At 38.9% G+C, this 256,995-nt stretch overlaps 3 protein-coding genes across 3 annotated transcripts in view; 2 read left to right on the top strand and 1 right to left on the bottom strand.

The window, feature by feature from the left end:
• The first annotated feature begins 13,430 nt into the window (after positions 1-13,430).
• LOC124387331 (zinc finger protein 521) lies at positions 13,431-166,226 on the top strand. Its single transcript, XM_046851613.1, is given in 10 exon segments — positions 13,431-13,649; positions 14,530-14,607; positions 27,329-27,385; positions 39,701-39,892; positions 81,999-84,409; positions 84,412-85,473; positions 86,203-86,287; positions 127,891-128,022; positions 139,760-139,875; positions 164,920-166,226. Coding segments are annotated over 9 exon segments (4,128 nt in total). The 5' UTR covers positions 13,431-13,649; positions 14,530-14,567; the 3' UTR covers positions 164,953-166,226.
• A 21,829-nt stretch (positions 166,227-188,055) lies between these two features.
• On the bottom strand, positions 188,056-222,878 carry LOC124387785 (histamine H3 receptor). The gene is made up of 3 exons (XM_046852348.1): positions 222,397-222,878; positions 208,476-208,642; positions 188,056-190,912 (listed from the first exon to the last, which is right to left on the bottom strand). The coding sequence occupies exons 1-3, from the start codon at positions 222,662-222,664 to the stop codon at positions 190,157-190,159; spliced, it is 1,191 nt and encodes a 396-aa protein (XP_046708304.1). The 5' UTR covers positions 222,665-222,878; the 3' UTR covers positions 188,056-190,156.
• A 16,198-nt stretch (positions 222,879-239,076) lies between these two features.
• The window catches only part of LOC124387538 (oxysterol-binding protein-related protein 1), a 56,644-nt gene continuing 38,725 nt past the window's right edge, over positions 239,077-256,995 (top strand). The window contains exons 1-13 of the mRNA XM_046851950.1: positions 239,077-239,169; positions 239,668-239,780; positions 244,301-244,386; positions 244,455-244,529; positions 244,618-244,729; positions 244,816-244,901; positions 244,983-245,127; positions 248,908-248,975; positions 249,089-249,133; positions 249,737-249,810; positions 253,439-253,502; positions 254,840-254,944; positions 256,702-256,839. Of these exons, the coding sequence (XP_046707906.1) occupies positions 239,720-239,780; positions 244,301-244,386; positions 244,455-244,529; positions 244,618-244,729; positions 244,816-244,901; positions 244,983-245,127; positions 248,908-248,975; positions 249,089-249,133; positions 249,737-249,810; positions 253,439-253,502; positions 254,840-254,944; positions 256,702-256,839 (1,059 nt within the window). The 5' untranslated portion in view covers positions 239,077-239,169; positions 239,668-239,719. The remainder of the gene's footprint in view (positions 239,170-239,667; positions 239,781-244,300; positions 244,387-244,454; positions 244,530-244,617; positions 244,730-244,815; positions 244,902-244,982; positions 245,128-248,907; positions 248,976-249,088; positions 249,134-249,736; positions 249,811-253,438; positions 253,503-254,839; positions 254,945-256,701; positions 256,840-256,995) is intronic.

Genomic DNA, 256,995 nt, shown 5'->3' with positions numbered 1-256,995 from the left:
TGATTACAATTCATCATTAATTAATGTACATCACGTCATACTTATTATCCATTTATAGCTGCATTCAACGTCTTCAAAAAGACCCTTTATTTCCCGTTGTCACTTACATTACAGTATTCATTGGAATTGAGTATTCGCTATTCAAACAAACTTCATTTGACTCAATGATGGTATTACCATTAAAGTAGCTCCAGTATTGATTATTTCATGTTTTTTGTTAATGTTTCAGTATAATTCAGTCGAATTAATTTTATTTATGATCCATCAGTGTCATCAGAATCACTCCCTTACATCTATTTTTCTCTATGAACATGAATTAAATTATTCAATAGTTTTTTCTTTGCATTTCAAAGCTTTTTTTTGTTCATCCCACTTCAAGTAGTGTATGTTTATGTTTGAGTTTTTGTCCAATCATATTTCAGCCATCACATGTTCCCAGAGTTGAAGAAATCTGCTGTGAGTCCTTCAGAATCAACAGTGTAAAGTACATGTTGCTTGCAGCTGTTTTTTTAACCAATCAGATATTGAGTTGACCACACCGGGGGCCATCTAGCAGGTGTCCAATAACATCAGCATTGTGACGTCCTTCGATTGGACGGTCAAAAAGCGCACTAGTCGGAGCTTGCCAACCCGCATCTGTAGCAAACTGCGCAAACTCAAATATATTAATGTGGATTTGATAGTAGTTTTTTCATTCAACGATGACTGACAGAGGAGAAGACATCGATTTGGTCTCAGATACACTTACAAGGACGTTTACGTGATGGACTTTTCAATAACTTTTTCATGAACTATTTATATTTGCACAAAAACACACAATTTTTCTTCGTTTCAAATCTCCAAGAAAATCGTAACACAGAAAAAATGCAGCGAAGACCCAGGGTTCATTTTCTGAGGTAAATATCGAAGCTTCTGTTAGAGATGATGTATGCGTGAGGTGCAGCTGCAGCTACAGTGAAAGGAGACGTGTTGAATTGTGTTCATTGGGTTTCTTGCTTTAGTGATGACATTCATTCTCACTGTGTGAGATTCCTGTCAGCGATGCAGCGCTTTGTTCTACTGCATTCTCTACAACACTGATGTTTCTATAGTTGTTGTGTGATAATGATGGTATTAAAAGGTGGATTGATTCAGGTAGGACACCACTGAAGGCCAAGGTGTAAAATACACAAACTGCCAGTGTGGTCCATCCATTAAAGCTGATGTTTATGGTTTATGCTGTTTACTTTAATGATGCATTAGCAATGGATACTTTAAACAATAGATGCAAAAGCAATGAGTAGCAGTGTTGGGGCTATAATTAAGACAGATAGAGATGGAGAACCTTTACAAAAAGGCAGCGTTAATCTCCATGAGATAAAGTTCCCTTTCTTGAAGGTAGTATGATGATACTGAGAAACCCATCGCTCTGCGTTTGCCCTCTTCACTAAGCTCTGTATCAGAATCGGGACTAATCTGGCTGTAGATGGACCATCCATGACTGCACAGTGATAGAACGAAGAGACAAGCAGAGTGGGAGGAGACGATGCTGCCAGAAGCCCCGTTTGTCCTGTTCTGTCGAGGACCCAGCGCAAGGACACACTCTCCCTGGCCCCATAGATCAGCCAGCCCTGAATGTCAACCCACACAGCAGCCAATGTTGTGCCAGGAGTCCACTGTCTCTCTCTCTTTCCCTCTCCTACCATGTCTCTCTCTCTCAGTCTGTCTCTCTGAGCACTTTGGCCCTGGCTTCTTCGTCTGGTGACACCGCTGTGCTAACGACCCAGCGTGGGACCGGAGCGGGAGGAGAAAAAGATGGAAGAAGCGCAGATCCAGCTGGAAGGTCACACCTGATGAAGGCCATCGGTACCCATTGGATGATAGAGATATTGATTTTCTTTTTAGCGTATTTTACCTACAAGGATTCGAGGAGATTTATTTTTATTTTTTGCAGTCGAACGTTTAAATAGTATCAAAATACTGAAGTGCTACCTTACGCAAAGGTTGATTTTTTTGTTTATCTAGGTTGTATAACATGCTGTATGATGGAGGTGAAGGTGCAAGAAGCAAGTATAGAGTACAAGGTGTGTAAATGTGGTGCCTTGTTTAGAGCAAAATAAGAATCCTAGCCTGAAGGCTGAAGCTATAGCTTTCATGAAATATAAGAAACATGCAACAGAAATAGGACAATGGAAAAAAGGACACAACAAAGAAACAAATAGTCAAAATAATCAGAATTCAACATAAAACAGGTGAGCACAGTCGGATAACAAAACATTGTTAGGACAGGTTTGAAGACACAGGCAGAGGTCGAAAAAGTAATAAAATATGCTACACCAGTAAAAGTACTCTTACTTCAATGAAATGTTACTTAAGTACAACTTATAGGTCTAAAATAGCTTATTTAAAATGAAAAAGTAATTTTTTTTTAACAGCGGGGGGTGGGGTGGTGGATTCTAGTGTAGTCCAAAGAGGGCAAGGGAATATAATTCTTAAACTAGTTGTTTTTAATTAAAGGAACGCCTTCACAAATTAAAGCGTACTAACAAATAAATTTAATTTAATAAAAGACATATTCCTCTGTCTCGCACGCATGCAGTAGTAGCGGAAAAATGCGGCGGCAGGCTGTTCCCAAAATGCTGCTCTGCTCTTAAAGGAGCCACAACATATTTTACCCGTTACACTGTGTAACAGACACATTAAAGCCTGTGTAAAGTTCATTAGTTTCAATGTAGACGGCTTATAGACAGGTGCGGCTTATTTATGTTTAAAATAAAAATCTTTGTCAAATTCATATGGGTGCGTTTAATAGTCCGGAAATCACGGTAGCTTAGACTATACGAGACAATACAGATCAAATAAGATCAGCAGATCTACTCTAAAATACTAGATAGATCGAGGCACTGATAATAGAGATAGCTTTATTGTGCAGTGACAATTTTCCACCCAGTCCCCCATAATTTCCAATCCTGGTGCTAACCAACATTATCAATGACCTCTCATCCTTGTGCAGGTTTACCCAGCTCACACTGCATAATAAAGCTGTTTCCTTTTTTGTATTTGAAGTCAAAGTAGTTGATTAAATATGGCCAGGGTTTTGTTTTATAAGAGTTCGGCGGCATTTGGCGTTTATTCTCCGCCAGTCGATCGATCGATTGACGCAGTAGTTTCGTTTACATTTTTTTCACTCTGTATCCGATATGATTTAAAATGTATTTAAGCACTATACTTTGAACAAAAACATACTTAAGTAAAAGCAAAATGACAAATTTTAAAAACTATTTCAAAACGTAGAATTACACAGAAAAAAAAATGGTAATCAATTACAGTACCGTGAGTAAATGTAACAAAACCAAGCACATAGGAATCAAAACCAAATGAGTACACCATGATAAGTACCACATGCATGCGGTATACCAACAGAGAGGGATTATGGGTAAGCAGGTAGAGTGGTATACAAGTTTTCATAATCTAAACATTTGTTTGGTTGTTCAGGAAAGTGCACCCGCTGGCATTGGGGTTGGGACTGTATTCTCCAGCATAGACATGCTTGACTACCCTCGTGGTTATTTTCTCATTCAGTGACTTCAGTGATTAATGGGAGTCTGTCGAGTTTATCTCAGTGAACATTAACACACATTTGCCAGCCTCAGAAATGTGAGCTAATCAAAAACAATAGGGCCATCTGTGCTAACGCTAATCGTTAAGCAGTGATCATGTGCTCTCGGTTTCTGAGTGCCTGCTCAAGCATCCAGTGCTTTTAAAAGCAGTAATGTAACTAAGGGACATCATTTGTGAAGTAGCGTGTACAATCATTTGCAGCTTAGTTACCTTTTTAGCGTGTCATTATGAGGATGCTAATAAGCTAACTGAAAACATATGTCGCACCATAAAGTTCTAAAAGAAACAAGATCCTTGTTCTAATAAAACACTTCTGTTTTTTTCATTTTTTTGTTTTTAAAGAAAAACAAAAAAAAACAATTTGTGATTATTTAAAATTTGGTTATGTTGGCTCTCTGAGTGTGCAATTTATTTATGCAAATTGCTTGAGTTCTTCAACACCACCACCGATCAACCATATCTTCACTAAGCTCACATTATCATATAAGAGCAAGTTGGGTCTATTAGATTTAGTGAAATCAAGGTTGCAATGTAGATATAAAAATTTAGTGTTCTAATGTATCCATGTAAAATCGAGTTTGTAATGTGGGTATATGAATTTGAGGTTGTAATGCAGCTATATATAATCAAAGTTGTAATGTAGCTACAGTATATAAAATTAAGTTTATAATGTGGGTATATAAATTTGAGCTTGTAATGTAGTTATATAAAACTGAGGTTATAATGTCGCTGTAGAAACATCAGTGTTGTAGCTATATAAAATCAAGGTTGTTATGTAGCTATAAAAAACTAAGGTTGTAATGTAGCTATATAAAATCGAGGTTGTAATGTAGCTATAAAAAAATCTATGTTGTAATGTAGCTATATAAAATCGAGGTTGTAATGTAGCTATAAAAAATCTATGTTGTAATGTAGCTATATGAAATCAAGCTTGTTATGTAGCTATAAAAAAACTAAAGTTGTAATGTAACTATATAAAATCGAGGTTGTAATGTAGCTATAAAAAAATCTATGTTGTAATGTAGCTATATGAAATCAAGGTTGTTATGTAGCTATAAAAAAACTAAGGTTGTAATGTAGCTATAAAAAACTATGTTGTAATGTAGCTATATGAATCAAGGTTGTGATGTATCTATAAAAAATCAATGTTTAATGTAGCTATATGAAATCAATGTTGTAATATAGCTATATGAAATTGAGTTTGTAATGTAGCTTTAAAAAAATCAATGTTGTAGTGTAGCTATATAAATGTAAAGTTGTAATGTAGCTATATGAAATCAATGTTGTAATGTAGCTATAAAAAATTAATGTTGTAGTGTAGCTATCTAAAATTGAGGTTGTGATGTAGCTTTAAAAAAATCTATGTTGTAATGTAGCTATATGAAATCGAGATTGTGATGAAACTTTAAAAAAAATCTGTGTTGTAATGTAGCTATATGAAATCGAGATTGTGATGTAGCTATAAAAAAATCTATGTTGTAATGTAGCTATATGAAATCAAGGTTTTAATGTAGCTATAAAAAAAAATGTTGTGTAGTTATATGAAATCAAGGTTGTAATGTAGCTAAAAAGAATTTGTAATGTAGTTATATGAAATCGAGGTTGTGATGTAGCTATAAAGAAAATCAATGTTGTAGTGTAGTTATATGAAATCGAGGTTGAAATAAAGTTGAAGTTGTAATGTAGCTATAAAAAGATGTTGTAGCTGTATGATGAAATCAACACGGTAATATAGCTACAGTAATATAGACATAAAAAGAGGTTATAATGTAGCTTTATAAAATTATGGGTTGTAATGTAGCCACTGGAAGGTTGTGTATTTGTATGTCTGTATTTTCGTGCTTTTAATTAACTGTTTTGATTTGTTAAATTTTTATACCTGTTTGTATTTCTGTTTGTATATATTTATACCAGGTTGTTTATTTGATGTAATATCCTGAAATTTGATCAATTGTGATCATGTATCGAAGGACAAGCTGAGCAAGTACTTGGACAGAATCTTATATAATTAAGACATTACTCTGTTTCATGTCAACTCCAGTCTGTCTGTGTATCGCTTTTAAATAGTGCATAAATTCATAACACTCTCCGAATAATTTTGTTATTAAATCTTAACTGTGAGTCCTTGAGTCAGCTTTGTGCGGGAGTCTTCTGTTCTCGTCGATATGATGAAAATCAGGTCTTTTTTTCGTACAGAATATGAAGTGAATGTAAATTTGAGGCGACTTTTAGCATAAATACCTTGCAGCTAATAGTGGACGTGTTGCAGCAGAGTGTAAGTGTGCAATACAAATCCACAACAGCGCCACAAAGTCAAACTGTTTATTCTTTGTTTGTGTAAAAAAAAAAGGAAAGACAAAAAAAAATAATTCCTTCTACTTCCTCCTGCCGCTCTCCGTGGCTGTGTTCACTTCAGTTCTCCTCAAACCCTCTGTGACTTTATAGTTTGTTTTTCATATTTTTTGTTTTTCGCACTGTATCTCTAAACCGTCAGGAGTTTGGCTGGTGCGAGCCGAGTGCGGCGGTGATGGGGGCACGACGCCGACCCCTCGGTGCCTGCTGTGGGTGGCATCGGAGCGGAGAGAGGTTCAGACAGAGGGGCTGATGTTGCCATGGGACTCCCCTCAGGAGGAGGCCTTATTCTCAGGGTCGCACTTCCATGCAGGCTCCATAATTACAAGCGCGAGAGAGAAAGGGAGGGAAGAAGAAGAGAAAAAGTGCTCTGCAATTCCCGCAGATGTGCGCAGAAGCCCTTCTCCTCCGAGACGTATCCATCTCAAAAGTTCTGCTAGATGAGTATGAGTTTTAATGAGCCAAGTGTGTGTGTGTGTGTGTGTGTTTCTATCTCGGTGTCTATGTGTTTCTACGTTTGCATCGCAGATCGAATGTGTATAATTAAACAGTAGGAAATGTGTGGTGCTTCTTTTTTATTTTCTTTTTTTTTCCCCAGTTGAGGGGGCAAGTCAGGGTTAGGTCTGAGAGCCCCAGTAGTAGGCCTTCAGCTATCATTATTCTGGAGAGAAACAAGTTTATTTTGGATGGACATGAGAACTTGGCTCAGAGAGGAAAAACACATCTGTCAAGCAAAGTGAGTTTGACTTTAAGATATCTCAGTGGCATTTGAACCAAGCAACGGTTGGTATTGATGAGAGAAATAGTTTTCGATGCAAATTAAGGGGATTTATTCATTTTTTTCTGAATCTGGCCACGTTTCTCAAATCCCGAGTAGTATACCTAGGGAAGCTATAAAAAAAAAAAAAAAAAAGATTTAGACAAATAAAGTATATCGTTAATACAAACATTACTGTCATTTTATATAGCGATACTGTTGAGTTCTGATTGGCCGGGAGTAAAGATCTTGATTCTTGTTCTGTACCTGCAGCAAAGCACAGGTTTATATTAATATACTCGTAATTCAGTGTTCATATAGTAACGACATACACGTGGAATCAAATATGAACAAATGTATCAAATACTCGTGCTTTCTAATATAAAAGAAGTAGAATAAAAGGATAAACGTGAACGCGTGGCTTCGATTGCCATATGGATTTGTATAAACCGTGGTATGTTCCAGGATTATACTAAGAGACGTGTCTTCCCATCAGCTAATGCACTCTTACACGTCACATCACATGACCTTTTGCACTTATTTCACATTTTGGGTTAATTAGCACTTATATTTAAGTCTCGTTATGCACCTCATTGTCTCTCATTTTTTTTTGTTCATGTTCATGATGGTGTGTAATGATGTGTTTTCGAAATCTTTTGGTAGATCTCTTCTGCTTGAAGGGTGTGAGGGTACAAAGAGAGGAACGAGTACGAAAATACATTTTTTGAAGTGAATCTACATGACAAATAGAGAATAAATATTTTCAGGGCTTCGTCTGTAGAATTCTTGATTAGCAGCAATTTTGAAAGGTTTAAAGGTTTGAAACGGTCTTCCGCATGCATAATATGGATTCGAGTTCCAATCCGTCCCGGAGGTGTTCGATAGGGTTGAGGTCAGAGCTCTATAGCGGGAGATCTTCCACTCCCACCCATGTAAAGTATATCTTCATGGATCTTGCTTGGTGCACTGTCATGCTGGAACAGGTTTGGGTCTTCTAGTTTAAATGAAGGGAAAATGGAATGCTGGCAAATATAAATACATTCTCCATACTTAATATGTATAGTGTGTGTTCATGTAGTGTAGCTATAAGACTGTTTATCGCAATGAGAATGGACAGATACTGTACACACACCCACACTCCCCATATGGATACTTTCTTTGCTACAAAAACAGTATTTAGAATTGTGAATGCACTTTATTCCACATACTGCATTCACTGTTCTAGAAGCTCAGTGGTTAAGGCTCTGGGTTACTGATAGGAGGGTTGGGGGTTCAAGCTCTGCTATCGCCAAACTGCTACTCTGGGGGTCTTAAGCAAGACCCTTAACCCTCTGTGGTCTGGGGGGCGCTGTTATTGACCCTGTGTTCACTGTGTTGAAATACAATACAGTAAGTTGCAAGGACAATAAAAGCATTTAGACTCGACCATGTTTTCAATTGTGTAAGCATTTCTTTTGTCATCATCATGTCCATCATCAACAATCTCAAGTACAGACCTTCTCTAACTGTTCATACTGCGTCAACTCAACTCAAGATATATCCGATTATCGGATTCTTTGTGCGTGTCCTGATGGAAATCAGTGTACTGTATCTTCACAAGCACGAAACAAAAAGGGCAACACATCAAGCAATTACCTCACTTCAGGGCTCGTTTGGAAGATTTGCATAGAGGAATGTTCTCCTCGCTTTGTATAATTCATCCACCGATTCTTCATTGTGTAGCTAATGAAAGCTACAAAAAGCCCATAAGGACTCAGGGAGCGCTTTTTGTTTGTTTGCACGTGTGTGTGTGTGTGATGCGGGCTGCCACCGAGGCCCGGGGCACACGGGCGCATAGGCGTATAAACCGAGGTGCCTCGGATTTTTTGGGGGGAGAAACTCACTTGACAGCATGCTGGGAGCAGAGGCTCAGCTCGCACTGAAGTAGAAGACAGGCGAGACCTCCCGACAGAGCGCTGCAGACCTACAAATAGATGTTTACATCCCACAAACGCTTTGAATACCGCAATAAACCAAATCATGTCAATCTTTACTCTTTTTTTTTCTTTTTCTCCTTCTTCTTTTTCTGATATTCCTCCCTTTCTCTTTTCTTCTGTCACCCCCGGCGGGTGGGGAATTCATTTTTCCGAGGTGCGAGAGCGGCCTGTCAAGTTTTAAGGGTCTTATGAAAATAGGTGTGAAATGATATTCAATAAAGTGAAAAACCCTGACAACAATGTAGGTCATAACTTCCCAGATAAGCTGTCTTTTTTAAAGGAAATGCCCCGAAGGCAATACGAAGTGGTAATTTTCCACACATTAAAAAAAAAAAAAAAAAAGAAAGTATTGAAGTAAACTAAGATGACAGGTGACAAAATATAATGGAATGATATATCATTTAAAAAAAAAAAAAAAGAGAAAAGAGAAAGATGGTTGTAATTAGTGTACGGTATTGCGATTATTGTATTAAATGCTCGTTTTATGCAATCATAACTATGCGATAATTTCAGATTTTATTCATGGCACACAAATACATCGTTTATCCACATTTAAAATGATGTTAAACTGATATAAAAAATATTGAATACAAATTAATATATATAACAGATTTATGTTTTCGTCCTTCTGAACGATACCAATTTACCCGCAATGACTATATATTCGTTTTTGTATCCATTTATATGTACTGTACTATATTACAGATACTATTATGTAGTAGAGCCAGTTGATCTTTTACTTCTTTCTGTTCCAATTTCTCTTGACGTTCATAAACAAACAAAAAATGGCGGATTTACGGTCCACTAAAATTACAAAGAAAACAATATGCTGGCATTCAACAAATATCATGTGTACCACAGACTTGGATTGTACAAAGATTTCGCCTCAGGTTCATCATCTTGTAAAGTAGGGGGCTCAGTGCTTAGGACGTTGGACTTTTAATCAGAAAGTAGAATCATCTAACTCCCGCTCCTGGGCTCTTAAGTAAGGCTCTTAACCCTCAACTGCTTAATTGTATAATGCGGCATCTGCCAAATGTAAATGTACAGTAATCCCCCGTTTATCCCGGTGGTTACATTCCAAAACCTCCCAATAAACGGACGCCACCCCAAAAACTGCAATTTATGTATACAGTACTGTACTGTATTAACATTTTACTTCGATTAATAAATAATAATCATATTTATATTTATAAATTGTATTATTACAACATAAAACTCCATAAAAACAATTCCCTGTAAGTTTTTTGGTCTATCCTGCTATCCACGAGAGCCCGGGAAAATCAGCCAATTGAATTAGTTCATTGTTTCAAAAGCAATTCCGCGATAATCCATAGGGGGCGCCAGATTCAAACCGCGGTAAAGCGGGGAATTCATGTATTTAATCAAACCACATTTTATTTGATTAAACACACATACACATTCATAAGGAATACAACATGCAGTGAAATGCTTTTAATGACTGTCCAACATGCAAATAGGAATAGAATATAAAGAAGTAAAAAGGAAGATAAAGTATAAATGTATCACAAAGTAGAAAGTATAAGTATAAAAATTATGTATGTATATATACAGGAATACGAGACAGTGTTCATGCGCTGATATTATAGAGACACTGTGCTGCACAATGCTGACATGCTTACAGCTTACAATATCCAATGTTGACAAACTTACAGCTTTACCTCTAAAGCGCTGTCAATGGAGACTCCTTCGAAATCTCTTCAATCAACATCTCCTTAATGAAAACTCTAGGTTGCTGTTATAGACAGCAATAATCTAATACAGCGGTCCCCAACCTTTTTTGCACCACGGACCGGTTTAATGTCGGACAATATTTTCACGGACCGGCCTTTAAGGTGTGGCGGATAAATACAACAAAATAAAATGATATGACCGGCATAAAAAACGGTATTTTATAAATATAATAATGAACGTGAATCCACTGTGTTGTTGTTTGTTCATTTTGCTCGCTTGGGGGTTTGAGTTTAGCGGTAATGTATTATGTGTTAGCGGCCGGAGCAGCACCTTTAAGAAGGTAGCGGATGGAGGTAAGACATGTGACCGAGGCATCATGACATGCATCAAGAGTGAGTCATAGACAGATGTGGAGGAGAGAATCCGGTCATTTTCCAAAATAAAACCATTCAGAATCAGATAATAAAGAAAACAGAAATAATGTAAATTATGTATTCTTTCTGTGCGGCCCGGTGCCAATTGACCCCCGGGGGTTGGGGACTACCGATCTATTAGATTGAGTGGAAAAGCTACTAAAAATGTGTCCAACAAAACTTCTCCTTCTTCTTGCATATCACTCTGTCCTCTACATCCGACACTTTCAAACTAACCACCTGCATATCTATCCCTAAACCTCCACCTTGGCAGTCTTCCCTCCTCAGCATTCTTCTACTGATATACCCATGTTCCTCCTCTGCACATGACCAAACCATCTCAATCACACCTGTCTCACTTTACCAATCCAACCGTACTCTACTTTGGATCAGAAGGTCACAAATCCCAGCACCACCAAGCTACCACTGCTGGGCCCTTGAGCAAGGCCCTCAACCCTCAACTGCTCAATTGGCATAAATATAAATAGTAATTAAATGAGTATAAATGTTTATACATAAGTATAAATGTAACCGAATCCCAACTCTCGTGTAACACGGGACAAGAGGACGCTCGGTGATTCGCTGTGTCTCAGGTTTGCTTGCAGCCGTGTTGTAATAAGCTCTGAGGTGAGGGTGAGGACAGAGTGATCTAACGGTCCTCAGGGGTGAGAGCTTAGAGTGTGAGCCCCACTGCAGGACGTCCTTTCTGGGTCTCATTTTCACATAGGTGGGGTGCAAAGCCTGGACAGGTGAGATGAGCTTGTGCTTCTACTAAGAAAATCCTGAAGGGACAGACCTTCCCTAAAGGGATAGGGCATTAGAAAGTCTCCAAAACACCACAAGTAGCCAGGAGTTCACACTTGAAAAGGTGTTTGCTGGTTTAGTCAGGAATTGTGAGCTTGTGTGAATGTAGAGAAGATTGAGCACTAAAATGCTGTTAGAACATTATAGGATTTGTCTTGTAGCTGCTTCCAGGTTGCAAATCGATCATGGTCACTATATGGACAAACCTACTCTGTTCCAGCATGACAATACCCAGCGCACAAAGCCAGATCCATGAAGATTTGCTTTGCACGTGTTGGAGTGGAAGATCTCCTACACCTTTGTGATGAATGTGAGCCTACATCACTACCTGACTTTACTAACACCCTTGTGTTCTGAATGATCAGAATCTGCACTACAAAATCTAGTGGAACATCTTCCCAGAAGAGTGGCACTTACTATAACAGCAAACGGGGAATAAATGTGGAACGGGATGTTCAAAAAGCACAAATCAATATTATTCCTAGGTGTCCACAAACGTTTGTGTAGATAACATAGTACAACATCATAATGGCGAACAAAGACGATCAATGATGACGTCATATCAGAAGGTTCTGTTTCGAAACTCTGTGCTGATGCTTGTGTAAAATCCAACAATAGGAGGACGGTATAAGATGATGCACAATGTAGAAAAGACGTAAATTTAAAAGCTGGACATGTTATTCAGTCTGGATGTGAAATTGACAATGTTTAAAACACATCCTGATGATACAAATGCTCCTCTAACTCCAGGAATAAAATCTGACGTGTCTATCCAACTCGTGTGCAGTTCTTTAGCTCCTAATCTGATGATCTGAACTATAAAATAAACAGCAGTTGAAAACTGAAATTCCAACATGTACATATGAGTTCCCATTTTTCTGTCCTTTCTTTTTTTTCATATTAGGATTTTAAATAAAGTTTAAGGTCTGCTTTTGGAATAAACTGCCTCTAAGCAGTGCTTTTCCTGCCAGAAGGGGGACCAATCCATCTGCTGAAAGCTACAGACTTCACTGAATGGAAGGTGGAGGGTTGCCAGATCATATGTTTTTCTGCATTGTTGCTGGTTTTACGTCACATTGATATAGATTTTCCTACAAATAAACTATTTTTATTTGGGTTTATAATAGGGTTTGGGTTTTATAATAAATTTGGGTTTATTTGGTACCTTACAGCTCCAAGGTTTTCACATGTTCTTCCCATCTCATTCTCTTTTTCTCTTTTTTCAATTTTTTATTTTCAACAATATGTATCCACTTTTGACATTTAAAAAAAATATGAAAAAGTTATTTTATCCTTTATTCTTTACTACTTTAATATTATTTATAATAATAATAACAACAATAATAATAATAATTATAATTATAATGATTATGATTATTATAAGGGGGAGTAGAATAGAAAATTAATTAAAATAGTTATAATTAATAATAGTATTTATGTATTTATAACAATAATAATAGAAAATCATAATATACTATAAATAAATAAGATAGATAATAATGGCTCACGCTCCTGTTACTGATTTTTATTAATTACACATTATTATTAGATTTTCAGTTTCTTTTTATATTTTTACAGCAATTTTATATACATGCAAATCATGATGCTTGGCAATAAAGCTGATTCTGGTACTGATTCGGATTCTGGGCGGATCCAAAAAATCACCCTGTGATGTCAAAAAAAAAAAGACTAGATCTGGCAACCCGTGCGTATCACAGAATCCTGATCCTGGAATGCGCGTGTCCGCGTTTTGCTGCCGCCCCTCGGATTTTAATCATACCCTGTGTGTGTGTGTGTGTGTGTGTGTGTGTGTGTGTGTGTGTGTTTCTGTGTGTGTGTGTGTATGTGTGTGTGTGTGTGTGTGTGTGTGTGTGTGTGCGCGAGGCAGGCAGGCAGGCCGACAATGATTTCCTCCGTGATTACGCAGCGCGCGCGTCCCTGTGGGCTCGGGCCCCCTCTGGAGCGGTCCTCATGGCTTTGGGGGCCTCGCTTCCATTTTCCATTATGATGTACCGGACTACCGGAGCGGCGGCGCAGTCCGACACCTCGCAGGTTGGTGACGAGCGAGCGCGCAGTCTTCTTCCTCTCTCCTCTCTCTCTCCCTCTCTCTCTCTCCCTCTTTCTCTCTCTCTTTTCCTTTTCTCTCCATCTATCTATCTGCCTTTTTTGCTCCTCTGCTCATTTTTTTTATTATTAGCAAAAAAAAAGCAATTAGACTTTTTTTTTTCAATCCCTAAACCCTGACTCATAGCTCTAAATCATTTCTACACATAGATTATTGATAGGAAAGAAAAAAAGAAGGGAGGGTTTAAAAAAGAAAGAGTTTGGCACTTTCACTTTGAATGTAAAGAAAGGGATCATTGTTTAATTGCATTTAAAAAAAAAAAAATATATATTTTTTTTCTTTTCAGCACGCGTTTCTTTTGCACTATCTGGTGCGTGTCTGTTTTCCCCCCTTTCTTTTCTTTCTTCCTTTTTTTTTTTTTTTTTGCGCGCGTTGTGTGCCAAGAATCCACGCGTAAAAAGCTACAACTCCGTGCGTCAATCAGTGCGCCGTGTGTCGGGGAATCTGCGCGTATCGGGAGAACGAGAACGAGAAAGGAAGGAAGGGTGGAAGGAAGGAAGGAAGGAGGGAAGGATTGAATGAAGGAAGGAAGGACATGGACGCGTGCACGACGGAGGATTTCCACGCACTTTTTCCCTCTCTCTTTCTCTCTTTTTGCTCTTCTCCCCTCCCGACGCTGAAATAGGCTGCGCACGTCGGATCTCTTTTTTTTCTAAACGAACGAAGCAAACAAATAAACAAATCCAAAAACCAAACAAATAAACAAGTGTAGAAACAAACAAACAAACAAACGAAAAGCCAGCAGCGCGTTTTGCGAGCCGGTTCTCCGCGATGTTCTTGCGCTAAAAGAAATACAAATCTCTCCAGCGATCAGCTTCTTCTGCTCCGAGCCGCTTCTCTGTAGGATGTCGCGCCGCAAGCAAGCCAAGCCAAGATCCCTCAGAGGTAAGTCACGTTTTTTTCCCCCCTGTTTTTCCCATTTTGCCCCCCAACGCGGACACCGAGCCCTGGTTTTTGACTCCTTCTCCTGCGCCTGGACGCATGCGGGGTACCGGGAGCGCACCGACGCGCTTTTGGTGTTCGGGTCCGAGGCGACGCGCGTTGCGTAAAAGCCTTTGCGTGTTGCATCATTTTACACCAATAAAACCACCCTGGAGTGCCTGCAGGAGTTTGTAACTTTTTTGTTTGTTTGTTTGTTTTTTTTGTTTGGTCTTCACACATCTTCCTGCTATTATTTATTTATTTTATTTATTTATTTCTGGTAATTGCGCTCTCTCTCTCTCTCTCTCTCTCTCTCTCTCTCTCTCTCATCCATTGCAATTTCTAACACTGTAAATAACACTGTACTGCTTAACCCCCCCCCCCTTTCATCCCCATTGAGCGCGTGCCACTGCTATCTAATGAGGGATGTTGTACAATGTGTTTTGTTTGCAGGCTCTTTTTGTTTGTTTGTTTGTTTGTTTTTTTTAGTTGTTAATCACAAACTCTTTAGAAATAAACCTCAGCACGAGATTTGGAGGAGGTCCCAGAATGCAGACTTGAAATTCCATGCCATTGCATATCACATACAACTTCATTTGGAGGTTGAGTGGGATCCAAAAGGCGTAACGTGACCCTCGGGTTCGGCGCGTCAGATCGGGTCGCGTGACGTTTCGAGATAAGATTGTTATTTTTTCGAACGCGATAGAACGTGTGTTGGGATTGGATCAGGGGTGCAGTTTGGTGGTTTGCTGTCTGAAGGAGTTGGATCAGGTGTGTGAGGTGATGGAGAGTCATGAAAGCTGTGAAGGAAAGTTTTTGGGGTTTGTGAGTTTTTCCAGGAGGCATCACTCGAGTGGAAATAAACGGAAGTGTGTGTGAGTGTGTGCGCGAATGTGTGAGTCGCTTTGGCTCATGCCTGATTGATCACTAGTCAGTCTGAATCGAGGGGGTCTCCCAAACACATGTTGACAGAGTGGTGTGGTATGTCTGTGTTACTGGAAACCTGGAAAGACATGGCTGTTGTTGTTTTGCCTTTTTAACCTATCTAGATGCGAACCCCAGCTTTAAGGACTTGGTTCTTAATCAAGCCTAATCACATGTTTGCAAACAAGACAAGAAAGACTTAATCTTCCACACACACGCACACGCACACACACACACGCACACACACACAATCGAATGCAGACTTTTCCCCCCTCTGTAGCCTTTGAGGGTAGCCACTGGTATTCATGGCTAAGCTCCAGTTCATCTGGCAGGCTTTGTATTTCGCTCAGCAAATAATTGTCCGCGATTTCACATTCCCAGCGTGCGGCCTGCCCCCGCTCACCCCTCCACCACCCCCCACCCAACACTTATTTATTTGTTGGTTTGTTTGTTTATTTATTCATTGTCCTCGACACCCCTTTTCCGTTCTCGGCAGTCATCGTCAGGAAGGATTACGACACGGTCTGCACGGCGTGCTTTTTTTTTTTTTCAGCCACCATTTTATAATCAATGCCCCGGGGAGACGAGAAATACAAGCGTGATCACATCTCTCAGGGTTTTTACGCAAAACGTGTCGACGGGCGGCAGGCACAAGACGGTGCCGAAACAGGAATCTCGTACGGGGTTTTTTTGGCATTTTTTAGGATGCACACTTTATTCACTTTATTCCAAAAGTCACGATGAAGTAAAAAGGGAACGTTTGTCGGGACGGGGTTTTTTGTGCAATCACATGATTCAGGGCTTTTATAGGTAATTTGTCAAAGAGACATCCATATGTGCGCCAGATGTTTTTTTTTGTCAACTTTTTTTTTTCTTTACTGGTTCTTTAAAGTTTTGAATTTGGATTCTGGATGTATATTTTGTTAACCAGTCAGGTTAAAGTAATGGATTGGACCACTGGTTTTTAAAATGGGGGGGTGGGCTGGTGGAGAGAGTAGGTGAGAGTAGGTCCACCAAAGGTTTCAGAGGTCTCAACACGATGATCGTAATATATTTTATTATATTAATTCGTATCTTAGAATTATTGCCTGAATGACCGGTTGTTTTTGATAGGTTTACTCAAAATGGTGGATTATGGGAAGTTCAGGAATAAAAAAAAAACTCTGTTAGTATCAAATAATGGAAAGAAAGTTCAAGCTGAAACGTGACCCCCGCCGAAGCTTCACACGTGGATCCCGGTCGAAATTCCAAAGCCATCTCGTTTTTTTCTTCAGTATAGCGTGTGAGACAGAGACGATGGCGTTATTGCTTGAGGGAATAAATGCCACAGACGGAGGCCATACATCATCCGCTTGTATGCAAACATTTCAACGTCTGACATTTACTCAGTCCTGCCTTTCAAACATACACACTTCCTGACGTTACGTTCTTTCCAGCGCTTTGTCGCCAACTCGGATCATCTGCGTCGCTTTGGAATGCGTGACGCCTGCCACGTTGCTCGTTCTATTCCTCCTCAATCTCTTCTCTTTCGCTCCATCTCACTCTACTGATTCTTACAGCTGTGGTCTGTGTGATCACTCGTGTACCAGTGCGTCTACGACCGACTGCTCGGGTTTTATTGGCAGGGAATCCTGCATACATAAATACATTTTCTGCACCATTTATCTGCTGGAACTTGGGTTGCCATGAAATGTATCATAAACGCACGTGTCTTCTATACATCAGTATGCCCAGACACAGCAAAGTTAAACAGAAACGTGACATTTCGGAGCGGAAAATCGCAAGTGGAATCACGTGACGTCATGTGAATTAGACGCGATCACATGGTCACATTCCCGGCGTGTGAGATAGGATCGAACGATCATGTGACGAATGTCATTCATGGAAATGAATCAATCGTATGAGAATCACATGAGAAAAGAAATGAGTTGAATGCAGATCATGTGAAGAATAAAAATCATCACAGGTGACAAATATTTGAATTGTGAGAAAATCCAATGGGAATATAAAGGAATCACATGAAAGTCATATGGAAATTATATGGGGGAAAATTCCTGTGAGAATCACATAGGAATCTAAATTAATTACGGAAGAACCACGTGCGAATACGAACGCTTCAGGTGAAAAAATCGGACTGGGAGAAAAATCACGTGAAAATAAATAAATCGCTAAACTCGAGTGAATAAATGATAATGAATAATCGCACGCGAAAGGAAGCGAGGCGTAAAGAATCATATGCAGATAAAACTTTTCATTTTTTATAGATAATCTAATCATAAAATAAAATACAAATTTAAATAAATAAATAATACGTAAAAAACCACAAGTGAGTTTCAATGAAGGTCATTAATGCGGATAACAACCTGAATTTTCACTGTGGTGCAGGTACATTGCCTGAAGGTCCAGAATTTACAGGTCTTCAAAAACCCCCATAATATATATTTTACATTTCTGGGACCCATATTTAAAAAATCAGTTTTGTAAATGTTGCCTAATAGTCATTATAATTGAAGTTTAAGCAATGTATATTTTTATAGTTAAAATGACAGTATTGCTGATTTATGATTGTTTATGGATCAGCATTCATTTATTTTCTAAAATAAATCTACACTTATTACTTACACTTCTTGGTGAACTAACCCCTTTAAGCACCTAGGTCATTTTGGACCATTTTGTTTGTTTGTTTCCTAAAATGCAAATCCAACTGTACACCTCAACACTGCTTTAACCATATACACCAGTGGTCCCCAACCCCCTGGCCGTGGCCCAGCACCGGTCCGTGGGTCAATTGGTACCGGGCCGCACAGAAAGAATTCATAACTTATTTACGTTTTATTTATTATCTGATTCTGATTTATTTTGGAAAATTACGGATTCTCTCCACCACATGTCTCTGACTCACTCTTGATGCATGTCAGGATGCCTCGGTCACATGTCTTACCTCCATCCTCTACCTGCTTAAAGGTGCTGCTCCGGCCGCTAACACATAATACATTACCGCTAAATTCAAACCCCCAAGCGAGCAAAATGAACAAACAACAACACAGTGGATTCACGTTTATTATTATATTTAAAAAATATCAGTTTTTATGCCGCTCGTATCATTTTATTTTGTTGTATTTATAACACACACACACACACACACACACACACACACACACCCCACCCCACCCCCCCAGTCTGTGAAAATATTGTCTGACATTAATCTGGTCCGTGGTGCAAAAAAGTTTGGGAACCAAGCATAAATGTTGGTGTTGAAGCAAGTAAAAGTTGCTTATAGCTTGAATATTCAGCAGAACTAGAAAGTAGCCCAACAATTAGAAAAAGTACGGTAACGAAGTACATTTGCTGAAATACTTCACAGGAAAAATCTCTTTGTTTTCTGTATGGAGTTTATAGAAAGAGTCTTCAGTGTTAGACGATTGTAACAGTACAGTTTGTTTACCTCTATAGGAAAGACTTAGGGAAGGCATCGCAATTCCTGTTGAAATGACAAGCTGCGATTTTATCAAAAAGACAATGAGCAAGCAATTTTTTTTGTTTTTTTCAAGTAAGAAAAGAAGCTTATTAAACATTTAATGTTTTTATATATGGACTTAAAAAAAAAAATGTAAATTTTATAAATATATAACATGGCAGATTGCTGCTCAGTGCTGTTTTTTGGATCAAATGATCAAATTCAGTATAAAATTTTTGGATTTTCATAAACACAATTCCCAACACAAGCTGAGCCTTAAATGGTTTAATATTTAACACGCATCATTGCATTCGCACGCTTTCGAATTCGGATGTATGTATCCCCGGATATACGAGCGTAATAACGCCATCCATCAGTATTCTTTAAAATGATAGAAAAAAAGAATGTCATTGTCATTAAGAAAACTGTCAGAGAACCATAAAAAAAATCCCATTAGCAGAGCTGTCACTTCTCATGACACTCGCCTCTGTAAGTTGTTCATAGTGTCTCGGGAGCTGGCCGATTTTTCTGTGTTTTTTTTTTTTTCTAAGTTTCTTTTTTGTCGTTGTAGGTGGCTGTCGTTTTTTTTTTTTCCCACCCTTGTTTTTTTTTTTTTTTTCCTCCCTCTCAGATCTCTTACTGGTCCAGCTGGGAGTGCGTGTGTGTCTGTGTGAAGCGTCGTAATTAACAATGATCGTCTTAACAAATACGGTAAAAATATCATCTTGTCGGTTTTATTACGGCTGCTAATGAGATCCGCATGAATTAATAATGAAATCGCTCGTTCGCCCCGGCTTTGTTTGTGTCCGATGAAATAATAACCTTTAATATTGCTTACCGTGAAGGTCATGCTGCGTTCTAATGCGTATTATTACAGTAGCGCAGAACGTCCTAATGATCAGCGCATTTATTCAAAGAAGAATTTGACAGGAGCAAAAAAAAAAAGACATAAATACGAACACTGCTAATGAGGAAAAACCAAAAAAAGCTTTTGTTCCCGGTGACCAATTACGATGTAATATAACGTGCATAATCACACGCAGGTTTCTGATGTGTGGATTCGGTGGGTACTCGAGAGGATGTCCCGTTTTTGCCGTCGTAGCTCCGAGTCTTAATTGAGGCAGCGTGACCCGTCGTGCCCTGCTCTAAATTGAGTAGTGATTCGCCTCATGAGGGTTTTTTTTTTCCTCGTGGTCAGTCGTCTGGTTCTACAGCACCATTTTCCCGCCGTTCGGCTCCGCTAACATGCCCTATTATTTAAAAAACAGCTGTGTCTCTCAGACGTGAAGGCCGGTGCGACGTTTTCTGATGATGACTTGCTGTAAGATGGCAGTTCTGAGATTGCCGAAGTTAGTCATTTTGAAAGAAAACTCAAAACAGACCCTTTTTATTTAGATTTACTCAAACATGATCAGACATGAAGCGGATAAAAACGGTTATTCGACAATATCTCGTGATGTTTATCTTCCCCTGCCTGCATCTCACACCGAATAAAACAGTTTTAAATCGCCGAATATAAAATGCTTCACTCAGAATGTAGTTTTCTTTTGCTAGCATGCTAACTTAGCAAAGCTCCGTTTTAACAGAGGTCCCTTTCTTTCTCTTCTTCACAGAATAATACAGATTTATTTTTATTGAGCTAATACACATTGCTACAGTCTTTTTAAATGCAGATGGTATTGTAACAGCTAGCAAAGAGCATTCGGTTCATTGAGTTATGAGCATGCATGTTATTACCCAAATGAGGATGAGTTCCCCTTTTGAGTCTGGTTCCTCTCAAGGTTTCTTCCTCATAACATCTAAGGGAGTTTTTCCTTGCCATAGTCGCCATAGATGCTCATCAGGGATAAATACACACCATTCACCTTAACTGTTAAATTCTGTAAAGCTGCTTTGAGACAATGTCTGTTGTGAAAAGTGCTATAGAAATAAACTTGACTTGACTTGACTTGACTAGCTGACTTTTGAGCTATTAGAAATAAGGATGTTGTTACCTTTGCATTAGCTAATGTTTCCCAACATTTCCAGGGTCTTTGGAGAACAGGAGCTTTCCTAATAGCTTGAGTAAATGATGCTCAGTGTTTTTATTTTTATATGCAACTGAACTTTAATAAAGAATTATTCTATGTTGACCATCTCAGAATCAAAAATCAATCAACTGGATGTCATTTTTCACAGTTTATATAATTTCAAATATTGTATTTTGATAAATGGATTAAATATACAGTCTCTGATATATATTTTAATGCGTTAAATATAAAAAAAAAAGGCTTTTCCTCATATTCAGTGTCTATAAACAATCAATATAGAGGAAAAAACTTTTATGTGTGAGATCCAAAGAAAACCCCACTAATAGAAGGAGCTATTTTCAATTTTAAAATCTTTTAAATCACAGACTGCCAATTTAATAATTGAAATGATTTATATCTACCAAAATAAGCATGATTTGTATGTTTCTTGGTAGATTTTTTTTAACTATTCCATAAATCTGATGCTTTTTAGAAGTTTTATGTCTCAGTAGGCAGTAAATACAGACAGTTTTAGTTTAACCTTCATATAGCACTTAAAAACCCTAAGCCATAGAAGTGCAAGTTGAGAAGCAACATGTCAGGAAGACTACAAATTCCAGTCTTTTTTTTCCAGAAATAAATGGATTAAAGTAGAGTCACTGATATGTTTTTACAGCCACCAAAATGATTTGTACGAGTTACTTAATAGATTTTGTGAATTATTCCGTAAATGAGATGCAGTTTTAGGTCTCAGTAGGCAGTAAATACAGACAGGCGAGTTGATTAACAAAGAGTGCTGTGATAATGCTTTTACTTTTTCTTTGTTTTATATATGCATAGATATCAGAATCATGGATGAGGCAGCATTTTTTTTTATATCAGACATACAGTATCTCAGAAAATTGAGTGCACCCCTCACATTTTAGCGTCCATTTATTTATATGTTTTCAAGGGACAATACTATAGAAATAAACCTTGGATATATTCGACAGTATTTAATGTAAAGCAGTACAGATAATGACATCATTGAGCTGCTGGATGTTAGACACATGGCACTTCTATCCTTCCCGATTGAGGATGCCAGACAGGTGCTTATTAGAGTTCAGGTCTGGAGACATACTTGGCCACTCAATCACCTTCAGCTTCTTCAGAAAGGCAGTTGTCCTCTTGGCGTGGTGTTTGGGGTCATTAATATGTTGGACAAAAGCCTTTCGGCCCAGTTTTATCATGTTCTGCTTCAGAATGTCACAGTACATGTTGGAATCCATGTTTTCCTCAATGAACCGAAGCTATTTAGTATCAGCAGCACTCAAGCAGCCCCAGACAATAATACTACCACCACCATGCTTGACTGTAGGCAAGACATAATTTCCTTGGTTTTCCTCACCAGGGCATCGCCACACATGCTGGACACCATCTGAGCCAAAGCTTATCTAAACAAGTCTCATCAGACCACAGGATATAGTTCCAGTAATTCATGCTATTGGACAGGTCTTCTTCAGCAAACTGTATGCTGGCTTTCTTGCGAGACAGCTTCAAAAGAGGCTCCTTCTGGGACGACGGCCATGTTAACCGACTTGTTGCAGTGTAAAGCGTATGGTCTGAACACTGACAAGTAGACCTTCTGCTTCTGAAACCTCTAAAGCAATGCTGCAGCACTCATATACCTGTTTTCAGCTTCTGCACCTGATGCACTAAACTTCTTTGATGGACCCTTGTGAGGTCTGTTCCGAGTGGAACCCGTCTTAGGGTATACTCACAGTTGTTGCCAGCTATTTTTAGTTATTTTTAGATGACAGTAAATCCGTACTGCTATACAAGCTGCACATTGACTTACTCCAAGTATAATAATATATAATAAGTTTCATTTTTATTGTATTGGCCCTTGAGATGATATACTAAAATGTGAGGGGTGTTCTTACTTTTGTGATATACCATATGTGAAACAATGCATTTCTGCGGTGCTGGAAAATCACCGGTGTAACGCTGTACAACAAAAAAGAATCCATGCAGTGACTACTGAATAAAAATAAAAATAAAAATGTCCAGTAATCACTGAGGATGCAGATGTGTGTGCGTGTAAGTGAGTCATGACCCAGGTTGCACAGAGGTTTGGCCAGATTGTTGTTGAATGTGTGTCATGTGATGAAACAATACACGTTGATGAGCAACATTTGTTTAGAGTTTAGAGGTGGAGAAAAGATGCATACTTTGCTGTCTAGTCATCTTTGAATTTTCAGTCAAAGCAGAGAGGAGAAATTAAATGAAAAACCTGTGATTCTGTGCTTCAATTCAACATTTGACACTTATCTGAGAATCCGATCCAGATGTGAAGATAGTTCTAGAGAAGAGATGCCCAAACTAGGACTAATTAGCCAAATTTAGCTCATGCTAAACTTTCATTTGGCTCATAATGCCATGTATGGGAAAAAGGAAATAAGGGGGGAAAAAATCCCATTTTGAAAAACTTTTAAAAAACAAGCACAAACTTGATATCCTCAGGCCACCGTATAGCTGCAACAGGCGTTAAACTCAATTGCACAATAAATAAATGATATATTTAGAAATGAAATAACTCTAAATGATTTTTTTTTTTATTGTACTACAAGTTTTACTAAAATCATAAATGAGAGGAACCATGGCAGCTTTAATTTAAATATAATACTTGGTATAATGCAACATTATTATTACCACTGGGGTTAAGAGGTTGAGTCTCTGGGTTACTGATCAGAATGTCAGGGGTTCAAGCCCCAGTATCGCCAAGCTGCCACTCTTGGGGCCCTTGAGCAAGGCCCTTAACCCTCTGTACTCCAGAGACACTGTATCACGGTTGACCCTGACCCCGGCTTCCTAACATCACTGGGATATGCAAAGCAAGAATTTTACTCTGCTGTAGTGTACAAGTATGAAGCACCTTTATATAAAGTTTGGGCTCCTTTGTTCTAGAGTCACTGAACCAACACATTGTAGGCTACACTGTTCTGTTTACTAAAATACTTCCTACAAATTATTCACAATATGATTTATACCCTTATTTGAATTTGGGAAGTGGTAAATCAGTGGTTAAGGCTCTGGTTTGCAGGTTGGGGTTCAATCCCCGTATTGCCAAGCTGCCACTCTTTGGCCATTGAGCAAGGCCCTTAATTCTGTATACTCCAAGGGCACTGGCTGACCCTGTGCTCTGACATCAGCTTCATAACTTCGCTGGGATTTGCGAGGAATTAATTTCACTAAGCGATTTAACAAGTAATAAGCGCAGTTCTTTCGTCTTTCTTTTCTTTTTTTTAAAAGCAAAACTCAATTTGAAACTAAAGATACAGAATCCTTTTCATTCATTTTTACCCCAGAATTCCGATTCAACAAAAACCATTAACCAAATGTCCTCACTATATGCTCACTGTATCACAACTCGCCTAGTCATTTTACAGCACATCAGCACATTCTCCAGAAAGATATTTTGCATTTATTCGTTGTATTTATCGCATCGGTTTGCAATGTCGCTTTACTTTCTATTCTCAAACGCACCGTTCTCTCTCCTCACTGCTGCGCCTCTGCCTCGGGTTTCATATTCATAACTCCACGTGTGTCCATCGATGGCGTGAGACAGTATGGCAGGTTGTGCGTTAGTCTTTATCTTCACTACTGTTAATGGCTAATCACTTCCCCAGCAGGATGAACCATCACGACATCCAACCGAGCAGGAATTTATGTGCTGTATATAAAAAAAAAAAAAAAAAAACAAAACACGGCCCCTAAAAACCTACCGAATACGTGCAAAAAAACCGACAAAAACTTTTTTAATGAGAGCGCCGTGGTGACAAATGACTGTTCTGCCGTCGTAATGCAAAAGTTCTGATCGTGTCATTAAAAGGAATTTTCTGCCTGAACTCCCCGGTTCTCACCAACAGGGATGGTAATCAAAACAAAACTATGAACTCCCCGTACTCCCATCTCCCATTTGGCTGTGGGGGATTTATTAAGAAGCCCCCTCCTGTCCGGATTGAAAATGCTCCTGCGTGCGCCCATCTCCATCGCGCCACGGAAATTCATTTAGCTCACGTGAACGTGCGCAAGCTGTGCGTCTGGGTTTGTTTTGTTTTTTCTTCCAGGTTGGGATATTTGGACATCAAGCCGGTCTCAATTTGTGTCATAACTTTGCTTGTGACTGGTTTCCTGCTTTTCTATAGAAATGATGACCAATTACAAAATATCACACACTGTGTAGAGAAGAGCTTCTCAAACTTTTTGCCCACAGGGACCCCTTTTATCTGTAAAATAAATCTCCCCGACCCCCTTCTGAATGTCTCCATGTAGGCAAATATTAGGCTCGTTAGTCAAATGTGTACAGTAATATTTTAGTGATTTGTTGCCGTCGTGGAGTGTTTTATTCTGGAGCTTTCCATTGACAGAGCACAGTAGGCCCTGTTTTAGCGTTCCTACTTTTCTTTTACTGAGATTTAGATTCAACCCGAGTCATGGGACCAGATAAACAGGCTTTTGTCACGTGTAAACCTTTCGCTAGAGCCTTAATGAACCATGATGTCACTAATTGGGGAGAGATTTAGAACAAAATACAAAAATATTGTCTCAGTATTGCATGCAGCTAGTCTCTAGTTCAACGAGAAACATTCAGGTGAATTATTTACATAAATGCCTATAATAAATATTGAACATTTGCCTCGTTATATAAATGCATACAATGATTTTTGACCATTAATTAAATCCATAGAGCCACTTCATGAATATTAATCGAATTCAAATCATATATGAAAAAGCCTTGACCTATGACGGGTTCTGATTGTCACAGTAAAAAGGTAAAAACACACTTTGCCCCCACCTGATTATGCTTCACAGCCCCCCTGAGGTTCCCTGAGACCCGGCGGTGCATTTAGCATGTTGTTGTGAAATAGCGTAAGAAGGATTTACCAACTTTTGCCGTGTGAAAAAGTTGGCGTCACTTAACCGAGACTTCTTTGAATAGCGGTAGTCTGCCTGGCACTAACATGGCAGAAAAAAAAACTGTAATGATCCGACCAGTCAGAATTTTGATTGCTCTCCTCAGCAAGCTTTGACTTAAGATCCCGTCGAGCTTTTCGGAGGAAAAAGCGAGTTTGACGCAGCTTGCCTGCCGCTGCCCTGTCGTTTTTTTTTTTTTTCCCTGCGCAGCCCACCTACTCCAGCGCCACTAGCCTCTGACTTAATTATGTCAAATGGAGGACTTTTTAAAAGGCTCTGTTCAAGACGGGCCTCCTGCTCGACCGGTGGCCCCCAGCAGGGCCCTTGTCACAAATCCCACTCGCCGCGCTCGGGAAATGAAAGGGTAGATGGGGTACGAGGCATAATGGAGGCCGGCTTTCCAACGGCAGGAGAGGAGTGGCGAGGAGTGCAGGCCTCCTCCCGGAGACCCTCATTTTCCATGGAGCAGGTGGGAGTCTTTTGTTCTCATCCTGCTGCTAAAATCCATTTAGCTCGCCGCACCTGACATACAGACAAGGAGCGCTTCCAGTTTTAGCTGGTGAAGCAAGGAGCCTCTAATGAAACAGTTTTACAGCGAGCAACCTCGACCGGGCGCCCCGTACACTCGTCAAAGAGCGCTCGATTGCCGTGTAATGAATTTGTCTAAATAGCCGACAAGCAGGGGGGTTCATTTGTGGACCGCCGTAGCTTCTCGAGGCAGTTGCCGAGAATCATTAAGATGCACAGACATGGCTCGGTTAATGGAAAGACAGGAGGCAAAAGTGCTGCAGGTGACGAGGCTCCAAACAGACAGGATGCGCAGTGTTACCTCAGACAACCTATGTGTTTTTTTTCCCTTTCCTTCTTTCTTAAAGCATACACAGCTCCTTGTAGTTCTTTGCAGCATCGAGGTGAATCATGATTAGAATGTTAGTGCTTTTTTGTGAGACAAACCCAATGAGTTATTCATGTATCGGACAGCAGGCCACGCCGTGTGGCCAGATCTTTGTTTGGGGGGATTTTTTATTATTCATCGTGTTATTACTCAACTCAATAAGTGATTTATGTGGGTGGCTGCGGGCCTCTCTGCAAAAGCTGCCTGCATATGAACGAGCCGGACGAACTAAACAGAGAAAGTCGCATTAACGAAAAGAAAGAAAGAAAGCTCAGACTGCATATCAATGCAACAAAAAAGCCCACAACAACATGCTGAAGCTGTGCTTAAGAGATTCCAGAAGATTAGGTTGAGATTGTTTAGCCAAGGATTTCTGGGCTTGCGTGTTTGGTGACTAATTTATTCTGTGTTTTTCTTTCTCTCCCTCTCTTTCCTCCATGGCAGTAGAAGACAATGTGACGGAGGAACAGCACACTCCTGGGCAGGCTGCCATTCAAAGCGGTAATATTTCATTTTGCTTTTAATTTGTCATGCCTTCATATATATGTTTTTTGGTTGTTCTTTTTGTCTCTTTCAAACTGTTGCTATGAGTTTGTTCATTAGCTTTAAAAAACTATTGACCAGGAGTAAAACACTTGGGCATGCATTGTTCCTGGGTAAATAATCAAAGACCGCAGCAATTCGCCGATTTGCTAGCAAAACCAATCCAAGCCATACACCTGTTTGCATAATCTCTCTTTTTGCTAACTCGCATGCTCCGTCGCCTGTAGAAGATGATGGTGGGTAGTGGTGCATGTCAGCCTATGCGACTCTCTCCACTCGCCCCGATGCTGCAGTGTCAGCATTTTAGCAGATGAATGCTTTCTGTCACCTCATGTGACATTCACCGTTGGCCTCCAGGCAGTGAGCTTTAATCCAGGTCACATGTTCAGCCTGTGCCCGCCTATGAACGAGGCCTGCTCCTGACGTGTGCCGAGGCCGGCTCTTCTTTCATTTGTCTCGTGTAAAGGTTAGGTCTCATGTGTGGTTATTTTAAACCTGATATGGATGACTTCGCCCAGCAGGCACCAGGGACCACCGGCCCTTTCTCAAAGCCTGGCATAGGCATCGAGCAAAAAAATAAAAATAAAAACCTTTGTTTTTCCACTGGCTGAAAAACGGCCACTTCAGGTCTTTGACACAGAAACACACAGAGGCGGAGTGGAAAAATGGAGTAAAAGGTTTTTAGTTTTTTTTGCGATTTGAATATTTGCAAAACACAACTTGAAACCGAGAAGACATTCAAATCAGCATCTCACCACTTCTCAAATCTCATTCGAAATTATGCTGATTTCAATTATATTTCATTCGACTTGTATAGGGCTTTTAACAATGTCACAAAAACATTATAAAAAAAATATATTATAAAGTCAAACATTTGCCCCAATTAGTTTTAGCCCCTTCATTTTCCATTTACAGCATTTATCCAGAGTGACTTTCATTTGTCTCCTTCATACAACTGAGCATCTATGAGGTTAAGGGCCTTGCTCAGGGGCCCAGGAGTGGAAGCTTGGTGTGGCTGGGATTTGAATTCATTACCTTTATATCCAAAGTCCAATGCCTTAACCACTAAGCTTCTACCTCCCCTAATGAGCAAGCCAAGAGTGATGGTAGCAGGGACAAGATGGTATGAGGACAAACCTTACCAGACATTCAAAAGGACACTGAATGTCCATTAATTATAGTTCCATCTAGAAGTTGTCCGTTTTTTTACTAATGAAGACTTGATTGTAAAACTGTTCATAGGCATTGTAGCATCTTATTGCTGCTTGCATTGTAAGGATCAGATGCTAGCAATAAACTTAGGAGAATTAGACTAGCTAGCATGCATTAAGCAACACCAAACTAGCAACATTTTCTGTGTTGTTAGCAAACCTACGAAGAAAATATATTCCAAACAATATGAGAGCTAAACTACTCAAAAACAAGTTCCCAACATGTACAGGTCTTTAATTTGCTGTATATGAGCAGTTAGCTTGCTAGTCATGCTAGTCGTTCTTCCTGGATGTTAGTAAATCGCAATGATTTTGCTGTTTAGAGGAATAAACACCAGTAGGTTTTTGCTTGTCAGAAATCACCATGCGGCTTAATTATAACACAGTAATTGCTAATCGGTTGGATACCAAGCCTCGAGTCGCATCGTATCACATCGCAGTGCCAGTTTACACATGTTCTAATAAAGGCGTATTGTCCAGAGAGAACAGGAATCCGAGCTTTGGTGAGCTGGTTTGTTTTATTGGAGGGATTTTAGGAATTTTTGTTTCTGAATTTAAATTTCCAGTATGCTTTCAGGAACTGCTTCTACAATATTAAAACGTGGCCTTGTTTAACTCCACCCCCGAACACTTTCCTGTCCTTTTTTAATATTTAGAATAACAAAATCAGTAATAACCCCATATGGCACCAATCTTGAGAAGAAAGCTTTGTTACTGGTGTAGAAGCCATTAAGAAAAGAAAAAAAAAGAAGAAGAAAAAGCACAGTTTCAATTTTCTAATGAAAAAAAAGTTTGGTACTTCTGTGGGGTGAAAGAAAGGTTCCTTTAGACACATAGCTCAGTCTCCTGGTGGTAAGGAGAAGTTCATAAATTGGCCTCCAGGTACCTCCGTGGCCTTTGTGCACATTTGAGAGAAAAAAAGCAGCAGAAAAAGGAAAAAGAGCCGAAAAGCCTCACGTCGATGCTTGACACGTGCCCAGAAGAAAAGCAAAATTAGTCACAAAAGAAACCGTTCTGGAAACACGTTCCACGCTTGCTAGCATGAGACTCAGGAACAATGTAGCATCAGGGATTTAATGAGACTTTCTCTTTTTTTTCCATCTGTTTTTTTTTTTTTTTTTCCGAAGTCAGGCATGTTTAAGATCCAGAGCTTGGCTGGAGTGCTGTGCTGTCTGGCTGTAATTATAACCACATGTGTCTTCTCCATCCCTACCCACCACCACCACCACCACTCCTCCCTTTTTCTTTTCTTTTTCTTTTCTTTTTGTGCTCCCTCATTCTCTTTCTACCCTGACTCCAACCAGCTTTGAGATATTCTGTAAAATAGGATGTCAGATTCGGCTAAACCAGAGCGGACCGACTTGTATCCGTGTTAGCTAGCAAGGTCTAAGAGTGAGAGATGGAGAAGGCAAGAGGTCAGTGCGCTGCTGCCGGAGGAAAGAATGAGCGAGGGTGGGAATATAAGGGGTGCTCACTCCTCCGGGCTCTGCTGAAATCAGCCTCTCTATTATTCATTTCCTTTGTTGTGCGACTGCGCCACGGCTCTTCGTCCCGTAGTATATCTCCTTCCTGCAAGAGCTAGGACGCGAACCGTAGAAAGCGGGGGTCCCGCTCTCATCTCGATCGCTTTGATAGTTTCTTCTCTCGAGCCCCGCACATTATAGAAAGAAAAGCTTTAACGTTATCCATATGTAGTATGACACAGAGCAATCTGTTTTAAATACAGAAGAGGCTTTTTTTTTTCTCTCTTTGGGGTTAAGGTCATCTTTTCCAAGCCTTTGTTTTTTTTTTTTCTTTTTTTTAAAGGATTACTTGATACATTTGATGCTTTATGAACGGTGAAACCGCATACCGTAACACACCTGGCGCTCACTCAAGACGGAAATCGCCATTGAACCCGCTATTTATTTTCAATCCTTCGCATGAAATAGCTCAATCATCTGGAGCCAGACATCCTACAGGGCCTTGCGTGACCCTAACACGATTTGTTTAGCCGATAATTATACACCGAATGAAATAAATCGCGTGTGCTGAATCTGATTCAAAACTTAATAAGAATAACCTAAATAAGACGCCATTCAGTGGTGGATGAAGTACACAAAGCATGTATTTGAGTTAAAGTAGAAAAGTATTTGCCTACAAATGTACTTAAGTATCCAAAGTACTATTATTTATTACAGCTATAATGTTTCATTTTTATCACAACACTTTTTGCCTAATCAACTCGTGTGTAAAGACTCTGTTACTCTCAGCACAACAATCTATTAATAAAACGATATCAATGAGTCAAACACTGATTTCTATTACAATGATCATAAGCCCAAAACCTTTTTTTTTTGACTACTTCAAACAAATTGTGCAAATAAGGTCACGTGTGTTGTTGCGAGTTCGAGTCTGACGTTTCGTCCATCATTTATTCCTCTCTAAATGTTCTGTTGAACTGATGCTGAACTGTATGTTGGTGATCAGTAGATACACAAAGCGCCAATCAAAACAAGTTTGAAACAGAGCGAGCGCTCGACACTGATTGGCGGATCGCTACGTGTTTGACCAGTTAAGTTTTTATCCACATAAATAAAAAGGAACGACTGATTTTGCATTGATATTTGTCATTGAAATGTAGTAAAGTCACACTGTCCCAAATTGAAAATATTTTAGTAAAGTACAGATGTGCAAAAAAGCTACTTAAGTACAGTAACAAATGACATTTACTTCCTAACTGTCCAACACTGACACCATTTATCCAGAGCGATGTACAGAAGTGTTGATAAATACATCAACTTTGTACAATAGGTTGGATATACAGTCAATCGGAGTTTTGGAACCAGGAGCTCCTGGGCGATTTGCTCAACATTTGAGATTAAACACCTACTCTACCCTGCCAGAGCTTTTAAATGTCCAATGATGGAAAAAGAGCAGTTCTAAAATATTAGTTTGAGTATTGGTTAAGAGGTTGTTTAGTCCAATGATCTCCAACTGGAGCTGGTACATCTCTAGATGTCTCGGGAATCCTCACTCTTCCCTTTGAAGGTCTGACATCTTCGTGAGGTGGCACACAACTGGAGCTGGCACAATCTCTTCGGGATAGGTAGAGAAAGAGAAGCAGTGAGGAGGAATAGCGTAGCGTTTGTTCATATTATTGACGAGCGCAAGATGATAATGTGAATTGGATCAGATGTACTGGAGCACAAGCACCATAAATACTATGATTGTACAAATTACCACTATAAAAGGGTTAGTCTTAGTCGAAATTCATTTACATCAAGGACAAATTATATTTTTATTAACCAGCTCACTGCTCAAGTGTAATGTTTGTGCCGTTCGCCAGGAAATCTAACTGACGAACCTCAATGTGCAATATATCAAATGTAAGGAAGTGGTTAAGGCATCGGACTTCAGATCGGAAGGCCACGAGTTCAAATCCCAGCTGTCACTGCAGGGCCTTGAGCAAGGCCTTTAAACCTCGACTGATTATGTGCGAGTCGCTGTGGATAACTAGCAAATTCTGTAAATGTCAATGTAATATAAAAAAAATATAAGCGCCACTTAGCTAAATTACACTAATAAAGACGAAGGTAAATGAACAAGTGTGATCAAGTGTGATCATGTAGCACATTGGGATGTTGTACAAACTTGTCAGTTGTCTGTTATTTGGATCATATGTAAGAGACTAGCATGGTCTGACTAGCATTTTTATTTTCTCTCAGTGCAGACACCATGAGGTGGCTCTGTCTTGTACACGTGCTTTATAAATCGGCTTTGAGTTGGACTTCTCATCGTTTTTCGCTCTGTTAGTTACCGATTCGAGGTTTGCCATTACTTTTTAACACCGTTCTGTGAAAGTAGTTTATAACTCTACATGCACACCAGGGATGAATACAAATTTCTTGTAATCCGTTCGCTCTTCTCCAGCGCGACTTACGCCTAAGATGTTAAGGGTTAAGGGCCTTGCTCAAGGGCCCAACAGTGGTACCTTGGTGATGCTGGGATTTGACCTTTTGAGCTACCACCTGCATATTCACCTGATATAAAGCAGCGGTTTGTAATCTCAGCGCTCTCACCTGGCCAAACTCTTAAAACTTTATGTAGAATTTCCATAAAGCAATCCAAACTCGGCTGTGGGAGGGGCTTGTTTCTGGGCTGAGTTTATTTCTGGGACAGAAAAATCACAATTGTAAACGGAAACCCTTAAATCTTTTGAATGTTTTTATGTGAAACCTTTGAAACGATTAATACTGGTTTCGAAACACATTTTTAGAAATGATGCAACTTATTTTATTCGTGAACTAACATCAACAGGAGCAGTAAGATTTATTTATTGTTTATTTCTGTTTTTTTCAGCGATCATTTCAACATAACAGTTGTTCGATACTAAAAATGGTTACACAGTCCATACATTTTTTTGCAAGGTATTTAAAAAAAAAAAATCAATTTTCTCCATCTCCTATATAAAAATTAATTTTACACACCTATACGGGTCCATATATGCAGAGATTTTATTATACTAGATGTAACTACTGACATTCAGCACTCGGAAAAAAAGCTCACTGCTTCCGTCTCGGTCCCTGTAGCGCTACACGGTGACCCACATGGGTGACTGAACGCTTAGAAGTTTTTACGACTTTTTTCTCGTTCTACCTATTTATTTTTTTATTATTATTCTTTCTTGTTTCTCTCATAATGAGAAGTGGGTGTTGGTGTGAAGGTTATTCAATCTTAATGTCCTCTGGTGTGTGTCAGCTCTCACTGACTGCAATAAAAGGAAGGCGCACACCTTTGATCAGGAGACGCCAACACGTGTCGAGTGGAGCCGCACGCCGGTTAAAATAAATTCTTAATTCGAGCACAGGCAGGGGGTTGAGGGGGTTGGGGGGGTTGCGGTGGAGTCAGGGCAAAGCTGCTAGGGTGAGTTCACTACTTGTGAGATGTTTGGGAAAAATCGAGTGAGGAAAAAGTGAAAAAAGTTTCGTCTTGTATCTTTGGCGTCATTCATTTAATCGAAATATAGACATTTCATCCACCTAAGATTGGACACTTATTATTTACTTCTGGGTGATTTGTCTTTTAAAGTTATACTAAGGCATACAGGGTAAAACCTGAAGATCCAAGAAGATACTGAGCAACCCAAAAACTTTGAGGATGGATTAGGACTGTGTGTCAGTAGTCTACTACATTGGGTCAGAACCATAGTTTGCATGAACAGTTCTGCATTTAAGCGTCCATCACTGATTATATCAATAGTGGAACTGTAATGACATTTGTTGAAGCCCTTTTGAGTCTGGTTCCTCTCAAGGTTTCTTCCTCATACCATCACAGGGAGTTTTTTCCTTATCGCAGTCGCCACTGGCTCACTCATCAGGGACAAACTTATAATGGCAAGGTATACGTATACATCCTTTTTAGAACTTTTTCAACTTTTATTCCCCGCTTTGAGACGATGTGCATTGTTAAAAGCGCTATACAAATCGAAAATAAATTGATTTGAATTAAAAAAAATAATACAAGAAAGAAATGTCATTAATAAATAATGAAAGAAACTAAAACTAAAATTAAATAAATACATGTTAACATTGTAGATATAATAAATATTTGGAAAATACAATTTAAACAGATACATTTTTTGGTTTTATGATTTAAATTATATTTTGATTATTTTTGCTCATCAGACATTTTTTTTCGTAGAATGCAGCATACGGATTAAATAGGAATATGACTTTGTAAGAGTGTGTGTGTAGTGTGTGTAGTGTGAATAGTGTGTGCAGTTGGTGGGCTGGGCTGCGGCTCGTGATCTTGTCTGTATTCATACTGAACGTTCGAATCTAGCTCTGGTGGTTATTGATCAGCTGCAGCACTAGCTAGATGGAGTAGTGCACACCAGATACAATGGTGGATTCCCCGGAGCTTTCTCAGGAACTGCAGCTCAAGGGCTGTTAATGCTGGACTCCAGCTCATGGCGCAAGCCGGGTCAAATTTCTGGAACTAATGGCTGCTGCTAGATATACTGGAGTGGCATAATACAGTAGAGACCAGAAGTCTGAGAGCACTGCCAAGAGCTTGTTTTTTTATTTTACACATATCTGTATTGAAATGTATATATATATATATATATATATATATATATATATATATAAAACAAATAAATAAATTCAAATTTGTGTCATATTATATATATTAATATATTTAATTATTTATTTGTCTACCTACTTGTGTGTGATTATTTACACTGTTAAATTATACTGAATATTGTGTATATTTGGAGATATCAGACATGCAGGGCAATGGTGGAATGTTTTTCTCCCAGCTATATTTCCTGTAACAGCCATTATTTTCAACACACGCTATAACATACAAATTATATTCATTTCAACCTCTAACATAGCAGTTACATTCTATATACCCTATAGCAAAGCATTTATATTTAGTGCAACCTATAACATACAAATTATATTCAATATACCCTTTAAACCCCATAGCAATTCTATTTAATATACCTGATACCATAGCAATTCTATTCAGTATACCTTAAAGCATACCAATTACGTTTAGTATACCCAATAACATAGTATTTATTTTCCTATAGCAATGATTTCAATTAAAATGAGTCACACAGAGTTTTGCAAGCCCGCTGTTCACTTATTTTAATTTCATTTTTATCATGCGATTGTTCTGTCTTTAATCTTTCGGTCCGCCTACCCGCAACATAATGTCTACTAGTCCAGCTAGTAAGTCAAAACCCCTTTCCAGACTTATATCCTTCTTCGTGTGAGCATGATCCTTATTCACTTTAGTTCGTGTATCTCTCCCTCGTTGCGTCTCTCTGGTGGTTTTGACAGATTGGCGGTACAGTCCAGGCCAAAGCCAGCCCCCTCCTCTTCAACATTCAGTCCCAGCGGGAGGCTCCGTAGAGGGAAATCAGCGAGCAAGCTCAGTCGGGGGTCTGGGGCCCCCACAGCAGGAGCTCGCCGTAGCTGAGAAGAGAACATCAATTAAACCACTATAAATATTTAAGTGCAGAAACGATTCAATAATATTAGGTCAGGGAGGTGTCAGAGCCTGACCCCCAGATGAAAGTCCTGGAGTGATAAATGTCACCAGAATGTCTCTGCAGCGAGCAGTCTTGCCAGACATTGATGAATGACCGAACGCATGCACATGATATTGCAGTGCTTACCTTAAATGGCATCATTCAGTGTCTTCGGGAGGACAGAATAAAATCCGGAAAAACAATGATCGAGTCCCCTGGTAAACAGGTGAACATCTGCTCGTAGAATCTGCGAGGGTAGGACCAGTATTTAAAAACGATCCTGAGTTGATTTGTAAGCGCCTTTTTTATATTGATACCTCAATTTACTCTCACAATCGTAAGGCTTATTATCCTTTTATGCGAATGATGTTGACATACATGGACAAAAAAAACAATTACGCCCAGTATGTTTTCCCTAAGCTTAGTAAACTGCTCTTTGTATTTCATTATTTGTTTTACTCTCTGCTGATAGAGAGAAGCATGACTCCTGGCTGTCAGTTAGCTTAAGCAGAGTGCCATTGATCCCCTGTCCACTCTTTGGGGGATTCAGGTAGAAGAATGTCTAGATCTAATGGATTAATGGGTCTAAACCTGGGCGGAGAGCAACCCGGTATTGACTTTGAGCTCTAATCCCTTGGATCTCCATGACCTTGCTGCTTGCTGAGCACCCGCAACATTCGTCCTGACAGCGCAAAAGCCAGCTTGTTCGAGGAAGCAAAACCCATGAGGGTAGTGAATGGATCTCAGCGGGTCTTGCTAGACTGCAAAAGGAGCCAAAAAGAACTTTGAGGGCAGTGATTGGGTCTTTGTCTTTGATTAAGGTTATTTTCACACTTCACGCTGCCATGAGATTTTTGGTATGTTCGGCAGAAAGCTGTGTATGTGTAAAACTGATCCCTCACCTTCTTGAAAATGGTGGCCTGGGGCTTGCTGCAACCTTACTATGGTTTTGGTATGCATTAGGCATGGATATTTTCTGCTTCTTGTGCTGTATGCATTGTAATGTGATTGGTTTAACTTGCCATATTACTTCATATTTGAATTAGACTTTCGTATATTTGAATTTTTTGGTATCAGAAGAAAATCGAATTGGCAAAGCTTAGCACTAGCACTTTTTACGAACCTGCTTTCACGTAAGGCTACTTCATGTTAATTGCAATACAAAGATTCAGAAGTTGTATAACAATACATACACAAAAAACTTATTTAGTTTATTTATATTTATTTTATTTGCTTTTTTTTTTCTTTCATGCTACAAAAAAAGACATTTTATACAATTGTCTGCCTTCGACTTTGCGATTGGTTTGTGAAAGAACCACATATGGCTGGGAAAGTCAGGTGTCCCAATACTTTTTCTCTATATAGTGTTTAAGGACTAGCAGTTATATCAAGCCAAACCAGCTAAAATAAACATGAACAAATCCTACTGAACCAAGTTGCACTTTCAGCAAGCCACCACTCTCCCGTTACATGCCTGACAGTCTAGAAAAAGACACTGAGTACTGTGGTCAATCCCTTTGAGATTTGCTGGTGTTCGGGTGACCATGCTTGGCATGACTGGCCCCTGTCCCAAGCCTCCTCCACTGCTGTTGGCCAGGCATCTGCTTGGAGTGGGTTGGGATTTCATCTTCTCCCACCACCTCCTGCTTGCTTCGGCTAGAAGCCCCACAGGGATAGGTACATTGATATTTTTAGAGGGTATGTTCCATAGGCCTCCGTCGCCATGAGAGAACGACAATGGAGGGTGTTAGGTTACATCAGTACTTGGCGTTCAGGCTCAGGGAGTTAGGAGAGGAAAGAATCCTGGGTGGCCTTGATGAGTTCTAAACCGGTGCTCCTTAAGGAATTTCACACCCATGTGATACACCCCCTCTTTCTAAAATACAGCATAAATGGAAGGTTTTGTGCATCTTTGTAAGATCCTAATGTGGGTGTAGAATGTTCTGTGCCATGGGATGCTTTCTTGAATGCGTCCACGAAGTAGATGTGATGTTGGACTTATTATTGTGCAAGAAGCAATCTGGACTGTGGACTATGAACTTACAAAATAAAAATCGTCCTGAATGATCAGGACACTCGAAATTCTAAAGAAAGGCAGTACCTGGAACGTTATGTCTTTAGTGTGGCCTGATATTAAAAAACGGAAATTATATAGGGAAAGTGTCTTTTACGTATTCCAAGATGGCAGCCTTTGCACCCAGACCCCCCCAAGTATTCTTAAAATGTAAGAAAAATAGCAAAATCTATAACCTGTTCAAATATTTAGCCATTACTTTGCTTGAAGATGAAGCATCTTCACTTAAATGTATTCCCAACTCACTTTGGGATCCTTGAACCTTGACCAGGATAAAGTAGTTACTAAAGATGAACAAAACATGCATTGGGCAAACCAGAACCTCCAGAACTCCCAGAATCCAACAGGTTCACCACAGTGGTGTAGCTAATCACATCTGAACCCTTTCTTGTTTTGCATTGTATGGATTTGTTTTCAACTAAAGATCAGGGATTCACAAGCAAGACACCAAACAAAATAAGCCCATATCTGAAAACATTCCAACTCCAAGCTTGTTGTTGATGGTTCTACTGGGAACCTCTTTTAAAAAAGGACACCCTTTAATTCAAGATGGATTCTTCAGATGTATTTAACTAAACAGATCATTGTTTGGATGGATAAAAATATTTCTAATAAAGTTCTAGTTCCTTCTTGAAAGGAAAAGTCTTTCTCATGGTTCAAGTTCATCAGACAGACCTTGAAAGTAGACGATGGACTCAAATCCAACACATTTTTTGACATATATCTTGGACAAATTATGATTCCTGAAGGCAATTTGAAATCTTCACTGGAGATCTTCAAATATCAATCCAGAGATTGATATTTATTGATGAATTTATTAATGGAGAAAATCCTTCACTAAGAGCAACAATGCATTAATCTGATTCATTACACGGTGTGGTGCAAAAGTCAAGATTAAAACGAATTAGAATGTGTTTTAAATGAACACGGACATTTAGGAATCGTTTGTTGGTGGCGATCGCCATTGATTATTCATCACGCTGACATTATGAGGAAGGTGTTTGACAGATGAGGTTTTGGATGCACATATAGCGCCTTCCATTTGTTTCATGACTGTCAGCTCCATTTCGAGACAAGGTTGATGTAAGAATTGGCCTAGAAGGCTTGTTCCATTTTATGAATTAGTTGGCCACTGCAGAGCTGCAAGATTGATAGCCAGCGCCATTGCAGACCTGGTTCACGTTTGAAAGACAACACTGCAGATACAAGAATATTGATGTGTGCGACCCGTGGTTGCCTGCAAGCAAAGGCTGAATTATTCAGGGAAGTGTGTCACATTGAGCGTAACACACACCAATCTCAGGGTTGCATGCTTTGTCTCGCTTTGTCTTCTGATCTGTTGAATTGGCAGACGCTATGTTCAATGCAGGGGGTTTTGAGTTCATCTCAAATAGTGTTTTTTTTTTTTTTACTGTGTTTGGAAGCACATTGTGGAAGATGGACAGTATGTGATGTAACGTACAGGAAAGTAAAGATCAAATCCATTCATCTGCATCCATAACTGGTCTTGTAAGGACCATTACTTCTCCATATATCTTGTTCTAGCTGTTCTAGATTTCTCAGAATGTTCTAGGGAGGCCTTTTTTTAAAATGAGACTCTATTGTAAGGTTCCACAGTGAACACTAGGGAACTTATATAATCTATTTTCAAAAAGTAAAAATTTTTGACTAATTAGAATAAAATTGTTGGAAAAATGTGATAATTGGAGAAAAGGAGATCAATCACCTCTGGGCTTTTTTTTTTTTAGCTCTTAGCTAAAAGCTATTGAGACATTTTGACATGATTAATACAATAACAATTCAAAACCATTTAATATATTCATTACCCCAATTTGATCTCATTTTGCACCTCCATGTCTCGAAGCTAATAGCGTAAGTCTTGCAGCACTATCCCGGTGGATGCAGCACCCAGCAGTGACCGTGGCACGCTGTTTTTTTTTATTTTCCGTTGTTTTCCACCACAGATCGCGAGGGCGCCCCCGACACAGTGTGTGAGGATGCTGAGGACGGGCGTCTGACGAGGAGGAGGTGCTCTCCCGGGGAAGGGGACGAGGGGGAGGAGGAGGACGAGGAGCACAGCTGCCGTTCCTGCCACCAGGTTTTCGACTCAGCTAGCGATCTTAGCCAACACAAGATTAATCAATGCCAGCTGACAGGTAAACAATGCTCACTCCATTCCTCTCAGCTTATAGCCTAGCTTAACACATAGCACCTCCGAAACCTGCCTCTTGGGCCTTATATGTCCTCTGTCCTTTGTCTTTTGGATTTCTATTTAAACATACTCCCTGAGTTACCATAATGGTTCTGAGAGGCTGTCCTCCAATTATCACGGCCCGTCGTAATTAGGATGAGATGACAAACTTTTGATCAGAAACACTCGAAACACAGAGTTAATGACTTCCTCCTGCCGTAATCCAGAGCTTGACGAATTTCCATCGAGTGTCTGAGGGTCACTGGAAGACGAGTGTCATTTCTTGTCTGATGTATTAACACGGCTAAAAATACACTTGACAGCGGGAGAGCTAATGATATCAGCTGAAGGCTTTCGGTGGACTGGACGTCCTCTTTATGCTTTACCAGCTTTCAATCTTCGTAACTCGTCGAGGTTACTGGAGTTCACTGCGCTACACATTAGTCCTTTATTACATTTTTAATGGTAAGATCACCAAAAGATAAGAAGTCCAGGTGTTTGTGAAGAAAGCATTGACTTTAATGAAGGCTTGACAATGAGTAGTAATCTAGAATTCAATAATGATCAATAATTGTTGTGCTAGTTTAGGAGGAAGGAGGTAGGGGTTAAGGCATTGGATTTTGAATCCAAAGCCACACCAAGCTACCACTCCTGGGCCCCTGGTAAGTCGCTCTGGATAAGGGTGTCTGCCAAATGCCATAAATGTATTTCTTGCTCAGGCCTGAAATCTGTCACCTGAGGCTTCTTTTACTGTTTTAAGGCGTTGCAGCTTTCGCACTATTTTAGCTTTGAGTCACACCAGTTATGATCTAGTACTAAACCAGAATGCATATGGATTATAGGGTAAGCCGTAGCTCAGAGGTTAAGATGTTGAACTTCTGATCAGAAGGTCGCGAGTTCAAATTTCACCACTACTAAGCCACCATGGCTGGGCCCTTGATCAAGGCCCATAACCCTCGACTGCTCAATTGTATGAATTAGGTAACTGTAAGGCTGATACATTTCTGTAAATGGAAATGGTTATGCAATAAGTAAGAAATAAACACCTGTAAACATGCTGTTGTGGGAAAACGACCGACAACAAGGTTGTGCAATTCATCCTGATTCATCAAAGCAGAATTAGTGTTCTTCTGTCAGTTTCCAAAAATGCATCTAAAACATAAAAAAATGTGAAAACACGCACCATATGCCATTTTGACTCCATCGTTGTTAAATTAAAGTTTCCTCTCGGAATCTTCAACTCTTCAGTGTTTTTCCGATTGTTTAGTTTTTTTTCTAAACAAGAAAACTTTATTAAATCTGTTTATTATTAGTCTCTTATTATGTTTGAATTCGCCTCACAGTTTACTTCCTCACGATGTGCCGTCGCCATAGAAACAACGTACGATTTGCCAGGGATGCTGTTTTTTCAGGAAATTGCCCAACTCCATGTGACCAGTCAACAGTGCTGTGGTTTTGCGCTTATGGCAAAAGAATGTTTATTTTAAATGTATAGAAAAACGAGTGCCGAAACGAAATTGTTAAATAAATATTTTCAGTAGGAAGCGGTGCAGGTTGCGAGCGCGGGTTTGGTCTGGCGAGCCGAGCCCCTCCTCTTTTCCCCCCGTAGACCATATTTATATTAGTGACAATAAGCCTTTGTGTGTCTTTTCATCTAAAATGTATAAGAGGTCTGTATGAGAGACAGTGATGTAGAGAAAGAGAAAGAAAGACAGAGGTTTGCATATGTGCAATGTGCAAATGATCAAAATTCTCTTGTATCTAACCACAAATTATAGGGCATGAATGACTTGGATCGGTCTCGTGTGTCTAGACAACCAGAAAGATATCCCATCTGAGTATTACGAACATTTTCCATTCACTGGGAGCTCCTTGATTTGTGGGGAAATAGATTTCAGGAACACTTTGCACATGTGCTAGTGTGTATGCGTACACCCTGAATGAGAAATGCCTGTGATAAGTCATATTGTTTTATTCATTTGTGAAATACAAGCATTCAACCTAGAGCCACTTGCAGGTTATAAAACAATAATACAGTCTGGATTCAAATGGGTACAGGACAAAAAATCCCATGTGAATAAACTGAATGCGAATTTGTGCAATTTAAAAATGCGCTTTATTTTGCAAGGAGATCGACGTTTTTTTTTTTTTCATCGACATGTTCTATTTTCTTTATAGTTAATGGTTTCCTTTACTACCCACAATGCCTTGGCGGTAACGGTGGCGGAAGATTGAGTTATTCGATTTTCGCTTCACCTAAAATAAAGCAAGCGATGCAAACGGGCGTTAGTCGTGTTTACACCAAAGCTAGCCAAGATACAAATCGTAACTCAGAGCTGCATAGCATTCTGGGTATTGGAGTCCAGCAGTCGCATCACTACTCAATCGAATTTCTCATTACACTAACATTACATCATCTCTGGAAACTTTTGCTTTCCTTGTGAATTACTCATGGGAATAATGTAAATATTGCACCAAGCCACAAATAAGTAGAAGAAACAACTCTTAAACGCATATCATCATCATTATCTCAATAGAAACATGTAATGGGTTTTACTTGTTTCAGGGTTTACTTAAGAGCAGCTCATGTGAACGATTTTAGTAACTACAGTTATTTCTCTCATTCTACTTCTTTGACAATTTTTTTTTTTAATATACGGTGTCATGGGTAATGGAGAAAGAAGGGGGGGGGTTTGTTGGTGTTTTTTTTCTTGATTGTGATCCGAGACCTCAAATGTTTTCTGCCATCCTTGCCATTAGAGCAAGACCTCATTAATGTCAAGCTCTCAGACAAATAACTTCTAATTGAACGATGCTTGAAAAGCAGGTTTGAATTAGACTCAGTGTGGAAGCCAAATAAAAGGACGTAATTGCCATTTGGGAACTGAGTAGACAGGTACATTTAAAATGCATCTTTTTTTTTTTCCTTTCCAAAAGAATGGACTTTTTATTAGAAACATTTTACGATCTCTAATTGATTTTAATTGCGGTGCATGTCAGTCTGTATTGGTAACGGAAAGGGTTTTAGCGAACGCCAGGCGCACCTTCGTTTCCAGAATTTCGAGAGTGTGAGAGAAACACAAAGAAAGGGGGGAAAAAAGAAGAAGGGAAAAAAAAGAGATGTAACATGTCACCCCAATCAATGGCTGCCTTTGTCTAGCTTAGTCTGAGAGAGGTTTATCACCTTTCCGTGCACTTAAGGCGCGACTGCTGGCCTGCACCGAGGGGACCGGTGGAGTATGGATCGGCCCGTGTCCCTCCTGCGATCGGCGCTATTGATCGGGTTAATGCTGGACTGCAGAAGGAGCTGGAGGAAGAAAGATGAGGCCAAGAGAGAGAGAGAGAGAGAGAGAGAGAGAGAGAGAGAGAGAGAGAGAAGAGTGAGAGAGGGAAAGGAAAAGAGAGAGGTGCACATGCTGCAGGAATGCGTCTCAAGGGAGCAGGCCATCTTCGACTAGGGCAGGGCTGAAGGAATGCTTGCGGCACCCCCCCTCCCACTCTCGTCTTCTTCGTATCGACCCCCTCTACGCACACATACACACTCCCTTCAGCAGGGACTCTCCAGATGCTTGGGCAGGGCTGCAGGAATGCCTCCCCAGGGACTCGGCAGAGTCGGGTGGATGGAATTCTCCCCAGGAGAGGTGGAGGAAGCAGAGCGGAGGTATATTTACCCCCTAAAAGCCTCTTGCGCTCTCTGGTTCTGGCTCTGGCTCCAGGACGGCTGCGGATCGGGTTTCCGCTCTTTAAGAGCCCGTCATCCTCATTCATCCATACGTCTGATCAAGGTCAGGAGAGTTTGGGTTGGGTGCTGGTTTCAGGGCGGATCTTTTCCTATTTTATCGTGACAAAACCTCTGTCAGGAGTGGGGAATAAAGAAAAGGTGTAAAAGAAATCCAGTACATTTTACTTTGAGGTTTAACACTTCAGGCAACAGGCAAGAAGAAGAAGAAGAAGAAGTAGAAGAAGAAATCAGCACTTTTATTGATATGCATGGCCAATACCGAGTGCATTCCGGTTCAGAGACTAGAGACTCCCCGAGCCACAGTACACCAAAGCACCTTTCCTCTACACCAAGAGCCAGCGAGTATGCTTGTTAATTGCTGTCATCTTTTAACACCTGGAAAAACAATGAGATGACTAAACACTCCTTGCTCAGGCCCGTACACACTACAAGAACTGATTAGCATTAATAGTGAGTCTTAAGACTGGGAGTCACGTTTCAGTCCCAGCTGCACTGCGTTCTGTGGATCCTCACGAAGCAAATGCCAATGTTTATGTTGGGAGGGAGGCACGAGATGCAAGTTTCTTGCTGGCCACATGGCACGAGGGAAAAAAAGCAACGATTACAACAGTAAAAAGCATAGAAAGTAGCACATATCTGATTAGCACATACACGTTCACCTGTACTGAGAAGAGAGCAGAGAAGACCTTAATATGTTTTTAAATTGTCAGACATGTTCTTTTATAGTTGTCTTTCAATGCTAATCATTGCTAATGCTAATGCTAATTTACTAATCTGGAAGGAGTATACAGGGAGCTACAGGACCTTACACCTGACCTTAAAGTCAAAAATAATAACATACCCACTGACCCCCAAAAAAGACATGCTGTATTCATCACAAGTATTTTAAAAGTTGGAAAAAGTCGGAAAAGTCCATTAAACGCACAGCCGAATGACTCACACACACACACACACACACACACACACACACACACACACACACACACTGCTGGACAGCCAATGATAAATTTCTTAGTTGTTATTCTTGAAAAAAGTGCTATGACTGCTATGAGGTAAAATGTTGGATAAAATAACAGGAAGCACTATGCAAGAAGATTGGCACATGTACAGTTAAACAAAATGGACGACTTTTTTCCGAAGCATGTCAGTTTCTTAGTGTCTTAATTTCATACAAATAAAGTAAACTCATGCTATGCCTAGCCTCAAACATAGAGGAATTGCTCATTCCTGAACACCCTTGATGTTTGTAATGCTACATTTGTAACATTCATAACATCTGGAAATGTTTTTTAGAAATATTTTTCAGGATTTAGCCATAATCAGTGATATTTCTTCATCAAAGTCTACTATGATGGAGCCACAGAGAACATTCTCCAGTGTATGAAGTTGGGTCCGTTCATAAAACCCTTTATGTATATATTATATATCTGTTTATAAAGAAGGCTCCAGTATCTATTGCCTTAAAATTAAACATACAACTGCAGCCAAAAGCAAATATTGAGCTTAAACTTGAATTAAAGAAGCACCCAAATTCAGAGATGAGCTAATTCCAACATATTTTTGTCAAATTCATTGGTAAAGATCCATGAAAGCTTGAGCTGAGCAGCTCAAGAACTCTGAGGAAGTCTTTGGAATATCTACAGACTTCTACAATGGCTCAGGACCACAGAACAGTTCTGCATTTAAGTGTCCATCACTGAACAGTTCACTTCAACAATGATGGCACTGTAATGAATGGACATTCGTTGCCACCCAGATGAGGAGTCTGGTTTCTCTCAAGAGTTTTTCCTTTTCCTTCTATCAATGGTGATAAACTTAATTATAGGGAACAAACTCATAGGCACTAAACTTATACATTCTTTTTACATCTTCATAGCCACTTTATTTCCGTAAAGCTGCTTCGAGCCAATGTTCATCGTTAAAAGTGCTCCACAAATAAAAATGAATTGAACTGAAATAAATTTGTAGGAAATGGTATGAACAGTAACCCTGATAAAGTGACTTTATCAAGTATGAGCCTTTGTTGGAATCAGAGCATTTATTAAAAAGTACAACTTTTATAAATTCTAAAGATTTTGTACCTCAAGAGATGCTCATATAGACATTAGGTCCCAGTTATGAGTGACTTTTGCTTTTTGACGGCAGTTGTGAGCGATTTTCAGGACAATAGACCGGAGCTTTCTTTATAAACAGATATAATATATATAGGGTTGAGCTGATGGCACCGCTGTCGTACACTGGAGAATGTTCGCTGTGACAGCTTCATGGTGAGAAAACGATTTAAAAGATATTTTTGTGGGATATCATGCCCTCAAGAAGAAGCCCTTACTTCGACCCCATACTTATATCCAGACGCAACTTTATCAATTCCACAGAACTCATTTTAGGATGATTTTTTTTTCTCGTGTGTAACAAAGAAAGAAAGGTGAGAGGATTCACAGCGAGCCTCCAACTCGCTTACAGAAATACATCCTGTCACTCCCAGAAACGTCCTCTCTCTCTCTCGGTACTCCCCCAGTGGAGATGATTTCCTCTCTCATTTCCACGAAGCTGCTGCTTTTCTCCTGTCCTTCGATGGAAAACCTTCCCCTTTTTGCTAGGGCCCATGCGAGGTGGCCTTTTTAATAAGTGCCTTCTCCCCCGTTCTCATCATGGCACAGAGAGAATAAGCTAAGCACGCCTCGGCCAGATGGCTGACGATAATGAACGCGATTCAGGGTCACGAGCAGAGGGTGGAAGAGGAAAAGTACGCTTGTGCCAAAAAAAAACCCATGCTTTTTAACGAAACAATACATAACTGTCTTAAAAATTATTTTTTTTGTTTTCATTTGTCGTATTTGCATGCTAAGAAGACATATTTTTGAAAGACTAAAAGATGACAAAAATGGCGTCAAGTTGCTCTACGGTTTGTTGTTTGGTCCAAAAAAAGGCTTTGTGTTTTGTGTTTTTAACTGTCTAACCGAAGTACTGTTTACAGCAGCGGTCATTTACATTTACAGTTGCGGCATTTAGCAGACGCCCCTTATCCAGAGCGACGTACAAAAGTGCTTTGAGTCTCTAACAATGAATAAATCTACACTGGTGCACCAGATTACAAACTTAATATAGATATAACCCTTGAATTTTACAAAGCAAACTTGTAAAGTGCTAATTTAAGTGTTTCAGGAAGAGGTAGGTCTTCAATCGTCGTTAAAAGATAGCCAGGGTCTCCGCTGTACAGACATCTAGAGGACCACCTCAGTGCCAGAACAGAGAAGAGTCTTGAAGTATACTTACCTCTCATTCTGAGAGAAGGTGGTACCAGAACCAGGTAACAGGTCAGACTAAACACAAATAAAACCAGATTTTGACGTGATTTGGTAACAATTCCCTTCTGGTTTGGATTCAGTGTTTCATGGTGAAAACTGAGAATTCACAACTCTTAAAGCATAGTTTCTTCTTTTTAGCAAAATTGCCATTAAAATCTTATTAATAACGTAAACGCTTATCATTAAAGCTTGTTGCTTAGCAAACTAGCTATCTAGCGAGTCAAAACCTTACGTTCCCTTAAAGGATCATCTTTAGCGTCAGTCTGATTCTTTTCTTTAAACAGTAAATAAATTATATTAGTAACTTTAGTAGTAGGTATTTACCCCCTTCCTGATTTTATATTTCTGACACCTAAATGATTCGCATCATCAGGCAAATTTGAATATTACACAGAGAGAACCTGAGTAAAAAAAATATTTTTTTTAAAGGATGATTTTATTTATTAAAAGGAAAAAAGCTCTCCAGGCCTGCCAAGCCCTACATGGTAAAGTAATTGCCCCCTAAACCTAATAACTGGTTGTTCCACCCTTAGTAGCAACAACTGCAATCAAGTGTTAGTGATCATCTTTCACATCAGATTTTTTTCAATTCAGCCACATTAGAGGGTTTTCAAGTATAAACAGCCTGTTTAAGGTCATGCCATCTTAAATCAAGTCCGTACTTTGACTACACCACTCCAAAACCTTCATTTGAGCCATTCAGAGGTGGACTTGCTGGTGGGTTTCGCATCATTGTGAACCCAAGTTTACTTCAGCTTGATCTCTCCTGAATTCTCTCTCAGGATTTTCAGGTACAGTGCAGAATTCATGGTTCCATCAATTATGCAGAGTCATCCAGGTCTGGTATGTTATGCTAGTTATGACATAACTAGCATAAATGTGTCATGACAGTTTATATCCAGTGTTAAATCATCATTGCCTGTAATAATGACTTAACACTGCTATAGAACTGTATATGAACTATTGTTATGATATTGTTATAATAGCCATTTTGATGTTCGATGTCGTACCTGTTTACATTACATGCTAATATTTTGCGATAGTAAATGAATGTTTAATGACTTTTATTATGGTTTAAATTGTCAGGATGAAATAACTTCCCTACCATCTTCTGACTGTTAATTTGTATAAAACGTTAATGTATTGCTGAACTTGACAGCATTAATTCTAATAAAATGCTGAACTAATTTACTGAATGACAGCGAACATTACCAAAGCTAAAATGACATATTTGATTAATCTAAATTCATCACAGATGTTCTGCTGCGTTCCACTATAAATACCATTACAAACCATCACCTGTTCACTATTAACTCATCAACATTAAGTGGATTCCTTTAGGCAGTGTGTTTGTGTGTAAATCCATTGTAAACATTTATTGAAATCTAGTAGTCCAGTAAATACCAACTGTGATCTACAAGTTGCCAAAGGTGTTCTATCAGTCCTTAAAGGTATCTACTAGACATACTCTGCCACCAATAAATTAAAAAAAAAGTACCAGTAGAAACCCACAGGGACCATTAGAGTTTCTGTTAAAACAACACAATTGCATTACCATTGAAACCATTATAGATTTACTTGATGGTTGTTTCTTGATACGTATGTACAACAGCGGTATACAATGGAGAAAAACATTTTGTGATTGTCATAAACACATGGTAACTACTCAACACTTCCATGCAAAGAAATTGCATGCAATATAAAATTTCAAGCAGCTGTTATACCAATTACTGTTAAAGTCACAGGTTTCTTCATAGCGCTGCGGAAGTCATAATTCTGATTGGTCCGAATGTGTTTTCTGTAACAGCAGCTCATAAAGTAGAACCAGCTGTTATCCAAATCAACAGGTTTATTAACTGACTCATTCTAATATGTTATAGTTCCTATATGAACTATGACACCAGGACTTGTATAGTGAACACAAATGGGACTTGTATTGTGGACATAAATGGGTATTGTATACTGGACATAAATGGGGACTGTATAGTGAACATAAACAGGGATTGCATAGTGGACACAAATTGGGCTTTTATGGTGGACATAGGTGGCAATTGTATGGTGGACACAAATGGGACTTGCATGGTGGACATAAATGGGACTTTTATGGTGGACACAAATGGGACTTGTATGGTGGACACAACTTGGAATGTTGGTGGACATAAATTGGACTTGTATGGTGGACACAACTGGGACGTTTCTGGTGGACATAACTGGGACTTGTTTGGTGGACATAAATGGGGATTGTATAGTGGACATAAATGGGTCTTTTATAGTGGACACAAATGGGACTTGTATGGTGGACATAAATGGGGATTGTATAGTGGACATAAATGAGGCTTTTATGGTGGACACAAATGGGACACGTATGGTGGACATAAATCGGGTTTTTATAGTGGACACAAGTGGGACTTGTTTGGTGGACATCCATGAGACTTCTTTGGTGGACACAACTGGGACTTGTTTGGTGGACATCCATGGGACTTGTTTGGTGGACATAAATGGGACTTCTGTGGTGGAAACTACTGGGATGTAAATGAGACTTTAGTTTAGTGAAGTTTCCTGTGAAGAGATTTTTTTCGAACAAATATGGAAGGAGTCTCCAGTGTCATTTGCTTAGTAAAAGTCAGAATACCATCCTGGGAAAATCTTTGGAATGATAGACTTCTTTCATTTTATCTGCTGCATGACAGGTGGCATTATTTTCTCTTCTTTAAGAGAGAAAAAGAGAGAGTTGAGAGGAACCATTGTTTATAGCTCCTATAATGTAAGTGATACCTCATGACGACTTCAGTCGATTTTGCTGTCGACATTTATGAAGATATCTCACTAGTATGGTTCAAATAATCCATTTTCAGACGTTAGCATGTTTCAGAAGCAGCTTTATTAAACCGGAGCGTGTTCATGATCGAGCAGTTCCTCCGTGCTTGAGGCTGGGTGTCCCAAAGTTTTGATGTGATGTGATGGGATTGGCACACAATGAAGAGGATCAGGTGAGAATATTACTTTCCGGGTTGTCGCCCCGCTTGAAAAGAGACCTCATGGTAGACTGAGCTCGCCGAATCGATCCCAAACCCGCCGTAAGTGCGCAGTGTGAGCCGCTACGCAGGCTAACACGTTTGCGCTACTGAGGCGCCGTATTTCTGTGTTGGCGTAGGCAGTGATGTATGACGTTATTTGCGCATTTGGACGTTGTAATCATCGAGGAAGGTGCCATTGTGCTCTTCCTCTTGTGCGTGAGTGTGTGTGTGTGTGTGTGTGTGTCTCCTCACCGCCTGTGTGCCGAGTCTCCTGCGTCTCTTCTCCAGTGCCTGAAACATTAGCGGGAGTGTCATTAGGCATTCAAAGCAGCTGCAGTCTCGTGAGATGTGCCTCTTTGCTTCTCCCCCAAGCTTCACGCTGCACATTATGCACTGGATCAACTATTTATTGGGCTTTTGTCAGAAGCTTGCCGCGCTGCTCGGCACAGCCACAATGAGAGGAAGTGAGAGGAGATGCCTCGCTGTGCGAGCTCCTGGAAGCCTGCGTTTCCTCCATGTCCTCTTAATTCGTGCTTGTAAGGAATTTTTTATTGTATCTTACAGACACACACACAAAAACACACGTGTCCTTATGAGGAACTTCCGTTAATGCTGTACCTGCTGTAAAACTGAACCCTAATCTTGGTAATTATTATCTGGGTAACCGTAAGAATACAATTAGGGTCTTATTAATAAATAAATTAAATAATCTATCATAAAATATACAAAATAAGAGCCCTTGCCTATTGTCTTAACAACTACAGAACTATCAGATGTCCTTTCCTCATGCGGACATTTGGGTCTCAGCCCCTCTGAAGACATAAAAACATGCACACACACACACACACACACACACACACACACACACACACACACACACACATATATATATATATATATATATATATATATATATATATATATATATATATATATAACTGATGCTAGCACATTTACTTCCTGACCCTAGTTAACACATTTAGTCTTTGCCATTTCTCACATGCTCTCTCTCTCTCTCTCTCTCTCTCACACAAAACACACACACACACACACACACACACACACACACACATTTCGAACGGTACAAAACGTACACTCTATAGCTATCATTCTGTTTACGTTTGTTCGAGCGACTGTAAAAGTTCCCTTTCGAGATCTGTGTGTTGGAGAAGGGAAAAAGGCGTAGTTTAACCTTTCCTCCATTTACTAACATCCTCCTGCTGTCATTATTCTCTTTTGACCTCACATGCGAAAAGAACGGAATAAAAACCACCGGTTTGCCCCTTCGTATTCGTCTGTATTCTCGGAAAACGCTCTCGCTTCCCTTCCTATCGTCACGTAAAGGCTATTGATGGCCATTGAAGGCAATTGATACTGAATAGGAGGATTCTAATTCTCAGTAATACTGTATGAAAGCCATTAGGGTTGAGCCTTATAGTATAGACAGAATCATATGACTCATACACGCAGGAACACACACAATTAATTGAAAAATCATTTGTACTTCCTACATTTATTTCAGTCTAGTTGGTAATAGCAAGCATGGTAAAAGGGAAAAAGCCTTTAGCCCTTTTTCTCCAAACCACAGAACTGTTTTACTCTTGATTCCTGATTCTACTCCTTATTTTCCTCTGCAGTTTTGTCCCTAATTTCCACTAGAGGTTGACCGATTCATCGGTTTCACAGATTAATCTGCACCGATAGTCGATTGCTGGAACTATCGGCTAACGGAAAAATCCATAAAGATTCCGTCTGTTGCTGCAAAGGCTAAAAAGGTCTGCTGTCGTTACGAGAGCGGTCGTTGCTGTTTGTTTTTGCATGTGAAACTACACGCTGCACGGAGAGCGCTCTATTATATTTATCATTCATAATTTCTATTTTATTAATTATAGCATTCTATTTATTAAATAATATATTCATATTTATTTTATTTAGCACATTTTTATGATTCAGTACTGTTATTTTTTTCATTTTGTAGTAAAGTTCAGTACTATTTTACATGGAGTGTTATGTACGGTTTTGAGTTTTTTTTTATCCGTTATATATTTATAAAACTATTGACTGATTAATCAGTTATCGGTTCGTACGATCCAAACTAGCTCTCGGCATCGATAAATTTCCACTCACTAGCTAACTATTCCCTGTCACATGGCCACTACCAAACAAAAAGTTTAAACATGTCCTTCCTCTGTTAACCTTTGTATATTTTTAACTGCAATTTATGCAGCATCACAGGGTGTATCATAAGGTGGTATAAGTGCTCAGAGAATAGCTCTATCTGCCTTCTTCCACATACTGTACATCTAGCTTACAAATACATACACATTACAGATACTGTTGATTAGCTGACGCCATTACGACTGAAAGGAACTTGACCTAACTCGAAACCACAGCCGGGTTTCCTGTCTTGTTTCCTGGTCATGTCAAGATCCAGTAATGTACAATAGATATGTATCGGTGAAACAGGTTTAAAGTTGAGCTGTCAGTCGATTTCAATATTTCATCAATTCAAGTTTTAACAATTCAAGTTTTCAATACTTTAATCAACATGTGCATAGACAAATATGGATGCTTTATGCAAATGTATGTTTATTATTAATGAAACCATATTCAACATCGAGCATAAAGACAAAATATTCTTGTAAAATGTTTGAAAGTAATTATGGTGTTTTAAATTATTAATTAAATCATCAGGACACCAAACGGAACTTTTGCTATGTTTCCACATGGACGGTTTTATATGCCGGATCTGTGCTTCACGGCAAAATGAATGTTTAGTGATTAATAGTGATCTTTTATATTTATTTATTTATAAAAAAAAAAAAAAAACGGTCACAGAAATGCATGCTACATTGATAATAATGATAAAAAAAATAAATAAATATATAATAGTAATAAAATAAAACCGAATTTGTGCAAACACGTTCCTATTTTAAACATTATGGGGTCTCAGTTCCTTTTAAATGAACCACTATTGATGCTCAGTGTAGATCATTTGCCTCCATTCTTGTGTGAATCTGGAGTTCAGGAATCAGTCCCATTTATTTTTTATGTTTCACCATTTTAAGTATTATTATACTGCTGACCGGTGGTGGTGGTGTTGTTTATGGGTTTCAGTGCTGTAGAAAAATTCATTCTAAGGTCTTTAAATACTGAACAAATATAATAAATTCAAACATATGCAGCCTTCATTTTTGCATGAAAGAGAGGTTTTGGGTTGGTACCTGTAGTCAATACTTGCAAGCAAGTGACCTGCCCTAGTAAACACACATACACACATATTAGTCCTGAATCAGTCCTCCTCTTTGTGTTCGAGCTCTTCTTCGCCGCTGTCTAAGCTGAGAAGAAGAATGGAGCATTAAATGTTAATAGGTCTGTGCTCGGCTGGAGCAGAATCACAGACCTACTAAAGCTCGTCTTCCTCTTCTGGCTGAGGAAGTGCGATGGAATAAAAGTGCTGCTTTTCGTCAGTGTCAGTGTGTAACGAATAGCAGTCCACCTTCAAACAACTAGCACACACGGATTTCTGTTTCTCCCAGACACACACACACACACTAAAAAAGGGATGCTCTGACACTAATAGTGCCTATAGGAGACGGTGTAAATGTAGTAAAATGACCCTGCATTCCTCAGCAGGACAGTGAGACGCTGACAGTCTTTATCGAGTCGATACCGAATCTGAGCGCCACGCATTTCTGAAATGTTACCTCATTATGTGCTACATCCAGCGAATTCCGGCAGTAGGTATATCGTATTATTAATTGATGATCGATGCCCCTGAAACCATCGACACATAGCAGAGTGTAGCCATGGCAACGATCTCAAAGAACAGTTTCTGTAGTTATTTACTCTCCGCCGTTTCTTTCATGACCGCGCCGCTTCATGAATGCTTAGCGATGATAGAAACCTGGGAGGAATGAGAAACAGATACACATTCAGCAAAATCAAATACCGAGAACAAAATGCTGGAATCGTTTGGGCTGGAAATTGAACTATGAAATAAAATGGTGACAAGAAGAGACATAACATAACCAGAGACATAATAACAGCAGCAAACACGTAACAGAGCACCGGCAAGCTAATTCAATAAATTACTGTGTCTCTATCTTTTCTTTACTGGATTTTATATTTGCTATTTAATATTAGTGTTTATTACATTATTGTCCTGATTCTAAAGCCTGGAGAACTCCCACAGAAGCTTAAAATAAGTGATAGATAGATGGATGGATGGATGGATGGATGGAAGGATTGATGGATGGCTAAAAAGGATGGATTAATGGGTGGGGAATTACATGTGTGGGGAAAGTTGTAGGAGGATAGGTGGATGGATGGATGGATGGATGGATGGAGCGTTAGATAGATAGATAGATGGATGGATGGATGGATGGATGGATGGATGGATGGATGGATGGATGGATAGATAGATAGATAGATAGATAGATAGATAGATAGATAGATAGATAGATAGATAGATAGATGGATGCATGGATGCATGGATGAATAAATGGGTGGAAACTAGGTTAATTAGGTGTGTGGGGAAAGTTGTAGGAGGATGGATGGATGGAGCGATGGATAGATAGATAGATGGATAAATGGATGGATGGATGGATGGATTAATAGGTGGGGAATTGGATTAATTATGTGTGTGGGAAAAGTTGTAGGAGGATGGATGGCTGGATGGAGGATAGATAGATAGATAGATAGATAGATAGATAGATAGATAGATAGATAGATAGATAGATAGATAGATAGATAGATAGATAGATAGATAGATAGATAGATAGATAGATAGATAGATAGATAGATAGATGAAATTTAAAATTATTAAAACATACCTTTTAAGTAAAAATAGTTTTTTTTCTAATGCTGTTCAAATAAATATGAGAGGAACCTAGTCAGAAACGATTCAGAATTTCTGCATTTTGAATTGAAGTGCCAAACTCTTTTCCCTTTCCCATGTTTACTATTTGAAAAAGACCATGAGTTCAGATCAGGCTGAAAAAAACCAAACATAGGAAGTACAAACGACGATGTGTTTTTTTTTTATTAAGTGTGCGAGTGATACTGTGTGTATGAGTCATGCGTTTCTGTCTATGGGATAAAGCTTCACCTTAATGGATTCATAATACTGAGCAGTAGAATTTCTTTAAGCTTTCGATTTTATAATAATCTTATAATACAAAATACTGATTTGTTCGCATTGGTAATGTTTTTTTTATTATTATCGTAACAATGAATGTGATATCCGATTATGAGAATTTGACACTTTTATTCAAGCCTTGTGAACTTTCGCATCTCGTTGAAAGGAGAAACCTAAGGAGAAACCTCAGTCACTGAGCCGAGCGGCGAGAGTGTTGGCGAACGTTTCGATGGCTGACGGATGTGTTCGGTTTGGAGACGCCCCTCTGCTGGTAATTAGTGAATAATGGGCCGAGCTGTCCCCAGGGAACGGATGTGCATGAGCCGATAAGGAGTTTTATCCGCACACCGGGCACCAGGGCAGCGGTGAACACAGCCAGCTGAATGCTACCCAGCACCCACTTACATGCCCCTGCTCCCTCTTATAGCATCTGCTCTTAATAATACTGTTACTGCCAGACGTGGGGGGAGACGAGAGGAAGAACGAGGGAGGGATGGAAGACCGAGCTGGAGAGACGTCTCAATTCTCAATTTTTTCTTTTTAGCAGGAGTCTTCGGTGTGTGTTGGTGTGTGTGTGTAAGAGTGTACAGTTCTCATCGTCTTAGCGATGCTTTGCTCCCTCATTTTCTTACACGGCCGTCTTTACTGCATTGAAATTCATTTATTCATTATGTGTGTGTGTCTGTCGAATGATGATGAGCCTGTTGTTGAGAGTGAGGGCAGGATTAGGGCTGGATCATTGACCATCGAATTAAAATCTCAGAAACTTTAGCGCATATGGTTTTTAATGCATACAAGCGGGTTGCTTATGACGGATAAATACGGAAAATTCAGAGCGTCGAACAAAACTTTCGGTGGCATTTTCTGTATCGAGTATTTTTTTAATTCAAAATTTTTATCATGATTGCTACTAATATTCTTATTCATTTACACATTTTCATTTATATGTATTCTTCTCCCATATATGGCGATCTGCTCGATTTTAATTCGTATTAAACCGCTAAAAGCTAATTTGCAAGTTTACGTCTTTACAGGTTAAAACGTTAAAAGTGAAAATAAATAAATAAGAGAGACAAAACGTGTTTAATTTAATATCGTATATGGTAATCATGTTTGCTTCCTTTGATAGCAACAAGCTCTAACAGGTGTGTCGCACGCTCGCTACAACCGACTGCCTTGCTTTGTTGCCCCGGCTTGAATTAATAAATAATCGCACAAAGTGTGAAACATAATCAAACACATGCCACGTAATTGCGAATCGCTATTAGCATATCAAATGCCAAAGAGCTTTTCAGGGGTGTGCTGCTCTCTCAAGATAATGCGTGTGTGTGTGTGTGTGTGTGTGTGTGTGTATATGTGTGTACGGAGACTGCTCGAGTCCTGAGTGCGCTCTCCAGCACTACACACACCATCTCGTGGATTTAAATACTCGCTCCTTGATGCAGAGATCTCTATTAATTCATGTAGCTTTTTTAGAGCAGAACAACAGAGCAGGGTTTTTTTTTTTCTTTTCAGATAAAAGAATGAGCTGAGGGAGTTTTGGATGCCGTAATTGAAAAGAAAAGCTGAAATTATAACCCAGGATCGTCGTTTAATGGTATTGTTGTAGGTTTTTTGGCGACTTCTGAAAAAAAAAAAAGAAATTCGCATGTGAAATATTGTTTTGTGATCATTAAAAGAAATCTATTGTAAGCTTTTGCCATGACATGTCAGGCCGTCTGCATCCTGGAGGTGGGAATGACTAAATATATCATGATACTTGAAAACAGTGCTTGTTAGGATCACATAGACCTTGCTTACAAATCACAGACAGAATAATGGCTATTGTTTTTTTTTTATATAATATATATTTATATATATTTATGCAGTTTTAGCTACAGGAGCTCGTCTGTTAGGTCGGACCACACGGACCATCCTTCACTCCCCATGTGCATGAATGAGCCTTCGGCCGACCGTGACCCTGTCACCGGTTCACCACTGTTCCTTTTAAAAAATAATGACCACTGCAGACCAGGAACTGGACACAAGTTGCTGCAGATTTGGAGATGCTCTGACCCAGTCGTTTAGACGTCACAATTTGGTGCTTGTCAAACTCATTCAAATCCATATGCTTGCCCATTTTTCCTGCTTCTAACACGTCAACTTTGAGATGAATGGTGAGATTTGAAATGCTCATTTGCTGCCTAATAAATCCCACCCACTGACTTACTATTACTTTTCCTTCTACTTCTTTTGGCTTCTCCCATTAGGGGTTGCCACAGCGGATCATCCATCTCCATGCCCCCCTGTCCTTTACATCTGCCTCTTTCAAACCAACTACCTGCATGTATTCCCTCACCACATCCATAAACCTCTTCTTTGGTCTTCCTCTTTTCCTCCCTCCTGGTGGCTCCATCCTCAGCATTCTTTGTCCCTCTAATAAACTGATTTTTAATCCTGTCCATTCTCGTCACTCCCAGCGAAAACCTCAGCATCTTCAGCTCTGCTACCTTCAGCTCCACCTTGGAGTTGGAGTTGTTGCTGACTTTATCACAATAGATATGTTCATCATATCAGTTAAAAGACATGAAGAATCATCTGTTTAGCTCAGTAAGTTCATTAGGGAATGTTTACAAAATTTTACTCTGTATGCAACTGTAACTACTAAAGTGATTGAAATTAAATGTAGTTAGAATGTGGACGTCAGAGGATAAGATGTTGGACTTCTGATCAGAAGGTCATGGGTTCAAATCCCACCACTGCCAAACCGCTACTGCTAGACCCTTAAGCAAGACTCTTAAGTCTCTGGATGAGTGCGTCTGCCAAATGTCATAAATGTACACGTCAATGATTAAACTGATAGCACTGATTAGCTCTGCTTTCAATGGTATGAACCACATACACATTCCAGCCAATCAGATTCGACTACCCTGACAGACCATGATATAAATTGCTTTAAACACATTTGAATTCTCGACTCTGATTGGCCAGACAGACTTGGTTGAGGTTAAACAATTTTTTTCTGCATATTTTTTTCTGTAGTCTAACAGATAAACTGTTAAACCCTAGAAATGGTGCAAATGATCGCCTTTGATGTCACCACGTCCTTGCTTATGCTAAACAATAATTACGATCGGTTGCCCAAAAGATGCAAAGGGTCTTTCCCAGTTTGGTAGTGTTGTAAAACGTAGCAATCCTTTTTTCACATTTGCTTTCCATCCTTAAAAAAATCTCTGGGCTGAACAAAGGCCCGCCTCAGTTATGGTGGCCTGCAGCGCCAGTCGTCTTACGTCAGTGTGTGGAAATATACCGCACATTTCTTCCTCCCCAGTGTCCCTGAGCTCCTGGCTGCCAAACTGGCCACTGGTGAGGAGCCACAGGGAGTTTAGAGGGCGAGAGCAGTGGAAAGAGTGAACGGTGCGACAGCTTTATGCTTCTCCCGTGGCCTCTTTCCTCCCAGCGTAAGCTCTCAGGAAGGAGACTTGGCCAGCAGGGGAGGAGGGTGGAGGGTGAATGGGAGGCAGGATAGAGGGAGGTTCTCATCCCAGCAGTGGAAGGACTTCAGAGGGCTCTGGGGAGGTGGAGAAACCAGGTGTCGACACTATCAACAATGGTTTTTGCGTCTCAATATGCTAGCAATTTCGCTGGGTGAAAATGATAATTGGGATGTTTTTGTTTTTATGTGCTTGGTTTGCGTGTTGTCATCGGCCCCTTCTCTTGTACGTGACTTGTTTCATACACCGCCCTCGAACTCATTAATCTTCATAAGCAGAACTATTGACAAGGATTCAGGCTTTCGGTTTTGGACGGAGTGGGAGCAGAACAAATAGCATTCTGTGCAAAATGCATGCGCAAATGTCAAACCCAGTCCACTTCGACTGCTAACTCTTTACGATGGAATGATATATTTCATCTTCTGTTTCTTGTGTTCTTTGGGGATGAGGACTGCGTGCTTATGACTCTTGCTCCCAAACGCAGCTCAGCAAAGATCATGGCCATGGTACAGAAATCATTTCCCTTTCGTACTTAAGATGATCTCAACACTACAAGGCTTCTGGGAGAGGAGACCCTGGTCTTAGCAGGCTTATGGGGGCTGTCTTAATGACTCAGCACTTTGCAGATCAATTAAAACCCCTGATTAAGCTGTAATTCAGCTCCTCTGATCGCTGTCTAGACAGCTTAAAGCCTTAAAGGTATCGATGAAGATTGAAGACATTAATACTGTCACTTTAATTTGGAAGAATGTCAATCTAAATTATGGAAATATAAATATATCGCATTATATATATCGTATTTTGTATCGCATTTTACCCCTCTTTACCCCTCATATCGCATTTTACCCCTCATCATTTACAAGAAAGAGGTCAAATCTAGTATACTGAAGGGTTACTTAGACTGAATATTTAAAAGAACCCCTAAAGTCTGTATGGAATCAAATAACAGATGCTTTCCTAATCGAAGATAATGCGACATACGAAAGTTTTAAGTAGCTAAAAACGAAGAACCCATGAGAAAACCAAATTTTGGAGCTAGTCATATATTAGCATATGTATCTGTTTTCTTTTAAATGTGCTCAAAATGGACAATCAGGAGGGTCCAATTCTGCTCTTTTTTTTTTTTACAAAGCAAAGCAACGTTTCCAGAAATCTGGGTGTAGAATTAAATCCCAAATAAGGAAGCAAATGGCAAGGATAACTCCCTGAAATAACAGGAAAAGGAAGAGACCTTGAAAGGAACCAGACTCAAAAGGGAACCCATTCTCTTCTGGGTGACACCAGATAGTTGGATTATAAATCATTACTATTCTGCTGGCACACACCAACAAGGCAGATTAGAAAGAGTTTTAGGATGGGCACAAGTTTTTTGATTACCGAATCATTCTTAGGTATATATATTATAAAAAAGAAGATTATATATGGAACCAAGGGTCAGTCTTGACAGAGGTTTTAACATTTTAATGTGGAACTCCTTAATGATCTCTTACTCTCTAACCGAATTAGGATCTTGTTAATGGTGCAGGAATTTCTTTTGAAATAGATTGACACATCGACTACTGTGATATACAGTGGTCCCCGGAAAGCTAAGGTAAGGCACCATAGGGGCTGCTGGATTTTCGGAACTCGCGGGGGGTCTTAGTACCTTAGTTACTAGGTACCTTAGTGAATTCATCTGGACATTATGCCAATAAGTTGGTTCGTTTTTTAAGCATACTCAGCAGAAAATGTGAAGTAATGGACATAAATGCTTTATTTATCACTTAAAATCAATAATACAATAATGTGTGTTAAAATGTTATTCCATAAAGTTCTTGAACATTCGGTCCCGCTGCGGATTCTGCGGATTTTCCGAGGGGCGTGTTCTGAACCGGTTAACATTTAGCAGTTTTGGAGATGCTCTGACCCAGTCGTCTAGACGTCACAATTTGGCACTTGTCAAACTCGCTCAAATCCTTACGCTCGCCCATTTTTCCTGCTTTTAACATGTCAACTTTGAGGAGAAAATGTACACTTGCTGCCCAAAAAATATATCTTACCCACTAACAGGTGCCATGATGAAGAGATAATCAGTGTTATTCACTTCACCAATCATAATGGTTTAATGTTAACATGTTATGCCTGGTCATTGTATTTTTTTGTTAAAAAGTCATGCAACACCTTCATACATAAGGACAATTGAAATAATGTCAAAATGTCCATCATAATGGATCATTAATCTGAACATTTTTACAGTATATTCACATTTTTTTCAATTTCTTATATTATTTTTTACATTTAATTGTATTGTGAGCAAGTGCAACCTAACAATTTTCCTTTGGGATCAATATAGTATTCCGATTCTGATTTACAAAATGCTGAATGGCCAAAGTAGCACCAATCAGTTCTGCCAAGAGAATAGCTGATTCAGTTAATCGTCCCGATCATGTGTGACTGAATTGCTCAGCAATGACGCTGTCCAAGTTCTCAGTTGTTGTTTGGATGCGACTAAGGTGAGTGTGGAATCTTATTAGTGCTTGAATTATTGGAGAAGGAGATGAGAGAAAGAGCAAGAGAAAGAGAGAGAAAGTGTGGGCTCTGTGTGGGATTTGCAAGGTAATGCAATTTATTTCTTACCTCCGGGCACTGCACTTTCAATTCTGTAAATATGCAGGTAGACAGAGGTCAGTCATCAGCATGCAAATCAGCGGTGTGTGTTAATCTTCACATCAGGTTTCTGAACACTCTGTCGATGTCGATGCAGACTGTAGAACTTCAAGATGTGTAGGAAGATGCTAATGGCGAAACATTACTGTGAGCCATTTGTTTGCTAGTTGGGTACAGCCAGTAATTGTTTCATTATGCAACGATTGTAGCCGGTCTAAGCCAGGAAGATTGGGGCATGGGGTAGGAATACACTCTGAACGGGATACCAACTGAAATATACCGCACTCACATTTAACATAGTAGTCGTCTTTACAAACGTCGGTCATGGCCACAGAAGTTTGAAAGCAGATTGTCATTCATCCTCTGTAATGGAGGATAAAGCAACCTAAGGGAATGTAGGCCTGAGTCGTTCCGAGCGAGAGCAGCTTACTCAGTCTGCTGGATAAAGCTCACGCCTCAGGATGGCCAGGGGTCATGTGCACTCCAAAACACACTGTTGATGCCCTCGGCTCTCTCACACTCCCGCCTTCTCTTCTCTTCTCTTCTCTTCTCTTCTCTCTTCTCTTCTCTTCTCTTCTCTTCTTTCTTTTACTTTCCTTCCTTTACTCTCTTGCTGTGTCACAACACGATTTGTTTAAACTGTAGTCTTATATCTTTTACTGGACTCTGGAGAATGGCTTAATGCTACAGCTGTCCAGTGCACTGAATAAAGAAATCACACCGGCCTTGATTTCCTGCCTCGGGCTGTCGAGCGCATGCAGGGTAGCTTGTTGAACAGGTAAAGCACAGTTTGAGACTTCAGAAAAAAAAAAGGAAATCTTAGATTGCTTTAACATGCAGACTCCGTCGTAATGCTCCTATCTCCAGCACCACATTTGGGGTTCAGGGGTGAGAGTTATTTTCACCAACTTCCTCCCAGTTCTGGAGTTTTTATCTCCTGCACCATGTTCATATCGACTGTCTTTTTGGAATGAAAGGAGATGAGGGCACCGGAGCGCTTGAGGACATTTCTCTGGCAAGCTGCCTGGCATTGTGCTTTGTTTTGTACAGCATCGGAAGGTCTGCGAGTGGAAGATGATCATTAGGAAGAGCTGCCTGATACATCTCACTACCTGTTTGACCTTTCTTTTTATATTTGAACCACTCTGATCTTACCGAGTGAAGAAACTCTGGTTTTTGTAATCCAATAGAAGCATCTTCTCAGAGTGCAGTGAGAAGATCTTAACTATCAGATGTTTGTCTTCAAACGTTCTGTAATCCTTATAATGGTTATGCTGGAGCAAGAAAGTCGTAACCTTCTGCTGCCTCAAAGGCAAAATTTGCTCCTCGGCTTTCCTTAATATCAACTTATCCTCTTCTAAATGTCTTTTGACCCCTCTTTTTTTACTGTACTCATCATCTCGGCTCTCACCCTTTCCTCGTACTCTCTGTCTAAGTATTCAGCTCTTGTCTTGGGTTTAGATTTTGCCCAGGCACGTCTGGCTTTAGGTAAAGTGCTGTCCCCAGAGAGCGTGCTCTGCAGCCCCCAGGTCGCCACCACAATGAATACATTATCACCCCCCCTCCCCCCCTTATATCCATTTGGTTGCCACGGCAGCAATTTCCAAGCCACTAGACGATTAAGACGTCACTTTCTGGCACACAAAGAGATCGAAATGTCCAGTTTCTGTGCTCATTTCGCTTTTTTTTCTTTTCAAAGTGCTTACCGAAGCACTTTTCCGGATACCTTTAATGCTAATCTGGAAACCTGTGAACATAATACTCTTAAATGTAGACATCCAGCACCTTCCTGTTTTACTTCTCGTTTTACTGTCAGTCCATTCAAACAAATCACCCAGCAGTCCATTCCGATGGTCCCTTTAATACATTCTGCTCACTTTACAAAAAAAAGCTAGCCCGTTTACCTCTTTTTTATTGTTCCATTTTTCCTTTTGTTTGAAGAGAGGTGATGTATAAAACATGGTGCCTCAGGTAGAGGATGTTGGCTAGGATGCCATGTCCCCTTAAATGGACAGCCGTGTGTATGCGCCTAACACTTCACTGAGCAATCTGTCAACATGTCAGCAACACATGTTTTGTAAAAAGTCTCCAGTGGGAGCCAGAGGTAAAAAAAAAAAAAGTCTGTTCCTGCCAGACCAGAGAGAGAGGAAATGCTTTTTTCCTCTTCTTCCTCTTCTTTTTCTTTCTCTGATGCAGTGGATTTTCTATTGCTAGTGTGCAATCCCTGGAGGCCTCCTCTCTCCTTCTTTGCACTTCAGAAATTTGAACTGGAGGACCCTCAGGGAGGGTCTCCTTCTTTCTCTTTTTCTCTCTGCCTTTCCCTCGATCGTCTGCACCGAGTGCCTGAAATTGTGGAGGTATATTGTAGACGGGTCCCAGAGCGGTCTTTTCTAATACCTGAGTTTCTGGAGAAGCTGGAAATTACCGGCAGGCACCTCCAGGGACTCCTTTATCCACACCAGGAAGGGAGACCAACTCAGCAGGGAAGTTGCTTAATGCATGGCTGAAATAAAAGAATGCCTGAGTGACGGGGGCCATGGCGCTAGGTTTTCACCCCCACCTTTCTCCACCACTACCAATTCCCTTCCATCTTCAACCTTTCCTTACTTCTTTTTTTTTCTTTCTCCAGTCTCTAGTAGGTTCATTTTTTTAGTCTTGTATGTGAGCAGGGCTTGTCTTTAATAAACTTTTGGTGCAGCGGTTGCCAGCAGACAGCTCAACAAATCCCCTTGGGTTTCCCTTTTTTGTCTGAGCAACAGCTTTTTGTTATGTTCTTGCAAATTTGATTTCTCCAACAATCTCGCTCAGGCTTGGCCTCTACCCTGCAAGTCTCACTTCTGGTTTTGTAGCATTGTTTTACTTTCGCTCGATCTGTTTGTCTTTACGTGGCTGCTCTTTATATATATATATATATATATATATATATATATATATATATATATATATATATATATATATATATACATATTTCTTTATTTGCAAGCGCAAGTTGTTTTTTTCCATTGTCCTCCTCCATCTTGCTCATACCAAAGCTGGAGCTCATTTATTTACCTATTGTGTGCTACAGACTTAACTGGTGTGACTCCCTATAGTGATCCCGTGTGCCAGAAGACCTCAGAATGTACAACAGCAGGTGTTTCAAGCACACATACCATTAAGTCACCATTTGCTGCGCTGATTCACAGTGATTCCCCCGTTAACTTGGGTTCAGAGTTCCGTTTCTGCATGGTGGATGGATCTCTGTTTCAGGAGCCTTGTTGAGGATTTAGTGTTTCTGCAGCATACCCTTGTCTTTTCTTACCTCTGGTTTTACTATTGGGTGAGATGCAATTGGGTTGAAATAAGTTTAGATACTTTATTATGTTACATAGTCTTAAATATAGTCCGACCTTCCACTTTGTAATGAATTAACAAAACTAATGTTGAAGCTGATTAGACAGATGTTGGTTTATTTGTTCTGTAATAGAATTGCTGGGGAGGTGGAAGCCTAGTGGTTAAGTCATTTGTCTTTGAATCCGAAGGTTGTATGTTTTAGTCTCGGCCATACCAATGGGTGCTCATTTGTATGAAAGGGGATAAAGTACTCCACCATGGATGGTCCCAAGCCCGGTTGCGAAAGGAGGAGGGTGGGCGTTAGACTTGCAACCCAATCCTGTAACAATACTACTACAGAAAGAGCAAGTAAGCCATCAAGCTCTTGCCTGTCAATGTGCCTAATGGCATAGGAAACAAAAAAAAAGAAATTTAGTTTGAATTATCTAGGATGTAACCTCAACTGAAAGGTAGATGACAGGTTCATAATAAAACCCTTGTCCTCTCTTGAGCTATCAGAAAAATATAAATAGAGGATATCCTTCTATAAATTTAGCTCTAAAGCGCAAGCCAGAGGCAGTGGTGGCAAGAATACACTTCCTAAAACAATATGAAATCCAAACCTTGACAACCAGATAGTAGGATTCTGGATATTTACATGTTTAATGCACGAGGCATCTAGAGATTGTGCCAGCTCCAGTTGTGTCCCACTTCTTTAAGAATCCTGACCTTCAAAGAGAAGATCCCAACCCCCCCGAGGATCTCGAGCCATCTTGAGATGCACCAGCTCCAGTTGGTTCATTTCGGAAAATGGACTTTGAGGATAAACAACCTCTTAATCTATACTGAAAATAACATTCTACACATGCTGCTTGCCCATCATTGAACATTCAAAGGCTCTGGCATGGAGGGGTTGCTGTTAAATCTAGAATGATCTTAGATATTAAACTAATTTCTGATTTGCTCAGGAACTGACTGTACTCTAGAAAGGAAATTACTCATAATCACACTCTTTGGTTCTCATGATATTTCTTTTTCAAGCATTTTTTTTCGGCGTTTGTAATTTTTTAATTATTTATAATCACTCTGGTTCCTCTCATGGTTTCTTCCTCCTACTATACACATAAGTGTAAATAAAAGTAAACTTTTTTCCTATAATTCTCAAAACTCTGCTTTGAGACAATGTTGTTAATAGCGCTATAGAAATAAAATTGTTTTGATTTAATATATGTTAATAAATACTTGTGTAAAATATTATTAAATGTTTAATATTGGAAACCAGTTTTTTCACTAGCGCAAAATATATAGCTATATACATTTTATTCTTTATAGCTATTGCAGTCCAAAAGCTGTCAGAGCAATTGTTTTCCTCATAAAGGTTCATATTAATTTCATATACATTTTTTTCATCGTTGAAGTTTTTAAGCACAATATACAGCAATCTAATGTACTGTATCTTTAGATTATGAGCTACACATGAAAGGAAAAGTCTCCACATTTAATGTAAATGTGAGATGAAAGTATGGCTATATGCATCCTTTAATGAATAAAATACATATTCTGAGAGGAATAACACTTTGAAACATGATATGAGAAGAAAAATTGTCAACTTCAGGGTGGAAACGGTATGGCTTCTTCGCCCCAATCTAATATCAAACATTTCTGCAATTCTGCAATTGTCTCACTTCCAAAATCTTCTTAGATGTTCACAATTCTGCATATTTTTTAAAACCCGAATCAAAAAAAAAAAAGCATGTGGTTCAAACCTTGTTTGGTGCACTGACCTGCCTAAACTCCTGTCTTCACTCGGGTGCTGGTGAATAATTCAGCCTTTTTTCATGTACAGAGTCCTTTTTCTCTTAATAAGGATGCTGCATCTGTTGTAAGGCCAAAACAAACCAAGCACGCTGGGGAAAGGGGAAGGGATTCAGGATTGGAGAGGGTCAAGAAACGAGTCGTTTTCTGCTGTAAGAAAAGCTGCTGACTGGCTGGCATTAATTAAACCCCTAAGAATAGAGGTTATCTGAGGCCTAGAGGAAGCATGTGTCGTGAGTGTTAAGATGCTTTACACTGCATCCTAATAAACAGCCCTTGGAACTGATCTGGTGATTCCTGAGGGTGCCGCCAGCTTCTGTTCGTTCCGCTACAGTTTAAACGAAAGACAAGAGAAAAAAAAAAAAAAAACTAACTCGGGTTGGGTCCACCTCTTGATTTTGTAAAGATTGTAAACAGGTACATGCTCCTTGAAGTGATACAAGAGTTTTAAACTAATCTCTCTAAGTTGCATCTGAAAGAATATGGGCATTTACTGTGGGAAAGAGTTTTATGTTTTCCCTCGGCTGAGAAAGAATAGCTGAAATCCTGGATACTCACTTGATATCCAAGAGGTTATAACACATAGGATTTCTTCAGTCAGGGGTGTTTGTGTATTAGCAGCATGATTACTTGGATAAGACTAAACCTTTGGGAATGTGTTGCCAACCAGGATTATTTACTTTTCTTACTTACTTACTTACTTACTTACTTACTTACTATGTGGCTCCAATTTTGTAAAGTTGAAAAAAATGACCTCATCTTATCTACAGATTATTTTCTGGGTATTAGGTTGTTGGTTGTTGTGGATGGAGTAGGTGGAGTAGGTGGAGAAGAGTGGCAGGATTGATTTGTGATACTAGTAAAAGTGAAAGTTTCTAAGACGGTGGTGAGACCTTCTATGTTGAATAGTTTAGAAACAGTGGCATTAAAAAAATACTTTTTCTACCTGTCACATGTACTTTACACCACAGTGAAATTCCTTCCTTGCATATCCCAGTGAGGTTAGCCAAGATACAGCACCCCTGGAGCACTAAGGATTAAGGGCCTTGTTCAGGGGCCACAAGAGTGGCAGCTTGGCAATAACCAGGCTTGACCTCCTGACCTTTAGATCAGTAACCCAGAGATGTAACCACTGAGCTACCACTTCCCTTGGGAGGCAGAGCTGGAGGTGGCAGTGTTGAAGATGCTGAGATTGTCATTGGGATTGATGACGATGGACAGGGTTAGAAATGAGTTCATTAGAGGGACCGTGCAGGTAGGACATTTTGGAGACGAGGTGAGAGATTGAGATGGTTTTGTATGTGCAGAGGAGGGGCATGGGGTATATCAGTAGGAGAATGCTGAGGATGGAGGAAAAGAGGAAGGCCAAGGAGGAGGTTTATGAATAGATATGCAGGTGGTTGGTTTGAAAGGGGCAGATGTAGAGGACAGGGTGATATGGAGACGGATGATCCGCAGTGGCGAACCCTAACAGGAGCAGCCGGAAGAAGAAGAAAAAGAAAAAAAAAAGCAATGGTTGTACCTTTCATAGACATGTCCTAAATTACCCTCTTGCCTCTGTAGGTCTGGCCGAACACACTATAGGGCATGGAATCTTGCTAGCAACTTTGAGTGGAAATCTTTTTTATTCCCTAAGATTAATATATGCCTCCATAATTTCACATAAGACAGTGTCTACCCAAAGTCTGTCATAAATGACCCAAAACAGTCTTGTATTGAATCTGCTTGAATATTACCATAACTGAGGGATCGTTTGTGTCTGCTGTTTTTTTTCTTTGCCTCTCACATATGTTTTCCAGTGGAGTGCATACATTAGAGTCATCTAGCCTTTGCTAAATTAGTTCATGGGATTATTCATCTGTACAAGTGCAACTTCTTCCAGACTAAGACTGATCTCAGGATCTTGGTATTTTTTTCCACAATTGTTCATTCAGAATCAGAATCAGAAATAGCTTTATTACCAAGGAAATTCTTTTACACAAAGAGTTTGACTTGGCGACATGAGCTTCCAGTGCAGGAGAAAGTACAGACATAATGTAACAGAATGTATACAGAAGTATAAATATTGTTTAAATGAATGTACAGATGTGTTATTTACAAGGGTGCAGTTAACAAATGTACCATTTGGATTCTATGTGTAAATGTGTCCATTATAGTTATGTGTATTTTAATTGTCCAGGCTGATTAGATCCTGTGGGAATAAAAGCTGTTTTTGTGCCTGGCTGTTCTGGTGGACGGTGTTCTGTAGCGCTGACCAATAGGCAACAGTTTGAAGCAAGGGTAGGCTGGGTGTGTGGGGTCCAAAGTGATTTTCGTAGCCCTTTTCTCTATTCTGGAGGAGTAAAGATCTTGAAGGTTGGGCAATGGGGCACCAATAATCAACTCAGCAGTCCTGACTGTCTGCTGTAGCCTCTTGATGACTGATTTGGTAGCTAAAGCTGACCAGACAGTTATAGATGTACACAGGACATTCAGTCAATATTACAAGATATAGCCATGATGGTTCGGTTTTTTTCTCATATTATCTCTTTCTAGATTAAGATGGTTTGGTCATGTGCAGAGGAGGGACAAGGGGGAAATTGCTTGAAAGAATGCTGAGGAAGGAGGAAAAGAGGAAGGCCAATAAGGATGTATATTGATGTGGTGAGGGAAGACATGCAGGTATTTGGTGTGAAAGAGGCAGATGTAGAGGACGTGGTATGGAGACGGATGATCCGCTGTGGCGACCCCTAATGGTAGGCAGCCAAAGAAGAAGAAGAAGATCTATTTGAACTGAGGGACAGCAAGAGCGTGGGGTTTGGATGTAGATGTTTAGAAGTTGTTTATTCATCTGGAGTGTATTAATGTGATGAGAGCTTTGAGGAGCAGGAGGTGAGGAGGACATCTCTGGGTAGCAATTTATAAAGGTGTGAGAAAAGGTTTTGGAATTGTTTGGATTTCTGTACGAATTGCTTAATAAACTTTGATTTACCTCAGTTCTTAAGTCACAGTCCAGTTCCATTTCCGTACCGTTAGAGGCAACTTAAAATTGCTTGTCGTTATTTTTATTAATGTTTCTTTTTGTTATTATTAACATTTGGGAACATCAACAGTTTACATTTATTAAACTCTAAAAATTGCGCATGCATGAAATCGATAACTTCCTGCCATTGCCAAATTTTAACAATAGTCTAGCAGTATGGATATACAGTGGTACCTCTGAATACGAACGCCACCAAATACGAATAATTCAGAATACGAATCGAAATTCATACAAATTTTCGTATCGGTTTACGCATAAAAATTCAGAATACGAATTGTCAGAATCTCACGGGCTAAAATTCAAAGGAACGACGGTTCTTCAGTACCGCCTCCCATGCTCCCAGTGTCTTCAATTCATAGTGAGAGCACTGTCTTAGCGCTGTGACTTTGTTTGTTGTTAATATTCATCACTGAACAGTATCTCATACACTATGTGTAAAAAAAAAAGGTGAAATAAATTATTAACCATTATTAAATGCTAAATACTAAATCATATTAGTGCATATTGGTTGTATTTTTATATTAATATTTGGGTCGTGCAAATCGTGTTTAATTCATATTCTGAGGTACCACTGTACAGTAATCCCTTGTTAAAAACTTGATAAACGGATGCAGCCCAAAAATGCTATTTTATGTATACAGTATTATACTGTATTAACATTTTACTTCATTTTATAATAATAATCATATTTTTATTAATACATTTTATTATTTCAACATAAAACTCCATTTAAGCAATTCCCTATAAGTTTTCATCCCTAAATCAGCCAAACTAATTAGTTATGTTTCAACTGCAATTCCATGATAAAACCAGGGGGCGCCAGATTCGAACCGCTGTAAAGCAGTGGATCATTGTATTCTCAATTTAATCAATATAATAAAAGAGTGTATTGCATTAACTAGATTTGTTTTATTTTATTTTTATATATTTTATTTTTGCGAGTGCGAGGCGGAGATTGATTTTAGATTGTAAATATGTTACGTACGTAAAACAAAAATTGCAATCGGGACACGTGTACCGTACAAAGTCCTTTACCGAAACGGTTCGGTGCAAAAACGTGTATGGTTACACCCCTAGTTATTACTATAGGCAGTGCGTGGAGTTGTCCTCTTACAGCTCAGTGTTTCAATCCTTATGTCAGGTTACTCCAAATATATTTTCCTTTTATATTTAAAAAAAATCTCCATGTGATTTGCTTTCCTGTCTCAAAAACATGGCAGTAATGTAGATTGGGGAATGTAAAAAGCCTGTTGGTGTCAGTGTGAGGACCAAGCGATACACTGGCCATCCTTCTATTGTCCATTTTTGCCTCCTAACCAATGTAGGCATTATTTATTAATATAATTATAATTATATATATATATATTAACTAAGATGAATGAATGAATTAATAATAGGAATTTGGTGGTTTAAAATTGACTTTAGGTGTTTCAATCAATTTGTGTGTGGGTTTTGATGGGACAAGTGAAATGTGGCCTAATTAATAGAGGTTTCAGAGGACCTCCGGAAAAAAAGAAATAAGTTTTCAAAAAACTATGAACTGAGAGAGCTGAAGACAGTCAAAGAATTCCAGCAATGTCTTTCCAACTCCAATTTAGAAAAGAACGTCACTCTACACAGGAGAAAACTGCAATGCCAAGTCTTCATTTGGTGGAAAGAGAATGATTATTTTCGAACAAAATGCAATCTGTAATCGAAATAACTGCTATGACAGAGATAATCCAAAACACAAGGGTGCAAACAAAGGAAATTTCGCTTAAGTCAGAGGTTTGATCCTTGGGGATTGGGGTGTGACTAAATCTTCACTTCCACTTCCTCCAGATGCAGTGTCTTTTTCATGCTCCGTGCCTTCACTTTCAGACTTTTTTACAGTGCTTGTAATCTGAATAATGAATGAGGCATAGTGCTAAGCTGATTATACTACAGCATGCTTTTTGTATATCACCTGTTGTCTTTGAAAACCATTGCTGTGCAATTAAAATGTCATTTTGGATGAAGTGTGATGTTAGAGTCACGGCGAGGATGGCATTTTACTACGCAGAACAATCTTTATTTACCGGTTCTGTATCTGTTTCACTCTCAGAATTATTCTGTATTGTAGGGTATTAAATGTGAACCCTACCATTGTGCTTTCAAAGTATATCCACAGAATGTAACATGTAACATTCAATTTTAACTCCTCAGCCTTGACTACATAACTCGAATTTATCATTGGACTGATAGAAGTGATTTCAAGGCCTCGAAAATGTGACGTTTGTTGGAGACTAATGATTCACGAACGATTCGTTCATTCTGAACTTTATTGTGTCTCAGAACTTTAATGTCTTTAATGTGACTTCAGAAGATGTATCATTTTATTTTATTTTCGGAACCAAATGAACTAAACGACTCCAAAAATGATTCGTTCGTTCTGATGAACGAGATTCAAAGAATCGCTAAAATGATCCGATCTTCCCATCACCATCGGAGGCGCTATCAGAATCTACTACTGCCGGGTTGCAGAGCTGCTGTGACTGAAACTAGCATTATTTCAAGCATGATTTCATTGGAACACACAGGTGCTTTTTTATTTAATAGCAGTATAAAAATGACAAAGAAATGATCAAATAATAATGACGGTAGTTAAATATTAAAATTGTTCTCCCTGTGTGTAAGGGGGATAGTCTTTGTGGGCTATATAGAGTAATGTTTCTTACATTGAAATCCGGCTATTTTTGCAAACTATTCCTTTAAATGATAGTATTATTGTTATTGTATTGATCTATGATAGATATACGATGATATTGATTACTTTTCAAGTCAAGCTAATGGATTTAGACCACAGACCATATCCAAAAAAGTCAAAATTAGGATTGAACCCAAGGAGAATAAACCACACAGATTGAATTCTGGAACTAATTCACATTCAAATCAATTGATGTAACAAATATCTTCAGTATTTCACTTATATTAGATTAGATTCAGATCTAGTCCAGATTGATGTATGTTGCATGATTCTAGGGGTGGTGGTGGTGGGGATTGGGCAGAGGGTAAATGGAAGAAAAGTTAAAGGTGTAGCAGAGATCCTGTGCAGAATACACAGTGTGTATTTCATTGTTTTTGGGTTTTTTTTTTGAGAAGGAAAAAAGGGAGGTGTTGTGCTGTTGTCAAGGAGAACTTGAGTTTACTTTGCTCCTGGTCAAGGCTAATTATTAATGAATGCAGTTTTTGTTCAACCTTGGCAAAGTGTCAGCGCTTCCCCTCGCTCGGGGGTGGAAATCTTGACATTTAAGACAGGAATGCGTGAAAAGACATGGTCTTGCTTGGGCTGACAAATGTGTGTGTTTTTTTTTTCTATTCTGCCTCTGTTCTCCGGCTCTTCCCTTGATGATGCTTGTTTTGCACTTGCCCTCGCGTTCGGACTGTCTGCTGCAGTTCTCACGGTGACAAGCCGGGATGCGATTGACGAGAAATCAAACCCGGGGCGAGAGAGTTTTAATCAGCTGTGAGGTGAAGGGTTACTCTCCTTCAGTGAATTCTAATTCCTTTTGTCTGTTGCCTGTGTCCTGCATGCTGCACTCTGGATAGCCATAATGCTTCATGCCTCCTGGTGCTACACATCTACAGCATGTCTGCATTTTGGTGAAGTCTTAAGTCAGCCTATAAATATTTAATCCTGCCAAAGGCACAGATTCCAGTTTTCCTGAAACGTCTAATCAGGTGCTGTTACGCTCTGTTCAACATTTTAATCTGCCTTTTGACCTTGTGTTAGAGAAGAGCGCCGCCTCGTTCTCGGTTTAAATTGGAATGTTGACTGATGCTGCAAACCAGCACCTTAAACTTCGAGAGAGTTCTTATTGGTACAGAACTTCTTTCTTTCTTTCTATTGAATTATTTTGAGAATTTCACAACGCTTCATCCCGATTGTTAGGCAGGAATACGACCCCTGATGGTGTGTCAGTGCATCATAGAATTGCTTAGTCATTTTCTATCTATCTATCTGTCTGTCTGTCTGTCTGTCTGTCTGTCTGTCTGTCTGTCTGTCTGTCTGTCCGTCTGTCCGTCCGTCCGTCCGTCCGTCCGTCCGTCCGTCCGTCAAACATAAAGCACACCAGCATTCTAGATCTAGATCACCTCAATTTTGGATCAAGAAGAAAGGATTGATGTTCTGTCTGCAACATGACATTATATCTGTATGTAGGTCTTCAGGAGGTTGGAAATGGTGGATGGAACAGAGCTGTTCTTCAGGTTTTAAGAATTCCAAAATGGCCATGTGATTGCACCACATGTTAGTTATTCCCTCAATTCATCACCTGTCTGTATTTTGTAACCGTGTGAGATAAAGTATTACTACTGTTCACAGAGCCACCGTTGGTGCGTCCATCTGTTTTTTTCGGTTTAGATTTTTTTAGTGTGAATTTTTGTTGTTTTGGTTCGGGTCCTCTTTGCCTCAGCTGTAGATGAGCCAAGGCTGTCCTCAGGTCCCAACTGTCCGTCCTCACGTTGATCCCGCTGGGCGAGCAAACGCTGGCGGGCCATACCACACTGGGGGACAGAGGGGGACAGATTGTCCTCCCCCCCGGCCAGCCACAGGAGACAGAGGCCCAGCCAAGGTCTCAGGCGGAGCTCACTTCCTGTTTGCTCGCTCTTACCTGACCCTGGTCAACTGCTTTTCCTCTGCCTCAGCTTCCTTAGGAGAGAGCTGCCCAAGGACAAGAGGCTCCAGGGACAAACACACACATACCTTTTCTTTTATAGCATTATTATTTCACTCTGTGTTATCTCTATTAATGTGTGCTGTGGATTCAGTCATGCTGTCTACAGCCAACTATACAGCTTAACCTGAGTAATGAAATATGTCATATTTCTATGATTATGGTTTTCATAAGGATATGAATTCATACCCTCCCTCTCACACACAGGAAATGAGTTAGTGATCACACTGGCCAGGTTGCTGTAGACATCTTAACCCTCATCTTCTGCTTCACTCTGTTCAACTTAAAGTGACCCACTTATGCTTTTCACTAAGAGCGGAACAATAAAAGTATGTTTTCCTCCAACATTAAACCGTATGTGCTTGAGTCAGGATTTTCTCAAGACCATGAATGAAGTTTTTTAAATAAACACAGTCCTAAAACCATCTGGACATGAAAATAGAAAGTTGAATAAAAATAAAAAATACAGCCGAAAAGGGATTTTAGTCACTATACACACCCACCTGGAGGAAATTACAGATGTGTGCTTGCATGAATTTATTTATATAAATATGTAAGATTTATTAGGGATTTTAAATACAGAATAAAATAAAATTGTGTGGGTGTATATTAAAGTGTTTCCTTCCTCTTACATGACACAATCATTTGAGTTATATCATAGGTTTTTCCTCTTTTGATGGTGCCATGTTGCCACAAAAAATCCAGCTCGGCTGCCGTGACGACTCTCTTGCGTCTGAAAAACATAAAGTTACAGCTTCAACACACTGACTGTTACACAGCACTGAAACTGGAAATTCCTTCTATTAATGTTATATACACCTCTATCTTATAGAAAACATATTTATATATCGATGATTACGTTTGAGAAGTGGTTGCTCAGTGGTTAAGGATCTGGGGGTTGAGGGTTCAAGTCCACCTTTGGGCCCTTGATCAAGTCATACAATAAAAAATCAGTTCAGGTAGAGTCTCATACATCCTACAAGTACTTATGTAAATTGTATATGTTAAAACAAGTGCATAAATATAAACAAGTTAACAATATAGACCCTACTGACCAATCGGAATTGTAAATTCAGCAATGCTCTGGTATTCAATCAGTTTCACATTTGGTATCTTTGGCACTACAAAGTGTTTATTATAAATGTCATTTACTTGGCTATGGATATATTATATTATATATATATATATATTTATTTATTTTTAGAAACACTGGCAACCGTTTTATTCAATTAGCATTTTAGGGCTCACCAGCAATGCTGACTTTGCAAAACGAAAGCAGTTTTCATTTGTTGAAACAGGACTTGTTTGAGTAGGATCTGTAGAAGTGCTCCAGAATATCATCCCTTTTATGATATTATCCTGAAGCCGAAGCTGGACAAGAGTAGGAATTCTTCACTTTGCCCAGGTGGATGTTCCCCAAGTTCGCCTTTGCTGGAAAACAGCCGGTCTGGGGTTCGAGGATGAGTGACTGCCCTAGTTTTTCCACACCGCTCTGTCATTTTTCTTCACTTTCTCAGGTAGCCAGCGGCACTTTGCACAAGACATTGACCAAGTGCCTGTGTCCAGACTGGGACACTATTAAATGTGGACAAAAGTAGTTGATGAGACAGAAATTGAACAAATGGCCGTAAAGAGAGTGCTCCTTCAAAAGAGCCTGAGTGTGTAAGTAAGTGTGTGTGTGTGTGTGTGTGTGTGTGTGTGTGTGTGTGTGTGTGTGTGTGTGTATTTCGACTTGTACTATTGCAGGTTGTTTATTGTTGCCATGGCACTACTTTCATACTTTCATACACAAAGACACAGGTGTATTTCTTTCTTTTTTTTTTTTTTTGGCCTGACATGGAAGGTTGAATTGATCGATGACTGGGAGTGACATTTCTCAGTAATGTGTAAAGAACCATATTGTGTTTACTTACAGCAAAGAAGGATAGATAGCTGGAGAGAGAAGAAAGAAAGAAGGAGAAAAAAATGCTGTTAAAACTGTGGGTTTTTTATTCCAATTGCATTTTGAACAAATTAAGAATTTAAGAATATAAAACCAGGTCGAATATATTTCAATAATTAAAGCGAAGGGAAAAATAAACAGAAGATCGTGAAGACTTTCTGGAGAAAAGAGCACATTTAATGTTTCATTTCTTTCCAATTACACTTGTGCAATTAAGCAATGGATTCTAAAAAGCATCCATCCAGTTTGAACACAAATTATTCTAACCAATTAATACTGAAAATCAGAAAAGAAGGAATCCGACAATTATCCCACCATTTTTATATCTTCAGAATCATTGGGCGCTTATTGGAGTTCTAGATTCAAAAGTCCTGGCACCCTGAACCCTCCAATACTCCAAAAAAGACTAACTTGTGAGGAGATGCTTTTTAACTGCGTCTTTTTTTGCTTAATTTATGATATCTGGTCGTGTCGGGTACAGCGTCGGATGTAATAGCGCTGTTCAGACTGTTTTGGGTTGGATCTGTGCTTTGAAATAGGAGTAGCTTTGTGGTGACAGATCAACAGCATCTAGGGGAATATCCAGCATTTTATTTCTGCTTTTGCAAAGACTGTTTTTGCTTCTTCTCGCACTATGAAGCGAGGTCAAAGTCACATGAGTTCACAGGGGCTTTTTTTGATGAAGAAATTAATGTTTGGAAAGGTGCTTTATACTTGTCACATGTACTTTACAGCACAGTGAAATTCTTTCCTGCATTTCTCAGTGATGTTAGGACACTGGGATCAGACATAATTACAGTGCCCCTGGAGCACAGAGAGTTAAGGGCCTTGCTCAAGGGTCTCAAGACTGGCAGCTTGGTGATACCAGGGCTTGAACCCCCTGACTATCTGATCAGTAACCCAAAGCCTTAACCACCGAGCTTCCACGCCATCCCACTGCGCCTATCTGTCATTTATCCCATATATGTTTAAGTAGTTGTTTTAAGCTAGTTGTTTATCCTGTTATGTTTTGCTCCTTTTTAACATTTCTTGCCTACTGTATTGAGAAAATGCAATATTTAGTTAATAAACCCTATTTATGCTCTGTATTGGCTGCAGTATTATTTTCTACAATATACACAACACTACTGTAAGATCGTTAACTCTTCCAATGAACCTTAGCGTGTAGCCTGTTCACTTTTTCGAATGTTTTTTGGTGGTTCTCCATGGCCTGCTCTATTTTCACATAAGGTGATGGCTTTTTGACCCCCCCCTTCCCCCATTCAAAATGGCTTTCTAGACTAGGCTGGTCCATTGGACCCATTCTGTATAGCTTTTGGTGGCCAAGTAAAGGCCCTTCCATATGGTAGGTGCTTGTCAATGGAGTCCTCTTGTATGATCTGTTTCATTTTTATAAAGCTGCTCATCCATAGGGTTTCCAAACCTACATGGTGGCTTGTGGACTTACCTCCTATAACGTTTTTTCCCAGTCTTAGTGGCCATGTCTACATTAATATGTTTTCATTAGACATTTTTGGATCTCTATCCACTTTGAGACGGCGTTAAAAAAAACCTGAGTAAATACATTTGAAAACACTGAAACACTCACAACATTTGGTAAACGATTGAAAATGATAGTGTGGACGTGAAGAGTTTTTGTGATGAAAATGCAGTTTTCAAATTTATCCAGGTTAGCGAAGACAAAACCTTATGGGGGCCACCCATGGATTCTGCTTTTATCGGTTTTCCAAACTCTGGGGGGTAGCCAATTATCTTCCTTGCATGCGGGATTCTAAACTTAGCTAACATCCCATGAACTCTTTTTCAATCAAGATTTCCAAACAAGAAGAAGAAGGGTTCAGAAGACTGACAGTCTTTTGGCTTGTTTAGACAGTGCCTTTTACTTCAGAGCTACACTCCATTCCAAGGTTCAACCACATTGAGGCTTGATATACTGTAGAAATGCATTGTGTTGCTCTATCCGGATGTTATAAAACCAGAATAATGTGTACTTGACTTGAGTTTGAATGACTTAATGGATCATTTCCAACTCCCACTCAACACAGTAGGAATCATTAGAATCACAATATCGTTTTAGATGATCAAATTGTTTAGCGAAGGCAAAACCTTTTCAAAGCCTAGCTAGCTACTTCCAGGGTGTCAGAACATCACCTAGTGTCACCTCGTTAAACCAGTTGTGAGTCTGATGGCAACACTTCAGAAACTGTTAGTGCTTAATGCTGCAGACTTTCACTTATTATTGTAAACTGCAGTAATGAGAGAAGTAATGAATCCCCTCATCCTCCCCCATACACGTAAAACACACACACACACACACACACACACACACACACACACACACACACACACTGCCAGTTAAGGTGCAATTTTTCACAGCAGACAGGTGTGCTGAATGTGATTCTCTCACCTGTTCTTTCACTTTCCTCCAGTTGCAAACACAGAGCAGGAGTTTGAGGAGTTTTTAGTTGAAGAGTGCAGCAATTAGCAAACAGCAATGCTCATTAGCTCCCTCACAGCCCAGAGCAACACCCTGTTCTCCTGGTGCCTCGTTTTCCATCTTTCTTTTCACTTTCTTGTACATGCGGCACCACAGTAACAATCCGAGTAAATTTTCTTCCGTATGCCAATTTAATGGAAACCAGATATAAATGCTTTTGTGTTGATTTTAAATCCAAAAATGTCAAACGTCAGCCACTGTAGTTATGAGTAATTGTATAATGACAGCGCTGTATAACAGGACATCAATTTGTCTGGCAAAGTCATCTTTTGTGACCTGTTTATGACATGGTTTTGTCAGTCTTATATGGCAGGGTTTACGTATAAGCTGACAATCTAGCAATCATGGCCTGGGTATGCAGCCAATCTGAGATCAGTTGCCATAGAAAATCAGACCCTCATGTTTACAGCATGGTTATGACAGTCATATTGTCAGTCTTATGCTCTTATTATGAAATTATCTATCTTGTTTGTGCAATTTATGCTGAGCTAGGTTTTGGGCTTATGATCATTTATTAGATATCAATTAGCACACTGTCTTTTCAAGTCTTTTTACCTCAAATGAGTTGATTAAGTGAAGATTCTTGTGACAAAAATGATAATAGGAACATTATAGCCATAATAAATGATAGTACTTTGGATACTTAAGTACATTTGAACTACTTTTGTACTTTTACTCAAGTGAAAGTTTAAAGGGACACTTTTACTTTTACTGGAGTCATATCGAAATGATTTTAATGTATCTTTACTTTATCTCAACTACATGGTGTGTGTACTTCGTCCACCACTGATCGGAGGTCCGTGAACATGGGAATAAGAATCTTTTAGGATTTTTTTTCCTGGACAAAATCACACACAGTGTGCACCCTGCTTTAGTTGCCAAATCCTCCATAGTTGTAAGTCTGAAAAGAAAAAGAGAGACTAACTCTGAATATGTAATAATGTTATAGTTTATGAATGTGTCTGTAATCAAACTAGATTTCTCACTTGGAGCAGCCAGATGAACAGTTCTGTCTGTGTAATTTTACATCATTTAAATGATGATCCTAATTATACTTTGTATTTGCCATGAACGAGCGGATTCTGTTTTCTAACAGTAATTAGAAAACAGTAATCGTATACTCCATTCTGATGGGACAGGCTTTGTTGTTTGAGCACAAATACAGTCAATCTAGGCATCCAGACTGGAACACAGGGAGAATGTTTGTGTGTGTGTGTGTGTGTGTGTGTGTGTGTGTGTGTGTGTGTGTGTGTGTGTGTGTGTGTGTGTGTTCGCCAAAGTGTTTGAAGTTGGTGATGTGCTAAAAGGCTAAAAGATATTCAGCATACTAAGCAGTCAACCTGTGATTGTCTTTGTTATCCTCTAAACTGACCAAACCAGGAGAAATGACATGGCGGTTGTTACCAGCTGAGCATGTGAGATTGTTCTACACCTATTTGGTCTCCTCCCAAATGCTCTCCTACCAATAAATATGCTGAAACAGATGTCAAATGGGTATCCAGCTGTCCTTGTGCTGAACATTACAAATGTGTTGTTTTGCTCAGAGAGCTAGACTGCACTGTGTGCCAAAAAAAAAAAAAAGAAATATTAAAATGCAAAAGGGGGTGAAAAGGGAAGAAGGAGGGGGGGGGACTTACATCATGAGGCAGCATCAGGCCCTAAGATGGAGGTCTTCCTCTAAGGCTGAGACAGGCTGCTAGCCAGGGGATGTTCAGGAAGGCTTTGGCAGCTCAACAAAGCCAGGCCTTCAGCTGCGGGGTGGAGGTTTGCAGTGTGCAGCATCCCCTTTGGCTGGCTCACACAGACTGGGATATGTGTGTGTGTATGTGGAAAAGAGAGTGCGCTCTTATATTTACTCAGGCTGTTCAGGGTCTGGGTATTACTCGTCATGGTGAAGGGAGGGGAAAAACACCAATACAGCAAGGGAGAGAGCAGAAAGAGAGGAAACAAGCTTCCTTCTTATCCTCTTAGCTCTCCAGAGGCTCTCAGTACTCTTCATTTGGTGTTCACACACTAGTCTGGCATGGGGACAGGAGCATTTACTTACTGACCGGTCAATAAGATAGCCAAAGGAAGAAGATCAAAATGACCGTCATACACTGTTGTTATATATTGTATAGCAGTATAATAATTCTTTAAATAATATAGCTGAAAGGTTTCAACAGCATTTAGACAGAAGACATAAACTTAATGGATGTGTTGCTTTTATGTATAGGCTCAAATAATTTGCTTGCAATTTGGTTATTAATCGATAAGACATAATAATCAAGATGTAATAATTCAATTGCCTTTTAAAATCAGTCAACTCTATAAATTGGGGCATAGTACAATGAGTAGGCGTAGTAGATTGTTTTTTTTTCCCCTAAGTTGGCATTTTGCCCAGTATGGGAGATATCCAGCAGTAGGACACTGCAAAATCTAGCCCATCAATGTGCTCTTTCAGCAGTTTGAGGAACAGGAGGTCGACATGTGACCTCATCTGTTTCCTGAAGATTGGGTACAGTGGGTTAAGTGATCAACAAGCCCATGTTATCCTGACAGAGAGCAGAGGCAGTATTTCAAAGAAAAACAATTGAAGTAGCTGGAGAAGCCGGTCCAAGGATGGAGAGCGAGCTCCATCCAAAGAGGTGGTTTATGCTTTCCTGCAGATGTCTCATAAATCTTGTCAATTTCCCTTTGTTTTTCTGTTTTCCCAGATCTGCTTTTTTTTTAAGTCACAAGGGTTGCACTAAATACGCATAAAGAGCACCTACTTTTAAACAAATTACGGTGGAATTTGCAAATAAATTATTTTAAATAATTCTAAATATTCAATTGTTATTGCTTATCATTTAAAATAAATTAACAATCACATGGGCACTATTGTATGTCAGAACTCTTCGGCCGGTGTCTGGAATAGTCACGGGATCTGCCAGGACACCATTTTTTATTATTTTTTTTTAGCTCCAGCACTTTTCGCTGGTGTATCTTGCTGTTCATGGTATTCTAGGTAAATTCTAGTAAAAACAAACACAAAGGTTTCAAAAGTTGAATTTAGGTGCTTGTGGTAATTTTATTTAACAATGGCAGCTATTGTTAAGTATTAATATAGCTAATATCTGGTGTCTTTCTAAACAAACACACACCCCATAGACAGCTGCTGGATTCAAATGGCTTTTTCTGTCTCAGTGGGAATTGCCATTAGGTGGCCACATGCAAGGTTAATTTGTCCCTTTTTCTTTTATGGAAATCTTTTTTTTGTCACTGTAATTGAATACCAGACCAATCTCTTTCAATTTCTCTTTTTCTCTCCTTCTTTCTCCCTCTTTTTCTGTAATTATGTGCATACCAGTGTATGGTGCAAGCCTTTTTACATAATGCAGGAAGCATACTAAACGCATATACCGTAAATGTAATAAATAATCTTTTGTATTTTTATATTTGTATGCAGTTGTACATCTTTTTCTTCTATCTTTATTTGCAGATGGGGCTGATTTAGAAGATGACCCATCCTGTTCCTGGCCTGCTTCTTCGCCATCTAGCAAAGATCAAACGTCTCCAGTCCACGATTACGATTTTGGTGAAGATGAAGGAGGCCCTGGCTTGCCCTACCCATGCCAGTTCTGTGACAAATCATTCAGCCGCCTGAGCTTCCTTAAGCGCCACGAGCAGAGCCATAGTGACAAGCTCCCTTTCAGCTGTACCTTCTGCAGTCGCCTGTTCAAGCACAAGCGCAGCCGGGACCGTCATATAAAGCTCCACACCGGTGACAAGAAGTACCACTGCAGCGAGTGCAACTCGGCTTTCTCACGCAGTGACCATCTTAAAATCCATATGAAGACACACGCGGCAAACAAGCCTCATAAGTGCCCCGTGTGTCGCAGAGGGTTCCTGTCTTCCAGCTCCCTCCTTGGACACATGCAGGTGCATGAACGAGGGAAGGAAGGCCAGAGCACAGGGATATCTGGAGCAGAGGAGTGGAAGCTTAAGGAAGCACGCAAGTGCAGCCGCTGCGAAGAGGGGTTCGATGTGCCAGAGGAGCTCCAGAAGCACATTGCAGAGTGCCACCCCGAGTGTTCGCCCCCAGAAGAAGGAAGCATAGGGCCTAATCTGCAGTGTATCTACTGCCATGAGCCATTTAGTGACGAGGGCACTTTACTTAGCCATATTGACCTGGCGCATAGTCGAGACCAAAAGGGCCATATATGCACTGTATGCTCTGAGCACTTACCCACTGTGGAAGAGTTGTATGCACACATGGACATTCACCAACTCCCAGAGTCAAGCAACCACAGCAACAGTCCGTCCCTTTTAACGGTAGGATATACATCTGTTTCCAGCACCACTCCAGACTCAAACCTTTCTGTTGATAGTTCAACCATGGTAGACACTGCTCCTGCTGTGCCCAAAACCCGTGGAAGAAGAAAGCGAGCTGCCCAACACACAAACGATATTTGCGGACGACCTGCTAAACAGCCTAAAGTAGCTTACAGTTGCATTTACTGCAACAAACAAGTATTCTCTAGTCTTGCTGTCCTTCAGATTCACCTAAAGACAATGCACGTAGACAAACCTGAGCAGGCCCATACCTGCCAGTTCTGCTTAGAGATCCTGCCATCTTTGGTCAACTTGAATGAGCATCTGAAACAAGTACACAATGCTGAAGATCCATCCACCATACTTGCTAGCTTGTCTGATGCCGTGTTACAGTGTAACTTTTGTCCAGAGATGCTTGGAGATCTCAATGCCTTGCAGGAACACATCCGTTGCTCTCATGGCTTTCCTAGCCCGGTAGCTAAGGAGAGCAATGCCTTCTTTTGTCCTCAGTGCTTCATGGGATTTCTGACCGAGGCCACACTGGAAGAACATGTACGACAGACCCACTGTGATTCTGGAAGCTTGCGGTTCGACTCACCACTTGCTGTCACTCCTAAAGATCCTATTGTGGAGGTGTATTCATGCTCTTATTGTACTAATTCTCCCATTTTTAACAGTGTCTTAAAGCTGAACAAGCACATCAAAGAAAACCACAAGAACATTCCCTTGGCACTGAATTATATAAACAACGGAAGAAGAACTCATAGAGCCCTCAGTCCTTCATCGTCCATATCTGTAGATCAAGCTACGCTTCTCAAACATGGCAGCACTTCATCCCGCTCAGCAAGTGAATTCATCTGTAACCAGTGTGGTGCTAAGTACACTAGCCTTGATCTTTTCCAGACTCACCTAAAGACTCACCTTGATGGTATGCTCCCACAGCTCACATGTCCACAGTGCAACAAAGACTTTCCCAGCCAGGAAGCTCTGCTGAAGCACGTGACTGTCCACTTTACAGTCACTTCGACATACTACATCTGTGAAAGTTGCGACAAGCAGTTTACATCAGTGGATGACTTGCAGAAACACCTTCTTGATATGCATACCTTTGTGTTCTTTCGTTGCACTCTTTGCCAAGAAGTTTTCGATTCTAAAGTCTCAACTCAGCTTCATCTTGCAGTAAAGCATAGCAATGAAAAGAAAGTCTACCGATGTACTTCTTGTAATTGGGATTTCCGTCATGAGAGTGACCTTCAGCTGCATGTCAAGCACAGTCATTTGGAGAACCAGGGACGGGTTCACCGTTGCATATTTTGTGGTGAATCATTTGGAACAGAAGTGGAGCTGCAGTGCCACATTACAACACACAGCAAGAAATACAACTGCCGCTTCTGCAACAAAGCTTTCCATGCCATAATTTTGCTGGAACGTCATTTACGTGAGAAACATTGTGTGTTTGAGGGAAAGGCCCAAAACTGTGGCACTAATGGTTCCACAAGTGGTGGTGGAGAATCAGTTGCTAAAGATGATGCAGAACTGCAGGGCATCCTCACCAATAGCCATGGAGGACCCGTACAGGGGAGTCTCACAACAATCATGATGGAAGTGAAGAAGACGTTGAGTCCACAGAGGTCATGTATACCTGTGACATCTGTGGCGCATCTTATACTATGGAGTCTCTGCTGACTAATCACCAGCTCCGTGATCACAACATTCGACCAGGTGAGACTGCGATGCACAAGAAGAAGGCAGAAATAATCAAGGGAAGCCACAAATGCAATGTTTGCTCAAGAACGTTTTTCTCTGAAGCAGGGCTCCGGGAACATATGCAAACTCACCTGGGACCTGTAAAGCATTATATGTGTCCCATTTGTGGAGAACGCTTTCCCTCTCTGCTTACTTTGACAGAGCATAAGGTTACTCATAGTAAAAGCTTGGACACAGGCAGCTGTCGAATTTGCAAGCTACCACTGCAGAGTGAGGAAGACTTCTTGGAGCACTGTCAAATGCATCCAGATTTGCGAAACTCTCTGACTGGTTTTCGCTGTGTGGTCTGCATGCAGACCGTTACTTCAACCTTAGAGCTGAAAATTCATGGCACCTTTCACATGCAGAAGACAGGATCTATGTCCACCAATCACCCTAGTGGACGTGCCAATATTCCTCACCAACAGCATCACCAGATTCAGAAGCTCTTTAAGTGTGCTTCATGTCTTAAGGAGTTCCGCTACAAGCAGGACATGGTGAAGCTTGATATTAATGGCCTACCATATGGTCTCTGTGCCACATGTGTAAGTGCTAGTAAAAGCTCTAGTCCAACCATAAATGGTGGAAAGCAGCAGCTTCAAGGGGGGCAAACAACAGCACCCTCTAATGCAGGCTGGAACCAAGGGGAAAGTCTGAGCCCTTGTGGTGTGAAAAGAAAGGGGACCACCTATTCCACGTCATCCTCTTCATCTATATCGTCCACTGTTGCCAAGACAAGATGCTCCAGCTGCAATGTGAAGTTCGAGTCAGAGGTAGAGCTGCAGACCCATCTTCAAACAGTGCACAAAGAACAGACAGGAGAGGGAGGTGGCAGTCAAGTGAGGACTCCCCAAGGATCCCCTATGCCAAGAGTGAGTCCTTCGCAAAGTGAAGAGGTAAGTCATACATGCATTCAATGTGCTTAAAACAGTAGGCTTATATATTAGCTTTGAAAAATAATTCATTATATTAATTAGTATGATGTTATTTATGTAAGGATATTCCGGACAATATTCAAAAGAAATTGCAAATCGTATTTGCAATCGCGTTTCTCAAATGTGGACGCATAAATTGTGACATAATCCAAACACAATTGCAAATCTTTTAATGATTGCATTTTCACTTTTGCGAATGCACAGTGACTGCCAAATTTCTAATGGGAAAGCAAAGTCCATTCGGAACGGTATTTCCCTTGTCTTACGAGTTATGACCATGTCATATTTAAATAGCAATATTAATTACCACGTTTGCTTTTTCACTTCCTCTGCGTCACGTGTGTAGCCTGCCAAAACTCAAATGGAATCGTAATTCCTTTTGCATTTGCACTTCTAAAGACTTGCACGGAAAGCTGTCAATTAAGTGTCAGGGGTGGGACTATATTATTATGCTTGTCTGCATTTAACCATAAAATGTGTGTACTCTGTGAGCTGTTTGTTCCTTCCCTGATCAGCCAGGCAACGTAGATTCTAAACCTCTCCAAGAATTAATTTTAGTTTAGGCATGAAATATTTTAACAGTACCAATGACTAAAATTGTGAATTGTTTCATAAGATAAAATATGTATAGTTTAATACCATGCTTAATGACATTTCTGCCTCTTTTTTTCTCTCTGCCATTTTTTCCAGAAGAAGACATACCAGTGCATTAAGTGTCAAATGGTCTTCCATAGTGAATGGGACATTCAGGTTCATGTGGCGAATCACATGCTTGGTAAGTTCGATATTTGTATTTTTCATTCAAATTTTTCATTTTCGCTTTAGTGTGCTGACAGCTACAAAAAAGGGATGTCAATGCAAAAAGCACAAGATACCAAGGGCCACAATCTGCATCTACAACATATTATGCCTCATGTTAATGTAATGGAACATCTTTAGTTATTCATCTATACCACCATCTTGATTTTGGTCAGGATAATGGTGGCTAAGTAGACTATCCTGAAAACACTCAAAATCACAGGGCATCATAAAAACCCACCACTTTTGTAAAACTCAGATTTTGTGTAAAGTGTGTTGCATTATGAGCTACACGGATGTTCTTATTATTATTCATGGCTACAATCCATTACAACAGTGTTCACATTCTGAACACTACTTTATTATGGGATGGGCATTAATAACAGGAGGATACGTATTGACCTGAATGCCATTTTCCAGGCAGTGTACGGTAATTTTCAAACACATTACTCCTTCATGGTACTGATTTATTTGTTTTTGTTATTAATATTGCATAGGTTCTGTGAATGATCCAGCATATGTATTAATGTGTTTGCCAACTCTGAATATTCACACCCACCCACACCAACAGCATTTTTTATTGGTATTCATTTCAACTATGTGAGACACACGTTTCTATTCCGTGAGACCTCTGTTGAAAGCTGAACATTTCTGGTCTTTGTGTATTCATAATTTGATTTATTTGTTGGATTTTTTATTACCCTGGTTCTTCAAGTGTCATTTTTGGAAACAATATGCAGAATAGTGCAGACATTTAAGCTTCTAAAGAAATTCTTAGTGGGATGTGAACCTGAAATTTATGGCTGTTCGATTAGGGGGTGTATGACAGATTTATATGGTAAGTAAAGAATGTTACATCTGTGCATGGTTATTTTCAACATATTTGAATGTGGAAACTACAGAACCACTGGTGAATTTTTTTTTTTTAAAGATGTGGTTACAAATTATTATATTGAGTCTATTTAAATCAAGATTATTTATGTCACTTAAATGTTAATATGAGTGAAATACCAAAATATAAACCAAAGCAAATCATTATAGCCACAGGCACCAACGAATGAAGAGAATCAATTGTATTGCACTACTTTTTAATTGAGGTATAAGGACATACCAGAGTCACTAGCAATGTGAGAAGAAGATACCATTAGCCCATGTCACCTTAAGCATATTCTCAAAGCACATCGAGTGTACCGCATGTTCCTGCCAAATTATTACCTGGAGACCACGGTATGACATTCTACAACATACTAAATCATGTGCACATTTTGTAGCCAAAACTGCATGATACCTGGGCTGCCACCTTGCATAATTTGTTGTTACTGTGGATTATGTTGTGACTAGAAGATTCCCCCCAAATATAAAATTGCAGCCTCAAACTTCTAGCTATATTAAAGAATAACCATCAAGGCCCCTCAGAGGCTCCACCAGAAATAAAAAAAACACTTTTCTCAATTCACAATCTATCTTAAAAAAATAACAATCACTCCACAGACTTATCAGACGTTTCAAAATTGTTGAAAAACTATCCATCTCACACGAACTTGAACTTGATACACAGCCTATGCTCAGGTGTAGACTACAGCTTTCCTTCAAAAATTCTGGTGGGTGATAATAGCAGTGGGTGGGTTGGGCTTTCGGGTGGTGTGGGGTGTGGTGGAGGAGCGAATCTGGACTGGATCGTAATTACCTCACAGACAGTATGTGCCAGAAAAGCAAAACGGGAAGGGGGAAGCAGAGGCCTCATTTGGAAAAGGGTCCAAATGCCTTCTCCCTTGAAAAAAGGGGACACTTTCTCCTTTTAATGGCCATCTGCACAGGAGAGGCGAAACGAGAGGCCGGGGGTCAGCTCCGCTCAGCTGTCACTGTTATTAGCGTAGGTAATGGAGCAGGCGCTCCTCTCTTAGGGGTGCTGTTCCTGGCCCTATGCTCCTTGCTTTATGGCTGTTGATTCACCCTGATAGCTCTCTCTCTCTCTCTCTCTCTCTCTCTCTCTCTCTCTCTCTCTCTCTCTCTCTCTCTATATATATATATATATATATATATATATATATATATATATATATATATATATATATATGACACAATGGCACAGAATATAGAATAAAGTAAATTAGCATGTCCTCAGAGCCTAATCGGAGATATAGCCACTGTGTCCCTCTGTTCCACCTTCATACTCGTCGTCCCTGTGACCCCTAACATCAAATTGAATAAAGTATGCTTTATCATTTTTAGAACTGATAACTTCAGAGATGGTTGTGGCATATCCAGATTTTGCCTAATGGACCCAAGTGGACATGTGTGGCTTTGTGGCGAAAAAGGGAAACGCATAACACCCTAATTGCGTTTTTAGTGGGCAAAGTGGTGCGTTTTGGCCTGAATGATTAGCTGCCCGCCCTTGGGAATGAAGAGACAGCTCTCAAGGTCCAGATGGATCCATCCGCATTTGCCATACAGCTGGCCGTTCAGATCACGGGACTCAATGTGATATTCCTGTCCATCTGTAGGAAAAAAACAAATTGAAAAAATTCAATTGCGGGTGACCACGGAGCAATTTCGAAAGCAGGCCAGAAGACAGCTGGCCTCTCTTTAGTTTGGAGTTTGCTGGCATGGCTAATTCACACAACTAAAGGCATGCGATGTGTCACCAGAGAGGCTGAGAGGAAGACAGGAGGAGTGGATGCCAGGGTTTATGCCTCTCTGAGCTTCTGTGGTCACTATCAAAACCGTCATTAGCTTCCTATTTTTTGAAGGATGTTTATGAAGGCCTGCATGTGCGTCACGCATACACTTCAGATGTCTTTCCTCTACAGACAGCCGCTTGCCATTCAAGGCTCTGAGAGCACATGTGCATTTTTGTCGATTTTTCTGAAGAACTCTTTTTAGTCTTTTTATGTTAAAGGCAGCATTTGGTTGTAATTATATGCACAATGTAGACCAATGAAATGTCTTAAAACATAAAGTCCATATGGTCATGATGGTAAGATTTACACATTCGCATTGGTGCATCGGCATAAAAGTTGTGATGCATCGATATTAAAAAAGTGTGCATCGAATACAAATATGTGAATCGTTTTTAACAATAAAAAGGTAAAAAACTATTTATTTACATATAATTATTAGTAGACGCTATACTTTTTTTTTTATATGTAAATTGATTTCTCCTCACTAAACTGTTTCTCAAGCGCGTTCTCTCAGGCGAGAATGTTATGTATCGGAGATCGAGGCGTGTCCCGAGAGTCACATAGAATACAGTTTAACATGGCAGAGGTAGAGCTGTGTCGTCCTGGAGAAAGAACAGAAAAAGTACTTCTGATTTTACTTATTTCTATTTTTTATTTTTTTCTACAATATTGCAATATGTTAACTGAGAAGTAAAATCGCCAGTGTCGAAAACTTCTCCTCACTGTTGAGAGATACATGTGAAGGTCTTTCACTGACAGATAAGCCGAAAAGAATCACAGCAGCACTTCAGAATCCCCCTGTTTCTTGACAACAGTGTAAACTTTGACCCTTAAAGCTCCATAGGAGCCTATTTTTCCTCCAAGTTCTCCTGCTGAGCCAAAACCTCTTGCTTACTTCTCACTACCCTGATGCGAGGTTGTCAGGCATGAGGGAAAAGGTCTAAATCTGCCCTCCATTTCAGATATCCAACAATCTTCCACAGCTTCTTGGATTTCTTTTTTTAAGGGGTCCAAAGGGTCATTAGGATTCTTCTTCCTCTTCACTTTTCTCCAGCCATGCAGAATAAACCATGCATAGCACTCTTTTTCACTATTCAGGCAAGCAATGATGGCACGATAGTGCATTGATTTCCATTTTGGCCAATATTTCAAGTAAAAACACACACACACACACACACACACACACACACACACACACACACACACACATACACATTGCCCACATCCGCTTTCAGCAGTCATTTCAGTACTGCAATGAAACGTAAAATATTAGATTAATCTCTGGTCTCTTTACTGTTTTGTGTAACATGACAAGAACCAGACACTGGGGGTGCTCTTTGTATTTGGACTCCACAAATCGCATCTTTCAAATACATTTTTGTTATTTGATCCCCCCCCCAACCAACCCTTTCCAAATAACATGTGCCAAGCTGGTGGATGACGTTCTGAAGGACAGTCAGGAACTTTACACACACGTGGTCCGGATTTCTGGAAAAGCCGATTTTGAGGGTCACCTTTTCATGTGTTTTGATCAAATATATATATATATATATATATATATATATATATATATATATATATATATATATATATATATATATTTATATATTTTCGAAGTGGGAGGGGGTGAAATCGGAGTGCATGCCCAGGCTTCCGTCTGTGACATGGAAAGGGAGAAAAGAGAGGCCTGGATCGATGGGCAGGAGGTGGGAAGGTGGCGGGGGTTGGAGGGGGGCTAGGGGACAGAGTAGGGCGCACATTTACTGTACAGCTGGCCTCTCTGTGTGAGGCAGAACCGTGGGCTGCTACCAAGCATGAGGAGATGAGAAACAGAGAGATAGACCAGGAGAGACAAGAGATTCCATCCTGCTTCCTCGTTCCTGCCTTCTGTTTTTAATCGAGTTTGTTTCGATTTCCACCCCGACACCCATCCCTGCCGCTCCTCCTCTGCTGCGTATGTCTGCATTACATGCATGCTTTGTCTTAGAAAAAAAAAGAGAAAGAAAAAAGGGAGACATCATTTGCTGCCTAGAATTGAGAACACAAATTATCCATGACACTGTTGTCTAAGGATCCCATGGGAATAGTTTGAGTGATGACGTGTTTACTGAATGTTTACTGACTATATAACAAATACGCCCCGTCAAGATGGTGCCAGGGGGATCGCATGGCCTACGATATTATAATACATATTAGTCTTATTTTTGGGGGGTTTATCTCAATCCATATAGTGTCAAATCGATTCTCTATTCATTTTAATCTAATTTGAATAGTTGTATACACAAAAAGGCAAAATGAATCCACAGACTAAAACAGAAATCATATTCTCAGTGTTAGAACTAAAACCAGCAACGCACCGATAGTCAATGTGAATAGAAAGGACAAAAACACAGACAGAACGAGAGATCGACAGAGAGAGACAGATATGTCACTGATCAAAAAGGTGTGTGTAATTGCTTATTAACACAGCTGCACTTCACTGCACAGAAATGACTGCACTAATGAATGAAGAGGCGTTATTAATCACCAATTAATAAAAATGGGGTGTCTGCTCAATCTACGCTACACATGACCTGCTCAGCATGCTCAGAGTCACTCGCTCGAATTACTCCTTTTTTTTTTCTTTTTTCTCTTCTGAAAACCAATGCACACCACTAGAAACTTCACACACTTACCTCGGTCAGGGAGCCTGTCTTGGTCCTGGAACTACTGATGGTATTTTATTCGAATTTTTGTTTGTTCGTTGTTTAACAGCAGAGATTGTGAATGCTGGCTGTTTACTGTTACAGATGGAAAAAAAACAAAGAAGATTCTTTGCTCTCAAGAAGTTAACTTTCTTCTAAAGTCTTATCAGCATTGCTTAGTAAAAATAGTGACTCGTGTATTAGATAGATAGATAGATAGATAGATAGATAGATAGATAGATAGATAGATAGATAGATAGACAGACAGACAGACAGACAGACAGACAGACAGACAGACAGACAGATTTAGATTTTTTAAATAAAACTGGAAACACACATATACACACACACACATATACACACACACACACACACACACACACACACACACACACATGAATTTATTTTTTTGTTAATACTTTTTGTTGGCTGATTTGTTGGTTATCTGTCTGTCTGTCTGTTTATCTACCCATTTTTTTTTTTTTTTCTTTTTTTGTCCTTTTGATTATCCACTAAACACAATTTTATCAAGTCTTCACTCAGATTTTGATAGGCACTGTTCATCACCTCTGTGACTTCACTCACACCTTCCCCAATCGGCCAGAGTTGAAAGACCCCTCCGTGCCCTCACCCCGAAGTTCCTTCGCATGTTTTATTGATGGTGAGCGACGGAGGGGCCGCATTACATTAGCAGCCTTAGTGCCGCCTCCTGTTCTGAAGCTGAATATTTAGAATGAACTAGCGTTCAAGACCAGGAGGACAGCATTGAGTGGGTCATGCTAACATGTCGGAATGGAAAGCCGCCCAAGACCAAGGTTAGAGAGAAAGCTGGACTTGGAAAACTGGCCTCATCCCAAAAAAAAAAAAAACCTTAACTCTGAATGGAATCTCGCTCCCTATGTGGCGTCTTTGATGGGTTTGGCAGTTATCTTTTTTTTTTTGCTCTCTGTCTCCTGTTCCCATATGTACAAAGAAAGAGAAAAGGTCAAGGCCGAGACATCATTCACACTTAGATCGCTTGGCTTCAGTCAGTTGGCTTTGAAAGGGCAGATCCGACAGCCGGGATTCTGTCTCTGACTGATTTATGGGGTAATGTAGAGTAACGCTTCTCGAGCTCTGTTCCACAAAATCGATCTTTAAGTACTTTTATGAGTTTCGATTTCTATAGTTGTTTCACTGATGCTTGTGTTTTTGGGAATGGCTTGTAATGTGGCACTGAATGCATTAGTTATGTGTTGTAACAGCAGACATAAGTACTATATTGTTGTACAGTTTTTACACTTATTTATTGTCTACATGTCTATATGTGTCTATCACACATTTTGGTGTGTTTATGGCGTGTAGGCACACTGTCTGTGTGTGTGGTTTAATAATAAGGAGAGTGGATTGGGTGGTGCGGCTGAGTGCCAGGCACATGGATGGCCATGGCAAGGTCAACAGCGCAGAAGAGGCGCAGTTACTGCACCCTCCACTCCTGCAGCTGAGAGAGGAGAGGGCCAGCCATCTGTCCACTCCTGCCTGCCATACCCGCAGAGCACATACACACACACACACACACACAAACTCACAAATGACACACACAAACACTCTGGCACACAATTACTCTGTAATACACAAACACAGATGCACGTATGCGACGCAAACACAGACACAACCCATCCAATACAAATATGGATGAGCAAACATGGCCGTATGCACAAATTTGCCTGTGATGTTTTAAAAGCCAGACCGCGTGTCAGTAGACGTCACGGTGACTTTGAATGGCCAGGATGGTGTGTGATTACATGCTAGTCATTGAACTATCAAAGGACAACGGGCTCTTTTTGAACACATTCTTAGGGTTGGAAATTGTTGCGGTATAAAAGGCGCAAAACAATGAACACTACAGGATGGGCTTTGACGAGAGAAAAAACTTTTGGTCGTGGTGGCGTAACTTTCTTCTTCAAAATTAGCAGAAGCACAGTCTTATATATCAGGGTTTCCAAGGGGTCGTAAAAAGTCTGAAAAAGTCTAAAAATTTAAAAAATCCCAAATTTTAGGGCTTTAAAAGTCTTAAATTCTCTGTTCTGGGTCTTAAATAATCTTAAACAGGCTTTAATTTTGTAATTTCTCACTTTAGAATGTTTTTTCTTTGTTTGTTTCCGTGGTCCAAAAGTAATTTGCTGTATTACGACTAAAATGAGCTCAACAAGCAACAGCCAATCGGCTTCCTGTTTTTGGTGCGAACTTTGATTTTCAGCTATGAGGAAGTGCAAATTTAGCGATAATTCAAAAATGAATTTAGGGCTTGGTTAAGGCCAATTGCTAACAACGCATTTGTGATGTCGTGATATAGGTTTTAAATGTAATTCTTGATGGTCTTATATATATACAGTAGATGTATTGAAATCATTCTGATATATGTATCATGGTTTTATTGTTAAAGCAAGATAATAAATGCAATAAGCCTTAAAATTGAATCAGGATCGTTGAAGAGAAAAGTCAAAACTTGTGAGGGGATTTTATAATGTCATGCGTGACTCTGGGTCAATGAAATACTCTACATATGACTAAAAAGTAATAATCTGAGGATATTAATGCCCAGAGCCCTAATCATCCCAAAGACAGGTGTTTTTTTTTTCTTTTCTTTTACGTCAACAGCGAGACATTTTCATGGAGAATTTTTTTTTCCGCCTTTAACGCGACCAACCTTTTCTTGTTTTTCACCTTGCCCAGGCCCCCTGGGGTCAGCCGGAGAATGGGCTGCTGATTAGCACAGCTCTCTCTTGCGAAGACCTTTACGATGCCCTCTGGCCGCAGCGGTGGAACCCTGTGGAATGTTCCAAAGCTCTCTAATAGGTTTCAGGTGCTTCGGGCCAACGGCCAGCCGCCAAGTCTGCCCCAGTCCCCGGCCAGTGCACCACTATTTATTTATATCCTCTTGAACTACTTGATAGCCATAATGTAAAGGGTTAGCTAGTCAGGTTAGACCCTGACAGGATGCAAATAATGGCGGGGGTCAGGTGTTTTTTGAATGTGTAAGCGGGAGTTCTTGCTTTGTGAACTTAGAAGTTGACATTCATTATTATTGAGGTAAAATGAATGAAAGCACATTTATTAAGTCTTTTTTTGTAGTACTGTCATTAAATTTCACTCCTGATTATGAGAGTTATGATCAATACCCAAAATATGACTAGTTCAGCAGCTAAGATTGTGTTTGCTGGAAGCTTTATAATGACAAAAAGATGGCTTTTCTCTAAGGTCCTACAGTATCAGCAAAAAAGATTTTTTTATGTATATATGTATACATATACAGTATATATATATATATATATATATATATATATATATATATATATATATATATACACAGTAATTCCCCGCTTTACTGTGGTTCGAATCTCGTGCCCACGGTTTATTGCATTTGCCACGTAACTCATTTAATTGGCTTATTTTTCCGGTTTCTCGCAGAGAGCACGATAGACCAAAAAACTAATAGGGAATAGTTTTTATAGAGTTTTATGTTGAAATAATGAAATGTGTTAATAAAAATACAATTATTAATTATTAATAGCATTTTTCAGGTGGCGTCCGTTAATCGCGGTTTTTCGTTTATCGCTGGCGGATTTGAAGCGAAATTAGGAAATTTTGTCTTTTTTTATAAAAATATAATAAATGTAATATGTTTTTTTAAATTATTGTTTATAATCTAATTATTAAATTTTTTTTTGGTTTTTAATAAAATATTAATTGTAAATATATATCTTTTTTTATTTATTTAAATGGTTTATTAGTTGGCTGGTTGATTGACATTTTCTCTCTCTCTCTCTCTCTCTCTCTCTCTCTCTCTCTCTCTCTCTCTCTCTCTATCTATCTATTTGACAACATTTTTTGAGATGAACCAGTTATATTTGGTTACAGGCTTTAATTCTGTCCTTATTGCTGGCAGCATATTATTGCTTACATTTTCATAAACTATTTTGTGAACTGCCTATTCCTTATTAATAACCACAGCCTCTATTTCTTCATCTTGTGTTACATCAATCTCTTCATTCCAATATATTATGCATTCTGAAAACTTCATTTTTAAGTTTCAAGTCAAGTCAAGTAGCTTTTATTGTCATTTCTACCATAAATAGCTGAAGCAGTACACAGTGAAATGATTTTTAAATGAAATTAACGTTTCTCTAGAACCCTGGTGCTACATCACACAACATAGAGCTACATAACAGAACAGAACATTAACTTTCCATTTGACACGTTACACAGTTAGGGTTTGTGTATTAAAGAGTTGGTATGTCATTGGGTCTTCCATAGGTGTTAGGACCAAACAAAGATCCATATTTTAGGATTGAAAAGGAAAACTCATGAAAACTCCCAAAAAACAAGAATCGTTCTTTTAATCATTCTATAAAAAATGTTTTCTATTAACACATTTTATTCTATTAGTGTTTTTATGTGATGGATTTCCGAAACCAGTGAGTTTAGCATTTTAGTGCTGTTACACGAAAGTTTTGAATAGAACACACTGTAAACTACACCACTTGCTTTCAGTAGTACAGGAATAAACAGCATTTGTAGGTAGAACATTTTTCCAGAAATCTTATTTAGATTATTTAAGAAATGAAAGTTGTGGGGGTTTGCTGTTATTAAAAATTTGTGTTATAGGAAAATATAGCTAAGTGTTTATTTCCTCTTCTTCTTCTTTCAGCTTCTCCCATTAGGGGTCTCCACAGCAGATCATCCATCTCCATACCCCCCTGTCCTCTACATCTGCCTCTTTTACACCAACTACCTGCATGACTTCCCTCACCACATCCATAATCCTCCTCCTTGGTCTTCCTCTTTTCCTCCTTCCTGGTGGCTCCATCTTCAGCATTCTCCTACTGATATACCCCATGTCCCTCCTCTGCACATGTCCAAACCATCTCAATCACACCTCCCTCACCTTGTCACCAAAACGTCCTACATGCGCTGTCCCTCTAATAAACTCATTTCTAATCCTGTCCATCCTCGTCACTAATAATGAAAATCCTCTTATACCCAAGCAATTTGTCCAACACCCAGATTGTTTTAAATTGTATTAGAAAATGGTATTTACCTTTTTTAGCAGTTTATAGTTACATTTAAAGGGGGCTGTCTGATTCTATTTCATGCATTCTGTGTTATTTACACTGTTAGAGAGTTGAACTCGTGCTAAACATGGCCATAACAATGGCCGAAACTGTGTGTGTGTGTTACGTCCTCTTTAATATTTTCTAAAATCCATGAGACAGTTACAGGGAATCAACCAAGCTACAAAAAATTCCCCTTTCCTGAGAAAAGTCTGAAAACGTACACATACAGCTTTAACTTTGACTAACACAAAGAGCCGACATTGGAGACGACTTAAATAAAAGGATTTTATTAACCCTATGATTTGCCTTAAATCCAGAAACTACTGTATGTTTTCATGTTATAGAAAACGAATTGAAAAGTTAGAAGGGCTGAATGTGTAAGGCAGAAGCTTGCAACACGTTATTAATTCCAGTTTGAGGCAGATGAGGAACCTTTGGTCTTTATGGGCTTGCGGTTGCATCAGTCACGGATTCCTTGCGTTCATGTCAGCATGCATTTCGATCAATATTAGTTTCTCGAATTGGATTCAGCACGTGAATCAACGACGCCCTACCTCTTTGATTGAAGAGAAGCCTAAAGATCCATGACGTTACTAAGCACATCAAGAAATTTGAGGCTGCGGTTGGATCGCAATTAATATCAACTACAATGGCTAAGGAATTCTGTTTACATTCACTGAACAGTACAATGCTGAAACTGTAATGAATGAACATTCATTGATGTGACGTGTTCCCTTTCGACGTGTTTCTTCCTTATACCATATAATGGTTTTTTTTTTGCCAACTTAATAAGACATTAAGTTGGCAAATTAAGACCCAATTATTATTAATAATTGATTTCTATTTGTAGAAATCAATTGAATTGGGTCTTAATAGTTATCGTAATGGGTTCGCAAGTGAGCAATTTGACTTCTTCAAAGTCACTTGAGTCGAACTCGAGGCTGGAGGAGAACCATCATCACTCGCCATTTTTTTTTGTTCACTGGGTGGAGCAGATACTAATTACACGAACTAGAAAATGTTCGATTTCATGGTGTACATGATTCGACCAGAAACGGCTCTGCAAACTTCTCGTCCTTTGTCTCTTTTCGTTTGCCGCACCGCTCCCTTCCCCCGGCATCTCCGGATCGGAGACGCAAACCTTAAGCCGCTCTCGCTCTGATTAATCCTTAAGGTTTATAATTACTAATTAACTTACTGAGCGACTTCTAATGTAGTCCCCCTTCAACGAGGTGCACGGAGGACAACAGATCATTAGCTTCAATAATGAATGTGGACAGGACAGATAATGGACTGTGATATGCCAGCGTTGACAGTTGTATTAAATGAGGCGAGGGGGGGGTTTGCCCACGAATACTGCGAACGCGAGGAGATCCGCCGAGCAACTCCAGGATTGGAGTAAATTTCAACTTAAAATTGAAAAAGGGAATTTTCAAGATTGCAATCTAAATGCAATGGTATATGCATTACTTGTAACGCATTTCAAAAATAAAATAAAACACTCGAGCGCAAATCGCACGTTCAGGGCTCTTATTTATCTATTTATTTATTTATTTTTACTATTACACTTAATTCCCAAGGAGAAAAAAGAAAAAAAAAAAAACAGTATCTGCATAAGGGAAATCATTGAAATGTTACTACCACAATACGAGGCTAAAGGCCAAATGCGTGCTCAGCGTTTTCATTTTTTAACAACTAAGAGGTGTTAATTGCTGTTTGATCCCATTAATGATGATAGCTATTGTCTCACACACACACACACACACACACACTATGCTGTTTTTGTCTTAATGACAACGCCTCCCTGGCACTTTTCCTTTTTTGCCAACATCTCACACACCCCCACCCCCCCTCCCAAACACACACACATATTCATGTTGAGAAAAAATGCATCTGGCGTAATGATTATTGCCATTAAGAAATATTAATGTGCAAAGCAGTGGTGACCCAGAAGCTCATTACTGTACGAGGCCGAAAGCGGCTGCGTGCGAGCGCCTCTCCACCTGCGCAAGGCCGCGAACCCCCACCCGGGGATCACGTCTTCTACCGTGACCTCTCCATAACAGCTAACAGCTCCTTTACAATCCGTGTGAGAAAAAGAAAAAGTGAAAAAGAGAGTGAAAGCTGTGGGCGAAATGGCCTTTTGACTTCTCTTTTGCTTCTCTATCGTGATTTTACAGATTATTCTTGGACTCGGAAAAAGACCTTCATGTGCATATTTGTAGATATTGACACTCTAGACTTCAGGCAACAGCTCCTGATTTAATACAATGCATCACCTAGTGTAGGTGTACGATTTGGAACTTTATTAACTCTCAAATAACCACCTATCCGTCAACACATGTATGCTGTGGCTACGTGTTAGCTGTTAGTGATTAGCGTGATTGGTTGTACAACCGACGGTATTTATCTTCTCGTGTGTCCTCTCGTACTTCTTAACTTAATCTGGTTTCCACTCAGAGATTTCATGTCTATAATTGCCTCTGTCTTACTGTGTGTGTGTGTGTGTGTGTGTGTGTGTGTGTGTGTGCGACTCAACAAATGCAAGTCCTTGTGATTACTAATTTCAACCCAGATATATTTTTTTCTTTCCCTTTTCCAATCTCTCATCTCTCATACAGTATTGGCATACATTAATTATGTCGGTGTTATTCTGATATCTGCCTGCTCTCCCAGTAGAGAAGTCGCTCCACATAATTACACAGTCGATACTCATGTTACCATTAGCGCAAATGTTGGGGCACCGGGACGCAAACACTGTGCTTTTTTTTTTTTAAATGTGGAAAATGCAGAACCGTTTTCCACAGACGCAGACAAAATTGAGGCAATGCAGACATACTTATGGATAAACAAAAGGGTTACACCTTTATGAGAAGTCTTCTTCTTTCAGCTGCTCCCATTAGGGGTCGCCACAGCGGATCATCCGTCTTCATACTACTCTGTTCTCTACAGCTGCCTCTTTCAAACCAACTACCTGCATGTCTTCCTTCAGCACATCCATTAACCTCCTCCTTGGCCTACCACTTTTCCTCCTTCCTGGTGGCTCCATCCTCAGTTTTCTCCCACCGATGTACCCCATGTCCCTCCTCCGCACATGTACAAACCATCACAATCGGGCTTCTCTCACTTTGTCCCCAAAACGTCCTGCATTTGCTGACCCTTTAATAAACTCGTTTCTAAATCTGTCGATCCTCATCACTTCAGCTCTGCTACCTCCAGCTCCACCTCCTGTCTTTTACTCAATGCCATTGTCTCCAAACCATACAACATCTCAGGTCTCACCACAGTCCTTCAAACTTTCCCTTTCTCTCTTGCAGATACTCTTCTATCACAAATCACTCCTGCCACTCTTCTCCACCCACTCCACCCTGCCTGCACTTTTTTCTTCACTCTCCATTACTTTGCACTGTTGACCACAGGTACCTAAAGAAGGTTCTCCACCTCTTCTCCCTGCAACCGCACCACTCTTCCATTCCCCTTCTCCCCAGCACATACCTCCACCTCTCCAAGCTCTTCTAAACCTGCTCCCTACTCTCACCACAAATCACAATATCATCCACAAACACTATAGTCCACGGAGACTCCTGTCTGACTTTGTCCATCAACCTGTCCATCACCACTGCAAACAGAAAAGGGCTCAGAGCCGATCCTTGATGCAGTCCAACCCCCACCTTGAACCAGTCTGTTGTTCCTACTGCACACTTCAATGGTGTCACACTGTCCTCATACATGTCCTGCACCACCCTCACATACTTCTCTGACACACCTGACTTCCTCATACAATACCACAACTCCTCTTTCCACCCTGTCGTACGCTTTCTCTAAATCCACAAACACACAATGCAACTCCTTATGGCCTTCTCTATATTGTACTTTTCTATCAACATTATGAGAAGTGATATATAAAATATCGATCAACGATGGATAATCGGAAAGATTTGTGATGGTTGTGTGTTGCTATGTTGTAACTTTTAGCTTTTCTATCTAGCATTAATGTGATGCCACTATGAATTCTCTGTTCTGATTGGTTAGAAGGTGTCGATTAATTGCAGGTTTATATGAATTTGTTAACATTTACATTTATGGCGTTTGGAAGACACTTTTATACAGAGCAACTTACAACCGAGCAGTTGAGGGTTAAGGGCCTTGCTCAAGGGCCCAGCAGTTTGGTGGTATTGGGTTTGAACCTGCGAGTTTTAACCACTGAGATCCCACCTCCTCAATTCAATTCAATTTCATTTGTAAAGCACATTTAGCAATGGATATTGTACCAAATCAGTTTTACAGAAATAGATTACAAATACATTTCAATGTCATAAAATTAGTTAGTTAGAAATTGTTAGGTTGCAGTTGCTCACAGTAAAATAAAGTAAAGAGTAAAGTAAAAATTAAAATATAAATAAATAAATATATATATATATATATATATATATATATATATATATATATATATATATATATATATATATATATATATATATATATATATATATATATATATATATATATATAACCTTGAGAGGAACAAGACTCAAAAGAGGGAGATGGGTTTGGTTTTAAGTCTGGTTCCTCTCAAGGTTTCGTCCTCATTCCATCTCAAGGAGTTTTTTCCTGTCACCAAAAGTTCATTTATTATAGTTCTAACATTGTTGAGATTATTAGGCGTTCACTGACAGACGCTTGAATGCAAAAAAAAATGTTCATGGCAGTTTGATTAACAATTCATTACAGTCTAAATCAATTTTCATGGTTCCTGAGTTTAATCCTAAGAAATGAGTCAACCATGCACTCATTCCAATATCTTCTAAATAAAGCAGTTCCAATAATCCAACCGTTATATAAAGACTTTTCTAGCTCCAAGAAGCATTTTAAAATGTATATGTAAGACATTTACAGTATTTGGCAGACGCCCTTATCAAGCGCCACTTACAAGCAGTTCAGGGATAGGGGCCTTGTTCGAGGGCCCAGCAGTGGCAACTTGGTGGTTCCAGGATTTAAGCTTGCGACCTTCCAATCCATAGTCCCATTCCTTCATCACTGGGCTACCACCTAATACTAATCAATTAAGTGCCATTTTCTGTGAGGTGACATTTATGTCACAATTATGAAAGGAGTCTCCAGTGTCAGTGTTTTTTTTAACATTTCGAGGCGATAAAATACCCCTGACCTTCCGATCAGTAACCCAGAGCCTTAACCACTGAGCTGCCACTTTCAAATAATCCATTAGCATGACGAGACATGCTAATCTTATAGAGCGCATGATTGGACCTGCTGATTAGCATGCTAGCCAAGCGCACCTCATGTGCAGCAATCCAACCATGGCATATGCGCTTGCCAAAGTTAAGTTGCTTTAAATGAAAATATTTTCCATACTGCAGATACAGTTAATATGAAATTGCTCACGATTGAAAGAAAAGTTGCCATAACTAAGTGGCAACTGGCTTTTTTTTTGTGAAATTGTGTCATTTCTACGCACTGTAGAAGGAAACAATACACACAAAAGGAAATACCCAACAGAACTAAACTCAATGTAGTGGATATTATGGGTAATCTCACTCCTGTCGTAAAAAACTACGTTTATTCAAAGCGTAAGATCGAGTCCAGGGTCATTTAGCACTTTTGCTGTGCACAAGCGCTTTTGTAGCCACTTTAAATCACTGTTAATAATGACCTCACCTCGCTCTTTGCCAATTATAGCAAGTTCCGCCGCAGACCGTGTGTTTGGACGGCGAAGCCGAGATGATCGTGGCCGCACTCGAGCATCCCGTGCGATGCCGTCCTGCAGATGAGAGGCGCTCGCAACTCATTTCCCATTCCGACTTGAGCAGTAGGCTTCCTGGCTCCTCTCCTGCCTTTTTTCCAGCCAGCTTTTTCGATGGCTGCTTCATTAAGACTTGGACGGGAGTCCCGTGGTTCCATTTAATCAAACGAATCGCTATGGCAGACTCGGCCAATCAATCACAATCCTTCGCCAATATGCTGCATTCCATAAGCGTGGCCGAGGCTTTCGAAAAGGCTGAACGCTGTTTTTTTCCTCCAGCTCTTCTTTTTCTCAAAGCGAACGAGCGAGAGGTCTGGAGTAGTGCATGTACTATAACCGTTTTCTAAAAACACTCCATGCGCGTGTGGTGTTAATTGTGGGTCTCAATTGTGGCATATTACACTTTTACTTTTTCTTATTCAAAAAGTGAAAGATTTTTATAGACATTTTGTTCTGAAACTACAACACAGATTTTTCTTTTTTATATATAACTTTTGTATATATATATATATATATATATATATATATATATATATATATATATATATATATATTTTTATAAATGAGTAACAGACATTTGCAAGCATTTTTTTTAGGATTTTTTTTTTTTTTTTACTTTTATTTTTCATTAAAAAGGTAGAAATTATATATATATATATATATATATATATATATATATATATATATATATGTTTTTGTACGCTAAAATATTTTTGTACACATTTTGTATTTAACTTTTGACTAGAATATTTTACATTTATATAAAATATATGTTCTAATATTTGAAAATTTTTTGGTTGAATTATAATTTTTTATTTATTCTTTATAACTTATAACTGATAGGTATTAGTAGAACATTTGTTTTAAAAAATGTACAGAATTCAAAACAGAAACGATATTTGGCTCGCTTTGGGTCACTTCGTTCTGTCACCTCTCCCTTTCTGTCTTTCTTATTTTTTTCTTCCTCTCTGTCCTTTTCATTGCTGCGTCTTTCTTCATCTTTTTCAACCACATCTTTCCTCTTTCTCTTTTCATGTTCTAGATTATTCTGCATTCTCCTTTTAGCTTTTGTCTTGCTGCCTCACTCTCCAATTCTCTCTCTCTCTCTCTCTCTCTCTCTCTCTCTCTCTCTCTTTCTCCTCTTTCCATCTACGTCTATCTATCTGTCTGTCTGTCTGTCTGTCTGTCTGTCTGTCTGTCTACTTCTTTTATCCCTGTTCTTTGTCTCTGTTAGGCCCTATCACTCTGTCTCTCTGTCTCTCTCTCTCTCTCTCTCTCTCTCTCTCTCTCTCTCTCTCTCTCTCTCTCTCTCTCTCTCTCTCTCTCTCTCTCGCTCTTTCTCTCTTTCTCTCTCTCTTTCTCCCCATCCCCCTGTCTCTGCGGCAGTGGGTCCCGATGTGGCGCTCCTGGCTGGCCTGCCGGTTGTTTGCCAGCGTCTGGGTCCTGCTGGAATTGAGTCCTGAATGAAGGCGGTGGAATGAGCGGCGTCCCAGGCTGCTTCCTCTCCCTCCCTCATCAGCATTCCACCGATGAGAGTAATTAAAGCCCAAATTAATTCTGCTGTAAGCAGAGGAGCCACTGAATAACTGATATTAGAGGCTAGATGATGAATGCTTGGCATCAAGGGAAGTCTCCTGGGAGAGCAGAGGAATGGAAGAAGGAGGGGGAAAGAGGTAGAGAGAGAGAAAGAAAAAGATTGAGAGAGAAAGAGATGGAGGGAGGGAGTTTCTTTATCTCCTTTCTTTTCCTCGTTTTTTTTTTTTTCTTTTCTTTTTCCCGTGTCAACTTTTAACTTTTCGCTGTATTTTCCTTCTCTTTTGTGACTCTTCTGAGACGCAATCACCTCCCCTTTTTTTTCCCCTCCACATTTTATTTTCATCCAGTTCTACCAAACGCATCATTTCCTCAGGTCTGTGTCAGGAGATATTAAAGTCAAATATTTGGCAAAGGGTTATTTAAATCAGCCGCTTTGCTATTTTCAGCGTCGCCGTTATTATTTGTGAGCGAGCGATGTGTGATCGTTTTTATTTATTCATTTATTTATTTATTTATTATTTTATTGGCGGCCATGAGATCCACGCTCGTGTGATTCGATGATCTCTCCTGTCCCTGGCCGCTTTATTTTTGGAGCAGCACATCTTTAGCAGGAGCAGTCGCAAGGCACAAAGACAAACAACCGAACTCATTTAGAGGAAGGAGCGCTCCGGGTCCTTCGAGAGACGGAATATTGTGTCATTATTTGCGGTTGCCGTAGGATTCGCCCGATATTGTGATAGCATCATGTATTAGATTATTGCGCGTCATTGGGTACAGCTTGGCCGGCAGCAAAGGCAATTGGATTTGACCTTTTATTTCGTCTCCTTCTTACGGAAAATCGGCTTCTAAACCAAATGAGTTTTTGATACGACACGGTGACAAATTCATCGCAGCGCTCCGTTCTCTTTAAGAAAGCATTAAGCACGGGTGGGGATGGTTTCCATGCTAGTGGGGGAAAAAATGGATCAGTGATTAGTCGCATGAGAAACCAGTGACTTCAAACAATATTTGTGATCTGTGGATACATAAAGGGATGACGTTTCAGAATTAAAAAAAGATTTTCCCCCTAGTTTCTGTTCCAAAGACCGAACATTTACGACATTTCGCAGAAGCCCTTATCCACTTCCAATTATCTCGTTTTATACAACCGAGCAACAGAGGTTAAAGGGACTTGCTCAAGGGCCCAGCAGGTGGCGGCTTGGGGGTGCTGGGATTTGATCTACTTCTGTTTAGTAGCCCAACATCTGACCTATCTCCTCCCATTGATTGAGATTGTGTTTATATTCATTGTTCATGAAAACATTTTCAATCCATTTCTGATGACGCATTAAGTTTCAGTAAATTACCCATAATGCACACAGAATCACTTAACCTCTAGTGTTGCAATGTGACACAACTATCAACAGTCTACAGCTTTGGCAAGAGTGAAATCAGTCACACTTTCACTCCTTTGCCCAATTCTGCAAATTTTTGTTGTTTAAGTCCACGATTACAGGTAGTCCCGAATTAAATTCAGCTTGCACGAGATTTTTCGTTTTCGTGAAATGATTTTACGTTTAACGTAGCAGTGTACGGGGTGCTATCCAAAGGTTTCAAAACTAACGGTGCTAACCGGTGCTATTCTTACCACGGGCGCTAACACTTCTGCGATTTTGTGAAACTGCCGCAGAGACTTTTGAAATGGCATACGTTTGACAACAAGTCGTCCGTGCGGAAGAACATCGTGGGAAATCGTCCAGAGATCAGGAAGACCGACAAACTCAACCCCCGAAAAAATTAAAATCATTCAACTTGTGCATGATGACATCCGGAGATCTACAAGTTCTCATCACTTCCACACTCACCCTACTCGCCAGATTTGGCTCCGTTTTGACACCGTTGCGGAGATCCAGCGCAAATCGCAGAAGGTGCTTGACAAGCTTTGGAAAGAAGACTTCCAGGACACATTGCAGAAGTGGCAGGAACACTGGGAGCGCTGTATTGCTGTGCAAGGGGACTGTTTTGAAGGTGATAAGTGTGTAAACATAGATAAATATAGTACATTCTTGTAAACAGAGCCAGTTTTGAAACTTTATGATGCCACCTCGTATATGCTGTACGCTACGTTGGGATGTAGCCAGGATCTTTTGCATTGTAAGATGCCTTGCTATCGCTAGCGGTCAGTTGTCTCGGTATTAGATCGTGTATTTTGTTCTGTGTTTTTGGTGTTTCAAAGCCCAATTTTAGCTATCGTCTGTCTCCTTATTATCAGCATTGCAGGACACTGAAAAACATTTAGTCCGACTCGTCCACTCGCCCTCTGCTGCATACATATATACTGTATATTTTATACATTAGGGTCGAGTAAAACTCTGTTTTCCTTAAATAGGTACTGTGATGGGTTATGATTCACAAATTACAGGATACTAACCCCATACTGATCATCATTCTTCTGGGTAGGTTAGGCCATGTCTGGACCATATTTTCAAGCTACAATAGGGTCATCGGTAAACATCTCCTTAAAAAGTCAGGGACTACCCGTAATACACACTTCATTCAATTTGTTAATGCAGAATATAGAAAACGAGTAAAAAATTTTCCATCAATCCCTGAATCTACAAATTTGGACCGTGAAGCAAAACTGGAATCTAACAGTAGAACACGGGCACACAAATATTCCCCCCTCAAAAAAATCCATTTGCTTTTCTTATCAAGCGGAAGATGTGACTAAGAAATCCAGCCATCGGAGAGCGAAGTATTTAAACCCCAGAGAGCGACAGAGAGAGAACGAGATAGAGAGAACGAGATAGAGGGAGAGTGCTGGGCAGAATAAAAAGGGTTGGCTTGGCGACACAGAGGGAAAGATTGGAGCCCATAAGGGGGCCAAATGCAGAAGAGATGCATCTTTGTTGCCTTGGGACGCATGCATGCACTCGCACACTTACACAGCATGCCTGAGTGGTGTGCGTGTGTGTGTGTGTGTGTGAGTCAGTGTTTGTTTGGACCCTGTGTGAATCCTGCTCTCTATTTATTTCTCCTACCTCCTGTATCTCCTCCCATCTCTCCCCGAAGTCACTGAAGCACACGATAAGGACACGGGCGAAAAGAAATGATGACAAAAAGCATCGTCTTGCAATTATTTACAGGTTCATAAGCGCCATTTTTTTGTTGAGGGGCGTTTCTTTTTCCACGCACTAACATAATTTATTGAAAATCTGGTTGCATTTCTAATGTGGCTATGCGCAGAGAGAGAGAGAGAGAGAGTGAAAGAGCGAGAGAGAGAGAGAAGGCACATTAGCACATCAGTAGTTATGTAAGAGTTAGATTATAAGTTCAGAAAGAGAAGGAGAGAGGGAGCAATTGATCGTCTCTCGTTTTTTTTTGCTGTCTGGTTCCTGGCGGAATTACTGAAACCAGAAGCTTCTTAGGGGCTCTTTAGAAGGAGAATGGGAGGGGGAGTATAAAGCTTTAAGAGGACATGGGTGCCATTAAGGCTAGGCCACAGTGCCACTAAAAGCGCAGAGTGATCTGCTCTATGTCTCTGTCTGGACAACTGGGAGCTCTGTGGTTGGAGCAGAAATGGGAAATGGACCTCGTCTGATCCCGTAGCTGTTGTTTGGTGTTTTGAATCAGGGCTGACAAGGCTGGTCATATTCTGTACACTAACGGGAAAAGTTGAGCCACTAAGTACGTTTCTCGTTTTAACTCGAGGATGGACAGGATTAGAAATTAGTTTATTAGAGGGACAGCACATGTAGGACGTTTTGGAGACAAGGTGAGGGAGGCGAGATTGAGATGGTTTGGACATGTGCAGAGAAGGGACATGGGGAGGATGGAGCCACCAGGAAGGAGGAAAAGACAAAGACCAAGGAGGAGGTTTATGGATGTGGTGATGGAAGACATGCAGGTAGTTGGTTTGAAAGAGGTAGATGTAGAGGACAGGGGGGTATGGAGACGATAGAAGCCAAAAGAAGAAGATTTAGATGGGCTTTACTTTTATTATTTAGAAAGTGATCAGTATTTTATATGTTGATCGATTTCTTCTTGCTTCTCGAGCACATTCTCTCATCCCCGCTGCTGCTATGTGAATATGACGCATCACAACACTACAGAGACCGAAGCCTGTCCTGAGAGTCACATAGAATACAGATTTACATGGCAGACGTAGAGCTGCATCTTCCTAAAAACAGAACAGGAAAAGAACGTCTGATTTCATTCTCTCTTTTTTCTTTTTTTTTGTTTGGACTATGAAGGCCTGTTTGTAAAAGGGCCACATGTTAGAAGTCAGAAGGCACTTAAGTAAATTGATGATTTGCTGTCTGTTCGAACCCAAAAAATAAAAGCGAACTATCTGTAGCATCTTGAATTGCATAGCATTGTATTCTTTTCCGTTGCATTCAATCACATTGCGTTGAATCGAAAATTGAAATCGGATCGCAATGCATCGGAATCGGGGTAAATCGGATCGCATCGGTAGCTGCTTTATATGTATATTTAATGTATCGTATCTTTGGCTACGCATCAAAATATGAATTGCATCAGCCTCAGTTATGGAGATGCACATCCATACAACACACACACACTTAGTGTTAAGGGGTCATTTCTACAGTGAAAATCCATCCAACTCACTCAACCATGACGAGCTCGAATTGTGTGTTTTGCACAGATTTGCAGTGACTGTAGCAGGGATATTGGCACAGGTCAGCATCCAGCCAGCTCCACCTGGACCTAGCAAGATACTGCTGCAGGATATCGATAAGTAGAGGGTGAAGTGGTCCAAATTCCCAGGGTGAATTTAGCTGCATGCCAAGAAAGATGGTGCAGTTACCCTATAGATGTAGGTGTGAACTGAAACTCTAGTTGTGCTTAAATTTGTTCAGAATGTAGAATTACCATCATTGAAATGATGAAAGGGATAAAACATGACAGTTTTTTTACGCTGATGTTACCACCATGAGGTAATTGATTTCCTTATATCAGCACATCCCAGTGAATTGATATCACTTATACCAAAGCAACCTCCACATAGCAACATGCTTGACATTTGTTTGCATTACAGTTTTTTCTCTGTTGCTTTGGAGCGTTTCAGATCAGAAATGACATTCTGAAAGCTACTTGTTCATCCTTTACGACATAAAAGCAATTTCTTGTTGAACAAAGCAGGCAAACAAGGCGGAAAATCCGCGAAGTGCCAACTGATATGTATACAGTACAGTATACCTGTATATTTTAAGGCTTTATAAACCGTCCCGACACTCATAACTTTTTCCTCTGCTCTTAAACACGTTCAATATTCTTAAACCTACATTATTTTAACATAAAAAAATTCTATATGAGTACTCACCAGTGAAGATACAACTTAAATGATGAAGATGATGATGAATTAAGTGTGTAGTACTAATGATGATGAAGGTGATGATGATAAAATGAATGTACTGCATACCCAAGAACAGCTCTTCTGAAAGCTTAATTTTTTTTTTAGGCTAGAAAATGCTTATTTTACCGCAAAAATAATAAAATAACTCTAAAAATACTACCTATATACCGCGAAATCTCGCTATACAGCGAAACATCCGCAAAACTAAATTAGATATGTTCCATGTAAAAAACCTGTTATAGTGAGAACCCGAAAGCTGAACCGCAAGTGGCGAGGGATTACTGTGATGTGTAAATTAGCTGTTGAACTTCATATATACCATACAGAAGGAATTCAGCCTTGTGCGTTTTCAATCACTGTAATCCAAACCATAGTTTATATCAGGAGATACTGAAATCGTCCTTCGTCATACAGACAACATGACTAAACATTGTGACGGTTTTATTTGTGATAAATGACAAAAGGACTTCTTATTCTGATGGAAATTTTTCAGGATTTTGAGTAAAGTACATGCTTTCGCAGGTAATCCATTATGTGGTGCTGTTTGTACAAGTTGTTTTGAGAAATGCACTTACCAGTTTGCAGATATTAAGAATTATTCGAGAAATACTGAGAAACTTTAAGTCGCTCTTTAAGATTTTTTTTATCTATTTGTTTTTTTTAAGAATGCCCGTAATATTGCTTCAGGAATAGGAACGTCTGTGTGTCTTTAACTTTGGTTCGATTCGCTCTACAGTCTGCATTGTGCCATGTCACATATTCTGGCCATTATCAGAATCCAGCAAAATGGATATTGTTTAACGTGCTTGCTCAATTTTATTGTCAGAACCATAAAGAGGAAAATGAATCCTCATTTCGGAGCCGAAATGACCAACTTCAGGGACCCAATACCTGTAAGTGCCATTAAGTGGAAATTGCTGCTCACATATTCCAGTGGTTTGATTAATTACTCTCGCGCATGTGCTTCTGCTACGGGCCAGTGAAAGATAAGAAACAAATTGCATCGCATTTGTTGTCCTGTTCTGCAAAACCAGTTTAATTATTTGACACATGTTTTGCCACCTGGCAATGACGAGGATCGCTGTTCTATTACGGCGAAACGTCTGATGCTGAGCCCTATGATGGCGACGTGAGAATAGGCTTAGTCATCACGCTGTGCTTTTCGCTGAGAAAAGATTGATGATTGATGTCGCAAGCAGGAACCGAATCCTAGGCTTTCACAGGTGTTCTGATCAAGGAGCTCAGACGTTTCAATTTAGGGTGACATGTTTTTTTTTTTTCTACTCTCAGTTTCTTAACTGTGCAAGAGTAGCAGATGACAATTATAGCACCCAGGTCTTTTTTCCTAATCCATACCTGTGGCAAATGTTGCCTGGTGCACCAGTGAGACATCAGTTATTAATTACTAAATAATGACACTATGCTACATTGATTACGACAAAAAGGTTTTTAGCAAAGCAGAGTGCCTGGCTTACCACCTGATCTTGTTGACCAGCATGAGTAAGTTAGGTAGGCAGTCCCTGGCCCTCTCCTCTTTCCCCTCCCTCCCTCCCAATATGCACTTGGATCAGGGATCCGGCTGCACCTTCCCCTTTTCCGCAGGGATAGGGGGACCAGATGGAGGAATTTGATTAAGCAGCAGTGGAAGACCAAATGTTCAATTGGATCCAGAACCTGTGGAAGTACAGGAAAAGGGGAAGGGATGGCAAAATGGAGGTCCGACGAGGGGGGTGGGGGGGTTTTGGGGTAGGAATCTAAAATGGCTGGCAAGAGTTGGCCAACAGCAGCTCCAAACGGGAGGTGAGGCAGGCACTGAGGTGTAGTAATGCAGAAGGCCTTTTTCCAAGTACCAGCTGGGCCTTTTAGGAGCCGCTCTCCCTGCAGCAGACGCTCAGTATCCTCCAAGCAGCTTGACTTAACCATATGTGGAAACTTTTTCCCCACCCTCACGCTCTGACTGGTTTCCCCCTCTTTCCCTGGGGGATAGTCTACCACTGAGATGTTGGAGGCAGGTGAATTGCTCTTAACATGGAGCACTGAATCACATGTCCAGCATCCCCTGGAGAGAGGAAACGGATCCAGAGGAAAGTCTGGCTTGGACTACTGCGACCTTGGAGTCTTGGCTAGCGAGGATAGCTAAAATGAGGGGCAGAGGGGCAGTACGTCGTGTCCTTGGTGTGTTGTCTTGGATATTCCGTTGCTTTTTTTTCCCTCTTTCACCTCAATATCATTTTACAAAGTGCTTTTTGTAAAGCAACAAAATCCATTTAGTAAACTGGCCAGAGTCTTTCATTTGCTCTGTTTACCTCATCCTTCGCCAGCCCCAGGCTATCAGGCTTTCTTTCTCTTCCTCCACCTGTCCTCTTTAATTCACTATTCAAGGCTTCCAGGTGACTAGAGGCCTGTGGACTAGTTTCTCATTCTTGAAAAATATATTATTTTTAAATAATTCCTTTGCATTTCGCTTCAAAATGACCACAACAAGCCTTTAAAGGGAGTTTTTCGGTTGGTGATTTGGCTGGATTTCAGATATTAAACAGTGGCCATTGGGGTTAATGCATTTTCGGGGCTCCTGGAATAATTCCTCGACCATCATATAATCACTAAGAATCAAGGAATTTTCCTTTTTTATTTTTTTCTTCTCATCTCCACTCTTCTCATCTCTTCTCTAATCCTTCCAAATGGCTCGAGCAAATCTCTGCCAGTTGGAAAAAAAAGAGAGAGAGAGAGGGAAAAAAAAAGATGTGAGCAGTGGATTGAGTGTAGATGTCACTTTAAAAGCTGCTCTTTCCCCACTGAGGGAAGTACATCCTCTGGACACATTAGTTCAGCATGTCATGACCTTTCTATACATTGAATTTGCTATTGTTTTGATGGTGTGTTTTGTCTGTTTCTTGCAGACGTTTGTATTTAACACGTTTGTCAATAAGGCAGCAGCCTGAGCTTTTTCACACAAAGACTAATAGCAAAAGAGTAGCTTTAGCTTAACAGAGCTCTTTAGTTCAACACACTTTGTTTATGGCGATATTGCAAAGTGACATAAAGGAAGAAAAGATGGCCAGCGGCTCCAACAGTTCATTGGGACATATGGAAAATGGCCTGTCCCTGCGTGGAAAATGGAGCTATTCATGCACGGTCAATTTTACCAGCAGACAGAAATTCCACGATACCCCTGTTTGCGCAGCTGTGCACCCTGATTAAATTAGCCTTTGCGCCCACCCCTCTTGTTCAACCCCCCTTTTAGCTTTCCTGGCTTTATTTTTTTCCTCTCCTCTTATTCACCCTTAGCCAATAAACATTCTCGCCTGATTCAGCAGGTGAGAAGGTGAAGGCAGAAACTTGCACCCTTTAAATCCGCTTTAACAGGCGTGGTAATGGGACGAGACCCAGGACCGTAACAGCCCCGAGGAGGACGACTATGATTTGGTGTTATGGCGAGTAGCAAGGTTTTTTTTTCCCTCAAGGGACGAGGCTGTAGCAGCACTGATGGTAGTGTGACAGGCCTTCGGGGAGGAAATCTGCAGGATTGGGGCTGTCAGCTGTTCCTGCAGTTGGCTCTGCAGGCTAAGATGTCTACAGGGAGGGAATTACTGAAGGCTTTTCCTCTGTACCTGGATTTAACTCCTGCTCATTGTATTTATTTATTTTATTCCTTTCTTCTTCCTATCTCTACTTTAAAGGTGGTACGGTTGTAGCATTTGGTTGCGAGTGCATTTGTGTACAGAGCACAGCAGGAGCTCGATCTGTTCGTCTTCCGATTCAGAGGTGAAGACAAGCGCCCACTGGGGCCCCCTGTCAGTGCATTTGGGTCTCTGACTTCTATAAAAACACATGAAATGAAATTCCCCCACAAGAGCACCTGGACCCAGACACCTCTGTCAAAAATCAGAGATTGTGTCCATGACGTGTGTTTCGTTCACAACCCCGTCTTAGCGACGACGCACCTCCAGAAGCAAAATAAACCTCGAACTGCATATAAGACACGACTAATATTAAATTGCCTTTCTTACACCTACCATTTCACACATCAATTCCCTTTCCGCTAGCTGTTGACAAATGTCGAGAGTGTGCCGAGATAAGTGCGTCGTTCGGTGAGCAACCCTACCTGTACACCACGACTCCACTCCTGAGAGAGACAGGAAGTGAATAAACCCGCACTGTTAGCATCAAACACTTCAGAACCTGGCGCAGCAAAATGAGAATCTTGTTCTCTACACGTACCCCTGGGAACGACTCCTTCCCGACTTGTACTTTATGTACTTTTTATTGTTGAAATTTTGCTGCCTTTGGCAGGCATCTTAGGATTCAGTAGGTTTTTTTGTTTCATGCCTCGCGAGTTGTGTCGAGGGAAGTTTGTTTAGTCTGATTGCGATCGCAAAAGTTCAACGTAGATGAAGCAGCACTCTCCGGATACTGCTGCAACTGTCATCACCGCAAGCTCTCGAAGAAGCCGTCAGTCATGTTGACACCGTGTTTTAATCATGGCTGTCCCACTTGCTGCGATGATGGAGAGCGCCAGGGTTCCCCTTCCCTGGACAATTCGGTTGCTCTATCATTTGTGTCACATAGTTTGGAAAAAAAAAGAAAACTCTTAATGTTTCCACTTTCTTACATCCTGAAACATGTTTAAGTGAAGAAAGCGATTGCGGGAAATGTTTATTGCTGAGTTGTTGACAGCCTTTACATCGCTGAAGAGACTACGATTTGAACTGTTGTCATGAATGGATTAACTGGATTAAATTAAACAAACGTTGAATCACAGCTCACACTATGTAGATTCCTAACCGAATATTAACCTTATAATTCATTTCATTTCGAGAAAGCAAGGTCCTTTTTTTGTAGGAAACATTTTTTCCCTAAAATAAATTATTCATGGTATTTAAATATGATATATTTATTTGATGTCCACAAAAAAATTATTCTGTAAATAAATAAAGTTTATAAATACTACAAATAAATACAAATTAAGTCGTTTTATTTCAGTGTGTAATTATTTAGCATTAAAAAACGTGGGATAAATGTGGGATTTTGTTGCAATTTACTTCATTTTTTTTTTTTTTATATAGCATTTTCAACAATGAACATTTTCTTAAAGCACTTTTACAAAGATTAAGCAATTTTTTTTTTTTTAACTAGAGTTTTGAACTCTAATTTAAAGTTCCTTTGCATTTCCAGACAGCCTCTTCACAATTTCACTTAAAATGATGATAATGATATTTAATATAATAATAATTCTTATTCATTTAAATTTTACAGTTTCAATTAGATCAGCCATTTGAAAAAAAAAAAATTTATAAATATTTATTTTACAATAAATAAGTATTTTTAAAATGTAAAAAATATAACAATGAATACAAATTCAGTAGTTTCACTTTAATGTGTAATTATTTAACATCCAAATATTTTGATATGTTTCCTATCTATCTATCTATCTATCTATCTATCTATCTATCTATCTATCTATCTATCTATCTATCTATCTATCTATCTATCTATCTATCTTGTGCCTATTTCCTCTGTTTAAGAATTTCCTTTACTGTACAGAAGCGCAATCATGCCATCTTTTCTACATCATGTTCTCACAGCGAGTGAGATCTGTGCGACTCCGAATTCAGCGTGTGAATAATCAGGGCATATGCACGAACAGTAACAATAACTCCTTGGCCACCGAGTTTCATCTTGCGTGTACAGCTGTGAGTGTGTCACACATCCTTTTCTTTTATACCTCAGTGAAATATTTTCACTGTGTAAAGCAGTGTTCTTCACTCCTACTGCACACATGAGTCAGATACCGTCAGTTCATCATCACGCCTTGGATGTGCTGAAGTAGGTCAAGCACTAAATTCTGCCTCACTAGAACCTTCCACTAATAGAGACATATTCTAAAAAACACAAATGGATTAATGTGATAATAATAAAATATAGCCATGTACTTCTTTCATAAATCTTATTATTGGCGCTCATGTATTTCATTGACTGTTGCTAATTTAGTGCCTGATATCATTATTCATTATATTATTACATTGATTTTATCACTATATTTATTTTTCAATTCTACAATTCATTTCTTGATTCATATTTGATTCAAAAGCGATGTGTTCAGACCCATATTGTCTGCGCGGAAGGTCTTTGTGCCCGGTTCTCCGGCGCACAAGGAGCATGTTCAGCTGTTTGATCTCAAAGGCCCTGATCCTCCTTGCCTTTTAATTCATTTGTCGTGCTCCACAACAATCTGATTTCTCTCCCGATTGTGTCGCGTTCCGCGTCTGATTGGTCGCCCTCGCCTTTTCAAATCGCCGCAGCTATGGCAACGAGCATCCGAGGCGCGCAGAGCCGGCGAATGGCTGTTTGAAACGCAGCCCCTGCGCCGCATCTTATTCCTCCCTGTTCATTTATTATTATCTTCAATATCCATGTAGATGAGCTAGAATATAAATGGGCTGCGGAAGCTCTGCTGAAGCAGATGTCGGCGGCACGCGGAGCCGCTCTAGGGTAATTGGGGGTCCAGGAGAGAGCTGGCACTGGCCAAAATTAGACTGGTGCCCCTGCCTGGACTCCATGAGGTGGGAAACAGTGGGCTGCACCAGCAGGGGGCACCACTACATATATTTCCATTTCGTCATACTGCTGATTAAGAAGTGCTAAAAAAAAAAAAGGGGCAGGGTGAAAAAAACCGCAATATTGCTGTTAGAGAAAAGAGAGTGGGGTGGTTCCAGATAGGTGTCACCCATGTGCCACCAAGACCATGTGGTTAATTGGGTATTTTAGGGGTATTGAACTGAAATTTGTAAAGCTTCAGCTACATACAATATTCTATCGATTCCAGCGACTTTTTTAATGAATTTATGTCTGTATATAAGACAAATTAACATTTATGGCATTTGGTAGATGCCCTTATCAAGAGCAACTTAAATTTTTATCTCTGTGGGGTTAAGGTCCTTGCTCAGGGAGGCTAGTGAGTGGCAGCTAGGTACGGCTGGGATTGAACTCACGACCTTCAGATCCAAAATCAAATGCTTAACACACAACCAAACAACCTTCCATCCCCAGTGTTGAAACAATGTGATGCATTGTTTGATAATCGGGCTTCTTGTTACGAATTATAGATTCTTTTGCACTTGGAGCAAACAACAAACACATACCTCTCTGTCAACTCATTGTAAGCAAGTCACATCGTCATTTTGCAAGCCAGGCTGTTGAGTGTAAATAAATGAGCTGTCTTTAGATCAATAATTGACATAACTGCATTTGATTCGCAACACCACAATCATGAATCTCCTACAGTAGTCATAATAGTCCATATTTAAAATTGAAATCTGAGTTGAGTTACCACAGTGAGTTTTTAAGTACCTTCTGGGTCCACGGACGTATTTCGCTGACTCCACATCTGCACCACAGTCTACCAGTTGATGGGTTTCATCCCTGATTTGTAGTCTGCACAAATACAAATAATTTGCTAGCTCTCACTTAGTCTGCTTCACTTGGGCCAACTTTCCAGCTTTTTTTTTAGTCGTACTTTTGAACCGAACATCAACTAAAAAATCTGACGTTCTTGCTGTTTTTTTAATTTTTAATTTTTTTTATACGAAGGGTTAGAGACGGGACACGCCAGCCTGCATTCCTCATTCCTCCATCCTTCCTTGTGCTCTGTGCCATTAGCTAAATTGCATACAGGTGTTTTTCCTCTCTCTGGTTATCATCTCTTCAGTCTAATAGAAGCTTCAATAGAAAAATGCATAAAGAAATAGCAAAGGGAGAAGACGAAGGAAAAAAAAAAGAGAGGTGTAAAAGAAAAAAAAAATGGATGAAGCGGCTGAATGTGCTGTGTGAAGCAAATTATCGCCCCACGTAGATTCATCACTTCTCCCCGCTGGATTATGGAAGGGCCTTTCTAATGAAGTTCGCCCCGTCAAAATGAAGGGACTAATTCTGATTTAGCTGAGGTAATGAACTTCCCCTCTCCTGGTGCGAGGGGCACCGTGGGGCGGGCGAGGAAGACGAGCCTCGGCAGCATCAGGAGGGAGTGAAAGAGGGAGAGAGAGAGTGAGAGAGACACAGCATGACATGGAGAGGTAGAGAGATAGAGAGAGAATGGCTCAGTGACAGAAAGATGAAGGAAAGTGGGCGGGGGGGGACATTATGCAAAATGGCGGTCTGCTATCTGCTGAAATGTATTAAATTTCCAGAGCGGGGGCCTGTGTTATATAAAATTATGCTAATGCCCGGCGGCCCACTGTGACTGGTGGCTTGCTGCTCGCGGGCATGCGTGCCTGGCCGCAACATGGTGCGCTCTCAGTGGGACTTGCCTTTTCTATTAAAGCCCTACCTCCAGACACCTGATGATGAATTTGCTTCTGCCAAATGCTCCTTGCTTCTCTTCTCTTCTTTTCTCTTCTCTTTTCCTTTTTATTTTTACTGGGCTAGGGAGGGTAAGACAAAAAACCAGGCTCTATCTCAACATCTAGGGATGTCAAGTGCCGTTCTGTTCTATAGCGTGTTGTATTTTATTACATGGGTGCCTCCCTGCGCAAGCAGCCTCTGAGAGTCAATTAAGGTGAGCGCTGATAATTATAAGAGGCCGACTAATTTTTGAGCGTTCGATGCCTCAAGCCAAGCTACGAGCCTCCTTTCGGTCTCTTCTTCCTCTCTTTTTTTTACGATTGAAACCAGGGAATTGTGGCTCTGAGCCGTGTTTTGCGTGCGCGTACAGTATAATTAACTTTAACCATCGCCCAAATGGAGAGATCTCCATCTTTTTTTTTTCCTTTTTTTTTTTTTTTTTACCATTTTATTAGCCTACCAGGCTTTGTATCTATCTCCACAATAGACCGAGTGCATGTACTTGACATTTCTTACAACCGTGAGCAGTTTGCCTCCGAAATGGCCACCAAAACAGCCATCAAGTGCAGCGCGTACGTCTGTGTGTGTTTGTGTAGCGCCTTCGCACAATCCATCAGGGCAGTTTTCACTGTTTACCTCCCAGTGGACGTATGTTGGTGTGTTCACTGCCGGCTCCCACCTATCATTAGATAACCAGTCTGCTGCTTTTTGTCCCTGTGTGTGCTCCTCTCGCCAACACAAGTAATTTTCCCTCCATTAATTGGACAGACAAGCCCCAGAGTGTTCACGATGTGTTTTTTTTCATTTTTTTTTTTCATTTGAAATTGTAGTAAATCAACACGAGAGAAATAAAGATGGCTTTGCCCCTTTCCCTCCAGAGCTCCTCGGTGCGTCTCTATAGGTCTGCCATGTACCCGTGATTTCCCTCATGAACCATCTCCACATTTAGCAGCATGCTAATCGGGGTGCAGCATGCTGCGTGTTCCCATTGACGCCCCATTATTTGGCTGACAAGATCTCTCCTGATAGACACAAAATGTACACCTTTGGTCCTCATTGCTTCTCGTGTTCCTCCTTTCTGTCCAAGTGTTTTTTTTCCCCTCAGAGCTCGCAGAGATTTAATAAACTGTACCATATGTTCTTTGCAGCATTAAGCCACTTGTAGTTGCATTTATATATTTATTTTTTTTGTGCACCAGGTCGGTCGAAAATTCTGTTTATGAATTTCTGATTCAATTCATATGCCCAGGTTTGTTGGAACTCTGTCATTAATTGCACTATATTATTATACCACTGTACCATGGGGTATTAAATTAAACATGGCTGATATTTACAAATCTAGGTCTATGAAATCTATGAAACACGCTTTTCCTTAAAAATGTTTTGCTAGCTCTGCATCCAGAGTGCACGTACAAGGTAATTGAAATATGACATTACTTTATAGTAACCATTTAATCTATTTTAATCAGTTAGTAACTTTTTTTTTTTTTCTTTTAATTTATGATGTAGCTGCAGACAGATTACATCCGCTATATATTGTGGTGGCTCGGCACCTCCTAGATGTCAATTTCAGCTACCAGTGTGATGCAAATATCTGTCCTAAGATTAGTCTGAATTTTTATTATTATTATTATTATTATTATTATTATTATTATTATTGGGTTACTACACTTCTACCAAATGTGCATGTAATCAAAATTGAATATTTCAAACCTGCACTGGTAATACCTGCACTGGCATCATAATTAGACTGAATAGAGTGTATCATAAGTATGTTATGACAAATATCAAATGCTGTAGTGAGTAGTTATGACATTTGATGTCTAGTAATATAAAAAGCATTATCTATGCTTGCATGATAGCTAAAATACTAGTGTACAGCAGTTAGCCATGATTGCATGATAACAATTTATAGGAATTATTAGAGCATGATATAAAAGTTCTGACTCCATGAGTTTTATACCAGCACTGACTCTGAGTCTTATACCAGCACTGACTATATGAGTCTTATACCAGCACTGATTCTATAAATCTTATACCGGCACTGACTCTATGAGTCTTATACCAGCACTGATTCTATAAATCTTATACCAGCACTGACTCTATGAGTCTTATACCAGTACTGACTACATGAGTCTTATACCAGCACTGACTATATGAGTCTTATACCAGCACTGATTCTATGAGTCTTATACCAGCACTGAGTTTAATAGTGTTATATCAGTACTTACTTAATAAGTCTTATACCAGCACTGATTCTATGTCTTATCCCAGCACTAACTCTGAGTCTTATACCAGCACTGATTCTATGAGTCTTATATCAGTACTGACTCTATGAGTCTTATACCAGCACTGATTCTATGAGTCTTATACCAGCACTTACTCTATGAGTCTTACACCAGCACTGACTCTATGAGTCTTGTACCGGCAATGATTCTATAAGTCTTATACCAGCTCTGATTCTACGAGTCTTATACCAGCTCTGACTCTATGAGTCATACAACAGCACTGACTGTATGAGTCTTATACCAGCACTGAGTCTACGAGTCTTATACCAGCTTTGTCTCCATTAGACTTAAACCAGCAATGACCTCATGAGTCTTATACCAGCACTGACTCCATGACTCTTATAACAGTAATAACTCCATGAGTCCTATAACAGCACTGACTTAATGAGTCTTATATTAGCAGTGGCTCTATCAGTCTTATACCAGCACTGACTCCATGAGTCTTATACCAGCACTGACTACATGATTCTTATAAAAGCACTGACTCCTTGAGTTCTTTACCGGCAATGACCTTATGAGTCTTATACCAGCAATGGCTCCATGACTTTTATACCAGCAATGACTCTATGACTCTTACACCTGGACTGACTCCATGAGTCTTATACCAGCACTGAGTCCATGAATCTTATAACATTCGACCGTAAAACCTACTGGGTCTGGTAGATCTTAGCTTTGCAAAAATGGAGACAGCTATCACGACAGGCAATATTACCATGATGCAGTTATGTCACCTCCAACTTACATTGTTTATAACAGGGATATGTCAGTGATGCATGCTTCATGTATCACTTATCTTAAGCCATATTATGGTAAGAATCCTCTTTCAGATCACAATGCTCCACTTACTGTAACCGTCATTGGAAGTTTTGTTTTTTAAACCGAGCGAAGCAACACAGCTGCGCATGTCTGCCTCTTGGAGACACAACAATGCTAATCAGCTTCAGCGTCCCCCGTCTGAACACTTGCTGGCAAATGTCACACAGTGTCCACCATTTCCTAGCAATCCAGAAATCCAGACACAGCATCTAATTAAATGACTCCGGAGCCTGGTTTTTCGCCTTATATGACAGCTGAAGCTAATAAAGAAAACCAAGGCCAGTCGTGCAGCAATTAGTCTGCAGGGATACGCTCGTCTGCTTTTGTCGAATCGATCATTCTAAAAAAAAAAAAAGACGTTCCCATGCGAGCGCCTACTCACCCTAGAGATTATCCCCCTCTTTTTTCTTTGAGCTATACACACCCACATGCACAAACACACAGCCTCTCCTAGGGAGGAGGAGTCGATTTGTTTGCATCCCTTATTCCCTGAGCTTTAATCACGCAGATTTCGGCCCATTATGCTTTAATAGATAGCTCTCACCACAAGAGGCGAGAAACAGACCCACCTACTGCTTGCAGGTCTGCGTCTAACTATAAAGGCCTTCTGAGACTGTTTTTAATCAGCGCAAACGTAGAGGGAGTTTCACATATAAAAGTTAAACAGCAGTGGTGTGGCTTCATGCACGGACCCACAGCGTGCTAACCACGTGACACAAGGAGAGTTTTAGCTCATTCATTCATTAATTTCATTTATTTAACAAACAAATTTGTCACTGTATGGTCAAAACAAGAACAGGAATTATAAAAACCTTGGTATTTACAGCATATATAATATATATACATGCTATATGGAAAAGAGTTCTGCAGACACCTGACCATATGTGCTCTATGAACATCCGATTCCACATTCAGTCCTGATTTGCTCTTATAATAACCTCCATTCTTCACTCTTCTAACAAGGCTGTTAGTAAAGTCAGCTACTGATTTACGTGAGAAGGTGAGGAGGTCTAGGGTGCAGTCAGTGTTCACCTTTATCCCTAGGTGTTCAAAAGGGTTTAGAGCTCTATAGCAGGAGATCCTCCACTCCAACCCCATGTGAAGCAGATTTTATCGAGTTTGCTTTCCATGCTGGAGCGGGTTTTGGTCTCCTAGTTCAAGTAAAGTGTAATGCTCGCATTTTTGTGGTAACAGTTTGGGGAATAAGTCCCGATAATTTTGTCCATATAGTTTGTGTGTGTATCCCTATTGATTATTAGACTCTACCAATGCAATGTAAGAATATGATGCTGGTGCTGAATTTCAAGGGGGTTCAAGAAATTAGTGGAAGTTGTGGTGGTTTATTGGTTACTGGTTTTTTGAAGGTGTTACAGAGCAAATAAGTGTATGTTTAAGTGTATGTGCACTCTATAACATAGAATACAAATACTTCACTGTAAATATCTCAATAACCAAGTAATGGAGAGTGTGTTAGGAAGTGAAGAAAAGAGTGCAGGCAGGGTGGAGTGGGTGGAGAAGAGTGATAGCAGGAGTGATTTGTGATAGAAGAGTATCTGCGAGAGTGAAAGGGAAAGTTTATAGGACTGTGGTGAGACCTGAGATGTTGTATGGTTTAGAGACAGTGGCATTGAGTAAAAGACAGAAGGTGGAGCTGGAGGTAGCAGAATTGAAGATGTTGAGGTTTCCGTCGGGGGTGACGAGGATGGACAGGATTAGAAATGAGTTTATTAGAGGGACAGCGCATGTAGGACGTTCTGTAGACAAGGTGAGGGAGGTGAGATTGAGATGGTTTGGACATGTGCAGAGGAGGGACATGGGTTATATTGGTAGAAGAATGCTGAGGATGGAGCCACCAGGAAGGAGGAAAAGAGGAAGACCAAGGAGGAGGTTTATGGATGTGGTGAGGGAAGACATGCAGGTAGTCGGGTTGAAAGAGGCAGATGTAGAGGACAGGGGGGTATGGAGACAGATGATCCGCTGTGGCGACCCCCTAATGGGAGAAGCCGAAAGAAGAAGAAGAAAAAGAAATATCTCAATAACCCTCCATTTATTTCTGAGGTAATCCACTAAAACTAGAATTCAATGGTAAGTACATATTGGTCTTGCAAGTTAAAGGTTTGACTGGAATACTATTCCCTTTCCATGCTACCTAATTAAAAACACTATCACTGAGACTAACACTAATAAGGGATCAAAAACTCTGAATGTATGTTTGTTCTTCATTTGGATTTTTTTCCCACTGGAAAAAGAAGCAGACCAAACTGGAACCAAATTCCTTCATTCATTTATTCTTATTTATTTATCATTGATTCCTGTTGCATTAGGGGACAAAATACATTTCCCTAATCAGCAGAAACATGTTGCAATCCTCAGCAGGTCCCTTTAAGAGCAAGACGTTCCCCCAGCCCCTTGTGGCAGCTGTAAATCTATGTATCAGATTTTTCTGCATCAATGCCAAGCACTAACACTGAGCTGTATCTCAGCAGAATTGATATCAGGCTGTTCTGGAAAACCGAGCAGAGAGCAAACGAGGCCATTTTGCTAACGCGGGATTTAACATAAGCTCAGTTGTTGTCTTAAAGATGCCAAGATGAACTTTACTCTCTGGACGACTTCATTGCCACCGACGGCCCGCACTCGTTTTGCGGCTTGGGGTCAGAGCGCAAAAAAAAAAAAAACTCGGGTCGAACCAACGCTCATCTTCATGTGTGTCCTTTTTTCACAGAAGCGCTGAGATTAAGAGGAAAAGGTGCATCCTGTATATTTAATACTGGCAGGATTCTTTTATTTCTTTACTTCCCACTACCTTCACATGGGAGAGAGATTAGGCGCCAGCGATGGAGCGAGCTGCTGAATGCATAAAGCATGAGGGCGCGAGCGGCAGACCCTGTGGATATGCAGATGAGCTTTCAGCTTTCTCTGGTGTCAGCTGTGCTAGGCTGCAGACACACCGCACTGTCTCGTTCTCAAAACCGATTTAACACTGAGCAGGCGGCGTGTCAGGAAGTACGGGAAGAGACAAGCGAGCAAAAACAGGGTGCAGGAATCGAATGGAATTAAAGTTTGACCCAAAGAAACAGAAATAATTTTTCGCAGACATGCACAGAGGAAAAAAGGTTTTAAAAAAAAAAAAAAAAAAAAACGGTTGTGCTTGCCAGGAAGCAGAAACTTATTAGATTGGAATGGATCTAAAGAGACTACATGATGATATGATCAGTTGAGTTGTAGGCCTTTAGAGAGACATCCCTAAATTGGGGGGGGTTGGGGTCTTGTTCCACAAGACCTTCGAGTTTCTACTTCTTAATACCATAAGCTAATGATAAAATAAAGCTTCCTTCATGGAAAATGCAAGAAGCAGTGAAGCAAGAGAGAAATATCATCTCTTTGTCTTCCTGATCTCAACAAAGCATGAGATGTACGCTTTTGGATTCTTCCTGGTTCAATCATTCCAAGCCACATAAAAGTTACAGAAAAAAAAAAAAACTTTTCTCATATTTAGTTGCAAACTGCTCCATGAGAGAAGCACTGAATCTATTTATCTTTGACCACAAATTGTGTTCTCATATAACAAAAGAGGAAAAGAGTTGGATAGGATCGTTTCCTAGCACAAAATAATGTTAACGCGTTCATACCGAAAGTTAAAAGAAAAAAATAAAAGTAAAAAAAAAAATATAACTAAAAATAAATCCGGATGAAAAAAAGTTTTCTGTATAAAATGTCTCCCTCAATAAAAGAATAAAAATTCTGAAAAAAAAATGTTTAGATGACACTAAATATAACAAGCGTTAGAGTTAAAATCAGACGATTCAGATTGATCTAATGATTTCTAATTATACAAGGCAGCGATCATAAATCTTTTGGTACTGATTTTTCAGAAAGGGCTTTAAAGAAACAGCTAATCATTTTTACACTGATTTCTAAAGCAGTCGTTCTGAACACCATCATTTTTAGGCTTCATCCCAGTTCTGAATGGTCAGATTTCAATTGCCAGTTTTTAACCTAAACCTCATTGTGGTACTTTGTATAATAGTAGAGTCAATGGCATAGAATCAGTGCTTTAAATGAGATGAATGGAAAATAATCTTTTCTGTGGCTTTTAATATGAACATGTTACATTTAAGTTAACGTTTAGATGTTATATGCTGTACACCAATCAGGCATAACATTATGACCACCTGCCTAATATTAACTGATCTTCAGCAGTTTGAGCTACAGGAGCTCGTCTGTTGGATCGGACCACATGGTCCAGTCTGCACTCTCCAAGTGCATCAATGATTATCGGGACTTATTCCCCAAACTGTTCCCACAAAAATGCGAGCATTACACTTCACTTGAACTGATCTTTTTGATTGATCTGCCCCAGACGTCTAGACGTCACAATTTGTCCCTTTTTAAACTCACCCAAATCCTTACGCTCACCCATTTTTCCTGCTTTTAGCACGTCAACTTTGAGGGCAAAATGTTCACTTGCTGCCTGATAAATAAACCCCACCCACTAACAGGTGCCATGATGATGAGATCATCAGTGTTTTTCACTTTACCAATCATAATGTTCTAATGTCATATTATGCCTGAATGGTGTATATGCAGATTTAGTTATATAACATGTCTAATTACAAACAAAATAAAATAAATTAATACTACTAGCAGTAATTAAATACGTTGTATTGATCTCATGCTGTAATATTTTTTCCCTTTTATTCGTCTGTGTTTCACTGTGAATAATGAACATATCACAGCCGTGTCTCATTTACGCATTCCCTGAGTATTTGGCCGTAATTATTTAACATTATGCCTGTGAGTCCGGCGAACGCTGAACAATCATCGCTAGCTGCTCCTGAAACAAAACTCTTACTAAAAGTTGTATCCCGCCGGGTACAAAATGGCTGAACAGTAAAAAAAAAAGATTTTCTTTTCTTTCCCCCTCCTGTACTTTCGAAGCGAACGGCTGCTGGTGGTTTCGCAGTGTCGGTTTGAAGTTTCTACTCCGGGATGGAAGTGAGCTCAGAGCTCGAGCCGAGATGACAGGATCTCTCTCTCATAAGCATCTCGGGCAGTCTGCTTTTAATACTCTTGTGTTCGAGACACAGCAAGACGTGCTGCCAGATGACTTTTTTTTCTTGTGGAGAATTTTCCATTGTGTGACCCACTGGTGCTTTGTTACTCATGGAAAGAAAAATAAAAGGGTTTTATTTTTTTCCTGAGTTTGTTGAAGTTATTAAGAATTTGACTTCTTGACAAATGGGCATGGGATCTTTACGCCTTAAAACATGGTCTTCATTTGTAAAATATATGATAGTGGAGGTAAAAATTGGGTTTTGCATATATTTCAGGAGTCTCTATGGCTTTGGGATTGCTCTGGTGTGTCCTTGAGTACATGTGTAAGTGTGTATACGGTGTGTGTGTGTGTGTGTGGGTATATATGTAGTCTGGTTCAGGTGTCTCTGGTAACAGAATCATTCATGCTAAACACCCATCTGTCCCGGGCACTTTTTTGGGTGTCGGACCGCTCAGGTCGCTTGTCTTGCCAGCGCTGTATCACGGTCCGCCCTGCTAAATGGTCCTCTGGGTGCTTTGGTGGGCCGCAGCTGGTTCCTGAGGGGTCCGGTTTTGATTCGGCCTCATATGGCATGCGCCGGACCGTGGAAAGCGAGCGAGTGGATGAGTCATGGATGATTTCACTTACCTTATCATTCTGATTGTAAAGGCAACTTCACTATTTTATTTTTTATGAAAGAATCCAAAAAAAATAACTCGCTCAGCCTTTGGAACTTGAGAGTTATGAAAGAAAAACTAGACATCTGTTCGCAGGAAGAGCCTTAAATTGAGACAAAATACATTGCTGTGAGAATTAATGGCATTTAAACTGCAGCAGTCTCCATGTAAGTCCTTCCACAGGGACGCATCGTCTATTTATGAACATACAAAATGACAAAATTAGGGAATATCAAAGGAATTTGTCCAGATGTGATGAATTATAGTGCACATGAATAGCAGTATTTCCACCTAAACCAATCCAGAAGCCATTACGATTTGTGATGGGTGTCGGATTTGATGTGCATCGATTTGTTTATTTCTTTCTTTGTATAAAACTGGATGTCAAATCCACAGACATTCAATGTCCTCATTTTTACTATTGACTTAATTTATAGTATATTAATTGTTAATTTAGAATAATGTAATAAAAAATGTTTTTATTTCATCATATTATTTCTGTAAAAAAACCCAAACAAACTTCACTTAATGGCTTAAACAGATTCGAGTTCGAAACGTAACTTTCTGCTGCACTCTCATTTGCATGAAGGGTCCCAATAATTCTGGTGCAGTCTTAAAGGCAGCACGAAACCCAAAACGTACCATCATTTACATAAATCATGCACCTTTTTAATCACGATTCGTTAACGGATAAGCGCGAGACAAAGGAATATACGAAGATCGAGTTGTGTAGCTGTCGACGCCGTCAGCTTGTGAAAATTTCACACGCTCAGCGTCAAAATAACATCAGGACGGTGTGGAAGACGTTTTTTTTTTCTCAATGCAACACCGTTTTATTTATGCTAGCGGGGAAAAAAAAGTTGCTATAAAGCCGACAGGACCCCTGCCGGCTGTCCAATTTGTGTTAATGGGAACTGATCACGCGTTCTATTACTGTACTTCTTTTTAAACTCAGGGCAATTTTCTCATATCGTACTTTAATCGATGCTAAACACAAAAAAGGGCAAATTGCTAGCAAAGATTCTCATTTTAAAAAAACAATAATCGAATTGAGTAGTTAGACAGGCTTTCACTATCTTTTACTATCATGCACTAGTACCCTACTCTACACTACCCTACACAGTACAGTACACACTTTATTTATAACTATTCTATGATTGTTTCTAAATTGGTAATGATGAATGATGTGTGCATTATGTTAACCCTTGTAATGCCTTCTAAAGATGTTATAAAGAATCGAACTACAGTCGTTTTGTCCTGACGGTGTTTGTTTCTCTCTGTGTCATTTCTGTTCACATTGCTCTCAGAAGAGGGGCTGAACCATGAATGTAAGCTGTGCAGCCAGACTTTCGACTCACCGGCTAAGCTGCAGTGCCACCTGATCGAGCACAGCTTCGAAGGCATGGGAGGAACCTTTAAGTGTCCTGTCTGTTTCACAGGTAAGCCTTTTCATTTCATATTAATCACAGCGATCATTAATGGGGGGGTGAACGACAACTATTGCCTGATCCATAGTTATTTTTTCGCTTCATGACGGGGTTTAGCGTGCCGGATTGATCACGGTTGTTCTGATTGTTCAGCATTTTTTTCATGGAAAACTATTTTATGTGCTCAGCTGGGACAAATTTACGGATACTTTCACATCGCGTGTTTTTTTTTTGGTCCAATGTAACCACAGATGCTTTAGACTGCTCGTGAACTTGTGCATTGAGTCTTGTCCAAAATATTTGTGGCATCAGAGGATCATTTGCCTTTAACAGCATGTCCTTGAAATGCTGACTCCTCTTAAATCCCTATTAACTCCTTAACAATTACAATTTTCTTTTTTTTTCTCATGACACATCAAGCCGGACGTCTAAAAAGGTTGTCACAAAACCCTGACACTGGAGACTCCTTCTACGCAAAACGTTTTATCCTATGACACGATCTCTTTTTTTTAATCCAACATGGTATGTGCAGAACCCATATTAGGTTGAGAGTCACAGTTTATAAGCTACACAGAAAAGTGTAGATTATGTATTTGAATGAGGACATTAATATTAATAAGCCTTCGCCTTGCAGTCAGAGCTGCTGTTCTAGAAAATTCATGAACAACCTTCCGGCCAATCGGAGTCGAGAATTCATGAGCGCTGCCGTGTGACTGCTGAGATCTTTTTGAAAGGTGGATCTAAATTCTGGAAAAAGCTCTGGAACTGATCATGCAGGTGGATTTTAAAGAGAGAGAGAGGGGGGGGTGGGGGGAGAAAAAGAGAGAAAGAGAGAGAGAGAGAGAGTGTGGGGGTGTACATGCTAATTGTAGATGTTGGTGGTAATGATCTCATCAGTCTCGGAGCGTGGCGCACTCCATCCTGTGAGGATCGCTCCCCGCTCCGGTGTCAGCAGGGTTAACTGTCTGGATAATGAAATCTGCAAAGCTCTTAGCTGCCGTTCGCCACTCGGCTCCCGCTAAGCCTCATCACTCTTCTCAGTGGACAAAGCTGCTTTTTTTCGCTCGTCGCCCCACTTCACGTTCCACACTTGTTTAGCAGTCGAGCATTCAGAAAATCGCATTTACACGCCGCTTATCCCTCACATCGCCATAGCACACACTCTTCATCCTACCTCCTTTTTTATTCTTTTCCTTTTCTCGGTCAGGTCTCCAGTCCCTGCAAAAAAAAAAAAGAGAGAAATACATTAAAATACGATGTTAATAATTAATAACGGGACTTTTTTATGAATTTCAAATGCGTCCGAGGTCGGTGCAAAATGGCGGGGTGAAATTCCATCACATCAATCAGGAACCCTATTACATTTAGCGTGCTTGGCTATTTATTTACATTTAAATTAGCTTTACATTACATTACCTTTTTATCTATAAACTTACTGAACGCGTTTAGACCAACTCTCTGCTACTATAAATTTATACTAACATATGTTGTTTTTTTTTATTTATAAAAATGCCAAAATTTCTTTAATAATCAAAGGATTGAAAAGCTGCTTTTATTATAAAGAGAATTGTATTGATATTTCAAACGAGTTCAGCGATTCATGCCTTTTGTATTTTACATATATAATATATTGCACTTTGCACTGTGCATATGAAACTTTCCATATAAAAAAGTGCTTTCCAAGTGCTTTCACAGGCTAAATGTCCCACATCTGAACGTTTAAAGAAGCAGTTTGTAATGTTTAGAGCCCTCTGCTGCCAGCGAGCTGAATTGCAATTCACATGTACAAAATGAAGCGAAAAAGTCTGAAGATTTACGCCGAAACCTGTTCTCGTTACTCGTTTTCTGTATTCAGAGAAAAGAACCAGGTGTGAGCAGCTTTAATCTGCCAGAGATGGCAATTTCAGTGCTGTAAATATTACAGCCAGAGACCTGAAACGGACAAAAACTATCCCATATATACTGTTTTTTACACAACAATGTCATCATATATGATCATCATTTTCAGAATGTACCATTGATATACAGAGTAGGCCACGGAAAACTGTCTCCGTAGGCTATGGCCTTATGAAGAATGCAGGTCTGGGTTGACTAAAATGTTACAGATAATAATTGTATTATCTATGCTGCATGTATCACTTGATGAAGAAACAGTAAAGAGATATTAAATATCATTAAAGGTACACTCGAGGTCATCAGTATAACCCCTATTTACACTGAATAGACCCCTATTTACACTGACTCAGGACTGCAGTTTGCATCTGATCACCATCACTGCACACCTCAACATTGTTTATCTGTAATAAATGGACATTCGGTGCAACCCAGATGAGGATGTGGTTCCCTCTTGAGTCTGGTTCCTCTCAAGGTTTCTTCCTTATGCCGTCTAGGGTAGTTTTTCCTCGTCACAGTCGCTCATCAGGGACAAACTTACACTTATAAAGAACATCTTCATTTTCTATCACCACATTATCTGTGTTAAGCTGCTTTGAGACAATGTTCATTGTTAAACGCGCTAAACAAATAAAAATGAATTGAATTGAATATTCATTACATTGAATAAAACAGCTATTGCGGTAAACTATCTAAAACTAGCTAAATATCAGCAGATGATGTTTCCACCTTTTTGTCTTGAATAAAACCTGTAGCACTATGCTAATATTCAGGTATTCCAGTCCTAATTAATAGATCAGATAACAATTAATTTCTCGTATGCCTCATTTATAATCTGCTTCCTTTGTTAATAGTCATTTTATTGATTGTAATGAAGATCAGCAACATCAGGTGAGTTCACTGAAGGGATTATCAGGGGGTGGCCATATTGGATGAAGCTAGCTAGTGTGTGTTGGGTGACCATGGTGGACTGATGGGTGGGGAACTTTGTGTGTGTGCTAAGAGAGAGAGAAGAGAGATGACAATGTTCTCTACAAGTTTAGCATTTACAGTACAGTAGAGATAGAAACATTATAAAAATGTTAACATCACTGCACCCAACTAAACAATTCTGTACCTGCTCGGCTGATTCGATTTATTGAGAAAACTTTTCGTTTCATTTTTCCTCCTTTACAAAAGTGCATTCAAAGGCACTTCATATTGCAAATGATATTAATAACATATAATTACAGAATAATTATAATTACAGAAATGTCCCCAATGTGGGTCGAATAAAGGTATATCTTATCTTATCTTATATAAAAAATACTAATACATTAATACTTCGGTAATCATCGGCTGCAGAACGCGTCGTTCCTCGCAACGTTTTGACAACCGATAAAAGTTTTGGCACTCGTCACGTGCTCAGAACTCGACTCGTGAGCGCTTCAGTCAAACAGATGCTAGCATGTGTTAGCTCACGAACAGCACCATAGCGGGCTCCTTTTTTGATTTCTGTGCATTTTAAGCCTAAATCATGGGTCCTAAATTGATTCTAATTGTCCTTTATTCATTTTCACTGCATTAAAAAAAAAAAGAATCTCATCAGTTTGAGCACACGTCACAAATTTCGGAATGAATTACCGAGGTATTACTGTATATCAATATATTAAGCTAGACTGATACTAATAAATAAATATATCAACTCTATAGTGGTGGATTTAAAGTTTACTGACTGTTAATGCACAGAACACACAGACGGCACCGTGTAACACTCTTAAAGTCACTTTAACGCAACGTTCTATAGAAACGCCACATTTGTGAGCTGTCGGGCGCTAATCGCTCGCTGAAAATCTGGTTTCGTGTGAACACACTTCATTTGTAAGGTGCTAGAACGGGTTCCAGGGTGGCTCTGGCATCGCCAGGATCGGAATTTGTGATCTCTTGACGATACCGAGAGAAACAATGAAACAGTGGTGACAAGATAATGTACCAATTCTTTTTTTTTTTTTTTCGATTCAAAGTCATGAGATGTAAAAAAAACCCTATTGCTTATTACTGTAGCTTATTTTATGAGATCCTACATTTCATTCCACTTTAGCCAAAATTTAGAGGTGCAGTCTGGAGTAACATATTTATAAGTGAAAAGCCAAAAAATTGCAAGTTTATGCACGTGTTTCCATCCTGCTGCATACAGTTTAGTCAGCTTATCTCAGTTCTAGCACCTTTAACAATAGACACTGTCACCAAGCAGATTTGCAGAAATGCAGATTCATATTTAGATTCCTAATGAGAACTCCTTGAAATGGCAGATATTTTGAGATGAACCGGAGTCAAAGGGAAATATAGACACTGGATTGATGGTAAGAGATACAGTATAAATCCTCTAACACTGTGCACTATGAAGTAGGAAATCCAAGTAGGAATTGTGAACCATAGTTCTGGATTGAGCACAGAGCTGTATTTTGCTAAAATGATCTATAGAAGCAAGGGTGAGATTTGATGATAAACTGTATATCAGAAAGTACATGGTTCATCTAATACACAAGTGTAGAAGCTCCAAGTTGTTTCATGAGAATGTTGACGTTGTTACTGAAGAGCTTCGATTTTATGACCTTTACATTGACCTTTCTTTAGAACCTTTTAAGGTTCTTCAGTCTTATAGACACATACCTCGTCCAACGTTTATCGTTTTTGCGGCAATATTTGAATAGAAGTACAGAGAGATAGAGCCAGAAGAAAACGCACACCGTTACATTTCTGTAATATACAAAATCATTGCATTTTGCAGAAAATAAAAAGTAGGCCCCTTGTGGTTTCGAATGATGTCTTTCTCTTTTGTGTATAACCAAAAAATACTGCATTTTATTTCATTTCCTTTGAAATGAGAAAGAAATTCAAAGTGTGCCCATCTGCGTTTCAATAGACTCTTGGGTTTAATCCCGAGTCTAATACACAATATGGACAACAGTTAATGGTTACCTGTGTGCCTTTAACTTAATAGTCTGCAAAAGAACTACATATGGCTGGAAAACGCAGGTGTCTCGATACATTTGTTAATATAGTTTAAGTTCAAGTTTATTTCTATAGCGCTTTTCACAATGGACATTGTCTCAAAGCGGCTTTACTGAACTTGAGAATGAAAGGGAATTATATGGGTTTATTAGTGTTCATCATGTTCATCGAGGCTGAAATAAAAGCCATTCAACTTTGTATTTATAGAGAATGCCTGCTAGTCTAAGTTTCCATCTATACTCTATTTAGTTCCATTGACCTCCATTCATGTTCATAGAAATACTAAAGACCAGAATCGCAAGCTTTTGCTTTGTTTCAAAGTTCCAGTAAACTCTGACCAGCGAATTCTGTTTCTTGTGACCGACACAAGATCTATACTTCAATATAAAGTGCATGACCTCTTCAGAAAATCAAAGATGAAGGAAGCACTGATTACAGCCGGACTGCGTCCTGATTTAACAACAGCCATAATTTGTTGCCGATAAATTACAGTGCAGCGAAATTCTTTTTATTCTCGTATCGAGGCTTGTTAGAAAACTGGGGTCATAGTGCAGGGTCAGACATGATACAGTGCTCCTGGAGTAGAGAGGGTTAAGAGCCTTGCTCAAGAGCCCAGCAGTGGCAGCTTGGCAGCGCTGGGGCTTGAACCCATGACCTTCTGATCAGTAAGCGAGAGCCTTAACCTTTGAGCAACTACAGCTTTCAAAGGATGGGAAATCGACATGAAAAAGCTGGCTGGATTGCGGTGTCGTAACAGATTGTATATTTTGACATTGGCACTTGATGTTCTATCTGATAGCCGCCCACATTTACAGCAGAAGAAATTTTACACCCTGAAATGTGGTGTTGAAATTGAAATAAGAATTAAAGGGGAAAGTCTTTGTTTACTTTCATATGAGTTTTTTTAACCTTGAAGTCACAATGGAACTTTCTACCTTGTCCCACATTAGCCGAATAAGTAGATCTGTTGATTTTCCCTCATTGTCCACTGCAAGATAAGTCCAAGACCAGGAGTTCAAAAGACATAGACGAGGTCGAGTCTTAAGCGGGTTGAGTTTGAATCTAAATAAAAACCATTATATGCTTATCAAGAGTAATCATTATTTAACTAGTTGGCTTCATCTATGTGAGAGTTTTTATGATGATGATGATGATGATGATGATGACGAAAAAAAAATGCATGCTGTCAAAACCTGTCCAAGTGCAACTGCCAATAAGTTCAAGACAAGTCCAAGTCGATACAAAACAACATGTTGACACGTGTCAGACTTGAGTCTGACAGCCGAGTACATGAAAAAGAAATAAAAAATAAGTAGTCGAAGCCTCATTATTTTGTAAGAACCAAAAATATGGCGAAGGATGGAGAGAGAGAGAGAGAGAGAGAGAGAGAGTGAAGAATAAGAGTGAAGTAAATTACATGAACTATCTGATGAATTATAAGAATTTGAGGCAAGGATGAAGGAAGCCGGGGGAGGGGAATGCAGACAAAGCAAGAAAAAGGCAAAGGGAGACAGAAAAAAATAATAGGGGGATGAGAGAAAGGAGAGGGAAAAGTGGAGTTGAAGAGAGATCCAGAGGCCCCGGGAAGATGACAGAAGCTCCAGTCTCTCAGGGCAAATTTGACAGCTATCAGAAGTAAGGAAGCCCGCAGCGAAAAAGTGTGTGCGCTCGCCGAGGAGACGGAGGGCGCGAGCGGTTCGCCTTGTGATTTCGACCGGCAAACAAACCAGAAGTGGAGGTGAAAGTCGGGAGGGATTTCAGTACTTTTGTCTCACTTCTTCTACCCTTAAAGAAAGCAAATTCTCAACACTGTATCAAGTTAAACCACGAGTGATTAAAAAGAGAGAGAGAGAAAAAAAGAGCAACATTACTCAGGAAAGGTAAAATGTCTAGAGTCAGGACACAATCTTTCTCTGTACTCTCCCACAATACCCTGTCAACATCCTTGTGCCACATAAACAGAAGTAGAAGAAGGAGGAAGAGAGAAAAAAAAGTTGTTTATCAAGTGTAAAATATTCAAATGTAGCCTAGAATGCTAACTTTCCCCACATTTTTGTCCCTCAGAGACCGGACCCCTCCCCCATCCGTCGCCTTTTCTCTCTCATTTCAGAATGGACACATGGGTCTGGCATAACGAAGAGCACGTTTGAAGTATTCCTTTGAGAATTAGGACTGAGGACTAGAATGCACACACACACACACACACACACACACACACACACACACACATATATTCATCCAGCGGTGCCAACTTAATTAAAAGAACACAGGCACACTATGTATTTTTAAGTGCCGTCCCAAAGTTGGGGTGACTGTATTCAGGCTACGAATAAATAAATAGTGCGTCTGCATGAATATTTATATTGTTGGTATAATTAAGAACGTAAGCTAACAGACACTTCTTTTCTTTTTTGCACTTTTTATTAATAAATTAATAAAGCCCCAGCACTGCTCGGAACAGCTCATCATTTTAGAGAACTCCATAGAATTGCGTATATATAGAATTTTTAGATTGTTCGATTTTTTTGTTTGTTTTAAAAGGTAAACAATGAGGCATCAATTCCATCCATTTTAATTAAATTTGGAGTTGCACCTGGATAAACATTTTAAGGTCCCATTCATACAGCAATGCAGGGAATTATGGAGATTTTGGCAACCCTTATCTATAAGTACATTTTAATTGATTATGATTACACTACAGGAAAAGTAACTATCCAACAACTCGAACATATCGTGACATTCTGGGTTGCTAATTAAAAGTTTTAGAGTTCAAGCCCCAGTATTAGAAAGCTGCCACTCTTTGGGGCCCTTGAGCATGGCCCTTGACCCTCAGTGCTCCAGGGGTGCTCTATCATGGAAAGAATTTCATTGTGCTGTGAAGTACATGTGCACTTACATTCAGTTCAGAAATCACAATCACACTTTTACAATTTGTATTTGTAAAACACTTGCAATCAAAGCAGCTTTAGAGGTACATAGATGTACAATACATACATAGATTTACATATATCTTATATGAGCAAGTATGATGAATGATGTATGAGAATGATGCTTGTGAGAGAAAAACTCCCCGAGACAATAGGAAGAAGCAACCTTTTGAGACTAAAGAGGGAACCCATCCTAATTCATTCATTAATTATGGGTTCATTGTTGATGTGAATCACTTGCTCAATGATGGAGGTTTGAGGATGACTTGTTTGTGGCAATCCACAGCAAAACTGTTTGCATAAATCGCAGTCCAAAGCATTCTTAATGCTACATTACAAGTAATACCGTTGTCTGTCCATGTGGAGGCCATGTTACATTTACCTTATTTGGCAGACACCCTAATCCAGAACATTTACATTTATCTCATTCATATAACTGAGCAGCCATGTGGTTAAGGATCTTGCTTAAAGGCCCAGCATTGGCAGCTTGGTGGTCCAATATATAAGCTACCACCTCCCTCTTCAGCAACATTGAGTGGCTTCCAAATGAAATTGAAAATTTTACTTTTAACACTTACTGCTCACATAACATGATCCTAGCAGGAAATCAGAGTACGCATACTGTTTTCATCATATATAATTATTTTTCATATATTTGGACTCCAACATCTTTGTGCCTACATTTATTATTTTGTATGCTCTGTATCTCCAGGTAGTTTAAACAAACCAACATAATAATCAGTTGTGTACAAAATACACAAATGTACATTATTCCTTTACTTAAGTCAAAGTACCAACACCTTACTTTGATATGACTTCAGTAAAAAAATGCTCCTTTTACATTTTCCACCTGATTAAAGCCACAAAAGTACTCGCTTTTGAATATAAGTATTAGAAATAAAAGTACAGATCTATAAAAAAAAATTTAATAATTGATGTTATTCAAAATTACGTTCTTATGCATATCAGACCTTTTCAATAAGATAATAGTTCTATAGTTACAGACACAGTGAGAAAATCCATCAGAAACGTAGGGTAACGCATGTGGTCTCACTACAGCTTTGCATTTAACACAATTATACAGTATACATTTGCTTCAAAGTAGTGAGGAGCATGTTTCTGAAAAGGAGTGGAGTAACAAGAAAGATATTCCATACAAATGTAGTGAAGTAAATCTCTCCCAAATTCAAAATACTCTGATGGAGTTTCTTTATTACTTTCCACCAATGCTAATGAATGAAGTTTCTGTCCTGTGCCAGAAAACAAACAGTTTTTTTTTCAGCGTTGTTAATCTGCACAACAAAAACACACACTGACGTTTAAAGCATAGACTTTTTGACCAAATTTGATTCAGATGACTTTTCCTACATCATTTTGGTGAAATATATTTATGGTGTCAAAGTAGATGAGTCAAAGTACTCTATGTTCTTGAAAGATTTAGAATCATATTCATCATCTTTTGTATGCATTTTATTTGGAAAGGTCTGGAAATGTAGAAAAATAGAAAAATGGCTTGGGGAAAACCAGATAGTCTGTAAATGGATTTTCCTTTGGCAAATAGATAGACGGGGTTAGAGCACAAGAGGGCCGCCATAGTACAGTGCCCACACCCCAATAGTAGAAGCTTGGCGATACCAGGGCTTAAACCCCCAACCTTCTGATCAGTAACCCAGAGCTTCAATCATTGAACTTCCACTTCCCCATGCAATGCAAGTATATGGGCTATAAATACTGTATAAAGGCTGTAAACGTGTATGTATGTATACATACATAACATTGAGAATAGGTGCAAGATGCATATCATGTACATAATTACATTTGGTATAAATAAATTGTGTCGTCAGATTATATAGTTTCCTTCTTAATGTGTCACGATATCCATTCATTATGCTTCAAGTTGATTCTTGGGAACGCTGAGTGCGAGGTGCGAATTCTTTAGATAAGGGTTGATTAATAACACAAAAAAGTGTGGGAGCAATTGAGGAAGTCTTAAAACAAATCTGGGATTGTTTTTTTTTTTTTTCCGGAGGAAAGGACAAGAACCCTGGGTTATTCGGCAGCTGGCACCCAAGATGGTGCCTGGTCTTATGTCTGCTTTTATGCATATTTTTAGCAAACAGCAATTTCACTCGGATTACGCATTACCCTGATGTGCTCCTGAATATCAGAAACACAGTACAGCATGCTTTATTTGCCCTACAGCAGCTTTCCAGTTTTTTTAGCGATGTTCTTGTGCTCAGTGTGATTTTTTTTTTTTTTTGGACACATACCCAAATTGTTAATATTGTGATTTATCACAAACCTCTATCAGCACACACCTGCTATCATGACTGTGAAAAACAGCACCCAGGATGTCCAAGATCCAAACGTTGGTGCTAAAATGCCAGGCTTATTTTAAGCCTCTCTCGTTTGCCGGCTCGTCTGAGTGCCGTGACGTTTGCAGTGGCCCAGATCCACTCCGCTCTCCAGCTTTTGGCATTTGGCATGTTGTATTTTTTTTTGTTTGTTTGCTTGAATGCTGCATTTAAAGTTTCTCACACTATACAGACACAGATACAGGGAATGTGGGTTACACAAAATTGTTTTATTTCATGCAACAGGGATGCAATCAGGACCACATTGCTGCTTCCTAAGTGACTCTAAAAGTAGTTTTCTCGGCAGTGATTTCATTTCGATTAGAATTTGCGACGTCTGAGTTTCATTTTCTGCCTTTTTTTGGCCACCAACATGACTTCAGGACAAAATTTTGTTTTTGAAATGTCTTACTATGAGGTGAAATCACTGAGAGCGAAACATGTATAGTTTTTGGAGCTTTTTGTGGCGCTCTTTTAACAATGAACATTGTCTCAAAGCAGCTTTACAGAGATAAAGTGGTTATTAAAGAATGTATGAGTTTGTTCCTTATAATTGTAAGTTTATCCATAATGAGGGAACCTGAGGTGAATGTGGCAAGGAAAGCTTCCTGAGACTTTATGAGAATGAAACTTTGAGAGGAACCAGACTCAAAACGGAACCCATCCTCATCTGGGTGGCACCGAACGTCCATTCATTACAGTTCCATCATTGTTGAGGTTTACTGTTTAGTAATGGTGAAGCACCAAATTCTTGCACAGAAATACCTCAGTATATTCCTTTCTTCCTTTTTCTTTTCTGCTTGGGGGACAAAAAAGTACTTGTTTAAAATTCTATTTAATTCAGAAAATTGTCAAAAGTTGTCGAACTTTTTTAACATCCCAAAGTGGCTTTTCTGTACAAAGATATAGTGGTTATAAAGCTTAAATTGATAAGTTCTGACCGTAGGAGGCAATTACCAGGGGGACAGGAAATATGGTAACGCAATGTGAAATACTAAATGAAATAAATATTTTTTTTCATCCAAATCCTAAATATATAAATAACTTATCAAGCGAATATCTCAATAATAATCATAATATTTAATTATAATAATTACATTAATTATAATCCTGTTTGAATAGTTTTTTTTTTGTCTGCATTATTTTGCTCCAAGGGTGTATAATTTTTCCTCAGAAATACAGCACCAAATGTTTTCCATCATTTTGCACATTTGAAACGAATATAGTGTCCAGTTGGCATGACCCAGAGCAGAAACACGACCCAAAATTATCGTCCAAGTGGCAAAAAAATGTGTCCCTCGTAATCTCATGCATGCCCTTCAAAGAGAGTTTGCAGTCTGGCGGAGCCAATTAGCGAACCTTTTCGTTATACCAGGCATCTGATATGAAGGTGTTCGAATTTTGGATTACTGTTAATGGGGTCATGGTGTGAATCGGATTTAATTGTGAAGTTGCCACACAAGGCTTTTCATTTGCATTTTCCTTTGCAGAGACACAAATCATGTCATGTGGTACTTCAGTTTTTCATGTTGAAGAATCATAAATCTTAATGCCTTCCTCTTCTTCTGTTTCCTTGTGCAGTGTTTGTCCAGGCCAGTAAGCTCCAGCAGCATATTTTCTCAGCTCACGGTCAGGAAGATAAGATCTACGACTGCACGCAGTGTCCGCAGAAGTTCTTCTTTCAAACTGAGCTCCAGGTGAGTCGCTTTAGGATCACATCACCTGCTATTAAACTTTATTCAACTTGGCAGTTCACAAACGGGTGGACTGGAGAAAGGGCAACACAATGAACATGATGGATACGCCTTCAACAAGATCACTTGATCAAGAAATAAAAATCGCTAGCTTTTCTAATTAGCTTGTTTTGCTTGTGTAAAAAATTTTGTACGAATATAAAATAATTCAACAGTACATTCAATTACTCATTGTAGTCAATCAACTGAGACATTCTTGGCCTGTTTTTTTAATTTTGTTTTTGTTTGTTTGTTTTACAACAAGTCAAATTTTGCTTATTAGCACTGAAAGTTGGTTCATCCAAAATCTTCCTCAAGCCACATTCAGGTCGCTAATATCTATTGCTAAAGTAATTAAGGATCATGTGTGACTTTTAAAAGTAGACCGTAAACCACACTCTACAGACAAATACTGAAATGTTATGTTGCCCCCAAAGTTTGAATCCGGATTTGGGCTAAAACCTTGATCTGGATAATAATAGAAATTTATTTTAATTCGTTAACCCACACATTTCCATTTTTTTTTAATAATAAGAATGCCTACTATACCATAATAACATAAGTTTTGAGGTGTTAGTGTAGGATTTATGGAGACCTGGCCACCATTAATTCCCCTGTACAGTACAATACACTGAGCACAAACTATTTCAAGATTTTATTTTCGATTTTTAAGATTTTATAGTTTTCACGCAAACACAGTTATATACAGAATGCAACTTGGAATGTAAAAAATGGAATTACTGCATTAAAGAAAAAGGAATTTTAGGAAAATAGAAGCATAATATTAAAACTATGAATATAAGCAAATCTAAGGAAATATGAGAAAATATAAGAAAATATGAGAACATGCATTAGATAGTGATAAATTGTTAGTTAAAAAAAGTGCAAATATAAATAATATATAGGAGAATCCTCTATATTTTATATAGTATAATTGCACTACTATGTACTCTCAAACTTTATGCACATTTCTGATCTGTCATATACTCTGTAGTCCTATTTAATACTCGTACTGTTTATATTGTCTCACATTGTTTTGTCTCATATCGGCTGTTTTGTTTTGTCTTGTCTTGTCTGTTTTGTCTTGTATAGTCTAAGCTAAATGTATAGTGTCATTTATGTCAGTACTTTTGAGAGTCACTAACAGCTGGAACCAAATTCCTTGTGTGCCAATGAACCTGATTCTGATTCCGAATCCAAAATGGCTCCGCTGCCATTGTCGCTCCTCTCAGAACTATTTCGGACAAAGAGAACACTAAAAATGTGATCGTTTGCTTATGTAGATTGTTTTCTTGGGAAATAGATGGGTGTTTTGTGTGTATTTGCACATTACTTACAGTGTAAAGTCTGTGGTATTGATTTCGAGCTATAGGTCTAAATTGCATAATTCATATTTCTTTATTTTCATCATGTTTGTTTTGATTCTGACAGCAGTGCTTTAGCTCTGCTGTAGGCTAGAAAAAGAAATAAGCATGATCATTATGTGCAAACTCACCATAAGTCCATAAAGCGATAAAATAAAGCAAACCTGACATACTGACATGGCCTACAGTCATGAGGATGGTAAAATAAAGAAGCCCAGGTTTGTAGCTAATCCTGTTTTTCGTTCTCCATTTTCCACAAGACAAACGTTACGATTAGCTGTAAACAACCGTTGTTGAACCCGAGGGATGTTTCTCAATACTTTTTTTTTTCCCCTCCTCGTTTTGTTTTTCCGATGTTCGGAACGGCATGGATCCGCGTCTCCCCTTGGTGGAGTTTCACGCATGCTTTAGTTGTTTTACAGGCTTTTTGTCGAGACAAGAGCAGACATGAAAGACCTCTGGATCTTTGTTCTGGATCAGGGAAGGTTATGAAAGAAGCAGCACATTGCGCTCGGGGAAATCCTGTTATTATATTTCACCTGAAAATTGTTCCCAGATTGTGCCCCATGGGTAGATGCATCACACGCACACACATGCACACACACACACACACACACACACACACACACACACACATCAAATTTTGTATATAATCTACAAAATCTGTTTATATTTGCCATTCAATAATATATAACATAATTGGTATAAAGCTAACAATAGAGCCTCAATACTACATATTTTATATGTATAAAAAAAAAATTACATATTTAGGCGGCACCGTGTTTCCCAAACGACACAGCAAGTGGCAAACATATAGACCCGTGAAATTGCATTTATAATAATAATAATAATAATAATAATAATAATAATAATAATAATAAATTAATGTAAAATATGACTGCAATAGCCTAAAACTAAATATAAATTTAAATAAAATAACACAATAATGCAGTTAATAGATGGTTGAATCAAAAAAGTTATAATTATTATTATTGTTATTATTATTATTATTATTATTATTATTATTATTATTATTACTACTACTACTATTGGTCTCTGTTTATTTGTGGAGGTTTTTTGCATTTGCATTTTTTATAATATGGTGTCCTGTAGAATTGCATTTATAATAATAATTGCAATTATTATTATTATTTTGATAGAAGGGAATCTGCAAGAGTTTATAGGACTGTGGTGAGACCTTCGATGTTGTATGGTTTGGAGTAAAAGACAGAAGATGGAGCTGGAGGTAGCAGAGCTGAAGATGGGAGTGACGTTTTTGTTGGGAGTGATGACAATGGACAGGATTAGAAACGAGTTTATTAGGAGAGGAGGGACATGGGGTATATCAGTAGGAGAATGCTGAGGATGGAGCCACCAGGAAGGAGGAAAAGAGGAAGACCAAAGAGGAGGTTCATGGATGTGGTGAGGGAAGACATGCAGGTAGTTGGTTTGAAAGAGGCAGATGTAGAGGACAGGGGGTATGGAGACGGATGATCCGCTGTGGCGACCCCAATGGGAGCAGCCGAAAGAAGAAGATTATTATTATTATTATTATTATTATTATTATTATTATTATTATGTGTATCATTATTTGTGGATTTTTTTTTTTTTTTTTTGCAATTTTTGTAATATTTTTTTTTAAATAAATAATTGCTTCCATCAGCCAGTCAGCATAATCTAGAAACCTATTTCTCTGTTATAACTGTGCTGAGTCACGTGACATTTGTGACTCAGGTTGTTAAAACTGAGCAAACTCCAAGGAAAAAACTATAGGAGTTAACTCGAATACCTCTGCAGCTATAATAATACATCTTCGAGACATGTGACAGTGCAATCACAACCTGTGTGTTCTTTTTTAGCAAGAATTGGAGTTGAGTTTTTCTGGCTTTTTTATTTGTTTAAAAAACGTCAACTTTTTAAACCTGCACTTTTACTGTTTTACTGCACAGGCCGATGTTGTTATGTTGCGGTTACAGTCTGCTTTCTGCTACAGTCTGCAGTCTGAACCTTTTTAAAGCATCAGACATCACTTTCTCGTCCTGTCAGACGCACCACGCACATGTCAGTATCTCCATCTGAATCGTACATCAGTCTGTCGGAGGCTGGCGATCCAAAATACTCTCTTCTTCCACCGTCTTTCCCGGCAACATCTCCTTATCATTGCTTTCTCCGGCCAGTGAGGTCAAGGGTCAGGCTCCAGCTGAGCTCAAGACATAAGGAGGAATAGAGAAGGATGGAGAGAGAGTGCTGGGGGGAATGATATTTTATTCATTTGCAGGGGAGCTCATTGCAGGAGACGATGAGCTGTGACAGGTAGCTCCCTGCCAGGAGCCGGCCAATTTCCACTGGCCTGTCTAGGAGCATGATCGGAAAGCCGAGGCCTAATCAGGCCTCCCAGGAACACACACACACTCACACACACCGTGATTGACTGACTCTCGGGTCTGAGTGAGATCCGGCAGGGGAGATGGTGGTCTCTGACTGGCTGGAACCCCTCGCTCATCTGCTCCACTTCAAACCGCACTCTGCTACTTTAATGGCCCAAAATGTTGTTATTCTGCAAAGAATGGAGGTGCAGTTGATATTGTGTGTGTGTGTGTGTGTGTGTGTGTGTGTGTGTGTGTGTTATTATCCATGTTAACCAAATAAAACTTGTGGCCTTGCACAGCACCAGTCCTCCATCTACACTTCCTTCTCCATTTTTCTTTTACTACAGCGTTAGTTGTTCTTGGTTGTTTCACTGAGAATATCTCCAGCGTAACAATTTTGCCTTCTCTCTTTTCTCCGCAGCAGAGCTTTTTCTTCTACACTTCTTTCGCTGTCTCGTTCTCTTTCGCAAACGAATATATATATTAATATATCACATTTGAGCAGTGCATTCCAAATTTAGCCACTTACATACACCAATACAGCCATCTATTAGATTATGCATTGGAAGGCGTACACACATTATGATGGTCTTTTTTTTTTTTTTACATTTATTGTAAAATAATAAACCTCAGATTGGCTGTTGTGTAACTTTGCATAACTTTTAATAAAATAAACCCATATAATAGATCTTTCTTTACATTAGTAAGAAAAAATGGCAGTCAAAGATTTATATCACTAGATTTAACACTGGGTTTACTTATTGTTATTGTTTCACCCTACATTCCACCACTAGTTGGTATTTACCTGGGAGGTGGAAGCTTAGTGGTTAAGGCGTTGGCATTTGGATCTGAAGGTCATGGGTTCAAATTCTAGCAACACAAAAATGACCCTCTGGGGCCCCCAGAGCAAAGCTTTTGCCCACAATAACTGCTCAGTTGTATAAATAAGATAAATGGGATTTGCTCTGCATCTGCTAATTTACAAATTTGCCAAGAGTGCTGATTCGAATATTTATTTACTGTACATACCTGCTTTTATAACTTATTCTTACTTCAGTGTATGCTCCTATACCTCATTATCATTTAAAAGATATCTATCAGTAATTATTTGATGTTATCAGTTATTATAGAGTTTGAGTCAGTTTAATATTGTCCTACAGCTTTCCAACACATGCAAGCCCATAAAAAAGTCATATAAAGGCCTGGCAGCGGAGATGGCAGTATGTGGCGACAATATTTGCAAGTGGACACATACCCTTATCTTAACAGCCCATTCCCTCTGCTGTAACACACTTCATATTTGTGATTTGTAGCACTCATATAATACTGACGTGAGGGAAATAACTCGGTCCTGCCGCTTCTGCTCTAAAAACATGCCCACTTTCTCCATGTCTCGAATTCGATCTATTTTTTTTACTCCTATCATCCACAAACTGGCACTGAGAGTAGGCCAGGAGGCATAATCGAACATCTAACGAGTGACGTTACTTTGCATCTTCTCGCCTTCTGTTTTTAAACACTCCGCATAATATGCTGACTTCACGCCTCATTAGGGATTCCACTTGTTGCAGCGAGGGGAACGACCGCTTGAAGAAATGAACAAGAGAAAAAGACTTGTTGGCTTTTTCGAGTAGAAGCAACTCCGCCTTAATTACAGTATATATATAGTAACAGTATATATATATATATATTGTGTAACGATACACAAAACACACGGTTCGATACGTACCTCAGTTTTTAAATCACGGTTCGGTTTAATTTCTGTACAGTTTTGGGAAAAGAAATGCAAAACATAAAATTGCTTGTTTTTTCATTAACACAGTTTATTATGAATAACTTTTGTGTACATCAGCAATTTTAAAAACAATTTTAAATAAAATGCCTGCTTGGTTAAATGATATCAAAAATAATATTTTATAATATTTTATAGAAATAAATCTAATATAATCTAATTAATGCAATACACTTTATGATATTAATTGGATTGAGTAATCAATTAGATTGGCACATATTTGATCGATTAATTAAAATAAAAATAATATATAGTGTGTGTGTGTGTGTGTGTGTGTGTGTGTGTGTGTGTGTGTGTGTTTTACATTTTCTAAAGATATGATCTACTTAACTGTTCTTATTTCCGTATACTTTAACAAAAGTCTTCATTCCCTCCGTCCTTCATTCATTCACTTGCTTGATATGTGGAATTGTCAGGATTTTCTACTTCTTAGAAAAATGATTGAAGCGGGACATAAAACAATAAAGAAACCATAGTGCAAGCGTTAACCACTAACCAGAAAATTTCAGTGCAAATACGTGTACCGTTACACACCTAATTTAGTTTTTTTATTTATTTATTTAATTTTACCATAAATTCTGTAATATTACTTTATTTAATTTATATTATTTTTAATTACATTTTTGTCCTTTTTTATTCGTTATTTGTCACAAACCAGTCGTTAACAAAAAATTGATATCTCCCTACTGTATTATGTATGTTTGTGTATGTGTCTGTAATAAACACATAAACATGTCCACTTTAAATTGAATTAATCTCATTGCGCATTAGTGGTGTATTTTCAGGCGTATTAGCTGCTTATTAGGAACTGCAGCATTGCAAATTTTTTGTCATCCAGTCTGATGTAATGACAGTAAACTATGTTTAACAAATAAAAATGTTTAGACGAGCAGGTTTTCAATAGAGGAGGGGTTTCGGTGTATCACCAGAGTGATGTTCCACTTACGCAGGTAGATTAGAATCAGGCTGAAGAGTTTTACAAACTCCACTCCTGCGAGGATCCTCCGTGTTTGCTTGTGTAACGCGTGTGTGTGTGTCATCCACGAAGACTCTTGTCTTTGTTCCCTTGTCTTGCTGAGTCTGATGTCTGTATGCAAACACTTTGTCTAGAGGGAGACGTGACAAAAACTCCCTGAAGCCTTCGAGCTCTCTCTCTTGTTCTCTCCTTTTCACTTCCATCTCGTCCTGCACGCTTGGGGAAGTTCAATCCAAACAAACAGCGCCGCTGCACCCTCAGCCTGAGAATTCTCTCACCTTTTTTGATCTCTGACACTTTCTGTCGACTTCTTTCCCTAAACTTTCTTAAGGGAGCCGGCAAATTAACAGCGCGTATTTCGAGTGCCTGCAGGCGTCCCTGATTTTCACAAAGCTCAGGATCTGGAGCGCGCTTGCAATCGTAATTTGGGAAGAACATTCCGTGTTAGTAATCAGAATTACCCTCGGAGTGCTTTCTGATTTTTATACGAAAATAATTGCGGTAATTCTTGCGGTCCGTCAGAGTCGTTTCTCAATTTGATTTAAATCAGTGTAGCCTTATTGGAAAGACTGCATTATGCTCAGATGTTGCTAAAGCATTTAAATCAGTTGATTAATCAATCAAATAAGAACATTTAAAGCCCCAGGGAAGCTCAATGTGTGGTCGCTTGTTGATTAGGTTCATTTTGGTGTTTTGTGCACACAAAATAAATTAATCCGAGCATAAATCATTTGTTGCCCTTCTTCATGTCTACCATGAACTTTATCAGAACGTTTCTGTGGCTTAGAAACGACCAGTTTGGACCTTTTGGTTATTTTTTTTTTTTTTATGTACTTCACTTTGGCACAGAAAACAAGTCTAACCCAAACAAATTTGTGGAAATGTTTTTATTTTGACTGTTTTTTAAATTCGTCACACGATTCTAATTCTAATTTCTAATGAGATACTGGCTGTCAAAACGTCTGCGATTTTGACATAGAGATCACGTCATGATCACAACATAGAAAAGCGCTGATCCGCTCCATACAGACAACAAAATAACATAATAAAATGACATTAATGAAACAAATTCAAGTGAATGGAATCAGAAATGGAATCAATGAGTGATCTTAAAGTGCATTTTTTTTCTAACTCTGAACTTTGAAATGTTAGAACTTTACTCATGTCTGAGGTTGGAGTACAGGAACATTAGTATTTTTAAGAATTAGTATTTTAGTATTTTTTTTGGCTCAAGCCAAACTTTCTTCAAAGTGAGATTTAGGGAATTAGGATATTGTACAATCTATTAGCTTTACTGGTTTTGTTTTTACAGTTCAAACATGGTGATGTCACAGTATTTGTAGCTCATGCAGTTTTTTTGCGTAACCCAGAAAATCATTGGCACTTGTTTATATATTACTCGCTGTTTGCTGCACAGTTTCGTCTTTCATGGTTTCATGTTTTCGATGTTCATGATTGTTAAGGCTCTTTGATGTATATTGTCCACGTTTCTAGTTATTGTCTGATTTGTTTTCAATTGCATTTTCATTAATATGATTGGGTGCTTGTTTAAATAATTAATTATTTATTTCTATTTATTCGAAAGATCTACATTCGCATCCACTTCCGCTATATCAGACCAACATTGCAGTGGAACCGGTTTCGTCTCATCATGTCTAGTTGGGACGACCTGCCTTTTTTGTTCTCATGATGTCGTTCCTATTAAAATAGATATCGGGAAAGAGCCGGAGTAAACAAGATATAAAAGAAAACGAAGAAATGACTGTAGATACCTGATGTCTTTAAAACTGTCAGTTAAATGAACATGTGATTGAAGATCATCTAAGACAGAAATACAAAACGCATCTCCAAACAAAACAACTGGTTCAGAAAAAGAGAATTATTCAGTTTATGGGAATAATAACATGATGTAAACATGGAACAATAGACATGTTTTTTTAAGTGAAGAAATGGAATAATCAGGGGACCCCATATATATATATATATAAGAAATGAAAGGGGGTGGGCCTAAGCAGGAAGCCTAGTGATGGTACAAATGAAAAGGGAAACCCATATAGAAACATCAGGTAAACATTTTGTGAAAAGATATTTTGCAGACCTGAGCAGCGCTCATACGCGGATTGATTTCGATTAAAATTTTGGAAGAACTTGCCTAGTCACCGGTGAGGGTGTTACATTTCAAATAAATAAAACCAGAAGTTGACTCATGATCAAAGTTTTTTTTTTTTTTTAGTTGTTCGATTTTTGTCTGCGAAAATCACATGGCGTTCGCAGGCTTTGGTTTAGCGAAAGCTTCATTAGTAGTTTCGGAAAGTTCTTGGGAGTTTTCTCTCTCTCTTTCTCTCTCTCTTTTTTTTCAAATAATGTTGCAGTAAAAGTAGCTAATGCACATTCTTTTACAGCGGGAGCGTGTTGTGTTGTGGCGGGAATGCGAGTGTGTTTCGGAGCCCTGCGGACTTCATCTCCCTTCCAGTGACAGGCAGAGATCCTCCCTGCCTCTGTCTAATTAGAGGATGTAGCCCAGGGCTCACGGCCCGGGAAGACCACCCTCCCTCCTACCATCACTCCCTCCTACCATCACTCCCTAAAGAAAGCATTTAATTGGGCTCTTAAGTCCTAGCCTTCATTTTTTTTTCTTTTAGAGTTTGTATATATGAGAATGTGTGTGAGAGAGAGACCGTGTGTATGTGTGGGGGTGAAAGACATGTGCATTGACATCACCTTAGGATTTCTGAAAGTCCTCTGTTTTATTTTTGTACCACGAAGCTTTGCGATATCAACGCCCGCCGTTTTCGCTTTGACCGGCAAAGCTCGTAATCCGGCTCGTAATGACGTCTGTAGTTTTACACAAAAGCATGGCGTCTCCGTCGATTTCTCTCTCGTCTTACCTCAGGGTGCGATAACATCAGGCGTCTTCATCCACAAGTCTTCTTCATGCAGTCCGTCTCTGGGTTTTGCCTTCCTCCATCATTCTTCAGTATCTAAAATAAAAAGCACACGTTTTGATGTCAGCACTGAACTTATTTTTTTTTTCAAAGACTTTTTTTTTTATTTAATTCAATTAAAATTCCTTTTCCTGTTTTTAATCTCAATAGCATTACATCCCAATGAGTCCTGATCGTTCATGCATGTGTCATTTTCCTGGAGTGCGTGCTGCGTTTTTTGATCGTCAGGCCAAAGCTCCGGCTTTTTTTGTGTCCCTCGATGTGGTATATTCTTTCATTATGTGTAGTCTTTTTTTTATTTAACATGCACTGGATCCTGATCAAGCCAGCAATATGAGAATTTTAGGTTGCCTTTTCTGTGATGGTGTCTTTCTCCTGATCCTTTCTGCTTCTTCTTGTGCCTCTCTCTCTCTCTCTCTCTCTCTCTCTGTGTCTGTCTCTATACCTCCCCTATCTTTCTCCCTTAATGAGGCCCCATAATAACACAGCAGTTGTGCAGTTGTTTTGCTTCCTCTGTCAAACAGCGGGACGGCTGCACTGCGAGTTTGCTGGAGCGTTCGCTTGCACTCCTTCGACAGGGTAATGAGTGTCATTTGGAGCAACAAAGCTGTTAAACGATGGCTGTTTGCCGCTGCAGTCATACTTCAAACCTTTCCCGGTGTCTTCGCGCAGACGTCTCGGCGCTCCGGCGTGTGCGTACGGTAGCTCCCTCTGTAGGATACTACGCTAAACTGTTCACAGGAGCACGAGGGAGATGTTATGTGAATATAACGCTTCAGAGTCGGGTATAAGGATAGATACAGAGTAAGGATGTACATGTTTATTTTTATTTTTAATTTTTTTTCAAACAACAAAATCGGAGGAAAAAAATGTATTATATTTATTTTTGTATTTTTATCAAGCTTTTTATTTATTCATTCATTTGAAATACTGTATTTACTACTTTAGTGGTTGTACTTTAATTAATTTAATTTAACTCATGATTTGACATGAAAAAAAAAACACAACATACAGCCATTATTGTCTAAATAACTGGCAATAAAAGTGAGTACACCCTCAGTGATAACAGCTGTATGTCGTGCAAATCCACGCGTCCTATTCATCATGTTCATGTTGTTTTTGTCTACCTCTCAGGACCATACAAATTTGTGTATCTTGTATTAGAGCAGTTAAAATGTGGCACTTTGAGTACAGTTCTCTCATACTGACCACTGGACGTTCAACATGGACCTCATGGTAAAGACTCTCTGAGGATTTGGGAATTAGAATTGTTGCTCTCCACAAAGAGGCCGAGGCTATAAGAAGATCAGTAACACCCTGAAACTGAGTTACAGTACAGTGGCTAAAGCGGTTTCACTCAGAACAGACCTCGCAAGGGTCCATCAAAAAAGTCGAATTCTTGTGCTGTGCGTCAGGTGCTGCAGCATTGCTTTAGAGGTTGCAGAAGTGGAGAGTCCACTTGTCAGTGCTCAGACCGTACACCGCTCACTGCAACAAGTCGGTTTGCATGGTCGTCGTCCCAGAAGGACCCTCTTTTGAAGCCGGTCCTACGAAAGCCAGCAAACAGTTTAATGAAGACGACCTGTCCAAAAGCATGAATTACTGGAACTATTTCCTGTGGTCTGATGAGACTAAGATAAACTTGTTTGGCTCAGATGGTGTCCAGCATTTGTGGTGACACCCTGGTGAGGAGTACCAAAAAAATTGTGTCTTGCCTACAGTCAAGCATGGTGGTGGTAGTATCATTGTCTGGGGCTGCATGAGTGCTACTGGTATTGGAGAGCTGCACTTCATTGAGGGAATCATGGATTCCAACATGTACTGAGACATTCTGAAGCAGAACATGATGCTGCTACATTCAGAAACTGGGCCGAACGGCAGTTTTCCAACATAATAACGACCCCAAACACACCACCAAGATGACAACTGCCATGCTGAGGAAGTGAAAGGTGAAGGTGATAGAGTGGCCAAGTATGTCTCCAGACCTGAACCCTATTGAGCACCTGTGGGGCATCCTTAACCCGAAAGGTGGAGAAGTGCCATGTGTCTAACATTTTGGAGATATATATATTTTTCTCCAAAATGGAGAAACCATGTGTGAAAATCTAGACATCTAGAATACTGTAGCTTGTAAAACCACCTTTACCAGGAATTACATGAAGCGATTGTGTTCTGTACAGCTTTATCAGTTTCTCTCATCTTTGTGGAAGAATCTTGCTTTATTTCTTTTTACAAAGTTCATTTAGATCATTGAGGTTTGCAGGCTTATGCACAGCTTTCTTAAGGTCCTGCTGCAGTACTTCGTTAAGGTTGAAGTCCGGACTATGACTGGGCCACCTTAAATTTGTTCTTTTTCAGCCATTCTGTTGTAGATTTTCTGCTGTGCTGGGGATCATTACCTTGTTGCATGACTCAGTTTTGGCCAAGTTTTAGCTGATGGACAGATGGCCTCACATTTGAGTCTAGAATATTTTACTGTGAAGAGGAGTTCATGGTCGACTCAAGACTGCAAGTTCCTCAGGTCCTGTGGCTGCAAAACAAGTTCAAATCATCACCCCTGCACCACCGTACTTGACAGTGATATGAGGCGTTTTTGCTGATATGCTGTGTTTGGTTTTTGCCAAACAAGGCACTGTGCCTTATGGCCAGACACCTACACATCCGACTCATTTATCCAAAGGACATTGTTCCAAAAATCGTGTGGTTTATTTAGATGCAACTTTGCAAACTAAACCATGCTGCCATGTTATTTTCTAGAAAGAAGAGCTTTTCTTATGGTAACTCTTCCAAACAAACCGTACTTGTTTAGTCCAGTGAAGATGCTCAATTACAGGTAGTTGGTGCCAATAATGCACTGGATGGTTTTCATCACACTTAGCAGAGCTTTTCTTTTACACACTATGGGGCTGCCATTCCACAATATGGTACAGTTAGTCAGGATGCTCTCAATGATGCGGAAGTAAAAGCTAATTAAAATCTCAGGGAAGCGATAAACATTCTTAGACTTCTCATGAAGTACAGACCCTGTTGTGCCTTCCTATAGAATAAAATAATTAATAATAATAATAATAATATAGAATATAAAATAGCCCACAGTAATTCACCAGATGTTAGTATATTTATCATAATTCCAAAAGTAATCTTGCTAACATAGCAAGCAAATCCAAATGTACAGTCATGCTAGCTAGCAGAATTGTCATAGCTAGCATCATTTTCACAACTAGCCTCGTGCCATGTCTAACATATACTGTAATGGATTTTGAAGTAAGCTATAATTATAGTTTTATTTGCCTTTTTAATTTATTTATCTCTTATCAGAAGCCATATAACCTGATTCTTTGTAGTGTATAGGACTGTATAGAATGTGATATATGGAATACAATCAGGCAAGATGTGATGTTGATCCAGATGTTTACGATGATGCCTTTTGGATGTTACACATCTGTACCTTGAATATGACTGGTTTTATGGCACTGTGTTTATACACAGTTTATTTCAATTATTGTAAATGACGGTCATGTTTAAATGACTCACGCTGACCCATCTGTGAAAAATCATTTATTGATAAAACGTTGAAGTAAAGGCAGCTCATGGTTCAGACATTCTCTTGCCGGCAAAGTCTCTCTCTCGCTCTCTCTCTTTTTCTCTCTCTTACTAAATTCACAAGATAATTGGTTTCTAAGGAGATTGAGACAGCCACGGTCAAAGGACGAGGTCAAATCTACATTTGGCCCGAGATGTGTTTTTGATTGTAGAAATTGCCCACTTCGAGCTGTTTACATAGATTTATTCATATATTTCTGGTTTTACTGAAACCAAAAGCTGCCATGAGAAAAATATGGACTGTGTCCAGCGTGGAGATCAGCTAGCTCAGTTGATTACCACAGTGGAGGCTTTGACACTAAACATTGCCTTGAATTCTTCAACTTAAATATGAGGAGAGGTGCAGTGAGAGAGAGTTAGGGTGTTAAAGGTGTGTGTGTAAGAGGAGAGATTTTGTGGTGTATGTGTGGGTTTAGTGAGGGTTAGACAAAATGTGTGTTAGAGGTGAGTGTGTATGAGTACAGTGCATCCGGAAAGTATTCACTGCGCTTCACTTTTTCCACATTTTGTTACAGTCTCATTCCAAAATGGATTCAATTCATAATTCTTCTCAAAATTCTACAAACAATATCCCATAATGACAACGTGAAATAGGTTTATTTGAAATTACATGTTTATATGTAAATAAATATTTACAGCCTTTGCCATGACACTCAAAATTGAGCTCAGGTGCATCCTGTTTACACTGATCATTGAGGTGTTTCTACAACTTGAGAGTCCACCTGTGGTAGATTAAGTTGATTGGACATGATTTGGAAAGACACACACCTGTCTATATATGATCCCACAGTTAACAGTGCATGTCAGAGCACAAACCAAGCCATGAAGTCCATGGAATTGTCTGTAGACCTCAGAAACAGGATTGTATCAAGGCACAGATCTGTACAGTACAGAAACACTTCTGCAGCATTGAAGGTTCCAGTAAACACAGTGGCCTCCATCATCTGTAAATGGAAGAAGTTTTGAACCACCAGGACTCTTCCTAGAATGGAGCCGCCTGGCCAAACGGATCGATCGGAGGTCAGGGAGGTGACCAAGAACCCGATGGTCACTCTGAAAGAGCTTGAGCGTTTCTCTGTGGAGAGAAGAACCTTCCAGAAGAACAACCATATAGACAGCACTCCACCAATCAGGCCTGTATGGTAGAGAGGCCAGACAGAAGCAACTCCTTAGTGAAAAAAACATATGCCAGCCCACCTGGAGTTTGCGAAAAGGCACCTGAGGGACTTTCAGTCTATGAGAAACAAATTTTAAATGCTTTAGCCTGAATGCCGGCGTCATGTCTGGAGAAAACCACCAACCTTCGTACTCAAAAAGAGTTAAGGCTGAAATTTGTGCCAAAGGTTTGTGTCAAAAGCATTGAGCAAAGGCTGTGAATTTTTATGTACTTATGGTTTATTTATTTATTTATTTATTTTTATCAATTTGTGAAGATTTCTAACACACATCTTTCACATTGTCATTATGGGTATTTTTTGTAGAATTTTGAGGAAAACAATTAATTTAATCTATTTTGGAATAAGGCTGTAACATAACCAAATGTGGAAAAAGTGAAGCGCATTGAATACTTTCTATATGCACTGTATAAATTAATAATTAATAAGTAAGTAGGTAAATAAATAAATAAATAAATAAATAAATAAAAAAGAATACTCATTACTAATTCTAACTGTAATAATGATAATTCTAATAATAATAATAAAATAATAATAATAATAATAATAACATTAATATAAATAGTAAAGTAAATAATAGTAAAGTGGTAAAAATAGCATGAAATAATAGTTATTTTAATATACGGTACTTCAATAATATAATAACATGCATAAATATATATCACATACATTTATTTTACTTTTTAATTTAATTAAATAATTAATAAAATTGTAATTTTATTCTGATGCTAGAAGTGCAGTGCAGTTCAGGATTATTGGACATTCGCTTGTTTTTTGTGAGAAATATTCTAATGCAACTGTGTAGTAGTTCTGCGTGTACACGATCACACGTAGCCTGACAAAACCGCCATGTCTTTGACTCTATCAGGGACTGGTGGTCCTCATAAAAGCAGTTTATCAAGGCTTACCTTCTCGCCAGACTTCCTCTGTCTGCTGTCGGTTTCGCGGTTTGGCATCATCGTGTCTTAATTAAAAGTGTCGAGCCGGAGTGAGTTTCAGAGTTACTTTAACTCCGGCACTCTTACAGATGGCACCGAGGCTCCAAACTTGTTCACAGACAAGCGAAAGCCCTCGCGGGACTCCGCGACAATAGGAAACTGTGGGCGATGTCATGTTCATGCATTTTAGTCCAGCTCATATTATATCTAACATCAGAAATCCGGAAAAAACAAGGACCGTGGGCTAGCGGCGTGGCAGTCTCTTTGGGATTTTTTTCTTAGACGTGCAAGTTTGCATGTGGTCCATGTACTAGCGGTTTTACTTCGCCCATAGCTAACACAAGCGCTCTGAATGGTGATCTGTGTTCTCCACGGCCGTCTCTTTGTCTGAGTGCTGTTCTTTGCCGCTCTCTCAGCCATCGTGTCCTGCCTCCTTTTCCTTTTCATCGAGCCCCACGAGGGTATGTGCTGAGAGGCCTTTCTCTCTGGCCATTCCTGAGGCCCCGACTACACAAGAAAGTCCTCTAAAAGCCTTAAGGGGAAATGTGCTCAGTTCACAACGACTGCTTTGGCCCTGAACAGAAAGTAGAAGAGTGTGCGGGTGTATTGCTGTGCGTGTTTTAGAGTGCTGTTCGGGGAAACATGCTAATTAAATCCTTAGCACATATGCATGGGAAATAAATCTGCAAATATTACATTGAGGTCATGATTGGCAATAATGCTTGACCTCCTGAATGGAAATTCTTAATATAAAGTTGGATTTATAGTGAATTAACAAATGTTTTTCAGTCATTTTTTTTCTTCTTACAAGTCTGTAATCGATTTAACAGACTCACTGACAGATTCAACAACATATTCAATGTATCACTAATTAGTGTCTTGGTGCATAGCAGGCTTTCGTTGCAATATTAAAAATCTACAAATGATACAACAGAAATGAATCAGCAATATGTATGTGCATTTACAGCATTTGGTAGACGCATTTATCCAGAGCGACTTACATTTTACTCATACATACAACTGAGCAGCAATAAGGTTAAGTGCCTTGCACAGGGGATGGGATTTGAACTTACAACCTTCAGATCCAAAGTCTAATGCATTAACCACTAGGTTACCACCTCCTAAATAAGCGGTCCCCAACCTTTTTTGCGCCACGGACAATATTTTAATGTCGGACAATATTTTCACGGACCGGCCTTTAAGGTGTGGCGGAAAAATACAACAAAATAAAATGATACGACCATAAAAACTGGTATTTTCTAAATATAATAATAAACGTAAATCCACTGTGTTGTTGTTTGTTCATTTTGCTCGCTTGGGGGTTTTAAATGGCATGATATATTGTATTAACTTATTAGCTATTTATAATAAACGGAACATAAAAATTAGGTTGATTATTATCTAAGTAAAGCACGTTCTGCAGTTTCCTATTCCTCTAACCACTTAAGCAATTTACCAGTGTTTACTAATTAGCATTTTCGGTCACATTTCATATTATGTGACATGAAGAAACAAGTTTCTATTTGTTTTCGCTCAAAATGTCGAATGACAAGAATAATGACAACACTTTGCTCCATGAAATCTACTTGTCATTTGAGTGTTTAAGTGTTACAAAGCACTGACATTGGAGACTCCTTCCATAAATGGAACATAAACGTTTCCCCAAAGATCACATTTATATACTCCTGTATGAGCTTTGAAGATAGAAAATGACTTAACAGCTTTTTAACAATCGGATTTAAGAATTCAAAAACAAGTGCTTATTGCTACACTATAAAAAACCATCAGGCTCCTTATTAATCCAGTTAAAAACACAGCATGCTTCTAGAATCAGTAATTACACTTGGACCCGTATATTGTGATATATATGAAAGGGACAAAAGCACCAGGACACATGATTTCATGAACAGATTCGTTCTCTAGCTTTGAGCTATTGTATGTGCCAATGTGACTTTTTTGGTAAATCTGATTATTTGTATGCAATTCTGTCTGATTTTCATTTTAACTCTTTTTACCGCTACGGCGAAACAGTTCTCAATAGTTTTACAAAAAAGGAAGAAAAAAAACCTTAAAGATAGCCTGGAGCTCATTTTAGGCCTCTCCCAGGTGGCTAAGAAGAAAAACATTCACCTCTCTCTGTGTCCTATAAACCCAGCCGGCCGATCCATCGCCCAACCATATCGATAAGCGCCAGAGAAATGGAGCCGCCAAAACTAACGATCTCTTAATAAATCGACGGCAGCTTCCCAGCCATGTAGTCTCTCTCTTTTTTACTCTCTCTCTCTCTCTCTCTCTCTCTCTCTCTCTCGTTCTCTCTCTCTCTCTATCTCTCGTTCCTCAGCCAAGTCTTAACACACTTCAGACAAATTACGCCTGTTTGCATGGGCTGTTAGTGAATCGCTGATAGATTTTGCAGCATTTCACTGTTTCTTTTTCCAACCGAACCTTCAACTGCGACCCCCGAATGTATCAACACGCTGGTATGAAATGATGTAATGGTATGAAAGAAAAGCAGTGACTGGAATAGAAAAGAAAGGACAAGTAAAGAACAACAGAAGTGCTGAAGAGCGACGTGGAGATTTAATTGCTTGATTTCAACAGTTTCACATAAATAAATACATATCGCTGATCAGATATAACATTATGACATTATGATTGGTGAAGTGAAGAACACTGATTATCTCTTCATCATGGCACCTGTTAGTGTGTGGAATATAGTTAATAGGCAGCAAGTAAAAATGTTGTCCTCAAAGTTGACGTGTTAGAAGCAGGAAAAATGGGCAAGTGTAAGGATTTGAGTGAGTTTGACGAGGACCAAGTTGTGATGTCTAGACATCTGGACAAACTGCAGCTGTTGTGGGATGTTCCTGGTCTGCAGTGGACAGTATCTTCAGTGCTTCAAGAACATGAGAACACCATGATGAAGAACCCACTTAGTAGGAATTATGATGATGGAGAGCACACAGAAAGTACATTGTTATGAAAAATGCAGTGAGCAATGGTGGTGGAGAATGTAGTGAGGAAGTTCATGGTGTTGGGAATACAATAAGGAATTTCATGGTGATGGAGAATACAGTGAGGAATGTCATGGTGTTGGGGAATACAGTGAGGAATTTATTGATGATGGAGAATACCGTGAGGAAGTACAGGATGATGGAGAATACTGTGAGAAAATACCTGGTGATGGAGAATACTGTGAGAAAGTTCTTGGTGATGGAGAATACAATAAGGAAATACCTGGTGATGGAGAATACTGTGAGAAAGTTCTTGGTGATGGAGAATACAATAAGGAAATACATGGTGATGGAGAATACTGTGAGGAAGTTAATGATGATGGAGAATACTGTGAGGAAGTACAGGATGATGGAGAATACTATGAGGAAGTTCTTGGTGATGGAGAATACAATAAGGAAATACATGGTGATAGAGAATACAGTGAGGAAGTACAGGATGATGGAGAATACTGTGAGGAAGTTCTTGGTGATGGGGAATGCACTGAGGAAGTTCATGGTGATGGAGAATGCAGACAGGGAGTATATGATGAGAGAGAACACACTGTAAAAATGAATGTTGATGAAAAATTCACTCTGGAAGTACATTGTGATGAAGAATACACTCTGGAAGTTCATGGTGATGGAGAATACAGTGAGGAGTTATATGATGGCAGAGAATGCAGTGAGCAAGTAATGAATATGGACATACAGTGAGGAAGAGCATAGTAATGGAGAAGAGAGTAAAGAAGAACGTACATGATGATGGAAAATGCACTGAGCTAGTACATGATGATGGAGATCACAGAGAGAACTGAGAGTGGCTTTTCTGTAGTTGTTATATCCTGCCAGAATTTAGTCCCTGACCTTGTGTTATTATTTTGAAAATGTTCACAGTGACACAGATTTAATTATTTTTTTTTCAAAAAGGCACTCATTGTAACAAGCTCACATTACACACACACACACACACACACACACACACACACACACACACACACACACACACAGTCCAAGTCGTTTGGAACAAATCCAGCAGCACATAAGTACATATGAAATTGTACGTCTTTTAATAGAACACACAGATATGAGATCATTGTTTAATATCATATGATGAGTTGCCTTTGGAAAGCGCATTGGCGAGTTATCGGAGACGGCGTAAGATGCGAACGCATATGCAAAGGACCGCGCTAGTTTTATTGTGTTAGCGTTCTCGCTGTGCTATTGATTTGTTTCTGTCTCTAGGCCACACCATGCCTCTGTAGATAGTAATTTAGCGGGGGTGTAATAACGCGCTCTTCTGAATTGAATCCGCCGTGTTTACATTCTTGCCGTACGTTCATTATGAGAACAGCTGACGGAAGAAGCACAACACACACACACACACACACACACACACACACACACACATGCCGGTATTTAGATTCTTTAATACAGATAATAATTGAGATGCTCGGAGCAAGACTGGTGATGTCGTTCAATCCCGCCAACACACTGCGTAGCCTCAGATGCATAGGCAGACTTTGTCTTTTCCCTTTTGTCTTTCTTCCTCTGTTCTTTTTTTCTCCCTCCTTCTCTTCAGCCTTGCATGGCTGCCACTGAAGTCGTTTAATACTGTCCTTGAGAATGCCTGAAGAGTGAGTGAAAGAGAGAGAGAGAGAGAGAGAGAGAGAGAGAGAGAGAGAGAGAGAGAGAGATCGTCACATGTTTAAAGGAAGAGGTAGACCACTGCTCCCCCATGAGGCTTTATTTTCCCCTTTAATAGCTGTTGCGAGCCCTACATTATATCCAAGGAGCCGCATCCCTTTGGGGTCTCGGCATGCACTTGAGTGCGCATGCACACACACACACACACACACACACACACACACACACACACACACACACAACTCACATACAGCAACAAATGCCTGTACACAATAATGTAGGCAGACACTCACACACCTACATACACTCTCTCTTTGTCCCTCTCTTTTTTCGATCTTTTTCTCCCACATACACACACACACTCATTCCTTCTCTCCATCCCCCACACGCCACAAACACCTCAGCACACACTCGCTCAGTCACTTTGCGGTGCCGCGTGTCAATATCCTGCCATTTGAAGCCCCAGGCCGCCGAGGCTGGGGAGCTGCCGACAAGCGGGGCTGATGGGTAATGGACCGCATTCATTAAGGAAGCTGCAGCTCTGCTCCTTCCTTCTTTTACCAGGGGAGGAGGTGAAGGAAGAGGATGAGGTTTGGGGCGGAGTGGGGTAGGGTGGTGAGGGGGTTAGTCTCAGGAGAGACCTTCTCCCTCCCTCCCTCAGTTTCTCACTGCCTCTGTCGGTAAATGGCTGCCTCAGTCACTCCGAGTGGAATGAAAGTGAGAGTTTGAACACACACACCTTCACAACGACTTTTTTTTTTTTCTCCTTCTTGCCCCTGCCTCCTGGCATCAAAACTTCTTATTACCCTGTCTGTCCTGCCATCACCGGGTTCTGTGTAGACGCTGTCTTTGTGTGTTAGCAGTGGGAAAATAGAAGTGTGAGGTGGATTTACGGATGAAGGTGAATAAAACACGATTGCGCTTGACAGCCCAAAGCTGGAGAGACCATGAAGGTGAAAGCCACATTAGGTTTCATGTACTTCAATCTCATTCCAATGTCTACCTGTTTTTACTTGAAGAAATAGCTATCAACCTTCAGCTTTTTTGTTTAACTGTCTGTTCCTTTCTATAAAAAAAGACTTGGATGAAACAACGTGGATAAAATTATTCCATATAAAATGTTGATGAAAGAAATCATCAGCATCTCTCAGTATAAACCAAGAACCTTCAGGTGGCAGAGAAAACCAAGTGCCATTACAGTGTAATTTATGCAATAGGTTTATTAATCATTTAAGAACACATCTTAGCTAAATGGATTTCTGGATTTCCCTATTCATTTCATTTGTAAACTTACCTTTAGAAATATACATAACAGTTCCATGCTAGCAAGCTAATTTGTTGCTTCTCTCCATTGTACATGCTGCATAGAATCAGAATCAGAAAGTGTTCAGCAACAGTTTTCCTACAGATATACATATTTTAATAGTGAGCATTAAAAAAAAAACTTATATATTCCAAATGATATGTTCTTGTTAAATTGTCTTGATAAAAGACATCATGGCTCTATACTAGTTTGCTAAATCGTAGTGTCCTTCTTTTGAATTAGGTATGTTGTTAAATGTATTAGTAGTTTAACAACAAATCTGAGGTAAATATTAATATCCTGTATTGTTTTTTATCTTATTTTCCCCCTCACTACATTTTTTAAACTGCCAATATATATAAAAAAAATCATAACAGATCCAAGCTAGCAAGCTAATTTTTTAACTTCTCTCTACTGCACATGCCTGCATAGCAACCGTGTTCCTACAATTATATATACGTCGTGTGAGCCGATTGTGTTTGTTTTAGCGTTGTTTCCACAGTTGGAAGTTTTGTCTTGGTAATATACCAATAAATCTAAAAAATCCAGTTTTCCAGTTTACTAGTTCGCTAAATCATAGCGTCCTTCTCTTGCATCGGGTATGTGGGTAAAACTATTAGTAATTTAACATAAAATTTGAGGTAAATATTGATATTCTGTACTGTTTTGTCTAGTTTCGCCATATCATTTTTAAAATTGTCCATTTAAAATACTCAGCAGATTTAAAGCTAGCTTATCTCAATTCAATTCAAAATGTATTTATACAGCACCTAAAACTACCAGGTAGAACCTAGGTGCTGAACAAAGTGCAAATAATAAAACAAAAAATAATTAAATGAAGCAATATAGTAAAAAGTAAATAATAGAAATGAAAACAGGAGAAAATAAAATTAAGTATCAAAATGCTACAATTGATATAAGTATAAAAAGCAGTAGACTAAGCACACCCTTTACTACAAAACAAAGGCCCACGATTTTTATCTTGTTCTAGGCACTTCAAGCGATACACGATTAGAGGACCTCAAAGTTCGGCTATCGGTGCGCAGAAGTTTGTTTAAATAGGTTACAAACACATGTTGCATAGCAAACAATATTAATTAATGAAATAACAGCATATTGTGTATTTTTAGTTTCCTTCATGAGTTTGATGTATTTTTGTATTAATTTACCAACAAACATAAGGGATTATGTTTTAGAGACAATTATTTTGTCTCTAAATTGTATAAAACATATTGGCTCTATGCGAGTTAGCTAAATTGTTGCAGTCGAAGTTTTTATACAGTGCCCTCACCTGTCTTTTCACCTGAGTGCGGGTAATATGCACTGTAGTCATTCATAAAAACCAGAGGGAAATCATAATATATACAGCGTCATATAGAAAATGTAGCTTTAGCTAAACTGTAGCCTCCTTCCTCTGCATTCAAATTTTTCAGTTGCATATCAAAAACATTCTCACCAGCTTAAACATCTAATTGTTGATTGTGTCGTTTGTATTTTAGTGCAAATGTAGACTTTAAGACGTGAAAAAGGTCCTTTCTTAAACATTTAGCAAAATATCTGAGGTAAAAGTTGTTTCCAGTCACTAAACCTGTACTAGATGAAGTTGCCCAGAAACAGTGTTCAAACCATTTTAACCATTTAGCACAGGAAAAAAAACTGTGGCAGAATTGAAAATACATTGTCGTTTTTGTACGGTCTTTGATAGATTTTTATTCACTGTGTTTTATTTGGTACTAATAAGGCAACCTTTTGACAGGTGTACTTAATCCGTGCCAGTTTGAGGCATCCAAGGTCGCGTTTTAGAGCGAGCACAGCAAGTGGGGCATGTAGTTTGCATTAAAGGGATTAGCAGTCACTTCAAAAGATGACCTGGATTTAGCCCACCAGGGACACCAGTTCCACTGCCCCCCCGGTCCACACTTCCCTTCACAGAGGCTCCCTTCGTGTTGCACGGATCCCCAGCCACTGCCCATCGCTTCTCTGTGTGGACTTGTGCTTTTGTTAGTGCACACAGGTGTATCTGCACTTTATTTTTTTTTTCTGTTTGTGTGTTTTTCTGTGCGCTTAATCAGTGTGGTATCTCTGAAGATCGTTTCCTTGAGATTTCTTTTTTTTTTTTTGCCGCTTTTGATTCTCTCCCAACCATTTGATTTCATGCCTCGATAATTCTGACTAGATCCGAGGGTAAACAAAACACTTGTAATTTGCATGCCGTTACCTCTGCTGATAAATCTAAAGGTTTTTTTTGTTTGTTTGTTTCGGTTTTCTCACATCAAATTGAGATTTCACTTCGGTTGTGCATATTAAATATCAGATACGAAAGAGAGGCGGCTGAAAGGGGCGAAAAAAAAATCAATGGAAAATGAACAGTAAGAGCCTAATCATTTGGAGATAACAAATGGAGGAACCTTTATTGTTCATTTCACATCGATTTTTCATTTTCGCTTATTTCTTTTTCTTTTTTCTTTTGCTTGCAATGCGCCATGAACCATTTAGACTCCACATTATCGTCACAAGTTAGATGAAATATACAGTCTGCAGTATATATTGTTAAATTAAATGGCAATCGTCAACTGGTCTTTTAGCACCATTGTCAGAAAAACAAAACCAAGAAAATTATGATGTTATTCACCTCGTTCTGCTCGTATGAGAAAGACACAGCTCCTGGCTGGTTGTCATGGCCACAGCCATCGATCCCTGGGCGTTTGCGTTCGGATTGAGACGTCGCCGGCTTGAGGGGGTTTGACAGCTCTAGCACGTCACCTGCTATGTCTGTGCGCTTTCTGCCTTACCTGCTGCCGCACAGTGCCGGGTTCTATCGATCCCCATGCAAATTCGGCTCCGCTCTCCACTAATTGGATTTAGATAATGGAAACGCCAAACATGTCCATCGGACACTTTTTCTCATTCAGCATTGTTCCTTCGATTAAGGAGTTTGGATGGATGGCACATCCGTGGGACCTGGTTGAATTTCTGGAAGGTGTTCTTTATAGGAGAAACGTACATAACCTGATACACTTCAAATTCAAATTAAATTTTTCACATACATATTCATACAGAGTATGACATATAGTGAAATGCTTTTTACGACTGTCCAACTTGTAAAATGAAAGAAATACAATATAGATAAAAAAAAAATGTAAAAGTAAAGTAACATAAAAATTTAAATATAATCTGACTATAAGTATAAGTATGAAAAATTTTTTATATATATATATATATATATATATATATATATATATATATATATATATATATATATATACACACACACACACACACACACACACACACACACAATCAAAAAGTATATAGGATGAATGGATGGATATGTATGACAGATATGTATGACAGAAGTACAAGTTAAAGTGACTCAGTGTGATGTAATTTTCATTAAAGTGTCCATGTGCTTATGTAAAAAAAGTAAGTAAAGAGTGAAAGTTCCACTAGTGCAAGTCCAGCCCAGTCCAGTTAGAGTTCCACCAGTGCAAGTAATGCAAATAAAAGTGAATATTTGTTTTCACTATTAATAAACACTTTTATGAGACTGAGGTGCCATACTTGTATTAACATTATAATAAAAGTAAAATACAGCGGGTATGTAAAGAAAAACATTTAATTTAAGGCATATGGCAGACGCTATCAATAAATACATTCTGACACCGGTTCATTAAGTCGACAAATTTCATCAATCTAAAAACTCAGTTGGAAGGGAGTACAGTTCGAAAAAGGAATGTGGGTTTTGTTTTTTTAAAGAAAAAGTGTTAATTTATGTACTTATTATGTACTCAGTGTCTCAGTTGTTTGGATATTAAGTTTGAAAAAAGGTTAAATGTTTTAAAAATGAATTGCATTATGTCTCTGTATAGTATCTGATATCTGCTATTTTTTCTGTGTGTTTTGCAGAATCACACTTTGAGCCAACACAGCAGCAGCTAACAAGGAAGATCAACTCAAATTAAAGATTCTCTTCGACGAACATTTGGACTACAACCTACCGATCATTGTGCTCTTTTTCTTTGTCGATTTTGCACTGAAATTTTTATTTCAGTAAAAAAAAAAAAACTCAAGAGCCAGAGGCGGGACATCTTGTGAAATTCGATGTTGACACGTTAATCCGACTTGTTTGTAAATACTGTTCTTTCTGTCTTGCTGTTCGTCAGCTCTTATGCGTTCTTGCGGTTGCCATTGTACATACCGTTTGTTGAGGGGGGAAAAATACACTTTGTCTAAACCATTATCAATGGACGAGTCATCAGCCAGAGACCTTCGACGTCAGGTGGACGATTTTTAAAGGCTGATACACGTCCGTTGGCCTGCGATGCACTCTCTCTAGCGGTGGGATGAAATGCCTGATCACCAGCATGGCCTGAGTAAAACATTTTACACAAGAAAAATACACACCTCAGCTGAAGTACATGGAGTACATTGTGTATCACAAATGTCCCAAAAGCAAACTGAAAGAAAAAAAGATTGAAGGGATACTTGATATATGCAAAAAAAAACAAAAGAAACCAACAAAAAAAAACAGTTGTTTGGTTGAAAGAAAAATCGAAAGACTCTTTGGGTTGGCAGGAAGTCACAGATGGGACCCATTCATCATTCATCCCTCCCTCCAGATGAAAAACTGCTTTCCGCACTTGTACATTTCTGTTATTAATGTTTACCCCTCACCGAAGGCTGGATTTGACTGGAAATTTTCTTTCTTTCTTTTTTTTTGTCAGACATGGGGATTAAATGTATCCTCTGTTTCTGGTCTGTTTCTGGCTGATATCACTTGATTATATGGTGAGATTTTGGTCAGAAAATATAAGTATTTCTACCCTTTGTTCACGAGTAAGCCGAGCCGAGTCATTTCTGTCGCTATGCTATTGTTCTATTCATGCTGTGAGACATGGTATTCTGTACAGTATTCTCATGGATCTCTGGTATATGCCAGTTTGGAATTAGTCAATCCTGAAATGCACTTTTGTAACACTCCATACTTTCATGGATGTTCATGTTCGAAAGGCGTTGACAAGTGACTGTCAATCCAGCCACAAAACTTTGGGAAATCATACTTTTAACAAGGGGGACAACTTCTGGTGTTAACTGGGGAGGGAAAAATGTTATATACAAATATTAACCGGGGTCTGAATTTGCTAGACCTCTTTTTTTGTGTTCTCATGTGATGAAAACATTAAAAAAAAAACATTAAAATTGTATGAAGATAAGTGTGTAGTGGTGTGAAATGAAGTTTGTGCATATATATATATTTGATTTTGATTTGGAACTTTCAGAAATTTGATCGTTATAATTATTGGATTTCTTCATATCTATTAGATTTTTTAATTGCTTAAGTATTCGGCTATGTCCACATGTTTGGATAATCTGTGAGGGGGAAAAAATCTCACAATCCAATTCAGTTCAAGTCTAAACAATTCAATGGCTCCTAGCAAGGCAATGAAAATATTGGTCTTATGGGAGTCATTGAAAAGCAATGTGTAAAACATGGGAGGGCTCAAGATAGCATTTGCTTTTCTGAAAGTAGGAGATAAAGGTACTGTTTTCTCTCACTGAATACACTGTAAAATGTATCACCAAATATACAGTATAGAACACTGTTCTACTAAGGACAATACAGAAAATTATATTTTTAGGTGACACACTTGAGAATTTGCTGAGTTATTTTACTTCTAACTGTATAAGGCAGAAATGTACCAAACTGCATCACCCAGATTGATTTGGACAGAATAAGGATGCAGGATGGCATGGTCTGAATGATAATGCACAAACCCATGATAACAGAGAAGCATTTCCTAGATTTACCTTACCTCTTAGACATTGTGCCTTGCACTGGCCATTTAAAACTGCTGACATTTCCTTTCATTTTGAGTCTTTAAAACCTGGCGAGGGTCGTAGAGTGAAACCCCCAAAATTTAAAGCTACATTTGATTATATTCATTTACAGTTCAATTCTGCTGACTCACTATAAGACGTTTCTCCAGCAGGAACTACTCCAGCAGCACTCCATTTCTAAAATGTCAATGTTTGTTTAACCACACTGTGCATCAGGGTTCAGAAACGTTGTGGTGTTCATCAAGGGTCTGTCTGAACATCTCTCCTCAGGCTTTCTGCATCTGCAGGTGTAATATAGAAGTTTACTTTGATAATAGGAGTACTGTAACAGACAAATCACTTACTACTTTTCTGGCCATGCAACCATTCCAAGAGCACCAGCAGTGCAGAGGTGGCAGTAGTGCACACATCCTTGCGACAAAATGCGTTGAAGTGTTTGTGGAACCCACATCAGCCACATACTTCTTGTTGCCTTCTGCCCTGCTCATTGTTAATTTTCGTAAACTAGCCTACGTCTTTGGTGTGTGAAAGCCAGGAAATGATACACCAGTGGTAGGTTCAAAAAGCTGCGCAAAAACAGGAAATAGGTTGGTCGGCTGGAAACGTTGCGCAGAAGAAAAGAAAGAAGAAGAAGAAGAAAAAATATTTATCATATCACCAAATAGATTAAAACTAAAGTAACGAGCCTGTTTAGAACATTTAGCAAAGTGGAAAGTACAGATATTTGTGTGAAAAAATTTAATAAATGAAAGTAAAAAGTGGTCTGAAAAATAGTAATGAAAAAGTACTGACACCAGAAAAATCTACTTAAGTACAGAAACAAAGTATGTGTACTTCATTACTTACCATATCTGCAGCAGTCCATGATAAACTACTAAGTTATTCTATATTAGGATGAATTGTTGCGGAATTGATGGGCAGGAGAATTGTCTCATTCTCATTTTGTTATTGGCCAGTGCCTAAGAGCATGGCTGGTGTTCATTCTTTGGCTTACAATGGATTTGGTGTTATACCTGGTGAAAGTTGGGACATGATCAATAAAAGGATTCCATTACAGCATAAGTAGCATGGGTTTTTACATTCTTCTGGTACCCTTCTTTTTAAGGGAAAAAGGGGTACAAGATGAAGAAGTTTGAGCTGCTACAGCTAACTATACAGCCCCAATTCAAAAAAGTTGGGACACTGTGTAAAATGTAAATAACAACAGAAAGCATGATTTTCAAACATCATAAACCTATATTTCATTCAAAATAGAATGTAGAAAAAAAATCTAAATGTTTAAAATGAGGAAATTTCAAGAAAAAAAATTATTTTGATTTTGATAGCTGCAACAAGTATTAAACAAGTTGAGGCAGGGCAACAAATTTAGTTAAAAGTAAGTTTTATTAAAATTAAAATGAGAAATATTTTGCAACTAATTAGTTTTTTTTTAGAAATGAGAATACTTTTTTTATTTATTTTCGGAAACCATGGATGCCACATCCTCCAGACTAAAGAGGAGAGGGACTGTCTAGCTTGTTATCAAAAGCCTAAAAGCTGCATCTCTGATGGTATGGAAGTGCATTAGTGCGTGTGGATATACAGGTTTTATAGCATCAAATGCTTCCATCCAAACAAATGCCTTTCTAACTGCATTTGCATGACTTTGTAGTAGAAGAGTCTGAGTGCTGAAGTGGCCTGCCTGCAATCTAGACCTTCCACAATTTGAAAACATTTGCCGCATCATGAAATGGAAACACAACAAAGAACACCCATAACTGTTGAGCAGCTACTGTAGAATCCTGTATCTGACACATAATGGACAACATTTCTATCCTAAAACCTTAGCAACTGAGACATGATGTGTAGCAGTGTTAAATGTGGCCCAATCTCAACTTTTTAAGATTTGTTGCAGCCATCAAATAAAAAATTACCTACTCTTTTTTTCCCCTCAGGTTAAACATTAGGTATTTGTTCCATTTATTTGCATTTTACACAGTGACCAAACTTTTATGAAATTGGGTTTGTATTTCTATTACCCAAAATTTTTAATTTTAAATAATACCCTTAACACACTACACAACACATTGTAAGGTATATTGAACTATTTCACTCAGTGTTAAACTCAGTGTTCAAGAAAACAGCAGCCCCAGTGCCAAGCACTTTGGAAAGTTTTAGACACCTTCAGACAGTCCCTCAATTGCTAACAGTGAAGTTTACTCGGAGGCAGAACCAGGTTCACAGGACTGCCAATCAGCAATCCTGAGAAGGTTCAATGAGACTAGGTGGAAATAGACAGCCCCCTGGGATCTGGTTCTTGGTAGCCAGAGGGTGTAAAACCACAGGAATTATCTTTCTTTCATGGCACAAACTTGGTTTTCAATCGTTTGTGGTACTTCATGTAATTTCATGTCACATTTTCTCAGTTCTGCAGGGAGTATATCATTATAACAATCACACAACTTACAAGATACCCTTGACCCAATCTTGCTATGAAATTGTATTTCTTTTGTTTCTTTATTTTACATTTTTCTTTCATTTTACTCTAAAATGTTACATGCCAAGATATTACCAGTTGGCTTTATTTGCAAAACCTATGGTATGCACCATAACAGTTAATAAAATTATATGGTCAGAAAATCATATTATATGCAGTAATATTCTAAATTGTTTCAGCATTTTGCCACATCTAGCATTGTATTTTTATTTCACTGCATTATGGTGCAGTATCCTGATAGTCTATAACTTCATTCTCAATCCCACTGGTTATGGATGGCACCAACACAGCTAAAACTCAAGACAATTTGGGAAAGCCAGCTGTTTCCTTTTTATTAAGGATATGGGATTTGCTTTATTTTCATTCTGCACAGACATCGGTGTACAGTATAATCCATGGACTTGGCTATCTCAGGTACAAATTAAAATGAAACATTTAATCTAAAAAGATACTAGATACTGGAATTGTTGTGCAGATTATGTTAAATAAAATATATTGGGTGTTTTGGAGGGTTAAGCAGCTCTGCCTCCGATTGTGTTTAGCGAAATTGAGCATCTCGGTTTTCAAAACCTGCCTTTTCTCGTAACAACTGGTGCACTGATCTATTGATACTGGCCCTGCAGAGATTACTTGTCACTACTCATCACCCAATTGTAGCTAAATGGAAAGTGTCACGCTGAAATAAAGAGGTAAAAAGGCATCAGATACCTCACAGAGCCTCGCTGCACATCTGTGATGCAGACAATCTGTTTGAAGTTAGCCGAATGCTCGAGCATCACATCAAAAAACGTTACAGTCCATCTCTCCCAGTTTAACCATTAAACTGAATGCGCGTTTGGCAGTGACATAGTTAGCGAGTACCATTGCCAAGCACTTTTAATAAGCTTCAAGGGTATTCAGAGGCATCCAGCTCTTCGTGTTTGCCAACGGCATCCTGGCCCACTTCATCCATTCTATTAAAGCGGGTGGTGGCCTCCTGCTCGTGTTTGTGATTTAATTAAATGTGCTCGTGGAGGCGAGAGCAGGACCGTTGCAATGTCTGTCGCCTGAGCATGTGCATGGAAGACAGTGGCCTGTCTCGCTGCTTCCCAAAAAACAAGGGGTTTGTGGGGGATTTTCTGGCACACGCCATCATACAGGGCCATGTCAGCCTACATAGAAGCATCTGAACAGATCTGCGAATCAAAAGCTGGAGGCAGAATGCACGGACTACTAGCATGCATGGCCTACGCCAAATTTGGGTAGTCACGATGCCCTACAGACTTACCTGAATGTCACCGAAAATCCTTTTGAAGGCTAATGAGATCTCTATCATGATTAGAGAGACCGACAAGGAGAAAATGTGAGCATGACTGTCAGTGAAGATTGAATTTATTGACTCATTCATCCATGACATTCGTCCATTCACCAGGGATCCAGTAAAATATGACAGTTGGTTATTGAAGGTGCTATTCATAACCCTACCATGGAGGTTGTATTCTTAGGTATAATCATTTAACATTCATAGTAAGAAGGGTTTCTCAAAGGTGCTAGGTAAGACACTATCTGATCGGGAAATACACTATATTTCCAAAAGTATTGGGTCACCTGTTCACAAGGATGGTATGTGATGTTTGAGCATTGTGTCGCACATTTAGTCTCAATTTGCTCTTATAATTCCCTCCACTCTTTTGGGAAGATGTTCCACTAGAATCTGGATTGTGCTAATGGATTTTTGTGTTCATCAGCCACAAGGGTATTACAAAATCCAGGTACTGATGTAGTTGAGGAGGCCTGGGGTGCAGTCAGCATTTACATTCATCCCAAAAGGTGTTCAGTAGGGATGAGATTAGAGCTCTATAGCAGGCCACTCAAGATCTTCCTCTCCAAAGCATGTAAACCAGATCTTCAAGGAGCTCACTTTGTGCACAGGGGCATTGCCATGCTGGAACAGGTTAGGGTTTACAAGTTCAAGTGAATGCTAAATTTCATTAGAGCGCATCTAAAGAAGTCCTGTACTATCGAGTGCCTCCAATTTTGTGGAAACAGTTTGGAAAAGACCCACATATAGGAGGAAGGGTCAGGTGACCCACTACTTTTGAAAATATAGTGTTCTTTTTTAAGGGTCCTTAAGGGTCTTTAAAAGAATCTTCATTGATTCCCATTGTCCTTGAATTTGTCCTGTTTCACTTTTTGGATATTTCTAAAGCTGTGAAATTAATATAGCAGCATTGCAGTCATTTTTGATCAGCAAAACTGAACTAATTCCAGTAGCACAGATTTGCTAAATTTGAAACAAGAATGAGCATTATTAAATGCTTGGGTATGGTATAATTTAATGACCATGGTAATAACTCCAATAAGACATATTTCTGATCTCTATGGAGAGCATTCCCATATTGCAGGCAATTGCATCAACTTGTAAATAACCCTGCTAATGCTCCAGCTAGCATGAATATTATGTGTGAGGTGGTCAGCTAGACACTAAATGAACTGCTAAACCCAATAAAATCTTGTACCAATGGACTTATGGCAAATTAATGATCATAATTAAGTTGTTTTTGGCATTTGAGTGTACACTCAGGGGTTCTACTTTGAGCAGTTTCTGAAAAGGAAACACACTACTAGCATGGTTGAGTGTAGCTTGGTTTCATGTATGCATTATGTATCTTGTACCTGCTGTAATCATAAAAACTATAACTATAAATCATTACAATATAACACTAATATTTACAGTACAGACATACAAAAATATATTTTCAGTTATTACTGACTTTATAGTATATAGTAGTTAAGTAATAATGCTTAGCCTAATTAACAATGTTAGTTGCTAGTCAACATCTACCACCTATTTTTCAGTTTGCTTCTCTGGACAAATCTGTCAAGGTTCTATGTACGAGTTATTATCAAAACATTCTGACCATGTGGTATCTACATCTGCTATATCATCGTGGACAGCAAGTAAAAACTAAGAGCAAACGTGAAATTCTGTGTGCAACTGGGCAAAACTGCTAAAGACGTTTGACACAACATACATTGACATACGGCGATGTTGCAACAAGGCATTTTGAGCAGCACGAGCACTTCAAGAGCGGAAGAACGTCACTTGAAGACGAGGAGAGATCAGGAAGACCTTCAACGAGCTCAACCCCTAAAAAGTCAAAACCATTCGCCAACTTGTGAATGACGATCGTCGAAGAACAATCCACATGATCTCACTTCCGCACCCACCCTACACGCCGGATTTGGCTCCTGCGGACTTCACTCTTTTCCCAAAGTTAAAGACGCAGCTCAAAGGTCGTCAGTTTGACACCATTGCGGAGATCCAGCACAACTCGCAGAAGGTGCTTGACACATTTCGAAAAGAAGTCCTCCAGTGGCAGGAATGCTGGGAGCACTGTATTGCTGTGCAAGGGGACTATATTAAAGGTAATAGTGTTAAAATAGATAAATAAAGTACTCCTTTTTGTAAGCAGAGATTTTTGATACCACTTCCTAGAATGAATGTGTATTTTTTTTTAAGAAAATGTTCCAAGGACAATTGGTACAACTTTGTATTAATTTTAGCAGTTTGTTCAGTGTCTATCGGACCATCTCAAACATAATATTAATGCCAAATGTAGCATTAGCAGAGTTATTTAACTGTTGATGCAATTAACATGGGAGTGATCATCCCAAGACAATTATTTACAATACACACATCATTAAAACCCACTTAATACTGAATTTGTAATATATTGTAGTTGTCTAAAAATGCTTTATAATCTCACTATCCAGGGCCACCCAGAGGTTGATGGGCTTCAGGATTCATTTCTCAAATCTGGTTTGCTCATTAGTGATCGAAATCTACATTTTCAACTGAGAAGTTTCAATTGAGGCAGAAGCTTTTCAGTTTTTAATTTTTTTCAGAACCCATGACCACAGGCACAGATCAGAACCTGGGCCTAAACTCGGCAAGGCCACACAGAAGTTGAGCAGAGGTTTAAGTGTGGTGTAACTTCCTCAGCAGGCACAGTAAAGCAACACAAGAATAAGTTTCAGGTGATAATTGGAGGGAAAAAAGCCCAGAACTGTGAATATCGCCTTCAGGTCCTGGAGGAGTTTCAGAGAAACTTGGCAGTGGTGAGCACATCCACCCCCACGCATTACTACAAATACACCAGATAACAAGTACACTGTGTTTCACATGCAATGTGCAGCAAATGCACTGTACACTGCCAAACTTTCAATGCCTCTGGATCACATTGTTCTCACACTCTTTCTCTGATGCCGACCACTTTTAAGCCTCCAGGTCCTGCCCGGACGGCTAATTATCTTTCCTCTAGTGATCTGCGATGCCTGAGGGGTGAGTCGCCCTCTAGCATCAGCTTCCCTTTCTCTCACCATCGCACTCCAGGAGTCTCGAACTACAGAACAGGTGTGTTTACCCCCCTCTCTACACATCTAGCAGGAAGTGATGGAATGCAATTCCTACTTGTCAGGGTGAAAGCTACTTTAAATCCCATTAGAGTTGCCAATGTGAGTAGAGTAAAAAACAGATCGAGGAAAGAAGCTGCAGATAGAGGTAGTGCTGATCGGACGTGACAGCCAAAACAAATTTTGCTTTTTATCTTTGACTTAACAGTCTGAACTTCAAAAAAATTATAAACAGCACACAATTATTTAAAAGAAAAAAGATGGAGAAACCTGTTGGCAAAGGCCTCAAGTAGACAGTGTCGGAAAAATTCAACAAAATAATTTGGTATATCAAAATCTTTGATAGAGCTTTAAAAGAAAATCGTGTTTGACCATTTCCTGTTTTCTCGTTTCTTTGGAGTAAAAATATGTAGTCCATCATTAAAGGCCATCCAGTACAGCTGTTGTATTGTATCTGTATGTATTCCTTGTGCAGTCAAAAATCATGGCTATCAATTGTATAACCAATCATAAATATACATATATATAAATATATAATTAATTTTATATGGAACATTAAGTGGATGTGCAAACTGTATCATAAGTTAAATATAAAATAAAAGCTTTGGGGAAACCAGTTTGGTGCAGAAGAATGCTTAGTTAACACATTTGTTAATGGTTTTTTTTTTTTGTATCTAATCACAAAATATCAGTTGTATCAGACATATTCACAGAAATATAATTTAAAAGACTTAATAATCATAAAACCCTTTGGGAAAAACCGCTAACAAATTCTACTTAGCATTTCAGAGAGCCCCTTCATAGGTGTATTCACTAAGCAAAATCAAATGCACTTCAACTTTGAATAAACCAAGTACTAGTTGTAGTAGCACAACATGAGTAGCTAAATCCTTTAATCTGTCTAGTCTTGTAGTTATATAATTGTTTGAAAATCAATATACTTTATATATTTCACTATAAATACCATGAAAGGGGCTGGTGTTGGATATGTGATGATCGCAAATGTTGAGCTGTTTTATGAGTTGCTCAGTAGCTCCTGGTTTTATAACATTAAATGACTGTATAAAACTGTAGAAAGGACATTACTTATAATCTTACACTCCAGTGCTCATGTTAGTTCTCACTCTCCAATATTCTGTATTGTTTAAAGACTATAATCACACTCTTGATGTCACCCAAATAAGGATGGGTTCCTCTTTTGAGTCTGGTTCCTCTCAAGGTTTCTTCCTCATAACATCTAAGGGAGTTTTTCCTTGCCACAGTCACCACGGCTGCTCATCAGGGATAAATACACATCGTTCACCTTAACTCTTAAATTCTGTAAAGCTGCTTTGAGACAATGTACATTGTGAAAAGCGCTATAGAAATAAACTTGACGACTTTTTAAGTCAGAGGCTGGTAATTATTACATAAACAGAAGGATAGCTAGCTAGCTCAACACTAGCACACGTCCTGAGTGAATTGTCAGTCCAAACTGATCATCGTACAGAAAAACATTTTACTATAGTTTGTGGTCAAATAGAACTAAATCAGGGGAATAAATTGACAGGGGTTTTAACTGATGACTCTGCTTTTTTTTTTTTTTTTTTTTGCCCATGTTAATAATTCTCCACTTTTCATTACTATTACTAATGCATCATTATGTTCAACATTTAATGTCACCCAAAATGTGCAAACTCATCATTTGTGGCCTCAAATACAATATTTCTAAAAGAAAAAGACAAATAACCCCAATCAGACAGGTAATGTAGCTATTTCCCAACCCAAATTTCAACTAATCAAGGCGTTGAATTAGAATTAGACACCAGTGCATTAACTTTTCATAATAATGACAGATTCATCTGTAGGCACAGGTTTGTTAAGGGTAGGGTCAAGTAACTGATCCACAAACATTAGTCATTCATTTTAGAAAAACATCTTTGTGTGTATAAAAAATATACAACACTTTACAATGACCCAGACTCTGGTGATTGGGAAATTAATTTATCTTGTACCCTTCGGTGGTACAGAGTTGAGAAAAATATATTTAAATTTTTTTCCGTGCCAAAGTCAGTGCTTGACTACATTACCCATCAGTCAGTTTAATCACCTATGAAGGAACTGCTTAGCTTTAAGACTGCTTTCATGTAAACTCCAAGTATTTTTATTACACATTTCAGATTCCAAAGTTACGAAGGCAAATCTTTTTTAGGGCTAGAGAGGTTGCCTTAATGTGTACCTTTTTCCACAACTGTAACTTCTTTGCTTCTTATGTTTTAGGAAGAAACTTTTTGTTTTTGTATACATACATGCTATATACAGTACAATTTAAGGGCCATATTAAAAAGATAGAATGCTTTTGCTGAGTCTTTGGGCTTCTTAAACAGCATTCTACTTTCTAATATGCATATAGAAATCATTTATGTTAACAATATATATTGGTAATATAAATAATATATTTTAATGAGCACTAATATATTAATTTATAAATAAAATTATTCATATAAAATAAATTACAATTTCGTATTTTACATGCCATTCTTATTTTTACAAATTATAATATTCTATCAATTTATCTTATTTTACGTATAAAATATATATTAGGGCTTATATTTAATCATAATAAATTGCATGATTGTTATGAGTTAACTTGTAATTAATTGCAATATTTTTATCTGCTCTAAATGTACCTTAAAAATTTACACTATTAAAGTTTTTAATACTCTAATCAACATAAGTATGGACAAATATTTATGCTTTATGCAAATGTATGTTTATTATTAGTGAAACCAAACTCAACATACAGCATGAAGACTAAATATTTTTGTAAATCGTTTAAAGTAATTATGGTGTTTTAATTTTACGTAAATCATCAGGACACCAAACGGAACATTCTCTATGTTTCCACACGGACGGTTTTATTTGCCGCATGTGTGCATCATGGCGGATTGATTGGCACTTGATTTGAGACTTGGCAAATCAGTACAACAAATATTTAGTGATCCAAAATTATTTTTTGGTGAAGTTTATTAGTTAAGAAGGAACGTCACTGCATTAATCGAGCGTTAATAAAATTAGTGCCGTTGAAATGAATTTGCTTTTAATAATGTGTTAATTTTAACAGCCCTAATATATACATATACATATAAGATATACGAAAAATACAACAAAGGACACCCAGAACTGTTGAGCAGATAGAATCCCGTATTAGACACATACAGTATGGGAGAACAATCCTCTCCCAATACTTCAGCAACTGGTCTACTCAGTTTCCAGATGTGTACATGCAGAAGACATGATGCTAAACCGTGGTAAACTCGTCCCAATTTTTTTTTTATTTTTTAAAACTTGTTGAATCCATCAAATTCGAATTTACTTTATTTTTTCCTTAAATTGTATATATTCTCAGTTTATACAGTACATTTTATTTTATTATTATTATTTTTTTTTGTAAACAGAAAATGTGTAGTGTAAATTTGCAAATCATTGTATTCTGTTTGATTTACATTTTGGAATTGGGGAAAATATACAATATATATATTTCTAGTATATAAATTCCAGAAATTGTTTCAAATACATTTATAATACAATTTAACTAAAAAAAAAATAAAAAAAAAACTAGACATGTTTGAACTGGTTGTTTAAATTCATTTGTACCCATCAAAAAAAAAAAAAAAGAAAAGAAAAGAAAAAAAAATCAAAAGACCTTTTTGACTCTTTCTTTTAACCCCAATCACGAGTATGTTTCTTTCCCTTTTGTTGTTTTTCTCAGTCGGAGCAGGCGTGCCAGGTTACTTTAACTCTCTCTAATGGTGGTGTGTCATCTCTCACTCTTTCCCTCCTGCATAGTGGAGAAGCAGGCAGTACTGCAGAAAGCAGTCTCCTGGGAACGCCACATGTCTCCCTCTCTTCCGCCGTCTCTTTCGTTCCTTCCCGTCCACCTCTTTTGTTTTTTCTTGTGTGCTTATGAGACTTCTCTCTTCTCATAAGACTTTATCTACTCTCTCTCTCTCTCTCTCTCTCTCTCTCTCTCTCTCTCTCTCTCTCTCTTTGCTGTGTTTCTTAGGCTTGTGGTCTCTCCATTTATGTTTCTTTCTACTCTATTACTTCTACTATACATGTCTTGCTTTTAAAGCGGGTCTTGCACTCTCTCTCTCTCTCTCTCTCTCTCTCTCTCTTTGCTGTGTTTCTCTTTTTAGGCTTGCAGTCTCTCCATTTATGTTTTTCTACTCTGTTAGTTTTATCCTTTCTTCTACTATACATGTCTTGCTTTTAAAGCGGTCTTGCACTCTCTCTCCTCCCTACCTCCCTCCCTCCCTCCCTCCCTCCCTCCCTCCCTCCCTCCCTCCCTCCCTCCCTCCCTCTCTCTCTCTCTCTCTTTTCTTTTGGTGTGTTTTTTCTCTTTCTTAGGCTTGTGGTCTCTCCATTAATGTTTCTTTTACTCTATTAGTTTTAGCCTTTCTTCTACTATACATAGCTTGCCTTTTTAAACGGGTCTTGCACTTTCTCTCTCTCTCTCTCTCTCTCTCTCTCTCTCTCTCTCTCTCTCTCTCTCTCTCTCTCCAGCCTCTTGCTTATTGTGCATTGTAAACAGCTCACAAAAGCGTGACAAGGTCTCACCCCTCGGTCCCCCTCCCGTCGTAACCCTCCTTCCCCTCCCCACACTTGTTCTTTCGAGTTATTTGTTATTGTCTCAGAGCTATCGAGTGTTTGTCTCTTTATTCCCCCTTTTTTCCGGCAAAGAAAAGGAGAAGTTAATTAAATATGGAGCGAAGCGGAGAGGCATCTCTTTAAACCATCATGTCATTAAAATGGCGTCCCTGGGAGATGGGCTTAAAAGGAGCCGGAGAACAATGTCTTCCCAGTCAGATATTTATGGGATGCGTTATGTAAACACACTCCTTTTATTCTCTATGTATATTTCATGTAATTATCACTTTTTGTCGAGACGCTTCCTGGGGACCCTCTGGGGGAACGTCATTAGAAAAAAGACCGTTATTACGAGGAAACGAAGCTTCTCGAACGCACAGCGGTGCGGATTGGACGGAGTGGAGGGATTAAACCGCAAGTGAACGGATCGCTATAACAAACACTAAATCAAACGATGACAAACGAAGGATCGTGTGTAAACCTGAACGTTCTGTTGCTCATGTGTCATAAAAAAAAGACTAATGAATATACACTCGGTGTAAACAATCATTTGTTTTTTTCCTATTAGCCTCGAAAAAATAAACAGTAGACACTAGTGGAAATCTCTTGTAATGAAGAAAGACGAGGAGAAAAAAAATCCAGAGACTGTGTGAAGCAAGAACTCTAAACACGCCGGGATTGATTCCCAGCTGTGCCGTGTGCCGTCCGAGTCGATGGCAAAGCAACTGCCCACTTCACCAGCTGAGAGACACTACACAGCAGGGGGTGTTCATTCTGTCTTCCTCGGGGACTGGTGGACTTTTTCAGCATGGCTTCACCAGTCCTTCCGGCATGCTGTTATCAACCCATCTCAGGTCATTGGAAAGTGGTAGCTCGATCTTTTAGGTACTGATCTTTGGAGCTGGAGAGTTTAAATCCCAACCACACCAAGCTGCCACTCCTGGGCCCCTGACCAAGGCCCTTACCCCTATAGCTGCTCAATTGTATGAATAGTATAAATGTAAGTCACTCTGGATAAGGGGTCTGACAAATACAGTAAATAATTGATCTGAAAGTTGTTGTTTTTTTGGAACAGTGCTTCCCAATGTGTTTTATTCCTCTTTTACTACAGCAGTTTGGCAACAAATTTCTTTATTTATTAAAAAAACACAATCTCACCATACTTTTAACCATTAAATGGTACATATGTGTCAGTTGCTCCTTTCTCATCACCAGTCACCAGTATCACCAGTATTACCAAGAAACCACAAAGGAACAGTTTAGCCTCTGCGGTGACACTGGAGATTCACACAAATGCTTATATCCATGATCATACCTTTTGGTCAAAAAGAGCATCCACCATAATGAACTATCTGTTGCTATAGTAACAATGACATATTAGACAGAACAAGTGCATTTATTTAAATCTTACGTAATAAGGTGTAATTCAAGACTGGATATATAAGAAATATGATGCATTTCTCAGTGTTTATGGTGTTACACACACAGCTAAACTGATAATCTGTATTATTATTGTGTTATTGTATCTGTTGTATTACAGTTTTCCTCTGATACATTAATAATCAGCGCATCTCTGCTTCCTCAATCCCTCCTTATCCTTCTTTTCTTCCTAGTCCTCCTCCTCCACACTTTCACACTTTCACTCCAGCTGCCTGAAATGATGAACTTTCCTTGCTGAACATATCAGCGCTTTCCAATTGTCCTTGCGTTCTCGTTTGCATCTCATTACTCGTTGCCATGAAGGGGCTTGCACTCTTCGCTCTGTGTGAACTCTCAGAGTCTCCTAAAGCATGAAATGCTTTAATTTGGCCCGATGTTATGAGGCTGACTGTCAGCACCGGACCCCTTGATGAGAAAACATAATTGTTTAACTGAAAAGTGCTGGAACGTGTCCTGAGAGGATTCCTCCGGAGGTATTTAAGTTCGGAAGTGCATACAGGGTGAAGAGAAGAACGGAGAACATTGAGAGCAAAATGATGCAGTCTATGTTGTAAAGCAGCACCTATGTCCCGTGTGTGGGAGCCAAAGAGGGTCAGAGGCATCCGGAATTTTCCCTTTTAATGGTGGTTCAATTTTGAGGAGTTGTTTTTTGTTGGTTAAGATTCTCTTGGTGTGTTGAAATACAGCGTAGCATTTTTCTATTTCAACTTTTGGTTCCTTTCTGGGTTCTTTGTCATGTTCTCTAAGGATTTTTTTAAATATACTGTATAACAACTGGGTTTGAATTATTATTATTATTATTATTATTAATAATAATAATTTTATACACAGTATATCACCCATAATGAGAAATACATATTGCATAAACCACAATACAAAGCACAATACATATATTAAACATATGTATCTGTCCGTCTGTCTGTCTGTCTGTCTGTCTGTCTGTTAGTCTACCCCAAAAATCTCTGAGAAAAAAAAGGATCTCTGGCCTAGCAATTTTTGATAATTAAACAAACGCAAAAAGACTGAATTGTCATTTACTTTGATGTATTCACCTTCGCATTTACACACAAATGTATTCATTAATAACACATTTATAACAATCAATGATTGAGTCACTATAATCATGAAACAAATTGAATTCTGAATTTTTAAGAGAGCTTTCTAAACTAATGACATCACAATGACATCATCACTACACACAAACACACATAGTCACTGTGAAACTGGACATCATCATTACCAGCCTGTGTCAAGGAAAAAAAACCTTCTAATTCTTATATATATATATATATATATATATATATATATATATATATATAAAACATTTAAACCTCCATTCTGATTTTCTTTATACACAAATTTAAAATCCCACAGGATGAGGTGCAAGAAAAGCTCACACACGTGTTCGAGTGCTGCTGGTGTTTGCTCAGGGTCATACATGCCTACGTGAAGTGTGTGGGTTTGTACCGAAGCGATCGATTTTGGTTTTAGCTTGCTGACGGCTGAGGGATCGTTGCAGCCCAGCAGTTTTTTGTTCACAACTAAACCGAAACCTCGACTCAGCTAGTATCCTACGAGGAGGTCTTCAGCTCCTTGCTATCTCTCTGAGCTTAACTTGTTATAGACAGGGAGAAAATATATACAGAAACAAAATGTTGGAACTGCAGCACTTGAGGGGATGTTTAGACCCAGTTTCTCCTTCCTTACTGCTGTGTTTTACTTCTCGCTTAATGGGTTCCATAAACTTTCAGGGCACAGGTGTGCACCAGAAGGGGTCACTGCTCTAGACAGCCCTCATGGGACTTTATACACACACACACACACACACACACACACACGTGTGGTGTAGCAGCACTGGCTACATCTTTGGAACATGAAGTGTCGAGTGTGGCCAATCAAACCTTCAGCATATTTCCCAGAAAATATTTTTGAATCCTTCAAAAATATATATTTCTACAATAGTTATTACAACAAAAATAGTCAAGTGGAAAAACCATCAAATGAATTAAATAATAATTAAATAATAAAATTAATTAATTTCATAAAGTATTCCCTGTTATAGGTTTAAAGCAATTTTATGTAATTGAAATAGATTTTCAAGCTTTACATTTTTATCTTTTTGACCTTTTGTTTTTTATATTAAATTCTTGAAATTAGAAGAACTGCCAATTAAACAAGACTATTTGGACACACAACTGTATAGGACGCACTTGGATGTGGTAGCATTCAGTTTCCCTTCACTTTAAATAAGAGACCCAAATCTGTTCCAGCATGACAATGTTCCTGTGCACAAATCCAGATTTATAAAGCTATTCTTTACATGGGTTGGGGTGGAAGATCTCGTGCTATAGAGCTCCAAACCTATTGTACACATTTGGGATGATTGTGAATGCTGACTGCACCTCAGGACTGCTCACCTTCTCACCTACATCAGTACCCGACTTTACTAACAGCCTGGTAGCTAAACGAATCTCCACAATATATCTTATGGCCAGTTGTCAACTTTTGTCCATACATACATACATACATACATACATACATACATACATATATAGATACACACACACGCATGCATGCACGTGCACACACACACACACACACACACACACACACACACACACACACACACACATGTATGTATCCGGATGTGTCACTGTCAAAGGGACATCAATGATAATAATAATAAACATATATTAAACATATAGATTCAAACAATTGTAATTTATAGTGAATCCGCACATTAGAATATTTTTAGGTGAAAACTGAAGAAACCACAGAGAACATGTACACAAAATCAGCACAGACGGCTTCCCGGAGACTCTGGAGGTGTGAGACGTCGACTAATTTCATGTAAATCAAGGAATTGAATAATTAATTTCACAACTTATTACATTATATATTCATGGTTTTAAATAAAATAAAAAATGTAAATTAAAAAAACGAATAAATTAATAAATAATTACATACATACATACATACATACATACATACATACATACATAGTCTAAGATTTCAGAAAATTACTCTGTATAGCTTGAAGACACTGAGTTTGTGTAATAATTAATAACTCATCAGAAAGTAATGAATAAATCCATCGCTGCGTTTTTGCCTGAAGCTCTTTTTCTTCAAGCCTGTTTCTTCTTCTTCTTCTTCTTCCATTTCTTTCACACCTTATAATAAAAACTTGCTTAGAATTCACAAAATATACATTTGATGTAAAGAAAAAGAAAATTAGAAGTGGTACTCTGTAGTAACTGGTGACCCATAGTGGACTATGAAACTTCAACTTTGCAGCCAAAGATCATTAAAGATGATTTGGAGATTGAGATTCAGTTACGGATTTTCAGCAGGAACGATCACCAGGAATTGGACATTTTTATACAATAAAGATTGGTTTGTGGTCAACATGGAGGTGTTAGCATAACTAGGTGTTAGCACATTTATAATCAGGAGAAACAAAAACAAAAAAAACCTCTGGGGAAAATATCCCCAAATCATTCAGAGCAGTTATTGTTCATTAGATGTCAATGATGTCCCATGTGTGTTTAGTGTCTGATCATCTGTATGGGAGATGTTGCACAGTTTGAATAGTTGCTTAAAGAGCGAGTGCTCATTATGGCCACCATTCATCCAACAATGTGTATTATGTGTTTCTACAAGTAGAGCTGATGTACCAATGTGTGAACTCACGTGAAAAAATAAACTACATTCCCTACAAGTAAAATCTGAACATGCGAAAATAAATAGATTGTGCAAATAAAATGGTGAAAATAATAACGTGAAGGAAAAAATCAACTGTGAAAATGAAAACACGCTAAAAGAGATAAATGCTCAAAAGTGGAAATAACACATTAGAAATATGAATGTGAGAATTCGTTAATCGTGCTGAAAAAAACAACAACGTGAAATCAAATGAAATACAAATAAACCGAGCAAACAACAAAAACGTAAAAAAAAATGATTTGTGAAAAAAAATGTGAAACAAACAAACCATCAAATGAAACGTAAAAATAAATGAACTATGCTGTGTAATAAATCTCATCTGAAAATAAAAAGACATGCATTTAAAAAAAATACAATTATTAATGTTATATAAAAATAACTAATTTTTTTTAAAATAAAATAAAAAAAATAAAAAATAATTTTTTTACCACAAAATGAAGAAATGAATGAAATTATAATTTCATGAATAAAATACATTTTATGGAAGTAATAACAATTTAAATAAAAACAGATTCATAAATATAAATGAATCTATAAATATAAAATGAAATATAAATAAATAAATAATAAATGAATCATGAAAAAAATCACGTAAATTTCATAAAACTTTTTTTTTTTTATATATATAATTAAGTATTTTGTGAGTGAAAAATATGAAACCTCATTAAACTTTCAGATCAGGCTTGTTAGAGGAGAAAGATCTTCTCAAACTGACACTATGTGCTCTGTGCAAGATGTAAACAATAAAATCCATAATAATCTACACATAATCCTTTTATACTAATAATCAATGTGCATGAATGAATCCAGTTTCCGATTGAACAACTGATAAAGTGATGAGGAGAATAAGATCCTATGCACAATTTATAAAATGAAATAAATGCACAGGTCTGTATGGACAAAAGTATTGGGACACCTGACAAAGTTGGAGGCACACAGCATTTGGATGTCATAGCATTACATTTTTCCATCACAAACCTGCTCCAGCATGACAATGCCCCTGTGCACAAATCCAGATTCATGAAGATATTCTTTACATGGGTTGGAGTGGAAGATCTCCTGCTATAGAGCTCCAAACCTATTGAACACCTTTTGGATGATTGTGAATGCTGACTGCACCTCAGGCCTCCTCACCTTCTCACCTACACCAGTATCTGACTTTACTAACAGCCTTAGAAAGCATGAAAGAATCACCACAAGCTTAAAAATCGAGTGAAACATCTTCCCAGAGGATTATTATAACAGCAAATGGTGATTCAATGTGGAATGAGATGTTCAAAAAGCACATACAAATGTATATGGTCAGGTGTCCACAAACTTTTTTTTATAGAGTGTATTGTATCTAAAGAAATAAAAAAACTTTTCTTTTAAGGTCAATGCAAAAATTGTCTGATCGTTTTGCTGTTTTATTTGTATTTGTTGTAGTTGCTGATCGTATCTGTTAAACAGCTCAAGGTCATGCTGAAGACATGCTGCAAGGCTGATAACAGTTAGAAAGATTACAGCAATGTGATCCCACAAAATGTGTCCATGTATGAGAGACAGTAAACATATAAAACAGGAAGATAAACAGTGACTTCTAGAGGCCAAACGCTGGTAGTGCAGCAAAACAAATTTCTGATACAGAGGTCAGGGACAGGGGTTATGTTCAGGCCTGGAGAGGCAGAGAAATGTGAAAGTGATGAGATTTCATTTAACATACAAGTCAGAAAAGATGATTACATTTGCAACAATGGAGTGTTTTAAATCCCTTAAAATGTCTATAAGGCTAAGAATGTCATTATAGCTGGTTTGTACCAAGTAATTCATTTGAAATAAACACATGTGCATCTTAAATATATGCTGGCATAAATGGTTCCAGTATAAATTATCTCTATAACTTCCTGCATTTGTTCATAGTGACATTTTACCAGTACCCCAAGTTGATTGTTTTTATAAAACTTGAGCTACACAAAACCTTTTCCACTTTAATACAACTGTTTTCCTTACAATTTATATTATTGATATAACTTGAGGGAAATGCTGACATGAACCTTTTGGCATTTGGCTTGTCGATTATGCAAAAAACGTATGATCGATTTTAGATCAAATCCATCAGATTGTCTTCTGATCACATGCTTCAGTAGAGGACATGAGTGTAATCTAACCTTTTACAGGCAGTTCACACAATAGTCTTACGATCTAGAAATAGATCCGTATTTTTGTATATAAGATTTTGTTTTACATATTCAATTCTTCAAAGTAGCCCTCTTTTGCATTTACAGTAGGACTGCTTTGCACACTCTTGGCATTCTCTCAGTCAGCTTTATAAAGTAATAACCTGGAATGGTTTTCCAACAATCTAAAGGTGTTAGCCTTTAGATTGTTAGCTGCTTTTCCTTCACTCTCCAGTTGATCTCATCCCAATCCATTTGAACTGGATTTAGATTAGGTGATTATGGAGGCCAGGTCATCCGTTGCAGAACTTTATCACACTCCTTCTCGGACAAATAGCTCTCGAGAGGTCTGGTTCCTCTAAAGGTTTCTTCCTCATAACATCTAAGGAAGTTTTTCCTTGCCACGGTCGCCACGGCTGATCATCAGGGGTAAATGCACACCATTCACCTTGACTGTTGATTTCTGTAAAGCTGTTTTGAGACAATGTCTGTTGTGAAAAGCACTATAGAAATAAACTTGAAACTTGACTTACATAACCTAGAGGCATGTTTGGGATAATTTTCCTGTAAAAAAACAAATGAAGGTCCCACTAAGTGCAAACCAAATGGGATGACGTAGCTGCAAAATGCTGTGGTAGCCATGCTGGTTAAATGTGCCTTTAATTTAGATTTAATCACCAAAAGTTTCAACAGCAAAGCAACCCAATCACCATCATACCTACTCCTCCTCCATGCTTTCCAGTGGGAACAACGCATTCAGGACCCATCCGTTTACCCTTTCTGCAAAAACACTATGGTTAGAAACAAAAATCTCACATTTGTACTATTGAGACCACAGTTTTCCACCAAACTAATGTCCATTCCATGTGTTTCTTGGCCCAAGCAAGTCTCTTATGTAATGGTATCTTTGCAACAATTCAACCATAACAGCTTGACTCATGCAGTCTCCTCTGAACAGTGGATGTTGAAATATGTCTGCCACATGAACTCTGAGAAGCGTTTATGTAAATCGACAGTTCCTGCGGCTGGTAATTCTGAGAAAATGTATCCTCTGCAGCAGAGGTAGCTCTTGGTCTTCCTTTCTTGCGATAGTCCTCATTGGAGTCTGTTTCTTCAAAGTGTTTGATGGTTTTGGAGACTGCACTTGGGGACACATTTTAAATTTTGGATAGGCTAACCTTTATTTCTTAAAGTAATGATGTACTGTCTTTTCTCTTTACTCAGTTTACTTCTTTGAAGTGTTTCTTGAAATAATATCGATTTGTACAGTAGTTGTAGTAGCACTAGCAGGGTTATTGACTCTATACTCACCCTTTCCTCTGCACAAGACAACTGATTGTCTAAAGCACATTAGGAAGGCAAGAAATGTCAGCAATGAACTCTTGACAAGGCTCACCTGTGAATTAAAAACCATTCCAGGTGATTACCTCATGAATCTGTTCATGAGGCAATGAGTTTTTTTAGCTGTCATCAAAGATAAATGTAGCTACTTTCAACAATCTAAAATATAAAACCTATTCTGGGTTGTTTAACACTTTTTTGGCATACTAGTTTCATAGTTTTGATGTCTTCAGTATTAATGTACAAAAAAAAAAAAAGAAAGAAAAAACGCTGAATCTTCCTTCTCATGGTAACATTAGATGTCCCTAATCAGTTCACCAATTCGAGTACTCTTATCCTCTGGCAAATCTTGATAGCCTGCTTTCGGATCATATGCACAAGTAGAGAATGAGCAAATTTGCATTGCTCTCAGAATCCTCAAAGCAGCTAAGGCTGATTTGCCAATCCCTGATCCTTATTAAGCCGCGACCTTATCGAATGCTACTCCAGGCCTTTAAATAAATATGGGCAATTTAGCTTCAACTGAATCATCCAAGAAAAAAACTTGGGTAGATAAACATTCGAGTTCATTTGGAAATATTTTGAAAGTGTAAAAAACAGCAAAACGCCAGCACTGGTGCCGTACAATGAGCTATAGATATCTCTTTAGCTCTCACAGATGTAACGCTAATCGACTGTACCTGTATACTGTCACTTAATACCTGAAACATTGGAACTGAATGAAGGAACAAGTATAATTGAGTTTAACTGCAATTGTAATAAAAACCCAAAGTGCTATTGATCAGTCTTTTTTTTATAAATTGGTGGAATATTTAGAAATAAAAGCTATCACAAGCCAGGTTTGATCAATGCCTTTTATCCTGTTGCCTATAAATTATTAAAGCGATGACAGCAGCTCATTAATACACACCCTATATGGACAAATGTTTATTATAACAGCAAATTACTGTTTTTTTTTAATGTCCCATTCCACATTTAATTTCAGTTTGCAGTTATAATAACCTCCACACTTCTGGGAAGATGTTCCAATGGATTTTGTGGAGATTTTTGCTACAAGGGTGTTAGTAAAGTCAGAAACAGATGTAGGTGAGGTGAGGAGGCCTGGGGTGTAGTCTGCATTCACTGCAGACTACTGACTAATTACTAGTATTAATGCATATAATTGAATAGCCTCCTCTCTTGCATTATTTCCTTCCTGCCATTATTCTCTCATACTGATTCAATACAGTAAATGAACACTGAGTGACATTAAGATTGCAAAAGGGCTACAGATAGAACAGCAAGCTCTCTGAACAATCATCAGATTCAAGTTATGGTTACAATAAGACCGCATAAACATGCTGAAATTCTCAATTCCTTATTAAACTGCGGTGTTCGTTTTTTAATAATCTTTCTAGTCGTCCAATTTTCTATCTATGCAACTAAATAGCTCTGAAGAACTTCAAAAGTCTTCACAAAAGAAATGTACTACTGCACAAGACTTTATAGCACAAATAATTCAATAAGTACACTGATTGCACAAATAATACTGCATAACTGAGTTACATCCAGGCTAATGTACAGCATGAGCAGAGTCCGTACAGTAAAGGAACATCACAGCGCCACAAGGTGGAGTTATAAACACAGACGATGGAGAAGCACATTCAGGACATTTCATTCTAATGCACTTTACAGAGAATGGATTTATATATGAATGCGTGTGGATTTATATTTGTCTGTGTGTAATTTATGCATTGTTTTACACTGGGCCTGCTTTATGCTTTACATAGTCTTTTATACAATGGTCCATAAATGCACATTAACAAACCAAAATAATATTAATAAATAAATCAATAGCAAACGAGAAGACATAACAATAAAGCTTGAAACCACAACAACAAATCAGTAGACATAAACATGGTAAAAAAACAACAACAGCAAGTCAGAACGCATAAAGATACAAACAAGAACGAGCTGGAAGTCGTAAAAGAACTGAAAATGCAACAGAAAACTCAGAAAGCAACAGCCAATGAGGCATGAAGGCCAAAAAACGCAATAACAAACTGGCTGCAGAAAACTGAAATACATAACAGTAAATCAAAGGCTTAACCAACCCAAACACACAGCAGCAGCAAATCTGAAAACACAAAAATAAGCCAATGAAAATTAAAAACAATAATAAAAAAACCCAACAAACCCAAACACACAGAAAATCAGACAACACAACAACAAACCTAAAAACATTTAAAAGCACAACAAGAGGAACAACTTATTTAACATCACATGCTCATGGTTGATGCCTAGTCAAAATTTAATGAGTCTATTTTTAGATATATTGCCAAATATGTATATAATATTATATAGCAACTTTAATATTTATTTTAGTTTTGAATTAATGCTAATGTGTTTGTTGTGGCATTTTGATTTGTTCATGCGTTTTGCACTTCCAGGCCACCGAATTATTACTTTAAAACATCAACAATTGTACTAATAAAATTATATATAATATTTTTTGAAAGAGTGAAAACAGAACAAGCGCCATGTTGATGAGGCATTGGTTTACCGAGTAAAGAGTCAAAACAATCCATGGTAGAGAACTAAATTCTGGGAAATTTGGTATCACGTGACCTGGTGAGATCAGAATAATATCATCAGTGTTACAAATTAACCTCAGTCACTACAGTCCATGTGAAATAAAACAAGGCTATGCTAATAGACGAATATTTGGTCATCCAATTTTGTAATGTTTATACATACAGTGTGCGTATAAGTGAAATACCAGATGATTAGTCTTTTGAAACCTGAAGAGATGTTTGACGGATATTCGTTCAAAATTGCTGTAAATTCCCTCACAGCAGAAACTCTTAATGGTTTTAATTCAGGTAAAGTGTACAGCTGTCCGTGACTCTAGGAGTTACAGTATTTGGTGAAAATAAGTTCTCTGTTTTCAAGGGCAGCAACAAGGAGGAACAGGTAAAGGTGGTATCATTATAGAAAGAACTTGGGTTCTCATGTAGGTTTCATCAACTTTGCCCAGATTCCACTCACCTAGATGGTGGTGTATTTAGTTCTGACTGAGTGGAAAGGATCTATTATGATGTCTGAAGTTACCAAAGATGATCAAAGCATTGTCCTTTCAAAACTACTGGAGCGAGCTGGACTATCTCTAGTTGTTAGACGCATTATCTGACGGTGCTTCAGTGGTCCGCTGCTTGGGACACAAGATCTTTGTGAAAGCCCTTCGGAAGCTGCTGTGGCAGAGAGGGTACAGGAATGGGTTGATGGCTGAGTTGAGCCACAGCAGCCAGAACGTCACTTCGTACCAGTGGTGTGATACGCAGTTCCCCCTGCAGGCAGCGCGTATGATCATCAGCAGCGTGTACGGCGCCCAGCACACAGCAAACACGCACACGATCACAGCTAGCGACTTTGCGATCTTCTTGTCCTGAATCAGGCGCGAACACTGAGTGCTCCGAAGGGTCCGTGTGTCGGTGCGTCCTGCCGGCGTCGAACAGTTCTCACCTTCTTTTTCCGCCTTCTTCTTTTTCATGAGAGAGCTGCGGCAGATGTTGGAGACCAAGCGAAGCCTTTCGCGCTTGGGAGAGGTCATGGGACGAATCTTGGGCAGGCATGAGTCCTGCTGGTAACGGAGCCTTCTCTCGCGAATGCTGAGGTATATGCTGAGGTTGAAGAAAGCCACGGAGAGAAAGGGGAAAAAAAACTCAAGTGTGGAGGCAGAAAGCAGGAAGTACCAAGTGTGGAAGAACTCAGCAAAACACTCGTCTTCAGGAACATGGCTCTCTCCAGTCACTGCTTCCCACAGCAAGATGGCTGGGCCGTACAAAAGGAAAGCCAGAACCCACACGGCGGCCATCTTGGCGAGTGCGCTGCGGGTCATCCCTTGCCTCGCCCGGTATGACACCTTAAATCATAAATAAGAGCAAAAACAAGAGAAAAAAACATTTGTATAAAACACTAGAACTAAAATGATTTAACTGACAATCAACATGCAGTATCTCACAAAAGTAAGTACACCCATCAGATTTCAGCAACCATTTTAGTGTAATTTTTTAAGAAACAATACTATAGAAATGAAACTTGGATATATTTTAGTCAATGTGCAGGTTGTATAGCAGTATAGATTTACTGTCCTCAAAAAATAACTCAACATACAGCCATTATTGTCCAAATAACTGGAAACAAAAGTGAGTACACCCTCAGTGATAACAGCTGTATGTGGTGTAACCATGCAAAACCACACGTAGTATTCGTTATTGTTCATGTTTTTGTCTGCTTTGGTACTTTGAGTACACTTCTCTCATACTGACCACTGGATGTTCAACATGGTACCTCATGGTGAAGACTCTCTGAGGATTTGAAAATTTGAATTGTTGCTCTCCACAAAGATGGCCAAGAAAACCAAGAAAATTAATTAATTAACCCTAACCCTTGCCTACAGTCAAGCATGGTGGTGGTAGCTTCATGATCTGGGGCTGCATGAGTGCTGCTGGTACTTCTGAGCTGCGATTTATTAGGGGAAACATGAATTCCAACATGTACTGTGACATTGTGAAGCAGAACATGATGCTATTCCATTCAGAAACTGGGCCGAACGGCAGTTTCCCAACAAAATAACGACCCCAAACACACCACCAGGCTGACAACTGCCTTTCTGAGAAAGCTGAAGGTAAAGGTAATGAAGTGGACAAGTATGCCTCCAGACCTGAGCCCTATTGAGCACATGTGGGGCATCTTCAAGCGGAAGGTGGAGCAGCAACATGCGTCTAACATCCAGCAGCACTGTGATGTCATTATGGAGGGGTGGAAGAGGATCCCGGCAACAACCTGTGCAGCTTTAGTAAATTCTATGCCCAGGAATGAATGCAGTGCTGGATAACACTGGTGCTTATACAAAACACTGACACTTTGGACACAGTTTTGACATGTTCACTTGGGGTGTACTCACTTTTGTTGGCAGTTATTTAGACAATAATGGCTGTATGTTGAGTTATTTTCAGAGGACAGTAAATCTGTACTGATATACAACCTGCACATTGATTACTCAAATATATCCAAGTTTTATTTCTATTGTATTGTCCCTTGGGAACATATAATAAAACGGTTGCTGAAATGTGAGGGGTGCACTCACTTTAGTGAGACTGTAAAAGATCCAGCTTTTTTTTTCAAGGGGAAAAATATTTAAATATCGACTAAATTGTTAGGAATTTTTTTATATGTGTATATCTCATTAATGCAATGGTCCAATCAACTAATTAGTGTTTCCAAAAGTTGAATGTTCACACCATACATTTATGATCGTAATAAAGCGGATATGTCAAATTGTATATGACAAACACAACTTGATTCAAATATTTCTAGGATAAATATTTTCAGGTCTTTTAAAACAAGAGTAAAAAAGGTGATAGAAATCGCAAAATATTTCATTATCAAGCTATTTTAATCACTAGGACTTGATTTGTTTATACTTCTGCCTAAGACTCAGTCAAGCATGTTAACTGGTTGAAAATCTTTATTTCCTTTAATATAGCTTATATTACTTATAATGGATATGAATATAGTTCATTTCAAAATAAAACTGCACAGTTGAGTCAATATAATGTAGGTCAATGAGTGCAATCATTTCCAAGTAATGACCAGCTGAGCGTAACAGGTAAACAAATCCAACCCAGATATCATGGCATCCCTCATCAAAAAACTGCTGATTCAGCTGATGGGTTTGTGCAGGAGCTTCTCAGAAATCTTCTAATCATAGAAATAAATTAGTGGAACACCCCAATGAAACGGATAACTGACTTAACAGTAAACACTTGGGTACAACCTATAACACATCAGTGGCAGGACAGGAGCTAGTTAGTGATTTTTAGCTATTAAAAAACTTCTTCATGTCATCCAACCACAGGATTACTGTATTAATAAGACAACAAAGGACACAATTAATGTATTGTTACATGTATTTTGTAGAACTAACCCGCAATGTATTTTTGTACTGTCAATATTTTAATGACAGCCATGCCCCTAGGGTGGTCAATAAAGTCTGTGAAAATGCTGTCATTATTGTCAAGATCTGATATGTTATAGATTTGTTTTTGTTTTCGTTTCATTGTGTTCCACGTTTTCCCCCACCAGATGTCGCCAGAGTGCTTCCCAGTCCCAGATTAGCTCCTATTGTTTCCACCTGTATCTTGTTAGCTCTGAGTTTATTTAAAGTAGAGGTCGACCGCTAATCATAGCTAGTTTGGCTCGTACTTGCCGATAACCGATTAATCAACAGACTGGTTTCTTTAATCCACTATCCATTTTAAAAATAACAATCTTTATGTAAAATAAAAGCAAATGTAATTTTTTTCTCTGGCCTTTGTGAAGACATTGAAAGATGCCCATTTTCAACATGACTGTATTTGTCAATTTGTAGCATTACTGACGGTAAATTAACTAGAACTATGAATTAGGATGAATGAGGTACAGCATGTAGTCTCACGTGTTAAAACAAACAGTACGTCCCGTTAATGATTGCCTATAATGGCTGCTCTCGAACTGTATAATGACAGAAGACCATCTCAGGCGCTCCAGTACAGACGTAACCCCGGAAAAACTATCAGTATGGATTTCTGCAGAAAAATCAAACAACTTGAGAAAAGTTCCTAAAAGACTTAAAAATGTATTTATTTTTATAGGACTTTATTTTGTTCTCCCTTTCAAATTTCTTTTTTTTTTTGGTTTGTTTTTTGAGAATATATTTGCTGTTTTATGTTTGGTGCCTTTTGGGCATTTAACCTCTTGCCCACATGGCCAAAATCCTGAGCATCCACTCTCTGCATGTTTAGTGGTGACATTTGTTATGCACCACCTATTATTTTTCAGCCAGTAGCATTATGGAAATGTATATTTGAGGCACTTTATCATCTATAACTTATCTTTTTAAACAATATTAACTTTCGATGATGGGCAGTAGAGCCCAAGGTGTCTTCTTTCCAAAGATATCTAAATTGTGTATGTAGCCCACTTTTTCCAGGAACTGTTAATATTTACATTTTGGTAAGTCATTTTCATCCGAGTCCTGAAAGTGGTGGCAAAGACTAACAGGTTACAATTAAAAACAAATGTGATTTTCTGACATAATCACAGTTTGTCTCTGCATTAGGGTTCACACACCTCCCTATGGCAGATTCTAGAGCTCCTGCCTTTCATGTAGCCCTGACCCTGAAAGAAGCTGTATTAAAGGCAGGCCCCACCCTCTAATAGGGCATGTCCTGACAGTACGTGATGTCAAATATAAACTGTTACCATAGAACCATAGTAAGGCTAGCAAGCTTCTCAATGGCATGCAGTGGTTAAAGACAAAATGCAAGTGCATATACTCAGCATGTTGTGTATTAGTGAAAAGTTTATCATTGTACTTGGTGTCCATACCCAAACGGAGACAACTTGTATTAGAAATAGTTGAAAATTTACCGGGAACACAAAAGCATGGAACAAGTATTAGGTATTGACAGCAACAGACAGGACAGGGGTGGAGACAGAACAGAAACCAAAACAAATATACATAGTCATAACAAACAAAGACAAATGATATAAAGTCAAAACATAACCAATGAATGCAGCACTTGCAATGCTGAGAAACATGGGAATTTGAGACACGCTGTACTGCCAATAAGCATGAAAACATAAACCGTTCCCATACTGGCTACTAATATTTCATTAGAGCATGTCTAGAGACTTCGATAGTGAACTTAATAAGGAAATTTATAAAATGCATGTAATTGCTGATAATGTGAAGCTTTCTGTGTGTGTGTCTCTCTTGTCAAACCTTAAACTGTAATGTTGGTTTCATTTTTGGCCTTCTCTTCTGACCTAAACTCTCAATCACAAACTTATACTTAAATATAATTTCGTCCCTAAAGATATATTAAATTATTCTTAATAATCTATTATTAAATACATTCTTGTATACAGGTTTCTTTTGCACATTGTAATGTTACATATTATACAGTAGGTTTACTGGTGGCGCTATTTTTTTGTTTTGCATTTTGTGTCCCACACTGTCTTTTGTCTGCACTATTTGCACTCGATCCACTTTATGTGGTGAGGGCACTTCCTTTAGTCCTAAACTCTGTGTTCCGTTATGTAGCTCTATGTAGTGTGATGTAGCTCTATGTTCTTCATGTAGCACCAGGGTTCTGGAGAAACGTCTCATTTTACTGTGTTCTGAATCAATGATATATGGTTGAAATAACAAAAGCTTCTTGACTTGAATTTAATTTCAGTGTTTTTCTTGGGTATAAGGAGTGAGTGTATATCTAATCAGGTTTTCAGCCAACACATGACATGTTGCCTAGGTCAAAGAAATCTGCTGTAAGGCCTTCAGAAATTAGCACTTCATGTTGCTTGAAGCTGCTGCTTCAACCAATCAGATTGCAAGTTGCTGACTTTGGGGCCCTCTAGAAGGCGTCCAATCACATCAGCATTTTCACGTCCTTTGATTGAACTAGCTAGAGCTTGTAACCCACATGTGTAGCAAAAGCTCAAATATATTTGTTGGTTTAATTGCTGTTTGTTATTTCCACAATAGCTGACAGATGAGAAAAAAATTATACTTTTAAAGACATTTACAAGACGGCCCTTTCGAAAAAAATGTCGTGAGGACAGCCAAAACAGTTAAGCTTTTTCATGAACCATTTATACTTTTTACATTTTTACCCTTAGAATTTGCCCCAAAAAATTTGCCCCAGGAAAACCGTAATGTATGGGAATTTTTTTAAAATTCACAAAAAAACGGGTCATTTTGAGGTTAATATCGATGCTTCTGCTAAAAATGATGTATGCGGGCAGTGCAGCTGTGGCTACAGTGAAAGAAGACTTGTTCAATTGTGTTCTTTGGGTTTTCTTGCTTTAATAATGGCATTCATTTTCACTGTATGAGATTCCTGTCTGTTTGTGATGCAGCGCTTTGATATGCTACGTTTCTCTATAATATTGATGTTTTCTGTAGCCGTGGTGTTTTAATGATGGTAATAAGATGTGGTTTATCTCGGGTAAGACACCAGAGAATTCACAGCCCACCACTGTTTTTTTATTTGTATTTATTTCCTAACCTCTCTAACATACACTATTTGATAAGATATATATATAAAACTTTCTTTCGGCTTCTCCCGTTAGGGGTCGCCACAGCGGATCATCCTCATGTTTGATTTGGTACATGTTTTTACACTGGATGCCCTTCCTAACGCAACCCTCCCCATTTATCCGGGCTTGGGACCGGCACTAAGGCTTGTGCAACCCTAATGGCTGGGGTTGGTTCCCTGACCGGGGATCAAACCCGGGATGCAGCGGTGAGAGCGCCACATCCTAACCACTAGACCACCAGGGAACCTATTTGATAAGATATATATATATATAAATCTAAGAAACGCTGTACTGCCAATAAGCATGAAAACATAAACAGAAGCAATATTGGGTTTGTACGAATGAGTTAGTTCCCATACTGGCCACTAGTATTTCATTAGAGCATGTCTAGAGACTTCTATAGTGAACTTAATAAGGAAATTCATAAAATGCATGTAATTGCTAATAATGTAAAGCTTTCTGTGTGTGTCTCTCTTGTCAAACCTTAAACTGTAATAGTTTTATTTTTGGCCTTCTCCTCTGTTTGCACCAGGTTGCACTCGATGTAGCTTGTGTTGTAGCTTTATGTTATTGTTTAGTGTAGCACCAGGGTTCCGGAGCATTTATCCGGGCTTGGGACCGGCACTAAGGCTTGTGCAACCCTAATGGCTGGGGTTGGTTCCCTGACCGGGGATCGAACCCGGAATGCAGCAGTGAGAGCACCGCATCCTAACCACTCAAAAAGCTGCTCAAATTCAATCCTAATGTAATTACTATAAAATCTTCATGACTAGGTGCCTGTCCATAGTTGGATGCATTGCATTGCAGTGTTAAAGAGGACAAGATTTTATAGTGTGTATGCCAAACAACATGAAATGACATAAGAGTGACACACACACACACACACACACACACACAAAGGGAAAGTAAAATCTCAAGCTGTTGATTGAAGAGCTCTCGAATTAGAGCACTCACTCTCGAAAGCTCCTCCTAATGACTATATTAAAGAGCCACAGCTGCTGCGTGCCGAGTCGGCATGTTACCTGATGATCACTGGAGACGGTTTGGACGCTCATTCATATTCATCACGTTTACCTGACCTTTACGAGCTGGGGAGGCGCCATGGCCTTGGGATTTTAACATGTTTTGACCACAGAGTGCTACAATGCCATGTGCTGTGTGATAACGAATGCGTGTGGTGCTCCCCATGCAGATGATGACTCGAAACAAGTTTTTGTCAGTAGATGAAAACCTGATATTTTAACACTGTTCATTAATTTATCTTTTAAAAAAAACCAACACTCGTTGTTTTTATTTAGGGACCAGGAGTCTGGTGATCCATTTAACACTAGGCATTAGCTGGGACTCTAAATGGGACACCAATACATCATTGGGTTCCATGGTAGGTTTTTTGAAGAAAGGAGGAAGCTGGAGATCCTGAGAAAATCCTACAAGTTCTGGGTCAAATTAAGGACCCTGGTGCTTAAATGCTGTCAGTTATGCTTAGCCAATATATCAGTGAGGTTACTAGTTAATATATTTCACAAAGATTGGTATGTGTTTATTGAACATCCCATTCCACATTTAGTTACATTTTAGGAAGAACCACATATGGCTGGAAGTTAGATGTCCCAATATATTTTTTTTGTCTATATACTGTATCTTTACTCATCGATCATTTCTTTATGGACTCCTACAAACTAATGATACTTTTGGTACATGCCCACTATAGTATCCTTCACCCCAATCATAATGATAATACCATTGCCACATCCTTCCATCCAGAACTTATTTGGCTTGTCCCTCTGGGGGAAATTATCTACACACTGCCTATTACAAAAGGAACATAATTTTTCTGTACTGGGAGGTGGGAGTTTAGTGGTTGCATCCAAATGTGAGTTGAAATCCCAGCCACACCAAACTGGGCCCTTGAGCAAGACCGTTAAAACCATACGTACTTAGCTGTATGAATAAGAATAGCCATCCTGGATGTCATAAATGTAAAAAATAAAATAATAGTAATCTACAAAATAATCTACATTATTACTAGAACAAGGACCTTAGGAAACGGTTCAGACTACAGATCAAATCCCGGTAATAAATAAATATCCAAATGTATTATGGTCTAGCAAATATGAAAAGCATATTAATCCTAAAATTAATTTTCTATAAAGGGAAGAAAGTATATAAACATTTTTTGACAATTTGAGTACAGGTTTGTGATGATTTTAATTTAGATTATTAACGGTCAAAATAATTGATTTGTTGTTTTGAAATTACTGTTAAAAATATCATTACAGTTTATTACAGTCTACTTAATATTAATAATGATGGCCTTAAAAATACTGGTATAGGTATCAGTACTGATATCCATCATACTGGACTTGAAAGTGCTTGGTATCAGATCACAAAGAAAATAAGTGGTCATCCCCACTAGAAAAAGACTGAAATAAACAAGGAAGATACAGTACTGGTAAGAAACACTCCTAGGGGAAAAAGTGTTAAATGCTTGAAAGTTTTCAAAGCATTTATATGACATGGTGAAAATGAAAAATGGATACATCACTCTCCACACCTAGTTTCTCAGAATTCTGAGAATCCTTTGAGACTTTTTTTTTTACGAGCAGTGTTACTAATGTTTGGCATCAGTTTATTTGTTCCCAAAGGTTTCACAAAGCACTTTATTACTATGAAATAATTACACAACTGTGAGATGATCAGCAACATTTGTGTTTGGATGATAAAATCATACATATTAAGAGGTTCTACCCGGACGAAGAGTCCTTTAGAGATTCCCACTAGTTAAAAAAAAAATACATTTTCGCAGCTCAAATTCAAATGTATTCTTACACAATTGGAATATATATATATATCCAGGTTGCACTGTGTATATATATATATATTTTTTTTTAATGCCAGCCAAGATATAGAGATCTGTCTATCTATCTATCTATCTATCTATCTATCTATCTATCTATCTATCTATCTATCTATCTATCTATCTATCTATCTATCTATCTATCTATCTATCTATCTATCTATCTAATCAAGGAAAATAATGTTTTGCCTTTTTTAAGTTGAAGGCACGCAACTGCTATAAAGCTCCAACCTTAACCCTATTTGAACACTGACTGCACCTCAGGCCTCGTCACCTCACCTACATCAGAACCTGACTTTACTAACAGCCTTGTGGTTGAATGAGCACAAATCTTTACACTCCAGTGGAACATATTCCTAGAAGATTGGAGATACTTATGGAAAAAAAAAAAACAGGGACTAAATGTGGAATGTTAAAATCACATCCTAATCATATAGTCAGGTGTCCACAAACAATGTTTTTTAAATATATGATTGTTTTTCACTTTTTCTAAACGTAATATTTATTCTCTTGAAATCTGGTTGTTGAACAATATATTTTATGTAAACAGTTTATAAAAATTACAAAAAATGTAATCTTGTGTAATGTATGTCATACTGCAGACATCTTGGATAAAAAACTGAGGAGAAGTGCTCACTAACACAGATTTTGACAGCTTGTGAACAGTATTTAAGAGAAATAGGCCTTTTGTGTATATAGAAAATGTCTTAGATCTTTGAGTTCAGCTCATGAAAAATGGGGGCAAAAACAAAAGTGCTGCGTTTCTATTTTTGTTCAGTGTAATAAGACATACAATAAATGCTAAACATGTAAAGATAATAAAGGTAAAAACAGTGAGACAGTGAGGAATGTCAGCACTGACTTTTTCCCCCTAAATGGAATTAAAGAGTCGCATGGCACAGGGGAGGAACAACCTTAGTATGTTAGTGGAACAGGGCTGAAGCTGCTCCTCTGCCTGGAGATGATGCTGTGCAGTTAATGCCGTGGATTGTCCATGATTGACAGGAGCCTGCTCAACACCCATCGCTCTGCCACGCAGAACTCGACAGTCAGGTTGTCGAGTTCTGAGCCCACAACTGAGCCCGTCTTCCTCACCAGCTTGTCCAGACGTGAGGTGTCCTTCTTCTTGATGCTGCCTCCCCAGCACACCGCCACATAGAAGAGGTCACTCGCCACAACAGTCTGATAGAACATCAGCAGCAGCTTTTTGCTTAAAGGACACCAGCCTTCTGAGAAAATACAGCCGGCACAGAGCGTCCATGTTAGCAGTCCAGTCCGTTGTATCATCCAGCTGCACTCCCAGGTATTTGTAAGTCTTGTGAAAATCCATATCCATAGAATAGATAATCAGATGCAACCAAAGAACAAGAAGCACAAAAAGCACACAAACACACACTTGTGGCGGCACCGCAAGCACCTCTATAAAAAAGATGCCCACATTTGGCCCCCCGAAGGTTGCCACCCTCCTCCTGAAATTCCCACACTTCAAACTGTGCAAGTATGTGCTTCCTGATATAACTATTTCTGTTTATCAAATTGCTCAACTTTTTGCTGTATAATTAACCAGTTTGGATTTAAGCCTTGATAACCTAAGAATTTATCACCCGACTGGGACCATTGCTCCTCGTATCCAGTGTTTTGATAAACTGAGTCAGCTAAGACTTTCTGGGAAATATCGTCATATTTCAGCTGTTTGACAGGCAGTAAATGTGTCGAAACCTTCTTTATCAAGCTTTAAAAGACAAAGTACAGATATTTTTATAGGTTAAACAAAAAATATTCCCATCACAATTACAATATAATATATTATTTTCATTTTGGTATGTATCGACTAATCACCTCCAAACAATTTGAAGTGCTTAAGTGTTTTCAATGTGCACCCACAACAAACAATGCAAACAAAAATTCTTCAGAAGCAAAGTTACTCGATAGAAAAACAGCCAAATGAAAATGTTTACAAAATCTTCCAGTAATACAGCTCAGCCACTGAAGCGAATCAGATAACAGACGCCAAGTCAAATTCCCCCTGTTTATTTAACAACATTTCTTTTGCCCTTTTTTGGATTTTATTTGGATTTGATATGAAATGACTGAATTTCACCTCATTTACAGAGTGGTGCTGGTACACAGGACATTTTGGAACTAGGAGTTGGCGACCCTGGGCAATTGTTCGAAACCAGTGCGAGCTCGTTTAGAACCAGTTGGAGAAATGGAGTGTCGTTATTTCCAGTTAGGACATCATGGTCGTGTCCTGTCTGCTAATTTTGAAGAAACAAGTTTAAAAAAAGTCCCCAGGTGGTGTTCGAATGCACACCAGAGAATATCGAGGCTGTTCGAGTTGCCATCATGAGGAGCCCTCGCGGTTTCGTTCCACAACCTGCTTCATTATCATTTTTTTTAAATTGCACTTAAAATATCACCATTTTTATAAAAGGGTTTTACAACAAGGCTCGTTGCGCAAAACTCCACTGCTCTGCTCACGGGGTCGCACTGGTTCCAAACAATTGCTGATGTTGCAAAAATATCCTACCTTGCATATTAAGATATATGATTCATAATTAAAATAAATAATCAATATACAAGGACGGCGTTTCAAAAAAACATTTCAGTGATTTATTGCCCAGTATATGTTTTGAAAGCAATTGGTCTGGTTTAAATGGTCATGCAAACATTAACCAATAATGTCATTCAGTTCACGGCTTCAACAAAGGCCTAAAAAAACTCGTTTTGCTAAGAATATGAATATTTGAAATTTATAAGCGTCAGTTTTAATGTCTCACATTGGGTTGCTTTTTAGGTCCGTTGCATGTTCATGTTTCAGCCAAGGTGTCTTGTTGATTCTGACTGCTCTTGCATCATAATAAAGCACAGATTTCTGTTTTTTTTTTTTAAATAAAAAAGCAAAGTATGCATGTATGGTAGACCTCTATTTACTTTAGAACTTTGTTCCCTCAGCAAATTAGACTTTTATTATAGCCTGCAGCTTTGACGATCCTCTTCACTAACTTTCCCAGAAACTCCACTACACTCAACAAGTGTCTGCCTGGAATATGAGCTGTTATCTGGCACGAAATCTCGTTCCTTAAAATAGGAGACTGATGGATCGTTTCCCACTTTAAGATCCCTGCGCTGATTTTTCCTGGTCTCGTCATTCGTTCGCTCATTAATCAGGTTTCTTGTCTCTTCGCTAATGGTACAGAATACAAAGCAGCATCCAGGAGACTGTCATGTTCGGCGTGTTTCTTTCCTGCGGTGCTGCGTGCTCTCGGGTACTCTTCGGCCCCTTTGATTGAAGCTACGATTGAAAGTAGAGTGGAACGCATAAAGGCAGAGTGTGCGAGATCAAACAGTGCACGCTTCCAGATTAAAGGCTGAAGATTATTTTTGTGGGGCTTGAATCCACTGTTCTGATTTTAAGTGTGTGTGTGTTTGTTTGTGTGAGAGAGACAGAGGGAAAAAAGGCGAGAGAGAGAGAGAGAGAGAGAGAGAGAGAGAGAGAGAGAGAGAGAGAGAGAGAGAGAGAAAACTAAAGTAGACTTTGTCAGGGCGACTGGGTCATCGGATCAGACGGCACTCCTACGACAGCTTTGAAGCTTTTGTAACACTTCTGCGCTGTATTTACATTCTTACTGCATCAGTCCATTAGATTAGTGGGTGGCCACTTACATTAACATAACATTAACATGATGTATTTATACACACACACACACACACACACACACACACACACACACACAAATTGTTGAGTTTGTTCTCCCTCATGTTTTAAATTAAATGACACCAATATGGTCTGTGTCTTAAATGTAGCATGTTGCATGTAGCATGTTGTGTAAGAGCTGTGTGGGTTTCTAGTCTCTAGTTCTTTCTAATAAGCTCCTCTTGCATTTACACCTGGCTTGTTACTCTATTGTGTGTTCCTATTCTGTGTCCAGACATTTAATTTTTTTTTTCTTTCTATTTATACCCTGCTGTTTCTTTGTCTCGAGTCTTAGCACGTCTGAACATCTATTTCTGTATATTTCCATTTCTGTTTATGCCATTTGGGGATGTGCACTTATCCAAGTGCTTTGTAGATTCATTGAAAAGCGTCCAAATACAAAAAAGTAAAAAAGAAAAAAGAAAGAAAAAAGTGCTAATTATCTAATATTCGCATTCGATGCGTCACCTCGAGCATCAAATCAATTCCATGATCCACAATGGGCATGAGTCATCTGCATTTATGAGCTTACGAGCTACTGACAGCAAGAGACTGCAATGGCGCGCTTCGATATTTAATCTGTATTAGCTGCAGTTTGAGTCAGGAGCAGGTGGATTAACATTTCTGCCGATTTGCTCTTGTTGGTAAGAGATATTCACCCTTCAGTGTTTAACAACGAATAAAGCAGGTCTATTTTAAAAGCTGTCATAATCTCTTAGCATAGACCACGCAACCCTTCAGCCACGCCCTTATTGGTTACACCCCTCTCAGCCACGCCTCTCTCAACCAAGACAAGCAAATGTCCTGTTCCCCGTGTTGTTATACGATCTTCTTCTTTCGGCTTCTTCCATTAGGGGGCGCCACAGCGGATCATCCGTCTCCATACCCCCCTGTCCTCTACATCTGCCTTTCTCAACCCAACTACCTGCATATTTTCCTCCTTCCTGGTGGCTCCATTCTCAGCATTCTCCTACCGATATACCCCATGTCCCTCCTCTGCACATGTCCAAACCATCTCAATCTCACCTCCTCACCTTGTCTCCAAAACATCCTACATGCGCTGTCCCTCTAATAAACTCATTTCTAATCCTGTCCATCCTCATTACTCCCAATGAAAACCTTAACTATACAATTATTATTATAAAAATCAATGTAAGAACACAATGAGGAACTGTAGCTCAACTCCACCATAGAAGGTAAACAATTTTACCTATGGAGACGGCACTAATACAACGACTGGAAATAAAGCTTACAAATATTCTTACAGCTTGCACAATCATGGCATTGTTACTAATTGTAATTTTACGTTAAATAGTTCTGTGCAGTTTATGGTCCTGTTTATGTATGAAAGAAATAGAAATGAAACAGTGGCAGCATTATTTGATTTGCTAGTGTACAATGAAATACTTTTTAAAGATACAACAGGTGATTTTTTTTATTCAGTCCATGTACAAATGACCTAGAATATATGTAGAACGTGATAAAAACCGTTAACTTAGTAAGAAAAGAAAATCTGCTTTACTGAGTCTCAATGAGCTCCTTATTTTAACAGTCAGTGCGCCGATCAGCAAGTTCGACATTTTAAGGTCTAGTAACTATGGACCGCAAAAAAAAAAAGAAAAAAGGAGCAGGGAACACATTTCGTTCACAAATAAAAAATACAACTGATAATAAAAATCTCACCTAATGCACTTTTAAAATAAAATGAAACAATGTTGTACGCGATGTTTGTCTTGGTTTGGACAGGTGCTTGCCAGTGCCCTATCATTTAGACTGCAATGATTCTTGGATTGTCCATAATAAAATATATGCTAAGTGACTGCTTTAACATAGTTTGCATCTCTAAATCAAAAAAAAAAAAAATCAGAAAGGAATTATATATCGCTTAGCATTATTCAGGTACTTAATGTGTGTACAAGTGTACAGGATTCACAGACAAGCAATTCAAACAGTAATCAGGATGTAGGAATGAGGCCCACTTGTGGCACTTGTGAATTTAAGTGTATTAAACATACCCCTTAAAATTACCCTCTTGTACTGTAAAACCATAATACTGAGGTATTTAAGAGCACTGCAAACTGGAAAAAAAAGCAACACAATATAATTAGTAGAAAATACTGAGTGTGGTGGATTTGCCTTAGCAACGGCTTCTAAGATTTAGGCAAGCAATTAAGTCATTTCAGTAGAAAATCACTTGACATATTTTTCCAGCACTTCTTCAGACATTCTTGTAGATCTAGAGCACTTGACAGTTGCTTAGCATCGTCGCGTCTGTCTAACACGTCGCTGTGTAAATGCTGTCAGTGTGATGACCGGCCTGCCCATCCTGACCTCGGAGGGCGAGTTGTTTTTCAGTTGCTTTGCTTGTTGAGGTGTGTTATGCCATATTGACTGGCACTGCAGTATATAGGGTAAATATCAGCAGGGAAAGGTAGCAAACTCATTGCGCACCACATTGCACAATCACGGCATGGCCTTACAGCCTGCTTCCTAAAAAATCTAATTACAAACACATTCATTCGCTTAAGGATCTGAAAATTTCATCTTATATATACAAGACATATACATTTTTTCACCGATCAGCAATATTGATTATCGTTTGTTTAAACTTTTGTCCTTAGTAGACACGGACCTTCACTAAATATTGCTAACTGTTAACTAGGTTGTCTAAAACAGTGGTCCCCAACCCCTGGGCTGCGGCCCGGCACCGGTCCGTGGGTCAATTGGTACCGGGCCGCACAGAAAATATATAACGTACATTATTTTCGTTTTATTTATTATCTGATTCTGAACGGTTTTATTTTGGAAATTTGGAAAACATCTGTCTATGACTCTCTCTTGATGCACGTCAAGCTGCCTCGGTCACATGTCTTACCTCCATCCGCTACCTTCTTAAAGGGGCTGCTCCGGCCGCTAACACATAATACATTAGCTCTAAATTCAAACCCCCAAGCGAGCAAATAAACAAAAAACAACACAGTGGATTCACGTTTATTATTATATTTAGAAAATGGCAGTTTTTAAGGCATCATTTTTAACCACCACACCTTAAAGGCCGGTCCGTGAAAATATTGTCTGACATTAAACCGATCCGTGGCGCAAAAAAAGTTGTGACCGCTGGTCTAAAAAACACTGGACTATGCTTCCCATAAACCCCCTACGTGACTACTGCACCTTATTCCAATTTACAGCTGGTTACCACAAATATATAGCCTCACCCTTCACAGCACTTCATGGTTGTCGGGTTTCTCATTCCCAGGTTCGGTTTATGTTCGAACACTCAATTGTGGTCGGTTTTCGTTGATTTTTTTTGTACACCTGCACTTTATTCGATCAGTTATCCATGCTTGCATCAGGTCCTATCTCGCTCAGTAACGTATCCAAATCTATTTCACGACCCCAGACACTAGACTCTATATATTTCGAACAACTTGCATGTGCTTTTTGAATGTTTCAGAAAATGCTTATAATGGGAATCAGCTGGAAACTGTAATAGCCCTTATTGCCTTCTTTTAGTGGCATGTTATATCTAATGGATATCATTTAGGACCAAAAGAATGCCTACAGCAACTTGTAGACCATTTGTTGGTATCTACTGGAAACCAATAGGGACCATTAGGATGCCATCTAGCATCCACATTTCCAATAGATTTCAACAATGTCTTCTTTGGTTTGATGAAAACAATTGAATGATTAAATGGGAATTTTTTTTTATTGAAAACCACTTGATAATGCGATACAAATAAAATTGAATTGAATTAATGGCTATCAGCTGTTATTGATTTTATTTGTAATTAAAAGCATTAGAATTTCTGTGATAGTATTTTTTTTACAGTCTGTTAGCTGTATAAATGTTTTTTGGTTGAACTGATATTGTTACATCAGTAAATCTATATAAACAATTATAGTTAGCTTCATTATTTTGTGTGACCTCGACTTAATCATTAGCAGCTCTACATTCTTGAATTCTTGCTGACTCATTACACCAAAGTTTGTGAATTCTGAAGTTGATTTTACCTGGCTAAAATGAGCTCCATGCTAAACTATAAGAAACAAGCTTTCACCTTCCTGAATGGAGGTCCAGAAATTCTTCAAAATATTTATCACATTTTAGGAATTATTATCTTTTTTTAAAATGGCATTTATTGTATTTTTTTTCTTTTTCTAAACATAATGGAAATAAATGAAGTAACTGAAAAAAAAGAAAAGATAGAGAGAAAAAAACAAGATTTCATGATCAGCTTGTTATGTAAGTTTGGTATTTTATATTCAAAAATGTTTTGTCAGATTTCTCAAAGAGGTGGAAGGAGGTCATAATGATTTGAACCTCGTGTGACATTGTCAAAACATTTCTCTTGCTGTTTCTCCGCCACCCATGCATGCTCCTTCTGTGTTTTGTCAACTTCTAACCTCAAAATGCTTCCTGGTACGGTTTGCCTGAGCTCAAGGTGTTTACATGGAAGTTAGATAATGGGAATGATTGATTACGGGGGTAATTATTATTATATTAAAAAACTCAGATGCAGAACCAATGTATACAATAAGTGTGATATCACGGATTCAGACGTCTGTCCATATCTGATGTCATCCGTTTATAAAACCACAAGGCAAATTAAAAGAATGTGGTAAACATCCCCATTGGCTATTTTTGAACGTGAACCCAAACAGTGAATCCATTAGTAGGTTTTCAGAATACATCCCGAGCATGAACACAGACAATAACATCTGACGCAAGCCTTGTCGTCGCCACTGGTGTTCGAAAGCCAAGGGATCAAAAGTGACTGTGTGCTGTAGGTGGGAGGGGCATACTTTCTTTCTCTCATGTCAATCACAGCAGCACCTGCCAATCATGGGTGTCTGTGATGCAAAAAAGAAAAAAGCTAGCTAGTTCCTTTATGGCTATATCTATACTAGTTGGGATAAATTTAACCAAGCTCTGCGTCTACACTATCCTTTTCAATCATTTCCTGAAATTTACTTATCCACTGAAACAACTGAAAACTCTAACGTCCCTGTACTGCGCATCATTTCGTCTGGCAATAATTTACTTCCCGGCTCTTTGAAATGACGTGGCAAAGACTAAATATCGGCCCCCGTTTTCACGGTCCACACTGTGATGCGAAAACGTCGTTATTCAAATTGATCCACTTTAGAGAGGACGTTTTTCCGTTGACCAAAAAATGCCGTCTTGGTATGGACCTAATGCCAAAACAGAAAGATAATATGTTTTCAAATGAGAAAACATATAAGTGTGGACATGGCCTTAGTGTGCAACGGTTGATGTTGCATGGTAGCTGTTGTAAAAAAGGTGCTTTAGATTTGTCACATTAACATTGAAATTTCTTTTCACTTTTTTTTAGGATGTTAGGAAGCTGGGGGTCAGAGCGCATGTTCAGCCATGTTACAGCACCCCCTAGAGTTAAGGGTTACAGGCCTGATGAGAGAGAGAACTGGAAGGTGTCTATGAATGGTTAATTGGTGAAAGGCCGAATCACTCATGATCTACAGTATGCATACATTTGTTTGGTCTCCAGGCTACCGAAACCGTCAAAAAACAACTTTTTAATGCACTGTTCCATAAAGTCGTTTTTGGATAGTAATACTACTGTTCTTTTCTGTCTGGATTCAGCCTGCATAATTTATAAAGTCATTCTCTGTACCAGAACTATGTGACACTCCTAATGTTAAACAGACACTTCTGCTTATACAGGTATGTGACCCCAATCTCACTCGTGGTGCAACCGAAAAAAAAGAATATAAAGAAATATGAAGTGTTAAGTGGCTCACCGCTCGGGTGACAGAGAGGAACCGGTCGTAGCTGATGAGGACGATGTTGAAGACGGAAGCGGTGCACAGGAGGTAGTCCATCACCAACCACAGCTTACACAGCCCTCGGCCCAGCATCCATTTGCCTGTCAAGATGTAGGGCAAATACACAGGAATACAAAAGGCCCCTGTGGAAAAAGCAAAACAAACTTCAGCACCAAAAACCAGGGGGCATCCATTTCCATCCAGGTTTCTGTCCAACTGAATACATACATCTAGTTTAACTGCACAGAGTTGTGTTTACCAAGACAAGAAATAACGTGTGATTCCTGAAAGCTTTTTAAGTAATCAGTAAGAATAAAATTGATGAGTAAACGGTACATTCATTATTCACCCAGTGCTTTATTAGAAATTTGTGTGCAGATAGTGTTCTATATTTTCATCCAATTCACTTCAAACAGCCCTGAATTGCCGATAATTCACGTACCAAATTGGTTCTCTTATCATTCCTTATATCCACATATCAAGCTGAAAAAGCAGGTTTTTATACCACAAACTAATTAACCCCCAGGCAATGATTTTCAATCCTTGAAATCAGCTTTTTTTTTGTCGAACTTTGAATTACCTTCATTTTACTAACATATTACTTCTACCACATACAGTACAGTCGTCCCTCGATTTATCGCGGTTCGAATCTCGTGGTCCCACTTTATTTTTCAATTTGGCACAAAACTATTTTGTTCGGCGAATGGTCCCGAATTATCGCGAAAAATCTGAACTTATAGTGAATTGTTTGTTATTGAGTTTTATGTTGAAATTAGCTAATTTATTAATAAAAATAGACATAATACTTATTAAATGAATTCTTGTTATTCTGTATAACTGTTGTTATATTTTTGAGCTTTTTTTTTTTTTTTTAAGTTTGAGCCTTGGTGTTTCCTCCCTTTTTTTTTTTTTTTTTTGGATTCTTTATTTATGGATTATCCTAATATAATATTTGTTGTCCACATGGCTATAATTATATGCTTACTATTCCTGAATAAACACCAGAAATGCACTAGATCAATCCTCAGGATTGAAAACTGAAGTATTGCACGCACCATAGTTTATGCTTCAAATGCATGATTCGAAAAAAAAAACCCCAAAAACAAAAAGACACCTGTTTCGATAACTAAGAGATGAGTGTCAATATCATACAGAGAATAGGAAATGAGGATTGCATCATGGCATTCTTACATAAAGCACATTTAATAAATACTATTAAAGCAAACAGGATATGTGCATATTTATCTCATGCATGATAAACACCTCAGTGTGCACCACTAATGTAGAGAATCTAGAGAGCAGGTATGGTGCTTTGCTTAATCCTGGAGTGTCTGCATGCATACAAATGTTAAATTAGTTCATAAGGGCAATGTTTGCAATCCTAATTGATCTGAGCACACGTTACACTTTCCAAACATGCGGTTTAGCTTTAGACATCTATTTCTAGATCTTTTTTCATACCCTAATCCGTTAATACGCAAATATTGTGGTTGGTCTTTTCTTCCGAAATATCCTTGAGGTAAATCCAGATTAAGCATGAATTGGCAGATATGTTTAACAGACATATAAATAGGGGAACATTAGTCATGCAAGCCTTTGAATTGGATTACATTCATAGTATCTCTTTCACTCAGAGTCTGGGAATGAATTAGTTCGCTGAGCAAATGTATATATCAATACTGTGCAAAATGAAATGCTGTAATATTAAGGATGCTTTCAAAAAGATGTATGAAATTGTTTATTTTGAGCAATTGACAAAATGCAATGTAACAAACTGGAGAAACTGACATGCACTTGGAGTTTTTTTGGGATCAGATTCAGGTGGATATGCTAATGATCATCAATTTCATATGAAGATTGAAAAACATTAACTGAAACAGAAACAGCTGTGTAGGAGGCTTTAAACTGGGTGAGGACCAGCCAAACTCTGCTGCTAAGGTGAGGCTGTGGAAGACAGTTTTATGTCACACGTCATACACCATGGCGAGACCGAGCACAGCAAAAAGGCAGTTCTACTGAATCGGCAAAGTCTCTCCCAAGTAAAGGGTTCAAAGCAGACTAGGGTTTCAAGATGTGCTGTTCAAGCAGTAGTCAGCCAAGAAAACGAAATATAGCAGATGAAAGACACATCATGCTTCTTATCTTTAAGAACTGGCAGAAATCAGAGAGACCCAGGTATACTCATCTACTGTCTGGAGAAATCTGTACAGAAGTGATCTTTGTGGAAGAATTGTGGCCAAAAAGCCATACGTCCGACATTAAAACAACGCTAAGTGGAGCAACTATGCATGAAAACATATGGAATAAGGTCTAGAAAAATGGCAGCAGGTGGACTAATGAATCCAAATCTGAAATATTTGACTGTCACAGGAGTTTATTTGCAGAAAGGCTGAGAGCAATACAATAATGAGTGCCTGCAAGCAAAAATAAACCATAATGGAGGTTCCTTGCAAGTTTGATTTCTGCAATTCTGCAAATAGATAGGAAATTTGGTCACCAAATGTTTTCTGCAGCTAAATTAAAAACCCAAAACATGCAGCCAATGTCCTTAAGAATTATCTTCAGAATAGAGAAGAAAAAAAAGTCCCCCCACAGAGCCCTGAGCTTAACATCATCAAGTCTGTCTGGGATTGCAAAGAAAGGAAGGATTTGAGAAGATATGTGGGCAGTTCTCCTAAAAGTTTGGAACAACTTACCTGCCTAGTTCCTTCAAATACTGTCTGCAAGTGTACCTAGAATAATTAATGCTGTATTGCAGGTTAACGAAAGTCACAGTGAATATTGATTTGATATGGAGTTCTCATCTGTTCATCCACTTTACATTTGGTTCACTTAGTCGTCAGTCACTACCGTTTTAGACGTTTTGTCATGCCAACATCCCCCATTCCCAAGTGATGCTTTTCTGCTTAGCATTGTTGAAACAGTGATTGAGTTATTCTATCCTTTTTAGCAACTTTCAATCTGCTAGTTGCTAATTTCCTCTTCTACTTTCAAGCCATTACAGGACTTTGGGACATTTTTCTACTACCAAAGTTCATTTCAATTTTCAATGAAAACATTTTTGGGCTACTTACAAATGCTGTTATCCTCCATTCACCATTTCAAGTTTAAGATATATGATATCATGTTAGATGACATGCATGGAAGAATATATATAGTGTCTGAATTATAAATTCATTTGACTTTCCAAACAAATTTACATTTGCATGAAATTGCATGTAATATCAAACACATTAATTTCAGTCACGATAATTAAATACAAAAAATGAAAAAATCATGACCTTACCCCTGAACCCCTAAACATAAACTTTAACCTCATCCATCTGTTCAAAACCTGTGCCGGTCCAGACCACCTTTTTTTGCGGATTTAAATAATTCATGGACGCATGTATATTAATACATGACTTGTAAAAAAAAATGAATAAACGTTCATTAAAGGAAAAATGTTCAGGACAATTAAATGTTTCTCATTAATATGAGGAAGCTGTGCTTTTCTTTTAACTAACTTTAAAATGGGGAAAACGAAAGAGACTGGTGAGAGAATGGCTGGTTAGGGTTTCTTTGTCTCTGAAGTTGACTCATTTACAACATTAAATGGATAAAAGCTGTAACATCTTCTTCTTTCGACTTCTCCCATTAGGGGTCGCCACAGCGGATCATCCGTCTCCATACCCCCCTGTCTTCTACCTCTGCCTCTTTCACACCAACTACCTGCATGTTTTCCATCACCACATCCATAAACCTCCTCCTTGTCCTTCCTCTTTTCCTCCTTCCTGGTGGCTCCATCCTCAGCATTCTCCTACCAATATAACTCATGTTCCTCCTCTATTGTTCATGAATTAGTAAACAAAAACAAAACACTGAGTTGTGCCGTTTGGGTTATTGCAAGTGAATCACCATCCATCGTTGATTAATATACTCTAAACATGAGCACAAGAGTTTTGTATATTACATTTCACGTCCACGAAATTGGAAGACATTAGTGATTACAGCCACCACGTCACATGTTCCCAAGGTCATAGGTATCAGCCCTAAGCACTTCACAGTGAGAACTGCAGCTTCTTGTAGTAAAAAAATCCATGCTGCTTGATGCTTTTGCTTTAACCAATCAGGTTGCTGTCCACCGGGGCCATCTAGCAGGCGTACAATAACGTCTTTTATTTAGATGGTCATAAGCGCACTAGTCAGAGCTCGCAAACCGCATCTGTAGCAAACTGCACAACACATCCATGCGGATTTAGTCGTAACATACACTCAATCTTTGTACAAAAACACACAACTTGCCATCATTTCAAATCCCCATGAAAACCATGACGCATGGAAAAAATGCAAACATACACTTTATGAGGTTTTAAAACTGGACTGTTTTAAAAGCAGATAATCTTCATTTTTCAGCATTTGATTCTAGAAAGTTCACCTGTGCTGATAAAATTGCCAATTTCTGAGTCACCGAGAGTACTTCCTGAGAGTATTTCCTGTACGGCAAAACAAGCAACTTTAGTACCAAAATGGGTTTATTACAACACACTTGCAGCTATAAATGACATAGTGAAGAATGCAGTCAGGCATGCCAGTTCTGCTTGTGTAACCCAAAACTGGTCTGTTTTACATTTTAACCCCCCACCCCACAAACCTCCCGTCGCTCAATATCCCTGTGCTTTTAAGAAATTTAGATATTTAATTTGAGCCTGTTTAGAATGAATGCCCGTTAGCAGTTAAAGGTCAAACTGTCTGAGGTTACATAGAGTCTTCATCAGTCTTCATATTGTCTGCCTGCAGGAAACAGCACATTGTTCAATTTACTCTCACTGAGCACTTTATTAGAAAGACCAGCACACCAAACCGTTCAAGCATTTATCTAATTAGACAATAATGTGGCATCAGTGCAGTGTATAAAATGATAATAATAATGATACAGATCAGCAGCTTCAGCTAATGTTTACATCAACCATTGATATGAAATAATAAAAAAAAAAAAAAAATATATATATATATATATATATATATATATATATATATATATATATATATATATATATCATTTTTTATATATCATAAAGCAAAAGTTGTCTCAAGCAGGTTATAGGAAATTGACAATAGGTTCGACGTCCTCCCGTGGTCTTCCCAGTTACTGGATCTGAATCCACTTGGGATGTGGTTGCACGAGAGAGTCACAAAAAAATCTACAGGAATTACGTCAACGCCTCAAATCAACATGGAGCAGAATCGCAAAGGAACGTCTCTACAAGATTGTGAAATCCATGCCATAAAAATTGAAGTGAGTTTTGTGAGTAAAATAAGGCCTCCCATCCAGTATTAGTACAGTGTTCTTAACAAAGTGCAGTTCTCCATTTAGTTATACATTTTATGTAATGATGATTAAACGAAGGCGAATTATTTTGTATTGTACAGAATTCTGGATTCTGATTGGTCTGAATGAGGCACATCACTCCACCTGGATGAATAGCAAAGTGGGAGACTATTAATGTGTTCTACATTGTTCATCATTCCAGTAGTAACAACAAATTCACACTAAGCTTAGCTAATGATAAACATCTCGTATGGAAACTGCAATACATGAAATGCACTTCAACAATGAAAAGATTTTGCTGTGGCAATGAAAGCTGAGGTGATACAAACAGAACAGCATTAAAATGATTGAAAGCTGACCAAAGTTACACTGTATGACCGGTTTGTGGACACCTTAGCATAATATTGGTATGTGCTTTTTAAACATCCAAATCAATATACGGTAGATTACGAATGTTAGCTTGATTTCTTTTTAGACTTTTCCTTTTCCGACAGCACAGAAAACAATTCTTGGTTTGAGGTAAAATGTATCTATAATCTCCCACTATTTTTTTTTAACCAGACGCCGTGGCTGACATCAAAGTATCGTGTCTCATTCAGAGGTCTCTAAAAAAAATGAAAGACTTCTCGACATACTGTTAATGGAATACAATTACCCCTACGTATATATTTGATTTCTCACATGTTGGACGTGAGTCTGGTGTATATTAGGCGTACATGCACAAGAAGCAAAGCTGCCCAGTTCTAAACACTCCTCCTGTGTCTACAAACAGGTCTGTTTATCTCACACTACACCCTGTGATGTTGCTTATCTCGTCTTGTGCTGCTTTTGGAAGTCTTGATATTTGCTTTGGGAAGTCTTGATATTCGGTGCAACGCTGCCAGAGATGATAAAGCATGTCCTTTAGAGGTTACAGATGTAGGAATTCAAATATCTCTTCATAAACTATTAAACTTTTGGACCGCTCCAAGCGGCAGCCATGACTGAGCTGACAACACATCCTTTATTCAGTTTTCTAAAAGAGTTAGCGATGTCAATTTACTGCCTTCTTTCTCAAGGGGTTTGAGTCAACATCCAGGTCTTCAGTGTCGAATGGACTCCATTAATTCACCCCAATCCTGGATTCGAAATTGGAAAGTGTCAAAGTTACTCACCGTAAAAAAAAGTTAAATCACTTCCCGGTGTGAAAAAGGGACATTTTTAATTACTATAAAAACTATATGACAAAAATACCTACCACCTAAAGCCCTTTTTCACAGTCAAAGATTAAATAAAACCAGACGTTCTTTACCTGTTCTGTCTCCAGGAAAATGCAGCTCTACCTCTGCCATGTTAATCTGCATTCTATGTGACTTTCAGGACATGCCTCGATCTCCGTAGTGTTGTGATACGTCATATTCATGTAACAGCAGTGGTGCTGAGAGAACAGTTCAGCGAGAAGAAAGCATTTACATAGAAATTATTGGTCACTTTCTAAATAATGAAAGCACAGTGCACTAATAATTATACTATACATAAACACATTTCTTTTTACAATGGTAAGTCTATAAAAAAAGCTGCATCGCAATACAAATGGCAACTTGTATCCGATGTAGGGCTACTCAAGTAACTTGATGTAATTTGATTACAAACATTTTTTTTGTCAATTTAACTAAACACGGCGCACTGTGTTTCCCACGGACCATTATTACTGACGCACCGCCCGCTAAACTCTGAAGCGCTCTGAAAAGGTAACACAGGAGACGCTGTATAGAGGAACAGTGAAAAAACAAAGAGCGAGGCGAGGAGAAGATTCAGTCCAAAGAAAATGGCAGAAAGTAAAAATTTGGGATAATTCAAACAAAAACACGAAGTTACGTTTTTGAAGTCATTTTAAATTATTTTTTATATTTAAATTTATATACAGCACGTTTTAAATGTCCCTCCGCAGTGTAGAGCAGGTAGCGGAGGACGTTTTTAAAGATGGCGATTACACAGATTTAGTTTGTGGAAAATTTCAAGCAGCTTTTCCGGAGACAAGAAAAACCCAATCTCGATACTGTGCGAGATTTAATAAATAAATACATGAGTGAGAATAATTGAGTTTCATTAAACCAGTAGTTTCCTATAACTTACTCTACGTGGCCACTGCGAAGGCGACTTTTTGAAACGTCTTATTGGATTACTTGATGGATTACTAAAATATTCGATAGCAGCAGCTCTACTCCGATGCACAATTTAAAATCGCAGCATTACATCGTTAACTTTTATACCGATGCGAAACAGTGAATCTTACCATCCCTTCAGAAAGTATTCTGACCCCCTTCGATTTCCTCAATGTTTTGTTGCACCTTGATACTGCAATTGTTCGAATTCTTTATTTCTCTCATTAATCTACACTCAGTACCCCGTAATGACAAACTGACTGTTGCAGAGATGTTTCTACTCATTGATTGGAGTCCACATGTGGAACTTTATTGAGGGCACACCTCTCTATAGAAGGCTTCACAGCTCAGAGCAAAAACCAAGGCGTTCAACATCATCTCCTTTTTCTATCTTACCCATGTCATTCTTACCCAGGAACCAAAAATCGCAATACTGAAGACTTCCAATTGGTTGGACATCCCTTTGTTTGAACTGACACTAGAGACTCCATCCATAATTGAAAATTTGTATTATTTGTGGTACATTGCCATAAAAGTCCCTAATAATGTATAAGAATGAGCATATAAATATGAAACCTGTGATCTGAACTATTAGAGGTTCTGCTATGAGCGGTATTTACAACTGAAAGAGAACTCTTTCAGCATGATAATGTGCTCTGCCACAGTGTAAATATTCATCTAGGATAGTTTGAGGTACATGGGAAAAAAAATAGGGTTGAAGTTGTTGATTTGGCCTCTATATTTCCCAAATCTAAACCCGATCAAGCATCGGTACAAGGATGTGCTGAACAACCAAGTCTGCTACATTTCGGCTATACCTCATAACAACCTTTAGAGGTCTTAAAAGCCCATGCCTTGATGGGTCACAGCTGGTTTGGCAGCTCAAGAGGGAACTATACAATGTCAGAAAGCTGGATTTAATACTATGGCTGATGGTTTTGTGTATGCCTTGTGAATGTATTCTAATCAGCATTACTAGACAGTGTCAGACAAATGTCACAAGAATTCGGAAATGCTGATGTTTACTATTAGGCCGTTTATATGTGGGAACCTGTTTATGCCCTCGTCTGCGGCTGCTGCATTTTCGTTGATGAGGTGCCGGAAATCACTCAATCTCGACAATACCAGAATAATCGAGAATGATAACTGGGGCGAATGACACTACGACACAGCATGACACATCACAGACGAACTTTCGTTGCTTTAGAGGCATTTAATGAGCCTGTCTAGGCACAACATGCGCTCATGCATACATTTACAAACATGTTTTTCTTCTTTTGTTTTAGTTCAGATCTGGTCACAACTTCCTCCGAAAACGATATCAGCCTTTATGGTAGTAATCGAATACACAGAAAATAGTCCTTGTGGGAAGGAATTGAGCTCTTTGGAATTGCATCTGTCCATATTAATTACGAAAAACGTCCAAAAGATGAATCTTTCATCCACAGATTTATTGCTGGAAGCCTGATGCTCCTTATATATCATTCTCGTGCTGAGAGGAGGCTGCTCTTCTTGGTTTGCTCGTGAGGTCCGGCACATTCCAAACATTACGTCCATCCACGGTTCCAAAGCAAACACTATCTGAGTGTTTTGCTAAGCTCGAGCGGCTTTCTCAATCACATGCTCGGAGACTCAATACAATACAACCTGTTCTTACACAACAGATTCTCTCAGTAGGTTAATATTTAAGCCATTTACAACACTTAAATGCATACATCAGTCATTATATGTGACTAGGACATCATTTGCACATTACCTTGTGTAGTTTTTTCCGGGTTAGGGTCCTGCTTTAAGTTTTAGATCATGTCTTTGATCATCACTTTTATGCTCAAACAAAATAAAACTGTCAACATTAAAAATGCTTGAGCATTTGCAGGACATGCTGCATTACAAATCAAAGAGGTAAAATATCCCAATATGGCAACATTATTAAGATAAAGTTCACCACAGTGCTGTCGGGTTCTTGATGGTTAGTGGGCTAGAAGTCTCTGCAACTGGTCTATATTAAATTGCTTGATGTAAATAAACCAATCTAAGTGCCAATAAGATGTGTAAATGCTGAAATTGAAGCTCCATTGAAGAAACAATAGCTTGTCTGGCTATCAATATGTATAACTTTCTTTCTTTCGGCTTCTCCCATTAGTGGTCGCCACAGCGGATCATCCGTATTCATGATCCGCATGTTCGATTTGGCACGTTTTACGCTGGATGCCCTTCCTAACGCAACCCTTTCCCATTTATCCGGGCATGGGACCGGCACTAAGAGTGCACTGGCTTGTGCAACCCTAATGGCTGGGGTTGGTTCCCTGACCGGGGATAGAACCCAGGCCACGGTGGTGAGAGCACCGAATCCTCACCACTAGACCACCAGGGAAGCAAAACATGTATAACAATAGCCTTAAATGGTCATCCATTAATTTCTATGCAGACTGTATGAATAGAGTATGAATGGGCACCTGAGTTTAGCAGGTGGCTCTCAAACAGGGGGAGGGGGAAAAGGATCAGACATAGTATCAGATAAATGTTTTTAGGAATCTCATTTGTCATAAAAGTCTTCATAATATTTAAAATATAAACTCATGAGACATTTGGCTTTTAATAAGTACTTTTCTGGATTGCTCCAGGACTGATTTCATGTATTTATATATGAAACAAAAATAATGTCCAATGCAAGAAATGTATATCCATGTCACTTCATCATCTATAACTTAATATCCTTTGGAGCAATAACAACTTTTAATGATTGACATCAAAGCCCAAAGTGTCTTCCAAAGATATAAAATTGGAGCCTACAGCATACCAAGAACTTCTATACTGTTGTGTGTGTTCTTCCAGTTGGATATGATGATCATATACTGTAGTAAATCATTATTAAAAAAGACACACCCAAAACTATGGAATGGTCAATGTTATTATCCATTCAGACTCTTATTTACATTGAGAATGTACAATTTCTAACTAATGAATCCACCATTATATCCACCAGGTTTTCCGTTATCAGAGAGCCAGAGGTGATGGTGGTGATGGAAAAACCCCTTGAGATAATATCTTCAAATCCTTGACTCTTGACTCAAAAAGGATCCTCGCCTGTAACACCGATTATGCATAACTGCGTAACAAGGAAATTCCATCTAGTTCCATCCTGAAGTTCAATTCTGTTGAAGTTTATCACCTGCTGACTGATGCGGACTTGAGCGCCAAACTGTTCATGGCAATCGCAGTCCTAAATCAATGTAGCAAACTGTATATATTAATCACAGCCCAAATCCATCTTCATGGTTCTTGAGCTTAACCTTCCACAGTAACCTCGTGGATCTTCAAGCTGTTCATGTGGAACCGTCGTCAACTGCGGCGAGTGGTCTCCAATTAAAGTAGAACGTTATGCAGATGTAGGGTGTCAGGATGAGTCAGGCAGGTCCGGGAAGTAGAAATGAACAGGATGACTGGTACCTCACGTTCAATAAAAGCAATCAACACTGTATGAAGAAACACGCACACAGCGCTGCATTTTGTATGGAATGTATGTTGCTACTTCAACATTCTCTGTATGAGTTTCTAAATAATCCAGCTGGATGGAAATAAACACTGTATGCATCCATACACCTCTCTTGGGCTGCAAGTTATGCAAGAAATCAAAGATTGTTGTGCCGTTTTTTTTTTAATTGCATTTCACATGCTTTCTGTTACAAGTGATGTACACGCAATCGTGATTATTCACACGGGTCTGTCGTGGTTTGTACACAACCGGCTTTGAATCAGCCCCGTTCACTGACGCACTAAAACATAGGACTGTAATTAAGAGAATGGAGGAATTGCAGAATGACGCACACTGTGCAGTTCGACACGTTTGCTCAATCGCCCTGTCTCTGATGACGCATTGTTCTTTTTTTTTTTTCATCTCTTAACAAATCATTTGGTCTTTCTGCTTTTATATTTATATTTATATTATTATCTTTATTATTATAATACTGAACTGTTCATGCATTTACATTTGGTTGGATCCATTATACACAGTGACTTATCTCATTCATACATCTGAGCAGATTGTTGTGGCTGGGATTTGAACTCACCACCTTCAGATCCAAAATCCAATGTCTTTACCACTTAGATACCACCTTTCCCTATCTCTTTAATACATCTGAGCAACTATTGGGTTGAGGGCCTTCTTAAGGAGCCCAGTAATGGCAGCATGGTGTGGCTGGGATTTGAACTCACAACCTTCAGATCCAAAATGCCAATGTCTTCACCACTTAGCTACCACCTTCCCATATCTTATTAATACAACTGAGCAACTATTGGGTTGAGGGCCTTCTTAAGGAGCCCAGTAATGGCAGCATGGTGTGGCAGGGATTTGAACTCAGGACCTTCAGATCCAAAATCCAATATTTTAACCACTTGGCTACCACCTCCCCTTATGCAGCACTGAATTCCTTAAGCATGGTATGACCTCGGTTGTGCTGCGTAACCATCGAGTCCTGTCTTATTATTAACTTTTTTCCCTCTGCGTATTCTTCAGTAACTGCTACCAATTATTTAGTAACTATAGTGTCACTTAGGAAAGGTGTAAAATCAGTGGTGTTACCAGGAATTTACTTCAGGAGATGCCAAGAGAAAAGTTTATGGACACCTGACTATATGATTGGTATGTGCTTTTCTGAACATCCCATTGTGTACATTTTAGTGTCTATTTGCTTTTATAGTAACCTCCACTCTTCTGGGAAGATGTTCAAATAGAAATTGTAAAGATTTGTCCTCACAAGGGTGTTAGTCAAGTCAGGTACTGATGCAGGTGAGGGGAGGAGGCCTGGGGTGCAGTCAATGTTCACATTGTCATCATTCAGTTCAGCTGCTCTGGACACAAAAGACACTGCTGGAACAGGTTTGGGTCTCCTAGTTCAAGTGAAGGGAAATTTTATGCTACAGCATCCAAAGACATCATATACAAGTGTGTGCCTTCAAATCTGAGATCCACTGTAGCTTCACCTTTACCAGGTCACTCAACATTATAATGATTACTCAACACTGTAACTGTTCACACTCGAGTGTTCACTGTAGCATTAATCAAACACTAGAATAGGTGATTCAACACGTCGAGCATTAATTCAGTACTAAACCTGTGTTTTTTATTGGTTGCTTTGGAATTTCCTGGAAAGTTAAAGGTTCATACTTTAACAAAAGATTCAGCTCGGAGCCTCTCATGATCACAGGTGCAATCAACATTCTGTCATTTTAAATAATGTGAATAAAATATGTGAATATGTGAACATATACTTAAGAAATCTTTTTTATAAGTTTAAGGGGTGAATTTAACATTTCATTGGTGTGTGTGTGTGTCTGTCTGTGTGTGTGTGTGTGTGTGTGTGTGTGTGTGTGTGTGTGTGTGTGTGTCTGTCTGTGTGTGTGTGTGTGTGTGTGTTACGACAAATACAACATTTATGGAGCTGATGTGTACACTGACAGAGTTAATGCAAGACTGTGTGTGTGTGTGTGTGTGTGTGTTTAAGGAGGAATACAACATTTGTGGAGCTTATATGTACACTGACAGAGTTAATGCAAGACTGTGTGTGTGTGTGTGTGTGTGTGTGTGTGTGTGTGTGTGTGTGTGTGTGTGTGTGTTTAAGGAGTAATACAACATTTATGGAGCTTATATGTACACTGACAGAGTTAATGCAAGACTGTGTGTGTGTGTGTGTGTGTGTGTGTGTGTGTGTGTGTGTGTGTGTGTGTGTGTGTGTTTAAGGAGGAATACAACATTTGTGGAGCTTATATGTACACTGACAGAGTTAATGCAAGACTGTGTGTGTGTGTGTGTGTATGTGTGTGTGTGTGTGTGTGTGTGTGTGTGTTTAAGGAGTAATACAACATTTATGGAGCTTATATGTACACTGACAGAGTTAATGCAAGACTGTGTGTGTGTGTGTGTGTGTGTGTGTGTGTGTGTGTGTGTGTGTGTGTGTTTAAGGAGGAATACAACATTTGTGGAGCTTATATGTACACTGACAGAGTTAATGCAAGACTGTGTGTGTGTGTGTGTGTGTGTGTGTTTAAGGAGGACTACAACATTTGTGGACCTTATATGTACACTGACAGAGTTAATGCAAGACTGTGTGTGTGTGTGTGTGTGTGTTTAAGGAGGACTACAACATTTGTGGCACTTATATGTACACTGACAGAGTTAATGCAAGACTGTGTGTGTGTGTGTGTGTGTGTGTGTGTGTGTGTGTGTGTGTGTGTTTAAGGAGAAATACAACATTTGTGGAGCTTATATGTACACTGACAGAGTTAATGCAAGACTGTGTGTGTGTGTGTGTGTGTGTGTGTGTGTGTGTGTGTGTGTGTGTGTGTGTGTGTATGCGTGCGTCCTGGATATTAAGTGAGCAGCAGTGTTGGGGTAACTTGAGGTTTATTCCAGTAACCCTGTAGAAGAACAGATCACTCTTACCCACGAGGAAGTCTGAGATGGCCAGGTTCAGGAGGAAGTAGTTGCTCTGCCTCCTCAGGCTCCGGTCGGTTTTGAAGGCGAGAATCACGAGCGCGTTTCCCAGCACGATCACGCCGATCAGCAGCAGCATGACGGCGGCCAGCAGCACCAGCACCGGCGGCCCGAATCCCGCCTCCGTGCCCATGTGAGCCGTGGCGTTGGAGCCGAGCTCCATGCGCTCCCGGGACGCGTTGCGCTCCAGCATTACGGCGCCAATGCGCGCGCGCATACGGACTCCGGTGCACGCACGCACGCGCGCGCGTAATGCCGCCTACCGAACGACTGCTTTTTAGCTGCGCTCGCGTCCGAACTGCATCTCCAAACGGATCCCGAGCCAAACCCGGAGGTAACCGTGAGGAAAATACGATTCACTGTATCACAGCGGATCTCCAGACCTCGCTCGGAACGGCGTGTGCGCACGAGTTGCACGCGAACTTCACGTTTGCGCCAAGTTCACGCCCCTCGGCGTGCCAATCATCTGAGGATTTCCCCATCTCTCTCTCACACACACACACACAGAGTCTTGCATTAACTCTGTCAGTGTACATATAAGCTCCATAAATGTTGTATTCCTTCTCACACACACACACACACACACACACAGCATTGCAAATCAATTATCTATACATTATACTGAAAATGGCTTTATATTTAAGTGCACTATTCACCCACTGGCCACTTTATTACCAATACATATGTACCTTTGGACCAACCAGCCAATGATTTAGCAGCAGTAGCAATGCACAATACCATGCATATGCTGATGAATAGTATCTCAGTTACTTTTACATGGTTTCTGGTGTCAGATGGGCCAATTCTAGTATATCAGAATCCAACTGGGACACGACAGTCTCTAAATTTTATACAGAATAGTGCAAATTCTCCTCCATCAGCATTAGTTTTAATAGTGAAAAACACCCGAGCTTACTGGAAAAACTATAAGTCAAATAAATGTATATGGGATAAAAGGAAATCACGAAACATAAATGACAAATATACATAATTAAAGTGTGTCCAATGTGCAGTGTAAATGTGTAAAGACACACCTGTGTAAAGTCCTGGAGAGGTAGACCCGTAATAGTCTGTGTTATGCATGTGTTATTTGTGTTTGCGAATCAGTCCAGAGGGAGACTCAGTGATCTATGATAGTAGAGACTCAGTCGTCTGATATTATTTGCATTCAGGAAAGATGGGGTGGGTTGACACTTTTCAAGATCAGAGCACACTGTGGGCTCTAGGCAGGGGGGAACTTCAATGGACAGGTGTCGTTCACAAGCCGGATGGCATTTGGGAAAAAACAGTTTTTAAAAAATGCTTTAATATTACTGCTGAACGTAAAGAAAACCAAATCAGATAACACATTGTGTTGCATCATTTTCCAGAATTCTTTCTTTGTAATCTTGTCAGTATATATACACTGTATTTCCAAAAGTATTGGGTCACCTGATCTTTCCTCCTATATGTGGTTCTTTTCCAAACTGTTGCCACAAATCTGAAGCCACTCAGTTGTACAGGACGTCAAGTCAAGTCAAGTTTATTTCTATAGCGCTTTTCACAACAGACATTGTCTCATAGCAGCTTTACAGAATTTAAGAGTTAAGGTGAACGATGTGTATTTATCCCTGATGAGCAGCCATGGCGACCGTGGCAAGGAAAAACTCCCTTAGATGTTATGAGGAAGAAACCTTGAGAGGAACCAGACTCAAAAGAGGAACCCATCCTTATTTGGGTGACATCAAGAGTTTGAACATAAATCTTTCAACAATACAGAACACTGAAGAGTGAGAACTATCATGAGCACGGGAGTGTGTGATTATAGATAATGTTTTTTCTACAGTCTTATACAGTCTTTATAGTTATAAAACTAGGAGCTACTGAGCAACTCATAAAATAGCTCAACTTTTGTGATCATCACAGATCCAACACCAGCTTCTCCATGCCAGAGTCTTTAAACACTCCAGGAGGTCCAATGTCAAAACTCCACACGTAGTGGGATCTTATTGGCAATGGTACGGTTCGGGATGTTTGCGAGTTCGGCATCTACTTCTTTAAAGGTCTATAATCTTGATAAGGTGGGACGTGACTGGAGCTGGCCAAACCTCAGGAAGCCTCGGGATGGGGAGAGAAAGAGAAGCAGTGGAGAGGAATTAGCGTAGCTGCTGTTCATGATATTAACAGCACAAGTTGATAATGTGCATGTGATCAGATGTAATGCAGCACAAGGTTATGATATGTGATGTGTGTTATGTGTAGGCTTTGCTAAAAAGATATGTTTTTAATCTACACTTAAACTGGGAGAGTGTGTCTGAGCCCCGAACACTGTCAGAAAGACAGTTCCAAAGTTTAGGAGCTAAATGTGAAAATGATCTATCACCTTTAGTGGACTTTGCTATTCTAGGAACTACTAGAAGCCCAGAGTTTTGAGATCTGAAGGAGCGTGATGGATTGTAGCGTGTTAGAAGACTGGATAGATACATGGGAGCCAATCCATTTAGTGCTTTATAAGTGAGAAGCAGTAGTTTGTAGTCTATTCGAAACTTAACGGGTAGCCAGTGTAGGGACGATAAGATTGGGGTTATATGATCATATTTTCTTGACCTTGTGAGAGCTCTGTCTGCCACATTCTGAACTAACTGAAGCTTGTTTATTAATGATGCAGGACATCCACCTAGTAATGCATTACAGTAGTCTATTCTGGAGGTCATAAACGCATGGACGAGCTTCTCTGCATCGGATATAGACAACATATTTCTTAGGTGAAAGAAGGCTGTTTTTGTAACTTGGTTGATATGATTTTTGAAAGACAAGTTGCTGTCTAATTATAAATGCCACTAAATTTAAAAAAATGTAAATAAAAGAGGGAAAATTTAAACCTTTCTTTACTCAGATATAAAAAAATAACAATGAATACCAATTTTTAATCACTAAACATTTGTTTTACTGATGCAGGAAATATATATATATATATATATATATATATATATATATATATATATATATATATATATATATATATATATATATCTCCAACACACACTTATTGTGATGTGTCTATTGTAACTCCACAAGATATAATACACTGCCATCTTCAAGTCAGGCTCAGAGGCCAAAAAATATATTTTTCCATTCTGTTCTCATCAAACAATTTTTGCTGCAGGAAATGTAAGAAAAATGTAAGTTTAAAAAAAAAAAAATTTCCTGTTTTTCTCCTAGATACATGAATGAAGAGACGTATATAACCCTTGTGTAATACCTTCTATGAATGAATATATATAAATGTATAAATGTATTCATAAAGCTCAATAAAGTATTCATAATTCAGAAATATTTGATATTCTGAAATTCCTCTTCATTTACAGAACTCTATAGTGTATATCATTAAGTAGATGCGTGCAACATTTGCTAGAAAGCTTTAAACCATTGGTGCTATTGTACATATTGTACCCTACAACAAAGTATTCAATTCAATTCAATTCATTTTTATTTGTATAGTGCTTTTAACAATGAACATTGTCTCAAAGCAGCTTTACACAGATAATGTGGTGATTAAAAGTGAATATGTTCTTTATAAGTGTAAGTTTGTCCCTGATGAGTAAACCGGTGGTGACTGTGGCAAGGAAAAACTCCCCGAGATGGCATAAGGAAGAAACCTTGAGAGGAACCAGACTCAAGAGGGAACCCATCCTCATCTGGGTTGCACCGAATCTCCATTTGTGGCAGATATACAATGTTGTGGGGTACAGTGATGGTGATCAGAAGCGAACTGTATTCCTGAGTCAGTGTAAGAGACTGTTGACATTAACTACAGTCCAGTCCATCCTCAAAGCGCTCGTTCTCACTCCGGAATTTTATGGAACTACCCAAGGCATTGATGAGAAACCGTCCCAAGCTGCACAGAGTGGCCTCCAGTCAAAGAGAACACTATCCAGTGGCAAGCCTGGACGAAGTGGGAAGATCCACGGAGGGAAGAGGGGCAGGAACAGTGGTCACTGGAACCTCAGGAGCAAGTTTAACTCGAATGAGAGAGAGAGAGAGAGAGAGAGAGAAGAGGGTGACAGGAAGAGAAGGATATGGATTATTATGTCTCCTTATTGTTGTATGAAAGTTAATGTCACTGTGCAGTTTGGACTCCGGCAAGACTCGCTATGGCAGCATAACTACAAGGGAGAACCAGAAGGTAACACAGACATGAGGGATCTCTGGGATAAGAGACGACCCACCACACCACCGTCAACAAACCTGAGTGTTCGTGTGAATGTGAGGGGACGACAGCATACAAATATCCCAGTTCACCAAACACTCTATATCCATGTTCCCTCCAGATCTGCTCCTTTACCTAAGAAAAATCTACTGATAAAAGACTTGACTGAATAAATATGTTTTCAACCTCGACTTGAACACTGAGACTGTGTCTGAGTCCCGAACACTGATTGGAAGGCTGTTCCATAACTGTGGGGCTTTATAAGAGAAAGATCTGCCCCCTGCTGTTGTCTTCGTTATTTGAGGTACCAACAAATAGCCTGCACCTTTTGATCTAAGTAGGCATGGAGGATCATACTGGTAAAGAAGTTCACTCAGATACTGCGGTGCGAGACCGTTAAGTGCTTTATACATCAGTAGTAGTATTTTATAATGTGGTCGTTGTGGTCAATATGATGTGGTCATATTTTCTAGATCTAGTGAGGACTCTTGCTGCTGCATTCTGAACTAACTGAAGCTTATTTATGCACTTACTCACACACCCAGACAGTAAAGCGTTACAGTAGTCTAATCTAGATGTAACAAAAGCATGAACTAGTTTTTCTGCATCCTGTAACGACATCATATTTCTAATTTTAGCAAAAAGTACAGGTTTTTTTCTATCCAGTTTCTTTATCTTTACAGCTTGCAAATAACAATGTCAAAGTACAAAAAGGAAACAACATGAGATGTTAGAAAGACTGTACAAGGGTTAATATATCACAACTGAGAATATTGGGTTGAGCAAAGAGGACTGGAGTTTACTATTTACACATTTCTGTTACTAATAATAAAAAAAGTCTCTGTGAAACTTAACATATTAAACTTCTGTACTGATTACAATAATATAAGTGTCCTAAGGATATATAAAAAAATACTTGTAAATAAATAACTGGGAGGCAATTGAATGTCAAGGGAATATCCAGATATACATATACATACAGTGTGGTCTAAATAAATACAAATATAGATATAATATAATATAATATAACTGAAGACTACAGACATTTGGATTGAAGATCAAACATTAAATATAAGACAATAAATGAGAATTTTGATCTTTCATCTAGACACATTACATCTTAACATGTTAAACCAATTATAAAACAGGGGTGCTCACACTTTTTCAGCTTCTAAAATGCACAAGTCAAAATGATCTACCTACATAAAAAAATGATGAATATGCATTTATTTGTAAATATACTGGGAATTCTTTATATATACAATATATGTTGTTGTACCTTTCATAACTTCACAATTTACAATTTACAATTTAATACATTAATGGTAACAACTTTCTCTGATGACTCAAATGGAGTCAGCCAAGGTTGTGTATTATTAGAATTGATCATCACTCATGGTAGAACGATATTTGGAAACGCTGATTTGCAGTAACTTGCAGCAAAATATGTTGTAAAAAATAGATAAACCAACATAAAGACCAGAAGACCTTCACAGAGCCTTGATAAAAGAATTACAATCTGCCATTTGAAGCAGGCTTTATGAACAGAAATATCGAGTGCAATGAAACACGCACTTATAACAACCCAGGGCTTAAAACAAGACCAGATATTCAGAGCTATAAATTGTTTGAACAAATGAATCCAAAACAGGTGAGTTTAAAGTAAAGTTGTTTAGCTACATATCCCATCTCAAAAACACGACTATAAGTCCAAGCAGCTTTTGCGCATTGCACAAGGATTGAACATCACATGGACTTGGAAACAAACTGGCAACCCATGAAGGTACGCAGTAACGAGAAGCTTTAGATACACATAATTAAACCTTAAAAGGAAGAAACCCGGAAATAGATTTTGGAGGCAAAGCACTGTGCTAATAGCAGGGCTTTTTGTTGAGCAGCAATCAATAACATCGCAGTAGGGTTTTGGACAAACGTGCTGTGAGTATCACTGACTGATGCTGACGTTAATTACAGTAATCGAAGACAGACGTAAAAGAAGCCCAAACTCCGGGCCATAAAAGGAAGGATTGCTTTTTTTGTATTTATTTATTTATTTATTTATTTTTATTAAGGGAGAATTTTTTTTCTCCTTTTAGACATTAGTTTAAGAGTCATTTTATTAATAAAACACCAACATTAAAACCCTTTTACAAAAGCAGGTGGAATTGCTTTGATAAATTAGGCTTCTTATGCAGTAGTCACAGAGTAAATAGGTTTCCGAAGAACATAGAAGAAGATCGTCATCATCATCATCATCATCATGAGCGGCAGCAGCAGGAGAACAATGTGACAATGAATTTGACACCACAGGTATCAGTAGCAGAAAAGGAAATCATATTGCCACTCTAAAGGAAATTAAATGTCAAAAGTTATTATTATTATCATTATTATTATTATTATTATAGTAGTAGATTTTATAGTAACATCTGTAACCAATTTATTCAGTTTATTTTATTTGTCTAATGCTTTTAACAGTGCCCCAAAAAAGCTTTACAGAAATATAGAAATTCAGAATATAAAGGTTAATTATATGCATTTATCCCGAATGAGTGAGCAAGAGGCAAAAGTGGTGAGAAAAGACTCTCTGAGTTGATACAGAAGAACTCGTCTCATCTGGGTGACTTCAGATTATACGGTGGTATCAAAAAGTTTTCGAGACTGTCTCTGTTTACAAGAAAGTACTTCCTTTATCTACCTTTACACACTATCACCTTTGAAATAGTTCCCTTGCACAACAATACAGCGCTCCCCGCGTTCCTGCCACTTCTGAAAGGTGTCCTGGAAATCATCATTTTAATGTGTGTCAAGCATCTTCTGCTATTCACGTTGGATCTCCGTAATGGGGTCAAAATGGCAAACTTGCTGGAGCTGGATCATCATCAGGAGGGCGAAGTCCGCAGGAGCCAAATCTTGCGAATAGAGTGCGGAAGTGAGATCATGTGGATTGTTCTCCGAAGATCATCATGCACAAGTTGCTGAAGGGTTTCGACATATTAAGGGGTTGAGCTCATTAATGATCTTTATCTCTCGTAATTTTCCAGTGATGTTTTAACGATCTTGAAGCGCATGAGCTGCTAAAAATACCTCGAACGACTCGTTGCAGCATCGCCGCATGTCAAACTTGTGTCACGTAATAAAAAACGTGTCTGTGACAGATTTGCCCAGTTTCACGCAGAATTTCACGTTTGCCGTCCATGATCGCGGACGTGGTGGCGAATCACCAGTTTGCGCCATTAGTCTCAAACCTTTTAAAACCACCTTGGTACACAACTCGTTTCTATAATTGTGTACTATATGGTCAAAAAACAGCACTTGTGTAACCAGGATTTTCATAGAATTTCATTCTAGTTTATAATTACAAAAATGTTTATATCAACTGAAGCGACTTTCATGGTTTTTAAGTGCTACTATCCACACTAATCGCATGTATTTTAGAAACTTCTTCAGCAATAGCGACTGGTTTCCAAGTAATTTATTGACAAGGAGAATTTTTTCCAGGAAATTCTGACTCTGATTAAATAGAAGGTATAAAACTTCTATAATAAAACTTTATTGTTTCTATTGTAACACCATACACAGATACCTGAATGGCAGACATTTGGAATAAAGGCTATTTTAAAATGTGTTTTATTCACTGGTGAAGTTTTCTTTTGAGGAGATTTTTATTTAACATTCATAGACGAGGCTCCAGATTCAGCGCTTTCCATCACAGGCAGAGGAAAACTTTTTTCAACGCATGAAAGTCTTCAAGACACTGGAGTTTGTGAGGCATGACAGGCTGCATTTTGTTTTGTTTTAAAGTCAAAAGAGAGACGAAAGAGGGAAAAAAGCAAATGCCAAAACTGAGAATGGTGAGAGAATATGCAGATATTAAATTAAATTCCTAATGGTAATGTGTAACTCAAAAATTCCTGGGAGGAGAATACCAAAGAGGAGGTTTATGGATGTGTTGAGGGAAGACATGCAGGTGGTTGGGGTGAAAGAGGCAGATGTAGAGGACAGGGGGGGTATGGAGAAGGATGATCCGCTGTGGTGACCCCTAATGGGAGAAGCCGGAAGAAGAAGAAGAAGGAGCAGAAGAAGAAGAAGAGAATAATTCAATGTTTTTACATTCTGTGAATTTTTTCCCTGGAATTTAGAATATATTGTCTAATGCAGGAATGCAGAAAGTGTTTTAGGAGGCCTGATCATTTGAAATCTTCCTAGATTACTTTTTAAAAGATGCAGTAGTTCTGGCGGTGACTTAACAACTAGAAATAGCAGACATATCATATATATACATATACATCATGGTTAGATATACATCATGGTTTTCTGGAAAAAGCACCTTCAGGTTTATTCATGATTGTATCTGTAAGTGATTGAAAGCTTCAGCAAATTGTTAAAAACAGGATGCAAGAAACAGAAAATCAGTTATAATAGTCTGTATATTTTCTACTAGTTCAACAGGTTAAGATCTGTGAGTTGTTTTAGACAGCAATTTGTCTTTGGAAAATCATATCACCCAAATTACAAAAAACAGCTTAGAATTATTGCTAAGCTAAGAAACATGTTGTCTTTATCTGATGCAGAGAAGCTCATCATGCATTCATGACCTACAGAATAGACTATTGTAATGCATTAGGTGGATGTCCTGCATCATTTATAAAAAAAAAGCTACAGATATATCAGTATGCAGCAGCCAGAGTTCTCACAAGGTCGAGAAAATATGACCATATAACCCCAATCTTATCGTCCCTACACTGGCTACCTGTTAGTTTCGAATCGACTTCAAACTACTGCTACTTATTCACAAAATACTAAATGGTTTTTCTCCCATGTATCTTTCCAGTCTTCTAACATGCTACAATCCTTCACGCTCCTTGAGATCTCAAAACTCTGGACTTCTAGTAGTTCCTAGAATAGCAAAGTCCACTAAAGGCGGTAAAACATTCTCACATTTAGCTCCTAAACTTTGGAATAGTCTTCCTGACAGTGTTCGGGGCTCAGACACACTCAACCAGTTTAAGTGCAGATTAAAAACATATCTTTTTAGCAAAGCCTACACATAATATGTCTCACATCATAACCTTGTGCTCCAGAACATCTGATCACATGCACATTATCAACTTGTACTTGTTAATATCATGAATAGCAGCTACGCTAATTCCTCTCCACTGCTTCTCTTTCTCTTCCCATCTCGAGGCATCCTGAGGTTGCTCCAGCTCCAGTCACGTCCCACCTCATGAAGATTATGGACCTTTAAAGAAGTAGATGCCCTACAAACATCCTGTACCATCTAGAGACGGATCAGTGTCATTTGGATCCCACTTCATGTGGAGTTTGGACATTGGACTCCTTTTACATTTAAAGGCTCTGGCATGATCTCAAAAGTTGAGCTATTTTATCTCCTGGATCCACAACGTCAAATGACTGTATAAGACTGTTGAAAGGACATTAATCATAATCACACACTCTGGTGCTCATGGTGGTTCTCACTCTCCAGTGTTTTGTATTGTTTCAAAGATTTATAATCACATTCTTGATATCACCCAAATGAGGATGGGTTCCCTGTTGAAGTCTGGTTCCTCTCAAGGTTTCTTCCTCATAACATCTAAGGGAGTTTTTCCTTGCTGCTAAGGGAGTCGTCCCAGGCTGCTCATCAGGGATAAACACACATAATTCACTTATATTACATTTTTGTTGTTCTATAATTCTTACACTCTGTAAAGCTGCTTTGAGACAATGTCCAATATATATAAATGAACTTGAACTTTTTTGGACATGTCATTCCACATTTAGTTCCCATTTGCTTTTAAAATAATTTTCCTCTTCTGGGAAGTTGTTCCACTAGATTTTGGAAATTTGTGCTCATTCAACCGCAAGGTGAATGAGCACAAATGGTTGAAGTGGTTGAAGTGAAGAGGCCTGGCATGCAGTCAGTATTCTAGTTGCTCAGTAGGGTTAAGGTCAGAACTTTATAGCAGGAGATTTTCCACTCAAATCCAAATGCACCTTATTTCATCTAACTGCATCCAAAGACCTCATATACAGTTGTGTGCCTCTAAGTTTGTGGTAACAGTTTGGGGTAACAGATTTCCCTGTACCCCAGAGATGGCAAAAGTACACACATTCTTCATTAAAGTAGAAGTACAGATACTCATGTTTTAAAAGACTCGGGTAAAAGTTCAAGTTCTGACTACACTTTTACACTCAAGTTGAAGTAAAGAAGTTTGGGCTCTGACATGTACTTAAGTAAAAGTAGCTATTGCTACTACCTGTTTTAGTGTCAAACTGGTAACTAAACCCCACATTAGATCAATATATTAATTTAAAAGAAATTCTAATTTTGTTACTTAATGAATGTATTCAGGCTGAACATTCACCATATAGAACACAAACAGAGAAAAGATGATGATGATGATCAGGTGATCAGGAATGTCTCTGTTCTCAGTCATGTTTACATCGCTACCCATACTTCTGTTGCCTTCTGCTGTGCTCGTTGTTATCTTCATTAACTAGCCTACATCTGTGGTGTGTGAGAGCCAGGAAGTGATACACCAGTGGTAGATTAAAAAAGTCACACAATGACAGGAAAAAGGTTGATGGGCTGTAAAATGCATTTAATTAAAAGAAAAAATATTGATCATATCACCAAATAGATTAAAACTAAAATAACGGGTCTGAACTGAAAATGTATGGCGTAAAAAGTAGATATTTGTGTATATAAAATGGATAGTGAAACTAAAAAGCTGTCCAAAATGTAATGTACTGATACCAGTAAAATCTACTTAAGTACAGTAACAAAGTATTTGTACTTCATTACTTCCACCTCTGCTTTACCCCATATTTTCCATAAACCACAAATCCATCTATCATTTGAAATCTGCACAATAAATATAACCAAATTTCACATCATTTCACAGACCTGCCATACAGTGTCCTCAGCATTGTACTTGATTCCTGTATGGCTAATAATCATACAGCCCCTAAAGAAAGATTTTACTGATGCCCGAGGAGTGAACCTATACAAGTGTCAATAATTTAAGGTGTCAGGATATTATGCAATCGTCTCTCTTCCTTTTAGCCATTACTATAGTCTGATGAGCTAATGAGACACAGGCCTGCTGGGCTTTTCTGCCTTCATGATCTCCCATTCAGCAGGTGGGACCTCCTCCGGCGCCGGCTGAGGTGCTGACATTTCGCCTCCTTTCCTGGCGGTCTGCTGCTGCTGATCGTAATTAAATTTAAGGGCAATGACAATGTTTTGCACATGTTTCTGACAGCTAAATGTCACCGTGGTCTGCTGGTTCTGGTGTGACCACACCCTGTCGCTTTATTGATCTTTTATAGCACTCGACTGCTCTTTTAATATTTAATCGCACACTCCTGAGACGATTCATGAGAAATATCACCTACATACGGTCAGAAAGAAAAGCACATAGTTTTATTGTAAAAACTATTTAGGTACAGTGCCTAATCTTAATATTGACATTTTTTTTTGTAAAAGTTGTTTATTTCCCAAGTGTTTTTTTTTAATTAATATAAAATAATATGATATATACATTTTTTGTTTGCAATGATGAAATTATTTTTTTCTTATTTTATACTTTACATTTTCTAGGTCTTAAAAGATTATAATAACAGTAGCTAAACTTATTAATTGACTTGAATTTAACAGAGCATTAAACATAAAATGTGAAGAAGCGTAAATTCCCCAATGAAAATTTTTAACTAAGACTAATATGCTAATCAGCGATTCATCCTTCATTCTCTCTATAAATGGTCCCTGTTGAGGATTCCATCTCCATAATCCACTGAGATTTACATTAGCTCCCATTATCTTGTCATGTGAAACGGATTAAACATCAGTGTCTAATGTTAAAGAAGTGTAACAGCTTATAATAATCTCAAAGCTAATTAACATGACCGGACTCTAAGTGCCCTGAACGCTGCGGTTAGAATGAGCCGTATTTCTAAATGATTTGATGGCTGGTATGATGAAAAGAGTTTCATGTAATATATAGTAATTTAACTCTTTCATCATGAGCATGAATAGTGCATAATGACTGCTGCTTTGGGAATAGCCGTCAATGAAGCTGTTTGCTTAGCATGAAAATGTCAGAATTCACTTCCAAAATTAGCATTTTGACATATACAGTACAATGTCATGCAAATGTTGATGTATATGATGTGGCAAATGTATCAGAACATCTTTATTTAATGTGATTGGCTTTATTTTCAGAGACTTGGCATAAACTGTCAGAGGGAACGATGTGATGTGTAACTTGGTGGTCATTAGCTTGCTAAAGGTTGTTATTGGAGATGTGTTTATTATTTCTTTGATAATTTTAGGGTTTTACATTGATGTAAAATTAATAACAATGTCATTAGCATGATGTTGAAATGCTCAATCAAAAAAAGCTAGATGCTAGCCTGAATCCTATACCAGTTAATAGGTAGAGCAAAGCTACCTAGGTTTGTGCTAGGCTATCTTTGGTCAAATATAAAACGTTTTCAACATTGAAGAAAACACTGAAAGAGTTATACCTTAAACCCCATTCAATGTTCCCCAGAGGGTTAACTGAGGCATCTCTAAGGGTCCCAGAATCAGATTTTCAAAAATGTAAAGACTCCTCAATTACAGTTGTATTAATCATCATGTGCTTTATGACTACACAAGCCCATTTAGAACAGCCAGAAGAATTTGTTGACCTCAAAATGAAATCTAACTAAGCTAACACTGACAAGGACGCATCACAGAAATAAGGTAATGCTAGCCAGTTCTTTCCTACTTTCACTGATCTTTTTTTCTGTTTCTGTTTCAAAGAAATACAAAAGCAAGGAATTGTGCATGAGATAACAATCCAGTGACACCCAGACCATATAAACGCTCAGGCACGTGCACAGGTAGGGCTCAACCTGTGCAGAGCACATGCCCTTTTTGCCCTTACACTCCGAAGTGCCCTTTTTTTGGTGGTGTTTTTTAGGTTTAAAGAAGCCCTTAAAACCCTGTTTATCTATATTATCTAATTATCTAATATTATTATTATGGTTGTTATTAATCGTGAATAAATCTAAAGCTTTTGAGACTATTATTTTGTGTTTGTCATGAAGATGTGACCATTTCTTCCTTTTATGCAGGCTTACTAAATAATCTTGATATAAAAAAAGGGAGGGGGGTGCCCTTTTTCAGTTTCAGCACATGCCCCTCAAAAGGTCTGTGCACGGCCCTGTAAACGCTAGAGCTGTGAGGCATTATTCCCCAAATAGACTCTGTGGATACAGTGTTCCACAATTGGACAAATTAAGGACAGGTCTTTAAAGCTCACGGCAGACAGAATGAAGACCCTCATTACATCTTACACTTTTACACACAGTGGGTGCACACAGGGGAGGGTTGTGTGGTGGGAGAGGGGCTTGGGTGGGTCAGAGAGAGACAATAAGGTCATCATCTTGCCAAAATTGTCTGAAAGCCTCTTTAGAAATAGAGTCCTGCACTTCTGGCCTAAGTAGTGCTATTCTCCCAACATTCAGGAATGCCATTTCCAGTTTAATTTCGAAGAAAATGAAAAAGATTCCCCAGGGTTTGAGCCAAACAGCTAGTCATAAGAAGCATTTAAATTCAGCTTGGACTCCACAAGATGTCGCAAAACATTTATTTTAGATTTTTGTTCATGTTAATGTGATTGCATCATAACATTTTTGAATTTTTTTATGTAAAAACGTCTACCACATCCCAACTGTGCTCTTTTTGAATCAGATCCGGTGGCTCATGAGACGACTTTTGCTTTGTGACATGGTGCATCCTGAAAACAACCATTAAAAGATGAGCAAAATGTGGTCAGAAAGTGATGTACATGGTCAGCAACACTATTCAAATAGGCTGTGGCATCCAAGCGCTGACTGATTGGCATTAAAGAGCCTGAAGTGTGAGAAGAAAACAATCCCAAAAACAGTTATATCACCACCTTCACCGGACTGAACTGTTCACACAAGTCAACTTTGGTCAATGGATTCAGGCTGCTGTTGCCAAATTCTTACCTAATCATCCGTTTACCTCAATAACAATTAAGTTATCTTTAACTCTCCAGTTTTGATGAGTATGTGTTCACTGCATTCATAGATTTCTGTTCTTAGTTGACAGAAGTGGATGCTGATATGTTCTTCTGCATGTTGTGATCCATCTCCTTCACGGGTTTTATATGTTCAGCATTTTCTGCTCAATACAATTCTGCATTGCCACGATGTTTTAAAGAGCTGGCAAGTGAATAAACGGCAGGCAGAATAACACAGGTCGTAGCGTCTTACGTTTTGCTAACGCGCAGTACAGGGACGTAAGCGTTTTCAGACGTTTGGGGTTTTCAAATTTATCTGGATTAGTGTAGATGTAGCCTTAATCCGAACACTACGTTGTTAGAGCTCATTAACAATGTCGACTAAAACTGGAAAGATGTCGTTGTTTGAATATTGTATTTTTCCATTTGTCTTCATCTGAAGTAAAGAACTCGCTCCAATGCTAATTTTACAGTAGCAAGGTTTTATGTTTAATGCTTTATAAAGCACTTATTGATTTATATCACCTTTGTCTCTGACCAAAAACCTTCATATTGTCTTAGGGTGTTTTTCTTTGCCACGTTTACCTTGCTAATTGGGGATTTGAATTTACCTTTGGTTTCTGTAAACCTTTTTGAGAAACTTTCTGAAGTGAAATATAAAAAAGTGTTAATTTCTTTGTCAAAAATATTGTTTCAGAATTAAGTTATACAGATGCGTTAACTCCGAATTTTGCTTGTCACATGAGATTTTTTAAATATCTATATACTTTAGATTATGTCCATAAATGATGTCAATGATTCTGACATTAGCTGTACAGAGAGAATTGCTAATAAATTGCGTTCAAATACCAGAATTCTCTTCCGTTTGCATCGGTCAAACTCATGTGGTCGCTTTTTTCCACTTACCTATTAGCACAGGGAGAGCACTTCAACTTCCTATGAAGAACAATCAAACAATCAAAATGGCACACAAGTGAAGCCCAGCGTGACTCTTGTCAGAGCTCGTACTGTACACCGCCCTGGGGAACTTCAGCTGCATGAGTTCAGATCTGACCACAAATGAGCAACATGACAGGCAGTGATGAAGGGACTGAGAAAAAGAGGGGAAATGGCAAGGAGGGACATTTTCCACAGGGATGAAGCTTACTTTGATCAGTGAAACAAGAGTGATCAGAGCTTTAGCACTGCAAGACCCAGCACAAATGAAGGATGAAGTGAGAAAGGGATGATTGGAGATGATTTAAAACGTAACTTACTCGAAGGAAGAAAAAAAAAAGGACAATGTGCTTATTAATCTTAATAAGTAACATTATTTTCAATGCTTGATTTCAATGATTGAAATTCAACATGTTGGAGAAGTTTCCCTTTGCTTAACAGATTCCAACGTTACCCACAATGCCATGCAGCTACCTCGCCCCTTCTTCATCTCTTCCTGAAGAGATTACAGACTTTATCCTTTCCATAATCCCCTTTTCATTTCCTTATCTTTGCAATATATTGCATCTTACCAGAGAAATTGTTCTGTACCTCACAAACACACAGTCACTTACTTTCTTAGAATTTGTTTGTGGAAATGTATTAGCCTTATGTATAATAATTACAATAATAATTGTTATAAATCAAGATCCTGGCAAGCACAGAGTGTAATCTAGCAGCTCTATTAATGCTCCTGGCCTTAGATCCTCAATCCTGCCTCTTATGTTCTATAGTTGCCAACTCAAAATCCCACTGCCCAACAGCCACTGAGGCCACCGGACATTCCTGCTGTCACGTTCCCAATCCCCCAGCATCTGACTGTACATTCCTGGGCTCAATCACCCCCACACACCCACACCATACAAAAAGCCTTAGCGAAGTATACGCTCAGGCAATGATACGTTTTCGTTTGAAAATATTTTCCCCTCCATTTTAGGCTTCTGTCCCCACTAAGTTTCAGTTAACGAAAATGTATGCTTTTGAAAACGCCTTCCAAACTGGATAAACCTGAAAACATCATTTTCGCATCACAGTGTGGACTGTGAAAATGGAGGCTTTTGAAAAAATTTTTATACATTCTTTTATTATCACATTATATCTCTATAAAGCTGCTTCGAGGCATTGTCCATTGTTAAAAGTGTTATACAAATAAACATAAATTGAACTGAATTAAACCGAACTGAAATTTTCACTGTCTAATCTGTGGGATTTTGGTCTCCAGCTTGTTTTTCTTTCTATGTGTTTTCCATTTATCCCCACCAGATGTCGCCATTTTTTTTTTCCTGTGTCCCTAATTAGCTCCTATTGCATCCACCTGAGTCCTGTTAGCATTGTGTGTATTTAGGTCCCGTGTCCCCTCCCATCAGTTGTGGACTGATTTTTGTTCTGCTTTTTATTTGATTCTTTTTGTATGTATGACCCAAAAATTTTTCCATATTCCATACAAACGACTTTAGGCAGTGATCTGCATAACATTAGCCGCTAACTATTAACGATGGAAGTTTCATTCAAGAGTAAAAGGTTTCGTGAAATTCTTTCTTCCTGATAAAATGAATCAATAATGATTTAGTCTGTTATTAGCATACAGTTGTTCTAAATGTTTAGTCAAGGCACGTGGGCTTTTATTGTCATTTCAACCAAATGTAGTTGTTACAGTTACACAGTGAAAAGATCCCGTGTTTATCCAGGACCCTGATGCTACACAAGACAATAAAGAGTTGCAGGAGGCAACAATTAACTAGTTAAAACCAGAACTACACACAGGACTAGTGCACATGTACAATTAGTGTGTAATGGGTACATATTGCTAGACAGCAGTATGGAAAGTATGTGTGAAGGGTGTATGGTCCTGGTGCATGGGTTCATCCACAATATCTCTGTATGTAGGGTAAATGTATGTAAACTGTGATGCAGTAAAGATACCCTGATTATCTTCTTAGCTGTACTCACTATCCATTGTAGGGTTTTCCCTCAAAAAGTAACAATTCCCAAACAGCTGCCTCTTGATACCCTCTCTAGAACAAGGTGAGGATTGGTGGCGGGAGCTTGGGCTTTTCTCAGCCTTCTCAGAATGCAGTGTTGGACGAAGCACAGTCAACCCCCTGATAATTCCCGGTTCGGACTAACTAACGGCAAGTTGCGGATTATCTTAAAACGTTCTTGAAAAATTATGCAAATAAGGTCACGGTTGTTGTGGTGAGTTCGACTCAGGAGTCTCTTCCATCATTTATTCCTCTCTGAATGTTCTGCTTGCTGTTGAACTGATGCTGAACTGTATGTTGGTGATAAGTAGATTTCACCAAGCGCCAATCAAAACAAGTTTCGAAACAGAGCATGTGCTCGACCCTGATTGGTGGATTGCTGCGTGTTTGACCAGTTTTGTCCTCATAAATTATTTAAAAGGAACGACTGTTTTCACAAAATGTAGTTGAGTTAAAAAGTTCATATCACTGTATGTCATGAGATACATTATTACATAAAGTGGTCAAAAGATTTTTTTTTTATAATGAACAAGCAAATACTTATCAAGCCTTTACAAATGTGGTCACAATCTCAACCTTTTTTCTTATATAATTTTTTTTGTTGTTGATATTTTTATATATATGAGCGAATCAACATTTTTTTCATTTTCATGACATGCTGCATTAGAGATTAGTGAAAATGAATAAACATATCTCTTAAACAAGAAAACAAACTTGCTAAAACTATAATTAAACACACATTTATGAGATTTAGGCTACAAATTTGAAATAAAAAAACGGTGAGCAGATGTTCATTTGAGTTTATTTGTCCATAGTTTATCTGTCGGAGAGCCTCAAATGGCAGTTGTTGATGCCTTGACAGTGTCACTTGCATAAATCCTGTCTTTCCTAAATGCTTTAATGGTATAGTACTGGGATAAACTGGATGTACTGCAGTAGAAAAAAAACAAACAAAAACAAAATACAACCAGACATCCAGCCAAGTCCTGAGGTCAGGTTTCTAATCTTTATTTAGAAACCATGTGACAGATATATAGTATACACAGTCTTTGACCTGCTGTGAAGTTGTGTCGAGATTTCCTTACACTGCAACCTTAACATCTGTTTTGATTTTCTGGACTTCATAATTTCCCAAAATTGATTTAAAGGTCACCAGTAATACCTGTAGAAGATACAATATTAAATGGAAAACACTCATTGTCATGGTAAGGACATTACTACAATTACCATATGCTGTGCTTTGAGATAAAATCCGCTTCAGATGTGTATGTGTGCTTGCGTGTGGTTGTTGGGGTGATGTGCAGTTTATATTTTGAACTCTTTCAACTCAGACTCTGTTGTGTGTCTCAGATATACATGTCATAACAATCATCTTGAGACTTTTAAAGTTGATGCAGCTCAGTGGGAAGTGGTGATTAAAAAAATCTTTCAAAACCTCTTACTATGAAACTCATGACCCTGGTTTAGCAAGGACTGAATTATTGACCACTAAAGGAAGGCGGACGTTTGAGTAATAGAATGGCAGTAGATGTACTGCAACTGTATTAATTTAATACACTACATGCAAACAGGAAAGTGTTGGTTAGTGCAAGTAAAAATAGAAACTCTAAGAAACAGTAGACACCCGAGACCTGTTTCATGAGATTGCAAAAAAACACTTGTGGTGTAAACTTTTGTTGAAAGTATGAAAATAATTAGAGCTAATTTCTATGTATGAAATTGACAGTACATAAATTATTATAAAAGAAAAAAGGAATCAGTGATATATCTGGCTTAAGACAATGAAATGCAGTTATCAACCAGTAAAGCAAAATGCATGGGATTATGGGAATTATAGTGTAGTACAGTATATTAAAGAAGAAGTAAATATATGATGTATGCGTTATATACACACTGATCAGGCATAACATTATGACCACCTGCCTAATATTGTTTTGATCCCAATTTTGCTGCCAAAACGTCCACAAGGACCAGCTTTCGCTCCTCATGGGCATCAATGAGCCCTGGTTGCCCATGACCCTGTCGCTGGATCACCACTGTTCCTTTCTTGGACCACTTTTGATAGATAGAAGAGCTGCAGTTTTGGAGATGCTCTGATCGAGTCGTCTAGACCTTACCCTAAATCCTTACGCCCATTTTTCCTGCTTCTAACACGTCAATTTTTAGGGCAAAATGTTCACTTGCTGCCTAATAAATAAATCCACCCACTAACAGGTGCCATGATGAAGAGATAATCAGTGTTATTCACTTTACCGCTCATAATGTTAGTAGGTCATAATGGGGGGTAAGATAAACAAATAATATTTAAAATATATAATATAAAACTTAATGAATGCAGTAATAATAAAGTTTAAATTAAATTCAAGTTTATTTCTATAGCGCTTTTTACAATGGACATTGTCTTAAACCAGTTTTTTTTATAAAACAGAAATTGAAATATAAGTAAATTGTGTATTTATTCTCGACGAATAAGCCTGGGGCGACTGTGGCAAGGAAAAACTCCCTTAGATGGTAGGAGGAAGGAACCTTGAGAGGAACCAGACTCAAAAGGTTGAACTCATCCTCATTTGGGTGACACCAAGAGTGTGATTATAAATGATTAAAACAATACAGACACAATAATATGCAAGTGTTTTGGGTGTCAAAATAATTGACAAGGACTATGTTTCCCACCAGCCACTACACCTCATTAACAATGTCATTATCAAACAACTGTTTCACCTTCACCAATAATTAGCGCTTGTTTTCAAACACACGTTTCACTGCGCCTTTTGTCTCTTGTTTGTCTTTCAACATGGTCTGTTTTGCTCACGATCAGGATGCACTTATCTTGTCCAGGTTCATGCTCTTGGTGGTTTGTTTTCTTGCATGGGCTTCCTGCATCGTTACGTGACTTTGGGTAAAGGCTGGCAGTTAGCAATTAGTGTCTTAATTCAGTATAAGCCAAAGGGAAAAGGCTGTTCTTAACAAAGAAGGTTTATGGCATAAACATGAAGAAGAAAAATAGAAAAATATGTGAATACTTGGAAAAAAATACATGGCTCAGTCCCGTTCTGCTGGTGTTTTGCTGCTGCAGCAAGTGTCGCTTTTGTTGCCAGTTATTTAGACAATAATGACTGTGTGTTGAGTTATTTTCAGAGGACAGCAAATCTGTACTGCTATACAACCTGCACATTGACTACTCTTAAATATATCCAAGTTTCATTTCTATAGTATTGTTGCTTGAGAGACAAGATGTCTTATGAGATACAGTATGTATGTATGTATGTGTATTGACTGGCCATTTACGAACTGATTATAAACATTTTCAAATAAACCTATTAAATTTAAATACACATCTAATGAAAGTCAGTTTTTTATAATTATTTACAGGAAGACAGTACAATCTAATCAGCCATAACATTATGACCACTTGCCTAATATTGTGTTGGTCCCCCTTTTGCTGCTTAAACAGTTCTGACCAGTCAAGCATTAACAGCATTAACTTCTTCAGCAGTTTGAGCTACAGAAGCTCGTCTGTTGGATCGGATTTAGGATAAGGTCTAGACGACTTAGTCAGAGCATCTCCAAAACTGCAGCTCTTCTATCTACCAAAAGTGGTTCAAGAAAGGAAAAGTGTTGATCCAGTGACAGGGTCACGGGCAGCCAGGGCTCATTGATAGCCATGGGGAGCGAAAGCTGGTTCTTGTGGTCCGATTGAACATAAGTTTTTGGCATTAAAATTGGGACCAACTGACCCAGTCGTCTAGACGTCACAATTTATCAAACTAATCAAATCCTTACACTTGCCCTTTTTCCTTGCTTCTAAAACATCACTATTGAGAACAAAATAGTCACTTGCTGCCTAAAATATCCCACTCACTAACAGGTGCCAATCATAATGTTGCCAATCATAATATGCCTGGCTGGTGTTCATTAAACATTCTTTTTCATCCCCTTTCTAAAGCTAAATTTCAATACATTTCCAGAAGATTCTCACAGCCAAATCAACTGAAAACGCCAAATTTACAATGGATAAGATGCCCTTATCCAGAGTGACTTACCTTTATGTTCTTATGTTGTCAGCAGTTGTGGGTTAAGGACCTTGCTCAAAGCCAAACAGTGCCAGCCATGACCTTCCAATTAAAAGTTCAGCATCTGTACCTTTTAAAGAAAGAAAAGAAAGGAAGGTGCTTTATACTTGTTACATGTACTTTACAACACCATAAAATTCCTCATTCACATAACCCAGCAATGTTAGCAGGCCTTGGTCAGAGAGCAGGGTCAGTCATAGTACAGTGCCCCTGGAGCAGAGAGAGTTAAGGGCCTTGTTTAGGGGCCCCAAGAGTGACTACTTGGCAAAACCGGGGCTTGAAACTCCACACCATCTGATCAGTAACCCAGAGCCTTAATCACTGAGCTACTATCAAACTCTGTTCCTTCATTTCTAGAACAATATAAGAGGATTTTCGTAGCATGCAATCTTTATTACTGCTGTATATTTATATTGTGCATGTAAATATGATATACAACAGTGTACTCATTTATCTCTCTCTCTCTCTCTCTCTCTCTCTATCTATCTATCTATCTATCTATCTATCTATCTATCTATCTATCTATCTATCTATCTATCTATCTATCTATCATCTATCTATCTATCTCTTTTGTTTATATTCTCGTTAATCCTGCAGGAAAAACACAGTCTAATGGTGGATGGACGACGCTTCACCTGGCTAGCTACTTTGGCCAGAAAGATATTGTTGAGGAACTGTTAAAGGTAAGAGACACAATGTGAAAGTGTGAAATGATCAAAAGGACAATGTTATTTATTGTGTGTGTGTGAAGAGCGGCGTGAAAGTGAATGTTCAGAATGATGTCGGGGACACAGCTCTACACATTGCAGCCCTGAGTGGAAGAAAGGTGGGTGACTCTCTGTCTCTTTCTCTCTTTAAATTTCTCTCTCTTTCTCTCAGTCCCACCCCTGATCTGAGTCACTTTCTATACACAGGAGGTTGTTCTGCTGCTGTTACGCTACGGTGCATGTGCCACGCTACTCAACGGATGCGCGCAGACCCCCAGGGACATCACCGATGATGATGAAGTCATTACTATGCTTGAAGGTGGGCACTTTGTCATAGTAGCCTAGATTTCGATTAGCACTGGTACCAAATACTTCTTCCATCCTGATCGGATTTATCTGCTCCAGCTGCAGAAAGGAGGGAGTGCAGGAAGGTGCAGGAGAGACTTTTGAATGCAGCAAGAGATGGAGATTGTGGTGCTGTAGCCCAGTTGGTGAGCCGGTGAGGTCATGTAATATGAAATATATAATATGACACATATCAATTTGTACCCTTTTTTTTTTTTTCAAAATAGTTTAGCAAGAACAGACCTCCAGACGTCAACTGCAAGGACTCGAATGGGGACACGGCATTACACCTTGCAGCCTACAGGGGGCATAAACAGTGTGTGGATGTGCTGGTGAAGAATGGAGCCAGCTACAGTGCAATGAACAAAAATGGTACGTTCTACTGAATCTGAAAGAGTTAAAAATAAGTGTTTACACATTTAAATTTATTTTCTTATAATAATCATCATAATAATAATACTCACTAATATGTATTTTTTATTTAATACATAAAAGATAGCAGGGATGTAAAGAGTACTTGAAAATCGTACTTAAGTAAAAGTATTGATACCTTTCTACAAATCTTAGATCACAAGTTCAAAGTCACCAATTCCATTTTGATTTGAGTAAAAGTCTCAGTTTAGGCTCAAAGTCTAAACTTAAAGATGCACTTGTCCTCAACACCAAAACACAACACATGTTAGTGAAAAGCCAAAAACAGAGATTGTAAGATTTTATTTCCTAAAATCCAAATCAAATTGTACACTTGAACACTGTATTAACCATCAACACAACAACCTCTTGAACATGCAAGAATGAAACATGGATCAAACAAAGTAGTAATGCGATCTCTCAAAAAGGGGTCATCAATTAATAACAAACAGTATAATGTCACAAAGTAAAAGAACTATCAGTATTCAATGGACAAATAAAATCAGAGTGACATATGTAACCTTAGTTCCCTGAGGGAACGAGACACTGTGTCACAAGGCTTTGGGAATGATTCCACGTCGTTCACGCTCTGAATCACGTGTGTAATCCGGCCAACGGCAAGACATGACGTCACCGGCGGGGTGATGTCACAAACAGAAATCTACAAAATGCACATGCAGTGGAGCCGACGCTAGCTTCTGCAAATGAGAAGGAAAGTGCAGCAGGGATGCAGGGAGTGTGAAACATGACTGCTCCTCCACCACGGAGTGGAGTCTCCATTTCTCCAGGCCTCGGTCCTTGCCTCGAAAGGGCATCTGCTCTCCGATTTAAGTACCCAGGGATGTAGACAGCCCTCAATAAGAGCAGTTTCCCCTGGGACCACTGGAGGATCTGTTGTGCCAGCCTATATATTGGGCGAGATTAGAGACCCTGGTGGTTGATGTAGGAGACCACCAATGTGTAGTCCGTATGGACCAGCACACGGCGATCCCTCAGGTCTGGGAGGAAGTGTTTCAGAGCCAGAAACATGACCAGCATCTCCAGGCAGTTTATGTGCCACATGAGATGGAGCTTGTTCCACTGACCTTGGGTGGAGTGGCCACTCATGACTGCTCCCCACCCTGTGAGATATGCATCTGTCATTAGCATTACGCAATGATAAGGAGCTCCCAGGCCAGTGCCCTGAAACAGGAATGCAGGTTCTTTCCACATATCTAAGGCTCGAAGGGCTTGCTGTGAGACCTTGATAGTACGGAGTGGATTGCCTTTTCGGGAGAACCCTCTGTCTCAGAGCCACCAATGGAGGGGTCTCATGTGCAGGAGGCCAAGTGAAATCACACTGGATGCTACTGCCATAAGTCCCAGCAGCCTCTGTAACTACTTCACATTAAGTGACTGACCTTTTCTCACCCTCTTGACTGTTGTGAGGATAGTTTTGATCCGAGCTGTGCGAGCATAACGGTCGAGTCCCACACCACACCTAGGAAGGTGGTTCTCTGTACTGGAGAAATCACACTCTTCTTGGTGTTTAGTCTTAACCCCAGCTCCTTCATACATTTGAGAACAACATCTGGATGTCAGATTGCTCGAAGCTCTGATTGAGCTAATATAAACCCATCTTCGATACAGTTCAAAATGCCGATGCCGTGAAACCTTAGTGTGGTTAGTGCTTTGCCCCAAAAGCAAACCTCAGAAACCTCCTGAGAGCAGGAAGGATGGATATGTGGAAGTATGCGTCCTTTAGATCTATCATGACAAACCAGTCCTCGGACCTGATCTAGGGCACAACCTGCTTAAGAGTGAGCATCCTGAACCTGAGCCTCATAAGGAGCATAGATCTAGAATCGGACGCAACCCCCCATCCTTCTTCAGAACCACGAAGTACTGGCTGTGGAAGCCGGACTCTCTGAGTACATGAGGGACCACCTTGATGGCCTCCTTCCTTGAAAAAGTGCGTACTTCCTGTTCCAGGATCAGAGCCTGCTCAGGCCACACCAGAGTGGGGCACAGGGAGGCGAAGACCCAAACTAAATCGAGTAGCCCTTCTCTACCGTGCGCAGGACCCACTGAGACATGTCTGGCAGGCTTTCCCAGGCTGCCAGAAAGTCTCTTAAGGGAACCAGCCTGTCGAGGCTAGTCTCTGGCCCGTCCATTCACTATGAGACCGGGCGGAGGTGGAGGAAGATACCTGCTGGAGGTGGTTGTGGCCTGGGGACGACCCTTAGATCCGCCGGCTCCTTGGGCTTGGGTCTAGAGTGTCGCCGAGGGCCCTTGGGCCCCTCTAGAGGGGTCTGGGTGGCAACGCTCTGTTTTTGGGCTTGGGTGCGTCTCTTCCACCCGTGGCATCGTCCCATAGCCGCACTCTTGCATCCCCACTACGTTCGCATACAGCGAGGCTTATGGGGTGAAGAGGCAGGTTGCATACAGGCTATCCCAGAACCTGGACACCTCAGTGTGCAGATCCCAGAAAAAAGGCAGACCACGGCGTGGAGGCTGTGTGGCTACAATGCAAGCAGTCGAATCCCTCATGATCCGACTGCACATGATCCTATCTGAAGTAAACGACATTTCAAGCTCATGCCTGCAAAGATACACAAACAAAGCGCTTATCGGAAGGAACAGAAGCTAGCATCGGCTCCACTGTATGTGCATTGTGTAGCTTCCGGGTTGTGACGTCACCCTGCCAATGATGTTGCGTCTTGACATTGGCCGGATTACACACGTGATTCAGCATGTGAGCAACACGGAAGCGTTCCCAAAGCATTGTGACGCAACTCAAGTTAGTGTATGGAACTTTAACATTTCTAAATTACTACATTTAAGTTTATCTTAAATGAGTGAATCAGTAGCAACAGTACCAAGGAAAACTTCCCTGAGATGGTATAAGGAAGAGGAACCAGATTTAAAAAGGAACCCATCCTTATTTGGGTGGCACCAAATGTTCATACATTGCAGTTCCATTACTTTTGAGGTGTACAATTCAGTGATGGCAATTACATGGCAATTTCACTGAATTGAATTGAAATAAAAAATGCAGACTGCTTATAGTAATTACAGTCCAAATCCAATTTCATGGTTCTTAAGTTCAACCCTCCACAGTAACTTCATGGATCTTTAAACTGTTTATGAAGGACCATTTTCAGCAAGTGATGAAAAGAAATCCATCCATAGGGAGCCATCAGGATGAATCAGACCAAAAAGGTCCAAAAAAACGAAAGGGAGTAAATGTTTTTAGCTGCTACAGTATATCATCAGCGATAAAAAGGAACTAGCTTCGTTTCTTTCGTTTCTTCAACAGTTCACATACTCACAAAGGAAGTAAAGGGACTAGTGTGTCACTCTTTGTGTGTATTTTTATTTCTGAATTTTCTAACTTGGATAGCTTGTGTGTGACATTAAGCAAAGAATGAACACGGCAGACTGCGCTAGTGGAGAATCACAAAACCGTTGGGCAAAAATGAATCAAAAACCACAATAGCAATTAGAGCAAGAAGACTTGATGGTGAGTCAGGCGTATAGAACAGATACTGAGCAATACATTGTGTTGTGAGTGTGTGTGTGTAAAATTGAGCAGTAGCTTGTCGACTTTGAGTGTTACACACTACGAGACGTAATGTCTGTGGCGGTCATGTTTGTGTTTTGTGGTGTTTGCTGGGAGCTGGAGTTGTGTTGTTCTTTGCGACACTGTGTTTCCATATGCATTGTGTTACACTTTTTCTGTTTTTCTGTAATGTTTTGTAGGCCAATCTGTGCTGGATGTTGCCAGTGACAATGAAATGAGACTCTTTTTGGAGAAATGTCAAGAAAATGTACGTGCATATTTGCCTCACAATGAATTAAATGCTACCTCAGAAATGCAGCCGAATCTTTAATAAATCAATCAATAATTAAATAACCATGCTCTTTATTTTCACCCCTGAAGACAACATGTATCACAGCTAGAACGTTTGAAGGGCTTCTGTGGAAGGTGAGGACCTATTTGTTCAATGCTTATGTAACTTGGATATACTAAATGTACATAAAGGAAGTACAGTGGAACCTCGGGTTACGAGCGCCCCTGGATACGTAAAATTCAGGTTAAGAGTCGCAATTCATAAAAAATGTTGCCTCTAGTTACGAGAAATTTTTTAGGATACGAGCGTTGCGCACGGAAAAATCGCAGGCAGGTTAGTTTTTTTACGTATCGCCACGTGCTCTCGCTGCGCTCTCGTGCAGCACAAACACATCCGCTCGTCGCTCTAACAGTGTGGAATTACTGAACTTTAAATACTGTACGTATTCCAAAATTTGTATCGGGATACGAGCTTTTCAGGTTAAGAGTAAAGTGATGGAACCAATTAAACTCGTAACCCGAGGTTCCACTGTATTAGTAATTTATCCAATCTTCAAAACATGTCATCCCATTCACAACCACAAGATGGTAGCCAAGAGCTCCTTCATAGACCTTCCTGAAAATCTCAGGCCATATTATGGGCACAGATAAAATCATGGCTAAATTACTGTGATATGCTGCAAACTCAGTTTGTAAAAAAAATAAATAAATAAAAAGCTTGACTTTTTCTTCTCACAGAAGTCAGATTTTCTGAGCTGGAACTCCCACTGGGTTGTTCTGGAGAACGGGACTGTGAGCTGGTACTGTAACCAGTAAGTATTTCATTATAAACCTGTTCCTTACAGAATGCATTTCAATTGGCCAGTCATACTGTCATTTTGAGTGAAATTGATGCAACAGTGATTAAAAAGAAAATGAAAAATAAATAATCATGACAAACTTTAAAGTTGACTTGTCAAAAGTAGTCTGTAAAGTTGATCAGAAAGTGTTTTATGAGAAGAAAGGAAAGAACATTTTGTCAGTGTGAGTCTATGGAAGTTTTGGGGATAGTACAAGCTGTCTTGTTAAGTGAGAAAAATCTGAAGGAGGCCACAGAGTTTCTCGAAAGCTGTAGAAAGAATAAAATTTAGAAAAGTTGTGTTTCATAATAATAATATAAATAATGATTATTATTAATATCATCATCACTGAATACTGGCTTGACAAAAATAATTAATAAAAGCAAAAAAAATATATTTTGAGAAAATCGGTATTTTGCCACTGTTCTGTTCTGTTTTTTTTTTTTTTAGAAACCAGAAGACAATAGGGACAAAAATGTTTACTTTGTTACCCCCAAGTAGTGGCGGGCTGTGTATTTGGTACCTGGGCCTTCAGTGGGGACTTAATTAAACCCGACTTAATTCACTTCTTAATACCACCACTATCACATCGCAATTATAGAAACCAATTATAGAAACCATCAATACAACACAAAAACGCAATATAACAAAGCGTGGTATTACAGAGAGAGAGACATTTCACATATGAAGGATGAATATCATTTTACTAAAGCAGGAAACCCAGTTAAGACTCCAAACCTCTACACTACAACCTCAACTGTGCCACCTACATCATCTGGAGCAGCTCAGAATGAATATTTGTCTAATAACATGACAAAAACATAAAAATGTAAATAAAATACAACCTACTCACCAGAGATGCAGACTCATAATTTGCACCGCTCCTCAGAAGCTGTAATCCAGTGATACTGCTCGTATTCACTGGTCTGGAAGTGGTGAACAAACCCTTTCCTGGGCTGAGACAAGTTAGCTAGCTTCGGGGTTGGCTGACCCCCTCACGATGTCTAGCTTTTCTTCAAAATGTATTTTTAAGTATGTCGTGACCAAATCAATTTTTCTTCCTCCGTAGGCATAAAAAAGTCTAACTCTTATTTAGACTTTAGATTTATTTATGTGGAGAGAGCTTCACACATGTTTTGCCAGTCGAATTTGGCTGTAACAGTTTCCCTCTGACCAACCAATCAGAGGACAAAAAAATGCTGATGCTACTCTGGGCCAGCTAGCTGCCCTGTGAGGTAAATTTGAAATCTGATTGGTTAAAGAAACTTATATATTTATTATAGAGACTAAGGTAAAAAGGCCAGCAGTACTGACTTTAAAGGCTCTGTGCAGATTAGATTGACATGGCAGCACATAGAGGCTGAAATCTGATTGGACAAAAAAATCTAACATCTACAGTACATACACATACTGGAAGCAGTGCAGCCAAGAGAAACACTACGAAATGAAGAGAATAAACTATTGGAAATAAATTAATACAATTCCATGAAACAAATATTAGAATTTAGATTGTAAATCTAGGTCAGTGTTTCTGATAGTGTTTAGCCCAGCAGAGAAGGCTTTGCTGTCCCTGGCTGCCCACCAATGAGCCCAAGAAATATAAAATCTAACCATCTGGGTTTAACTGAATCAAAGTGAACTGAGTCAAGGTTTATTTGAATTAGGGATTAATTAAATCAGGGTTTTATTGAATCTGGCATTAACTAAATTAAGGTGAATTACAGTGAGGAAAATAAGTATTTGAACACCCTGCTATTTTGCAAGTTTTCCCACTTAGAAATCATGAAGGGGTCTGAAATTGTCAGTGTAGGTGCATGTCCACTGTGAGAGACATAAACTAAAAAAAAAATCCAGAAATCACAATATATGATTTTTAAACTATTTATTTGTATGATACAGCTGCAAATAAGTATTTGAACACCTGTCTATCAGCTAGAATTCTGACCCTCAAAGACCTGTTAGTCTGCCTTTAAAATGTCCACCTCCACTACATTTATTATCCTAAATTAGATGCACCTGTTTGAGGTCGTTAGCTGCATAAAGACACCTGTCCACCCCATACAATCAGTAAGAATCCAACTACTAACATGGCCAAGACCAAAGAGCTGTCCAAAGACACTAGAGACAAAATTGTACACCTCCACAAGGCTGGAAAGGGCTACGGGAAATTGCCAAGCAGCTTGGTGAAAAAGGTCCACTGTTGGAGCAATCATTAGAAAATGGAAGAAGCTAAACATGACTGTCAATCTCCTCGGACTGGGGCTCCATGCAAGATCTCACCGTGGGGTCTCAATGATCCTAAGGAAGGTGAGAAATCAGCCCAGAACTACACGGAGGAGCTGGTCAATGACCTGAAAAGAGCTGGGACCACCGCTTCCAAGGTTACTGTTGGTAATACACTAAGACGCCATGGTTTGAAATCATGCATGGCACGGAAGGTTCCCCTGCTTAAACCAGCACATGTCCAGGCACGTCTTAAGTTTGCCAATGACCATTTGGATGATCCAGAGGAGTCATGGGAGAAAGTCATGTGGTCAGATGAGACCAAAATAGAACTTTTGGGTCATAATTCCACTAAACGTGTTTGGAGGAAGAAGAATGATGAGTACCATCCCAAGAACACCATCCCTACTGTGAAGCATGGGGTGGTAGCATCATGCTTTGGGGTGTTTTTCTGCACATGGGACAGGGCGACTGCACTGTATTAAGGAGAGGATGACCGGGGCCATGTATTGCAGATTTTGGGAACAACCTCCTTCCCTCAGTTAGAGCATTGAAGATGGGTCGAGGCTGGGTCTTCCAACATGACAATGACCGAAGCACACAGCCAGGATAACCAAGGAGTGGCTCTGTAAGAAGCATATCAAGGTTCTGGCATGGCCTAGCCAGTCTCCAGACCTAAACCCAATAGAGAATCTTTGAGGGAGCTCAAACTCCGTGTTTCTCAGCGACAGGCCAGAAACCTGACTGATCTAGAGAAGATCTGTGTGGAGGAGTGGGCCAAAATCCTCCTGCAGTGTGTGCAAACCTGGTGAAAACTACAGGAAACGTTTGACCTCTGTAATTGCAAACAAAGGCTACTGTACCAAATATTAACATTGACTTTCTGAAGTGTTCAAATACTTATTTGCAGCTGTATCATACAAACAAATAGTTAAAAAATCATACATTGTGATTTCTGGATTTTTTTTTTTAGATTATGTCTCTCACAGTGGACATGCACCTACAATGACAATTTCAGACCCCTCCATGATTTCTAAGTGGGAGATCTTGCAAAATAGCAGGGTGTTCAAATACTTATTTTCCTCACTGTAAAGTGAAGTTGAATCCAGGATGAATAAAATCAGGGATGAATTTAATCATGCTGTAAGCATGTGCTGTGTTTCAACCTTCCCGGCCAAAACAAACCAGGATTCTAAATTCCAAAATACTGCATATATGTATGCAATAAAGCTCAATCAGATTTTCAATCAGATGTATTGAATTTGACTTTATGAAGCTGTCTGGATCCATACAACACTTTAGACACATTATTATTCTGGTGTTATTTCAATCTCTCTCACTTGTGTGTTCATGTTGTGTTCGTTGGTCGTGTCCACAGGTCGGATGCAGTGTGTGGAGATCGTAGGCAGGGTTGTAAGCCTCTTATGAAGGCTCAGTGTGTGGTAAGTGCTCTAAGAACATAATAGCTCAGCAGTGTGTGTGCTCAAACTTTACACTCATCCACCCGCACCTGCGGAGTCCTGTGAGTCCGCTGCAAAGATGTTTTATTCGAACTAATGTAGCGCTGAAAAAAGGGCTGGTGTGAAGGTTTCTCTCATCAGTCCAGTTATTAAGATGAAATGCCAAATACAATAAATGTGAATGTCAAAAAATGGTGCCATGAGGTGCCATGTTGAACATCTAGTGGTCAGTATGAGAGAATTTTACTCAAAGCACCAAATTTTAACTGCTCTAATACAAAATATGCAAATTTGTATGGTCCTGTCAAGCAAACAAAAACATGAACATGATGAATAGGACATGTGGCTTTGCATAGTCACAATGTTTGACATACAGCTGTTATCACTTAGGGTGTACTTACTTTTGTTGCCAGTTATTTTGAAATAATGGAGTTGTTTTTAGAGGACAGTAAATCTGTACTGCTACACAAGCTGCACATTGACTACTCTAATATATATCCGTTGAGAAAACAAGCCATTAGGGTTGCACAAGCCAGTGTTACTCTTAGTGCTATTCCCAAGCCCGAATAAATGGGGAGGGTTGCATTAGAAAGGGCATTTAGCGTAAAATGTGCCAAATCAAATATGCGGCTCACAAATCAGATTTTTGGAGCAGCTGAATGAATATATATACAGTATATACACATATGTGCTTTGTGAACATACCATTTTACATTTAGTCCCTATTTGCTGTTAATATAACTGCCACTCTTCTGGGAAGATGTTCCACTAGATTTTGGAGTGTGCATATGGATATTTGTGTTCATCTGCCACAAGGGTGTTACAAAAGGCAGGTACTGATGTAGTGAGCTCTTCGAAGATCTGGTTTACATGCTTTGGAGAGGAAGATATTGAGTGACCTGCTATAGAGCTCTAAACTCATCTCTACCGAACACCTTTGGGATGAATGTGAATGCTGACTGCACCCCAGGCCTCCTCACCTACATCAGTACTTGCCTTTTGTAACACCCTTGTGGCTGATGAACACAAATATCCATAACCACTCTCCAAAATCTAGTGGAACATCTTCCCAGAAAAGTGGAGGAAATTATAAGGGTAAATTGGGACTAAATGTGGAATGCAATGCTCAAAAATCACATACCATTCTTATGACCAGGTGACCCATTACTTTTGGAAATATAGTGTGTGTGTGTGTGCGACATTATTAAAATGCTGAGTTAATATTTTGTCTGTCTTACCTGAATTTTATCCTTTATGTTTGATTATCTTTATTTTTTACCTTATACTGTATTAAAAGAAATGGTGTTTTATTTTTACAGGTAAAAGCCTGGGATAAATACTTTTTCATGCTCAGGTGTTGTGACGGCAGTGCGCATCACTTTAAAGTGTCCTCTACATGCGCTGAACCGGAAATCACCAGGAAAGTGAGTCATTTTTCTGTGATTCTTGCTGAATGGTCAGTATTAAGTACAATAGGCATAGGCTCTGATCTGATTTTTAAGTGCAGATTGACAGAAGTACAGATTCAAGTGACCCAGATTTAAGTGAATGTGATTGTCATTAAGGTGTCCATGTGCTGGTATAAAAATGTAAAAGTGAAATGGTATGAAAGTGACGCTGTGCTAAAATGTGAATTTGATTACGTTTGCATTTCTGAATTCTAGGCTTTTAGGTATTAAATTATCATTATTTCTCTGCACAGATAAGGTGTGTTATATATATTGTTTCTATATTTTTGTGGCAGCTCAGGCAATGAAAGAGGTGGTGCTGAAATAATAATTATATAAATATAGTCAATGAAATCACAGAAAGAGAACATATAATTAATCATATGGGGATATTTTCTCTAACTACACATTTGTTTAACATTTATAGAAGGATTGTGCCTCAAGTTTTAGTTTGGTTCAGTTACTGCCGTTGGAATGTTTTAGTTTGGTTCAGTTACTGCAATGGGAATGTTTTAAATTTCTTCTGTTACTGCCATGGAAATGTTTTAGATTGTTTCTGTTACTGCGATGGGAATGTTTTAGTTTGGTCCAGTTACTACCATAGGAATGTTTTAAATTGCTTCTGTTACTGCCATGGAAATGTTTTAGATCAATTCAGTTACTGCCATGGGAATGTTTTAGATCGGTTCAGTTACTGCCATGGGAATGTTTTAGATTGTTTGAGTACCAGCCATGGGAATGTTTTAAATTGCTTCTGTTACTGCGATGGGAATGTTTTAGATTGGTTCAGTTACTGCCATGGGAATGTTTTAGTTTGATTCTGTTACTGCAATTGGAATGATTTAGATTGGTTCTGTTACTGCCATGGGAATGATTTAGATTGGTTAAGTACCGGCTATGAGAATGTTTTCAATTGCTTCTGTTACTGCGATGGGAATGTTTTAAATTGCTTCTGTTACTGCGATGGGAATGTTTTAGATTGGTCCAGTTACTGCCATGGAAATGTTTTAGTTTGGTTAAGTACTGGCTATGGGAATGTTTTAAATTGATTTTGATACTGCGATGGGAATGTTTTAGATTGGTTCGGTTACTGCGATGGGAAAGCCTTTTGGACAGTAACATTGTAACATTCTTATAACATACATATGAAGAGAACAATCATCTATAGCTGCAACAATGTAGGTAATGTAGCTGTAATTGGATTAAACCATAAGACGAATCATTCGTTAAAAAATGAACAACTGTTTGTGTTGGAAAATTGCTGCAAGTAAAGTAAAACTGAAAATCAGGGTGGCATTCATTGTTTTCTCTTTTTATTTAATTACTTTATTATATTAATGATCTTGCTGATGACATTTAATTGGCTGATTTCACATTTTGTAGTCGCTAGAAATGAGTCAGTAAAAAAAAAAACTTCATGAAAATGCACGAGGGTTCATTGAAATTAGTTGATGATGAATGCAAAGAAAAAAATCAGCTTATGGGGTTAAAAAAATATCACATACACCCTTGCATCAGTACCAGCACATTTGTTTCCGAGAGAAGAAAATAGCACCTAAGTGCAAACAGGATTGTAATGACTCATGCCCAGGCAAATAGGCAACATTTCAAAGTTAGACCAGCTAAATATGCTTGTGTCAGCAAAAAATAGAACCCGCACATTTTTCATTCTAGCATTTAAGTAGTGGACAATCAATAACTTTTAAGCTGATTTATCCTGAATGTATTAACAGAAATGGGTGGATGCTATCGAGGAGCATGCCATGTACAGCGCCCTCTGTGGGAGCTCAGATAAGACACCTGTACAGGCAGGAGTAGAGGCAGTGGCTGAAGAACTGGACCTGGCACACTTTCTGTCACAGTCTCTTGAGGTAAAATGTTCTCTTTTTAGCGTAGGCTCTTTGTATTCCATAAATACATCCTTATTTTACTATTACATAAATAATACAGAACATTGTGGAATGAAGTCACCAGCATATTAATAAAAATGCATCTATTACTCGAATTTGCTGTTTTAAAAGCACTAT

This window comes from Silurus meridionalis, chromosome 6 (assembly GCF_014805685.1).
Source record: "Silurus meridionalis isolate SWU-2019-XX chromosome 6, ASM1480568v1, whole genome shotgun sequence".
NCBI lineage: Eukaryota > Metazoa > Chordata > Actinopteri > Siluriformes > Siluridae > Silurus > Silurus meridionalis.
This window is presented reverse-complemented; position numbering and strand designations above follow the sequence as displayed.

Excerpts from the sequence above, each read along its gene's own strand:
- LOC124387785 (XM_046852348.1), bottom strand. The coding sequence starts at position 222,664 with ATGCGCGCGCGCATTGGCGCCGTAATGCTGGAGCGCAACGCGTCCCGG. Across the intron at positions 208,643-222,396 it reads CATCTCAGACTTCCTCGTGG|GGGCCTTTTGTATTCCTGTG; the intron begins GTAAGAGTGATC and ends CTTTTTCCACAG. Across the intron at positions 190,913-208,475 it reads TCCTCTCTGTCACCCGAGCG|GTGTCATACCGGGCGAGGCA; the intron begins GTGAGCCACTTA and ends TTATGATTTAAG.